Raw genomic sequence first — 284,880 nt, forward strand, 5'->3', positions numbered from 1 at the left:
CAGTACTGGCCCGAGGACGGACACATAGCAGGTGCCCCGTAAATACCCACTGGCCACCCAAGCCCAAGTTCTTAAGGCTTCTCCGCGAAGAGGAGAGAATCCATCACACCTGTTCCCACCATTACTATTTCATTTTAGTCATAAGAACCTACTATGTGCCCGTTCTTTTGCATCTGTTACCTCCCAAATCCTCACGAGGTCGGATTTTTACCCCCAGTTAACAGATGAGAAAACCGAGGCTCAGGGAGGTGGGGTGACATGCTGACGGTCACACAGCTCGTGTGGGCTAAGCCTGTGCACACCAGGCTGCTGACCCCAGGGCCAGGCGCCGGGCCACCCACCACCAGACTTGGCATGGCAGAGGGCACCCCCCACCCCAGCTGCCCCGGGCCCAGCAGCCCACCTGGGCCCCGTCCTGCCCTGCCGAGCCTCCGGCACCGCGCTGCGCCCTGCCCGGACCTTATTCAGCCTCTTCGTCACCTCTGCGAAGGGAACCGGGGAGCCTGTGAGGGGCCCCGCCGCCCTCCCCGCCTGGGGCACAGGTAGGTGTGAGGATGGAGCAGAGTGGGTGTGAAAGCGGGCGCTTTGCACACCGTGACGCAATGCGTGCACCAGCAGGTTTGCCGAGGGGCCTCCAGTCTCCGCCCCCGGGAGCTGGGTGAGTGTGTGTGTGCGCGCGTGCACACACTTGTGTGAGCATGTGTGCAAGTGTGTAAGTGTGTGCGAGTGATCGGAGTGTGCCCCTGTTGCTCCATGAGAGAGGATCCCCGGGCGGGGAGAAGGACCCCCGCTTGCCTCTGTGCCTCTCCACCCGGGGGAGAGGTGGCCCTGCTTCCCCTGGAGCCCCCTGCAGGGGCGCTGGCTCGTGCCCAGCAGCGAGGCCACTCGTGCAGGGTGCCCACCCTGGAACTCCCACCCTGGGTCAGCATACCCCAAACGAGGCGCTGACTGTCCCCCGTCCCTTAGCAGCTAAGGGAACTCGGGCAAAGCATCGGCCATCCGTGAGCCTCAGTTTCCTTCTCTACGAAAGAGGGAGAATGGAGCCATTGTGTGGGGGTCGGGGGCCTGGCCGTCATCGTGGTCTTTGTTATTATTATTATTAAATTAACGCTGTTTACTTTGTGCCTCAGTGGCCAGAACTCTCCCCGCCCCCACAGCCCCTTCGCTGACCTTCAGCCCGAGTCAGCGGGTGGCGCGGGGGTCTGAGGGCAGAGGCCCCGCCCGCTCCCCAGCCCTCGGGCCGGGTGGGCGACTCCAGGCGCGGGGGTGCGGGATGGGGGGGCGCCTCCCCGCGCCCGCGGGTCCCCCGGGCCCCCCGCCCCGCCCCGCGCGCCGCCGCCGCCCCGCGGTACCACGCGCGGCCGGCAGGAGCGGGCGCGGCGCAGGAGGCGGCGGCCGCGGGGCGGGAGCGGAGGCCGAGCCGAGCCCTTCCCGCCGGGCCCCCCGTCCGCCCGCCGCCCTCGGCCAGGACGCCCGCCCGCGCGCGCGGCCCCCGGCCCGCGGCGACATGAGCGCCCGGCGGCGCGACGCACCCGAGGCGCAGAGGCCCGGCCCCGCGGCCCCGTGATGGGCTCCTGCGTGTCGCGAGGTGAGGGCGCCGCGGGCCGGGGCGGGCGGGGGCCAGGGTCCCCGCGCTGAGGACGCGCGCGCGCTCCCCTGGGCGCTCGGAGGCAGCTGGGGGTGCGGTGGGGGGTGGGGGGCGACCCGCCCCTCCCGGCCTGCCGGGCCCCAGGGACACGGTGCGCCTGGGGGCCCAGGGCGAGCGCGCGCGGAGGTCACGTCCGCCGGCCTCCCCTGCTGCCGGCAGGTGGCACGCAGCGTCCCTCCGCCGTACTTCCCTGCCAGCGGCCACACGCCCCTGAGGTGCGCTTGGAGGAGCGGGAGGCTCCGGATCCCCGCTGGCTCCCCTGGAGGGGCTGAGGGGCACCCGGAGAACAGACGCTCCCGCCACACACCCCAAGACCCGCCGGCTCACCCACCAGCCCAGCTCCTTCCCTCCTCTCCCCAGGCCCCATCTTACCTTCAGAATTCCTGAACCGCGATGGCAGGAAGGGGTTAATGGTTGTGAACAGGTTATAAAGGTTTACCTTCCCCTACACTGTCCCCAACCCCCCCAAACAGCTGGGGTTCTCCGTAACCCCTGGGCCTGCCTCTCTGTCCCTGAGCCCCCCCCCCCACCGGGTGGGATGCTTCTCCTGGTCCTGAGTCCCACTGCTCTCCCCAGGGTGGCACCTGCAGAGCTGGGGTGCACTGCTGAGGCCTGGGGCCCAGGGCAGCCATGGGAGTGTGTGTGTGGGGGTGAGTCTTGCTCTTGGCCTTGGAGCCCCCCTCCCCTCCAGCCCCAGTGTTCCAGCTTTCTGCGGAGCTCGGGCTGAGCCGTTCTCTCCTGGAGCTCCCACCCCATGGGGGCAGGGGGCGGGGCTGGGAGTGGCCCAGGCCGTGGGGGGCTGTGCAGCCTGAGGCCAAACCTGCTGACTCCAGCCACAGGTCCTGGGGAGCAGCCACCCCACCCACCACCCCCGCTCACCTTTCTCAGGTGGGATGGACAGGCCTGGGGAGAGGCTGGGCAGGCCCTAGAGGATACTTGGGCCCGGGATCAAGGAAGGAGCACTGCCCTGCTCCAGTCCTCTGAGCTCTAAGGGGCTCTGCTCACCTGCCCAGGTGTCAAGTGGGGCACCCAGGTAAATGGCTCAGGATATCTCCGCAGGGTGTCGGGTGGGTGGGAAGGGAGCAGGGCGGTCAGGCTGTTGGAGGTTCATTCATTTATTCATTCATTAAACCGAGAGTGACATGGTACCTGCTGTGTGCCAGGCACCGCGTCCCTGTGCGTCCCTGCAGCCTGCTCAGAGGGGAAGTAGCTTTAAGAGTGAATGAGGCTTTAGGGTTGTTGAGGAATCACAGGCTCTCAGTGTCTCCAGAAACCCTAAAGGCTGGTCTCTGGGAGGGACCGGCTTCAGGGAGTGGGGGTCTGAGATCTAGTGTTTCCTCGGTGACTGTCCCTTCCCCCATCACTTGGCCATCTGTGCCAGGCGCTGTGGTTCCCCAGCCCCTGAGTTGCAGACCCACTGGGCACCATACAGAGGCCAGAGGGGAAGGGACACCTGCCAAGGCAGTGTCAGGCCAGGGCTGGGCCCCAGAGCCCTGACGCCCCTCCCCGGTGCTCCCTCCCTCCACGGCACCCCCTGCCTGGCCTGTCTGAGGTCACTCCAGCCCAAGACACACTCTTCTTCCTTCCTTCTGCAGCCTGGGCCACTCCCAGAGCTAGCTGTGTGTGCCAAGCTGGTCTCAGGCCATTTAGTCTCAATATGCACCAGGCCATTTGGAGACAGGTAAAAGGAGACACGAGGAGCTGCTGGGCAGGGCATGATATTGTCCCAGAGAGTTGGGTGACTGCATGAGGCCACCCTGCCTCTCTAATCGCCACTAATATTTTTTGAGTGATGACCCTGGACTGTCCTGAAAATTCTAGACATAACCAGCTAATTCAGATTATGTACTATCATTGTCCCCATTTTACAGATGGGGAAGCTGAGCAGAGGGCGATGGCCCAGGGCCCCACATCTAGGAAGGAGCAGAGGCAGGATTTGAACCCAGCCACACTGATTGCAGAGCCTGGGCCCGCCACATCCACAGCCGGCTCTCGTCCCAGTACTGGCAGCTGTCCTGCTCCCCACAAGCTGCAGGCCCCCCAGGCTTCCTAGCCGCCCACCTGGGCTCCACACCTGTGCCAAAAGCTAATACCGGCCTCCGTGCGTCAAATGCTTCCCCGAGTCGTGTACCCAGTCTGAAGGCCAGGCTCACAAGCCTCCCCGTGCTGATGCCCGAACGAGTGAGCCCCAAGCCTGCACCACCAGGTACAAGGAGAACTACCTGGCCCCAGCACCGGGCAGCAGTTCACCTCCATGCCAGGCCTGGGAGGCTAGGACGCAGGCTCTGAGGCTGGCCAGCCTTGGTTTGAATCCCCACCTCACCCTTTGCTAGCCCTGAAGCTATAAACGTCAGTGGCCTTGTCTCTGCAGTGGGAATACCCACAGTGCGGCGCGAGTTGAATGCCTTGGTCCATCGAAAGCACCAGACCAGCGCCTGGCATGTCGCGGGCACTCCACCCCGTCAGCTGTCACTCTCGTTGTAAGACTCCTCTGTGCAGGAGCTGTGCAGGATGGGAGGCTTTGAGTCCCATCCTGTCTTGTGGGAAAAGAAGTGGGTGGCAGGCATGTGAGGTGCTAAGGACGTGGGGAAAGTGATCGGGACCAGATGAAGGCGCCAGATGCTGTTTCAGGAGCTGTTTTGGGTTCGTATCTGTTCACTCATGAGCTCCTGCTGGTTGAGCACTTCTCCTAAGCCAGACCGAGCCTTTCCCGCCCTCCCTAGCTCCCGTTCCACACGGGGAGGGGGAGACGTCCGAGGCCGCGCTGCCAGGAGCTGCGTGGGCAGAGGGGAAGCCCCCTTCTCTCCAGCTCCAGGTCTCTCGCTGCCCTCCCCTTGGGGTATATATCAGCACTGGTTAGTGCTGAGAGCACAACTTTGGAGTTTCAGACAGTTCAGGGTTTGAACCCCAGCTCTGCCACTTACTAGCTGGACAGCCTTACATAAGAAATTTAAACTCTCGAGCCTTAGTTTCCCCATCTGTAAAATGGGCATAATAATACCTACTGTGCACGGTTGATATGAAGGTTAAATGAGAGAAAGTGGATGAAGAAACCTTACATAGTACCTGACACAGAGTAGGTGCCCAATCAATGGTGGTTGCAGATCACTCCCTGCAGGCCGAACCGTGCCCATAAGGGCTGCTGGTGACGGCGTAACCGTATTCAGCTAAGGCCAGTCCGGGCGGGGTGCCTGGAGGAGGTGAGGTTAGGGCTGGGTGTTTAAAGAGCTGGACCACAGGGTGGCCGAGGGAAGTGGGAAGGGGCTGGGGTGTGGGGAAGCTCCTGGAGAGGACCCTTGTCTCCTTCTATCCTTGCTTGGGGATGTGAAGACCCCCGCTTGGGTGCCTCTGAGCTGCGCCAACCCTCCGTTGAAGATACCGCTGGCTCCTGCAGCCCTGGTGCCCTGTGACAGCTGTCCTGGGCATCGGGAGGCAGTCGGTCACTCCAGGTCCAGCGTCTGCCGGGCTCTGTGGCCTGCCCCGTGGCAGGGCTCACCAGGCAGAGAGGCTGAGCACTTGCCTTCAGCGGCCTCGCTCTGCAGAGGTACTGGCCCGGGTGCAGCCTGGGGACAGGACCAGGGAGTGACCAGCCAGAATCTGTTCCATTGTCCAGAGGGGACAAACTGAGGGCTCGGGGGTGGCAGGGAGCAGAGCAGCTGCCATCTAAGGAGTGCTTGCCGCGCCGGGTGTGGCTACCTCATTTCCTATCCGGGCGCTCACAGGGGTCAGCTCACATGCCCAGGGCCCCAGAGCTGGGGTGAAAACTTGGGACTGACACCCAGGGCAGGGACCGTGAGCAGAACACCTCGTCCACTGTGTCATCGTCGGAGCAGTCGGTGCCGGCACGTCGCAGCTGGGCAGCGCCCGCCTGGGCGGTGGTGGCTGGAGGAGGCCCACCCCATGGTCAGCCGCAGGTGCCCGAGAAGCTGCGAGGAGAGGCCTGCAGCTGGTGGCAGGGGCTCTGGACGCAGGCCCCTGCTCAGAGGCCGTTTGATTTCCAGAGGCTTACCCTCTCCGGGCTCCTGGGAAAGAGCAGGCTGAAACCTGGGCCCTCCTTCCCTTCCCGGGCTTCAGAGCCCTGGGAGACACTCTGGGGGAGATGAGAGCCAAGGCGACTAGTGGGCGGCGACGTGGCGCTCCAAAGTGCAGCTGAAGGAGCTGGATGACTCTGAAGTTGGGAAAGGAGCCTGAGGAGTTATGCTGCAGAGTCACCTAAGGAACAAACCAGTGCGTGAGCTTTGCAGCAAGAGGGGTTTGAGTCAGACACCAGGAAGAACTTCCTGGGTGGTTTGACTGTAAAGCAGATGTTAAGGAGCTGGCACAGGGAGAGCAGGAAGCATCCATGAGAAGCACAGGAGAAAGGTCTGGCTGGAGGAGACATCTAGATGACACCCCCCTCTCTTCCAAGGATCCAGATGGCCATCTCCAGGTTGCCATGGCAATCAGAAGCCTGCCACCCCTTTGACCAGTGGAGGTGGGGGAGGGAGCAGGTCTCAGAAAGGGCCCTTAGATCTTGAGGTCAGAGGAGGAGAATAAAGACTGGGAAAGGCAGGAGGTGCCCCCCCCAGCCCCCTTGGGAGAGGGGAGTGGCTGCAGAAGCAGAGGCCGGGGGCCCCTCAGGCTCCCCCCACCCCCACTCCCATGAAAGGCGGTGTTTTTCCAGTTGCCGGTGGTGACGGGCCTCCAGTCCCAGCTGGGCGAAGAGCAGCCTGTGATTTCACCCTGGGCTCATTCCTTACCTGACATCTCCGTGGCAACCGGCCTGTGACATCACGGGCCAAAGTCCTCAGGGGGAGAAGGCCACTTTGGTGAAGACACCTGCACCCCAACTGAGGCGGGGGGGGGGGGGGGGGCAGGCAGGCTGGGGGATGGGGCTGGGAGCCAGGAGTCCTCCCACTCCACCTTCAGCTGCACGAACGACCTTGTTCAAGTCACGGCCCCGCCTGGGCCTTGGGAATCACCCACCCGTCTCATGCCTGCTGTGCGGCTGGAGAGTTTTAAAACGGCTTCTGGGAACCACCGGGGGCCCTAGAGATACTCCAACACTTCTCAGAGCTCCCAGGGGCAACCTGTAGCCACAGCCACCCTGGGCAGGCCCGGCTTGTGCACGTGGCATTCAGAATTAAGCATGGTGACTCAAACTTTTTGGTCTGGGACCCCTAGGAATAAACACATTTTGCATCATGAGCCAGTGGGCCCACAAGGAAAATTCTTACTGCACGTGTGTGTGCATGTCTGTGCAATTTAAACAGAAGCTCCGTGAAACAGTGCTTACCTGACACTGCAGTATGGGCTATTTTCCACTCTATTCTGTTTTGTTTATTTTTTAAGTATGACCCTAGTAAACTGATTGCATGGCCCATTGAGGGGTGTACCCCAGGATTCGAGCGCTGCTTTTGAGGGGGCTGGACAGGTGGAGACTCTAAAGCCCAGAGACAGGTAGGACTAGCACAGGGTCACCCAGCAATGGAGCAAGGACTCAGTAAAGCACAAGACACCTTGAGAGCTGCAGGGGGCCCAGCCCGGGGCTCTGCCCCCCACAGTCCATGCTCCCGGGCTGCTCTCACCCTGGCCTGCAGGCCACTGAGCTTCTGAACTTGGAGGAGGCCAGCGTCGTCATCCCTGCCTGCCTTTTCCCCGACGGCTGCTTTCAGACAGGCTTGCTGGAGTCCCCCTCTGGTGCCTGCCTGTTAACAGACCTTTGGGGAGATCCTAGAACTCTCTAGGTCCTTCCAGATACTAAGTTGTAGCAGTTTGATATGTTTATGAATTCCAAAAATAGATATAGGATTATGTTTATAAACGGGTCTGTACCTGGGCATGATTAAATTATGATCAGGGCTTTGATCGGGCCACATCGGCAGGGTGTTGAGTCCCTGCCCCTTGGTGGGTGGGAACTCACAGATAAAAGACGTGGCAAAGGACAGAGATGAGGGATTTTGATGTTGGAGTTTTGATTTGGAGTCTTGAACTGGAGACCTGGGAAGTAAGCACACAGAGGAAAGAGAAGCCAGCCCCGGGAAGAGAGGACCTGAGCCAGGAGAAGAACACAGAGGAGTAGAGATGGCTCCTTAGACATGGCAGAAACCCTGGGGAGAAAGACAGAGCCATTCACCTGATAGTCTACAGCTGACCTTGTGCAGAAAACAGAGGACCTGAGCCTGGAGAGAAGCAGGACCTGGGAAGAGAAGAACCCAGGAAGCCTGAACCCTGGCAGATGTCCAGAGCCGTCTTGCTCTAACACGTGGAAATAGACTTTGGTGAACTTATGCTTTATGGCCTGGTATCTGTAAGCCTCTACCCCAAATAAATACCCTTTCTAAAAGCCAACAGACTTCTGGTACTTTGCATCAGCACCCCCTTGGCTGACTAATACCTACGTCCAGTCCCGTTTGGATGAAAACGTCATCTCTCATTCAGTTCAGTGTCCCCCTGTGGAAGTTGTTCTTCCAGATTCCCCCCACCGCCCCCCGACAGTGGCCTTCTATAAAATGGAGTGGGCTCAGAGTCTCTTTGTACTCAGTTTTGGATCCGAGTAGACAATTCCTGACAAAGAAAAGTCCGCCTCGGCTGCCCATTTCACAGATGAGAAAATGGAGGCTGAGAGAGGTGAAGCCGCTTGCTCAAGGCCTGGCAGGTAGCGAAGGGCAGAGCTGGGATTCGAACTGGACAGCCTGGCTCGGGAACCTTAGCCTCGCCTGAGTTTCCTCAGAAGCCTACGCTGAAACAGGAGATGAGGAATTCTTCCAGGAAATCGTGGGAAGGAGGGTGGGTAGATAGGGAGCCAAGGGAGGGTGTGGACCTCCCGTGGGGGACTCTCGCAGCTGGGGTCCCACAGCTGCCGCTCACTGACAAGAGCCACTCTGGGTGGGGGGTGGGACAATGTAAATTCTCCGGCGTTTTCAGCTCCAGGAGCCGGAAGGCGGCCCCCACAGAGAGAGTCACGGGAGCTGCCTGTTGGAAGCAAAGCACGTGGCCTGGGGGAAGGTAGGGGGTGGTAGGGGATGGGGAGATCCAAAGGGGTCCTAGGGGGTGGGGTGGAGCCCTTTAACCCGCAGTGCCCACCACCCTGTGAAACACCACGACCCTCTCCTGGTCCCTGCTCAGCCCCCTCTCCACTGCCCACCAGCTCGGCCCCTGGGGTCCCCGGCACCGCCCACCTCCCGCCCGCAGACCCTCCCTGGCTCATCTTCTTCCAAGAAGCCCTGCAGTCGGGGGGCTTCCTTTGCTGCTTCCGTCCTGTCAGCTGGTCCAGCTCCACCCGGAGGGTGGTGGGAGGGTGGTGGGAGCCGGCAGCCAGGGCCGGGCTGAGGCTGGAGCCTGGGACAGGGCTGTCCACACCTCGCATCTCCCCTCTAGACCCCAGGGCTTGGCGCGAGCTGGGCTCCCTGCCTCGAGCACCCTCCTCCCGGCGCCGCCTTCCTGCGCATTCTGTCCCCAACCAGGGCTGCTTGCTCCCTTTGAGCTTGGGAAGAGAGAATGTGAGCCTCGGAGCTGGACAGGCAGGCCGTGGCCGGGGCAGGTGACTTTCTCCTCTGGGCCTGTTTCCTCTTCTATGAGGAGGAGCCACAGATTCCACCCTCTCCAGGTCGATAGGCAGATTCTGCACCATCACACTGGGGAAAGGCTGTGCGTGGGGAGCAGAGCACCCCCGGGCCCCCGGCTCAGCCTTCTGTTTCCTGGAGGAGGCTCTGCTGGTTTTCCCCATCAGACTGAGCGTTCCCTGAGGGCAGGGACCAAGCCTTGCTCACGCCGCGTCCCCAGCCGCTTGCACAGCGCCGAGGGGCAGTAGGTGGACGCTCAGGGGCCAATGAACGAATGAAGGATGAGTGAATGATCATCCCCCAGTCTCCACACAGCTGGACCTTTCTTGATTCTCTGGCTGCTCTAAGCACCCAGTCATGCTCTTGCCATCGCCGCATTTATTTCCTTTGTGGCTTTTTTTTTGCCATCGAAAGAGTCTTTCGCACTTATGAGTTCTTGTTTAACCATCTGCCTCCCTTCCCCCTAGAATGTCAACTCCGTGAAGGCAGGCATCCTCTCTGTCTTGGTCCCTGCTGTGTCCCCAGTACCCAGAACAGTGCCGGGCACACAGTAGGTGCTCAGCTAATATTTTTAAATGAATCTATAAATGTACCGATGAAATAAAGGATAAGGATATTAACAGGTATCTTCTGGGAGGGGTCATCTTGAATTCAGTCTAAGAATCCCAGTTAGCGGAAAAGACGCTCATTTGTTCAGTCCCTTGATAAATATGCAGACCTACTGTGTGACTGATGCTGAGGGTGCATCAGTGAACAGGATGCAGCCCCTGCCCTCCAGGAGCTCCCACTCAGGTATTTCTACCAAGATACCTTGTGCTAAATGCTGTAAAGCAACAAGGCAGCAATCATTGAACAAATGTTTATGGAGCACCTACTGTGCGCCAGGCAGCATCTGGGCTCTGGGGACAGAGCGGTGAGTGAGGCTGCTACAGTCTCTGTTCTCATGATGGGAGGCGGGGCTGTGTGAGCATCTAAATAAAAACCAGGACATGTCAGAGTGGTGACACAAGGACATACAGGAAGTTAAGCAGGAGTTGTGGGGGCGAGGTGACTGTGGCCAGAGTGGGGCAGGGAGAGCAGCACTGAAGAGGGTGGTCAGGGAGGGCCTCAGAGGAGGTGGCCTTGCGTTGAGGTTAAGGGATATGTTCCCGGAGACCTGGGGGAAAAGTGTTCCTGCAGAGGGAACAGCAAGGCAAAGGCTGTGAGACCAGAGCAAGCTGGGCCCATTTGAGGAGCAACAGGGAAGCCAGTGTGTCAGGGACAGAGGGAGCAGGGGGAGAGGGGAGGAACTGAGGGCGGGCAAGGCAAGCCAAGGCACAGGAAGCTGCTGCAGCTCGGATGGGAGACAGCAGTGCCTCAGACCGGGGAGCAGCGGCAGAGGTGGATAAATTTGGAATAGACTTTGGAGAGAAAGCCAATGGGCTCGCTGATGGATGGGGTTGGGGGGGTATATTAGCCAAAGGGATGCTGATGCAAAGTACCAGAAACCGGTTGGTTTTTATAAAGGGTATTTATTTGGGGTAGGAGCTTACAGATACCAGGCCATAAAGCATAAGTCACTTCCTTCACCAAAGTCTTTTTGGAGCAAGATGGCTGCTAACGTCTGCGAGGATTCCGGCTTCCTAGGTTCCTATGTTTCTGGGGCTTGCTTTTCTCTGGCTTCAAGGTTCCTTTCTTCCCAGGGCTTGCATCTTCCTGGGCTCAGGCTTCCTCTCTTCCTGGGGCTTGCTTCTCTTTTCCTCTGTGAGCTTATTTTCCGGGGCTCCAGCTTAAGTCTTCAGCATCAAACTCCAATATCAAAAACCCTCGCATCAAGCTCCGACTCTGTCCTTTGCCACGCCTTTTATCTGTGGGGCCTCCACGCTCTAGTGATAACTCAGCCGTGCCCAGGTACAGATCAGATTACAAACATAATCCATGATTTCTTTTTGGAATTCATCAATTATATCAAACTGCTCCAGGGGGCAATGGGGGAACGTTGGTACAACTGGATGGACAGATGTATCATTGTCTAAAATTGGAAAGACAGACGAGGATGGACATGGATTTGGGAGTTCTGTGGGGCCCGAGTTCGAGGTGCCTATCGGGAGCTCAGGTGAGCAGTTAGGGCTAGAGGTGGGGGTGTGGGCGTCTCAGCAGACACATGAGCTTGGCTGGGGAGAGAGAATGGAGGCAAGAAGGGCCCCAAGACTGAGCTGTGGGGGAGGCTGCCAGGGGCTGAGGGGGGAAGGAGCCAGCAGAGGGGACCAGGAGGAGCAGCCAGGGAGGTGGGAGGGACGGCGGGAGCAGAGAGTGGTGCAGGGAGGCAGGAGGTAGAATTACCATGTGACTACTTCTAGGTATCTACTCCAAAGAACTGAGAGCAAGGACTCAAACAGAACCTAGACTCCAGTGTTCACAGCGGCATTATTCACAACAGCCAGAAGGTGGATTAGGCAGCCGAAGGGGTGCTGATGCAAGATACCAGAAGTCTGTTGGCCTTTATAAAGGGTACTTATTTGGGGTAGAAGCTTACAGATACCAGGCCATAAAGCAGAAGTTACTTCCCTCACCACAGTCTATTCCCACATTTTGGAGCAAGATGGCTGCCGACGTCTGCAAGGGTTCAGGCTTCCTGGGTTCCTCTCTTCCTGGGGCTCAAGTCTTTCTGGGCTCAGCTGCTCCACTCCTCTGTGTGCTTACTTCCCAGGCTTCAGCGCAAAACTCCAGCCTCAAAACTAACTCCTCTGCTCTGCCTGTAGTTTTATCTGTGAGTCCTCACCCACCAGAGATTCAACGCCCTACTGATGTGGCCCAATCAAAGCCCTATTCATAACTTAACCATGCCCAGGTACAGACCAGTTTACAAACATCATCCAATATCTATTTTTGGAATTCATAAACCATATCAAACGGCTATACCCATTTATAGATTTATAGATAAACAAAATGTGGTACATGCATACAATGGAATATTATTCAGCTGGTAAAAAAGGAATGAAGTGTTGATGCATGCTACAACATGGATGAACCTTGAAAACATTGTGCTAAGTGAAATAAGCCAGGCACAAGAGGACAAATAGTGTATGATTCCACTTATATGCAATATCTAGAATATACCAATTAATTCATAGAGACAGTAAAGCAGAGGTTACCAGGGGCTGTGTGGGGGTGGGGGGGACGCGGGGGTGGGGGGAGAATGGGGAGTTATTGTATAACAGAGTTTGTGCTTTTGGTGATGAAAAGTTTTGGTAATGGAGAAGGGTGATGGTAGTACAACACTGTGAATGTGATTAACAGCATTGAATTGTACACTTAAAAATGGTTAAAATGCTAAATTTTTAAAAAAAGATTTATTTATTTATTTCTCTCCCCTTTCCCCCCCTACCCCAGTTGTCTGTTCTCTGTGTATATTTGCTGTGTCTTCTACTTTGTCCACTTCTGTTGTTGTCAGCGGCACAGGAATCTGTGTTTCTTTTTGTTGCGTCATCTTGTTGTGTCAGCTCTCCATGCATGCGGTGCCATTCCTGGGCAGGTTGCACTTTCTTTCGAGCTGGGCAGCTCTCCTTATGGGGTGCACTCCTTGCGCGTGGGGCTCCCCTACGCGGGGGACACCCCTGCGTGGCACGGCACTCCTTGTGTGCATCAGCACTGCGCATGGGCCAGCTGCACATGGGTCAAGGAGGCCCGGGGTTTGAACTGCTGACCTCCCATGTGGTTAGATGGACGCCCTAACCACTGGGCCAAGTCCGCTTCCCAAAATGGGAAATTTTATGTTACATACATGTTGCCACAATAGAAAAAATAAAATGTAGAAGGAAAAAAAAAGAGAATGAGCAACGTGCATGAGCTGCTGAGAGACCAAGGACGTTAAGAAAGAAGTGACAGCTGGCCTTGACCATACAGAAATTATGGCGGCTCAACAAGGGCCAGTAAGACTTCTTAGAACAGGTGGAGGAAGAAACGGGCGGTGAGGGAGGAGAGGTGGCTCATCACTCTTTCTGTACGTCTGGCCGAGAAGAGGGGCAGGGGAATAGGCAAGTAGCTGGAGGAAAATGGTGGTCAGGGGAAGGTTCCTACAAGATGGGAGATGCTTGGGTTTCTTGGACGCTGGTGGAATGATTTGGCAGAGAGTGAAGCAGTGGTGCTGCTGGAGAGACAGCCGAGCCCCTGGGAGCTGGAAGGGCGGGATGCGGTGCCTGTGGAGGAGCTGGCCTTGGGCTAGAGTGGGGACATCTCTCCCTTGGCTAGATGAGGGGAAGTAGAGTCATGGCCGGAACACAGGCAGGGCAATGATCTGGGGTAGGAAGATAGGGGTGATGCCGGCCAAAGGCCCCCAGGGCTCCTGAGGGATGGGGAGACACTGGGAAATGGGGCACTGGTGTGGGCGACTTGAGAAGGAACGGCGGGATGAGCCAGCTGCCTGCTGGGAAGCTGACTTAGCAGGAGGGTGGGAGGACCCCAGCCCTGTCCCGTGTGAAGCTGGGGGTCCCCAAGTTATCAGGAGCCGGGCGAGTTTCTCTAGGAACTCAGCCCCTCAGGCACGGCAGGCGGAGGCTTAGGGTAAATCAAGATTGAGCCGGTGCAGGGGGCCGGAGCGCTTAGAAGATGGGCCAGGACGCCTCCCTGCCAGAGGAAGGAGGAAGAGGAGCTGGTGGCAAGCCAGTAGGCGATGGATTGGAGGTCTCCCCGAGGTCAAGAAAGTGCTGGAGGGCGGACGTAGACAGTCAAAATGGAATCAAGAGAAGATAGGGTATTTCCCTGTGCGGGGAGCAGCAGGAGGGGGTCTGGCAAGCCCCTCTCTTGCTGTGGACTCGAGTGTCTGTTTTCTCTTCTATAAACTGACGATGGGAATAACCAGGGGCCCTCTCTCCGGGCTGGTTTGGAGAAGCTTTGAAGGCAGTAGAGTGCTGGGCTTTTGCAAGTTCCTCCTGCCTTCTTTCCAGATCTGTTCACAAGTGCCCACAAGGACTGCCCCAGGCCCCAGGGCTCAGCCCCCCTGAACCCAGACCCGCCCTCCAGCGGCCCACCCACCATTGCTCCAGACCACGTCACTGGCAAGGTAAGTGGTCACTCTTCACTCCCACCTCCACCTGGCCCGGGCGCCTTGGTTCCTCTCCTGTCCCCGACGGGAGCAGAAATTATTCCACTCTCCTTCCCTCCCTTCCAGACTAGGCGACTTCCCGTGGGATCAGGACCCTAAGGTTGGGTCTGAATTGTTCTGGGCATCCAGGGAATAGCTCAGGCTTGTTTATTAAAGAGAGCCCCACACTGCAGGCCCACCCCACCCAAATTAACTCAGCCTTGCAGATAACAAGCTCTGCTCCCAGCCCAGGGCTCCAGAGCAGCCTGTACTGCCCTCTGTGGGGTAAAAGGAATGGAATTCTCAGTCCAGATAGATGAGGGAGATCTTGCTAGGGGACCCAAATCCTGGTGCCTAACTGCCACGCTTGCCTCCGAGGTTGCTCCAGGTCTGCTCTGTCCCTGCACAACTGCCTCCCCTGGCAGTGCCACCGTTGCCTCCCTCCCATTTCTCCTCGCGCCAGGGGACACTAAGGCACAACTCACAAGTGGGCAGACCTTGGCCTCACAGAGTACGAAGGCTGACCCCCCCACTGCACCCAGGGCCCCAGGGCTCTGGGACTCTGCCATTGGCTGGCCCAGGGCACCGGGCGCTGCCTCACCTTCTTTTTCCTCTTGCAGGACAAACAGATGGATTTCTGTTGGGATCCTTGGCAGGTCAGTGGACTTGCCTGCCCCGGTCTAGCCAGCCACAGTTGACACCACTGCCCTCCCTGCCACCTGCCTGGCCTGGCCACCCCATCCTGCCAGCGCTGGGAGAGGGGCTGCGTGATGAAACGGTGGGATGGGGACCAACCTCCCTGGCTTTACCTGCCCTGTCCCTGCCCACTGCCCAGGGGCCCTGGGGTGTGCTGGGTCATGGGAGTGGTGATGGCGGGGGGGGGGGGGTCGTCAGGGAGGTCTGCCCCACCCCGCCCGCCCTGCCGTCCCTTCCTACAGAGGTGCTTCCAGACCACCAACGGCTACCTGTCCGACTCCAGATCCTGCTCCAGCAACTACAACGTGGCAGCCCTGGCCACCTCGTCCCTTGTGGGTAGGTTCCAGCTGCCCCCTCTTGCCCCCACCCCATGGCCCCAGCTGTGGGAGGGGCAAAGCTGAACTGCAACTGGAGGGATTACAGCTGTGTTGGGGCGCACGTTTGCAAACTGCCAGGTTCCAGGCTGTGCTTTGGGGTGTCAGCGACGCCCATGGATTAAGTTGTCGGGGTTCTCAGGTCTGCCTGGTGGCCTCCCTGAGGCTAGGCTGGGTCCCCTAGAAGCAGAGCCTGAGATGGGAATTGGTGTGCAAGTGATTTATCGAGGGCGGGAGTCGCGAGAGAAACTTGAGGGGAGGGAGGGGAGCAGGTGAGGGCGGGGCAGGGGCCGGCACCGTGGGCTGCAGGAGGAGTCCGCTCTTTCCCGGCCTGCCCCACGGGGCGCTCTGGATTGTGCTGGCACCGCAGGACCGTTCTTACCGCAAGGTGGAATTCCGTATTCTGCCATCGTCGGTCCCTGGCTGTCCCCGTGCCTCCCCAGCAGGCCCCTTGCTTCCTGCCTCCCTTTGCCTGCTGCCTCCTGGAAGCACCTGCTCTCCACCTCACCTGCCCTTCAAACACCACCTCCCCCAAAACGGCCCCTCTGACTCCCAGCGCTCCCCAACTCAAGGGCGATGTCTCCCCTTCTCCCTCCACCCCCCTTCCCCATTTTGCCAGTTTGATCTGGAGGGACCTTGTCTTTCTCAGACTGCTCTTCCTGATACCGTGGCTTTGGGGTCGCCCAGGGCTGGGTTCCCGTCACCTTCCACACCCGACGGGTCTCCTCGCAGGAGCTCGCCCACCCTCTCCTCTCCACCCACCCAGCCCTGGCCTTGCCTCCAGCCGGACCACCGCCATGGCCCCAGGGGCCTCCCCGCCTTCACCCTCGGCCCCCTAATCCCCAGACTGGGAGGCTCTTCCTGATCAGCAGGTCTACGCTGCCCTTCTCCTGCTCCTTATCCTGCTGTGGCTCCCCGTGGCTCTAAGGAGAGCTCCTGAGCCCCTGGCCAGGCCCTCCAGGCTGGCCCCTGACCGGCTCCCCAGCCTCTCCTGATACCCTAGTCCAGGCCTCACCCCCGTGTCTCACCTCCAGCAGTCCCGAATCACACCAGACCCTTCCATGCACCCATCCTCCTCTCATCCCTGAAAAGGCGTCCAGGCTCCTCTCTCTCCAAACCCAGCCCGTCCTGCAAAGCCCACGTCCAGTCCCACCTCTTCCAGGAAGGCTTCCCTGCCTGCTCCACCAAGGTCTCACCTTCAGTAGAGCCGACACTGGCACAGGAGATGCCCTCGTAGCACTTGTTAATGAGTGGACAAGCTTAAGGGGCTCTCCTTGGGCAGGAAGGTCAGGAGGGGAAGGGCGGGAGGGGGAAAGAAGCACCCCGCGGGCAGGAATGCCCACCTGGAGCAGGGCTTTGGAAGGGAACGGGGTGGCAGGTGGCAGGGAGGCACCTCGGTCACATGGGGCCGTAGGGCTGGGAGGGGGCACGGGACTGTGGTGGGCACTGGGAGCGCCGGGGGGGGGGCGGGCAGGGCAGCCGCCGACTGGCCCTCGATGCCCCAGGAGTGGTGCAGAGCATCAAGGACCACATCACCAAGCCCACGGCCATGGCGCGTGGCCGCGTGGCCCACCTCATCGAGTGGAAGGGCTGGAGCGCCCAGCGGGCGGGCTGGCAGCTGTCGCCGGCCGAGGACGAGCGCTACTGCTGCCTCCCGGACGAGCTGCGCGAGGCCCGCTTTGCCGCAGGTTGGCGGGGGGCGGGGGCACCGGCCAGGGCTCGCAGGCGTGGAGCTGGGGGCTTCGGGGCCCAGGGCTTTGGCTGGGGAGCCATGTGGGTGTGGGGTGGAGGGGACATTAAGGGGTCAGTGGGGCACAGGGTGGCAGCCGGGCCCCCAGCCTGTCCCCCTGCCAGCCCAGCCTGGCCCTGAGACCTGCCCCTGCCCCCGCTGTCCCCCGACAGGGGTTGCCGAGCAGTTTGCCATCACAGAGGCCACGCTGAGCGCCTGGTCCTCGCTGGACGACGAGGAGCTCCACCCTGGGGACAGCCCCCAGGACGTCGTCCAGCTGCAGGGTACAGCCCGAGGGGGTGGCAGGGTGGGGTGGGTGGGGCCGAGCTGAGGCTGGACGCCCGGATCGGCCACCAAACGCAGTGTGACCTCAGACACGCCCCTGCCGTCCCTCAGCCTCAGTGTCTTCATCTGTAAAATGGGACCAGGGATCCTTGGGTGACCCGTGGAGAGGGTGCCAAACATACAGGAGAGAATATTAGTAGGGCCCGTGGTTGGCGTGCTGGCCGGGTGCCAGGCACTGTGCTCGTGCTGCGCGTGCGCTATTCACATCATCCTCGTGGCCGCCCTGGGAAGTAGGTCCTGTCATTGTCCCCATTCTACAAACAAGGGAACTGAGGCAGCGGGCGGTTCAGAAAGTTGCCCCCCCCCCTGCCAGAGATGTCAGAGCCAGGATCTGAACCTTAAAACCAGGCGCAGCCACACACGTTTCTAGAGCCCTGGGTCGCTGTGGAGAGTCTCAAGGAGCCTGAGTCCGAGCGAAACCTGCACACGTGGTCTGAATCCTCCTTTGCCCGGGGAGAGGACCGTGCAGGGCGGGGACCCCGGGAAGAGCCCTGCCTGTCTCGGTTCACAGAGTGCACCTGTCTTCACCACCTCCCTCACGGCCACCACCATTCCTGCAAACCCTGGGGAGGAAATGGGGGCTCAGAGAAGTTTAGCGACTTGCCCAAGGTCACGCAGCTTGGCAAGATTTGGAGCCAAGCCTTCCGCCCCTTGCCTTCCCTCGTACTCATCTCCTCGTCCTCCCCTCATTGGTTTTCCAGACCTGGAAAGCTTCTACCTTCAGGACAGCCTGCTGAGCGGCCCCTCGCTGGATGACAGCCTGCTGGCCTTCTCCTCCCCCGGCCTCTCCCCCGATGGCTGGCCCTCCCCCGAGGAGCCCCCCAGCACAGCTGCTGGCCTGCAGCCCCCCAGCCCGGAGCAGCAGCAGCGCTGGCGGCTGCCAGGGGGCCCGGAGCCGGAGGAGGGGGCCCCCTCGCAGGGCTCCCTCCCCTCCCTGGACAGCGGCTCCCTGTCGGAGGACGAGGTCTTCTATAACTGAGCCCTGAGACTCTGGCAAGCAGCCTGGGGACCGCAGGACCCCGGGACCGGCTGGGCCTCCCATGACCCATCGGGGCAGGCACAGGGTGGGTGCAGCAGCGGGGAGGGCCGGCACGCCCTGTGGACCACTCTGTGCCTCGGTGGAGCTGCCCCCAGCACTGGGGACCATGAGCCCCTTCTCCCTTCTTTACCTGGCTCAGGTGGACACCTGCCCCTGCCAGTTAGCACCATCCACGAGCTCAAGGACTCGCAGCCAGCCGGGGAAGTGACAGGCCCCAGACAGACAAAAGGAAGGGTGGGACGGGACGCCACCTTGACCTTGGGGGTTTGGTCCCTCTCCCACTCCCTTGTGCTTTGGCCCCCCTCAAATCTGGGGGAGCCTCTCCTGGTCGATAAGCACCCTTCCCCAGCTCTCTTCACCAGGATGTCTTTGTCTCTGGCTGGAGAGTCTGTCCCTCCCTCCCTCTCTGACCTACTTCCTGGGTGCCCCTGCTTCCCACCCCAGGGAGCCTACACCCCCTCCTCACATCCCCTTCCATTGCCCTCAAAGTTCTCTGGAGACATTAAAGTGGTGGATTCACCTGGATGAACTTGGCCTGGTCTCTGCTGGGGATGGCTCAGCCTTGGGCCCCAGGGGGTGTGGTCTAGAGGGACTTAGAGGAAGCCCCTTCCCCACCAGCACACGTGCAGTTGGTCAACATGCACCCAGCCTGAGCCCCCGTGGAGGACGCCCAAGGCTCTGTGGACTCCCCAAGGCGTCGCACCCGGGCCCTGCTTCCCCAGCCCTGGCTCAGCCGAGGACACAAGGAGGCTGGGCTGAAGGTAACCGGACCACGGGGTCCTGCTTGTCCACAGGACAAGTGCTCCAAGCCCTGCCCTAGGGAGCCTCTTTCCTCCACATCTCCCTCCCGGAGTGGGGGCGGGGGACATGAGACCAGGGACTCAACCCTGCCACACCCACATGGCCCCCAGGGGCCCCATGGGCTCCCTCAAGGGGCCAGGGCAGGTGTGGTGCCAAGTCAGTGCCCTTGGGGCCAAGACGAGGGATGAACAGCAGCTCTGGGGACTGGGCTTTATTTTTCTCAGGAGCCTCCGGCTGGGCGTCATACAAGCCCCGGAGGACATCTGTGCCTGCCCTTGGGGATGGCCTGTGCCCGTCTCCAATGTCATTCATTCATGAACTTGAGGAGCAGCATTGAGCACCCACTCTATCCTGGTCTGGTTTTCTGCTATCTGGCATTCTGAGCTCCATCCTTTGAGGCATGTGGCAGTTGTCCCCTCCAGGATGGGACGTGGTGGCCATGGGCCCTCTTCAGGGCTGGGTTAGAGCCGCCGGCTCTGCCAAGGAGTTGAGCTGGCCTGGAGGGGGGCGTGCTGTGATGGAGGGAATAGAGGCAGGGTCTCTGCGCGGCCTCAGTCACCAGGGCAGCCGAGGTGTCCCTGTTTCATCCTGCCGGGCTGGTTCACTTTGGGGCCGGTGGGTTTGTCAGGTCGGAAATCGCTTTCTTCAGCTAGAACAGAGGAGAAGGGGTTTTTTTGGGAAGGGAGGTGTAGGGGAGGTTGAGAGTGGGGGCTCCAACTTTGTTTGACTCCCCTAAGGGTCAGTACGGGTAAGTGCTAGAGGCAGTGCCTCCCATTGCACAGAAGGGGTCATCGAGCCTGGAGAGTGGCCGGGCCACTGGCCACACAGCAAGGTGGGGGTAGGCAGGCGCAGCCGGTGGGAAGACTGGCCCAGAAAGGGCGAAGCATCAGGACCCATGAGCCCCACCCCCCAAATTTGAGTTGGAGGACGTTGGTCTCCCCGCAGCCTGCACAGGTGCGGGCCTTCCGTTTTGCCCCAGCCTCGGGGCCCCGGTACCTCCACCCAGGTCACAGAGCCCACAGCTCTGCCCCGCGACGTCACGAAGAGGGACTCAAGGTTCAACAGCTCGAAGACGTTGTGTGCCTGGACGGGGGTGTCAGGAAGCGCTGTGGGGGCCGCCCACACCACGCCACTGGCCTCAATGTCGCCCCAGCTTGGGGGACTCTGAGGGGAGGTGGTGGCCCTGGCCGGTAGCTCTGCTGCAACGGTGCCCGCAGCCCCTCAGGGAGCTGGGCTTGCAGTGCCCAGTGTGACCACCAGGAGTCCCCAGAGTCCACGCAAAGGGTCGGCCGGGGCCTGGGTGGAAAGGGCCAGCCACCCAGCAGCAGCGGGCGGAGGCAGAGCCGGGCTGGGGCCACCCCCGGGTCTCAGCCTGCCTCTGCACTCCCGCATGCTATGCAGCAGGCTCTCTGCCTGTGGGGGTTCAGAGGGGATGCTTGGCCTGGCGAGAGGTTAAGTAAACTTGCCCAAGGTCACAGAAGGAGAATGCAGTGGATTTCAATCGAAACCCATGTGTCCCTCAATACAGAGGCCCTCCTTTCAGCCACTGTCTTTCTCACCCAGAGGCTTCTCTTTCCCCAGCCCCACCCCGCTTTCCTCCTTTCTCCGCATCATCCCAACAACCCTGGGAGAGAGAGACGGGCAGGGCGAGAGCTGCTAGGCCCATTCTGCAGATGAGAAGCCAGGCCCAGAGAAACGGAGAGCAAGACCGCAAGTGGGGGTGCTGGAGCCCGAGCTTCCCTACCGGGCTCCTTCCCCGACACCCAGGGGCCCCAAGTCTCCCCATTACCTGGTGCAGGGAGGTCTCTGGGGACAGCTGAAGGGTCACTGGCTCCACGGGGCAGCCCCTAGCCAGGATGTCCTGGAGAGACCCCTGGGGGGCGGGGTGGGAAAGGCCACCTGGACCAACCACCCCTTGCCCAGGCTGCCCCTCTCACAAAACCAGCCCCTCCCCTCACACCTCTGCTGTCCCCTTGCCCCTCCTGACGCCCCCCACTAGTAGCCACCTGGTGTCCTGGAGCCCAGGAACTCGGCTCAGCCTGGAGGGCCTGCAGCAAACCCGCCCTTTGCACGACGCCCACCAGAATCTGCGACTCTGGACAGGTTGAGGAGGAAGGAGAGGGAGAGAGGAGAGACTTGTTCACCGAACAGCTGCGGTGTGGATGCTCACGTGTCTCCCAGGAATCTCACAGCAGCTAGTGGGGTCAGGAAGTATTTTGCCGAAGAGGCACCTGGGGCTCAGAGGCACAGAGAGGTTCATCGCCTTGCCCAAGGCCAGCCAGCTTCTGACGTGGGGCGTGCTAGCTGGGGCGGGCCAGGTCAGGCTGCCAGGGGCTGGGAGGGCAGCCTGGCGCCGGGAGAGGTCACCCGGCAGGGTGCCTTTGCATCAGGCTTGGGCGCCCCGCCCTTGCCCGCAGGCAGTCTCCCATCTCGTTCAGCCATCCCTGGAGGGAGGAAGTGGGGCACGGTGGAGCAGTGGGTAGCGCCACGGGCGGTCTCAGGGCCTGCATTTGGATTCGGGTCTACCTGAGGGTGGCTGTGCCCGGCTTACCCTCTGCCGGGCCTGAGCCTTTGAGTGCAGGGGAGGGCAGAGGGAGCGCCCACCACCCCAGCCCCCTGCCCACCTCCCGCTGGGCACCTGTGCTCTCCAGCAGGGGGTACTCGGCCACGTCTGTGGAGGTGATGACCTTGACCACCTGCCCCAGCGGCATGTCCTTGGCCAACGTGGTGATGGCACGGTTCATGAAGTGCTCCACGATCACGCAGTGGGAGCTGCGGATGGAGGAAGGTGCCCCTCAGGCCCGGACAAGGCGGGGACAGCTGGGGGGCCTGCCTGGAGTGAGGGGCCCGTGGTTCTTTACTGTGGACAGGGGCCGAGGGCTTCCTGGAGTGAGCAGCTCCTGGGACCCCAATGTGGGAAGGAACCAGGGCACCCTCCCACCTAATGGCCTGGCTCTGGACCCCCAGACCCCTGGACCCCCTATCTCCCCCAGACCAGCTCCACATCGGTCCGCTTGATCCAGCAGGCTTATGTCATCGGAAGAAAAGTTTTGTGACCCCTCGCCCCAAATTTTGAAAATTTGAAAACCACTGGAGTAACCACCCCTGTTTCACAGATGGGGAAACTGAGGTTCAGAGCACAGCGGCCTTGGAGCCAGGACTCTCGCAGCCTGTGAGTCCTCCCTTAGTCCTGCTTCTCCTGGGACAGACGCCACCCTGTCCTGTCTGGTCACAAGAGGACCTTAATGCCTGCTTCCTCTCTAGTTTCACCTCCAGCTCCCAACGTCCCAGCGGGGATGAGAACAAGGGACCTCCCAGAGCTGGTGCTGACTCTGTGTGACCTGGAACAAGGCATGGCACCTCTCTGAGCTCCAGGTTCCCCATCCACCCAATGGGGCCATATCTGTCCTGTTATGAAGATGGACCAGTGAGTAGTAAGACATTTGAGGCCCAAGGGCGTCAAGAACTTGTCCCAGGTCATGCAGGGAGCTGGGGAGAGTGGCGGTAAGGGGACAGCTGTGTGTCTGCCCCTCTAAGCCCTCCCAGGTTCAAGGTCAGCCCTGGCAGGGAATTTGGGGAGGCCCACCCCAGCCTACCCCAGATGCTATCACCCCATCGGCCAGCCCAAGGCAGGCGCTGCTCACTTGATCCTGCGGCCCACGATCCGGGGCAGGTACGGCAGCTTCTTGACGATGATGGTGCCGTCGTAGAAGGAGGGCTGGCAGCTCTGGGTGATGGCATTGGCCGCCAGCACGGCCATCAGCACGGGCAGAGCGTGCACGATCTGGCCGGTCAGCTCGAAGGCCAGCAGGGCCGTGGAGATGGTGTGGGTCACCGCCCCCGAGAAGGCCGCGGCACCTGCGGGGGCAGCTCAGCCTGGGGGCCGGCCTCGTGCCCAGGGCAAGGCGGGTGCGGCCCCAGCCGCAGGCTAGCTGGGGAAGGGTCCAGAGGCTTCTTGACCAGAGGCCACCCGTGGGCCACTTTCAAAAGTGCCCCCAAAGCCCGGACTTGGTGAGGGGGGAGGGAAAAGGAGGGGATGGGGACGGGGCAGGAGGGAAGGTAAAGAGCAATGGGGGCTCGGGCGAGAGCCCACTGGGTGGCTCGGCCCCAATCCCTGTGCCGGGTGCCCCAGGGCAGCCCGTGAGGTTCCAGCCACTCACCGGCCAGGGCGTAGCTCCCGGGCATGATGGGACTGGTGACCCCTCCAGCCCTGATGCCCTCGGGGAAGGCGACGGAGAGGGCCTCCCCCAAGAGGCGTCCGATGCCAGCTCCTGGCCGCAGACTAGGGGTGAGGAGGGGGCGGGGGACTGACCCAGCCCCCCCAGCCTTCCGTCCCTGGGGACCGACTCCGGTCCCCGCCGGGGGAGGAAGGGAGTGGCCAGGCGGCCCTGCCCCGAGGCCCTGGAACGCCTCCCTCGGCACCCCAGACTCACCGAAGATGAAAATGGGCATGAAGTACCCCGCAGGAATGGGGATGGTGGTGGCCAGGATCAGCATCCAGAACTGGGGCGGCAGGGACCCAGAGAGGCAGACAAGGGTCAGCGGGCCGGGCCTGGGCAGGAGGGGCCGGGCAGGGGGCAGGGGCTTCCCAGGAGAACCAGGGTGCCTGGGCCGGGAGATGCCCGTCTCAAAGGCAGGCCTTAGGGAGGCGCAGGCCAGGGGGAGGGACCTCACCGTAAAGTGCCTACTGGGTGCCTGGCACCATGCCCGGGCTTTTTCTTCCCTCTCATCTACTCCCATTTTACAGATGAGGAAACTGAGGCCCAGAGAGCTGAGGTGACGTGCACAGGGCCACCCAGAGAGCAGGAGTCGGATCAGGGGTCTAGGTGGGGGGCCCGGGCTCGTGCCCTGGGGAGGCAGCGCCCCCAGGCTAGCCCCTGCTCTGTGCACCCCGCGGTGACCCACCTTCATGACCAGGAAGAAGGCGAGGGTCCCAAAGATGGTGAACTGCGGGTGGCACCACTCCCACCACAGGTTCTGGGGGTCGAGCTCGGCGGGCCAGGGCGGGGACGCGTTCCGCGTCATCAGCGCCCACGAGCTGTTGTCCAACAGGGAGTCCAGGAGCTCACTCATGGACAGCTGGAGCAGGGGCGGGCCGGGGCTGTGCGTGAGGGCACCAAGGGGGAGCCCCCCGCCGCCCCCGCCGCCCGCCCCAATTCCCGCTCAGCAGCTTCCCAGCTGAGCTGCAGTTTCCTCCACCGCACAATGACGGGCGCCTCCCCTCTAAGGGTGTCGGGAGGGTTGGCTGAGACAACGCACGCAGGGTGACCGCCAATGGCGCCCCCTTCTTCTCCAGTCCCCACCCCCAGCTCACACCCCTTACCCGGGAAGCCAGGAAGCGGCCCACGCCAGGGGGGTAGGTGATGGAGGCGAGAATCACAGCCGCCAGGGCGGAGTACACAGGCTTGCTGGGGGGTGGGGGTGGGGTCAGTGGTGACAGCAGCCCCCCTGCCCTGCCGTGGGCGGGGGACAGGGCCTCACCTGGGCAAGAGCAGGCCCATCACCCTGGGGGCTGACGAGGAGGCTGGGACGGGGGAGGAGGGGAGAGGGGGACCGAGGAAGAAGCGTCTTAGTGCCCCCCCCCCCCCCCCCCCCCGCTAAGCCGGCCAGGCAGAGGGGCTAGTGGGGCACTGGGCTCGGGCAGGGGGCGGGTGGGCAGACCAGGCTGGGGGGCTTCTGTGAGAGGTCTGGGGCTCAGTGAGGGCTGTGAGGGGGGTTGGGGCTGGGTGAGGGTAAGGGTTCGGGGAGGGGGCGGGGTTAAGTGAGGGGTGGTCACCTAGTGGGGGCAATGGCTGGGGGACTTGGGGGTGTTAGGGAGGGGTCGGTTCTCCGTAGGTGGGGAGCGGGCTCGGGCAGGGCTTGGGGGCTCAGCAGGAGGGCAGCGATGCAGGGGCGGGGAGGGGTTCCTGGGGGCGGTGAGCTGTGGGCTCGGGGCGGGGGTCCCGGGGCCACCTGGTGGCCAGCAGCCTGGCAGTGGCCCAGTGGGTCCTCACGAAGCTCAGGAAGGTTCGCTGGCAGAAGACGTAGGCACAGCTCAGGACGCCGCAGATGGCCCTGCGGGGAGGGCGGTGACTCCAGAGCCCCTCCCCAGAGCGCGGACAGTGGTTCAGGGGGGCGGGGGCCCCCACTGGGCTCTCGAGGGGCCCAAAGCACCCACTCACCCCAGTGCCACGAAGAAGAAGATCTCCGGCAGGTCAAAGGGGACTTCCACCCGGAAGTTGGTCTTGAAGAGGGAGGTGAGGGTCTCTGGGGACAGGGGCGCAGCGATGAGGCGCCCACCCCACCAACACAGGGCCAGGCGCCACAGGCTGGGGGGGGGGGGGCGCCCCCAGGACCCTGTTCCTGGCATTCAAGCCCCCGCAGCCTGGCCCCTGCCTCCCTGCCCAGCTCTACCCCCTCCTCCCCAGGGCCACCATCCTCCATGCCCAGCCAAGGCCGGCTTCCTTCCTGCCTCCTGTGAGGAGGTGAGGAGGTGGGGAAAGAAGGAGGGGAGAGGGACCAGAGGGAGAGGAGGAGAAGGGAGGGAGGAGAGGAGGGAGAGAGGAAAGGAGGAAGGAGGGAGGGAGGAGAAAGGGAAGGAAGAGGGGAGAGGGAAGGGGAAAGTGGGGGAGGAAAGAAGAGGGAGGAGGGAGGGGAAGGGAAGAGGGAAGGGAAGTGGGAGGGAGGAGGGAAGGGGAAGAGGGAGGGGAAGAGGGAAGGGAAAGTAGGGAAGGAGAGAAGAGGAAGGAGGGAGAAAGGAGGGAGAGAGGAGGGAGGAGAAAGGAGAGGAAGGGGGAGAGGGAAGGGGAAAGTGGGGGAAGAAAGAAGAGAGAAGAGGGAGGGGAGGGAAAGAGGGATGGAGGAGGGAGGGGAGGGGGAAGAGGGAGGAGAAGTGGGAGGGAGGAGGGAGAGGAGGGAGAGAGGAGAGGAGGAAGGAGGGAGGGAGGAGAAAGGAGAGGAAGAGGGGAAAGGGAAGGGGAAAGTGGGGGAAGAAAGAAGAGGGAGGAGGGAGGGGAGGGAAAGAGGGATGGAGGAGGGAGGGGACAAGGGATGGAGGCAGGAGGGGAGGGGGAAGAGGGAGGGGAGGAGGAAGGGGGAGGAGGGAGGGGAGGGGGAGGGAAGAAGGGGAGGGGAAGAGGGAGGGGAATGGTAGGGAGGAGGGAGGGAGGGGGAGAGGCAGGGGGAGGCGGGAGGGGGGGAGGGGAGGGGAGAGGGAGGGGAGGAGGGAGGGGAGGGGAATGGGAGGGAGGGGAGGGGAGAGGAGAGGGAGGGAGGGGAGGGGAGAGGGAGGGGAATGGGAGGGAGGAGGGAGGGAGGGGGAGGAGGCAGGGGGAGGCGGGAGGGGGGGCTCTCCGCCCGGGGGAGCAGCGGGGACCGCGGGGCCGGCGGGGGCTCACCCTGCTCGCTGTTGAAGACCGACAGGAGGCGGAACGTGAAGGCGCCGCAGGTGGCGGCGAAGAAGCCCCTCCAGTAATCCCAGACGGAGAAGTGGGAAGACATGACCTCGATGCTGAAGAGGACGCCTGGGGGCGACAGGAGCTCAGGCGCCCCCCCCCCCCAGCCTGGACGGCGGGGCACCCCCTGAGGGGCACCCCCTCGGCACCCCCCGAGGGCACGCCCGGCCGCGGGGTCCTCGCGGTCAGCGGCCCCTGCCAGCCTCGCCGTCCTCACCCGGCTCCGCTCTGCCCGCCCCCACTTCGCGGGGGGAAAGCGAGGCGCAGGGAGGCGACCCCACGGGCCCAGGTTCTCCCTCGGGAGGCGGAGCCGGATCGCACCCCGAGCCCGTCCAAACGACCCCGCAGCCTCGCCGCCCACCCCAGCGCCCCTTGGGGCGGCCGCCCCCCGCGGAGGAGCCGGGCCTCAGCCCAGCCCTCCCCCACGCCCCTCAGCCGGCGGGCGCGGGAGGGGCAGCCAGGCCGCGCGGGGAGGGGGCGCCGCGGGAGGCGCAGGGCGCAGGCGCGGGGCGGGGGGGGGCCTCACCGCTGAAGGGGGCCGCGAAGACCGTGGCCACGCCCACTGCTGCCCCTGCCACCAGCATCTCGTTTTGCTTGATCTTGTTCTGGGGGGATCCGGGGTCCTGGGCTCAGAGTCAGCCTCTGGCCTCCTGCCCCTTCGCACACTGGCTGGGGGGGGCGGTATTCCACAACGGGGAGTCCACCCTGCACCCCTTACCTGAGACTCGCCGATGGCCTTGGTGCGCAGGCGGCCTAGGTAGGCCGCGATCATCACAGACAGGTGCACGAAGGGACCCTGCCCAGGGGAGTGCGGGTGAAGGGCAGGCATCCTGGGGGGGGGGCCCGGGGGCGTCCTTGCTGACCCACCCCCGTCCAGGCCCAGGGTGGGGGTGGGGTGGAGGGAGCCTCACCCAGTAAGGCATGGCTGCCCCACCCGTGCCCTCTACCCACACGCCCCCAACCCCCAGTGTGCCCTTCGTCACACTCTGGGGACTGGACTTGCCTCCCCCCAAAACCGAGAGCTCCCCGAGGAGGGCACTGGCCCGAGTCCCCTGTGGCCCAGCTTCGGACGGCGCGACGGGGAATGGCAGAAGGCTGGAAGGGAGCGGGGCAGGGGCGCCGCTCTCGGGCCTCCCGTACCACTTTGCCCAGGAAGATGGTGCTGCCGCCAGCCAGGGTGCAGGTGAGACCCACCACCTTGGCCCCAAAGTTCTTGATGTCCAGGTAGTCCTCCAAGACGACGCCCGACAGGATGGTCTTCAGCTCGGGGATTCCAGATCCTTGGGGGCCAGGCAGGGGCAGGAGCAGGGGCGACCTTTAGATTAACCTCGTAAAGCTCGACCTTGAAAACACAGTTACCCGGTGACTCGCGCCACGCCTCGGTATACCCCCCAAAACTGAAGCAGCTTTATCCACAGCGGCCAAGGGTGGAAGCCACCAAGTGTCCATCACGGTGAACGGATAAACCAAATGCCTAGAGATCTGGGCACTGGGCGGGCGTGGGAAGATAGATTAGGATTGTCTGGATGGGGTTTGGATTATTTTTGCAACTGTCCTGTAAGTCTGAAATTATTTCAAAACAAAAAGTGTAAAGAAAAAAATCTGTGATATGCATGTGTGTATATATATTATATATATAATATATCATATATGGGGAGCAGAGGCTGACTCTGAGCCCAGGACCCCAGGTCCCCCCAGAACAGTATAGATGTGCATACACGGTGTACATGCATGTGCACGCACACACACACAATGGAATACTATTCAGCCATAAAAAGGATGTACTGCACAAGGACTAGCAGTGCAGACACCATGGCAAGCAAAATATGCTAGAAATGAAGGCCATATATTGTTTTAGTTCTCTTACATGAAATGCCTAGAATAAGTGAATTCATACAGATAGTAGATTACAGGTCACCAGGGGTGGGGAGGGGAACGGGCAGTTAATGCATAATGGATATTTTTGATAGAGGATGGTGGTGACGGTAGCACAATATTGTAAATTAATGACTGTGTAATTAATACCACAGAATTTTACATATGGAAGTGGTTAAAATGGGAAGTTTTGTGTTACTGCATATAAGTCGCAATAAAAATGTAAGAAAAAGAGAGAGAAAGAGGGAGGGAGGGAGGAAGGAAGGAGGAGTGGGGAGGAAGCTTGACCCCGCACAGAGTGTTCTGACGTGCTGATCTAGTTAGAGTCTCACTAACCCTCTGAGGTTGGGATTTGTAAGACCATTTTGCAGATGAAGATCCCAAGGGTCAGAGAGGAGACATGAGTTGCCCATGTCCCCCCAGTGGGCCTGGTGGTCGGCTGTGAGCACCTGGGGGAACCCAGGAGCGGCTCTCAGCCACCCATGGATGCACCCTTCAGCACTCCTCTGCCAGCCCAGAGCTGGAGACAGAGCTGAGGGGCTGGGGGAACTGAGCCCCTCATTTACCCAGCCCCTTGGGCTGCTTTGGCACCAGCCCTGGAGGGAAAGCTGCTACCAGTCCTTGTCACGACCCAAAGGAGCCCTCGGGATCAAGGTCCAGCCTCTTTGCTGTGTGACTTTGGGCAAGTGACTTGACTTCTCTGAGATGGGGTCCCTGCTGCCTCCTCCCCCATCAGAGGCCGATGGGAGATGCAAAGGCTGTGCCGTGGGGACCACGGCAGGAGGGGCGCTGGCCGAGGTATGGCTGCGGTGGGCTCACCTCCGGAGAAGGGCGTGATGCTCTGGGAGAAGCCCGAAGAGAAGGAGACGAGGGCCACGGGGTACACCGTCCAGGAGAGGTACCGGAGCAGGTGACTGTCCCCAATCTCCCGGTACAGCCACGTGTGCGCTGGGGGCGGCCAGGAGTCAGGGAACCTCCAGGGCCCTCGGGCCTGACGCTGTGCTGCCCAGGCCATGGAGGCGCAGAGAGGGAGGGCCAGGCCACCAAGAAGCGGCAGACCCCCCAAAGGAGGCGGCAGGGCGGGCCCTGCATCCTATCCCAATTTTGCCATTTCCTAGCTGAGTGGCCTTGGGCAAGCAACTCAACCTCTCTGAGCCTGTTTCCCCATCAGTCAAATGGGCTAGTGATCGTACCTCCCTCTCAGGGCCACTGTGGGACTTGAACGGGGTGCGTAGTAGGTCCTCATTAAGGCAGAGAAGCTTGTTTCCCAGAGAAAGAGACCTGCCCCATGCCCCCCTCTTCCAGGGAGCCCTCACAGTGGAGGGAGACTGCAGAAGCAGAGGCAAAGGAAGCACTATGCCGGGTGGTCTAGGCAGGCGCCCTGCCTGAGGGTAGCTGAGCTGAGAGCAAGGGGGAGAGGGGAAGGGGTGGGAGCAGCATGAGGGGTTGGGCATGGGTGCTTGGAAACAGTCAGGCCTCTCCCACTCATTGTGTAGATGAGGACACTGAGGCCCAGAGAGGGCAGGAGACTGCCCGGGGCCACACAGCAAGGCAGAAGCAAAGCCGGGACCCAACCCAGAGCCCTCCCCCCGCCGCCCCTGGAGCCTGTCAGGTATCCCCAAAAGCAAGTGCAGAAGCCCTTGGCCAGAGCAGGGCGTGGCCGGGGGGCTACCTCGGACCACACGCCCGACGATGAAGTTCATGGTGTAGCTGATCAGGGCCATGAGCACCCCGAGGATCAGCAGGAAGTACCAGTCCTCCCCCACGCGGAACAGCGTCTGCTTCAGCCACCGCAGGCCACCTGGCGGGACGTCGGGGTCACAAGTGGGGCACGGCCCCCGCCCCCCGGGCCTGACCGGGGAAGCCCAGGCGGAGCCGGGCGTGAGGCAGCACGGGGGCTCCCCGGCCCGTCGCCCCCACAGGGAGACTTTGAGCCACCCGTCTCCCTGCCCACTTCTGCCCCATCTGGGGTACGGGGATGATCCAGGGGCAGGGGGGCAGCTGAGAGCCCGGGGCCACAGCCCCCAACGCCGCCTCGGGAGACCCGTGCTTAGGGAGCGCGAGGGCTTGGCGCGGCTCCCGCCACCCCAGGACCTGTGGGCTGTCCTCCAGGCCCTGCTCGTGCCAGGCCGAGGGCCCCCGCTGGCCCCCTGGAGTGCCCTTGCCGGCCGGCAGCCGGCCCAGCCTGGGACCCGGCCCTCCCTGGGACCCCTGAGGCTGCTCTTAGCCTCTTCCTGGGGCCCCATCTTCTCTGTCCCCCGGCTAAGGGGACTGCCAGGTGTCAAAGTGAACGACGGCCGTGGCGCTCCAAGGAAAGGGGCCAAGGCCACACAGCCACCTGCTGTGGCACCTGCCGTCCAGTGACTGGCCGGGGTCCCTCCCCTCGGGCCCCTCCCTGATGCAGGTGGGTGAGCGTGGAGGCCTGGGCAGAGGGTGGGCACAGTGGACAGGTCTTGGGGCCGCATCTCCCAAGAGAGACGGCCCGGCACGTCCACCCGCAGACGGATGAGTGGGCAGAGAGACCCCTCCCCTCCTGGCCCCCCAGGAGGCTCTGGGCAGTGACATCCCAGGACAGGTGAAAGGGGAAGGGTGGCTCTTGGGCCTCCGGGTGGGAGGGGGAGATGGGCCTGGGCAGGGGCGACCACCTGAGGGGTCTCAGGTGGGGAAGAGAGGGGGACCCAGCTCTCACCTCGGATGCCTCGGCGGATGCGGGGACACGGGCCCCATAGCTCCTGCAGAGCCACGGGGCTCCTCGAGGACCCCTCATGCAGCCCCACCAGCTCCTCCATCCAGTCCCTGACAGAGCAGACAGACAGACAGACCCCCCGGGGACCGCTCCCAAATCCTCGTCCCGCCGCTGGCCCTTGCGATACTGCTGCTTCTCAAGTCATAGAAAGGCCGCGCTTTCCCGTGTGCGTGTGTGTGCGTGTGTGCGTGTGTGAGTGAAGGAGGGGCCGGGTGTGGGGGTGCTCTCATCACCAAGGGTGGGTGCGAGCGTGTGTGCTAACGTGCAGGGTGTCCTCACTGCCGGCTCAGGCTGGGCCCAGGCTCTCGAGCCCCCTCCCCGCCGGCGCTCCGCCTTCCCCAGGTGCTCGGCTGCCTCTACTGCCTGGAGCAGCGGCGCTGTCACCGTGAGGTCCCCAGGCCCCCCCCCGACTCCCAGGCCCTCCCCTGGGCCCCCCACCCAGGTCGCAAAAGGAGACTCGGGGAGCACCAAAGTGAGGCACTGGCTCCCAGTCCCCACCCTCCGACCCCGCTCCCGGCCTGCCCTGGCCTGGGCGGCCCCCACGCAAACCCGCACCCCAGCTCTGCACCCGTGGCCCTCACCTCGTCTGCCCTGCCGCGGCCCGGCCCTCCTCTAAGAGCCTCCTTTGCTTCCAGTTTCCAGTCCGGGTGCACCTGGACAGGTGTGTGCGCCACCAATCAACATCCTCCCTCCCGCCTGCCCGGGCCGGGGTTTCCTGTGGCCATCAGGACGTCCTTGACAAACCAACCAGAACCGCCCCGGCTGGCCGTGCAGGGCAGGGTAGCCGGGAGGGAGCAGGGGTGCCCCCCACCCACCAGAGCCTCGCAGTGGAGGGGGGCAGTGCCCAACGGCGCCGCAGGGCCCCACGGGGCTGGGGGGGCAGTGAGGGGTCAGCAGCTGCACCGGGTCAGGCTTCGATTCTCCAAGCCGGAAGGAGGGGGTTGACAGGGGAAGGGAGAGGGGGCGGCCCCCACCCAAGCAGGACAAACCACCGGGGCAAAGGAAGCGGGGGCTGTCGTGAGGGCGCCCTTGCGGGGTGGCAGGCACTGCGCTCGAGCCTCCCCAGAATTACCAGGAATGCTCAGGGAAGCCCGAGGGAGTGGGCAGCATTTATCCCATTTTAAAGAAACGGAGTCCCCAGGAGGCAACCTTGGCCAAGGTCATAGCAGTCCCAGAGGGACGGAGCCGGAGCCCCCCCCCCCCGCCAGGCCTGCCCGGCTCCAAAGCCTGCGCACTGCGCGCCACGTTGTCATGTTCAAGGATGGCAAGGAGACCCTCCGGCTGCAGCAAGGCAGGGAACGGAGCTCCCAGAACCCTCCTGGGCCTCGTGAGGCGCTTGGGCAGCAGCTCTGGCTGGGGCTTTGGGTAAACGCCCCAGGCTTTGTCCCACCACTACAGAAGGCAGGAGCCCGGGTGTCAGGGGACACGCGCAAGAACAAGCCCCATGCCAGCTGTGTGCCAGGAGCTTCCAGCTGCGACTCAGTTTATCCTCCCGACACCCCTGTGAGGCAGGGGTCACGCCACCATTTTCCAGGTGATAAATGGAAAGATCAGAGAAAGGCGCTCACTCACCTAAGATCACACAGCAGACCTAGACCGTGAGGCTCTCCCCCTGGCGGGCGCTCTTCCAGCCCCCGTGGCCTCCTCACTCAAGGTGGCAGTGGGCCCCCACTACTGCCCCCCGCTCCCAGCCACCCCCTTCCGACAGTTAGGACTGCCCTTCAGTGACATGCTAAAATCCCGGGACCCTGAGCGCCCCCTGCCCCTGGGTGCCGGGCCATCCACTCCAACTAGGAGTGAGTGTGCTGCAGGGAATGGGGTGGGGGCTCGCGGCCCGCGCGGGTCTGGCCCCGCTCTCAGCCCGGTCCCCCTGAGCTGTGGGCCGTGCCCTCTTCACATCCCAGACCTCAGCCGTTGGCCTCAGGCAGCCACTGACCCCGGGTCCACAGCTGGTCCACAGCCAGCCAGCCCGCACCACACGTCTGCACCCATACCCGGAAACGGGCAAGGGGCGGGGCGCAGTGCCCACGGCCAGCCATCCCAGAGCTGGTTTCCCCGCCAGTCTCTCGCTCTTCTGCATCCAGTCCCTGGCAGGAAAGATAAGATAGGGTACGCACAGGCTCCAAGCCAGAGAAGCTCTGCTACCCCTGTTACCTCCCCACTTGGACCCTCAGTTTCCTCTTCAGTCCAATGAGACCCTGAGAGCTCTGTGAGGCAGAGGCCTGTCTCTGCCTCCTGCATCACCAAGTCCCCCAGAGCTAGAACAGAGCCTGGCATGCAGTAGTGTTGGCTAACTATCTGCTGAATGATGAAGGTTTCCCAACACTGGCCCGTGGGCTGACTGTGTGGGGAGCTGATGGAATCGGACTCCTGGTCCCTTTCCAAGACCCCTAAATCCGAATCCCAGGGTGCAGGGGGAAGAGTCTGTTAAAAGCTTTCCCCAGCAAGTGGTCTGCCCCAACAGGTTTGGAGCTCCCAGAATTGGATGATCGCTAATTTCCTGTGATCTGAAAGGGGAGGCGTGCCCGGAGACAGGGGAATGGCCTTGATGACCTTCCGAGGGCCATCCTTGCCAATGAGCCCAGTGAATCCCACGCCCGTGTGGGAGAAGCCTCGGGGCTGGGGGGAAGGGGAGGAGGGGCGGTGGGCAGGTGGGTGACGGGACGTGGCGTCCAGCAGCAGTGACTCAGGACTCGCACCATGACGGAGTGTCTGCATTTAGCCGCTGGCTCCCGTGTCCCTGGCAGGCGGCTGGCCTCTGGGCCCCCCACCCCCCACCCTCTTTGTGACAGGTCCCAGCGCTGGGAACTGCCCGGCAGCCCGATCTCGGCCAGGGTGGACGACGTGGGATGAGCAGGAGCATCTCCGGGGGGCCACGGAGCCCTCCTGCCCCCGCCCTGGCCCCCAGCTCACCCTGTGCCCCAGCCCCACCTCAGGGACCACCAGCCCCAATAGTTACCCCTGTAGTGGACCCCCCAAAAATGAAGCCCCAGATTGGGCTCTGTGGGAGCCAAAGAGGAACAATCACCATGTTCAGAGAACCCCAGTCGATGAGGGGACAGACAGACTCCTGTCCCAGGGATCCTTCCAGTAGAAAGGGGCAGAGAGGACACGGTCGGAGAATTCAGAGCATGCTGGAAGGCCATGTCACTGTGCCAGGTGCTGGAAGTGGCAACAACAGTCAGTGCTGTGGGCATCCAGGCAGGGCCCCCTGCGTGGATGGCGCAATCAGGGAGGCCTCCACGGAGGAGGAGGACCGGTGTAATCAGAGAGGCCTTCGTGGAGGAGAAGGGGCTTAAGCCCATCTGGGAGGGAAGGGCAGGATTGGGAGAGGACGGTGAGAGACCCCGTGCTACAGCCTGGGCCACCACAGAGACCCGCCCGGCTTCTAGAAGGGCCTTCCGCCCTCTGGGCTAGCACGATTTCAGTCCTGGCTCCGCTGAGCTGGTGGGTGGGCAGAGGGGGCTTCTCAGGGTCTCCACTGACCTAAGTTCAAGTCATCCTGCCTCTGGAGCACTTTGGAGCCGATGCACCCGGGTTCGAATCCCCGCTCTGCTGCTCCCTTTCTGCAAAGCTCTGCTTCCCCGTCTAAAAAAATGGGAACAAGCCTCCTCCTTCTCACTGTGGGTGTCAGACGGGGCCCCGCTGGTAAAGCACATGCCCAGGAGCTGGTGCCCAGGAGGCGCCCCGGAAGCCAGGGCTGGAATCTCCCGCCTCTCCCTGGAATGCTCCTCCACCTGGAACTGCAGCCCCCCTGCCGCAGCCTGGGCGTCTCCTCCGTGCTGGCCACAAAACCTCCTGAGCTTTAAGGACCATCACAAACTCCCCAGGCCCAGCCCCAGCCCTGCCTCAAGCTGCCCCCCTTCTCCTCTCCGGACCCCTAAATGTTCCAAGTGTGTGTGTGTGGGGGGGCAAGCGTGGAATCCGGTCCCCGTGGGAGCTGGCGGGGACAGCTGCACATTCTAGGTCCCTAACTCCCTCCAGGGCCGTCTCTGGCTCTCCTAAGAGGTGGGCACCATCTGCCCTGAGGGAAGGAGCCCCCCACTTCCCACAGGGGCTCAGCAGGTGAGGGTCCTCCACCGGCTGGGGGGGGTCCCTGTGCCCTCATCACCCACCACCCGGGATCTCCCCTAGAAGGTCTGGAACTGTGGGGGAGAGGGGACGGAAATAGAGAAAACCCGGTCCTCGGGGAGTTTATAATCTGATGGGGGAGGCACAGCTCTCGGGGAACTAGTCTGAAGGGGGGGACACAGATCTTTGAGAGCCCCAAGCCCGATGGGCGAGACTGAAGACCCAAGAGGCCGCCGGCCCCTTCCAAACACAGCACGAGGTCCTGGGACCGGCCCTGGGAGCCTGAGTGGCAAGGGGACAGAATTCAGCCTGCCCTCCTCACCCGGGGGCGCAGCGGCCCCTCGAGCTGGAGTTATCAGCCTGGAATGCCGGGGGTGAGCTCAGCGCCCGCGGGCCTGCGGCACTGGACTGTCAGCGGGCCGTCTCCGCGGAGAAGATTTCCAGCCCCCTCCGGGCCACGGGGAGGCCTAAATTTAGCTCGTAGACAAGGGGCTGGACGGGCGCCCAGAGACAGTCGGGCCTTATAAAGCGCCGGTCGTCAGGCCCCGGCACGCGCCCCTAGAGGCCAGACACCCACACCCGCTGCCGTGCACCCCCTGCCCGCTGGCCGGGGCCCGGCTGCCTGCCTGTGGATGAGCCACAGGACCTCCTCCACCTTCAGAGCGGAGAGAAGCTTCCATTCCTCCTCCTCGGCCTCCTCCTCGGCCTCCCGAGCCCTCCCAGCCCAGGACCCGCCCATGGAGAAGTCCCTGAGCATGTTTGCCGAGGACTTTGGCAGCTTCATGCGGCCCCACTCGGACCCCCTGGCCTTCCCAGGCAAGTGCTGGGGCTCTGGGGGCGGGCAGAGGCACAGGTGGGGGCAACCGTGCCAGGGCACCCCTGGCTGCCGCCGTGGCCGCCGATCTGCCGGGAGCAGGTGCTGCCCAGCCTGAGGCCACCTGTGGCCGCCAGGACAGGCTGGTCCAGATGTGGCCGTGAGAACAGGTGGGCCTCCAAGGGACAGCTGTGGCCCAGAGGGGGCCGATGTAGCTCCAACAGCCAGACTGTGCTCCAGGGCGACGGGGTGGGACGGCCTGGGATTGCTGCAGACCGAGGGTCCCATACATACTCACCCCCCCCACCCTGTGTTGGGGGGCCCCTCCTCTCCCACGGAAAAGGGAGGGACAGGGGACGGAGTGCTTTATGGGGCAGCTGCTGGGCGGGGGAGCCAGGCCTGGGGGAGCGACCCCTCCCGGACACAAGGAACCGGAGTCCAGGGTGCAAGAGCCAGCTGCCCGGGCCGAGCTCACGGCCGCCCTCCCCACAGCCCGCCCCGGGGGGCCGGGCAACATCAAGACCCTCGGGGACGCCTACGAGTTCGCAGTGGACGTCAGTGACTTCTCACCCGAGGACATCATCGTCACCACCTCCAACAACCACATCGAGGTGCGCGCGGAGAAGGTGAGGCCCCCCAGCCCGGCGTCCCCCGCCTGGGCCAGCCCGCCCCCATGGCCCATCCTGGGACCGCAGCCTCTGGCCGGGATCCCGCACTACTCCAGCCAGCACCCCCACACAAATTGTATGTTACCGGCACCCTCCAGCTCAGGCGCTCTGGGGCACCCCCGCTCCCTGCGTCTCTCTGTCCCAAGGTTCCCAAATTCTTTGTTGTACCCCTGCCCCGCAGGAACCAAAAACAGCAGTGGGAGCTGCAGGGGGTTGGGGGGAGCGGGATGGAGGGATGTGGGCAGAGGGGCTCCTGGGGTATGTGGGGGGGTGGGGGTGCTGGTGACCAGGGGGGACACGGGCAGGCCAGTGGGCAGCGGCTGGAGGGTCCCCCCCATGACACGCCTCCAAGCCCTCCTCCCTCTCAGAGCCAGAGGCCCAGCCCCCATCCTAGGACCCTCACATCGGGCCCAAAGCCGGGCAGAGGCCCAGGGGCACGCGGGTGCCGAGCCCCCCGCCCCCTCCGCGGGCGCTGGGTCACTGGGTCACTGGAGTCTCTGCGTCTGAGCTCCCGGGAGGCACCTGGGCCGCCTCCAGTGGGAGGGTGTGGCCAGGCCTGGACAGGGTGGCGGCCCGAGGGAGCAGAGCCAGGGCTGCCTCGCCCGAGGAGAGGGTGGGCCCCAGGCCTCCTCCAGCACCCCCGGGGCCTGAGGGGTGGGCACAGGCAGCTGGACTCCCGGGCACCCCTGGCGGGGAAGGCAGCCCCGTGGGTCCAGGGGACGGCACGTGCCCGCTCTGCTGCCCCACCGGTGACTCAGCCGCCCGGGGCCTCTGGACACTGTGTGCCGGCCGAGCCGGGGGGGAGGGGCCGCTGGCCCTGGCCCAGCCCATGGCGAGGGGACACGCCAAGTGCTGGGGGGGTGGGGGGCCCGGCTCTCCTCTGTGCCACCTTCTGCTCTGCCCAGGGGCCGCAGGCTCTGAGCCACTGACGCTCAAGTCCTCTCACCCTCCCCAAGCCCCGCTCTACCTCCTGGGACCTGCTGGGCTCATCTAAGCCCCTCGGCGCCTGTCCTGGCAGCGCCCTTGGCCTTGGCTATCACCGGCCTGGCCAGCCCCTCCACGGGGAGCAAAGGCCCTTGGCGGTGAGGGTCTGGCTGGGCTTAGGCTGGAGAGAAGGGCCCCCCGCCCCGGCAGGGAGCCGAGGTTTGACAGGAGCACGTCGGGGTGGGGGCGGCGCCCTGACGCGCACCCCTTTCCCCAGCTGGCAGCCGACGGCACGGTCGTGAACACCTTCGCTCACAAGTGCCAGCTGCCGGAGGACGTGGACCCCACGTCGGTGACCTCGGCGCTGAGGGAGGACGGCAGCCTCACCATCCGGGCGCGGCGCCATCCGCACCCAGAGCACGTCCAGCAGACCTTCCGGACCGAGATCAAGATCTGAGGGCGCCCCCTGCCCGGCCCCCCACTCTGGCTGCCAGAGCAACTTTCCCGAACCCTCGTCACATCCCCAGGGCTCCTCAGCCCCGGTTCCAGGACCCCCCCCCCAGACCCCAGGTGGGTCACCCCCAAAGCACGGGCCTGCCCCGGGCCGGCCTGGGATCTCCTTCCCTCACCGCGGCCCCCGAGGTCCCAGATGTGGCCTCTCACTGCTCCCCAAGAGAGGGGTCGGTGGGGAGAGGGGGGTCCCCGAGAAGCCCCCTGGGGGAAGGGGGACTGGGTCAGGCAGGACCTCTGGCAAATAATCTGCAGGACAGACAGACAGACAACTCCTTGGATGTGTGGAGTGTGCAGGGAGCAGCGGGGAGACCCGGGCCCCCCCCCCCCCCGGCCCATGGGAAGGCTTGGGGCAGAGGGGGAAGATCCCAGACACGGGTGCCCAGCCCCAGGGCACTGCCCAAGGGCACGGGGGGCCGGGAGGAGACAGCGGGGAAGGCGGCCCTCCCCTCGGCCGCGCTCCCACCCCCAGCCAGCTGGCCGGCTGCCGGCCTGGCCTGGTGTCCCCAGCCCCTGCGGCTGTCCCGTACCCGGCCAGCTGTGCCAGCGCAGGGCCACCCCGTGTCTGTACAGCGATGGGGTTTTTCCACCGCGGCTGGTTCGTGATAAACCGCACGTGTACCTCCCGCGCTTGGCTACCTGCTGGGGCTCCATGCCAGGTGGGGGCGAGGGGTGGGGCTGGCCCCTCTCCCTCCCACCCTTTCGCCCGGGGCGCCTGGGGCTGCCTCCAGTGCAGACAGGGTCACTCAGCAGATGGGGGACACACACACACAAACGGGGCTTTGCATCCCCAAGGCTGCGCCCCGCTTCTTGCCAACCTTTCCCTCCGGCCAATCACCTCCCCCATCCTCTCCCCTCCTTACCCTCTGACTGCTTAGACTTGGTGTGTGTATAACACACACACACACACACGCACTCACCACCTACCACTGTGCCTCAATCTCTAAGCATTCTCAGAGGTCTCAGAGGCTGGGGCCCAATTCAGGGCATTCTATCATCAGATTTACAATCTCCATTTTACAGTGGGAAACTGAGTCGTGTGCCCGCTCTCTCACGGAGGGCCGGCTCCTCTCAACTCCATCTCCCCTCGTTGTCTGCTCTGCCCCCCACATATTCCTGCTGGGGCTCAGGGTCCCAGGAAAAACCTGCCCACGTTGCTGGTCCGGGGAGGGGAGCGCCCATCAGCCTTGGCCAGGGGTTCCCACCTACAGAGGCGGGGGCTCGGGGCCAGGAGGTGCCTCTACAATCAGGGTCCTCTGAGGGTGCTGTCACCTATGCCATGCCGGGGCCCTTGGGGGAGGGTGGGAGGGGCCTGGTGCTGTACCCTGTACACCCAATAAAGGACAGAAGCCCAGACTTCTGCAGATCCCCTGCCTGAGGTCCTCACGCCAGGGGAGGGGCTGGACGAGAGGGACACCTCTCCAGGGTGGGGTGGCAGCCTCCGATTTGGGGGCAGTGGTGGCAGCTCAAGGCCTCACAGAAACGTGGGGGTCCTACCCGGGCAGAAACCCCATGACTGTCAGTAGGAAAGCCTTGCAGTGCCTTCCCTTCCAGCGGCCTGTCCCTTCTCTTATCATTCATTCATTCTCCCATTCAAGAAATAGTCATCACCCGCTAATATGTGCCAGAACTGTCCCAGGCGCCGGGTCACAAGGAAGTCCAGGTGGCCCAGGGTCCTCTGCCCTCTTGGAGACTATCACGTGCCCAATGGGGGAAGGGGTGTCAGAAGCCCAGAGAGGCTGAGTGGCTGGCCTGGGGTCACACAGCCCCAGGGGCAGAGCTGGCAGGAACCTGGCTGGAATCTGGCTTGGGGGGGGGGGCTGGCTGGTTCAGGGAGCGCCCGGGCACCTCCGAATTCAGAGGCCAGGCACTCCAGGGTGCCGGTGCCGGTTTGGCTGCCGGACTGAGGAGGGGAGGAGAGGGGGCTCGGTATTTCCAGCCTCTATGACTCACTGATTCCACTGGGCTATTTGCAGCGGACACTCATCTGCTCAGCGGGGTGGGGGGGGAACGGGCTGGACCAGCTTCCCCCCCCCTCGGGTCCCTGGCCTGGGGTCAGGCTCACCTTGGCGCCTGGTCCCGGTGGAGCCCCTCCCTCAGTGCTGGGGCGCTGCCCGTGGGCCTGTAGGGCTAACTGCCCCCCCCCCCAGATCGGAGGGGCGTGGGACTGCGCTCAGGGCCGAGCGCCAGCCGGGGACTGGCCATGTCCGGTCTGAGGAGAGCGCCCTTGGCCGCCATCCCAGCCAAGGTGACCCCGCGGGCGGGGAGGGCAGGAGCGGCTTTGATGGGCTCTGCCCTCTGGGCTCCTGGGCTGGTGCCCGCGTTTTGTCTCCTGGCGGCCCCCTACCCCCACCCCTTTCCAGGCTAAATATAGCCCTGGCTGCAGCCCCTGCACCCCGTTCCCCATCCAGGCGGAGTAATTATAGCCGTCTATCCTCTGAGCGCCCAGTGTCTGCCAGGCCCACCGTTCGTGCCCACAACAATCAGTCCCTCAAAGCAGGTGATAGTATTATTGTAACAATATTGTTGAATGGAGGGTCAGAGAGGTCAAGAAACTGGTCCAAGGTAACCCAGCTTGAAGGTGGCCCAGCTGGGGTTTGAATCGGGGTCTGCACTTGACAGCCCAGGCCTCACTAGCGGAGCCCAGTTCAGGCTCCCCCGAGCACCCGGCTGGCCCTGGGGGCTCCCTTCTGCCCTCTACCACCACCCTGCTCTGGGACCCTCGGGCCTCTGGCAGCCCCCACAGGGAAAGGGGCATCCCACGTCTTGTAACTTTTGGGGTGGTTCTGGGCATGAGACAGGGAGGTGGGAGAGATGCAGCCCTCAAGGGCTGGAGGCACGCGGGAGAGCAGTGGGGCCGGAGACTCTGAGGGGCAGAGGGGACTGAGGAGCCTGCCAGCCCAGAGGCCTCCTCCTCCAGGAAGCCCTCCAGGGCTGCAGGCTGAGCCACAGACAGCTGAGCCACAGACAGAGCGCAAAGACCCCCCCCCCGGAAACGGGACCTCTACCTTATCGTTGGGATCCTGGAAGTCAGTCCAAACTCTTGCCGGTAGGCTGGGGAGGCGCAGGTGCAGAGGGGGTAAGGTCTTGCTGAGGGTCACAGCCAAGGTGGGATGAAGAGCCCAGCCCTCCAGCACCCACCCCATGCCTTCTCCCAGGGCCCTAAGCCACCGCCCTCCCGCCCCGGGCCATAAGGCCGGGCTTCCCCCTCTGCTCACACAGTTACCACGTCTGCCGCGCTCAGGGCTGCATGCTCGAAGGTGACTTATTCTGCTCCTCTTGCTCCCAACCTGCCCTGGGACAGGAGTTAAGGAAATGTTTGTGGGATTAAAAAAAAAAAAAACAAGTGAACAAACCTCAGTGAAGAGTGGAGGGTAAGCTACAGACTCTGGAGCCAGACCGCCAGAGCTCAAATCTCAGCTATGCCACTTCTGAGCTGTGTGATCCTGAGCAAGTAACTTAACCTCTCTGTGCCTCGGTTGCTCCATCTATACAATGATGCTCATAGGTGCTCCCTGCTACAGGTGTTTTGTGCATCCAGTTTGTTAAGGCATGGAGGCGTCCTGCACTGCAAACACCTAGCCGGGGTTGGCTACTGTTCTTTCATTTAGATTTGGATTCTGGCCCCCCAGCTCCTGGCCCCGTGGAGATTGAAACTTGGGCTGGAGAAGCAGAGCAACTGCCCCTGGACCTGGGGTGTCCTTTCAGAAAAGCAGGTGAGGGCAGAGCTGCAAGGTTTCCCTGCCTCTCAGAAGATTCTGTCTGGGCCCCAGGGGTGAGGGTGGCGTAGGGAAACCTCTGGAAGGCAAAATTTTCCGACCTCTAAGCAATGATGGAAACCACCCTCACAGCTGCTGGGAGGAGCAGGGAGCCGGTGTTTTTGTATAAACTCAATAAATGCTAAGCTGTTGTTAAAAGTATTGTTTTGTTTTCTGGACAAGGAAGGCCAAGTTTGCACCACCGCTTGCTCTGCCCTCCCCACAGGAAAGGGTCCTGGGGACAGGCAGCGAGCTGAGGCCGCTGGACAGGTGCCCTGGGCGGGAGCCTGCGCCGAGCTGGGGGCGCTGTTTACGGTTGGCACAGCTGGGCCTGCCAGGGCGGGCGGGGCCAGCAGAGGCCATGCCCTGAGGCCCCCAGGGACCGGGCGGCCTTCCAGGGGTACTGGGCTAGGTGGGGGGCCTTGGGGTGCCTCCCTGAAGGGTACAAAGCCAGGGCAGCCGGCCGGAGGGGAGGGCAAATTGCAATTTCCCTCCCTCCCTTCTTTCCCTCCTACCCCCCTCCCTGCCTTTCTTCCTTCCCGCCCTCTCACACATTTCTTGACCGCCTACAGTGTGCCAGGCACTTTAAGGCACTAGGAACAGTCCTGAGTTGAGTATGGCTGCCACCCTAGAAACACTTCATTCATTCACTTTCACTCACTCTTCCATTCACTCATTCATGGATTCATTCACTCCCTAGATACTCAGTGAGTCCCTATAGCATAGCCAGTGGGTAAAAGCTCTGAGGTCAGACTACCTATGTCTCAGTCCTGGCCCTGACACTAGCTGCGTGACCTTGGGCCAGTCATTTCACTGCCTTAAGCCTCAGTTTCCACAACTGTAAAAATGGGGATAGAGCCTCGCAGGGTTATGGTGAAAACGAAACGCGCTCTTCTTTTGCGAGGACTTAGCCCCGTACTTGGCACAGGGGAAGCGCTCATAGCAAACGTTCGCCCATCATCATCATCTAGTTTCATGGAGCGTTTGGTTTCTGGAACACGTTTTCCTCTGAAAAATCTGTCTCCCCCACTTCTCTGCCGCTGGAGATACCCGGTGATACTTGGTGCTTAGTCCACGTTTCCTTCCACCTGCTTGAGCCTCGGCCCGGCAGCCTGGCCTCAGTCCCCGCCGGGGGCGCGAGGGAGCTCCTCTGAGGCTTGGCCTCAGGCCCCAAACCAGCCCGCCGGCTGCCCGCGCCCGCTCGGCCCCTAATGGCTTCGGGAGGGGATGGGACACCACCGCCAGCGCCAGGCCCCTCGAGCACAGTGTGCCCCTCCCGACTCTGTCCATTTCCACCCGCCCCGTCACCAAGTCCCCCGGCGCGGCACCCGGTCCCAGCGGGGTTCTGGGAAAACGCCCGCTCGTCGGCCTTCTTCACTGCCTCGACAAGTGACAGCCCCTCTGCTCGCGGCCAGGAGCTCCGCTGCCCGGGCTTTGGATTTGGGGCTCAGTCAATTTCCAGCTGCTGCCCTTAACCTCTTTGTGCCTCAGTTTCCCTGTCTGTGAAGTGGGGCGAAATGAGCTGATGTGATGGGTGGCGCGTATAAAAACGTGGTCACAGTAATCGTGACAACAGTGACAATTTGCTTTTCTGAGCAGGTGACAAGCGCCCGGCCCCACAGCTAAATGCTGAGACATCACTTTGATCTGTGCCTGCGCTCATTATTCAGAAAGGAATGCTGGTTAGATTGAAAACTTGACTTTTGAAAATGTGGGCCCCTCGGGACTGCTGGCCTGGCCGGTCCCCCAACCCCCCCCAGCCCAGGCCTGGACCAGTGCCCTCCAGGCTGAGGATAGGGTGACACCTGCTGGTAAAACACTGGATGTGCCACCACGGGCCTTCCTTTTTTTCATGAGGATTTTCAAACTCCGATCACTGCAATGTCCTTGGGCTCTTCTAGTCCAATGATTCTCAGCTGTGGGAGGAGAGGCCCCTCTGCCTAAAACATTCTGTACCCCACCCTAACCCTTGGTATGGCTCACTCAACTTAGGTGTCACTTCTTGCAGGAAGCCCTCCCTGACCTCTTCTCCCCAGAGTGGAGAAGAAGAGTCAGGCTCTCTGTAGCACTTCTCACAAGCTATGGCAATAGTCTTCCTTCCCAGTCGCCTTGAGACAAGGTTAAGTCTGTTCTGTCTGGATCCCACCGCCTAGAAGAGACCCTGCCAGGATAAGAGGCTGTCGACCATGGAGTTAGGAGCAGGATCTTGGGTGCCAGGTTCACCTGGAGTCTAATCCCTGCTGTGCCCATCTGGGGACCTTGAGTGATTTTCTCAGTCTCTCTGGGTCTCAGTTCTCTAACCTGGCAAATGGGTACAAAAATAGCACTTCCCTTGTAAGTTCACAACTTCTGTAATAAAAAACAAAACAAAAAAAAACACACAGCACTTCCCTGTTCTGGTGCTGTGAGGACGTCACTTCCCCAGTACAGAGAAAATGGCCAATCTGTGTTAGCCGTGTTTATTGAAACCGAGTGAAAGAGGTGAATAAGCAAACGAACATTCAGCAACTTTTTTCTGGGAGCCTTGAGACCCACTTTGTCAGATGGATTGATGCTTGGTTTTTTAAGGGATAATTTATTTATTTATTTTTAATCCCTCCCCCACCCCCGCACCAAGATGGCGCCCTCATCTGTCTGCTCGTTGTTTGTCTTCTTTAGGAGGCACCTGGAACCACACCCGGACCTCCTATGTGGGAGGTGAGTGCCCAACCGCTTGAGCCGCTTCCGCTCCCTGCTGGCTGCGGCACCTTGCAGGTTGCAGCATCTTCCTGTGGCGTCTGCTCGTCTTCTTGAGGAGGCACCGGGAATCAAACCTGGGACCTCCCATGTGGCAGGTGGGCACCCAATTGCTTGAGCCACATCCGCTCTCCTGATTTAGCTTTTCACCCAGAGCTGCAGCACCCCACCACTGCACACATACTCACTCCCACTACGGGGGCCCCACCCCCTGCACTGTAACCTGCTTGCCCTTTGAGGCCAGGGCCAGCTCCTTTTCGGTTTCTTCTTGTATCCCAAGGGGACAGCATGAACTTGGCATGCAGTACGTGCTCCATTAAAAAGTCTCTCTTATTTTCCTGGGTTCAAATAGGACAGTCCATTCCATTTCGGGGCACGACCCACCCGAGAAGCTGGTGGCTGTTGTTCCCGCTTCTGGCTGCCACCTGGCTGCCCCCTGGGCTGGAGTGTCCTGTAGCCAGGCTGCTGAGCCCCTCCATCCTGCCCGCCACGTGATCGAGTCCCCCAGCCTATGCCCGCACCCTCCTGGTGATGCATCTGAGCCAAGATGATGGTGGCTCACACGCTGCCCCTGCCCGCTGTGCCAGGGCGTCCTGACCAGCCCCTCGGGTTCTGCCACGGGTTGAGAGAGCAGTCCTGTGGTCCTTGGGCAGGGAGGGTGGGCTTTTGCAGGGTGGCTCCTTCTCATCCTCAGATCCTACTTTAATTCTTGCCTTCTCCAAGAGGCCTTTCAACTCTATCAGAAAAGCTCTTTGCCCCCATCACGCTCCATCCTGCATCTCATTTCATTTCCTTCACAGGACTCATGACTGTTCAAATTAATTCTTTATTGATTTGGTTATTTGTTTACTGCTCCCCATCTCCCAGAACATACATTCCTTAGCACTTCCCGGAGCTGACAAGTGGCATGTGCTACATTAGAATTTGTTGTATGAATGAATGAATCTGTTTTCTTATGTTAGGGCCTTATCCTGCCTCTGCTGAAAGGCTAACAAAGACAGGGAGGAAGAAGGAAGTGGGGCCCCTTGAGGGTGCACTTGGTGGTTGTTTCAGACGTTCTCTAGCAGATCTAGCGTTCTTGGTCCAGGCAGGAAACACTTCAGCTCGGCCGGCTGCGAGGGCGCAGGCCTGGGAAGCACAGCCCCTCCGTAGCGCCAACCCCCCCCCCCTTGGCCGGCCCCTCCAGCTAGTCCGCAAGCCCACAGACACAGGAGGAGAGGGCTTTGAGGGAGCCCTTGACTGTCCCCCAGGCTGAGGACCTCACGGGCACAGGCTTCACGGAGCCCCCCTTGGCTTTGGGGGGCTCCTGGGGGCAGAGCGGGCTGTCCGGGAAGGAAGCCGGGGCCACGGGGCCTCTGGGGGGTGGTGGGGTGAGCCCGACTTGGGCGAGGCATCCCTGGCCCGGGGGGTCCTCCCGAGGCGGCTGGGCCCAGCTGTCCCCGAAGAACATGATGTAGGTCTTCATTGGGCGGGTGACAGGCCCTTGGCGGGGGCTGGCGGCTCGGCACAGCGCTGGGGGTGCTGCCAGGGGGATCTGTTTCCCACGGGCACAGTCGATAACGAAAGTGAGGTGAGCGGGGGGCACGGCCTTCTGTCGGCAGACCAGCTTCCCGCCTGCAACGAAGGAAAGGACCGAGGGTCGGGCGCGCGTGGCTTCACTCAGCCGTTCGTTCTTTCATTCGCTCATTCATTCAACACTCAGTTAAACTGAGGGTGGGTTGGTATGGGAAGCTGGGAACACAGCAGGGGCTTAAGAGCACGGATTTCAGTAGAGAGACCTGAGTTCAAATTCTGCATTCCCTCTTTCTTGGCCACCCACCTTCCAGGGGCTGAGTCCCCTACATCAGCGCTTCCCAAACTTTTCTGTGCGCGGGAACCACCTATGGGTCTCAGCAAAATGCAGATCCTGGGAGCTGACGTGGCTCCGTGGTTGAGCACTGGCTTCCCACATATGCCGTCCCAGGTTCAATCCCCAGCCCCGGTATCTCAAAACATAAATTAAATGAATAAATAAAATGCAGATTCTGGTGGGGTGGGTCCAGGGTGAGGCCTGAGAATCTGCGTTTCTAACAGGCTCCCAGGTCATGCTGAGGCTGCTGGCCCAGACACCACGCTGTGAGTAGTGGGATCCTCGAACAAGAGGATGACCTCCCTTTTACAGGGGGAAACTGAGGCTCAGCTCACCCACATGTCCACATGTCAGTGTTCCCCAAGGAGCCCCCTGCTGCCGCTGCCTCCCCACCCAATCTTGTCCACAGCTTCAGAGAGAGTCACCGGCACCCTGTCCCATCTGACCAGGGGACCCCTGCTCTGTCCTCTTGTTGTACCTCTCCCCACCGAGCACGGAGCCCAGCAGAAGGTGCAAGAATCCATCGATAACTCCATCAACCAACCAATCAATTTACCTGTGGAGCAAGTGGCAGAGCAGGATTTGAATCCAGGTCTGTCTGAATCCAAAGGCTGTGCTAACTTTTCTAGTTCCCCGGGCAATACACACCTCTCTTCTAACTGCATGCTCTTAACCATGACACAGCCTCAGAAGGAAGATTCCATGCGGGGAGGTTGGCTAGCCCCCCGAGCCCCTGCCCGGTCTCCCCCGCGCCCCTCGGCCGGCCGGGGCTGGGCGGCCGCTCCCTCCGCCGCCTCTTACCGGGGCCGGGATCTGCGTCCATCTCCAGGCCTGGGCTTTGGGGGCTGGCTCTCCGGTGTCCCCGCTCAGAGCGGCCAGGGTCCTCTGAGGGGGCCATGGCACCACCGCCTCGTCCCGACCCAGCTCTGGCAGGAGGGGTGTGGCTGCCCTGGGCCTGGGGGTCCAGGATGTAGCACCGCCCGGGCCAGGCCTCTGCTATTTGCCGGATCTGCAGAGTTGGATTCCACCGGGAGCCACAGGAACTAGCCTGGGGCAGCTGGGGGATTGCTTTGATCTCTTCAACAGCAGGGTTGTTGTCAGGCCCGGCAGGCCTGGCTGCTTCCGGACTTGAGACTGGCCTCTGGGACCCGCTCCTTCGGGCCTCGGTTTCCCAAACCTCAGTCGTTTTCTGGCTGCTTCACCAGGTTTTTCCTAGTTAAGAACGCTGTTTACTTAACCTGTGCTTTAAATCGACCGACTTCTTTTACTGAAAAAAGAAATGTACTTTAAAGGAAAGTTGGTATCCCTACAGTCAATAGGCCATAAAGAAGAGATAACTGTGGGTGGATTGTATGCTTTATTAGTATGTATTAAAAATTTTTTTAAACCGTGTCCACCCCCCAACACGTCCCCACTCTAATTCCCACGTGAATATGTTACCGTACGTGGTCAGAGGAACTTTGCAGATGTGATCCAGGTGGGAAGTGTGGGAGGGGGCCACCCCGGCGCAGCCTGCCACGTCTCCCCGTGACCCACAAATAAACCTGCCCCCTCGGACGGGCGGTGTAAGCCTGGCATCCGGGGTCAGTGCAGGCTGCCTCCTTCTCGGGATTGCCCTGTGGTCGAACATTCTCCTTAGCAAAGAAAGGTCTGCCCTTAGTGCCCTGCGCCTTCTGCTCCAGCAAAACAGGCAGCTGAGACTGTAAGGTTATGGCACCTGCCCCACCCCAGCTGCTCCCGCTGCCCCTGGCCAGAGGCTCTCCACTACCTGCAGCAGGTACCCAGGCGGTGCCTCGTGGAGAACACCTCGCATGTGTCTGTGGGAGTCAAGCTTTGTTGGTAACCTCAAAACCTGCAAAGCGTCGAGTGGGGTGTGTCCTGGGACCACTGATCCCAGGCCTTGGTCTGCTCTTGCTACCCTCCAGGCGGGGAGAAAAGACCCCTCCCCAGGAGGTAGTAATGGGCCAAATCTAATCACAGGAGTCCCTAAAATGGGAGAACCTTTCCTGGCTGGGCTGGAGGAGGGAAAAAGGCCAGAGATGTGACCTGCCTTGTTGGATATGATTAGGCTGGAAGGGGTCAGCGGCTGAGGAAAGCAGGTGGCCTCTAGAAGATGGAAAAGGTAAGGAAAGAGGTTCTTCCCTAGAGCTTCCAGCAAGGACCACAGCCCTGCCACCACCCTGCGCCTTAGCCCAGTGAGACCATATTGGACTTCTAGACCTACAAATAGTGAATTCGTATTTTTCTTTTTTTAGAGAGAGATTGATTTTATTTATTTCTCTTCCCTTCCCCGCCCCCGTCATCTGCTCTCTGTGTCCATTCGCTGTGCTCTTCTGTGTCTGCTTGCATTCTTGTCAGGCGGCACTGGGAATCTGTGTCTCTGTCTCTTTTTGTTGTGTCATCTTGCTGTGTCAGCTGTGTGTGTGGTGCCAGTCCTGGGTGGGCTGCACTTTTTTTGCGCAGGGCAGCTCTCCTTGCGGGGCACACTCTTTGCGCACGGGGCTCCCCTACACAGGGGCACCCCTGTGTGGCACGGCACTCCTTGCGCACATCAGCACTGCGCGTGGGCCAGCTCAGCACATGGGCCAGGAGGCCCTGGGTTTGAACCCTGGACCTCCTATATGGTAGGTGGGCGCTCTACCAATTGAGCCACATTCGCTTCCCTATTGTGTTTTTCAAGCCATGCAATTTGTTGTAATTTGTTACAATAGTAATAGACAACTAATACACTATGCAAATAACAGGGAAAAGAAAACAATAAAATTAATTTCTAGCCAGATGCTATTGTCTGAGTAGGCTCCAAGCCCCAGGCCAGCTCGCTCCTCATGAAAAGTTTAAGTTACAAATCCTAAAGAGGCACTAGAGAGAGACACATCAGTCCCAGACTGCGACTTTCTCTTTCACCAGAAAGAGCCACAAGTCCCTGACAAAGGAAGAACGTCTCTGCTATGCAGCTTCTTGGCGTTCCATGCACTGTCCTTGGATCTCTGTCTTAGCTTGCCAGGGCTGCTATGACAAATACCACACCCCGGTAAACAACAGGCACTTATTGGCTCAGGGTTGGAGATCAGAGTCTGCAGTCAGGGAGTCGGCAAGGCAGGGACTTCTCCAAACGGTGATGGCTTTCGGGCAGCCCTGAGTCACAGGGTGAACTCTCTTTTCCCGTGTCCCACTCTGTCTCCTGCTGACCGACGGTGTCTGAATTTTCTCTGCTTATAAGGACGTCAGACATTTGGGATTAAGGCCCATCCTCATTCACTTCCGCCACACCTTAACTGATAACATTTTTAAAGGTCCTGTTTCCAAATGGGTGCCCATCCATGGGACCAGGGGCTAGGAGGGAGCATGTCTTTTGAGGGAAACATGATTCAATCCCCAACGAACACTCAGTATATCTGAATGGAATTTTTTTTAGGAGGTACTGGGGATTGAACCTGGGATCTGGTACATGGGAAGCAGAGCTCAGCCACTGAGAAGGTGCTCAACCACTGAGCTACACACCCACTCCCTGAGTGTATCTGAATATTCCTGCAAAACCAGCAGGGGGCACAGAACACCCAAGCTTCCTTCCTTCCCTGGCCCTGTATGGCTTGTAGTTGATGGCACGGAAGAAGAAGACGCAGAGTTGTCTGATAGAATTTTCTGTAGCTATGAAGCACTTGGAATGTGGCTAGTGCAACTGGGGAACAGAGTTTTAAATTTTGATTAATTTTAATCAATTTAAATTTGAATTTAAATAGTCACAGGTAGTGAGGGCCCTGGGCTCTGAGCCCTGGCTTGGCTGCTGTCACTTGTGTTACATGGGGTGAGCTACTGATTCTGAGACTCAGTTTCCTCTTCTGTTACAATAGTAGTTATTTTACAGTGTTGCTCTGAGGAGGACATAAGTTAACATATGTAAATTATTTGAAACAGTGTCTGGCACATAGTAAGGGCTTTGTAAGTGGTGTTTTGTTTTGTTTTAAGTTTTATTTTATTTATTTCTCTCCCCTCCTCCCCCTCCCCTCCCCCCCCGTTGTCTGCTCTCTGTGTCCACTTGCTGCATGTTCTTCTGTGTCCACTTGCTGCATGTTCTTCTGTGTCCACTTGTACCCTCAGCAGCACCAGGAAACTGTGTCTCTTTTTGTTGCATCATCTTGCTGTGTCAGCTCTCCGTGTGTGCGGTGCCACTCCTGGGCGCGCTGTGCTTTTTTCACATGGGGCAGCTCTCCTTGTGGGGCGCACTCCTTGCGCGGGGGGCACCCCTGGGTGGCATGGCACCCCTTGCGCGCAGCAGCTCTGCACATGGGCCAGCTCACCACACGGGTCAGGAGGCCCTGGGTTTCGAACCCTGGACCTCCTTATGGTAGGCAGATGCTCTATCAGTTGAGCCACGTCCACTTCCCTGTAAGTGGCTTTTAAGTAATTAAACAAGATTAAGCATTGCAGCTCACTCCTATCTTTAAACAGGTCTGCTCAGAGTGGCCACTAGCCTGACTAGGGATACAGCAGAGAACAAGACAGATGGGGTCTCTGTCCTTATAGCCATTCCAGCTAGTGGGGGAGACAAATGTTATTCACATTTTCCAGTGGTTCCAGTAGGTAAGCCATTGTGGTTGCAGTCAGTGCTACAAAGAAGAATTACTTGGTGGCAAAGATCAGAGTGTGGGAAGACCTCGGCTGGAAGGTCAGGGCAGATTTTTCTTGAAGAAGTGACATTCTAGCAGAGACCAAAAAGACGAGCAGGTATTAGACAAGGTGAGCAGAGTTAGAGAGGCGCTCCCACCAGTGCGATGGTCCCGAAGTGGGAAAGAGCCTGGAATGCGCTGCCAGTGCTGCAGAGACAGAGTACAAGCCACAGTGTAATTTAAAATTTTCTTTTCATCATATTAAAAAGGCAAACGGAAAGAGGGTAAAGTTAAATGTTAAATATTTTTTAACAAATCAATTTTATTGATACATTTTGATAAAGCATAGTTCATCCAAAGGGTACAGTCAGTGGTATTTGGTATAATCAGAGTTGTGCATTCATCACTTCAATCATTATTAGTGCATTTTCATTATTTCAATCATGGTAATAAACAAAAAAACAATCAAGAAAATTCTTCACCTCTCAATCTATGTTGAATATATTTTATTTAGTGCAACATATACCCAAAATCGTGTCATCACAATTGTAATCGCTATGGAAAGGGCGCTCAGCCACTGAGCGGCTACATGTGCTCCCCAATGAGAGTTTTTTGTCTGTTTGTTTTTAGGAGGTACCAGGAATTGGTCTTGGACCTCATACATGGGGAGCAGGCGCTTAACCACTTGAGCTACATCCGCTGCCCTGGAAAACTGTGCTCGAGACTTAAGAAGTGCCCGGGCACCTGTGGTTACCACGCAACCCCAGGATCACGTGGCAAGAAGGGCACTTCACATCCACGGTCTTCTTCCCCCAAACCCATTAGCCCAGGATAACGTGAGAAAAACTCTAGACCAATCCAAAGGGAGGGACCTTCTGCAAACGCCTGACTGGGACTCTTCAAACTGTCAAGGTCGCGAAAAAGAAGGAAGGGCAGAGAAACCTTCACAGCCCAGAGGAGCCTAAGGACCTAGGGGGACAAAATGTGATGGGGAATCCCCGATTCCCTCCTGGAACAGAAAAGGGACATAGGTGGGAAAACTGGTGATATCCAAATAAAGTCTGGAGTTAACAGCAACGTACCAGGGTGAGGGTCTTTGTTTTGACAACATACCATGGCCACGTAAAATATGAACAGTAGGGGAAATTGGGAGAGGATAGGAGCATTTTTTTTTAAGGAGGTTCTGGGGGTTGAACTCAGGACCTTGTGCATATGAAGCAGGCACTCAACCACTGAGCTACACCTGCTCTGCAAGGGTACAGGAATTCTCTGTACTATGTTTGTAATTTTTCATTAAAAATAAAATTACTTTCAAATAAAAAGTTTATTTTTTAAAAATGGGAATGGGGAGGCCCTCCACTGGACACCAGAGGAAGGAACCAGGAAACCGTCTCCTTATTCTGAAAACTGGCAATTAAGAGGAAATAAGGGGCGGCTTCCATAATTGACAGTACACATCAGCGCACCCACAGGGTCAGACATTCTGACTCAAGCTGTAGAGAACGGGGAAGCTCTGCATTTGGGACTCTCCCAGACCTTGCCGCCTGTGTCTTTTCTTTTGACGGCTCCTGATTTTCTGGCCTAATTGGTAAAGCCAGAATTGTATTGCAGGAAGTGTCACAAGACATTGCAGCCATGAGCACCTTGAAATACAAGAAAGTTGCGGCAAGGAAATAACAATGGAAACAGTTCAGTCATTGTAGCAGTTTGATATGGTTATGAATTCCAGAAATAGATACAGGATTACGTTTGTAATCTGGTCTGTACCTGGGTGTGAATAAGTTAGGATTAGGGCTTTGATTGGGCCACATCATTAGGGTGCTGAGTCTGTGGGTGGCGACTCACAGATAAAAGGCAGCAAAGGACAGAGTTGGGGGTTCTTAATGCTGGAGTTTTGATGTTGGAGTTTGATGCTGAAGCCTTAAGCTGGAGCCCCGGGAAGTCAGCAGGCAGAGGAAAGAGAAGCCAGCTCCAGAAAGAGAGGAACCCTGAGCCCAGAAAGAAGCAAGCCCTGGGAAGAGAGGAACCCAGGAAGCCTGAACCCTTGCAGATGTTGGCAGCCATTTTGCTCCAACATGTGAAAATACTCTTTGGTGGGGGAAGTAAGTTATGCTTTATGGCCTGGTATCTGTAAGCTCCTACCCCAAATAAATACCTTTTATAAAAACCAACCAATTTCTGGTATTTTGCATCAGCACCCCTTTGGCTGCCTAATACAGTGGTACACTGCACACTTACCAGGGGCCACATCCTCGGTAAGTGCTGTTTCTATGTTACCCCATCTCACCCCTGCCCCACAGAGGTAGCCCCAAACCAGAGCTTAGAAACGCCAAGCTACTTGGGGTCACACAGCAGGTCCTATTTACAACCACCCTTTGCCATCAACTTTGAACTATATTTGAAAAAATGTTGGCCAGAACAAAATAATGATAATTTTTTTCTTAATAGTGAATAAACAAGGAAGACCCTACTTTCTAAATACTGTGAACATGTGGAGATTAATAAGTGGATACTTCTGGAAACAGAAGTCATGAAGAGCTGTCTCTCACTTTCCAATGGCCCAAGCTCTTTCATTGAATGTAAGGATTTACTGCTGATATACTGGCAATATGCAGCTTTCTTCATTGTGGTTGGAGTTGATAACAGTGAAAATGAGATGGCTATTTTATGAACTCGTAAATAACTTTGTGGAATTTTTAGATAAATACTGTATTAGTCAGCCAAAGGGGTGCTGATGCAAAGTACCAGAAATCTGTTGGCTTTTATAAGGGTATTTATTTGGGGTAGAAGCTGACAGTTATCAGGTCATAAATGGTAAGGTACTTTTCTCACCAAAGTCTGTTGCCACGAGTTGGAGCAAGACGGCTGCTGGTCTTGGCAAGGGTTCAGCCTTCCTCTTCCTCTGAAGGCTCTATGGTCCCAGCTTCTTCTGATCTCAGCTCTAGGCTGGCATAAGGCTCGTCTCTCATCCTGGGGCTCATCTTTTTCTGGCTTCAGCAGCTCTGCTCTCTCCACAAGGCCAGCAGTAAACTATCAGGCAAATGGCTCGGTTCTCTCGGTTCCCTGGGGCTCCAACATCAAAACTAAACCCTGTGTTCTCCTCCATGTATGTACCTCCCTGTCTTTGACTGAGCATCCCTTCATATAGCCCACAACTGTAGGTGGGGACTTAAGCCCAGTCACCCTAATGAGGTGGTCAAATAAAAGCCCAAATCTTTTTGTTTGTTTTTTTATTTTATTTTTTTAAGATTTATTTTTTATTTATTTCTCCCCCCCCCCCCCCCCAGTTTTCTGCTCTCTGTGTCCATTTGCTGTGTGTTCTTCTGTGACTGCTTTTATCCTTTATCAGTGGTACCAGGAATCTGTGTTTCTTTTTGTTGCATCATCTTGTTGTGTCAGCTCTCCGTGTGTGCAGCGCCATTCTTGGGCAGGCTGCACTTTCTTTCGTGCTGGGAGGCTCTCCTTAAGGGACACACTCCTTGCATGTGGGGCTCCCCTATGCAGCGACGCCCCTGCATGGCACAGCACTCCTTGCACACATCAGCACTGCGCATGGGCCAGCTCCACACGGGTCAAGGAGGCCTGGGGTTTGAACTGCGGACCTCCCATGTGGTAGGTGGATGCCCTATCCATTGGCCAGGTCCACTTCCCTGTTTTGTTTTTTAAAGATTTATTTTATTTCTCTCCTCTTCCCCCTGTTGTCTGCTCTCTGTATCGATTCACTGTGTGTTTTTCTGTGTTTGCTTGCATTCTTGTCAGGTGGCACCAGGAATCTGTGTCTCTGTGTCTCTTTTTGTTGCGTTATCTCACTGCATCAGCTCTCTGTGTGTGTGGCGCCTTTCCTGGGCAGGCTGTGCTTTTTTTGCATGGGTAGCTCTCCTTGTGGGGAGCACTCCTTGCACATGGGACACCCCTATGTGGGGGGCACCCCTGAGTGGAACAGCACTCCTTCTGTGTGGCAGCACTGCAAATGGGCCAGCTTACCACATGGGTCAGGAGGCCCTGGGTTTGAACCCTGGACCTTCTATATGGTAGGCGGACGCTCTATCAGTTGAGCCACATCCGCGTCCCTAAAAGCCCTAATATTGATTTAATCAAGTAAAAGTGAAGCCTCTGAGTTTAATACAGTCTAATACGCCCAGAGGAACAGACCATTTACAAACACAATCCAATATCTATTTTTGGAATTCATAAACAATACCAAACTGCTAAAGTACTTCAGCCAAGTGAATGAGACACACTGTTTAAATTTGGATAAATACACATCATTTTGGAATGGATGGTGCTAATGGCTGAATTGTGGAAACTAACCAGGCAAGAACTTTTGCCCTTTTATGAATTCTTGATAAGATGTCAGAAAGCTGAATAATGGAAGGCCCGGCCAAACAAAACTGATTATAGGAAATGCAAATGCTCTTAACATCTGTAACCCAAAAGAATCTGGAAGACCACAATTGCTTGCTTGCTTTTGATTATTAAATTATTTTGTGTGCAGTATTAAAAACATAACATAAAATTTGCCACTTTAGCAATTTTAAGTGTGCAGTTCAGAGGCATTATTTTCCAGTGCTGTGCTACCATCACAACCTTCCATTTCTAAAACTTTTTCATTACCTAAAACAGAAACTCTTCACCCATTAAGCATTAATTCCCCATTCCCCTTATCCCAGGCACTTCGTAACTTCTAATATATTTTCCGTCTCTACGAAGTTGCTTAGTCTATAAATGGAATCATATTTGTCCTTTTGGGTCTGGCTTTCTTCACTTATCCTAATATTTTCAAGGTTTATCCATGATGTAACATGGATCAGAACATCCTTTTTATGGCTGTTCGATGTACCACATTTGGTTGATCCATTCATCTGTCAACGGACACTTGAATTGTTTCCACCTTTTACTGCTATGAACATTGGTGTACACATATCTCTTTGAGTCCCTGCTTTCAAATTTTGGGGGGTATATACCTAAGATTGGAATAGCCAGGTCATATGTTAATTCCATTTAGCAGTTTGATATTGTTTATGAATTCCAAAAATAGATATTGGATTATGTTTGTCAAGTGGTCTGTCCCTCCGGGTTTCACTTTTACCTGATTAAATAACGGTTTAGGCTTTGATTGGGCCATGTCAGTAGGACGCTGCATGCCCGCCCCCTTGGTGGGCAGGGACTCACAGAGAAAATGACACGGTGAAGGACAGGGCTGGGAGTTCTAATGCTGGAGCCCACCATGCAGATGCTTCTGGACACTCAGGAAGCTGGAGACTGGCCACGGCATAGTGTAGGAGAGCCACACCTCTGCACGTCCTTGCTTGCCTGCAGAAATCAGCCTAAAGCAGCAGGATCACGGCCACTCTATCCTCTCTCTAACTGACAGGCTGTGGGATTCCAACTGCAACCGAGTCTGGGAAATATCATTTTACCTTTTTTAGACTCTGCAAGGAATGGATACTAAATCTTGATTGAGCACATCCAACACAGATTGACACAGAGGTAGATCTGTATGCTTAGTATTGGGAAGACAAGGGGGTTCCTGTCAGATTTCTTTTTTTTTTTTTTAAGATTTACTTATTTTATTTCTCCCCCCCCCCACCCCACCCTGGTTGTCTGTTCTCTGTGCCTATTTGCTGCATCTTCTTCTTTGTCCGCTTCTGTTGTTGTCAGCGGAACGGGAATCTGTGTTTCTTTTTGTTGCGTCATCTTGTTGTGTCAGCTCTGTGTATGTGTGGCGCCCTTCCTGGGCAGGCTGCACTTTCTTTCGTGCTGGGCGGCTCTCCTTACAGGGTGCACTCTTTGTGCATGGGGCTCCCCTACACGGCACGGCACTGCTTGTGTGCATCAGCACTGTGCATGGGTCAGTTCCACACGGGTTAAGGAGGTCCGGGGTTTGAACCGCGGACCTCCCATGTGGTAGATGGACGCCCTATCCATTGGGCCAAGTCTGCTTCCCTGCTGAGCTTTTTAATTTTCTTATTCACTGAGAAGAGAAGATAGTGAGCTAGACAGACTGACCTTTGTTAAGGTTCCACCTAAGATAGTGGTCATGAATTTATAGGGAACAATCTGCCCACTGGGCACCTCCTCCAACTATGCCTGGCTGTTTGGGTGCAAACAAAGAGAAAAGAGGCAGTTGGATTCATCAGAATTACAATTCTTACCAGACTGGTGTGACAAAAAGACAGGGGAGGTCAGTGGATGTGGCTCAAGCAGTTGGATGCCTGCCTACCACACAGGAGGTCCTGGGTTTGGCTCCCAGTGCCTCCTTTTTTTTTTTTTAAGATTTATTTATGTATTTATTTCTCTCCCCCTCCCACCCCGTTGTCTGTTCTCTGTGTCTATTTGCTGTGTCTTCTTTGTCCGCTTCTGTTGTTGTCAGTGGCACAGGAATCTGTGTTTGTTTTTGTTGCGTCATCTTGTTGTGTCAGTTCTCCATGTGTGCGGCACCATTCCTGGGCAGGCTGCACTTTCTTTCGCGCTGGGCGGCTCTCCTTACAGGGTGCACTCCTTGCGTGTGGGGCTCCCCTACGCAGGGACACCCCTGCGTGGCAGGGCACTCCTTGCACGCATCAGCACTGCACGTGGGCCAGCTCCACACGGGTCAAGGAGGCCCGGGGCTTGAACCGCGGACCTCCCCTGTGGTAGTTAGACGCCCTAACCACTGGGCCAAGTCCGCCACCATCCCTGGTGCCTCCTAAAGAAGACACAAGACAGCGAGCTGATGCGACGGGCTGACGCGGTGAGCTCACACAAGATGACACCACAAGTAAACACAATGAGACACACAACAAGCAGGGAGAAGATGTGGTTCAGGGGATTGGGTGCCTCCCTCCCACATGGGAAGTCCTGGGTTTGGTCTTCAGTGCCTCCTAAAAGAAGAAGGCAAGCAAAGAATGAACTGACACAGCAGACAACAAGCACAAACAATGGGGGCGGTGAAGAGGGAAAAAAAAGACAGGGGAGCAAGGGTGTTTAGGATATTGGCAAGAGTGTTGTTAAAATTACGGACTATGGGAAACGGACTTTGGCCCCGTGGTTAGGGCGTCCGTCTACCACATGGGAGGTCCGCGGTTCAAGCCCCGGGCCTCCTTGACCCGTGTGGAGCTGGCCCATGCGCAGTGCTGATGCGCGCAAGGAGTGCCGTGCCACACAGGGGTGTCCCGCGCATAGGGGAGCCCCACGCGCAAGGAGTGCACCCGTAAGGAGAGCCGCCCAGCGCGAAGGAGGGAGCAGCCTGCCGAGGAATGGCGCCGCCCACACTTCCCGTGCCGCTGACGACAACAGAAGCGGACAAAGAAACGAGACAACAAGACGCAGCAAAAAGACACAGAAAACAGACAACCGGGGGAGGGGAGGGGAATTAAATAAATAAAAATAAATCTTTAAAAAAAAAAAAAAAAGACACAGAGAACAGACAACCGGGGGAGGGGAGGGAAATTAAATAAATAAAAAAAATAAATCTTTAAAAAAAAAAAATTACGGACTATGGAAAATGAACAGAATCAGAAGGGAAGAAAGGAGAAAGCTCGCGAATTGTGAGGAAGTAGAGGGGTCAGTCAGTGGCCTGGAGGTATTGAGAAGAAGGAAAGAGGGGTTGGCTCAAGTCTGCAGGTGCTTTTTTTTCCAAACACCCTCATTCACACTGTCTGGAAAATTTGTGTCAGCCGTGTCTTCTTGGCTTTTTGCCTGAGATCTTAAAGTGTCTTGGTGTAAGGGGCAAGTGCAGCAGAGTTTAGGTGCTTAAATTTGAGGCTCCATTCAAGTATAGGATCACATTCTTCCATGTACTGGAAATTTTTTCCAAGGCAGAATTCCATTTTGTTACTTTGGCTGCTTGAGACGGACATTCCTGGAGTCTTAGGCCAACATATCTGCTGTCCTCGTCACTGACTCTGATGCCTTGGATTACCACCGCATGCTGATCGCATGGGGAGTTCTACTGCATTCTCTACTATCATTTCCTCCATGTCTTCCTTTATGCAGTGGAAGCCGTTTCCACTTTTCCACTAAGAAGGTGTTTTAAAAATTCTTCTGCAGCCTCTTGACCTGAAGAACCTGCCTTGCCTGCAAGATGAACAGTTTTCATGTTGTATCACCTTTTGAAACACGGGAGCAAGCTACCACTAGCTGAGATGGGTTTAACATTTTCCTAGGCCCGGGTAATGTTTTTAATGTAACCATACATTTCTCTGGTTTTCAACCACACAACACTACACTTTTTTTTTAAGCAGTCATCATCTCATGGATCTACAAATTCAGCCACTTTTCCATCTTTTCCACTCCTTCACCACGCATACCAGATGTTACTTAGCACTTTCCTCAGTGGCCTCAGGTACAGATCAGCAAATTTCCCCTTCCTTTTTCTGGATGTACTGTATTGTTGGTTCGTTAACAATGAACTCACGGTGAACAGGACCATAACTCATCCCCGCAGGAAGCTTATCTAAGACAAATATTTTCTCTGTAAGGTCATGACAACCTTCTTGCAGTGAAGAGCACTATCCAGGACTTCAACACTGTTTGGGGGCCATCACAAACAGCAAAACCACCACCAAGACGCACAAAAATGTACAAACCATGGCACCAAAGAGACAGTGGAAAGGACACCCGCTTACAGTATGAAAGTGAACCAGTGTCGCCTCGTTCAACTTCGGCTGGGAACGCTCACGACGGACGACTCAAAATTTCCAGAACTCTGCGCATGCCTTGGAATGACAGCGAGAGCACCGCTAGTATTGATTTGGGGGTTATAAGTAAACTTTACCAAATAGGCAAATTTCGAAAAGAAGGAATCCTTAAATAATGAGGATCGACTCTATTTGGAATAGAAAAACAAGGCAGAATCACAAGGAGGACAATTTTAAGCGCAGAGGTCCCCCAAGGTAGAACTTCTGGGTGGCTAGGCGCTTGCGCAGGTCCCCGGTCGAGCCGCTAGCGCGGGCGCTGCGCATGCGCCGGAAGTTGCAGCCGGGAAGCCAGCGAGGTCGGTTCCGCCCGACTCTAACATGGCGGCGCCCTTTGTCTGCTCTGAAGTGCCGTCCCCGGCCTTCTCGCGGCCGTGATGCACCTCCCTCTGCAGTGGGGTCCGGGACATGGCAGGTGAGGGTCGGCCAGCGCCCGGGGCCCAAGGAGTCTGGGGGGCCTGGGCGTAGGCGGTGGAGGATGGGGCGCGGCGGGATGCGGGGGACGGTTGTTGGGGGGGGGGGGGGGAAATGGCATGGGATGGGACTGGGGTAAGGGGGCGACGCGGGGCAGGAGGGTGCGGGTAGCTGAGTGGGGGCGCCGCGGGGCAGACGGGCGGGGAGAGGGCGGGAGGGTCGGCCGCCCGGGCCTGGGGGCGCGAGTCGCCTCCCAGGCCGGGGGACTCCCCAGCTGGTAGCACCTCCGCCTCAGCCGCCCGGCTGTCACCGCCCCTTGACCCCGCGCGCCGCGGCAGGTGGGCGTTCTCCTGCCGCGAGGTGTGCGATGCCGGGGGCAGCTCCGGCAGCTGTCCAAGGTTGGCGCGCACAGGCCTGGGAGAGCCTCGGAGGTGCCGGCGGAGTAGAGGCAGACGCTGTCCATGTGTAAAATGACTTCATTCATTCGGTGGTTCCAAAGACGGTGCTTAAGCATCTGATAGGTTCTGAAGATACAGCGGGTGATCCAGACAGACTCGATCCCCGAGCAGTGAGTGGTTAGGAGGGTCAGCCCGGGTTTGAATCCCGACTCAGTGCTATATGTCTTCAGGCATGTTAGGTTCTCTCTCTCTCTGCCTTGGTTTCCTCATCCTAAAAGCAGAGATGATGATAAAATTTGCCTCCCACAATTATATCAAGATTAAATGAGGTAGTAAGTGTAAAGTGCCTAGAACGCTATTGGCACAGACTAAGTGCAGTACAAGTGTTTGCTGCTGTCCATATTTGTCAGATCCCCCAGAGCTCAGAGACACATGTGGGAGGCATGCACGTGAATAGACAGTTCTGATGCTGCTCCGGAAGAAAGCCTTCCTTGCTCTGGGAGCACGGAGTAGGGGCATCTCTCTCAGTGGAGGAAAATCTAGGGAAGCGTCTGTCCCCCAGTGGAGAGCTGAAGGATGCTTAGGGGGACGGAGGCAGGAAAAGGGGAGAGTATTCCAAGTTGAAGATGTAGTTTGTGAGAAAGCTTTCCTGTAAAACAGTCAAGTAGAGCTGTGGCAGTCTAGCAGTTGTCATCCATCAAAGGTCACTGACATCGTGGAAGGGGACGTGCTCACTGAGGGTGAGGGTATGAAGTGAAAAGCAAAGTGTCCAGAACATTCCAGAGGGATGCTAATGCTCCAGTAATACCTGGGCACAGCTTAGCTCTTTTTGCTTATCCAACGGTGTTAGGTCTTTCATTAAGTCTGAATTCCTTGAGCCTAGGGCCTGGACTGAATTTGCTCATCTTTGCATCCTTGCCACAGTAACTGGCAAGTTGCAGTTCAATAAGAATAAAATTGAACATTTATTGAGAACTGTCTTTCAGCCTGGCCCTGTGCTAAGTGCTCTGTATTTGCCTGTGTTTATGGATGAGTGAAAGGAGAGTGGCTCTTAGGGAGCAGGTACTCCTTGGGTTCTTACCGGATTTTCCACTTGGGTATCTTTGATTCAGGTAATGAGCTGGAGGAGGGGAGCCAAGCTGGAGTATATGCGCACAAACTGTCAGCAAAGAGTAGCCTGGGCTATTTGGAAATCTGAGGTATGTCTGTAATACTGAAGGATGAAACAAATGGGGAGGTCTGTTTGTCTGTTCTTTGCTAGGCTCCACATGATTCAAATCTTCCTTTCATGATGGCTTTTTCTTCAAAATTATAATAACAAAACCCTAGTTACAGTTTGGTCAGGAAATTTGTTATTATATTGTTTTACCAATGAAAACCAGAGTGGATTAATCATTGGGCAATGCTCATACCTTGTTTTAATTAGGTACAGTCTAAAGTGCTCCAACAAAGTGATCCTAAAATACAGTAGCTGAAACGAAATTCCTATCCCTTTTGCAGAGCAGAAGCACGTAGCTCAGAGCTAGTAGGGCAGTCAGCTCTGCCGAGAGGTTACCCAGGAACAGGGCTCCTTAAGTCTTCTGGCTCTCCTGGCTCAAACCCAGGCTTCCATCTAATGATCTAAACTGGCTGCTGCAGCTCCTGCCATTGTTCATCTATTCCATCTGGCAGAAAGGAAAAGACAGAGCAGGGAGCACGCATTCATTCCTTTTAAGGTTCTAGTGTTTAAAGACAAATGTTTTTTGTGCAACGTGGCCCCCAAATGTAAGCCACGGACTACATCTGGTACACTCCCCAAGAATGAATTATGACTGTTCCAGTGCCAGAGGAAACGCTGACTGAGAGCAGATCCTTGGTCTCCTGTGTGTCCTAAAGGATTTTTAAAGGGACATTTTACTCTTCTCAGCTGTGATGGGATTGCTGACTTGGGTACTTGATCCCAGCCTGAGGGAAAGTCCCCAAATCAATCTACGAGCGGGCAGACTCCCCAGCCTCCGCCCCTTACGGAAGGCTCCTCTGGCTTTGAATAGGTTTCTCTTACTTGGGCCCAGAGCCTCCAGGTTTGTTGGTGTAGTCAGCGTTTTCTGGTTCCAGTGTGTGTCAGGCACAATGCTGGGTGCTGGGGACCTGGAGCTGAATAAGACTGGATCCCGGAGCAGGGAGCACTTGGCTAATGTGGATGATCACAGTGCAGTGCAAGAACTAACACAGCGCAGCATTTTATTTCTGAGCTCTGTTCAAGAGTGCACGGACACATGGGATGAGGATTGCTATTGGAAGGCTTTATTGAGGTGGTGAAGATTTAGAGTGAATGACGCGATCAGGCTTCTGTTTTGACTGATAACTGGGAAGAGCCCCGTCCTGGCTGCCAGGTGCTTCCCTGCTGAGCCTTGCTTTCCTCATCTCTAAAGTAGGGACAGAAACATCTACTTGATGGAATTGCTCTGAGAATTGAGGCAAGCGTGTAATTCACAGTGTCTGCTGTGTGGCTGGCACTTACGAAGGTTTTAGTTACATCCTGCATCAGGGTACGGGCTGGTTCAGAGCCAGAGAAGCCGGCTAGGACACGGTCGCAGTGGAATGAAGCCGAGGCCTGTGGGAACCAGGGGCAGGGGCAGGCACTGGACACATCCAGGTTGGACATGGAGGACCAAAGACTGCTGTGCACCCTCCCTGTTTTTTGTTTCCAGGAGTTCCACCAGGTTTTCCAATTGAGCTCTGTGCCACTCGTGGATTTGCAGGGACCACACCCTGAAAGTTCTGGCTAGGGGTTCTTCGGGAAGGGAGGAGGCCCCCTGCCTGTTGATTCCTTCCAGCTCAGTTGCGTCTGGGAAGACTTCGCTGACCTACCCAGGTTCTCCCCACCCCACCCCTGCTGAACTGGGCGCCCCTCCTCTGTGATCTCCCAGCATCCCGAGCTTATCTCTCCTAATGTACTTCTCACCTGCTGTAATCGTCGGTTTCCTCGTCTGGCTCCGCTGTGGGCCATTGGCATTTTGGGTGCAGGGACAGGGTCTTATTAGGCTGATGTACCCACTGTGTAGTTCATTTCCTGGCCCAGAGCTGGTGCTCAGTAAATGCTGTCGGAAGGTGGATGATCAGCCTTGGTTGCTGAAGAGGAACTGAGGTTGGGGCTGGAGGGAACTCAGCTGTGGTTAGGGGCTGGGCCTGCTGTGGACTGCAGGGAGAGGGGCACCTGATGGCTTGCTTGGCGCCTGGTTGTGAGTAGAGCAGGGTCCCTCAGCCTTGGCAGTATTGACACTTGGGGCCAGCCTGTTCTTTATTTGGGGTTGGAGGGGGCGCTTTCTTGTGCATTGTAGGAATTTTAGCAGCGTCCCTGGTTTCTACCCACTAGATGCCCATAGTAACCCCTAGTTACGACAATTCAGAATCGCCAGCCTTGCCAGATACGTCTCCTGGAGGGCACGGTCACCCGTGGCTGAGGACCTCTGCAGGACGGGGTAGCAGCTTCGAGCCACCAGTCAGGCACCCCTGGGCTGGAGACTGGCTCTTACACTTACTGGCTGTGCGCCTTTGGACAGAGTACTTGACCTCTCTAAGCCCCTGTGTCTTCAGTTTAGAAGGGGATAACGGTTACCTCCTACATAACTACTCTGAGTGGAATTATTAATGCCAGAAGGCACGTGAAGTGCTGATCAGGGTCCCTGGTCCACTCCGCAATTGGTAACTAGTGTTATTATGTGTTAGTTAGGAGAGGAGGACTCTGGAGAGGGTCGAGAGAGAAAATGTGCCAAGTTAAAGAAGGAGGGAAAAATTGGTATAAGAATACCTGCACATGGTACAGAAATCAGAAGGTTCTAAAGAATGTACTGTGGAAAGGAAGTCAGCCTCCCAACCTGATCCAGTTCCCTCCCAGGCAACTCTAACAGTGGCTGTGTTTCCTTCCCCAGCTCTTCCGTGCATGTGCGTGTATGTCTGCATATCTAGGGAAGGCCATTTTCAGATGACTTTGGCTGTTGCGTGTATACAGATGTATCCAGGCCTTCTCCTCGTCTGAGCCCACTTAGCGCCCCGAGAAAGGGCAGCATCTGTGGGTGGAGCTTCAGAGTTTTAACAGTTTGGCAGGGAAGGGACCAGGTGGTCCATTCTGCAGAATCCTGGAATTCCCCCAGGGAAGGGACCTGTGTGTCTGTGTGGTAGGGAGGGAGGTACTCAGCTGTGGCATCTGGCAGGGTGGGGCGCTGTCGGCTAGTGGACATCACTCCAGGGAAGCACCCCACCCTCGGTGGGGAAAACCCAACTCGGGGTATTTTGTGTGCAAAGCATTTTTTCCCCCCAAAGCATATTGTTTTAAGATCAGAATCCACTTCTTGGGCTGGCAACAATTTTTAAATGATAGAGGTCAAAGTGTAAGCTTTTAGCGCCGTGATTTCAGCCTCTGCTACAGATGTGTGTAGTGTCAACGGAGGTGCCTGGCACTCTTGGGGGTCTTTATGGGTATCGATGGTTTAACAGTCTGAGGGTGAATTAAAGCTGAGCTCAAAAATGCACTCACCCCAGGTCAGAGAGGAAACCAGGGCTGGGGCTGGTGCGCTCAGCCTGCTTGCTGGGAAGTGAAGAGACAGTTCTTAGACCTCAGCTTAAGGGGAAGGAAGCAAAGAGCGAGGTTAGGAGTGAGAGTTGCTGGCACCGTGGGCAGAGCCTCAGAGGTGAGGGAACCAGGCCAGAAAGCAGGCTTGGCAGGTTCCTAGTCACACCAAAACTGGTCTTAAACAGCCCTGCAGCAGGCCCTGCTCTCCCCACCCCACCCCACCACTCTCCTGGAACATTAATCTAAGCAGGTGACTTTCCTGTCTTGGATGCCAGGCTCTCCTCCGATTTCAAGGTCCTGCCCTGCGGGAAGCTGGGTCTCCTCGCTCCAACGCACTTCTCGTTTTAGTAGACTCGAGGTCATGTTCTCTCCTGCGGGCCTGCCACTCAGCTGCCTTGTCCATCTTTTGAAACATTGTTAAAGACAGAACATAGTCTCATTTTGTAAACTGTTTCCCTTAAATATTGAAGTCGATACAAAAGAATATGTAGTATGAAGAATAAAGAGACAAAGAACACCCATGTATCAATCACCCAGTGTAAGGAAAAGAATGTTATCTTTGGAGAGCCCTGATCCCCACCCCCCAGGTACTTACTGGATTTTGCTTTTATCTTTCTCTTGCTTTTCTTTTTAGTTTTACCATGGGTGTTTGTATTGTTAAGCAATGTGTTGTTTAATTTTTTTTAAAGATTTATTTTTATTTATTTCCCCCCAACCCCTCATTGTTTGCACTTGCTGTGTCTGTTTGTCTTCCCTGTTTATTTAGGAGGCACTGGGAACCGAACCTGGGACCTCCAGTGTGGGAAGGAGGCACCTAATTGCTTGAGCCACCTCTGTTCCCTGCTTTGTTGTGTCTCATTTTGTTTTTCTTCTTGTGTCTCTTGTTGCGTCAGCTTGCCGTACCTGCCCGTCGCACCAGCTCACTGTCTTCTTTAGGAGGCATCGGGAACTGAACCAGGGACTTCCCATGTGGTAGGCGGGAGCTCAACAACCACTTCCCCTGTGTTGTTTAATTTTGCATGCTTTTGAACTTAATATAAATATTATCACATTATATTAATAAATAGAAAGTCTTTTCAGTGACTTAAATATTTTGCTCAATATGTGTTCTTGAGATTAATCTATGGAGCTACATTTAGTTGCATTTTTTCCCTAGACCCTGTACTTTTATTTTTATAAATATTTCCCATTTTAACTGCTTTTAGGTATATAGTTCAGTGTTAGTGACATTCACGGGGTTCTGCCACCATCGCCCCAATCAGAAACTCTGGATCCATTAACTAGTAACTCCCCATCCCCCCATTTAGGCCACATTTCTTTTTCACTGATGAATAGTGTTGCATTGTGTGAGAACTGGCTGATCCTTTCCACTGTCAATGGGTGTTTGGGTTGTTTCCACATTTTTGCTGAGGCACACAGTACTGCTATGAACATTCCTGGGAAACGTTTTGAGCCTCTCCAGGGTACGTACCTGGTAGTGAAACTGGATCTTGGGGTATGTGCGATCTTCAGTTTGACCACATACTATCACATTGTTCCAAGGCGGCCTTCCCAAAGAACTCTTCAGCCAGCAGTGTGCCAGAGTTCTTGTTGCATCATGTCCTACCAGTGATATCATCATACTTAAATTTTTTTCTTTTTGCCAATCTGATGGGAATAAAGTATTTTACATGGTTTTACTATTATTATTATTATTAAAGTTGTAGATTTACATAAAAATCATGCAGAAAATACAGAATTCCCATATCCCCCCTGTATTATTAACACCTTGCATTGGTGTGGTACATTTGTTACAATTGAAAGAATGTTATTATAATTGTACTATTAACTATAATCCGTAGTGTACATTAGGACTCACTGTTTTTGTTGTACAGTTCTGTAGTGTGTTTTGTTTTGTTTTGTTTTAATTTTTATTCTGGTAACATATATAGAACCTAAAATTTCCCCATTTAGCCACATTAAATTATGTAATTCCGTGCTGTTAATTATGTTCACAATGTTGTGCTACCATCACCACCATCCATTACCAAAACTTTTCCATCACCCCAAATAGAAACTCTGCTATTTAAGCATTAACTCCCTCTTGTCTACTTTCACCCCAACCCCTGGTAACTTGTATTCTAGTATCTGACTCTATGAATTTGCTTTTTCTAATTATTTTATATCAGTGAGGTCATACAGTATTTGTCCTTTTGTGTCTGGCATGTCACTCAATATGATGTCTTCAAAGTTCATCCATGTTGTTGCGTGTATCAGACATCATGGGTCACATGGTTTTGATTTGCAACTTTCCTTATTAGTAGCTTGAGAATCTTTTCTCATACTTGTCATCTCAGTTTCAGCTTCCCTGAAATGCCTGTTGTAAATCTTTTGCTCATTTTTCTATTGGATTATTTGTCTTTTTATTATACATAGAAGTTTTGTTTGTTGTTTTTTATTTTGGATACTAATCCTTTGTCAGTTTTTTTGTGTTATTGTAACTATCCATTCCCAGATGTGGCTTGTCTCTTCATGCTAAGTCTTTTTTGGTGAACAGAAATTCTTAATTTTAATGTTATTTATCAGTTTTTTTCCTTTATGGTTAGCACTTTTTCTTTTTGAGAACTTCTTCCCTACTTCATGTTCAAAACATTATTCCCTTGTATATAGCCTTCCAAACATTTTATGATTTTGCCTTTTACATTATGGTCTTTAATCCATTTATAATTGATTTGTATGTATTACCAAATCGTCCCAATACCGTTTATTGAAATTGCCTTCCTTTCAACATGGATCCGTAATGTCACCAGTAACCATTATCTACATCAGGTGTCCACACTTGTGTGGGTCTGTGTCTCGGCCTTACTTTCTCTTCTCTGTCTCTGAGCCAATACCATGCTGACTTAATTACTAAATTTTTATAATAAATCTTGATATCTGGTAAGGCCTTAGCTCTTTGCTCTTCCTTATTCATTTTAGATTATGCTTGTCACAGTCCATAAAAATTCTTGGGATATTTTATTAGAATTGTTTTGAATTTATTACATGTCAATTTGGATAGAGTTGACATTTTATGGTATTGAATCTCCTGATCCGTGAACATTGTATATCTCTCCTTTATGTAATTTACCAACGTCTAAATTATCACCATGGACTTCAGCTCTTTTTTTATTTTACAAGACATAATTAGTCCAGGATCTTTTTTCAGATTTACCTGCTTATTATTTATCTCTTTATTACTCCCTATTCCTTCATGCATTGACTACTTTCCTCCTTTAGAGCCACTTTTCATCTACCTGAAGTCTGTCTTTGAGAATATGTGAATTTGGGTTGTAGTCCGTTTGGAGGCTAATGGTTACCAATTTTCAGGGGAGATAGCCCCCTCCGTTCAGCACCAGGAGTCGATACAGGCAGTTTTCTCTGCAGTCTCTCCACTGCGATGTTACCCCTTGGGGCCCCAGCTTTAGGCTGAGGACGCTCCTGCGAGCCCACCCTCTTGGCTGGGGCAGGGTATCTGGCTTGCTCCGTTCTGTAATGCCTTTGGGGCAGCACCCAGCTCAGATGTTGCCTTTGCTCTCCAGCTTCCATTCTTTGTTTAGGTTTGTTTTGATCTTTCCGCATTCATTACTGGCCTGCCAGTTCTTTGATGCATTTTAAGAGCCGTCTCAATCTTTTTCTTCACCATTTGTAGTTGTTGGCAGTGGGAGAGTCGACCAGAGTACCTGGTGTGCCATGCTTCCAGAAATGGAAATGTTTTGTAGTTTTAATTTTGTGTTTCATCAGATAGTGGCAAACTCTGAAGATTGGCACTGAGATTCATTAATGTTCATTTCTGATGTTTATAAGCTGTTTTGTAGCACTTGTAGTTAAAAGGAAAAGGGGTTGGTAAATGCCTATTAATGACAGAGAAACTGCCCTTTTTGGACAGTCTAAGTGTCCATTGATCCTGGCATTCTGTGTCTGTCTGCAGAAGTTTTGACCTTGTCAATACTGGAAGGAGCTCAGTTTTTAGAGTATGATGGTCTTGACTTTATGTCTGGGCATGGCAGTGAGACGTACATTGGTGACTAACAACCTCTCTTAGTCTTGGTTTGCTCTTCTGCAAAATGGGGGTGATTGCATGAATACTGTCCTCATTGGGTTATTGTGAGCACTGATGAGTAGCACACACTTAGGAAACACTTGGCAGTGCACCTGGCCCCTGGTATTTGCCATGGCAACTATTCCAGTTATTCTCATAGTGGCCTCTGTTGGCGGCAGTCACTCCACATGCTGCGACCTTGTGGAAATGTAGAGCCTACGGATTTCTTTTGCCAGTAACCCCCCCACCAAGTGCTTAGCATGGTGGGGCTTCTTCTTAGTCACAAAGTGCCACCTGTAGACACTTACCCAGGGCTAGCAATTTCTTTACAGGCTGGGGAAGATACCTCAGCAGACTGGGAAATTGCAGCATCTGCACCAGACTGGACTCTCTGACCAGTTACTCACATCCAAGCAATGAATATATTTAAAATATACATCAATACTGGCTGACCGCCTTCCCAAGTGTACCGAGTTGTACTCCTGCTGCCTGGGAACACATCCTGGCCCACAGTGGAAGCCGTCAGCCTTTTAGGTCTCAGGCCAGCCAGATCTTGGGAGTGTTTATTTCTATTTCTTTGATTATTAGTGAAATTGAACGTCATTTTTTATGTATTAATGTATATTGACCACTTTTCTTGTGAATTACCTGTTCATTTCCTTGACTCATTTTTCTTTTGGGGGATTAATCTTTTTCTTGTCATTTAAATTTTTATAACAGCTTTATTAAGATATAACCCACATATCACACAATTCACCCATTTAAAGTGTGCAATTTAGTGGCTTTTAGTATTTCACCAAAATCAGTTGTAGAATATTTTCATCACCCCAAAAAGAAACCCTGCATGAATTAGCGAGTTAGTAGTCACTCCTATTCCCCACAACCCCCAACCCCCAGCCCTCTGCACCACCAGTCTGCTTTCTGTCTACACTGGACCTTTCCTTGAATGGAATCATACATATGCATGGCCTTTTGTGCCGGGCTTCTTACACTTAGCATGTTTTCAAGTTCATTCATGTTATATCAGTACTTCTTTTTATTGTTGACTCATTGGTAATATTCCATTTTAGGGCTTTACCACATTTTATTCATTCATCAGTTGATGGACTTTGGGTTGTTTCCACCTTTTTAACTATTAGGGTTAATGCCGCTGTGAACATTTGTGTATGGGTTTTTGCATGGACATAGGTTTTCATTGTTGATTAATTTTTTTTCTCTATTTTTTTTAAATGTTACATTAAAAAAATATAAGAGGTCCCCATATATCTCCATCCCCCTCACCCCACTCCTCCCACATCAACAACCTCTTTCATCATCGTGGGACATTCATTGCATTTGGTGAATACATTTTAGAGCACTGCTGCACCACGTGGATGATGGTTTACATTGTAGTTTACACTCTCCCCCAGTCCACCCAGTGGGCCATGGCAGGACGTACAATGTCCAGCATCTGTCCCTGCAGTACCACCCAGGACAACTCCAAGTCCTGCAAATGCCCCCACGTCATATCTCTTCTTCTCTGTCTCTACCCTCAGCAGCTACCGTGGCCACTGTCTCCACATCAATGATACAATTTCTTCCATTGCTAGAGTCACAATATTTCTATAGTAGAATACCAGTAAGTCCACACTAATCCATATTTTCTTCCTCCATCCTGTGGACCCTGGGATGGTTATGCCCACTTCACCTCTATATCGAGAAGGGGCTTAGATTCCACATGGATGATGGATGTAATTCTCCTGCTTGCAGTTGTTAACACTCTTGGCTCCCTGGTGTGGTGGTTGACCTCCTTCACCTCCCTGTTAGCTGGCCGGGGTAAGTCCAATAAACCAGAGGGTAAGAGTTACAAGTCTGTGAGGCTCAGGGCCTGGCTGTCACATGGACAGTCCAGAGATTCAGGTCTCCTGAGTATACACCAACCCCAGCGCCAACCACAGGTCCGGTAAAAGTGACAGAAGATTCATTTTTAAGAGCTTTTTGTATAGTAGGAGTGGTAACCTTTATTTGCCATACAGGCTGTAAATATTCTCCCCCAGTTCATTTTTGGCTTTGGGAAGTTGGGAAGATAGGGTTAAAAATGTGAATGAAACAAAACATTTGAGTTTCTGACCAATCTTTCACGGTCCTGAGAATTAAGTTTCATACCCTCCAGTCCCACCAGGGCCCCCTCACTTTGGCCACAGCACTGGTGTGGGAGTGGGTAGCTGTACACGCACACACACGTGATTCCTCCCCCATCTTAGGACCTGGAACCAGGCGATACTTGGGGACAGTTTCCAAGTGTCACTGAGAAGCTCACACTTCAGAGGGGCTGGCTGAAAAGACGCCAGAGTTGTGAGTCATCCCTCACCACAGCTTCCGGCAGGCTGCGCTGCTGACTCACTGCTGTTGCAGGTGCCTGGGATTGGAGGGTGGGGGCTCTTCACCTGCCCGGACAGGCGCCCACGCCGCGTGCTAAGGCGGCACTTTGGCATCAGCATTCAAGGCGCACAGCAGCTTTAAAGCGTCCCTGGAAATGGGAGATACGCTGTTCTTGACCGCTCTTTAGCTAGGCCTAACTTGAGATTTTGAGATCCGTCTAAATGGTCCTCTAAAATATCTCCTTACTTCTTTTGTTTTTGCCAGTCAAGTTTTACAAAATCATAGCTTTAGTTCTAACCCTGTTTGGAATAGTAAATACATAATTCTGTCATATATAGTTCATGTTCACAGTTGGAAATCTTAAGATAATATAAAGTTTTAAGTGAAAAAGAAAATCTGCTATATGCTAAGTAAATATTTCATTTTTATTGTCACTCAGTGTATCTGTTATACTTCAAATGCATGCATTTGTAATCTGGCATCCTCATTAATGAAATCATTCATTTAGTCAACATTTATTAAAGCCTTAGCACTACAAGGGACCTTAGCAGTCAACTAATCCAAATGAGCAAACAAATCTAGAAAAGGTCAATTCTCATGTGAAAAGCATGTGCCACGCTGAATTCTGACTGTATTCACCTATAGTTTGTATTGAATTGGCTTTCTTTTCTTTTCTTTTCCTTCTTTCCTTCTTTCCTTCTTTCTTTCTTTCTCTTTCTCTTAAATAGTATCATGTAACAACTAATCCTTTGAAACTGTCATGTTCTATCTTCTTTCTCAATTAAAGTCCCCTTGCTACTCCAAAATCATTGTGTTCTTTGGAAAAAGAAGGTGGCCCTGTGCCAAGCACCAGGTGCTGAGGCCCTGTCTTCTGGGTGAGTGCAGGAGGCATTATAGCTTGAGAGGCCTTTCTTTGCCTCTTTTCAGGTTGAAGTTGTATTTGTGGTGGGTGCCTGGGTGACTCACCTGATTTTTACATCCATTTTTACAAGATAGGGCAAGGATTAGAGACTTAGGTTCCTCCTTTCTTCTGTAATGTGTCACCATTGCTGACATGGGTTTATGTGTCATGAGAGTGATGATGGCCGGCGTTGAGCTGACTCCGTGCCATGTGCTGGTCTAAGGCAGTTGGCACATATACTTCCCACAGCAACTTTATGAAGTAGAAACTTCTAGTATCATCCCCCCTTTACAGAAGGGAAATTGAGGTACAGAGATTTAAGTAAGTTAATTCTGGCTTGATTCCAGGGGGGCAGTTTTTAACTGGGTCCACGGAGCCTGGAAACTCCTGACGTTGTACATAGAATTGTGTGTGAGCTGATCTCCCTGGGAATGGGCTCTTAGCTTACATCACAGCGTCAGAGGGCTGTATCTGTATATGAAAAATTGGGTAAGAACTGCTGTTCTAGGAGAATTTCAGTTTTGTTTCCTTAAGGGACTTTTTTTTTTTAGGTACTGGGGCCAGGGATTGAACCCAGGACCTCATAAGTGGGAAGCCAGTGCTCAACCGCTGAGCCACATTGGCTCCTCTGAGTTGTTTTTTTGTTTGTTTGTTGTTGTTTTTGTTTTTAGGAGGTACCAAGAAGAGAACCTGGGACCGCCCGTGTGGGAAGCAGGCACTCAATTGCTTAAGCCACATCTGCTCTCCTCTTAAGGAATTTTTGCTCATAAAGTTTCCCCCAGTGACACATCCTCTGTGCAAATTACCATCATTTTCCATTTCCCTTATGAGAAATTTTTTCCTATTGAGAAGATTTCAGCCAGCAAGTCTTACAGTAATGACTTAGAGCTCTGACTTTGTGGAAATTTTCCTTGAAATGTAGTAGGAGATATGAAGTCTCTGCCTGGGTTTATGGTTTGAGACAAACAGCATGGTCCAGCCTCCCCTTGGAATGGTCAAGGTCAGGGGTTTGATTTTTTAAAGATTTTATTTATTTATTTATTTATTCCCCCCCCCCCCCATTGTCTGCTCTCTGTATCCATCCGCTGTGTGCTCTTCTGCATCTGCTTATATTCTCATTAGGTAACACCAGGAACTAATCCTGGGACCTTCCAGAGGGGGAGAGAGGTAATCATTCTCTTGCGCCACCTCATTTCCCTGTTTTTGCTAAGTCTCTTATTGTTTCTCCTCTGTGTCTCTTTTTTTTGTTGCGTCACCTTGCTGTGTCAGCTGGCACTCCTGCGCTGGGTGGCACTCCTGCGTGGGGCAGTGCTCCATGTGGGCCAGCTTGCCTTCACCCGGAGGCCCGGACCTCCTATGTGGTAGACGGGAGCCCAATTGCTTGAACCACATCCGCTTCCCAAGGTCAGGGTTAAGAGGCTTTGAGCAACTCCAAGAAGGATTTAAGACTTTCAAAGGATATTGTAACACTTGGTGGAAGGGGGCTTGTACAGGCTGCTCAGAAGGAGCCTTGCAAGCCCTCCAGTGCCAGCTGGGGGTGACATTGTCCCTCTTTGCACATCTGGAAGGTATAGCTCCTTGGGACTTCGTGGCTTATTTTTTCTTCTGGCCTCCCCCGTTCTCTGTGTTTTCCATATTACTGTCGCCGCAGTGAACTTGCACAAATGTGAGTGTGACCATGGCTTTCCCTGGCTGAAAACCTGGGCATGGCTTCTGACGGCTGGGCATGAGCGCCAGCCCTGGGTGTGGCCCCGTGTGCCCGGCTCCAGCCTGTCCCTCCAGCCGTGGCTCTTGCCCCTTCCTCCGCTCACTCCTTACTCTCGGGCTGCTGAGGTGTGCCAGCCGCCGCCCTGCTTCCCAGGCATGCCACCATCCTCAGCACGCACCCCCCTTGCGTCTGCTCGCGGGCCTTCCTCAGGCTGTGGCTGTGGCTCGTGTCTTCCTGGCTGTGTCCTTCACCCTCCCGGGCAGGGAAAGAATCCGGATCTTTCTCTCTTGGTGAAAGGTCCTCAAGGCTCCAGGGTGGGACTCAGACCAGGCCTTTTTCCCCATGGAGTCACCAACTCCCAGCAGGGTACCTGGCACTTCGAAGTGCTCTGTAATGGTTTTTTGTTTTGTTTTGTTTTTTACTGTGGTAACATACATACAACATAAAATTTCCCATTTTAGTCACTTTCAGTGTTTATCAATGTCACAACATTCACAATGTTCTGCTACCATCACCACCATCCATTACCAGAACTTTTCCATCACCCCAAACATAAACTAGGCAGTAACTCCCCATTCTCCTCTTCACCCCACCCCCACTCCTGGTAACTGTAATCTACTTTCAGTCTTTGTGGATTTGCATATCCTAGTTATTTCATATTAAGTGAAATAATACAGTATTTGTCTTTTTATGTTCAACTTATTCCATTTAATAGGATGTTTTCAAGGTCCATCCATGTTGTAGCATGTATTAGCACTTCATTCCTTTTTCCTGCTGAATGATATTCCATTCTCTGTTTGTGAATGGATGAACGTTTTACTTTTCCATCCATTGATGCATGTGGGTTGCTTCTACATTTTGGCTATTGTGAACAATGTTGCTTTGGACATTGGGGTATAAGTATCTGTTTGAGTCCCTGCTTTCAGTTTTTTGGGGTGTATACCTAGAAGAGGAATTGCTAGGTCAAATGTTAATTCTATACTTAACTTGAGGAACTACTGAACTGTTTTCTACAATGGCTGGACCATTTTACATTCCCATCAAAATTGTACAGGAGTTCCTATTTTCCCACATCCTTGCCAACACTTATTTTCTGTTTTTTGATGTTTTTTTATATTGTAGCCATTTTGAGAGTGCAGAGCTAGCTCCTGTTTTTTTTTTTTTTTAGAGATTTATTTTTTAATTTATTTCTCTCCCCTTTCCCCCCCCCCCAGTAGTCTGCTCTCTGTGTCCATTCACTGTGTGTTCATCTGTGACGCTTCTATCCTTATCAGTGGCACCGGGAATCTATGTTTCTTTTTGTTGCATTGTCTTGTATCAGCTCTCCGTGTGTGCGGCGCCATTCTTGGGCAGGCTGCACTTTCTTTCGTGCTGGGTGGTTCTCCTTACAGGGCACACTCGTTGCGCATGGGGTTTCCCTATGTGGGGGACACCCCTGCGTGGCAGGGCACTCCTTGCGTGCATCAGCGCTGCGCATGGGCCAGCTCCACACGGGTCAAGGAGGCCCGGGGTTTGAACCGCAGACCTCCCATATGGTAGGCGGACGCCCTAACCACTGGGCCAAGTCTGCCTCCTTAGCTCCTGTTTTTGATTTGCCTTTCCCTAATGACAGCTAATTATGCTGAACATGTTTTCTTTTTGTTCGGTTGTTTTTAGGAGGCACCAGGAACCGAACCTGGGACCTCCCATGTGGGAAGCAGGTGCTCAATCGCTTGAGCCACATCTGCTCCCTTCATGTGCTTTTTGACTATTTGTATGTATTTGGAGAAATGCTTATTTTTATATTGGTTTAAATTGGGTAGTTTTTTGGTGTTGTTGAGTTGCAAGAGTTGTTTTTATATTCTGGATATTTAACCCTTATTAGATATATGGTTTCCAAATATCTTCTCCCATTCTGTAGATAATTTATTCACTCTCTTGATAATATCCTTTGATGCACAAACGTTTTTAATTTGATGATGTTCAATATATCTTTTTTTCTTTTGTTGCTTGTGCTTTTGGTGTAAAGTCTAAGAATCCATTGCCTAATGCAAGGTTCTGGAGATATTCCCCTTTGTTTTCTTCTGAGTTTTATAGTTTTAGTTCTTATATTTAGGTCATTGGTCCACTTTGAGTTAGTTTTTGTGTATGGCGTGAAGTAGGGGCCCACTTTCATCTTTCTGTATGTGGATACCCAGTTTTCCCAGTACCATTTGCTGAGGGGATTATTCTTTCCCCATTTAGTGAACTTGGCACCCTTGTCATAGATGCAGGGGTCTCTTTCTTTCTCTCTCTCTTCCTCTTTCCCTTTCTCTTTCTTTCTTTTCTCCCTCTCTCCCTCTCTCCTTTAATTAGAAAAGTTGTGAGTTTACAGAAAAGTCATGGATAAAATACTTGGTACCCATATCCTACCCTATTATTAGCACCTTGTATTTAGTGTAGTACATTTGTTACAATTGATGAAAGCACATTTTTATAATTGTACTATTAACTGTAGTCCATGGTTTAACTTAGGGTTCACTGCTTGTGTTTTACTGTTCTATGGATTTAAAAAAAAATTTTTTTATTCTAGCAAGAGTTTATTTCTGAACCCCCAATTCAATTCCATTGGTATATATGTCTGCCCTTCTGCCAGTACCACAATGTTTTGATTACTGTAGTTTGTAATAAGTTTTAAAATCGGGAGGTGTGAGCCCTCCAACTTTATTCTTTTTCAAGGTGGTTTTGGCTATTCAGGGCCCTTTGCCCTTCTGTATGAATTTGATCGTTGACTTTTCCATTTCAACAAAGAAGGTTGTTAGAATTTTTATTGGGATTAGATTGATTTTATAAATCATTTTGGATAGTGTATTTTTCAGCCAAAGGGGTGCTAATGCAAAATACCAGAAATTGGTTGGTTTTTATAAAGGGTATTTATTTGGGGTAGGAGCTTACAGATACCAGGCGGTAGAGCATAAGTTACTTCCCTCATCAAAGTCTAATTTCATATGTTGGAGCAAAATGACTGCCAACGTCTGGGAGGGTTCAGGCTTCCTGGGTTCCTCCCTTCCAGGGTCTGGCTTCTCTCTGGGTTCAGGGTTCCTCGCTTCCCAGGGCTCCAGTTTCAGCATTCAAACTTCAACATCAGAACTCCAACATTAAGAACCCTTAACTCTGTCCTTTGCTTGCCTTTTATCTGATTCCCCACCCACCAAAGGGCAGGGACTCAATGCCCTACTGGCACAAGAGGTTTACATAATTACTTAATGAAGTAAACCTTTGAATATGATATAATCTAATATGCCCAGAGGCATATGTTTACAAACATAATCCAATATTTCTTTTTGGAATTCAATCAATAATACCAAACTGCTCCCGGTAGTATTGCCATCTTAACAATGTTAAGTCTTCCAATCCTTGGACATGGAATGTCTTTCCTTTTATTTAGATCTTCTTTGATTTCTTTTAGTAATATAGTTTGTAGTATTTCATGTACAAGTCTTTTACATCCCTGGTTAAATTTATTCATAAATATTTGATTCTTTTGGTTGCTATTGTAAATGGGATTGCATTTTTTATTTCCTTTTTAAGTTGTTCATTCTTGGTGTATAGAAATACCACCAATTTTCATGTGCTAACTTTGTACCTTGTCACTTTGTTGATTCGTTTGTTAGCTCTAATATCTTTTCTTGTAGATTCTTTGGAATTTTCTACACATAGGATCATGTCATCTGTAAACAGGGAAAGTTTTACTTCTTCCTTTCCAGTCTGGATGCCTTTTATTTCTTTTTCTTGCCTGACGCTCTGGCTGGAGTGTCAGTAGAATGTTGGCTAGCAGTGGTGACGGTGGGCACCCTTGTCTTTTTCCTGATCTCGGGGAGAAAGCTTTCAGATTTTCACTTTTGAGTACTGCAGCTAAAATGGCCCTTTAAAAATATCACTCTTTTGCTCTCAACTCTTCCAACACATCCCAACACACGTAGAAGAAACTCTGAAGTCTGCCGTGCCGCTAAGACCCAGGGTGACCTCAGCTCCTGCCGTTGCCGACCCCTGCTCACTTCATCCTCCCTGCCACTTGCTCCCGCCCCGCTCACCCCTTTGTCAAGGCCTTGCTGGTCTCAGGGCCTTCGCATTTGCTCCTCCTTGTGTCCGGCAGGGTCTCTGGGCTTATAGCGGCATGGCTGGCTTCTCCGCTTCACTCAGGCCTCTGCTTAAATGTCACTTCCTCAGAGGTCCTCCTTGGCCCCTGTCTTACATATTCAGAGGCCTCTTTACTCTGTCCCTTTGGTGTGCTTTGGTTCTCTTCAGAGCACTAGATACCTGACATGTCATGTGCTGATGTGTCATCTGTCTTCCCACTAGACTCTAAGCTCCATCCTGAGTCCATTAGAAAAGCACAGCCTAGGCTCCTGTCACGTGCGTGTGTCACTGATGAGTCTTCTCTCTACCCCAGCTTCCTAAGTTATGGTCTGAGGCTAGTGGGCACTGCAGTTGTTATAAGTAGTTGTGTAGCTGCCTCATACCATAGGTTTCCTGTATAAATGGGAAAATGTCTCATTCATGTAGACAGAATTGTTTCTCAAATGGGTAGAGAGGCTGTTGTGATTAATAGATTCCTATTTTTTTTCTTTCTTTCTCTTGGAGGTATTGGGGTTGAACCCAGAACTTTGTACATGGGAAGCAGGCACTCAACCACTTGAGCTACATCTACTCCCCTATATTCATTTTTTCAAAAATTTATCTATCTATCTATCTATTTATTTATTTAAAAGTACCAGAGCTGGGGATTGAATCTGGGACCTCATAAGTGGGAAACTGGTGTTCAACCACTGAGCCACATTGGCGCCCCTGAGTTGTTTTTTTCTTTTGTTTGTTGTTGTTTGTTTGTTGTTGTTTTTTCAAGGGGCACTGGGAACTGAACCCAGGACCTCCTCTATGTGAGGTGGGCTCTCAACTGCTTGAGCCACACCCACTCCCTAGATGCACTTTTCATAATGGCTTTTTGTCTAGTATTTCCCCAGTCAATAAGTGTCTCAAATACAAGTACCACCACACATGGGTCCATGTAATATTTTGTCATTGAGCCTGTCATGCTCAGAAAGGCTGGGGAGCACTGTGCCGTCCCAGGCCTGTTCCCCAGCTTGGTTTGTAACTGTTGGAGGCAAGGTCTTGGGTTGGATGCTATAAGGAGTAGTCCCAACCCATGGTGAGTTTATGAAGCCGGTAGGGGAGATGAGGCGACGCACACGTGGGGTCTCAGGCTGTGTCCGGGTGGCCCCTGCCAGGCATGTGAGGCTCCAGGAGCATCTGTGGCTCTGCATGTGGGAGAGGCAGAGGCAGCGGAATGGACCAGATGCTGGCAAGTTCCACTTGATCTGGTTTTGTTTGGGAACAAGGCCCTTAAAGTACCCTGTACCTAAGGGACTCGGAAGTGACTCAGGAAGGCCCCTTGCTCCCGGGCCCACCGGCCTTCCGGCTCGGCTGAGGTCCTAGAACAGCAGTCAGAGCAGAGGCAGCTCTTCCCTTTCAGAAGTGTGGCTAAGTCTAAGAGGTGGTGGAAGATGTGTAGCTTGAAAAACAAAGTCAGTGTCACATTTTAATTTTATATTTAGGCATTTTTATGAATGCTCTTTTTTTTCTTTGAGTATATAAACTTCATAAGAAAGAAATTCTACTGAATCTTTTTTTTAAACAAATCAGTTTTATTGATGCACATTAATAAAGCATACAATGCATCCAAAGTGTATAATCAGTGGTATTGGTATAATCACATAGCTGTGTATTCATTACTTTAATCATTATTAGGACATTTTCATTATTTCAATAATAATAATAATAATAAAACAGACAAACAAGAAAATTCTTCACTTCTCAATCTTTCTATGCTTCCCCTGGTGTACATAGATGCTATTTCTGGCTATTCTTTCACAAATATTTATTTATTTGTTTATTTATTTAGCAGTTTTATTGAGATATATTCACATACCATACGATCTATCCAAAGTGTATAATCGGTGACTTTTAGCATAATCACCATGTTGTGCATTCATCACAAAAAATTTTAGAATTATTTCATTACTCCAAAAAGAAAAACTCCACACCCTTTAGCATGCTTTCCCTACCCCTACATAGCCTCTAATCAAATTTCATCCTTATAAATTGATTTGTATTTACATTTTATATAAATGGAATCATGCAATGTGTTACACAATGTATTCGGTTCATAGTAGCACAGTCATACAGTATTTATCATAATGTCCTTCAGGTTCATACATGTTGTCATATGCCTTTTTTTTAAAAAAAGATTTATTTACTTATTTCTCCCACCTCCCTGCCGTTGTCTTCTCTCTGTGTGCATTCGCTGTGTGTTCTGTGTCTGCTTGTTTTCTCTTTAGGTGGCACCAGGAACTGATCCTGGGACTTTCCGGAGTGGGATAGAAGTGCTTAATCTCTTGTACCACCTCAGCTCCCTGGTCTGCTGCATCTTTTCATGTCTTTCCTCTGTGTCTCTTTTTGTTTCATCATCTTGCTGTGCCAGCTCTCCACTCCCGCCAGCTTGCCATGCGGGTGAAGACTCCTGCGTGGGCCAGCACTCCTGCGTGGACCAGCACTTCTGTGTGGGCCAGCATTCCGCTCAGGCTAGCTCGCTGCGTGGGCCAGCAATCCACATGGACCAGCTCTCCACTCAGGCCAGGTCACTGCAAAGGCCAGCTTGCTGTCACTAGGAGGCCCTGGGAATTGAACCCTGGACCTACTATATGGTAGGTGGGAGCCCCATCGCTTGAGCTACATCCGCTTCCCTGTTGTTATACACTTATGACTTCATGTCTTCTTACAGCTGCATAATATTCCATCATTGTATACGCCATTGTTTGTTTATTCATTCATCAGTTGTTGGACACCTGGGGTGTTTCCAACTTTTGACAGTCATGAATAACGCCTTTATGAACATCAGTGTGCAGATATCTATTCATGTCACTGCTCTCAATTCTTCTGGGTATACACCCAGTATACCCAGTATACCCTGGGTATACACCCAGGGTCATGTGCCAAGACTATATTCAGCTTCTTTAGGAACTGCCAAACAGTCCTCCACAGTGGCTGGACCATTCTGCATTCCCACTAACAGCAAATAAGTGTTCCTATTTCTCCACATCCTCTCCAACACTTGTAGTTCTTTATCTTTTTAATAGTGGCCATTCTGATAGGTGTGAAATGATATCTCACTGTAGTTTTGAATTGCAATTCCCTGATCATTAGTGATGTTGAAGATTTTTTCATATGTTTTTTTTTTTGCCATTTTTATTTCTTCTTTGGACAAACATCTATTCAAGTCTTTTGCCCATTTTTTAATTGGGTAATTTGTCTTTTTATTGTTGAGTTGTAACATCTCTTTATATATCCTGGATATTATACTCTTTTTGGACATGTGATTTCCAAATATTTTCTCCCATCGAATTGTCTTTTTAAGTCCTATGAGGTGCAAAAGTGTTTAATTTTGAGGAGGTCCCATTTATCTGTTTTTTCTTTTGTTGCACGTGCTTTGGGTATAAGGTCCAAGAAACCACTACATACTATAAGGTCTTTAAGATGTTTCCCTACATTTTCTTCTAGTAGTTTTATGGTCCTGGTTTTTATATTAGGTCTTTGATCCATTTTGAGTTGATTCTTCTGTAGAGAGTGAGATAGGGGAGGGGTCCTCTTTTATTCTTTTGGTTATAGATATCTAGTTCTCCCAGCACCATCTGTTGAAGAGAATTTTGTCCCATTAACATGACTTTGGTAGGTTTTTTGAAAACCAGCTGACCATAGAGGTGAGGGTTTATTTCTAGGTTCTCAATTCTATTCCACTGATTGATGTGTCTATCTTTATAAAAGTGCCATGCTGTTATGACCACTGTAGCTTTGTAATATGTTTCCAGGTCAAGCAGCAAAATTTCTCCCATGTAAATCTCTTTTAGACTGCTTTTGGCTATTTGGGTGTGCTCTCTCTTCCAAATGAATTTGGTAATTGCCTGTTCTATTTCTGTAAAGTAGGCTGTTGGAATTTTGATTGGTATTGCATTGAATCTCTAAATCAGTTTGGGTAGGATTGACATCTTCACGATATTTAATCTTCCAATCCATGAACACGGAATGTCTTTCCATTTGTTTAGGTCTTCGATTTCTTTTGTCAGTGTTTTGTAGTTTTCTGCACTTAGCTCCTATACTTCTTTGGTTAAATTGATTCCTAAGCATTTGAGTTTTTTTGTTGCTATTGTAAATGGAATTCCCCCCCCCCCCCGCCCCCCAATTTCCTCCTCAGATTGTTTAATATTAATGTACAAAAATTTTTTACTCATTTGTTAGCTTAAGTAGCTAATGTTATAGACATTTCAGAATTTTCTAAAGATAGGATCATGTCATCCACAAATAGTGTGAGTTTTACTTCCTCTTTTCCTATTTGGATACCTTTATTATTATTTTTTTCTTGTCTCTTAATTGTTCTAGTTAGAACTTCTAGCACAATGTTGAAGAACAATGGTGACTGTGGGCATCCTTGTCTTGTTCCCGCTCTTAGAGGGAAAGTTTTCAACCTTTCCTCATTGAATACAATGTTGGCTGTGGGGTTTTCATATATGCTTTTTATCACATTGAGGAATTTTCCTTCTGTTCCTATCTTTTGAAATGTTATTATCAAGATAGGATGCTGTGTTTTGTCAAATGCCTTTTCTGCATTGATTGAGATGATCGTGTGCTTTTTTTCCCTTAATTTGTTAATGTGGTGTATTAAGTTGATTGATTTTCTTAGGTTGAACCAGCCTTGCATCTTGGGAATAAATCCCACTTGGTTGTGATGTATAAGTCTTTTGATATGCTGTTGGATTCAATTTGCAAGTATTTTTTTGAGAATTTTTGCATCTATGTTCATTAGAGAGATTGATTCGTAATTTTCTTGTCTTGTAGTCTTTATCTGACTTTGGTATTAGGGTGATGTTGGTTTCATAAAATGTGTTGGGTAATTTTAAATAGGACTGGTGTTAATTCTTTCACCTGTGAAGCCATCTGGTCCTGGACTTTTCTTTGTTGGGAGATTTTTTATGATGGATCCAATCTCTTTAAATGTGATTAGTTTTTTAAGTTCTTGTATTTCTTGTAGCATCAGTGTAGGTTATTTATGCATTTCTAGGAATTTGTCCATTTCATCTAGTTTGTATAGTTTATTGGCATACTGTTTCTTTTTTTTTTTTAAGATTTTTTTTTATACCCGCCCCCCCCCCCCAGTTGTCTACTGTCTGTATCCATTCGCTGTTGTGTTCTTCTGTGACCGCTTCTATCCTTATCAGCGGCACCGGGAATCTGTGTTTCTTTTTGTTGTGTCATCTTGTTGTATCAGTTCTGTGTGTGTGCAGCGCCATTCTTGGGCAGGCTGCACTTTCTTTCACGCTGGGCGGCTCTCCTTACCGGATGCATTCCTTGCGCGTGGGGCTCCCCTACGCGGGGGACACCCCTGCATGGTACAGCATTCCTTGCGTGCATCAGCACTGCACATGGGCCAGCTCCACATGGGTCAAGGAGGCCGGGTTTTGAGCCAGGACTCGCATGTGGTAGGCAGACACCCTATCCATTGGGCCAACTCTGCTGCCTGGCATACTGTTTCTCATATCCTCTTATTCTTTTTATTTCTGTGGGGTCAGTTGTAACTTTCCCTTTTCATTTCTGATTGTAGTTATTTGCATCTTCTCTCTTATTTTCTTTGTTAGTCTGTCTAGGGGGTTGTCAATTTTATCGATCTTCTCAAGGAACCAGCTTTTGATTTTGTTCATTTTTTCTATTGTTTTTATGTTCTCAATTTCATTCATTTCTGCTCTGATCTTTATTATTATTTTTCCTTCTGCTTGCTTTGGGATTGGTTGCTGTTCTTTTTCTGGTTTCTTTAGCTGTTCAGTTAAATCTTTGAGTTTAGCTGTTTTTTAAAAATATAGGCATTTGGGGCTATAAATTTCCCTCTCAGGACTGCCTTTGCTCTATCCCATAAGTTTGGTAAGTTGTGTTCTCATTTTCATTTGTCTCTGTATTTACTGATTTCATTTGCAATTTCTTCTTTCACCCAATGATTATTTAGGAGTGTGTTGTTTAGCCTTCACACATTTGTTAATTTACCTTTTCCCTGTCTATTATTGATTTCCAGTTTCATTCCATTATGATCTGTGAAGGTGCTTTGTATAATTTCAGTCTTTTTATATTTATTGAGCGCTGCATTGTGTCCTAACATGTGGTCTATCCTGGAGAAAGATCCATGGGCACTTGAGAAGAATGTATAACCCACTGGTTTGGATGCAACATTCTATATATGTCTGTTAGGTCTAACTCGTTTATCATATTGTTCATATTGTTCAAGTTCTCTGTGTCTAGTTGATCTTTGTCTAGTTGTCCTATCTAATGATGTGAATGGGGTGTTGAGGTCTCCAATGATTATAGTAGAGATGTTTGTTTCTCCCTTCTGTTTTGCCAGAGTTTGTCACATAAATTTTGGGATACCATGGTTAGGTGCACAGATATTTATGGCTGTTATATCTTCCTGGTGAATTGTCTCTTTTATTAATATATAATGGCCTTCTGTATCTCATAACTTTTTTGCATTTAAAGTCTGTTTTGTCTAATATTAGTATAGCTACCCCTGCTCTTTTTCAGTTACTATTTGCATGGAGTAACTTTTTCCAACTTTGCACTTTCAGCTGGTTTGTATCCCTGGCTCTAAGGTGAGTTTCTTGTAAACAGCATATGGACAGCTCATGTTTTTTAAATCTATTGTCAGCCTTTTATCACCACCCCCCAGATGGCTCCCTCGTCTGCTTGTTGTCTCTGCTTGTTGTGTCTGATCATTGTCTTTGCTCGTTGTCTGCTTGTCTTCTTTAGGAGGAACTCAGAAACAAACCTGGAATTTCCCATGTGGGAGGTGGGTTCCCAACAACTTGAGCCACATCTGCTCCCTGCTCATTGCATCAGCTTGTTGTGTCTGCCTGTCTTCTTTAAGAGGTACCAGTAACCCAACCTGGGACCTTCCATGTGGAAGGCGGATACCCAACTACCTGAGCCACATCTTTCCCCAGCCTATTTCTTTTGATTGGGGTCTTTAATACATTCACATTCAATGATATTACTGTAAACACATTATTTACTTCTACCATTTTATTCTTTGGTTTTCATATGTCATATATTTTTGTCTTTCTACTCTTTATCCTTTCTGCTATTCTTTCTTCTGTACTGTCCACCAGGTCTCTTTTTCCTGTAGGCTCTAAGGCTTCCTTTAATATTTCCTGCAAAGGTGGATTCTTTTTTGCAAACTCTCTTAGTTTCTGTTTGTTTGTGAGTATTTTACACTCACCTTCATATCTGAAGGATAATTTTGTTGGGTAAAGAATTCTTGGCTGGCAGTTTTTCTCTTTCGGTATCCTAATTATATCATGCCATTGTTTTCTTGCCTCCATGGTTTCTGATGAGAAATCCATGTTAAGTCTTACTGGTTGTCCCTTGTATTTGATGGTTTGCTTCTCCCTTGCCGCTCTTAGAATTTTCTCTTTATCTTTGACATTTGACATTCTGAGTAATATGTGTCTTGGAGTATGTCTATTCAGTTTTTTTTTTTGATTGGGGTACAGTGTGCTTCTTGGACATTAAGTTCATTTCTTTTGTGAGAGTTGGGAAGAAAATTTCAGCTGTTATTTCCTCATATACTCTTTTTTGCCCCTTTTCCCTTCTCTTCTCCTTCTGGAACTCCCATGACACATATATTGTTGCATTTTGTGTTGTCATTCAACTCCCTGAGACTCTGCTCAATGTTTTCCATTCTTTTCTCTCTTCAGTTTCAGCTGTGTTATGCCTTTGGTATCACTTATTCTTTTGTCATTTCGAGTCTACTGCTATATGCCTTCAATGTGTGTGTATGTGAGTTTTTGTGTGTGTATTTTTAGGTACCGGGCTGGGGATTGAACCTGGAACCTCATATGTGGGAAGCCAGGGCTCAGTCACTGAGCCACATCAGCCTTGAGTTGGTTTTTTCTTTTTTTTTTTTTTTTGCTTGTTGTTTGTTTTTTGTTTTAAGGAGGCACCGGAAACTGAATCCAGGACTTCCTATCTGGAAAGCAAGCACTCAACTGCTTGAACCACATTCCATTCCCTTCTAATGTGTTTGTGGTTTTTTTTTTTTGATTCACTCAGATAAACTTTATTATTATTATTTTTTTGCTTTTTGTTTTGTTGTTGTCTTTATTTATTTTTTTAATGTTACATTAAAAAAATATGAGGTCCCCATATACCCCCCAACCCCCTTACCCCACTCCTCCCACATCAACAACCTCCTCCATCATCATGGGACATTCATTGCACTTGGTGAATACATCTCTGAGCACTGCTGCACTATATGGTCAATGGTCCACATTATAGTTTACACTCTCCCCCAGTCCACCCAGTGGGCCATGGGAGGACATACAATGTCTGATAACTGTCTCTGCAGTACCACCCAGGACAACTCCAAGTCCTGAAAATGCCCCCACATCACATCTCTTCTTCCCACTCCCTACCCTCAGCAGCTACCATGGCCACTTTCTCCACATCAATGCTACATTTTCTTCAATTACTAATCACAGTAGTTCATGAATAGAATATCAGTAAGTCCACTCTAATCCATACTCTATTCCTTCATCCTGTGGACCCTGGAATGGTTGTGTCTACTACACATCTATATCAAGAGGGGGCTTAGATTCCACGTGGATGATGGATGCAATTCTCCTGCTTTCAGTTGTAGGCACTCTTGGCTCTCTGGTGTGGTGGTTGACCTTCTTCACCTCCATGTTAGCTGAGTGGGGTAAGTCCAATAAACCAGAGTGTAGGAGTTACAAGTCTGTTGATGCTCAGGGCCTGGCTATCACATGGTCAGTCCAGAGATTCAGGTCCCTTGGGTATACACTAAACCCCAGCGCCAACCACAGGTCCAGTAAAAGTGACAGGAGAGCCTTGTGAACAAAGATCACATCTGAGTCCAGCTCCATCACATAGAAACACAAACTCCAAAGTAGGGCCAACTGACATGGCACTGAACTCCATCTACCATGACCATAGAACCTGTGGGTCTCTGTAGCCCTCAGAAGAACCAATACCTGGGCTTGTATCTACTTTTATCTGTCTCTGAGACTCTGCTGAGGTGTGCATAAGGATGATCCCTCTGATAACCTACTGGCTCTTTTTTGGAGACTCATAGCCATATAAACTCATTTATCCTTTCATTTCCCCCTTTTATTCAGGTCAAAAAGCATTTTTAACTCTTGATATTATGTGTAGGCTGAGATATTCTGCTGGTCTGAGTCGACCCTTTTATTCAAGGTCATTTTCTAGTTACATCATCAGCGTACTTGCTAGTAATCCCTTGGCGCCAGGGAAGCTCATCCCCGGGAGTCATGTCCCATGCTGGGGGGAAGGCAATGCATTTACATGCTGAGTTTGACTTTGAGACTGGCCATATTTGAGCAACACAGAGGCTCTCAGGAGGTAACTCTTAGGCACCCTGCAGCTCTAGGTCTTGTTCTCATTTCAGGTGCACTTTTAATGTGTTTTTTATCTCATCTATTGTGTCTTTCATTCCCATGAGCTCTATTACTTTTCTATTCAGGATTTCAAATTTTTCTTTGTGTTCACTTAATGTCTTTTTTAAACAATATATTTCTTATTTATTTTTAAGAGAGACATATTTCACATCAGAGATATATTCAAGTACAATGAATGTCTCATGATGATGGAAGAGGTTGTTGTTATGGGGGGAGGAGTGGGATGAGGGGGGTGGGGGGTATATGGGGACCTCATATTTTTTAAATGTAACATTAAAAAAAATAAAGACAAAAAAAAAATAGGAGATTCCCATATGCCTCACTACCACCACCTCCCTTAATGTCTTCTTTTTTTTTTTAGATTTATTATTATTTATTTCCCCCCCCCCCCAGTTGTCTGCTCTCTGTATCCATTCGCTGTGTATTCTTCTGTGACCACTTCTATCCTTATTAGCCGCACCGGGAATATGTGTTTCTTTTTGTTGCATCATCTTGTTGTGTCAGCGCTCCGTGTGTGTGGCGCCATTCTTGGGCAGGCTGCACTTTCTTTAGCGCTGGGTGGCTCTCCTTACGGGGTGCACTCCTTGCGCGTGGGGCTCCCCTATGCGGGGGACACCCCTGTGTGGCACAGCACTCCTTGCACGCATCAGCACTGCGCATGGACTAGCTCCACATGGGTCAAGGAGGCCCAGGGTTTGAACTACAGACCTCCCATGTGGTAGGCGGACGCCCTATCCATTGGGCCAAGTTCGCTTCCCCCTTAATGTCGTCTTGATATCATTTATCTCTTTAGCCGTATTTGAGGGACGAAACGGGGTCCCTGTTATGTGACGAGCGGGGTCCCTGTTGCGGGACGAGTGGGGTCCCGTTGTGGGACAAGCGGGGTCCCTGTTAAGGGACGAGTGGGGTCCCGTTGTGGGACGAGAGGGGTCCCTGGCGTGGGGAAGAAAGCCTCGTATGGCCGCTGAGGCTTCCCTCAGGGGCTCCGAAGGTGTGGAGGACGCACGACCCAGGAAGGAGTCGCGGAGACAGGCTGATGGCACAAGTCTGGTCTATTGTGGAAGGGGATGCAGATTTATAGGATTGGGGAGTGGTGTGGCGGGTTCTGATTGGCTAGGGCAAATGCTGTTTCCATATAAGGCAATGTTCTGGCATTGGGCTAGTGATTGGCCAGTAGAGTATGTGCTAACTCTTGATAGGCTGACACTGTTACTAAGCTGATAGGTGGTTGTAAGCTGTTGCTGGGCAAACAGCGTACTAAGAGATTAGGTTTAAGGGAGGGGGGAGGGGAAGTGAGACTGGGCTAGGCGGGAGATAGGAAGGGGGAGGGCGGTGCCGGCCAGCCGTTAGCAGCAAAGGCCTAGTCAGGCGTGGTCACCTTGTCTAGGCCCAGTGGGCAGAGGCGGTGTCACCTCTTGCCGCACTGTTTGCCACTGAGGCAAGCCAGGTGCCCCTCCTCCCACACGTATTGTCTTTCAACTCATTAATTTAATTTTGGAAATTTGTGTGCATCTTGTTAATTGGTTCTCTCAAATCCTGTGCCTCTTCTGGGCTTTGATATATTCCTTTTCTTGGGCCATGTCTTCTGTTTTCTTAGTATTGCTCATAATTTTTTGATGATGTCTAGGCATCTGATTAGGGTGGTAGTTTACTCAGATGCTCAATTTCTTTCTCTTTCATAGCAATTTAGTGGTGGGAGGCTGTGTGTTACTGCTGCTCTTTGATTCTTGGTTTGACCTGTTTCTTTAGGATTGTCCCGATTAGTTGTTCAAAACCAGGCTCTGGACCTAGTAATGGATTACAGACCCACTTCCTAGGGCTGTGGGGAGGGAGGCTATAAAGGCTGGAAAAAACCTCTCATTTATTAATTTTCTTACATTCACTTCCAGGGTTTGTCAGCAGATGGCACTCTTTGACAGCCCCCTCAGTTCGATGCCTGGTTGGAATGTGTTTTTCCATCACGATTCCCCTCCTTTGTCCTTCTCTCTTCTGGGTGGTGTCTGACCTTGCCTGGTTTCCTATACCCTAGATCTTTTTTCCAGGCTTTTTTAGCCTCTCCTCTAGCTATTTTGCTAGAAGAGAAGTTGAATCTTGACTGGTAGGAAAACACAGGGGTTCTCAAGTTTTGGGAGGCATTGTCCAGTAGGAGGTGCAGTGTCAGAATCCAGAGTTGATGGGAAAGAATAAATCAGATTTTTATGTTTATCTAAAGAGAAAGTTGATTTTCACAGTTTGAGAAACACAAGCTTAATAAGAGAGCAGTGTTTGCTAGGCCACGAGTAAAGTGCTGGAAGGACTGGTTTTGTTGATATTTGCTTTCTCTGCCCATGTTGCAATGAAAAGGGATCAGTTGTAAATCTGGGGTAGGGTGGGGATTGGGCAGATAAGTTTCATGCTTGCAAGGCTGACCTGGTCTAAACTTCCATTTCCTTAGCCTGAGTTTGTGTGTGCTAAGGAATATACTACAGGAGTCACCTGTATTTCTAGAAAATCAAGAACTCTGAGCAACTGGAAGCTAATTGGGATCTCTTCACCTGCTCTCAGGTTCCTTCTGGCCCCTGGACACGAGGAGGTCATGTACATACCCAAGTTTGGGGCTGGGCCCCGCATGTTCTGTGGGACTGGGTCACAGTTGGTGAAGATCAGCATCTCCTTGTGTAGGCCAGTTGTTTCCTGGCTTAATGGCCTTCCTCTGTGTGACACTGTGGCACCCCTGCCTGTTGGTGAATGCGCTAAAATCTGGGTAATAGTTCATGCTTGCCAGGTGCCCATCTGACTCTTCTGTGGAGCCACTTTGAGTCTGGACAGACACTGCAGCCCTCACCTGGGAGTACCAGCAGGGTTTAAGAGAGCACAGAAAGTGCTTCCTTGACAGAGAAAGTCACTCTGCATGGTTCTGGCTTGGTACCCCCTGCCTTTCCTCCTTCTCTTTCTTTGTGCAAATGTGGCTTCTGGATTTCTCCAGATTGCGTTTAAAAGGAATCATTGGGTTATGATTACAACTTCTTAATAAGGTCAAGTCAAATAGTTATCAAGTACACCCAACGACCCAGTGTAAAAGGGGGTGTAGATACCCTCCGACAGGGTCTTTGGCCTGAAACACCTGTAATCTGCCTCCCTGTTTCCTGGCAGTAGCTGCCGAGTGCTGGTGCTGTACCAGGCAGTGTACAGGCCCTTAAGGCATGTACCGAGTGTAGCCCGTGACTGCTCTGTGAAAGAGCGTCTTAGCCCTGTCTTGCGGACTAAGAATCGTTGCTGAGGTCCCCTGGTAGTCAGTGGCGAAGGCAGGACTCGAGTCCTTGACCCTGGAGGTTTTACTGCTTCCACGATGCTGACTCGCCTCTCAAGCCCAGAAGTCTTGGAGACAGCACAGTCTCCCTGCGGGTGGCCAGGGTCTCAGTGTTAGGTGCTTGGCATGTTGGAGAGACTCCCCAAGTGCCATGTGGTTGTTACTGGGGACTCCAGGTTCAGATTTTGCAGAGCTGAGCAGGTGATTTCCACGACCCCGGGAGAAACCTCGCCTTCGCCCGCGGTCTGCAGATGCTTTGCCGCTGAAGGCCACATGAAGTGGCTTGTGCTTTCGGCCACCAGCCCTCCTGATCCCCAGCCCTGGGAGCCTGGGGGCTCTCTCAGCTTGGAGTGCTGCTGGCCCTGGCAGGAGCAGCCAGGACCGACTGGGAACAACCCGTCTCTGCACGTGAGTGCTGGGCAATGGCTGGAGTGAGTCTGGCACCTCTACCTCACTTTTTTTTTTAATTAAAAATTTTGTTCCGTTTTGAATTACGTCATTCATATAGAAGTATATGAAACATATCCATGCTTAAATAATAAACCCAGCCGCAGCCCAGGAAAAAAATAGCACTTTCGCGGGATCTCAGAAGGTGCCTGCTTGCCTTTCTTCCCCCATCCAGAAAGATCCACTATCCTGAGCTTTTTGTTAATCGTTCCCATTTTTTTGGTAGTTTTGCCACCCGTTTCACTTAGCTATTGCTGCCTAACAGACCACCCAAAACTTAGGGCTGAACTACCAGTGATTCATTGTTTCTCACCATTTTGTGGGCTGACCATGTTGGTTGAGGTCACTGATGGACAGTTTCAGTGGGTGGCAGGGCAGGAAGGTCCAGAGGGGGCCTCCTCATGCCAGGTGTTTTGGTGCCGTCGGCCAGGGTCGTCAGGCCCTCCTCCCGTGGCCTCTCCAGGTTGGTGTCTCATCCTCCAGAGGCTCTCCAGAGGTCCTCTCTCTCTTCCCTACACTGTGGCAGCTGCTTCCAAGAGAACAAAAACTGAATCTTCCAGGCATCTGGAACTGAGCCTGGAACTGGGGCAGAATTGCCGCTGCTGTGTCCACTCGGTGGGCGTCTCACAAGCCCCTTCCAGATTCCCTTGGAAGGGAAGCACAGGAATTGGTGGTGGCTGCCCCCGGCACCGTCTCCCATTGTCCGCATCCCCCATTGTCGGCATGGCTGAGTTGTCCCCAGTGGACGCATACTGCACGTGCTCCCCCAGGGCCAGGTGAGGTCCTTGGGAGGCAGGCCAGGGCTGCCGGTCCTCAGAAGAGCAGCCCAGCTCGGACACGAGGTCTGACCCACTGGCTAAGGGGTGACGGGCACGGTGCCCTTTTGCAGCCGGGCATTCGTGCGGGAAGGTGAGGTCAGCCTGGGAACAGCTGAAAGGCCTTGGGCAAGATGTGAACTTTCCAGGCTTCATTTCCTACATCTTAAAGGAAGACTCTGGTCTTGCCCCATTTGCATGTTAAGGGAGTTACCCTTAAAGCAAAATGAAATAAAGACCAAAGGATCCCCACACTTGCACTTAAGTGAAGGGCACGTGCTCACCGCAGGCCGCACGCCCTTCTTGCTCTCCTTCCGCTCGGCCCCTGGTCTGTGGCATCAACGAAAGGGGACCTGGAAGACTTGGCAGAAAGGCTGTGACCATCCTCGAGGCGTTCATAAAGGTTTGGGGACTGGGGACTGAGCGTTGCCTGCTTAGCTCAGCTGGCCATACCCCTGGGGCGCTGGGAAGACAGCCTGCTGGCCTCAGCTCCTCTTCAGCTGCAAATCCGCAGCTGCAGCCCCTTTCTGTGCAGGACGACAGTTTGACTCGGGCAGGCTCCCCGTGGGCTGCTCTCAGTGACGTTAAGGCACTGCTTGTCTGTCTGTCGGAACAGGACTGCTTTTTCTTTTTTTCTGTTGCCTAAGGGCCCTCTTTTCCCTTTACTTTCCCCTTTTTTCACTTTCCCTCAACCCTCTCTCTTTTTCTCTTTCTTTGATTTTGTCGGAACAGATGCTCTTTCATGTGTATTCCTCTGCTGGGAAAGCCTTAAGGAATTATAGGCGCCAGGGGTGTACCCCCATCTGCCCCCCACGATAGGGGAGGAGCCCCGCCCAGGAGACCTGGCCGCTGTCTTGCATCAGCGGTTGACTGGCTGGGAAACATCACACCTGGCTGTGCTCTTCTGGGGGTGTGGGTGTTGGGGGCCCCAAGGTACTAGGACACCACCCCCTTCCACCAGGACCTCCACTGGCCTCCTCCAAAGCCTCTGAAAGCGGCCTCCCGTGTCGCCCCAGAAGAGCTGTGCTCCTGGGCAGGGAGGTACAGTTAGCATGGGCTAGGCCCCCTGTCCTTGAGGCTCTGGGCTGTGTGGCAGGCCCACGGCAGCTTTGCTGACCTTTGAGCCACGGGCCACCCCCACTCCCCCGTGGCCAGTCTCGTCACACAGTCATCTCCCCAGCAAGTCAGGTTTCCGGCTGAAGGGTTCTGCTCTCAGCAGGCTCCTGCCCAAGAGTTCAGCAGGTGCTCCCCTGTACTCCTGGGGGTTCGGCCAGGGCTCCCCAGGTGTTTGGGTGCCTGGGAGACAGCCCAGCTTACTTTCAGGTTGGCTTCTGGTGAGGTTGAGGGAGCAGGACAGAAGGGCTTGGCTCTGACTTGTAAGCTCTGACTGGCTTCTCCCTGCAGCTGCCCAGACTCACGGGAAGCAGCTGCGGGCTTTGCCGTGCGTGGGCCGCCGTGCCTCCCTTCTGCACTTGCTCCAAGGTTGGAGACCCTCACCACACACCCCTCTGTGCCCATCCCTCTCTGCTGTAGCCCAGAGAAGGCAGCTCTGGGGTTAATGGGGCCCAGGCCCGTCCTGCCTTTAGTTCCTTCCATGCCTTGCCCGGTGCACACCCCCTTCAGGTCCTGGCCCTAGGTACTCCCAGCACCCTGGTGTGGGTGCTTAGTCCCATGAACTGGACATTGGTTCTTTTCCAAGTTCTCCAAAAACTTCTTGTGTTAGCTTTCTCCTGCTCAGGACCAAGGCATCCCAGGACTCCCCCTCACATTCCTTCAGGTCTTAAAGACCCTAGAGACAGACGCCTTGATGCGGTGTCCTGTGTCGTCTGCAGCCTTTGCTCCCGGCAGCTCTGTGCTGAGGCTGCGGGTTTGGCTGCGCGGACACAGAGGGCCAAGCTGCCTGGCACGCCTCCCTCTTGACTTCAGGGCTGGCCTTCAGGTTTTCCCTGCCACAGGCATTTACAGATACAACTGCCATGTCGGCGAGGCGGTGCCTCCAGGTCTGAGCGTGCGTTTGCGCGGCCCTACCAGGAGCCCTGGGACGTGGGGGCGGGGCTCCCTCCACAGCAGTACCTCGTGCAGGACTCAGGCTGGCAAGCCAGGGCTCCCAGCTGGTGGCCACTGCCACGTCCCCCAGCGTGCTGGTTCCTTGCCCACCTACAGCAGATACACAGCCCACTTCTGAAATGCCCACAGAGTGGGTGGATTTTGCGTCCTTCAGAGCTGATCTGCACTGGTTAAGCGAGGTGGGGCAGTGCCCTCGTCGTGGCTTCTAATAGCCAGGCGCCCACACAAAGTCCCTGCGGGTCCAGAGCTGCAGCAGCAGTGACTCACCCTCAAGAGGCTGATGGAACCCGGAAGACGGCTGGAGCCAGGGACCCCATAGTGTCACCCTCAGCTGCTCAGAAGCAGCCTGGAGGTGCTCGGAGCTGACCCAGGCCACAGAGCAGAGGTTCAGACTCGGTTCTGGAAGAGCTGGAAGAGAAACCACTGCCTTTTGTCAGATTCTGGGCTGGGACGTGACAGCCTTTCCCCCATGGGTCTTTGTAGCCACCCAGAGAGCGGTGTTGACGTTTATCCCGAAACATCCCCGAGCTGGTTCTTCGTAGAAAGGAGGGCCTGCTTATTTTTCTAGAAAAGAACTGATCCTGGGGCTGCCTCTGGGCCATGCTGGGGGAGATACTTAGTGTCAACTTGTGCAGTTCATGGTCACACTCGGCACCAGGCCATGGAATTTTTCTGAGTGTTTTCACTTGAGACAGTCGTGGGATTTCCAGGCACGAAGTGAGGCCCTTGGCTGTTAAGGCGCCGCGGCTGGGCCAGCCAGCAGCTTCGGCCAGGGTCAGGCTTCATCGTTTCTGCAGGGATAGTCATCAGGAAGAGGTGTCTGGAGGCAGAGGACTCCGCAGTTTATGTGGTTTCTCAGCCTGTAAAGCAGAGAGACCGAGTCCTGCAGGGCTTTGCAGGGGACCTGGGAAGCCAAAGTCCTGCTGACGCCACAGGCGAGTGGCCAGAGCGTCTGTCGTCTTCAGCTGATTCTGGAAACTTTGGGTGGTGAAGTCTGCCTTGTTATCTTTCTAAACACACATTTCACCTCTCCATGACAAAATGAGAAAATTAAGAACAAAGATAAAATTTTCATAAAGCCAGATGCTTTAAAAAAAAAAGAAAGTTAAACTGGCCATGTCTTTTCTTTCTTGAAATGATGGCAGTAATCAGTTTTGTTTTTGATTTTTAATTTTTAATGTCATTACCTGGCATGACCTAAAAGTAACTGCTTTGTATTGGTCCCCCAGTGCTTTTTGGAAACTCCTGGCCAGTGAAAGTTTGGCTGGTCTTGGCTTGCAGTGGACAACTGGTATAATCTGTCCTTTCGTGGCAGACGCCTCTCGCTGAGGCTTGTTTTACTTCTGCCTCCCTCCTCTGCCTGTCTTCATCTGGGAAGCTTGGGATTGACAGTTGAGACCAGTGGGCACCCGTTTTCCATGCTAACATGAAGGCCCTTTGGCTTCGCAGCCATGGACTTTCCCCAGCACAGCCGGCACGTCTTGGAGCGGCTGAACCAGCAGCGGCAGCTGGGGCTCTTGTGTGACTGCACCTTCGTGGTGGACGGTGTGGACTTTAAGGCCCACAAGGCCGTGCTGGCCGCCTGTAGCGAGTACTTCAAGATGCTCTTCGTGGACCAGAAGGATGTGGTGCACCTGGACATCAGTAACGCGGCAGGTACCCGGGTCGGGCCGAGGGCCGGGCTGGGGGGAGGCCGCGAGGCTGCGGCTGGGTCCTGGTGCTGAGCAGGGCCAGGTCCTCCTGCCTTGGCCCCCGGCCCTGGAGAGTGCCGCCTTCGAGCCGTGGGGCAGGCCACCTCCCTCACGGGCCTCAGGCCGCAACAGCGTGGGTGCTCAGGTGCTGCCACCAGTGGGGGCCTCTCTTATCTGGCGTTAGGTGGCAAGGGGAGGAGCAGCGGGGGCAGGCTGGCAGTGAGCTCTTGCCCAGAGTGAGCACGGGGCGAGCCCTGTCACCAGGGGCAGAGAGCAGGGGGGCCTCTGGGCCCCGGCCCCTTTCCACGGCCGAGTCTGGCCTGAACCCCTACCCCAGGGCTAACTGGGAACGTGTGGCACGACGATGGGGTGGCCAGGCTGCATATGGGGAGGGGAAGGGCTGTATCAGGAAGGCCTGGGCTTGAGGAAGGAGCTGGCCTGGATTTGGTCCCCCAACTCAGGATGGCATGACATGCTGTGAGGTCAGGACAGGCTGTTATTCCCCCATTCACAGGTATAGACACTGAGACCCACAGGGCTTAGGTGGCCTGTCTGGAGGTCACATGGAGAGCTGGTGGCAGAGCCCTGATGGAAAGCCTGTGCTGACCCTTGGTGTGAAGTACAGTGGCTGGGTGGTGGGTGAGAGGGCAGCCCTCACAGCCCTGTGAGCTGAGGCTCCCCGGTGGCCTGCCACTCTGCTTTTCATGATGCCCTGGGACCTGCTGCTGAGTGGAGTCGGCCCGAGGTGGGTCCGTGACGGCTGGCTGTGTCCTTGGCAGGCCTGGGGCAGGTCCTGGAGTTCATGTACACAGCCAAGCTGAGCCTGAGCCCCGAGAACGTGGATGACGTGCTGGCAGTGGCCAGCTTCCTCCAGATGCAGGACATCGTCACGGCCTGCCACGCCCTCAAGTCACTCACCGAGCCGGCCACCAGCCCTGGGGAAAACACAGTTGCCTCTGCCACAGAGGGTACGATGATTGGCAAGCTTTCCCAAGCAGGTGGCTCTGCCTCTGGCTCTGCGTCCCCTCTCTGGGTTTCAGTTCCTCAGCTGGCCCTGCCACCATCGTGGGGTGCTGGAGAGGCTTAGCTTCAGTGAATCTGGGAGCAGCCTCTCTCCAAGGGGGCCCTCTGCCTGCCCCTTTCCTGGCCCTTCACCAGCTTCCTGCATGCTCCTTGGTCCTCCTTTCTGCCCTCCTTACCTCCTCACCTGCCCTCTGATGCCCTCCTGCGGGTCGGATACCTTTCTTGTATCTTTCAAAGAACCATGTTCTTTCCTTCTAAGCACTGATCTCTGGTCAGTGTCTTTGATCAAATATGAGGTCTGTCTCTGACCAGACTGTATACCCCATGAGAGCAGAGACTGCGACTGCAGCTGCTCGTGTATTCCCAGTGCCCAGCTGAGAGCTGGCCCCACGGGCCCTTGGAATAATTTGTTGAATCAACAGAACAGCAAATCATTTCTTAGATGTGTCCACAGGGAAGATCCAGAAAAGATGGCAAACTCTGGGTCAGCTCCCCCTCCCAGTGGTGGGCACTCGATGGGAAATGGCAGGTCTGTCCTGTTCCATCTCCAGGAGGGGACAAGAGAGCCAGAGAGGAGCAGGTTGGTGGCATCACACAGAGCGAGCTGGACCAGGCAGGAGGCCGTGCGCCCCCAGGCCCAGGCAGGGAGCCCAAAGAGGAGCGAGGTGGCCAGGCCGAGAGTGCAGCCAGTGGTGAGTTGGGACCCCGGGGCCTGCTGGTGCTGTAGGGAGGCGGGGGCAGGCCAGGACCCTGTCCCCCATCCCAACAACCTGGGCCCATCCTAGTGAGGGGCTTCCCCAAGGGAGTCCTGGTGGCAGGAGGTTGGGTGGCACAGGTAACCGCACTTCTTGAGCTCTGGGTACCCAGAAGGACCCATCGTTTACTCTGAGATTGTCTTTTCCAACCAGAACCAGAGACACAGCCAGCCTGAGCTTAATGTACTGGGTTCCCCTCCAGGGTTCAGCCACCCTCGGGGGCTGTCCCAATCCAGCCTCCTGGGCTCTCCCTCCCACCCCCAGGTGCCGAGCAGACAGAGAAGGCTGATGCCCCACGGGAACCACTGCCAGCAGAGCTCAAGCCAGACCCCACCAGCGGCATGGCTGCCACAGAAGCTGAGGCCGCCTTGTCAGAGAGCTCGGAGCAAGGTAGCCCCTCCAGCCGGGCTCTCGCCGTGCAGCTGCACCCCTAACTGGACCTCCCACTCGTACATCCAGTTGGGCCCCTCTGAGCCATCTGTGTTAGTCAGCCAAAGGGGTGCTGATGCAAAGTACCAGGCATCTGTTGGTTTTATAAAGGGTATTTATTTGGGGTAGACGCTTACAGGTACCGGGCCATAAAGTGTAAGTTACTTCCCTCACCAAAGTCTGTTGCCACGTGTTGGAGCAAGATGGCTGCCAAATTCTGCAAGGGTTCAGCCTTCACCTTCCTCTTAAGGCTCCTGGTCCCAGCTTCTTCCAATATCAGCTATAGGCTGGGATATGCCTCATCTCTCTCCCGGGGCTCATTCCTCTCTGGGCTCAGCTGCTCTGTTCTCTCCACAAGGTCAGCTGTAACTTCTCAGGCGAATGGCTCATCTCTTCCCGGGGCCTCTGCCATGTCTAACGAAGCCTTCTCTCTTTCCTCATGGATCTGCTTCTCTGTGTGTTTACTTCCCAGGGCTCCAGTATCAAAATTCTCTGTGTCCATTTGCTGTGTGCTCTCTGTGTCTGCTCGTCTTCTCTTTAGGAGGCACCGGGAACAGAACCTGGGACCCGGCATGTGGGAGAGAGGCTCTGGGACCTCCCAAGTGGGAGAGAGGAGCTCGAGCCACCTCAGCTCCCTTTTCTGCCATGCAGTTTCTCTGTGAATCTTTGCCCACCAAGGGAGCGGAGACTCAGCGTCCTGCTGACATGGCCCAATCAAAGCCTTAATCATTATTTAATCAAGTAAAAGTAAAACCTCTGAATCCAATATAATCTAATATTCCCAGGGGAACAATCAGTTTACAAACATAATCCAATATCTGTTTTTGGAATTCATAAACATTATCAAACTGCCACACCACCCTACTTGGGCTTTTGGACAGATGTCATCTTTTCTCATTCTTGAATTTGGAGATTGGTTTCTTGGTTGCTGCTCCTGGCCAGGTTCCCCATTAGCAGCTCTGCTGCTTCCAGCCCTGAGCCCCCCCCCAGTGCTTGTTGGCTGACGCTGCCTCTGCTGCCGTGCAGCTGCCCCCAGGCTGACCAAAGCCCCTGTCCTCCACAAGCAGTAGCCACCCAGGTCAGCAGGCTCCTCTGGTGCTTCCCTGCCAGTGCGGGGGACCATTTCTCTGTCACTCCCTTACGTTGCTGGTGGCCCTGCTAGGAGCCCATATGGGGAGAGGGATGGGTGCAGAGATGAGGAAGAGCTGGGCCCGACTGGGGAGTTACCAGTTCGGGCTCTCCTTCTTGTCCACCCAGCCTCCTCTGGGCTTCCCTTTTCTCTGCAGAAATGGAGGTGGAGCTGGCGAGGAAAGGAGAAGGAGAGCGAGACGAGGCTGGTGTTGGGCCTGCTGTGGTCAAGGAAGAGGGGCGCCCCCTGGAAAACGGAGAGGCCCCTGAGGAGAATGAGGAGTCGGCGGGCACAGACTCTGGGCAGGAGCTCGGCACGGAGGCCCGGAGCCTGCGCTCAGGCACCTACGGCGACCGCACCGAGTCCAAGGCCTACGGCTCCGTCACCCACAAGTGTGAGGTGTGAGGCCCCCAGGTGGAGCCAGCCCTCCCTGCCCAGCCTTGGTGCCCGGTCCCCCAGCCCAGCAGCCCCTCACGCACCCCTTCCCTGCTGCGCCCTGCAGGACTGTGGGAAGGAGTTCACACACACAGGGAACTTCAAGCGGCACATCCGCATCCACACAGGCGAGAAGCCCTTCTCGTGCCGGGAGTGCAGCAAGGCTTTCTCTGACCCGGCTGCGTGCAAGGCCCACGAGAAGACTCACAGGTAGGGGTGCCCCTGCTGCCTCTGGGGCCCGAGGCCCTGACCCCTTGCCCTCCCTTGACCCAGCCCTATTGGAACCCACAGCCCCTTCTCTCTCGGCGCCCCCTGACCCTGCAGCCCGCTGAAGCCGTATGGCTGTGAGGAGTGTGGCAAGAGCTACCGGCTCATCAGCCTGCTGAACCTGCACAAGAAGCGGCACTCGGGCGAGGCCCGCTACCGCTGCGATGACTGTGGCAAGCTCTTCACCACCTCCGGCAACCTCAAGCGGCACCAGCTGGTGCATAGCGGCGAGAAGCCTTACCAGTGCGACTACTGCGGCCGCTCCTTCTCTGACCCCACCTCCAAGATGCGCCACCTGGAGACGCACGACACTGACAAGGAGCACAAGTGTCCACATTGCGACAAAAAGTTCAACCAGGTCTGCAGGCCCCTCGCATGGGGCGCGTGGGAACACTGGGGGCGGGGCACTCTGGGGTCGAAAGCCCTCATTTGGAGACTGAGAAGAGGCAGCCTTTGTTCTCCAGGAGCTTCCCGTCTAAGAGGCCAGTGCTGCTCTAGGAAAGACAGTGGGAAGGAGGCACGTATTTCTGTGGAGAAAGAGGTGGTATTGGCTGAGGAGAAAATGACTCTCCACCCCAGGATAGAGCTCTTGACTCCTCTCCTGAGGAAACTGGGAAGGCAGGTTGAGGAGGGATTGGGGTGATGGTGGTTTTAACTTTCACTGTTGAGACCTAGAACATTCCACCGCCAAGTTCTCTGGGGTGGCCCTTCTGACCACTTGCCTGGGCACAGGTGGGGAACCTGAAGGCCCATCTGAAGATCCACATTGCAGATGGGCCCCTCAAGTGCCGCGAGTGTGGGAAGCAGTTCACCACCTCAGGTAGGCCCGGCTGCCCGGCTGCCCGCGCGCCCACCCCCGCCTCCACCCCCCCGTCGTGCCCCATGCCCCGCCTCCCTCCTCACCGCAGGGAACCTCAAGCGGCACCTCCGGATCCACAGCGGGGAGAAGCCCTACGTGTGCGTCCACTGCCAGCGGCAGTTTGCCGACCCCGGCGCGCTGCAGCGGCACGTCCGCATCCACACGGGTGGGTGAGCAGGCCCCAAGGGACGGGGTGACAGAGGAGTGGGCAGAAGGGAGGAGGGACGGGAAGGAGGCACCAACATTTTCTCCTGGCCCTGTCCCCAGGCGAGAAGCCATGCCAGTGCGTGATGTGCGGCAAGGCCTTCACCCAAGCCAGCTCCCTCATCGCCCACGTGCGCCAGCACACCGGGGAGAAGCCCTACGTCTGCGAGCGCTGTGGCAAGAGGTCCTGCCCCCACTGCCTCACCCCTGCCCAGGCACAGGGGCATCCCCAGCACTGAAGGGGCTCAGGAAACAAACTTGGGGCTCTTTTGGGGATGAGCAAACTAGGAGCTCCAGCCCCAGGTTTAGGTCCCAGGGCTCCTCTCCAATCTGGCAGCTGAGGCAGGAGGCCCTAGCCCAGCTTCCCAGTCCCAGGCTTGAGCAATTCAGTGCAAGCCCCTTCCTCTGTGGCCCTGCAGATTCGTCCAGTCCAGCCAGTTGGCCAATCACATTCGCCACCATGACAACATTCGTCCCCACAAGTGCAGCGTGTGCAGCAAGGCCTTCGTGAACGTGGGGGACCTGTCCAAGCACATCATCATCCACACTGGTGAGCTTGTGCCCACCTGCCTGTCGGCCTCCCTTCACAGCCCCTCTTGGGCAGGGAGTGGGTGGGAAGGCAAGCTTCCCCCAGGCCCAGCTGTAGTTGCTGGCACTTGCTGCAGATGACCTTGAAGGTAGTTCAGTTCCAACAAAGACCCCATTTTCTTGGAGGTTCCAAAAGGTGCAGGTGCCTCTGGAGACTTCTGAGCACTTCTGCTGAAAAAGACAGGGCTGCTGGGGAAGCCCCCGCCCAGAGATAGCCGTGCCTTTTCCCCCAGGAGAAAAGCCTTACCTCTGTGACAAGTGCGGTCGCGGCTTCAACCGGGTGGACAATCTGCGCTCTCACGTGAAGACCGTGCACCAGGGCAAGGCTGGCATTAAAATCCTGGAGCCGGAGGAGGGTGGCGAGGTCAGCGTGGTCACAGTTGACGACATGGTCACGCTGGCCACTGAGGCACTGGCAGCCACGGCCGTCACTCAGCTCACAGGTGCGAGCTGTGCACATCAGGGCGGTCCAAGGCACTTTTCCTCTGGGGTACCAAGGATGGGCCCGGTGCCTCTGGCCTCAGATCCTCCTGATTCTGCCCACAGTGGTACCAGTGGGGACGCCAGTGACAGCCGATGAGACAGAAGCACTTAAAGCCGAGATCACAAAAGCTGTGAAGCAAGTGCAGGAAGCAGGTAAGGGACTGTCCAGGGTGTGAAAGCTGGTGGCTCCCAGGGGTCCTTCCCGTCCTTACTGTGCCCCCACCTCCCACAGACCCCAACACCCAGATCCTCTATGCCTGTGACTCCTGTGGGGACAAGTTCCTGGATGCGAACAGCCTGGCCCAGCACGTGCGGATCCACACGGCCCAGGCCCTGGTCATGTTCCAGGCGGACCCGGACTTCTACCAGCAGTATGGGCCAGGCGGCGCATGGCCAGCCGGGCAGGTGCTGCAGGCTGGGGAGCTGATCTTCCGCCCTCGGGACGGGGCTGAGGGCCAGCCCACTCTGGCAGAGACCCCACCCACAGCTCCTGAATGTCCGCCTCCTGCTGAGTGAGCAGGCATCCCTTCTCCTGTTTATTTAAAGACGGATGACACCCTGGAACTGAGAGGGGTGCCCCATCCCGAGAGAGAATAAATTTGATTATTTTCTAATGCTGCCTACAGCTCCCTGTGGGGGGCGGGGGGAGCTGGCAGCTGTGGATGATGCCACAGAAGAACTACCCCAGCCAGTCAAGACCTGCTTCTTGGGAAAGCCAGGCTGTTCCTTCTGCAGAATGGGGCTGGAGCCCCCAGGACTTACCCAGAACACAGCTGGCTGTTCGGCCCCGAGTTGGGGTATGGGCAGCGCACTAGGGGCCCAGGGGGCATGTGGCTCCCTGTGCCCTTCCCCTCAGTCAGCCTCCTCTTGGGAGGCTTCGCATCTCACCTTGAGGACTTGACCAGCCCTCTCCCCCGTGGAGTACAGCTGTGACCCTTCTGCCCCTCGGCCCAGGGACTGGAAAGCCGGGGGTAGGGGCCAGCAGGACTGGCCTAGACTGCTTGCCAGGACCCAGGCAACCCAGAGTGAGCCAGTAGGGGTCCACTCAGCCAGAGCCACAGCATGAGCAGATAGCCTGGCCAGCAGGCCACTGGCTCAATCCTCTTGGGCTTGGGAAAGCAGGGGGGCTTCTCTGCACTTGAGTCACCAATAAGCCTGCTCTGAGGATGAAAGCCGAGCCAGTGCCATCTTCTGGAAACATTTACTTGCCCTGAATCAATGGAGTCTAATGAGCAGCCGGGAGCTTGGGTGAGGAAAGGGGAACACAGCGCTGCTTAAACTAGACCAGCAAGCCAGGGCTGGTGTAACAATTTTGGAGCTCATTTTGACTCCCATTGGTGAAACCTCAGCCACAGTCTCTGTACCCCTTCTCAGTTTGCCCCCAGCAGTTGTAATACCTCAGAGATACCATCTTCTTGCACCAAAAGTAGGTTTATCTGTAGGAGCCCCATTTGATAGCACAAGTGAGGCCATCATTTCTTGTAGGACTCATGTTCTGTGCTTTCTTCCCACCCCAAATTCCCCAGCTTGCAGTGGACCAGTGGACCCAGCCGTAGGGAAAGAGTTGCCCACCTCTCCTGTCCTCCTGTCTGGAGGCAGGTACAGGATTAACTGGACCCCAGGAGTACAGCCTGGCCGGGATGCATCCTCTGCTTCTGCAGGGCCTAGCTTTGCACCATACTGGGAGGAAGGAAAAGGGCAAGAGACAAGAAACCCAAAGTTACCTAAGATGTTTTGTTTGTGTGGGGGGTGGTTTTATTCTGTGTCAGAATTTGAAGTGCCTTCAACTTTACCTCAGAACCAATCAAGACCTTAAAATGTCACAAATACTTATACCATAACATTGAAAAAAATGGTGAAAGTTCTGCATCTGTGATACAATTCTCTTTCGCACAAGATAAAATGATCCTAGGGGGAAGACCGACTAAATAGCAGGTTCCATCTATGAGCTTCATGGAGAGACGGAAGGGGCTCTCTTTAAAAGCAAAAGTGGTGTGAGGGCTAGCTACTCTCTCCCACCGAAGTGACAATCACATTCACACGATGTGTTTTGTATTTTTTAATAAAGTTTGTAATCCAATGGACACACAAAACAAAACTGCGCTGAGAAAAACAGTTTCATAAATTAATAAGTGTTAGGAAGTTGGGGGGAAAGGTCCAGGTAACAGGAGGAGGGCTTAGCCAGTCTTTCTGTACAGGTGCTGTGTGACACTTCCACGTCGCTGGGGCAGGGCCCGTGCTGTAACGAAGCGCACTTATACAAATGAGTGACGATACAAAGTCTGAGTATGAAAATAAGATTTTCTCTGAAAACACATTTTTGGCACAGATTAAAAAAAATGTATGTCGGGGGAATTTGATTTTTTAAGTCAGTATTATATATATTTTTATATATTATATATTTATATATACACACATCCCAAGTTCTGCATATCCCACCAAGAAAGAAAATTAACTATCCTTGTGTTTGCTCTTTTTTTGATTGTAAACTGTACATCCCAGGTGAATCAGAGATGGTGGCGGCAGGAGAATTAAGAAGGGTGACACATCCATATGAGCGAGGGGAAGGGAGGGAATGGGGACAAAAACCCAATGAAATGTTCCTCGACCCCAAGGTTTCGGCAGAAGTTCCAAGTCTTGCATTAGAGTCCACGTATGTGTTCACATACACAAGACATCCAGAGTGTCACAGCCTGTCATCACTGTGCAAAAGTCCTAGTCACTAGTTTAGTGCAAAGGCAGTTCTGTTTTCTTGTTTCTTAAAAATAAAAACAAACAAAAATTAATTCCACTGCCCTGTTCCTTTCTCCGAAAGAGGAGCAAGAAACCCAGCCCCAAGGTGTCTGCGAGTGAGTACATGGTAGTCTGTCCTTGGGTGAAAAGCATCATGTAAACATACAAGGTAGCAGCACCACTGCCCAGAGAAGGTGTGTCTGGCTGAAGCCAGGCGGGCGGGAGGGCGGGAGGCTGGCCGTCTGGCAGTGGAGTCTGTCCTCTTCGGCAGCTTCTTCCTCCACTTGGCTGGGTTGTCCTGTGTTGATTTTTTTGCTGCAGAGCCTCAGGAAAATACACCAAAGTGGTGACAGTTCAGCGGCTCACACGGAGGCAATGACAATCATGAGGTGGGGAGAAATATTGGAGATGCTGGCAAGGAGGTCAGGGGCCAGGCGAGACAGGTGACTCTCAGAGAACTCGCACGGTGGGAAGATCTGCAGCACATAGGCGGGCTGAAGAATGGGACAAGAGAGAAAAATGGGACCCTCTGTCTTTATGTCACCTACTCAAGTACCATTCTACCTTGGGACAGTTCTGAGTAGTTACCCTGAAGAGGCCCAAGGTAGAAAGCCAGGCTAAGGTCAGTTTTCCAACCAACTTAAAATTGCCATTGTTAATGTCTACCAGAAGAAACCTAGAAAGTATCAGAAAATTATTTAAACGACTGCCCTGAGAACCTCTTTTATATCCTTAAGGTAAAGAAAAACTTGTGCTGTTCTCAGCCACTCCAATGACTCTCCTTGCATACACTGTTTCCTCTACCCAAAGTGCCCTTGTGCTACCTCCTCTGGGGAGCTTCTCTTGACTGTGCTCGTGGGCACTGATCAGCCATGCCACCATGGAATTCCTCATAAGCCAGCCCTAGACTAGCCCCACCTGCACATGTGTGCATGAAGGACAGTAGACCAACCTGATTGGAGCCTGGGTTGGGAACATTGATGATCCCTGCCGCCTGCTTGGCCTGCAGGTAGGTGATGAAGGCAGCCTTGAGAGACTCAGTCTGGCTCACGACATCTTCTTGATCACGGCCGCAAGGTAGAGCCAACAGCAGGCAGTAATCTGTTTCCACCTGGAGCAGAGGTCAGTGATTTAGGGGCCTCCTCACCAAAACAGCAGCCCGTGGAGGGAGGCTTGTCCAGCCCAGGGAATGAGCTCCTAAGTCCTCAAAGCCCCACCTGCTGCAATGACTCTAAATCCACTGTAATATCTGTCAAATGAAAAAAGCCTAGTTTCTGGGCCTAGAGACATTTCACACCCCCGAATGGAGAAAGGACAATGCCCCCTTCATTGTCCACTTCAAGAATGCCATCACTGAGTCCTGTGATGGGCTAGGAAGCTGGCAGGCAGGGCCGCCTATACCTTTCCTTCCTGGGATTAGGTGGGGTCACAGTGGCAAGGCCAAATGCTGCCCTCAGCAACTGCTCACCAAGGACCTAGGTCTTACCGTCATCCTTCGGGCAACCCCTTCCAGTTGTGAAGCCTCCAGCCGCATCCTCTGGGCGATCCTCAACGGGGGTCCCCCTTCAGAGAGGGGGAGGGACCGATGGGCCAGGACGTTGTTGCCAGAGACAAAATGGAGCTGCACAGCAGCTGTGTCATTCTTGAGGGCCAGCAGACCCTGCCACACGATGGGGTACTTCTGCTCAAAGGGAAACAAATAGTAAGTGAGCTCCAGGCTGGTGACTTGAGCCATGGTGGGCATGGCCCTTAGGCAGCAACTCACTGGTCTGTCAACAGGGGAGTCTTAGGACTTTTAACATGGCACATGGCTTGGGGGATAATAGAGGAGACCCCTGCCCACACTTACCTTCAGAAGTTGAACCATATCCACAGGTCTCTGGGAAGTCAAGTGTGGAGAAGAATCTTGTTTGGGGGTGGGCTGGGCTTCAGCATGCGGCAGAGCCAGTCCTGGAGGGGTGCTGGGGCCTGAGGTCGTGGGGACAAACAATGGCTGCTTTTGAGCAGCCTGAGCAGGAAGAGGGGCCGGGAGATCAGGCTTCATGGAGACAGACACTGGAGAGGGGTAGGAAGTCTGGCCTGTTTCCACCTGGGCTCTCTGAATCTGGACAAGAGGTTCAGGTGGCCTGTTTGCAGGTACAGTTGAGAGGCGAGACTGCTCTACTCCTCCTGTCTGAGTCCCCTTTGCCTCCTGGGAGACCTGAGGCATTTTGTTGCTTGGTGACTGGCTGGGCTGGCTGAGCTGGGTGGGCTGCGCAGGCTGGGCGGGTTGTGTGGGCTGTGCAGGTTGTGTGGACTGAGAGGACTGCACAGGCTCACTTTCCGGTGGAGGGCCCTGGGAGTGGGAGAAGAGACAGAGTAGAGTCTTGTGCATAATAGCTTGCTCCAAAAAATTACCAAAAAGGTTCTCTTCCTGCCCATCCCTGCAGGCAGGAGCCACCCACTCCAACCATTCCCACAAAGAGCTCCTGAGCACTCTGCAATGTGATCCTACATGTCTCATCCTGAAATTTAGGAAGTTCCTTTGTGCCTTGCTTTTACCCCTCCCCTCTCCCCCCCACCAAGGTTAAAATATTTCAGGGCCTATCTGACTAGTTCTCTTGTACCCCAACCACTATCTTTTGATTGAAGGCTGATTTGTTCTGAGCCCTTTGAGCCCCTCTAGTGCTTTGTCTAACAGATGGGGGGAGGAAACTTGACTATCTCACCTGGGCAGGAGTCTTGGTCCGGGAAGGCAAGCCAATTGAGGAAGCAGCAGGAAACTGAGTGTGTGAGAGCTGAGCCGGGGCGTGGTAGGTACGGAGATCGCCATATCTGTACTCCTGAAACAATTCTCCACTGGAGTGCACGATCTGTACTCCGTGGGTCACCACCACAGGTGGGGTGAGAGGCAGTCCCTGGAGCTGGTTGCTGGGGGTGACTGTGAGGATGCGGGCCTCACTGTGAGGAGCAGCTGCTGCTTTGGCATCTGCCGTCTTGGCAGCTTCTTTCCCTGGTGGCTGAGGGGCCTTGCTCACTGGCGGCACTTTCACCACCCCATCGGCTGCCCTCGGCTGCTCGCTGACCGCTGTCACATGAGGGTGCACCATGATCCTTACATCCCGGGGTACGGTGTATGGGTGCAGCCGGTACTCAGACTGCATGACCAGCACCTCTGACTGCACAGGGGCTGCAGCTCGAGCGACAGGGAGGTGATAATGTACTTCATCCTCAGGAGGGTGCTGGGAGGCTAGAGCAGGCACGCCAGCTGGGGCAGGTTGAGGTGTACCTGCACGCTGAGGGGCCCTGACCTCTATCTGCTGGGGCTGAAGCGGGGCCCGAGGAGAGTGAAGTGTCTCCGGCCGGATACTGTAGGTGATGCTGGGCAGTGTGGGTGTGTTCATTCTCACCTCGCCCTGGGATAAGTGGCTGAGGGACACAGTCTGGGTAATGCTGTGGGGTGGCATGATGACAGACTGCTCTGGATGTATGCTGGAGATGAACTGAGGCACAGGAATGCCTGCAGCCAACATGACTGTGGCATTAGTTGAGAGAGCTGTGGATGTAGTACTGCTGGGATGACAAGCCCTCGGAAACGGAGATGGGGTGGGCCCACTTGGTCGAGGAGAATGTGTGTCTGGCTTTGTGACTGCCAAGTGGGAGACAGTTCGATCTGTTGGGGTGCTGGCCGCCGAGTTGACATGGTTCACTTCTGCAGGCAGTTTGCCAGGCAGAGCAGGAGGGTGATGAGGAGCAAGAGCTGACCCCAGGTTAGCTGGCTGAAGGACCTTAGTCTCTATTTTGAGGGTGACAGGGTCAGCAAGCTTCTTATTAGTGGTAACTATGCTTGGGGTGAGGACCAGCTGGTTGTGAACCAGCACTGGGGGAGTGTTTATGCCCTGGGTGAGAACCTTCACTGTGCCACCCTGAGTGACAGGGGTGGACACAGAGAGGTGAATGGGCTCAGGCTTCTCCAAGGACGGGCGATCGGCCTTAACAGATGAAATCACAGGGGATGCATTATATGTTTGGGCAGTCAGTACCAGAGTAGAATGGGTGGCCACATTCGCATAGCCTGAAGGGGTTTGAGGACCTTTAGATGGAGGCTGAGAAGGTGTGACAGAATCAGGTTTGACCTGGGACTTGGACACTGACTGTTGAAACTCAATGTCCATGGCACTTGCTGGAGGAATCTGACTAATCTTGGCGCTGATCCGTTGTGGGCCTTCAGTCTTCTGCCCCGAATAGCTCAGGAGTACAACCCCTTCAGACGTGTTCACACGCAGTCCAGCACCAGAGCCTGTGTCTGCTGGGCGATCATCAATCACAGACATAGATCCTGGGTGGAACCGACTGTTTTCATTGGTACTTGATCTCTGCTTGCCTTTTGCCAGTGGGGCAATCACTGCCCCTGCCCCTGTTGTGGCAGTCACACCACCGGACACAGCAGTGACTGTACCTGCTGTGACTGTCACTGCCCCTGTTGCAGCGTTGACTGTGCCCGCTGTGGCATTCACTGCACCTGTGGTGGCATTCACCGTGCCCATGGCGGCATTCACTGCGCCCATGGCCGTGTTCACCGGAGTGGTGAGCACATTCACTGGCCCTGTCAGCACATTCACTGGCCCTTTTAGGACATTCACAGGACCAGGAGTGTTCACCAGACCTTTGAGAGTCGTCACTGAGCCCTTCACGGGACCCTTCAGGGCACTCACCGGGCCTGCCAGGGCGTTTACTGGAACCAGAGAGACATTCACCAGGCCCGTCAGAGCACTCACCAGTCCAGTCAGGGTCTGAGGAGCTGGTTTTGCCAGAGTTATCTTTTGGGAATTCTCCAAATCAATGCTGACAGGCATCCGGCTAATAACAGAAGTAATTTTGGGAGCAATGACTGGTGCCACTTTTTCTTTGTCAGTGGCCACTGGAACCTCTAAAGCCTGTGTGTCAGAGATGTTTGTAGCTGGAGTTCCTTGTTTTTCTTCTAGAAGAGGTTTTTTAGATTCAACTGGAGGGGGTGGTACCTCATGTAGGCAAGGGGTGGCACTGACAGGCTCTGCAATAGCAGTCGTGACACTAGTGGAAGTGACGCCTGTGGCAGACACGTATTTCGGGTCCATGAGGATTTTCCTCAGTGTACTGGAACTAGTGTCAATGTCAGAGGCTTTTGTGTCTGGGGGGAGAGCTGGAGATGGGGTGGATTGAGCTTGTGGCTCCTCCTGCCTTGTTATCCATTCTGTCACTTTAGTAGGACTCTGATGTGGGATTCCCCCAGAGGAAAGAGAGGTTGGGAGTTTTGCTGCAGCTACAGAAGGAATTGTGGGTGTAGATATGCTTGAATCACTAGGTGGGGTTACTGGATCACTTTCAATAATTGAATGTACTTTGAATCTGGCTTGATGTTCATCATCTACTGGTATGGGCTGTGAAGAAGGGAGAAGGACTGGAAGCGCTGACACTTTAGTTGGAGTCTTTTCTTCAATATTGTTTTCTTGGGACAAATTCTCCATTGATGGAGCCTGGCCTGGGTCAGAAATACAGGACTCAGGAGGAGTGGAGGGGGGCTCTTCAGTCTGTGTTTCTTCCTGTGGAGTTTCTGGGGGTTGTGCTGTCATCACCTCATTTGCAGCAGGACTCTTGCTTTGAGCTCGGTCAGAGTCAGAGACATGGGACTCTGCAGCACCCCCTGCTCTCTTGTTTATAGTCCGTTTGCGGCGTGACCGAGTTGTTTTCTGGCGCCCCTTGTCTTTCCGAACGACTTCTGCCTCTTTTGACCCTTTGGCTTCCTGCACAGCGTGGGGGGATTCACTGCTGTTCCCTCTGACTTCCTTGGTGTCTGCTGGGCCTGCTGAGGGGCCAGGAGCACTGACTGGTGACCCAGAAGATTCTGTAGCAGCCTCAGTCTCCAAGATGCCAGACACGGCCTCATCAGTCTCAGGCTCCATTTCTTCCTCAGGAGGCTGCAACACTTGAGGATGGGCCTGTGGAACTGTCTGAGATTCTGCTGGGTAAGTTGGAGGTGCTGTGAAATTTTCTGGCTCTGCAGAAATGGCATTAATGATGGAGCCAATGGCTGCAGCAAGCTCTGTTTCACTCGCCTGATGTGCAGGCTTGTCCCTGTCCTCTGTGGAGAGGCCGTCTGGGGCCTCTGTGGCTGCTGCTTTGTAAGCCGAGGAGGCTGAGGTTTCAGTGAGCTTTGCAATGTTCTCCACAGCCTGCTCCAGCTCCATCTGCTTGGCTAACTGAGTAGCTTCTGGTGACAGTTTAGAATCAGACACATCTTCCTCCTCTGGGTCCTTGACTGGATCAACAGGGTCAACTGCATCACTTTTCAACTGGGGTGATGAATGACCCTCCTTTTGGGAGCTCTCACCTTTCTCGGGGGAGCCTGCCACAACCCCAGCTTCCCTCTCTACTGCCGGGCCTGGAGCCCCCACAGCCGTGTTGACATTAGCATCCACAGTTTTCAGATTTGCAGACTTGTCCACTGCTGACCTGGCATTCCGAGATCTTCCTCTCTTTGACTTGGAGTTTTTTTCAGGGGCTTTTTTCTCTACCACTTCAATAGGGGGAGTTTCAGGTAGATTTTTGTCTGTGCTAAGTTCTTTTCTATCACGTTTCTGCTCACTTCCCGCTTCTTCTTTATCGGGTTTGGATTTTGTGTTACTGTCTTTCAAGTTTATTTGGGTGCCCATCTCAGTCTCAGGATGTTCAGCTACACTATCAACTTTTGGTTCATTTCTTCCCTTTTTCCCTTGGGGACCACTAGCAGCTGCAGACTTTTGAGATCGAGGGGACCTCCATCCCTCAGCTGCCTTGGGTGTTTCGACTGGTTCTTTCACCTCAGTTTCATCATCTTCATCAGCTCGACGGCGTGTTTTTGGAGGCCGTCCCCTCCGCGGGGTAGTAGGTACTGCTGCAGCTTCCTGAAGCTCTCGCTCCAATCTCTTTCTGGTCAGTCTTGGCTGTTCTGTGGGCTCTTTTACTGGAGAGCGGTTTTCATGGTCACTCATGGTTGCATAAACACTCCTTACGTTTCGGCGTCTTGTTCTGCTGAGGGGCAAACTTGGTTCGGGGTGTTCAGAGTCCCCAGCAGAGGTTTTAGAAGCAGTCCTTGTAATCTTCTCTGCTTCCATCTTCAATTCTAAAAGTTTCTGTGCTTCTCCCCGAGGGGAATTAGACCGTTTCAGTTTTTCCCGGTCTATTCTCTCACTCTTCCTTGTGACAGGCTTCTCCACGATACTTGTTGCAGCTGCCTGTACCGGGGTCTTGGAACGTTTACTTTTGTTTGTTTTTTTATCTTTTACAGCAACTGGAGGATCAACCTCTAAGTCTTCAGAAGCTTGAGGCTGAAACTCAGGAACCTCAGCCTTTTGATTTGCATTAGGCTCAACATTAGCAGCTGGATCTGGCTTTTCTGCTTTGGGCTCATTATCTTCCTCAGACTTCTGAGTTGGCTTTGAAGGGGGTAGGGTACTGTCAGGTTCTGGATCTACATTGATCTCTACCTGAGAAAATGAGGCCCCAGGAGTTGGAGGCTTGGTATCCAGAGAAGGCAGTTGGTCAATGGATGAACTTTCTTCAACAACCACGGGAGTCACAGCAGCATCTTTATTGGTGCCTACTCCTAGGAGCAAGTCTGCTTGTTCAGGTTGTTCCACAGAGAGAGGAGCTAGTTCCAAGACAGGTTTTGCTTCCTTTGAGACCAATGAGGGCTCCACGGTCTTCTCTTCTGTTACTGGAGGTACCTCCACTGTTTTTTCATTATTTGTCTTCTCTAGTGATGATGGTGCTAATTCTGGAGTTACAACTGTGACACTAGGGGGCCCAACTGAAGAATTTTTCAGTTCTGACTCTTTATTCTCTGAAGCAGATTCTGGGGTCTTGGGTTGATTCTCTGTATCTTCCTGTTTCTCAACCTCTTTGGGTTTTTGGTCTTTTTCTTTTTCTTTCTGTTGCATTCGTGTTAGCTCCATAAATCTGCTATGGAATAGAACTACTGGCTCTTGAATTGTATCAGCAGTGCTATTTGCTCCATCAGATATCTGCTTCCCATATAACCTACCAGAAATGAAGTCACATTCTTCATCTTTTCTCTCTAGATGTTGCAATCGCTTGGAATCTTGTTCAAAGATCGAACTGTGTAAAAAACGAGAAGCAAATAATTCTTGCCTTTCTTGCTCCTCTTCTTTATGATCATCTTTTTTATCATCCATTTTTCCTTCTGAATCAGTCCTAATTTTCTTCTTTTTCATGTACCAGGATGGAATAGGTCTTGGAGCAGAGTCAACTTTTTCTTTATCTTTGTTGTTTCGAAAATTAGCAAATCGGGAGTCCCAATCAAGAAAAGACCAATTTTCCTCTCGAGATGAAGAGAGGGATTTAGCTCTTTCAAGCAAGGCCTTAGTGTCTGGTGTGATCGTCTTATCCAATGCAAAAGAATAAAATTTGTTCCTTTCTAAAGAACTAGAGAGTCTTTCATCTCGCTCACGTAATTTGTCTTCCCTGTCCCTCAATAAAAAAGACAATCGGGAACTTTCATACAATGCAGGGACTCTGGGTGAATGAGATTTGTGTTCACCATCTTCGTCAGAATCAGAAGGTACCTCACCAGGTTCCAGGTCTCGTGCGGACCTCTTTCGAAGGCTGTCTCTCTTAATTATGCTGTTTGGGAAACTCACATCAAATCTGCTGGCATCTTGTTTCATTTGAGGGTCCCAACGATTCAGTTCATCTTCAGAATTCAAGGCAGAGAGCTTTATTTTGGCCATGTCTGCCATCTGTTCTCTCCTGCTAGAATCGTAAGGATTAAATTTTAAGGACTCTTCCCTGACTGCTATATTAGAATATGGGTGGCCTTTCTCATCTACTTTAGGAGACCCTTTTACTGACAATAGTTTAGGGGAGCCAATGGAGTCATCATCTTCATGGAAGGAACCATGTCGAATGCTGGGAGAACAACCAGTCCTTTCAGAATCTTCACTGATTTGGCGTGAACTTCTGTAATTCCTCTCTCTCTTGGTGCTGATGTCAAAATCAAGGTGATCCATCCGTTTCTTTTTGCTGGGAGGAGAGTCATCAGTAACATCTTGAGGGGGTTTGCCCACCTCGTGAACAAGGCTACGCCTTTCATAGTCATCTATATCTTTCTTAGGACTGCCAAACTTCTCAGACTTGGCTATTTCCATCTCCATCTGCTGTTTTCTACGACTCTGTTCCATTTGTTTTCGGTAACTCTGCGTGTGATCAATATCAATGCCAATTTTTTCTTCAGTATTTACTGAATGTGGTTTCTCTTGGCCTGACTTATGTTCAGGTGTTTCATCACGAAGGTTACAATAGTTTTTTCTAATATCCTCTCTCTCTGGTCCTTGATCATCTAGTAGCTGCAGCTGTTTCAGCTGTGGTTTTGAGGGAGTAGGTTTTTTTGACTGGATTTCTTGATTTTCCACAGATTCACCTACTATTTCTCCTAGCCTTGCCTGCAGGTCTGTGTTCGGCCTTGAGCCAACCCCAAGAGAAATACTGGCAAGCTCCTGACTGTCTTTAGAGCTGGGAACAGGAGGATTAAGTCTATCTAGTTTGATTTTTTTGGATTCTCTTTTAAGAACTTCTTTTCTCACAGGCTTTCTTTCAGACTCTCCTTCCCTTGGCAGAATGGCTTCTCTGGATGATATGTCAGGCTGCTTTTTTAAAACTACCCGAACATCTTCCATCTCTGGACTACTTTTCTTGACTTCCGATTTTTGCCTTTCTGCTTTCAAATTTGAATCTGCAAACCGCCTTTTCCTGGCTTCCAGTTTCTCCAGGTCCACAGCATTCATCCCATCAGTGGTCTGCTCTGGTTTTAGGTGCTTCCTGGGCTTAAGCCTGCCTTCCTTATCTACTACTTCAATGTGACTTGAAAGCCCCTTTTCCTTTGGCACTTTTGTTCTAAGAGAATCCAATTTAGACAGGTCAGACTTTGCAGGCTCAGTTTGAGAGACCTGAAGTTTCTGATCCACAGAAGCTTTGACAGTATCATTATCAAGCTTCACTTTTGGCTTTTCCAAAGCAGCATGATCAATCACCTTTCCTTCCTTTTCTTTCACTCGAGTCAAAACCACACAAGGCATGAGATCTAGGCGGTTTTTTGCTAGTCCTTCTTTGTCAGCTTTCTCTCTGCTCAATTTATTAGAACTCCTTGGTTTCTCAGGGCTCTGTTCTCTCTCATTTTCTTGGTCTGTTTCTGAAGACTGAGAACTAGGAGAATGAACTTTTCCTTTTCGTTTCTGCTTGTCAGTTTTGTCCTTTTCCACTTTTTCCTTCCTTATTAAGCGCCTTTCTCTCTCCCCTCTCTCAGGATCAAAAGTTCGCTCTTTATCTGTCTTTTCACTTTTTGTATAGCGCTCCAAACGAGGTTTGTCAATCTTATCATATCTTGGTGGGGAAAGTGAGCTACAGCTTCCACTTCGGTCTGAGGACCGGCTGTAAATCCTCCTCTCAGAATCACTTGGTAGCCTCTCTGACTGTGAGGGAGATGCTCCAGGACTCTGTGGACGTCGCAAGTGAACTGGACTCTGACTTCGTTCAATTGCCCTCCTGTCATGGTCTCTGTCCCGGTCAGACTCAAATCTTTCTCGTTCTCTTTCTCGTTCTCTTTGCCTGTAACTATATTCCCGAATATCTTGTTCATAGGGATCATTCCTATAATCTCTGTATTCCCGAGGATCATCATAATATCGTGATTCATAGTAGTCTCCTTGGTAAGTTTCCCATTCTGAATAAAATTCTCTCCCCCGAGCTGGATAGTCCCGCCTGGAATCCTCAGGATATGTACCTGGAGTACGAACATTCTCATAATATGTACGCTCTTGGTTATAGTCATAGGATCCCCTTCGTTCCTCTCTGCCAAAAGAAGAAGTGAATACTATTAGTTCATTTCTTTGTCATTTATGCATTAAATCATATATATGAAATTGGAAAGCCTTGTTTCTAAACATCTTTGCCATTTAGTCATTGTTTAGACCTGTGCTGTCCAATATGGTAGCCACTAGACACATGTGTCTTCTGAGCATTTGAAATATGGCTAGTCTGAAGTGAGTTATACTATAAGCATAAACTATGCACCAGATTTCACAGGCTTAGTTAAAAAAAAAATCATGTATCAACAATTTATTTACATTGTTATGCTGAAATGATAATATTTTAGATGTACTGAATTAAATAAATAAAATTAATTGTATCTTTTAAAAAAAAATGTGGCTACCAGAAAATTTAAAATTACATATGTAGCTTGCATTGTTTTTATCAGAGACAGTGCTGGTTTAGCCCTTTTTCATTCTTTTCATACTGGGTGGTATGTAATGACTTATAACAGACATAAGTATTAAATGGGGTATCATATGCCTACATTCCTAAGTCTTTTGTAATTATTTTTCTCTAAGGATATTCTTACCTCAGGAAATAAATATACTGTTTGGAAAAACAGATAATTTAATTAAAATCTTACTGCCTCTGTGACCTGGATATTGATTAACATCTTTATGTAAATTCACAATTAAAAAAAAACCGGGAAACGGACTTTGGCCCAGTGGTTAGGGCATCCGTCTACCATATGGGAGGTCCGCGGTTCAAACCCCGGGCCTCCTTGACCCGTGTGGAGCTGGCCATGCACAGTGCTGATGCGCGCAAGGAGTGCCGTGCCACGCAAGGGTGTCCCCCGCGTGGGGGAGCCCCACGCGCAAGGAGTGCGCCCGTGAGGAGAGCCGCCCAGCGTGAAAAGAAAGAGCAGCCTGCCCAGGAATGGCGCCGCCCACACTTCCCGTGCCGCTGACGACAACAGAAGCGGACAAAGAAACAAGACACAGCAAATAGACACCAAGAACAGACAACCTGGGGAGGGGGGGAAATTAAATAAATAAATAAATCTTTAAAAAAAAAAAAAACAAAAAAAAAAAAACAAACAACTTTGGGGATTAATCTCTCTGAGATCAGTCTCTTCACTTATAAAATGATGATACCTTCTCTTCATAGGGCTCCTAAGAAGATTACATAAGATAACATTTGTAAAAACTTTCCTAGTCCAATGGTAGGCACAACTTGGCTTTCAGTACATATTGTTATTTTTTTCCAGTCTGCTAACTAACAAATCAAGAATGATTATAAGCATTGTAAGGAGGCTCCCTCAATTTGTAAAGGAATTCATTGTGGGTTTTCTCATACAATGACCTGTCAACAGTGCATTCAATATAGAATTAAATTTCACCAAGAACAGTATGCTATATAAAATTAACTCTAGTTCACTCTCAAAAATTTTTGTTATCTCCTGCAGGCACAGATTGCTTATTGTACACATATTGCCATTAGTGGTTCACTAAAACACATCAAATCTAGAACATGAGCTCATTCATAAAGGCATGGGCTTTGTCTTCTTGTCTACTATTTCTATAGCTCTTTTAATAGTATGCTTGGCTCACAGCAGGTACTCAAATATTTGTTGAGAATCAACTTTAGAAAAAACTTAGAAACACCTGCTACAAGATGACGTTCTAACCCCTTTTAATATAAAATGAAACATCTAGACTTAACATTCAAAAACAGAAGCATTAATAGTTGATAATTATTATAATATTGTTACATCAATGGTGTTGCAGTTTGATATGGTTATGAATTCCAAAATTAGATATTGGATTATGCTTATAATCTGATCTGTACCTGGGCATGACTGAGTTATGATTAGGGTGTTGAGTTTAAAAGGCATGGCGAAGAACAGAGCTGAGGGTTTCTGATGTCGGAGCTTGATGCTGAAGACTTAAGCGGGAGCCCCTGGAAGTAACCTCACAGAGGAAAGAGAAGCCAGCCCCAGGAAGAAAGGAACCTTGAACCCAGAGAAAAGCAAGCCCCAGGAATGTAGGAACCCAGGAAGCCTGAACCCTCGCACCTCGGCAGCCATCTTGCTCCAACACGTGACAATAGACTTTGGTGAGGAAAGTAACTTATGCTTTATGTCCTGGTATCTGTAAGCTCTTACCCCAAATAAATACCCTTTATAAAACCAACCGATTTATGGTATTTTGCATCAGCATCCCTTTGGATGACTAATACAAATGGTAATAAAGGTATCATACTAAATGTAAAATGTTAATTAGGAAAAACTGTGAGAAAGAGGGTATATGGGAACTCTACTTTCTATAAACGTACCAATGTTCTAATTAAATTGTTTTAGAAAAGGAAGCATCAATAACACATTATTATACACATTTATACTGAACTCTCACAAAAGAGAGTATTTTATGATATAGCTATGATATATGGCTTAATGTGGTTTAAGATGATCCTTCTACAGTTCTACAGGAGAGTGTTTGCCTAAATACTGGCTAGTTACTTTGCAAATAAATATTACTAGGTAAGGAATTAGGCTAATTTAACTCATTATCACCATAAACTCCAACAAGTTTCATATATCAAGTTGAGCACACTATACATGAATACAATACCTAGAATGGACACTGATTGACTGTCTACATCAACAGGAAGCTTGAAGTGATATTTTTAAAACACAGTATCAAGATATTTTAAAAATTAAGCAAACTAAGACCATATCCAAAAATATGAAAATGTTGTATAAGTCAGAAGTACTTGTGTAATATTAGTACTGGATCACTATTCAGCTTAATGATTATTTTGCACGTATTTTGCTGGACCCTAGGACTACAAAAAGAAGTAAGACTCTCTGTCCTCAAGGAACTCAACAATTGAAGTGGAGACCACACAACCGAGCACTTGCACCATGAACAAGGCAGAATCCCTGAGGGACTGCAGAAAGGTGTTCTGAGATAAATCTTTTGCATGACTGCACAACACCTAAACTATTTTAAGCAGGTAGGAAATTCATCTGTTTCATAATTCATCTTGAGAAGTGGTAAAGTGTAAGGTACAATGTACTAGCGGGAAGGACCCTAGGTTTACTCCCAGGCCAACCTTCATCATGTGACCTGATGAGCAAAGTCACTCAAACTTCAGTTCCCTTCCTATGTAAAATGGAACAACAGTCATGAGGGATCAAGTGCAATTAAATATGGACTGTGAAACCCTGTGTTAATAGTTATTTGTGCATTACTGAGCTGAATGGTCCTAAAGGGAAAGCATTTTGCATTCATGCCTCAACTATTCTGTGGGATGACTTCCTATCACTCTGTTTCCCACAGTCGGAGTCTCAAGTTCTACTGCAATGAATGCATTTCAAAGACACTGCCACGTGACACCAAATGGGACAAATGGGTCACAGTGATCCCCAAGTTTCACACCCTCCCCCTTCCTACTTTAGAAGTTAACTCCATTCTACAGATGTATAACCAGAGGTAAGAAGTTTAAGGACAAAAATGAGTGAATTTAAGGAGTAATTCATTAAAATTAACATCCACACAGCATTATCAAACCCTTACAAGACACTGCTTTTAAAAATACTTAATTTACACAGAGGATTTTAATGGCTTTTTAAAATACTTTAGGTACAAAATACTTTCCACTCACTTGTGGATAAGAATTCCTGCAAGCACTTAATGTATTGATCTTTAGTATCAACAGTGATTTCATACTGCTGCCTGGGGAGAATGTATATGTCTCCCTACAGACACATACGTTCTCTCTTGTATGTGTGCACAAAAATGCACATACACACCACATGCCTGAGAAACAACTGCTTTCTTATCAAGACTGACTTACTAACTGGAAAATGGTTTCCATTTGCTTGTTTTTTAATTAGAGCAGTTGTAGGTTTACAGAAATAATCATGCAGAAGGTAGAGACTTCCCTTATACATCTTCCCACCCCTGCAGTTTTCCGTATTATTAACATTTTGCATTAGTGTGCTACATTTTGTTAGAAATGATGAAAGATTATTATTATTAAGACTGTTGATTTTTTATTTTCTGGAATCTGGATTATGATGTACTAGTGAGAAACTATCAAAACCTTATAAGTTTGAGCTTTTGACAATTTGGTTATAGGGGTCATTTTTCGTTTTAAAAGCTCCAACTCTTCAATGACCACTACACAATATTCCACTAGGAAATGTCTCAAAGAGACATATATATTTTCAATGATTTAAACAAAAATGAACTGGCAAGGAAGTAGGAAGGGAATGCATTCAACAGGTTTCTGGTAGCATGATCAGAACTTGGCTCATCCCTATCATAAGGTAGTACTTTTCACACATGAACTTAAAAGATCTAAAGATATTTATTACACAAAGCCTTTTGATTAATACATATATACAGAGGCAGAGATCTAGTGATAACATTCCAGGAGACTTAACCTCAGAGGTATGTCTGGACAAACAGCTTTATCATATGGACAAGTTTCTATTTTCAAATGTGACCAGCTATTAAAGAACCTGATAACACTATGTAATGATATTTTAATATACTTAGTCTAAAAAATAATCTATTATCAGTTTGAGGACTATTTCTGTTGTTTTGTTGTTTTTAAGCGGCACCAGAGATTGAACCCAGGACCTTGTATATGGGAAGCAGGCACTTAACTAACTGAGCTACATCCACTCCCCTGGGGACTGTTTTAAGCTACAGAAGATAGCCTAATTCTCTTTGTGAGAACTGAAATGATTCTGAACTATCATATATTTCCTACAAGGAGCAGGAAAAAAATCAAATATTGTATTACCATAACTGAAAAAATTAACAAGGGGAAATAAGATTTACTTTCCAAACTTTGATGTTACCAATTTATATATATAAATTCATTCATAAATTACTTAAGAGATTCAGATTTAAGATAGAGTTCTTTAGAAATTTTTAAGTTAAATGTATAAGCACATGCATGACAACAACCTAGAAGTTGTCATTACTAAACATGTAAGGTATAATAATATACTTTAACATATGTTGTCACTTTTTGTTTAAAATGGTAAGAAGGCAGGATGATTTATAATTAGCTATACATAAAGTTATAATCTGGCAAAACAGTAACTCTTTCAAGTTGTAGAGGCATTCACAGTGAGAAATCTGGATAGGTCACTTTAACCCCAATGAGCCAAATGAAAACTGGATTCATTAAAATAACCCTGGGGAGGGAAGCAGCTGTGGCTCAATCAGTTGGGCTCCTGCCTACCATCTGGGAGGCCGTGGGTTCGCGTCCCGGCGCCTCCTTGTGAAGTTAGGCTTGCCCATACACCATGGAGTGCAGCTGGCCCGCAAGTGCCACAGAGAGCCAGCTCAGCAAGGTGACGCAACTAAAAGGGAGATAAGTTAAAAAAACAAAAACAAAAACAAAAACCACAGAAAAGCGTGCAGCAAATGGAAACAGAGAGCAAACAACAAGCAAGCCATGGGAGGGGAGGTTAAAAAAAAAAACAAAAACCTGGGGAGAGGATGTGGTTCAAGCAGTTGAGTGCCTGCTTCCCACATGGGAAGTCCCAGGTTTGGCTGGTGCCTCTCCACCCCCAAAAAAAACAACAAGCAAAAACAAACCATGTGCCATGTGGCTCAGTGGCTGAGTGCTGGCTTCCCACATATGAGGTCCTGGGTTCATTCCCCAGCCCCAGGACCTTAAAAACAACAACAAAAATCACCTATTTCTGTGTCAAGGGGGAAAAAGGGAAAGGGTAGAGTTTTGAGGGGAAGAGGGTAGGGCTAAAGACCAACAAAACACAAAATGTTATGTATTAGAAATTTAAAATGTTATGTATTAGAAATTAAATGTTATGTATTAGAACATCTAATACATAAATGTTATATATTAGAAATTTAAGAATTCAAGCCACATGAGTAGATTTTAAATATTACCTTCTTTCTGCTAACATTTCATAAAAGTCTCTGATATCTTGACCAGATTTCTCCATGCAGTGATAAAATGCCAGCTGACTTTCACGATTTGCAAAATCCACCTTAAAAAAAGAAAAGCAAGTGTTTGGTGCAAGTTTCAGATTTTACTTACAGGATGTGTTATTGAATTTGCAAGTTCTTCCCAACACAGTCTTTCTAGATAAATTTCAGGAGAGAGCAATCTATATCAATTTAGTAAAACAGTCCTAACTGAAAACATATTTTGTTAACCTAACATCTTTCTCATATTCTACATAAATCTTGACAAAGAATGTAATTTAGAGTTCCAGAACCTCTCAGGATTCTCAGTAAATAGACTGTCAGTTAATCAAATCAACTAAATCCAGCAATCCCTGTCATGCATAAATTTGATGGAACCACAGAACATAAAACAAATATGGAAGAAGTTTAAAGTTTACTCACACCTGCGCCTCAAAATCACAAAAAGATATGATACTCATCATTTATCAGTACTCTATCATTTTATTTCAGAAGTACTTATTTCAAGCTAATCATTGGTGTTATTGCACAAGCCCCTTCAAAATACCATGAACACCGGATTTTTAAACAAATATATCACACAAAAAGATCATTTTTCAATGGTTACCCACTCTTTAGGAAGGGAGGAAAGTAGAGGAAAAGAGGATCATTGAGGAAGCTGGACTGACTGACACTTTGAACTCCTGAGTATACAAATACCCGCAGGTGGCTATGGGCCAGCCAGCACCAAGTGTGCTCATGTGTGCCTCAGGAACCCAGAGTGTAGAAGGGCACAATTCTTTGAAGGAGAGGATTTGGGAGGAAGCTCTGTGACTAATGGATTAAAAGACCCTGTGCTCTCAATGGGCTAAGTATAAAAACTATAATATTCTCCTTAAAAACTGAGGACATGGAATACATGTCCTATAATCACTCCCCTGGTTTGCAGCCTGCAAAATGGCAGTTATTAAGAGGGTGAGATTTAAATACAATTTTTTTTCTGCTTCTGTTTAAAGTCATTCTGCACACCTTAATTTTATTTCCACCGATTTTCCTCCCCTTGGTCTCTTTTACAGCTGCTTGTGCATATTCAATTTCATTGTAGAGAACCAGTGCCATGCCTTTTAAGCGGTCAAACACCACCTGTAAAAAAACATCAAAAAATAAATAAGAGAGAAACAGATGTGGCTCAACCAATTGGGCTTCTGTCTACTATATAGGAGGTCCAGGGTTCGATGCCCAGGGCCTCCTGGTGAGGCCAAGCTGGCCCGTGTGGTGAGCTGGCCCATGCAGAGTGCCGGCCCACACAGGAGTGCCACCCTGCATGGGAATGCTGCCCAGCACAGGAAAGCTGCCCTGCGCAGGAGTGCCGGCTGACACTGAGAGCTGGCGCAGCAAGATGATGCAAAAAGAGACACAGAGCAGACAAAATAAGACGATGCAGCAGAACAGGGAATTGAGGTGGCAGAAGAAAGTAATCACTTCTCTCTCACACTGGAAGGTCTCAGGATCAGTCCTGGAGCCACCTAATGAGAATACAAGCAGACATGAAGAACACACAGTGAATGGGCACAGAAAGCAGACAATAGGGGGAACGGAGGCAGGGGGGATAAATAAAATAAATCTTTAAAAAAAAACAAGAGTCTCATCCACTGGACTCACTGTTAGTCCCAATAAAATCCTATGTCATAAGGACACTGCCAAGGGGTGGGGTGTGAATAATATATATAGAGAGAGAGCTAGAAAAATCATCAGGCTTTTCCCAATGATACACGTTGCAGTGAAAACACAATAAAATGTGCAGGACTGCTTAGAATTGTGGATATTGTGACTTGAGGTATAATGCCTTTGTTTTTCGGTATTTTATTTTCCTTGTTGACTGAACACTGTATAATATTCAAATCTAGTTTTGGTGAGCATGCTCTATCTCCACATATGAATTTTGGTTATATAAGTAGAACTGTTGTCTTAAAGCTGCTCAATTTTTTCTTTCTTCAGGCAATCTTTAAAGATATGTATTTCTCCAAACAACAAAAGCTACATTTAAAGAAATGCCAACGTTATGTAACATACTCACCAGAGTAAATCGGATTTTAAGGAGTTAAAGCTTTACACCTTTATTCAGTGGAAGAGGGTCCAGATGCCCTTTTCCTGTTATGAATATGGGTATGTTTCACAACAAACATTAGATAGATGAATCTTCTGTCCCGTGAATTTCCTTTTAAAGTCATCACTTTTTATTTAAAAACAAACAAAATCTCAAATCTAACTGCTTATTAGTATGAATGTGATTATATAATCAGACTAATTCTAATATAATATGAAATAATAAAAATCCCTAAAAAACATCCTATTTAACTGTATAATGCAGATTGTTTAAAAAGTAATCATCTCAGTGGTTCAAAATAGTTTTTCAAAATACTTATATCATAAGCTAACAGATGCAAATGCCACTACAAATCAAATTTTGGCCAAGAAAACTTTATTCCATGAACTATTAAGGAAAAGAAAAAGTCAGCACTAAAGTTGGTTGGAAGACGAATACCAACAAAAAGAAAATTAGAAAGATCTTTAAACCACACACCAAACGCTTCCACCTACCTTTACCACAGGCCCGTATCGGCAGAAATGTCGCGTTAAATACTGATCCGACACATTTGAAGAAAGCCCATCTAACCACACACAGTTTGTAGGCATGCTCTTTCCAAAACCCAGCTGAATATAAAAGACAAAATTTTTATTAGTAGAGTTCACAATTACTATTCAACTACAGAATTCTAAGAAAACTAGTCTTTAGTAGGAATCTTATCTAACCAACATCTTAAGTAGGAACCATCAAATTAAAACCAGACAGAAATTTACAAAAAAATAATCCTGCTGGTATACCAAGAATTAATTCAAATCATAGTATAAGGCAAAAAAAAGGTATACACCTAAAATGCGCATGTGCAGAAAAAAAGCCCAAATCTTAAAAATTAAAGCAAATAAATCGTAACAACACAATAACTTATTGAAATTTCTTTACCTTGAGGCGATTATTTCCAAGGTATTCCCCATCCATCTTCTTAATAGCCTTACAAACACTGGCAATATCACAATATTGCAAGAATGCATACTGAGGAACTCCATTTACTTTCTTAATATCTATATCCTGAAAAAGCCAATTGATATTATTTAGCGGTGTGCCAACAAGAAAATGTCAGAATAAACCAGGTCCATATGGGAGTTCATTTCTCAAAAAGTCACATTCCAACAATTATTTTCTTAGTTAAAATTGTATGCCTCAGGGAGTGGATGTAGCTCAAGTGGTTAAGCACCTGCTTCCCATGTATGAGGTCCCAGGTTCAAACCCCAGTACCTCCTAAAAACAAAAACAAACAAATGAAAAAAACAACTCTCAGTGGGGAGTAGATGCAGCTCAGTGGTTGGGCACCTGCTTCCCATGTATGAGGCCCTGGGTTCAATCCCCAATCCCTAAAAAAAAAAAAAAAAGTCTGGTTTATGCAGCTGTAAATTAGGTGTCTAAAAACTGAATAGCGCATTTATAATTATAAACCATGAAACCTTTCCAACTGATGCTCTCTGCAGAAAGAAAAGCAAAAGCATTGAACTCAAAATTTAAAATTTAAAATCCGTAATATGTGTTAGAAGAAACTTATGATAACAAAGAAAAAGTGGTCCATATAATGAAAACCTAGAAATAATTCCTTTCTGTAATACCTAAAATCCTTAGTAGGGGCCATACTCTATAAAAGAACACAACACTATACTCTCCAGAGTGCACGAAATGCTTTACTCTTCTGTCATGGCTGCTGAAAGAAAGTGGTGAGAAAACCTGGCTTATACGTAAAAGTGGTCCAGCCACTTGGATGGCAAAATCTGTATTTAAATAATAATGGCCTGGGCCGTACATTGTAGAATAATATCATGATCACCTAAATTTCCTTAAAGGTTCACAAGCCAAGAATCAAAACTTGAAACAAAGCAAAGTGAGTAATATATTTAGAGTTCTCTTATGGGTCAAAATTGTTCAAAATAATGGTAACTTAATCATTATGTAGAATGTAAAAACCCAGGGTAAGTCCTTTTTTTTTTTAACTTTATTTTGTACATTTAATAATTGAAAATATAAAGGGAAGCGGATGTGGCTCAACTGATAGAGTGTCCGCCTACCACATAGGAGGTCCAGGGTTTGGTACCCAGGGCTTCCTGGCCCGTGTGGTGAGCTGGCCCATGCACAGCACTGCCACATGCAAAGAGGGCTGTGCTACGCAGGAGTGCCCCCAGCACAGGAGTGCGCCCCACAAGGAGAGCCGCCTTGCACAAAAAAAAGCATAGCCTGTCCAGGAGTGGCACTGCACACACATAGAGAGCTGACGCAGCAAGATGATGCAACAAGAAGAGACACAGATTCCCGGTGCTGCCTGATAAGAATGCAAGCAGTCAGAGAAGAACACACAGTGAATGGACACAGAGCAGACAACGGTGGGGGTGGGGGTGGAGAGGAGAGAAATTTTTAAAAAAGGAAAATATAAACAAGTAAAAACTAAAAAGAAAACACAGTTGAATAAAAACTTCTCAATTAAATGTCCTGGATATCTATAAATTTTTTGTGTATGAATCATACAATATGGGCTAATAGGTGCCTGCCTCCCCTGGGTTCGGTTCCCGGTGCATCCTAAAAAGAAGATGAGCAGATAGCAAGTGCAAACAACGAGAGGGACAGAATAAATAAATCTTTAAAAAAAAAAAAAGTATACTTTAATTTTGTGAGCTTGAAAACTTAAAATAAATTAAAAATTAAATAACTGAAAAAGAAAGGAAGATCAAGGTTTTGTTGACTTTTTCCTCTAAATATTTCTTTTTTTCTACCAACCACATCTATCTCTTGCCCCCCATCCTGAAAAAATAAGGTTTAAATCAGCCAGAAGTACAAATGAGACTAGTTCATAAAACTAAATTATACAAATATAAGGGTCTTTTGTTTAGAGCAGCAGTGTATAAAATAAGGATGAATGAACAGAGACACACAATAAGTGCTCCTATCCAAAACTGCTTAGTTATTTTTATTTTGATAATATATAAACATAAAATTACCCACTTTAACCATTTTTAACTGTACACTTCAGTGGTACTGATTACATTCACAATGCTGTGCTACCACCACCACTATCCATTACTAAGACTTTTTTATGACCCCAAGCAGAAACTGTACCTATTAAGCAATAACTTCCCATTCCTAATACCCCCCCACCCTCCAGCCTCTGGTAATCTCTAATCTACTTTCTATCTCTATGAATTTGCTTATTCTAGACATTTCATATAATCCAAAACATTTTCTACTCTCTAAAGTCCAAATACACTACAGTAATTTCATCACTGTTATTAATATATAGAGAGTATAGAAAAGGCAAAAGTAATTTCCCTATTTTTTCAAGCACAGAATATACTGTATCTCAAGGGTACAAAGCTGAATCAAACTCTTTTTACTATAAATTGACTCAACTTTTGAGTCATGGGAAACAAAAAAATTTTTCTATCCCTAAAACTACTTACATAATATAAAAAGTGACTCTATTTAGAAGTTCAAAATAGAATTGAACTTCCAGCACATGACATCTACATTCAGTACATACAGTAATGCTTGAAGACATCATGTTGAGTGAAATAAGTCAGATATTAAAGGACAAATATTGTATGATCTCGCTGATTTTAAATCATTAGAATAAACAAATTCATATAGTCAGAAACTAGAGTACTGGTTACCGGGGCCAGGGTTGGGGAAGGGAACAGGAGTTAATGCTTAAATTACACATAGTTTCTATTTGGGTTAATAGATAAGTTTTAGTAATGAATGGTGGTGATGACAGCACAACATTGAGAACATAATTAATAGTGCTCAATTTTATGTTTGAATGTGGCTAAAAGGGGAAATATTAGGTTATATACACATTACTAGAATAAGAAATTTTTTTGAAAAAACAAACTATAGGACTGTACAACACAGTGTACTCTAATGTGAACCACGGACTACAGTTAACAGTACAATTATAAAAATGTTCTTTCATCAATTTTAACTAATGTCCCACACATACTAATACAAGATGTTAATAATAGGGGTATATGGGAACTCTGTATTTTATGCATGGTTTTTCTGAAACAAAAAACACAAGAGTAAATGAGGAAAAAATCATCTTTCCAAACATAATCTGCATTTTGCTTTACGATTTATGACAAAGATCTAAAACTGGGTTTTTTCGGTGGGTTTTTTTGGGGAAACAAATCGATTTTATTGATACATAATAAGGAAGCATATAATTCATCCAAATCTAAAACCGCTTTTTATTGTAAAAAGGAACATACCACAATTTCTCCAAAGCGCTGGAAGATGTTGCGAAGGTCATGATAAGTAGTGGTTTTTTCAAGGTTGCCAATAAAAAGAGTTCTTGTTGCTTTGGGGTGAAATTCATCTATCCTTTCATCCAAGGGGCGAAATTCATTTTCACTTTCTGTTTCTGTTAATTCAAATAGGGGCAGAGTAAGAGAAGAGAGTTTTACTGTATATTTATATATTATGGGAAAATCTACATTTAAGAAACTAAATCAGAAAGCAGATGTGGCTCAAGTGATTGAGCTCCCGCCTACAACATAGGAAGCCTCGGGTTCAGTTCCTGGTGACTCCTGGAGAAGACAAGCACGGCAGTGGGCTGGCACAACAGTCTGGTGCAACAAGATGATGCACATGGAGATACAGAGGAAACACAATGAAAGACACAACAAAGCAAGGAGCAGAGGTGACTCAAGCGATTGAGTGCCTCACTCCCACATGCGAGGTCCCAGGTTCGGTTCCTGGTGCCTTCTAAAAGAGAAGATGAGCAGACATAGAGAGCCACAGTGAATGGACACAGAGAGCAGACAGTGAACACAAACAATGGGAAGGGGGGAGATTTAAAAAAATAGTTAGAAATGGTCATACAATGTAGACTGTTTTTTTTTTAAAAAAACAACTAAATCACTAGATGGGCTTGCACACTCACACAAATTGAAAAATTAGAAATCCTTCAGAATAGATGCTCCTTATTAATTTAAAACCAAGAGAGGAATACAAAGGTTGCAGTAACTTGTCGAAAAAAATTAATGGTGAACTAACACTGTTTAATCTTTAAAACATCAAAGTGGATTGAATTTCAATCTCCTTGGTTGATTTGTATTTAAAATAATTTAAAAATAATCATTGACATACAAACAGATTTTAAACCCCAGCAAAAATGGTAATAATGAGTCTAAGCTTAAATTACAAAATTATGCAGTAGGCTCTCAATATATAGAATACAAAACTACAATCTAAAATACACGTAAAACTCTGGTGAAAATAATTATTTTATTTAATGTGTTTCTTAACATTTTATAATATATTTCAAATTTGTCATGGTAATCAACATCATAACCCAACTGTCTAAATGCAGGAATTTGTCAGATATGAACAATAAATTTATGAAAATTGATTACAGTAACATTAATGGAATATTTTCTTTTGGTGTTGCATAGTCCCCAATGAGAAATTGAAAGAGGCTAAATGACCCTTGGAATTTCTATATTTTATGATTAAATGTCCTGGCTTAATTTCTGATTCAGTCATATATTTTATCTGAAGCTCCATTTATTAACTTGGTCTAGGGCAAGGACACTCAAGGTTTTGTTGATGACAATTATATTACAGACTGTAGGTTCTCTTTTTTTAAAAGACAGAACAAAAGATGTCCAAATTTTTTAAAACTTAATTTTACTGAAACGAAGTATTTAGTGCCAGCCACTGAACATTACAAACTATGTCAACAATTCTGGTAACAAAAAGACTCAACCAACTTCAAAGGTGTTGAGTGAACTTGGCCAGAATATATCTCGCTTCTGGTTCCAGTGCGATGGTTCTAATGGTACCTCAGCTTAATCTTACGTTTCATCAAAGAAAACTTTCCCACAGTCAGGTAGACTCAGAAACTGCTCTAGGTTCCATACCTGTCTCCATCTTTTTAGCATATCTCATGGCTATCTCACTGAAGTTTAATTAAGTCTTCTTGAAACTACTCACCTAATAAAGGGCAGATGTTTAGGGAGGGAAGGAGGAAAGGAGGGAAAAAGAGTTCCATACATCTTGAGGTTTATACTTTAAAAGACAGAATCAGAAATGTACAGCAAGATCTGCAACCATAAAATCTATAATAGCTTCGTTTCCACCAAATAGGTCAGTTAATTTTCAAACCAGAAATTCAGTTTAACAAAGAAAAAAAGTACACTTTCCACATGTAATCTAACTCTAAACATTAATGACTATACACCTTGAAAAAACACTTTCTTCCTGCAATTTTGTTTGGGGATCTTAATGGTGTGTGCACGAATGAAAAAGGGTAGTCTTAGAAGCCACCAAAGTTGATTTTTCTGGGATGTGGATATTAATTCCAGGGATATAAGTGATCAGCTCAGTAGTTTTCAATACAATACAGCTTAACCATTCAACATCATAATTCAAATCAAGTCTCCATACTCAGATTCAACTTCTTTCCAATATCCCATTAAACTGGTATTTACTGTTGTCTCATCGAAGAAAAGTTCCTTTAGCTTTCCTATGCTTGAAACCAAATTCCTCAAAATCTTCACTGGTAGATGGCTAAAACCCAACTATTCCTGGGTTATCTAATTAGATAAAATGCTTTTTACAGTAAAAATCTCAAGTTAGCCCCTATCACTTGGAGATCAGAGTTACTTATTGGGTGGCGGACTTGGTCCAGTGGTTAGGGCGTCCGTCTACTACATGGGGGGTCCGCAGTTCAAACCCCGGGCCTCCTTGACCCGTGTGGAGCTGGCCCATGAGCAGTGCTGATGCATGCAAGCAGTGCCCTGCCACACAGGGGTGTCCCCCGCGTAGGGGAGCCCCTAGCGCAAGGAGTGCACCCTGTAAGAAGAGCCGCCCAGCGCGAAAGAAAATGCAGCCTGCCTGGGAATGGTGCTGCACACACTGAGAGCTGACACAACAAGATGACGCAACAAAAAGAAACACAGATTCCCGTGCCGCTGACAACAGAAGTGGACAAAGAATACAACACAGCAAAGAGACACAGAGAACAGACAACCGGGGTGGGGAGAGAAGGGAAGAGAAATAAATAAATAAATAAATAAATAAATCTTTAAAAAAAAAAAAAAGTTACTTATTGAATGCCCCTGGATTAGATCATTACTTCATAATTATCAATGGCTCTGAAAATTTATAGATTGTAAGACATTCAAAATATTATTCAAGTCCGTCTGACAAGTTCTGAATGTGTAAAATAAGAATTCTTTAGTTGCTCTTGGTCCAGTGTGCTGGTTTGAGTCTTTTGTGCACCCCAGTAAATTATATTCTTACGTTAACCCATTCCTGTGTGTGTAAGCCTATTGTATATGGAACTTTTGAGTAGAGTCAATTAAGGGATCTCTTGATTAGATCAAGTAAGTTAAGGGTCTTTGATTAGACTGCAGGACCCAGGATGGGTTGTAATCCTTTTACTGGAGCTGTAATAAATGGGCAAAACATGCAGACACACACAGAAAGAAAAGGCAGAGACAAAGAAGAACCCAGAAGCTGGAATCAATGGAACACTGAGGCTGAGAGGAAGCCATGTTAGCCTGAAGCTGAAAGAGAACAGAAGGAAAAGGATCACCCACAGCTGAGCTTGGGAAGAAAGTGAGCTTGGAGGAGAAGGGAAAGAATTGCCACTATTATGCTTTGCCATGTGGCCGGAGTCCAGGGTCACCAGCAGCCAACCTTCAGTAAGACAGCATCTCTGATGATGCCCTGATTTGGATATTTTCTCAGCCTCAGAACTGTAAGCTTATAACTTAATAAATACCCATTGCAAATCATATTGCACTAGCAGCCTTTAGCAAACTAAAACACCCAGTATAACTTAGGCCAGTGCATCTCAAACTTGGTAGAGGAGGGAATCTGAAGGTGTAGTCTACAATTTTCTTTGAATGATAATATTCCTTTGAATTTCCATGTTTTATCATATAATTATGCATATTTTGCATTCTTTACCAACTCCATGCTTAAGTTTTAATACACAAATAATATTTGTACTTTCTCATCAGGAAAATTGTTATTTTCTTCTTGTCAAATAAAATAAATAAGTCAAGAAAATGGACCATGTTTCCCCTATGAATCTCATTGAGTCTTAGTATATAAAAGGTCAATTGTCTCAGCTCCATAAAGTGAATGCTTAATTTAAACATTTCTATTATTTCCTTTAATTTACTCACAGGTTACTTTAAATCAGGGGTTGTCAAACTTGAGTGAATGAATTCTGAATCAGTAAGCCTGGGTAATGTCAGCATATGCATTTTTTATAAAGGCACTGCAGGTGATTCTGAAACAGGAAAAACACTGACCCAAAGCCATGCCTGAGAAGACTTCCTGCTTTACAATAGGTGTCACAGGTAGGTTCAAGCTAATAAAAACGTTCCCTTGAAATTCTCAATGCGTCCCATACCCCTAAGATTTAGACCTTTTTCATTGTCATGATCTTGCAAGGTCATGCAAGCTAGAATAACAGATCCAATTTGTGCTGGATATAATGGAAATTAAAACTGGTCTAATCAGTCTCTCAAATCAGTATTAGTAAGTACTTTGCTTCCTAATTCAGGGTAATTCTATTGTCATTCCCCTAGAAACTATCTCCTAATCTCAATTAATTCAGCTCTTTTAGGAAGACTGCACTCAACCAAGGACTAGGCTCTGCCATTCAGACTCTTAAAAAGTAAGCATTTCTCCTTATAGAACAACCTGTACCCTTCCTAACCAAAGCAATGATTTTTATTAAGTTGAACAATAAATACAACCTCACTTTAAAACAGAAGATAATGCACATGTCAACACTCAGGATAATATGCAGCCCTCTAATAAACTGGAATACAAATTACACTAAAACTCAGTTTCCTTGCCTCTTACCTGGCCCTATCCATGCTGTTACTTCAATCTGCATGCCAAAGAAAAGTTTTCCTTTTGATGCAGTCAATGCTTTTTCTTGGTCCTCTTGTTGTCGAAAGAATACCAGACCATATCTCTCTTCTGATGTTCCATGTATCTGCACTGAAGTCACCTTTCCAAACTTCTTAAATTCATGGAAAAGGCCATCTTTAAGGCTTGTATCTAAATCCCCAAACAAAAACAAGTTACATATTTTCCTAATTTAGTTACAACTCAATAAGCATGCTACTAAATCTTTTTTTTTTTTTTTAGTCTGGTTGTGTCGCCTTATTTATTTATTTATTTTGATGCATCGCTTCAGGGGCCTGCATCTCACGGCGCAGGTCTGGGATGTCTTTTTTCATTTTTTACCAGGAGGTGCCAGGGATTCTCCATATGGTAAATGGGAGCTCAACTGCTTGAGCCACAGTGGCTTCCTGCTATAAAACCTTTAGCCTGATTTTTTACCTTAGTTTCTTTAACATTAAAACATTACTTTTGGGAACGGATGTGGCTCAAGCAGTTGAACGCCCACCTCCCTCATGGAAGGACCTGAGTTTAGTTCTCGGTGCCTCCTGAAAGAAAATAGAAACAAGCAACAAACAAAAGAGATGAAAAACCAACTCAGGAAAGCTGATATGGCTCAGTGGTTGAGCTCTAGCCTCCTGCATATAAGGTCCCAGGTTCAATCCCTAGCCCTGGTACCTCGAAACAAACAAACAAACAAACCCATTACTTTTCCAAATAACTCTAAAAAGCTATTTTTATCAATTCTTAAAATAGACTTGAGTATTAGATGGTATCATTGGTTGTTAAGCAAGAATGGTACTGTGGTTAAGCAGAAAATGCCCTAATGTCAATATGATATGACATAACATCAGGGATCTACCTTTTTTTTTTTTTTTTTTTTTTTTTTTAAGGAGGTTCTGGGGATTGAACCCAGGACCTCGTACATGGGAAACAGGAGCTCAACCACTGAGCTACATTCACTTTTAAATACAAAAAAAAAAAAGGACATTAGAAGATAGATGAAGCAAGTATGGCAAAATGTTGATAATTTTTTACTTTGGGGTGTGATATATAAGATGAGTTCATTTTGCTATTCTTTCTTTTTGGAGTATGTTTTAAAATTTTTTCATAATAAAAATTTTATATCTATATATAAACTTTTAAAGACTTGAGAAGGGAAGTCTAACTTCCCCAAAATCATCTCAATGATAAAATTATATGGAAAACCTACAGAATTGAGTGGGAAAGAGTGTAAACTACAATGTAAATTATAATCTATGTTTAGTGGCAATGCTCCAAAATGTGTTCATCAATTGCAATGAATGTACCACACTAATGAAAGAAGTTGCTAATGTGGGGGAAAGTGGAAGGTGTGGGGAGTGGGGCATATGGGAATCCTATGTATTTTTTATGTAACATTTTATATAATCTAAGTATCTTTTAAAAATATATTAAAAATATGAAAAAAATAATATGGAAAGTGACATGTAACATGATAAACAATGTTAATGCCTTTTACAGAGGAAACACCCAGAGGTCTTATAACTTCATTATAAAAATAAAAATTGTAAGGAAATGCAAGCCAATTTTACCTCCTTGTCCATCTCTAATTTACCAAGCAATCTAAATCGAAAACTCATCAATACTTCTGTCTCAGTATATCTATTCACAAGTCAGTCTAGTATCTAAGTTTTATAGGCTGTTTTAATAAATAATTTAAGTAATACTGAAATGTACTTCACTAAGAAATACTAAAATTAGTTTTCACTGGTTTGATCATCTATGTTTTTAAAGTGTTTTCATACTCAATGTTTAATGTAGGAACAATAGAATATTATGGTCAACCGTCAATTAAAAACATCAGAAGTAAAGGAGAGACTACCACAGTATAGCTTTTAACTAACTTTTCCATTATCCAATGCTTTTCTCATTTAAAATGTAAATATTCTGAAATGGGTTTCCTATCATAATTTCATGTACAAAGTTATCTCATAACACAGAACTCCATGCCAACTTAATAAATTATTTCTAACCAAAATAGTATTACTTTTTCCAGAATTTAAGCAGACCAAATTTTCCCAATACTAAAATGTTTAATCCAGAAAGCATATTTAAGGCAACTAAAATATCCCAAAAAAACCAACAGAACTCCATGCTTTCTTATTATACCAACCAACTAGCAATCTTTATATATTATATGTATGTACAAGAGTAACAACCTAGAAATTAAACTACATAAAAATACAATAATCACTTGCTTATACTATACTTATACTATATAGTACTAAAATGTTAATGAAAGACAAATGGAAAACTTGCTTTCAAAGCCAACTATAAAATTCAAGTTGTTCAGTCTATCTCATTCCCTATAATGGCAAAGAGGAAAGTACACTTGTCCAAAATTTTACCTGTAGAGCGTACTGGAAGATTTTGAACCTTGATCCCAAAACTTTTACGTGGCTCATCTTTTTCCAGAGATGAAAGCAACTGGGAAGTGGGTGCTGGGACTGCTGCAGACTGAACTGAACGGGCCGGGGAGTCATCACTTGAAGTACTGCTGGAATCACTGCTGCAGAAGGGCAAAAACAAACTTTCAACAAAAGATAAAAAGAAAATGGGTATCATACAAATCTTTTTAAAACTAACAGCTGGCAATAAGTAACAGGTCTGAATTTTAGGTCTGGAGTTTTTGGAACCTTCTTCACATCTATTTCATACTCTACCTTTAGAAGCAGCAGAAGACAGCAAATACTGGCCTGAGACTGTGGAAGCAAAAGTAGCACTACTACCACCTAAAGGCAAGTGTATTCTTTGCATGATTTGAACAATTTTTCTCAAATGAAATAAGACCAGTGAAGACAATTCACTTAGCATAATAATAAAAGAATAGAGGATATGGATATTGGATTCAGAGATCTTGTGAATTCAAATCTTGGTATAGCTATAGCATGTGTGCTTGGACAAGTCATTTAACCTCTTGCTAAGACTCAGTTTCATATCTGTAAAACTAGGAAATTATACCTGCCTCACAAGATTAAAAATTAAATAAAATAACCCACAGGTTTACAGTTTAGTCAATAAATGAAGAAGCACTACCTCTACTACTGTTATTACTACATGGGTTAATTAATTTTTAGGAGAATAGAAACAATAATTTATCAGAAAATGTTAATTTAAAAATTTCTGAACCACAAAGAACACTATATAAGATACTTGAGTTTTGTTAGTTTAGGTTCTCTTCTCTGTGGATAATGTGGGAACTGAGAGACAATAAAAATGATTTTATTACGCTCTGCCGTTTAATAAAATCCTCAGAGGGGAGACAGTCAACTGAAATACAAGGAGAAAGTGTTCCCTACATGGTCAGATTGACAGAGGGATATTTTAAATGCATTATGCCTAATAACTATGTTAGAAACATAAAATTCTATTTTCAATACTGAATGTGCACAACTGTTGTGGTTTTAATGTTATAAAACAGCATTCTCAAATATTTTACAAAAAGCTATTCGCTTTCTGAAATTTTGCTTCATGCCTCCTTCCTGTTGTGAAAGCCTTATCTTTTAAGCAAATAATTCTGGGGGTTAATCCACCTTAAGCACACACTAAAGGAAAAGACCCATGGTAGTTTTTGCTATTTACCCTAAATCTGCAGATCTCATATCCAGGACAATCAATCACTAATCCAGCCAGACAAGTCAGGGTAGGCCTAACACCTGAGACCAATTTGCTGTTGCTTTTTTAAAAAAAAATAAAGAAACAATAAATACTATACAAGAGGAGATACAGCTCAGTGGTTAAGCACCTGCTTCCCAGGTTCAATCCCCAGGACCTCCTAAATAGATACATACATACATAGTATATGAAAACAGGGTGCTATAACTAAGTACTTACACAGCATTTTTATTTAACTCTTATATGCTAAGGCAAATGAAAACTTCATGAGGCTATTAGGGCTTCCTGCAGTTTGAAACAAAAGGAAATATGCCTACGTCAATAAGAGCCAAATGGAGGTAGCTGAGCTACAAGATACAAAACTAGGGATAAAAGCCTCAGAGTAGAAGTTTTTTTTTTTAAAAAAAAAAAAAAAAAGACATGGCAAAGAACAGAGTTGGAGGTTTCCAATGTTGGAGTTTTGATTTTGGAGTTTGATGCTGAAGACTTAAGCTGGAGCCCTGAGAAGTCAGCACACAGAGGAAAGAGAAGCCAGCACCAGGAAGGAAAAAAGCTTGAACCCATAGAAAAGCAAGCCCCAGGAATGTAGGAACCCAGGAAGCCTGAACCCTCGCAGACATCGGCAGCCATCTTGCTCTAAATAGATTTTGGTGAGGGAAGTAACTTAAGCTCCTACCCCAAATAAATACCCTTTATAAAAACCAACGAATTTCTGGTATTTTGCATCAGCACCCCTTTGGCTGACTAATACAAGCATAAATACACCAATAGGATAAACACATGAAAACTCCTGAGAAGTAATGGGCAAAGAAGTTAATAAACTTAGGCAAAAGCAGAATTTCTGGCAACTGAAATAATTTGAGGCAAAAAAAGTGTTTTCTACAATTTTGTATTATAAAAATGAAGAAGGTGATCAGTCATGGTAACGATGCTTTTAAAATAGAAGTATAAAATATTCATAGAAATTAATTTGCTATGTCATCATTCTCTTATTAGTTCAGTCCTTTCCTTCCACACCAATTTTGAAACAAGATATAGAACTTAACTGGCTTCTAGAATTACCTTTTGATCAATTTGCAGTAGTAGTGAGAAAGGGAAAAAAGTCTTTAAATAAATCATAAAATGATAAAATTATACAAGTTTTATGTTCACATTTGATATGTCAACTTAAACTGTAATGTACATCTCTAGTATAGTACATTAACTATATTATGGATTTCAAGATCCTGAAACAAAATGAAGACATAAATTAAGATCCCCCCCCCAAATATCGTTCAGCCCTACTAAACTGAAATAAAAGCCCAGATACCCAGAATATTTGAGCCAATTCTAATTTAAAAATTTATTTTAATACTTTTGTTACAACTGAAGAATCTGGTGGTGGACTTGGCCCAGTGGTTAGGGCGTCCATCTACCACATGGGAGGTCCGCGGTTCAAACCCTGGGCCTCCTTGACTCGTGTTCAGCTGGCCCATGAGCAGTGCTGATGCACGCAAGGAGTGTCCTGCCACGCAGGGGTGTCCCCCACATAGGGGAGCACCATGCACAAGGAGTGCGCCCTGTAAGGAGAGCCGCCCAGCGCGAAAGAAAGTGCAGCCTGCCCAGGAATGGTGCTGCCCACATGGAGAGCTGACACAGCAAGATGACGCAACAAAAAGAAACAGATTCCTGTGCTGCTGACAACAGAAGCGGACAAGGAAGACGCAGCAAATAGACACAGAGAACAGACAACCGGGGTGGGGAGGGAGGGGAGAGAAATAAATAAAAATAAATAAATCTTTATTAAAAAACTGAAGAATCATATCTGTTCATTAAAGCACATGATATACAGTATTTAGTTGTTTCTTAAAGGCCAAAAATGGTTAAAATCAAAAGCTATTAATCCGATCTAGGTTGCCTTAAAGAAACAGTAATAAAGGTGTATTGACTAATAGTTTTAAGAGTGGACTTCAGGGAAGTGGATGTGGCTCAAGTCACTGAGCTTCTGCCTACCACATGGGAGGTCCAGGTTCAGTTCCCAGTGCCTCACAAAGAAGACAAACAAAGTAGCGAGCTGACACAATGGGATGGTGCGACAAGGTGATGCAACAAGATGATGCAAGAGGAAACACATGGAGGAAGACATAACGAGAGACACAACAAAGCAGGGAGAGGAGGTGGCTCCAATGACTAGGTACCTCTCTCCCATATAGGAGGTCCCAGGTTCAGTTCCCAGTGCCTCCTAAAAAAAAAAGACCAGCACACAATAAACAGACATAGCAAATGCAAACAATAAAGGGGTAGGGAGAAATAAATACATTTTTTAAAAAAAGAGTGGACTTCAAAATCTCCATAATAGAGAAATACAGGAATAAGCAACCAATTAAATAACAATTCTTAACAAGCAAACAGAATAAGGGATGCCAGCATTCTCTTAAACCAAATCATGGTGTGAGAATAATGAACCATCCTGTTTCTACAGTCATTTTATATACACAACCACAGTGAGCATTTGACTCAACAATGAAAATGTCAAGACAGTGAGTAAACTATTTTTAAGATGACTCAAGGGCTATATTTGTTCACAAGAAGGTGATATCCAGTGACTGACTTCTACATTCTTTATCAGTATTTTATTTGTACATGTTTGATTACAGTAAATATGCATCTATGCTGGTTTGTAAGAACTGGAAGATTAAAAAACACTGAACCAAATAAAGTTGGGAAACAAAACTCTGGCATAAAGGCAGATTAGAAAAGTTAACTATAAAACTCTGCAATTAAAAGTTAGAGGGCCCATGTGTTAAAAAGCAGGCTTAACTGCAAGTGAAAATTTTTTAACAATGTCCTTTTCCATTCTATTAGGTAGCTAATAATTTTTCCCCCTTTATATAATCGATACATAGGCTTGGGTTAAGAGGAAAGCTGTGCAAAACACCGACTTTCCATCAGGTTTTAGGCAATTCAAAATGTCTCCACTTAAAAACAGGAAAAAAAAAAAAAACCTCCATAAAACAAATGTACAAAGAGGAAGGAGATGTGGCTCAAGCAGCTGGGTGCCTGCCTACCATCCTGGGATCGCTTTCTGGTGTCTCCTAAAGAAGACAAGCAAGACAGCAAGCTGACGTGATAGGCTGATGCAGCAAGTTGATGCAATAAGGAAACACAATGAGAGACTCAACAAGCAGGGAGTGGAGGTGGCTCAAGTGATTGGATCCCTCTCCCTCAATGGGAGGTTCTGAGTTTGGTTCCTGGTGCCTTGTAAAAAAAAAATTTAGCAGACATAGAGAGCACACAATGAACAGACAGAAAGTGCAGACAGCAAGCACAAACAATGGGGAAGGGGGAGAAATAAAATAAATCTTTAAAAAAAAAAGTCCTCACTTTTCCTTAAACAATGGGAAAAAGTCTAATTTCTGTGGTCTTTGAACTGAATGCACCACCACAGCAGGCAATATTTCCTATTTTTCACAAGCCTAAATTTTCAAGAAAATTGTACCTTTTGGTGCAGCAGTTAGTGCTAAGTATGGTATGAAGACTTCTGAGCGTCTATTAGGTCCTCTCTAACTCAACTACATTATCTGTGTGATGCTGAATTTTCTCTATATATTTGAGACAAAACAACATATAATTTCAGTTTCAGTGCAGATGTAAATATGAAAGTCTAGGTGTCATTTATTAAACCAGACATTAAAGAGCTTTGCAGGGAAGCGGATGTGGCTCAACTGATAAAATGCCATATAGGAGGTCCAGGGTTCAGTACGTAGGGCCTCTTCGCCCGTGTGGTGAGTTGGTCCACACACAGTGCTGCCACGCACAAGGAGTGCCGTGTCACACAGGGGTGTCCCCCGTGTAGGGATGCCTCACGCACAAGGAGTGCGCCCCACAAGGAGAGCCACCCCATGTGAAAAAAGCCCAGCTCACCCACGAGTGGTGCCGCACACACGGAGAGCTGACGCAGCAAGATGACGCAACAAAGAGAGACACAGATTCCTGGTGCTACCTGACAAGAATGCAAGTGGACACAGAAGAACACACAGCAAATGGACAGAAAAAGCCAACACCGTGGGTGGGGGGGCAGAGGGAGAGGGGAGAGAAATAAATAAAACCTTAAAAAAAAATTTAAAAAAAAGAGCTTTGCAAAAAAGGTAGAACAATGCCACTTCTATTTTTTTTATTTTAGAAAATATTTATGTTAAATGAATTACTCATTTAAAAACTTCGATTTCTAATGTGGCAAATATGAGTATATATTATCCAAAATAAACAAAACAGGAAGAAAATACTCAACTGTGTGGCCTAGAAAGGAAGTTATTTTGCTTCTCTAAACTTCAATTTTCCTACCATAATGGACCTTATGACTTTGAAGGTCCCTTCTAGCTCTACAGCCTATCTTTCATCCCTGATAGCTCCTAAATGTCTATAGGATAAAGCCACATTCCTTAATGAGGTAGCCATGGCTCTCTACAACTTGGTCCCAAACTAATTTTCTAGCCACTCCTGTTCATTCCCTTCTAGGAACTCCCAAACTTAACCCCCTGATGATCTATCTACATCGGAGTATTGTACCAGTTTCTACTCATGGACACCTTCTTTTTTTTTTTTTCTCTTTCCCCTCGCCCCTGTTGTCTGTTCTCAGTGTCCATTCACTGTGTATTCTTCTGTGTCCGCTTGTATTTTTGTCAGTGGTACCGGGAATCTGTGTCTCTTTTTTTGTTGCGTCATCTTGCTGCGTCAGTTCTCTATGTGTGGGGCGCCACTCCTGAGTGGGCTGTGCTTTTTTCACAGGGCAGCTCTCCTTGCAGGACACACCACTCCCTGCACGAGGAGCTCCCCTAAGCAGCAGACACCCCTGCATGGCATGGCACTCCTTGCGCACATCAGCACTGCGCGTGGGCCAGCTCACCACATGGGTCAGGAGGCCCTGGGTTTGAACCCTGGACCTCCTATATGGTAGGCAGATGCTCTATCAAGATTGAGCCAAATCTGCTTCCCTAGACTTCTTTTCTTATATGAGTACTTTGTTAAATTACTTCCTCTCTAATCCTTAATTTTCTGGTGTGTAAATGGTGGCAATATCTGCTACTTGGGAGGGACTGCTGTAAGGAGAGTTAAGGAGTCCATAATATACAGTGCTTATCACTCTGCCTAGCATGCATATATGCTTCTGTCCATACCCATGCTTGTTGAAGAAACCATCCTTTCCCTCCTTGCCTGCCTTCAAAAGGGTTAGCTCTAATGCTAACCTCCTGCTCAGTAGTTGTTCCTGACATCCCCACCCCATCCTATAGAATTAACTGACTCCTTAGCTATGTGCTCTTAGGACTCTCACTGAAAAATTCTCATATCCTATCACTTTCTTATAATTACTCATTCACCAGCCTGCTTTAAAATCCAATACTAGATTCCTCTTTGTAAACAGAACCTAGTATGGTACCAAATATATAATGGCTATGTCTCAAAGAAATTACTGATTTGAATTGCACAAATGATTGAGATTAATGCCTAGGAAAATGAAGCTCAGTAAAATGAAGGCACTAAATAAACTTAGCATCTAAGAGTATAATGGAAATTTCTGATAAAATATTGCTTAATTGCAAAATACCAAGTTTTTTTTTCTTGTTTGATATTTCATTACAATAACAGCTGTTCTAAGGTTCTAAGAATTAACTACCATATTAATAACCTGACTGAAAAACCACTGATTATCTATAAAAACAAAAGCACTTTATGGATCCTGATATCTAGAACTCTGTGGAAGATGATTTTAAGAAATAAATATTTTCTGGGATGAAAGCAGGAGCACAAAACACACACCAAGAAATGTTTTATGTGGAACAGGTGCAGCTCAGTGGTTGAGTGCCTGCTTCATGTGTGGAAGGTTCTGGGTTCGATCCCCAGTGCCTCCTTAAAAAATAAAATAAATTAAAATAAAATAAAATAAAATAAAAATTTAAATGTTTACCAAAGTCCAGAGTCGTTGGATCTGCTATTTGATTACATTCACCAATCCTATAGTGAATACCTACCTGTATCAGTGAGTCTCAACTGAAGACAATTTTGCCCTACCAAGGGACATGTGGCAAAGTCTGGAGACATTCTAGGGTTGCCCCAAGAGAGCGGCAGGGATGCTAGTGGCATCTAGTGGGTAGAGGCCAGGGATGCTACTAAACATCCTACAGTGCACAGGACAGCCTTACAATAAAGAATTATCTGGCCCAAATGTAAATAGTGCAAAGGTGGAGAAACTCTGGCCAGCATTATTTCTGGGACTGCTTTCCCTTATTTTGAAAATTCCATATGGTAATTTTAAACTATAATTCAAATATGGGATCCTTAAAGTGACCTAGTCTTCCTCACTACTAATGTACTATTTCAAAAAAGTCTTTGAATAATTTCCAGAATTAGAGGAAAGAAAAACACAAAAAAAGAGGAAAGAAAAAAAGTCAACTTCTGGAAATTAAGATTACTAAAGGGGAATCTGAGCTGGGCCGGGATCCGAAAAAACTTGGTGTCACTGGAATTTGGAAAACAGATGATAAAAAGGAAACTGCAAATAGTTTTTTTTTTTCTTAAGGAAGTATCGGGGATTGAACCCAGTACCTCATACATGGGAAGCAGGGACACTTAACCACCGAGCTACATCCATGCCCCACAAATAGCTTTTCACAATTTGTCCTTCACCCTGTTAATACCAAGGTCAAGGCACTTTTAGATAAAACTATTATATAATTTTTAAACAATTAATGAGTGAAGCATACAATATTGATACCCCTTGTACAGTATGGTTTCACACTATTCTGTCTACATTAAAATAGCTTTCTTCACCCTCAACCATTTAAGGCAGTCGTTTACTATAATAAATAGATTTTTCATACCAAAGTTCCACTTTGAGGGAAGTGGACTTGGCCCAGTGGTTAGGGCGTCCGTCTACCACATGAGAGATCCATGGTTCAAACCCAGGGCCTCCTTGTCCCATGTGGAGCTGGCCCATGCACAGTGCTGATACGCGCAAGGAGTGCTGTGCCACACAGGGGTGTCCCCCACAGGGGAGCCCCATGTGCAAGGAGCGCACTCCGTAAGGAGAGCTGCCCAGCGCCAAAGAAAGTTCAGCCTGCCCAGGAATAGCGCCGTACACACGGAGAGCTGACACAACAAGATGACGCAACAAAAAGAAACACAGATTCCCATGCCACTGACAACAACAGAAGCGGACAAAGAAGACGCAGGAAATAGACACAGAGAACAGACAACTGGGGTGGGGGTGGGGGAAGGGAGAAGGGGAGATAGGTAGGTAGGTAGTAGGTAGGTAGGTAGACGAACGAACGAATGAATAAAAAGTTCCATACTGAGAAGAAATTAGCAAAATTTCTGTTTTACATAGAGATAAATGAAATATTTTGCTTTGTAAATTTTAGGACATTTAAATTTTGCTTTAAAAATTAATGACAATTTAAGAAGATACAAAGTGAGTGGTACTTCTCTGTTTCTTAGAAAAATACTGAGAAATTCCAAACTGGTCAATATTACAGGCTACCTACCTGCCACTTTTTGTCAATAAAGCTCTGCTGAATCAAGGGCTCTAAAACCTGTCTACAAGCATTTCAAATGGGAAAAAATCTGATAAGAAAATGAGATTAACTCAATTAGCAGAATGAAACTGGCATAAAAGCAAAGCCTTCTCTTATTAGAAAATCTAGAGACAGAAACAAAGAGAATCATAACCTATCACCAACAGTCATTTTCCTTCTTAACACAATCAGGTTCTATTGTTGATGTAAAAAATTAGTAATTTATTTCCTAAGGATTTCTGAGTATAGTAGAAATTCTAGGTCTCAGGAATTAACGTTTCTTAAATTCTTCTAAGCTAGATTCCATCTAGATTTCAAATCTGAGTATTTATAAATATCAAGCATGTCTAAACAGGTACTGACTACTCCACCTACCAGGTAAGATCGATTTACATGGGTTAAGTGTTCGTGGTTATTTTTAAAAAGTGATAGTAAAATCAAACACACTAATTAAAAATAATTGGTTTTATTTCTCTCCCCACTCTCAAGTCTAGTATTTTGCACACAGGAGAGAAAAAAAAACACCAAAATCTTTCATTAAAAGACTAATTTTTAAAGTGCCTCACTTTAACAGAAAATGCTATTAAAAACTAAGCTTAAAAATGGTATGTGGTTACCCTGCTCCCAAAAGGTAACTCTTTAGGATGCAATTACAGCTGCACTAAATATTTTTAAATATATTGCTGTCTTTGTATAAAGAGTTAAAAAGGAATATGTTAATCAATAGGACGACCTGCTAGATAATCAAAGCTTACAAAAATATTGAGGCTTTAGCCTTATATGTTTGGCATTAAAAAAATATGATTTTATTTTTTGAAGTTGAAATAAAGTTTTTAAAAAAACACAATATGTGGTTTCAAATCCTACTGTACTAACAATAGCAAAAATGAAAAGATATGATGATGGTAGCACATTATAGATGTAATTAACAGCACTAAATTATATATTTGAATGTGGTTAAAAGGGGAAATTTTAGGCTGTATATATGTTACTAGAATTAAAACTTTAAAAATAAAAAGAGGGGAGGCAGATGTGGCTCAGGCGGTTGAGCACCTGCTTCCCACATGGGAGGTCTGAGGTTTGGTCCCCAGTGCCTTCTAAAAAAAAAAACAAAAAACAAAAACAAGAAAAACCAAAAAAAAAAAACTCAGGGGGAGTCAATGTGGCTGGGTGGTTGAGTGCTGCTCCGCATACAAGGTCCAGGGTGTAATCCCCGGCCCCAGTACCTTGGGGCTGAGGGAACGGACGTGACAAATCCCCAGTGCCAGTACCTCCTTAAAAATAAAACAAACAAATAAATAGAAGATATGCTCTTATTAATCTGTCACTAAGAATTATGCGACCTTTATTTTCTGGTGGACTTTATTGGGCTCTAAAATTCCCTAGTTCGTTTTAAAAATTATAAAATGATGAATTAGCAGAGATCCAGTCACAAAGTGTTTACCATTTTATGTTCAGATTTTTTTGGTCAGACATATGTGATTAGATTCTGCTACAGACATATATTAAGTACAAAATTCACAGTGAGTGGATTAAAAAAAAAAAACCAACTTCTCTCGGAAGCCAAAACCACCTTGGAATTTAAACTAAAAAGTACTCTTGACTTCATTTCATAATCTGTAACAAATGTTCCTCAACAAGGTGTTGGTGGAGGAGTGATGTCGTACATGACTGTTTTGTAAGCTCACTTCTCTAATACATATATTATGTACTCTAGGGTCAAAAAGCCTGGAATGCAAAGTCATTACATTCTTGGCAATCCCTAAAGACTTCGAAAATCCAGTGCTAAAGTAAATCAAAACAAAAAGCATCAAACATGTTGAAAGTAATCAAATATCCCTGAAAGTAATAATCAGATAGAACTATCTACCAAAGGAAGAAGAAACCCTTTTGCATAGCAGCAAAGTCTTTAGAACATCCAAGGTATGCCTTATTCAAGGGACAAACTGATGGGAAAATCCAAAATGTAAATTATGGTATACCAGGATTTTCTCATTCCTTAACCACACAGTAAATAAAATCAGATATATTTCTTGTATGAACAATTAAAATGTTTTAAAAGGTATAATAAAATAAGAAATCATATGGATTAAGTGAAACTGAACTTACAACTTGTGTTGTTTTTTTATTCCAAGTGGTTATATAGAACTGCTGTAACTCTTACTAAACCCACATGTAAAAATTTGAATTTGAGGTTATGCCTTTTTCCAGTTTAACTTTGGTGCTAATTATGTCCACTTCCAATCCAAAGTAAAATTTTAAAAAAGACATTTGCTATTTCCCATTTCTGAACTGTTAGGGCAGTTCAAGTGACAAGGGGTTAGAAGGGTACCTAACATTTCCCATCAGGAAGATTAAGCCATCTATTGTTTGTTCATGACTACAAATTACTCAGTAAGAAATCCCAGACTAAAATGGGTCTGTTTAAACATAACTTCTCTGCAGTTTCTTCCAGTGTAGACACCAAGCTACAGTAAAAATGGCTCCAATCACCACCACACACATTTAGGAGGGTCATCGGTCCCCCTCCCCCACCTAGGGAAAGTAAAGTAGCATTCAAATGATCACAGGACTTTTCAGTTTTCATTATATAAATCAAGTGTACAAGCAATGTGGATGTCTATTAAATACTTGTCTTGTTCCAATTTCAACATTAGAATTGCACTGTACATTAAACACATTTTCAATCATTATCAGAGATTAGCCATCACTTAAAAATCACCTTCAGAATTAAGGTTCTTTTTTAAATTAAGAGGGAAGAAACAAACAAAAAAAACCTGGTTAAGATGATTTATTCTCCTTGGTAGACTAAACTATTTTGTGAGAGTATAGATATTAAAAGTTTTTTTCAACAGTTGACAATTCCCTTGGACACCCAGGAAACAACTACACTTTCTAGCCTGATCAACAACAAATCTGTTACAGATGGAATCTGGAAGTAGTTTCATTTATATTTTAGGCCTTGGACTCCCCAGGAGTGTTTTCATTAAGCCATAAATTCAAAGAGAATAGAATGATCTGGGAATTTAAAAACAAAACAAAACAAAAGGATTCTGCTCATCCTTAAACAAAATGAAAAGCATTACATTGGATGCACAAGTTACTTTGTGATATTATAGCCTGATAAAGCTTGCTTCTAGAACAGTACTATCCAAGAGAAATGTAATATAAGCCACAAGTTAATTTTGAATTTTTAAGTAGCCACATTAAAAAATATAGAGCAGATGTGGCTTAAGCAGTTGGGTACCTGCCTCCCACATGGGAGGTTCTGGGTTTAGTCCCCAGTGCTTCCTAAAAACACAGAGACAAACAAGCGGAACAAACAAGGAAGCCAACTCGGAGAAGCCGATGTGGCTCAATGGTTGAGCACCAGTTTCCCACATATGAGGTCCCGGGTTCAATCCCTGACCCCTGTTATCTCAAAAAAATAAAAATAAAAATAAAATAAAAAGAAACAGATGTAATTAATTTTAACAATATAGCATATATATTTAACCCAATACACCAAAATATTATCATTTTAAAATGTAGTCAATATAAAAGTTATTACTATACTAAGTTCTGAAATTCTGGGTATATATTTTTTTAAACAATTCTGAGATGTAATTTCATAGCATAAAATTCACCTGTTTAAAAGTGAACAATTAGGTCAGAGAAGTGGCTTGAGTATTTGGACTAACATTGTTGTCTTTGAAGATGGAGGGTCATGAGCTTAAGAATAAAGTTGGGGGACGCAGACTTGGCTCAATGGATGGGGCGTCTGCTTACCACATGGGAGGTCAGGGGTTCAAACCCTGGGTCTTCTTGACATGTGTGCAGCTGGCCCAAGCACAGTGCTGATGCACGCAAGGAGTGCTGTGCCGCGTAGGGGTGTCCCCGGCATAGGGGAGCCCCACACGCAAGGAGGGCGCCCTGTAAGGAGAGCCGCCCAGCGCGAAAGAAAGTGCAGCCTGCCCAAGAATGGTGCCGCACACACCGAGAGCTGACACACGATGACACAACAAAAAGAAACACAGATTCCCGGTGTCGCTGATAAGGATAGAAGCAGTCACTGAAGAACACACAGCGAATGGACACAGAGAGCAGACAAGGCGGGTGGGGGATAAAAAAATGAATCTTAAAAAAAAAAGATAAGGAAATTATTTCTCCCCTAGAGTCCCTAGTTCTAGGCAATCAGGAATCTACTTTTTGTCTCTCTATATTCATCTATTTTAGATATTTCATAGAAATGGAATCATACAGTATGTAGTTATTTGGTACTGGCTTCTTTTGCTTAACCTGTTTTTTGAGGTCCATTCATGTTGCCGTTTGGATCAGTCTGGTATACAGACAAGACACACGTTTCAAGTATTCAACAGCCACATATGTCTAGTGGTTACAGTATTGGACAATATAGTTCTAAAACAAAAAAAAACTTCCCCAATAACCAGTATATCATCTTTTAAATGATTCCATAAAGGGTAAATTTCTACTTTAAAAAGCAGAAAGGAATAGAATTGAAAAAGTAGAATTCAGTTTCAGGGTGCTTATCACTTCGTAAACTTTTAAAACTATTTTTTTGTTGATGACTGAAGGGAAAAAAAAGAAACTCACCCTTTGTTCAGTGCAAGGTGAACTATACCAAAAATTCAGGCCAGTGGGGGAAAAAAAGTTTTCAATTTTATGGCATTAAGAAAAAGTCAGATGGTTACTAACCACGCCAAATTCTTAAACTGTCCATCCCTGCTTTACTGAATTACATATAATGTTCTACCTACTAAGAATGTTTTACTACCCTCATCTTGACATGTATTTCTATTTCATCCTCTTCTATACCCAAGAAAGTTTTGAGTATACCAATTAGAGTTTCAGATTCTTAGGAGAAATCAAACCCTATTTTACAAAATAAATTTGAAATATATTTCACTATTTTATCTACGTATTTATTGTGCAGTGAGGTTTAGGAAGGTGTTCTACAGAGGTGATTTTATATAACACAATTTCTAACAGCAATAAACTCTAGTAACATTTAACTTCCTGAATGACTAACAATTTGAGAAAGTACTCTTCCCATTTTCTCACAGAAGAAACAACACAAAACTATTAGATAAAGGCAATTACAAGATCTCTGTATTCTAAAGGCCACACATCTTTTTTTTTAAACAAATCAGGGAGAAAATGCTTGAAATGCAATCTTGGTTAATTCTGAACTTCAAGAAATGGTAACAATATTTTTAAATGAAAATACCTCTTATTTTCCTTTATTTCTACGCATGGATGATCCTTTGTTCCAATAAGGTGAAACTGTACTTTAAAATTAATCATAGAAGAGTCTTCAAGTGAAAACAACCCAAAAAGGATAAAACAACAAGACCAACAAAACTGCATTGAGGAAACTGTAACCATAACTAAAAATGACTAGCTAGAGGTTTCAAACTCATTCTAAAAGTTGAAAACATAAGCAGAAGTACGGAAATTTACATTTTCTGTAAGAGCCCTGGCATCCAGTAAGACAAAAGTAAATTTACTCCTTTATTTGTGGCTTTACACTAATATTTCTTAGTAACATCTGGGTATTCTCTGATCAGAAGTTAAGCCATGCTTAATCATTTAACTCCCTTATTTCTCAAAAAGGCAAGCTGAGAAAGAGGTTCTTTATTCACAACTTAGCCATGACACTAAAAATTTGCAATTCAAACATAATACTGCTTTGTTTTTATTTATTTTTTTTTTTACGATTTACATAGTTTGCTTCCAAGTCAAATACAATATGGTGTGGGGTTTTTAATTTTAAAATTGCTTAGAATTTTTACCTGCTGAATTGCTTTTTTAAAGTATTTTAGGCGGTTTTTTTAAAGAAAAAAATTTACATCAAAGTTCATTGAAAACCCAAGAAATCAAGTCACAACTTTACCCCAAAACCTATTTCCATTCCTTCCACCTAACAATCAACCAAAATAAACTCCAGTACAACCAAATTGAAAGAACGAAAAGAGGTAAAGGAGAAAGTTCTTTACTTCATACAGACTAACAAACTCTTAATTAAAAGGAAAGTTCCTGAGGACATTAGTAATAAATTCTATATTGCCAGATGTGATGTGCCCAAGCAGTGACAGAGCATAAGTAGTTTTTCAAGTCCTGACTTCTAAAGTGCATAAGGTATTAATAGAAAAAAGTAAGAGTTCACGCCAGTTTCTTATCTTTAGTGTTTACTCTTGTCATATCTAAAATACCTCTTGCCTAGGAACAAACCGTGGTTATAGGCACTTCACAGCTAAGCATTGTGAGTACCAACCGAGCCAGTCACAAAGCAGAAACCCATCAGTCTCTTCTCCCTGCTCCGACCCTCCCCACCTCCCACTACTGTTCAGGGCAGTGCAGAAACTCTCTGGCAGAATAAGGAAGCCTCTGGGAGGTGGCAAGCAGCCAATTCAAACTGGATGATTCCAGTTTAGGCTGGTTTGAATCACAAACAAGCAGTTCCTAGCTTTCCCCACAATATTCAGACACCCTGGCTGCTGGCGCACAATACAATGAGCTCTCCTCTTGTGCTCTCAGAGCTACCACTATCTACCCTTGTTCTTATTTCTCTTAGCAAATCATCTTAAATAGCAGGGTTCCCAATATAGACCAAATATGGATTAACTCTAGTACTTGTTTCCAAAACTGACCACTTATTCCATACAAAAACTGACATACGTACATTTCACAAAAGCCCTACGGAAATGCTGTACTTGACAAAAAAGGAAAACCAGAAAGGAAATCAATCTATTTATAGATCTCCACAATAGGAGCCAAGCCCACCAGAGCAATTAGAAAGCAAACTCTTGTCTATTTTCCATATTTAGCACAAAAGAGGCTTGGCTGGCTAGTACGGCCTCCAAAGACAGAAGACCTACTGCGTAATACCAAACAAAGCAAACCATAAAGAGACCTAGAAAGGAATGTGTTTCAAAAACGTGGGTTCTTCAGTGACCTCTGCATTTGTCTGTCACTGAATGGGGGAAAATTTTTTTGGGGGGTGTACTTTTCTCCAAAGCACATACTGCTAAACATTTGTTTCATGCTGCCAAAATAGCCCCCAAATTTGCACTAAGTACAGAATGAGCAAATGCTCATTCCTTTAGAAAGTAATCGTTTTTTTAAGACAGCCACTCAAAATGAGGTAAGACCTAATGTGTATTTTAAGTCTAATGGTTATTTTCTAGGATTGCAGACACACTAATATGCCTGCTGTTCTCTTTTCCACCAGTCCTTCTCCAAGTAAGTAACTTTTTTTTTTTAAGATTTATTTATTTTATATTATCCCCCCGGCCCCAGTTGCCTGTTCTCTGTGTCTATTTGCTGCGTCGTCTTCTTTTGTCTGCTCTGTTATTGTCAGCCGCATGGGAATCTGTGTCTCTTTGTTGTGTCATCTTGTTGTGTCAGCTCTCCGTGTGTTCTGCACCATTCCTGGGCAGGCTGCACTTTCTTTTGTGCTGGGCGGCTCTCCTTATAGGGTGCACTCCTTCCGCGTGGGGCTCCCCTACGTGGGGACACCCCTGCATGGCAGAGCACTCCTTGCACGCATCAGCACTGCACGTGGGCGTGGACCTCCCATGTGGTGGACGGACGCCCTAACCACTGGGCCAAGTCCCCTTTCCTAGGAAACATTTTAAAGAACTTATATACCAGTATTTCAAGGAGAGGGTATATTTTAATCATTTTCAGCCAAAAAAACCACAAATACGCTTTTGTGATAGATTTCTATCACAAACAGCAGTTGTAAAATTCAAGATAGAAACATCATTTTAATACGGGGGAAAGGTTCAGAACAATGAATACATTATATTCATAACACTTTCAGCAAGACCATTCTCCCCTTTGCAAATTTCAGATAATTTAAACAATCTAAAAAAAGTGAAAACAAGGCTTAAGACCAAAATAACAAAACAAAGACTAGTTTTGATATCTAGAAATAAATCAGCTATTTGAAATGTACCTATGGTATTTTACTTAGGTTTAAAGTATAAGTGAATATTTTCATTTCAAATGAAAACAAGGTGCAAAAGGATAAATTAAGAAACATCCCTTCAAAGAACATCTATTATCCTTGACTTTGGCCTCTTCGTTAAACCCTTACTGTTCCTCCTTGAAAGTGCTCTGTATGTTCAAAGTTGCTTTTACTAAAAAAGAAAACATATAACCTAATCATTGATTTTCACATATTTTAGGTAAGTATAATTTGCATTTTCATTGTCTCTCCAAGCACAAGTGTCTTCTCTACACAAACAAACAAAAAAAAACATTTCAATTTAAGTGAATCACTGTACTGGTCAGAGGGGGGGGGGGGGCGGGGAGACCGGTATTATGCAATAAAACCAAATTCCTACTTTCACTCCAAACCTATGCAGCTACAAACAGTATAGTCAAGAAAAAGAAAAATCATTGTTTCTAATTACCAACTTCCAAAGTCAGATTTAATTTCAGTTATATTGTTTTGTTTTTTTCTGAGATTAAAATGCACTGTCATTAGTGGTAGTGACATTCTTCTGTCATTGATTCCACAAAATAGATCTGAGGATAAGGAATCACCATGGAACAAAACAAAATTTTATCTTTTAACTGAATCCAGAAATTCTTTGCCTTTTAGAGATTACTTTTAAATTCAGGCAAATGTGTTTCTGATTAAACACTGCAATGTATCACAAATCTGAACTAGTACTACTGAAATCACTAATTACTAATTCCTTTAATACTTTAAGAAACTTTTACTTAACATATATGTTATTAAAACTGTGGCCATGACTGGCAGCTTCCACCACATGATATAAATCACAGCATATTTGTATAGTTAGGTAAAATGAGCATTCCTTCTTCCCAACACCTACTTAAGCTATCTGTAAAAAGAGAAATAGAAGATACTCCTGTCTCTGTCACTCTGTTAGATGTAACACCACCATTCACAATGATTATTCTTACCTTTTCAGCCTTATCCATATTCTTTCATGAGGTTGCAAAATGATAGCAATTTTGAAAATTTTTCTACATGAACTTGAAATCATTTCTCATAATTAAAATAAATGAACTGCAAAGCTTCTTCATAAAAAGAAAAATGGATATTTGAATAAAATTTCCCCTAGATAACTGTATCCTATAATTTCAAGATCTTTCCCAAAATGATTTGCACACTTGATCTTTACAGAAAAAAAAATATGTTAATTAGATTAGGGAATTCCATGTAAACACTTTGAGTTAAAAGGGTTGCATTCATTTTCAGAACCCATATTTGACATAAAAACCCAGAATTCATTCTAACTACAATTTACCATGATTCAGGTAAAAGAACCTTAAAATTGTCTAATATTTTTTTAAAGCTAAGAATTTTAGACTTTTGATATAATTTACTCAAATCATGTAATTTTAAAGAAATATACAGACAAGCTTTATAATAATATTGCCAGTAATAAATATTTTTCATTTCCATTTCAATATAAAGTAAATTATTCTAATGAAAGGCTAATATATTGGAGAAGAAAAGGGCATAAAGTATACCGTATCTTAACATAGCTTAAGAAAAAAAGTCTACTTGTTCAAAATTCTATATTCTTTCCTTGTTACTTTAAGCAAATACCACAAAGACTATTTCATTTATCAGTTTTCCTGCCCAGGAATAGCATGCGAGTCTGACTGCCTCTGTCTCTCCTCCTTCCTGTCTTCAAGCTTCTCCCATATATCTTTTAGCATATGACAATTCAAAAGAAATTCCAATAGTGTAACACCTATACAACAAAATTTTGAGGAAATTTCAAATACATTTTATAATCAACTCATTATAAATTTTAAAATCTATTTAAGAAAACTTGCTTTAAAAATCTAATTTCTTTAAAGAGGTATCTAAGTATGATTTAAGGCCACATGGCTTTCTGAATGCCAAAGAGAAAAAATAATTAGACGTCACCCACTAGTTATTTTCAGGTAATTCTTTGACTACTATATTTTAAAATTTGCATCTAGATGTTTATTTTTATGATTAGCAAGAACAAGATCTGTAGTTACTTGACATACCCTCTCCTTTAGACAAACCACAGGAGTTCAGAAGAGCCAAGACCAGAAGCCAAAGGAAATTTTAAGGGACCAGAAGATGGGACAAAGCTGGAAACACACACCTAGGCATAGCAATTTAAATACATGGTAACCTAATTAGGCATATGTAGATACTCTATTTTGGGTTACCTAGAGCCAAAGTTTAATCCAAATTGGCTTTATTCTTGGGGCTCTGTACAACCTGCCATAGAACTTATTGCATAAACTTGGTGCACAAAAAAAGCCATATATTTATTCATGAATGGATGGCTGAATGTAAACTCAAAAGTTAACGTTAGCCTAAAAGAGACTTAGGGAAGTAACCTGTTCTCAACTCCCTTCCATTATCCTTTCATCCATTTTCCCCATTCATTCAGTAAACTTTTATAGGGTATAGAATCAAGAGTCAACTGCAGCTACAAAGATTCCAGGGACCCCTTTTTGGCTGTCTATAGACCAGTTTTCAGAATAATGTTTTTTTTAGTGCATAAAGTAAAACAAGTCGGGGGAGGGGGAAGCAGAAGTGACTCAAGCAACTGAGTTCCGGCCTACCACATGGGAGGTGCCAGGTTCGGTTCCCTGGGCCTCCTGAAGAAGGCAAGCTGGAATGATGGGCAGGCGTGGCAAGATGACGCAACAAAAGAGACACAGAAAGGAAAGACAATGAAAGACATAACAAACAAGGGAGCTGAGGTGGCTCAAGCCATTGAGCACCTCTCTCCCACATGGGAGGTCCCAGGTTCTGTTCCAGTGCTTCCTGAGCAGATAGTGAGCACAAACGAGGAGGGGATGAATAAATAAAATAAATCTCTTTTTAAAAACAGGTAAAACAAATAGGAATAAAAAGGGAATGAATTATATTGAAATAGTTATTAAAATATTTTTCAGTTTTTGTGATAGAGTAATATATGTCTTTATTCACATTACAGAACAAAACCTATCAATGAGCCTAATAACTATCGCAATTTCAAGATAATGAATTTGAAACCTAATTTTCAGGTATTTCCAACTAAAATGCCTGTGAATTTATACTGGAGATGAAGTCAAACAGTTGTAACACATTTTTTTTACCTACTTTCACTGTGAAGGCAATGCTTAATTTCAGTTATGGGTTAATAAAAAGATGTAATCTTTTTCCCCATCCACATTCAGGAACCGAACCTTGGAGTCAGTCCAATCATCTCTGGCTGTGATCAAAGTGAACAACTGGGAAACAAAGCTCAGTCAAAGCTATTTTAAGATAACAGGAAAGTCTATGAACAAACTTTACTTCAACAAATACTTTAATTCCTTTAGTCTGTATTATAGAAAATTCTTACAAATAATAGGAAAAAAAATCCAATGATAGGGAATTAGAAAAATAAAATACAGTCAACATCTATCATAGGCTTTTTAAACAAATACTTTTGTGGAATTTATATATCTGTTGAAAAGAAAAGTTAAATTGCCATGAGAGATGACGAAAACAGAACAGGGCAGTACATCAGAAAATTTATGCCATGAAGCCCCGATTCTCGCCAGCTAAATACTGTGAACAGTTTTACAGAAACAGTAGGTATGGCACTTAGAAGTACTTCGCAACTAGACTGACATTATTCCAGTGTTTACTCATTTGAAATGCACTGCTTGGAATCTGTTAACCAAAACTGTAACAGTAAGGTGGATGGTGGGTGATTAATTTCCCAGTCATGCAGACAGAAGAGAAACATGTTTCCACAGATACAACCAAACTGTATTTTATCCACTATATGTGTTACTTTTAAATATCTTTAAAGAACTTTTGTGAATGTATTGATCTCACAATTACAAAGATTACAACAAAAGAATTTAATTACTTCTTCCAAAAGAAAATTGAACATTTCACCTGAATTTACACATCTCAAGATACTACACTTTAAAGTCAATACAATTATAGAGGAAAAAAAGGACATACAAGAGAAGCAGAAACCAAGGAATAATGGATAAGCCTTGAACATCAAAGGGTTTTATTTCTACTTCCTTCAATCACAATTCAATGGCCAAATCTTTCTGCTAACTATATCAATATGCTTTATCCTTTGTGTTAACTAATAATTATATCCATGTATTTCAAATATTTATTGAACACGTACTCTGAGAAGGGCAATACAAAGACTTGGTCCTGTTCTCACAGGGCAGCAAAAGACCTATCATTCAGTCACATCACTGAAAAATTCACTCTATTATTCCATAAATCAGCATACTCTGATTCTTAATACAAACATCTTTCCCACCTGTTCCATGTCAGGCACTCTCTTGTCTCAGTTTTCCTCCTCCAAGCTGAGATAGCCTCCTAACTAGAATCCCTTACCTATTCTAATCTAAAGCACAGATTTCAACAAGCTTTCTCCCTTCTTAAAATCCTTCAATGACTCATCTCTCTATATAGAATAAAATCCAAAATCATGAGCATGGGTAAGCCATTCTAAATTATTTGCTGTTTCCAAAACATTCTTCCTTCTGCCCACAGTGTTCCCTGCCATGCCTAAAAGTCATCTCTCCTTGAGTCCTCCCTGGCCCAACCAAATGCCACCTCCCAGATTGCCCCAGTAGTAAAACAATACTTTCTTTGTTCTCCCACTGTTCTTTTTGTATACAGATATAAAAGTTGTCACTACACAAAATTTGCTACTTCAATAAAACGAGAAACAATCAAGCTAACATATGAGATTCAAGCAGCCCATTCTAAGCGCAATCTATAAATCTAGGGGCTGAATCTGTTAGTCCTGAAAAATAGGAAGGAAAACCTACAGCCTAAGTAAATATACTATAACCTCTCAGAAGAATAGATAACATTGTATCAGAACGAAGAATCTGCAGACAAAGAAAAGGAGGAAAAAACAAGAATCTGTTAGTGAACCCCAAACCCAAAGGAAGTTTCCCAAAAAGTATCCTTATTCTCTTGTCAAATATGGTCCCACAGTGCAAATCAGAGATAACAAACTCAAAAGGGGCCTGAAATCTGGGCTTTTAGAAAAGATGAACTTCCTGGTTTTGGGTTGTTGTTTTTTTTTTAAGATTCATTTTATTTATTCCTGCCCCCCTCACCCTGCCCCAGTCCCCGTTGTTTTTGCACTTGCTGTCTGCTCTGTGTCTGTTGTGTGCTCGTATTCTTTTTTAGGAGGCACTGGGAACTGAACCCAGGACCAAACCTGAGACCTCCCATGTGGGAGGGAGGCGCCCAATGGCTTGAGCCACCTTGGCTCCCCAGATTTTTAAACATTATCAATCATTTAAATTTTGAAACACAAGGCAAGGTAAACTGAACTTGCCTGCTACACTAGAACGGTCATAGGAGCATTATTCCCAATAGCCAAAAGGTGGAAACAATCCATGTGTCCATCAACAGATGAATGAATAAACAAGCAATACAATATTACTCAGTGATAAAAAAAGGAATGAAGTTCAGGAGTAGAAGTGGCTCAAGCAGCTGAGCACCTGCCTCCCACATGGAAGGTCCCAGGTTGGTTCCCACTGCCTTCTAAAGAAGAAACAAAACAGACAACAAGCATACAACAAGCAAAAACAAGGAGTAGACAGATAAGGGAGCTGGGGCGGGGGGAGGGGGCAGAGAAATGAAGTTAATATATACTACAATACAAATAAACCCTGAAAACATATTGAGTAAAATAAGTCAGGCACAAAAGGACAAATATTGTATGGTCTCACTTTATGAAATAACTAGAATATGAAAATTCATAGTGACAGAGAGTAAAGCATAGGGCACCAATGTTGAGGTTCTGGGTGGGGAATGGGGAGTTACTGTTTAATGGGTACAGACTTTTCCATTTGGGTTGATAGAAAAGTTTTGGTAATGGATGAGGGTGATGGAAAAGTTTTGGTAATGGAAGGTAGTGCTAGCGGTCCCAACGCGAAATTGAATATAACTAACACCATTGAATTGTATATTTGAAAGTGGTTAAGATGGGGAATGTTATGTTGTATATATGTTACTATGATAAAATTGAAAATTTTAAAAAATTGTTAGGATTTTTTTTCAGAAGACTGAACAGTTTTTATTTAGTTATCTTTTTTTTTTTTAGATACATAGATCACACTGTTAGGAGGATCTGACAGCAGGCAGATAATAAAAATTGAGAACAAGGGCGGGGGGAATTAAATAAATAAATAAATAAAAAGCACTATGCAAATTGCAAACTAAATTTGCCTGCTGGTCAGATTTGGCTCTCCAATCCTCCAGGTTGCAACCTTTTGGTGAAAGTGGAAACTTGATACAGTAACCACCAAAAGTCTTTTTGCTCACCAACTTCTTTAATGTAATTTAGTCCTCTGTAGATTTTCTAAGTGCATCCTGCCCCACTGGCAGTTATTTTTTTTTTACTGTAAATATTTAGAAGCATACAGCTGTTTTATATTATGTAAGCAGGGATCTGTGCCATCCATTTCATCGGAGAACTTCGAGTTCAAGCTTTTGAGCCTACAATGCAATGCTGGGGGTGGGGGGTGGGGCAGATCCCAACCCACTATAACACCACCAAAATACAATGCTGCCCTCAAGACCTTGTATCATTGTTTCTCCTCTAATTTCAACATTGCCAATAGCAATGTATGGCTTTTAGATAAACTTTGATCCAACTGAATGCAATGGCATCCCTTTAATGCAGTAGGTTTGAGGAAAATGACTAACACTTGAGCATCTCAGAAAATGCTATGCAGGAGAAAGCAAGACACAAGATTTTATAATCCATATGTAGAGTTCAAATGAATTTCATCAATCATTTATCTAGACCAGTACACCAAATGAAATCAATAGAAATTAAGAGTTTTCATCCATATCACAAGGCTTCAAAGCCGGAGCCATAATCTAACTCTCCTGACTTCCTAAGTGCTTTTTTCATTACAACAAACCACATCTTCCAGAATATTTAAATTGTATCTAGACAGATAAAAGTATAAAATGTTTCCATTTACTATTTTGAATTAGAAATTTAGTAGACCTAAAGGGAGCCATTCAAACATGTGATCACTTGCTTTTCTTAAATTGATTCTAAGCAGGCAGTACTAAAAGAAAAATAATTAGTCTGTACATTATAATCATGTCAAAGAACTTGTATGGGTAAATTTAAAACACACACCACCTAAACTGAAAATTAGAGTATCTGGGATTAACAGGTTGAATAACAACAATTGGAATTGGAAGAAATTAAAGTAACCAATTTCTTTGCCCAAAGACTATCAACATCTGAAATAGTAATAACCGCTAGTGATGGCAGTATTCATATACCATGTACCAATTATCAGGCTAAGCACTTTACATGCATTTCTCATTTTAATCTTCACAATAATTTCGTGAAGTTCCTATAAAAGATGAGAATGCTGAGGCCTACAGGGCTTAAGTACCCATATATCTAACTTTTAAGCTGAGTATCCTAACAGATTACCTTCAATTTATTATTTTCATCTTTAGAATAAAACTCCTTTATAAAAAAATTCTCAACTAGTGAAATGAGTTTACTTAGTCTGAGTGAACAGTAAAGTTGCAACCTACATTTAAGGAACGTTTTTCTACTTGAGTTTATAAACCAGCTATCACCTTGATGTTAAAATTAGTTAAAATATATATTCATAAGTTGATTGAATCATATATGGTAAATGTCAACAATATATTTCACCAATACATCTTTTTAACCAAATAGCTTTCACAAATCTTCAATAAGAATAATAAAAATAATTTGGTATTATACATGTAAGTAATAAAAACAATAAAGAGAAGCTATGTTTTCAGCTTCACAAGATTTGCTTCACACAGCATAAGTTGCCACTTGTCTTCCTTTCTGGCAATCTAATTTTAATATTGAGCATCTGGGGGACGAACAGCATTTGCAAATCATCACTCAGCTTTAGGTACTTGATAGAATGGATCATTCAATGCGCACATGCTAATAATCAAAGTTTCTTTTCATTCATCATATATGATCCAGGGTTTTTTTTTTTTCAATTATCATGCTAAAAAATCATTCCTTCACCAATCATTGATTGCTGAGAATTGTGTATTTTATAACAGCTCATCTGCTACAACAAAAGGCTGTTAACCTACCTGTCACTGCTGGTACTACTGCTGCTGCTGATGGAATCACTACTGGAGGATCTACTCCTAGAGCCGCTGCCGCTAGGGGACCTTGTGGGTCTAGACGCTTGGCTAGCCAGTCTCTGAGGAGACTGATTTCTAGACTGGGATGAATGTGGTGACCGACTCCTGCTGTGCTGGTAATTCCGCTCTGGCCTTCTGCCTCGTACCTCCCGGGTAATATCATCCCTGTAGATATCCCTGTGTACCACACTGGGCAGTGTAAACTGCTCCCGAGCCCTAGGTTCGTATCGGGGGTCATGAGCATCAAAACGGTTTGGACTTCGACTCCGAGTAGCATAATAGAGCCCATGTTGTAAAGTCCGCTCTCGAGGGTCTCTATAGTAATCCTGATCGTAATGTCTTGTCCGATCAAATCCTCCTGTCCCCCGTTCATGGTGTCCATAGGCACTATGTTCATAAGCACGCTCCCTGTTATCTGAAGTCCTGCATTGAGGAGGGGAAAAACATTTAATCAATCAAAAAGGGGCAAGCAAAACTGAAAACAAGTCATGCAAACATTCACTTCAGCACTGTCTGTCTCTGCAACTCATCATTTTCTAAACAGCATTAACCTACTTAGTAAACAAACACTAACAAGCTTAACACTTTACTGACTCAAAATTATTTTCACAACTAAACAATCATTGTTTTAATTATACATTGGGCTTTCATAACTAGTATCCTACAGGTCTGCTGCTCTTTAAATTAGGGATTTTTTTAAACACAGAAATATAACGTCATCTCCTTTTTATTTTAAGTTTAATGGTTAAAGAAGAGACTGTTGTTTTATTATGAAAGTATTTTACACTTTCATCTGATTAAATATATACCAAACTTTCATTTACTTTGCAAACTTATTTTAGGCAAAATTTCCATGATACATTTTAATACAGACAAGAAAGCCCTATTGCAGTGCATGTCCCAGCAGGTGAACAGCACTTTCAAAAGAAGTTGAGAAAAAAATTTAATGTGTAATTTCTCATTAACTTTTGACTTCATAATTTTAAAAAAACGACTAGACTATGTAAATTGTTGTGTCCAAACAATCACATTTAATAAAAAAGGAATCTTAAAAAGAAAAACAAAAAACAACCACACACACAGGATTATCAAAATATTGGGTCACATGCTATTCTATAAAATTAGATAAATTAAAAAACAAAGGTTATTTTATCTCCTATACAATCAAATTCTACATAACTTTTAAAATAAAATGTCCATCCCATGATTCAATTTGCTTACAAATGTAATTAATGGTTATAGGAAATATGTTCTCTAGGCTTAGTTGCCTACAATAAAATTGGGCAATGTTGGGAACTGTAAGGTATTTTAAAGCTGCTATTAGCAAAGGCTTAACTTAACTAAAAATACACATTTTAGTACAATGTGAATTATCTGCCAACCCAGAGTTATAAAATTTTGTATGTACAGTTCCACACATGCAATTATATGCTAATATTAAAAATGAATTATAATTTTATAAAGAAATTTTAGAATCCTTTTTTTTCTTTTAAGTAGGCACAGGGGACTGACCCTAAGACCTTGTACATGGGAAGCAGGTGTTCAACATCTGAGCTACACCCACTCCCTACAGTCTCTACTTTTGTAGGGAACTAGAACTTAACGCCTAAGTTCCTAAAAAGGTTTCTCTTCATCTCTTGACGTATCTTGCATCAAAAGGAATTAGGGGATCATGAAAGATACAGAATTTGAATCTCTGTATTAAAGAATATTTGGCAAAAATCCTACAGCAACTAATATATTCTTGATATATGCCTAGATGGCAAAATCTCTCCATTAATCTTCATTTTCATGCACCATTTCACTTAGCAGCAAACACACCTTTCTAGGCTGTTTTTTATTTTGCTGTTACAAAAAAAAGAACTGGCATGGCAAAGAAAATAGTGTCTTTCCTACATAAATTTCATTAACTTTCTCCTTTTTTATCAGCTAAAATTCTAAAATTTAGGTAGATATTTCAATGTCTACTAAACAAGGTATCCTTTAAGACTTGAGAAAATTTCATAAATAATTCATTTAGCACCCTATCAAATGTTAAAAATCAGTGAAAGCTTTTCTTAATGATATAAAGAAGCAATAGGCAATAGTTCTAGGAGAATTACTGCTACAGCTGATATTTTTAAAATATGCAAAATTCTTATCCATTAGGAAGATACAGAAGGCAGGCACAAGAGCTAGCAAAGCTGAAATCTAATGGCTATTCTTTGATTCATCTATTAGTACTAAACACTTCTAGAGTTAGTGGGAAAAAAAAGAGAGAGTTTGACTTGGGTTAGGAGAGGGGCTAATATACACAGGTCAGGACATACCAACCTTTTCCAAGTGTGGAAACACGACCTATAATCCCAATTAAATCTAGGGAGAGAATTGTGAACATAACTTCCCCAATTTTGGCCCCTCTTACAGGGGTAATCCACCTTCTTAATGGGCAAGGGTGTCAAATGATATTTAGATGAACCACAAGAAAAAAAAATCTTAGTGACCAGACAAAATAATTCCACTGGAAGCAAGTAGTCCCAGATAAATTGTAACTCTCAAACCCCCAGACTTCTTTCTTGAGATAGCAGAAAATTATAAATTGATCCACATTTATAAAAATGTCCAGGCCTAAGTATGAATCAGGCAGCTGGCAGAAGAGGAAATATCCTCTACAATTCCAACAAATGAGAAATGTGCAGTTGCTTGCCAACAGTCCACCTTTGTAGCCATCCAGCCTAGTCAATTTTGATTGTTGTATCCACAACTGATCATCACCATGTGTTCAAAGCTAAAGTACCTTTAATTGGATAGCAACTTGCTTAAGAAACAAGCTAGTAATCCTCTTTCCCTCTGCTAATGGAGTCTTGACTGCACAACATCCCATATATTCCAGCAATTGGAAAAGAATGGCTATATTCCAGGATTTAGGAACGTCCATCATCTCGATTTTCCCCCATTCCATGAAGAAGTGTAATTCCAACAACATGGGAATATGTAGATCCAAAATGGAGAAACCAAGCATTGCCTTCTCTCTTCTTCACCCAAGTACACATTTCCAGGTTTGAGTATTGTTTGTAGAATCCAAGCAGCTGAATATTATGGTCTGTTAAGATTTTTTTGGTGACAATCCAATTTGTTTTGTGTAGCTTTGTGTAGTGAAAATCGAGAAGCAGATTATCAACTTCTAAAAGAATCTGTAGGCTCTAATATTCCAAAAATATTCCATATAGTAAAACCACAAAAGCTGTAGCCAAGTAACTCCATCAGGAAGGAGGGATATATCCAAGGAAGACCTTACATTATCCAAGAGAAGGTATCGTTAATTCTAGAAGACAGGTAACTCCAAAAATGATGCTGCCACAGGCAATCTTCCACCACCTTATAACTCTAGATATCCAACCAGCTGCAGGAAATATCCTCTACGATTCCATAAGATACCAGCCACTGGGATAGAAATCACTTCCGTTTCCAACCCAAAATAGGAAACATTGAGAATGCCCAAAACTTTAAATCCATCTGGGGCCCCTAAATATGAGTTTCTGTTTCTCACCATATCAAATACAAAATACCTGCCTACAGAAACCTTTTAACTTACCCATCAAGTCTCCGCTCATAACGTCCTTCTCGTGCATGAAGTGATGGTGGGGGGCCATACGCAGGCCCTCCACCACCTCCTCTGAACCCAGAAACCTCTCTACTACGAGATGCTATGGAAACTGTATCATCCAATCCCCGAGCAGCACTCGGAATGGTGCCTGGTTCATTATAATCCGTGCGTAGGTCTCTATCTCCCATTTTGTTGACCGAGTTGTGAGCTTTCTGTGCACTTTTGATGTCCACAAAATCCACAAAGGCAGCCACTCCTCCTTCAGATCCCCTCTTGGGGAGAATTTTGACACTTTCCACACGGCCATATCTGGAAAAAATAAAGTCAGCATTATTTCTGCATATCAAAAATTTTCTGGCATGAGTTTTTTCTTTTAAAAAAAACTTTAGATAATTTACATTTTGTATGTATGTTAAGGGTGAATAATTGCAAACTAGATTCTATTTTACACTCACATTTTTCTCTCTCAAGGCAATTACAGTAATGTGGTTAGACATTTGCAAATATTACTCTCATTTCTTAAATATAATATTAACTAAATTACCTTTAACCTTTCCAAAACACTTAGCTGAACTGAATCACTCAGTAGTTTTAGGAATTTTCACCTTCCAAAAAAAGATACCAAACCTAAGATAGAACCAAGGAAATTTAAAAGCCTTAGGGAAGCACATTTGGCTCAACTGACTGAGCATCTGCCCACCACCACATGGGAGGTCCAGGTTTCAAACCCAGGGCCTCCTGACCCATGTGGTGAGCCGGCCCACATGCAGTACTGATGGCGTGCAAGGAGTGCTGTGCCACGAAAGGGTGGCCCCCGCATAGGGGAGCCCCATGCGCAAGGAGTGGGCCCCTGTAAGGAGAGCCACCCCGCATGAAAAAAAATGCAGCCCACCCAGGAGTGGCGCTGCACACACGGAGAGCTGATGCAGCAAGATGACACAACAAAAAGAGACAAAGAATCCCAGTGTCGCTGACAGGAATCCAAGTGGACACAGAAGAACACAGAGCAAATGGACACAGAAAGCAGACAATGGGGGGGGGGATAAAAAGAAAGCAAATCTAAATAAATAAACAAACAAGCAAGCAAATAAATAAATAAATAAAGGCCTTAAACGACTTTTATTGGAGAGTGGGTACAGCTCATGGTTGAGTGCCTGCTTCCTATATACGAGGTCCTGGGTTCAATCCCTGGTACCTCCTAAAGAGAAAGAAAAAGAAAGAAAAGACATTTAAAAATAAACCTGAAACTACACATTGCAATTTCATTAGGAGTGGGTAATTATATTTTTTGTACTTGCTTTAGAAAGGCAGGCAATAAACTCTTTTAAACACAGCATTCTTATTTGTTGTGATCCAAGATCATATTTTCACACTTTGTCTGAAAGCAGAACTTTTATTTTTTCCTATTCCTTGGTTTGATTTACGTTACCACCTCTTTCACAAAGGAACGGTAATTCTAAATTCCAGGTTTATCAGGCATCTGAACTACAAAGTAATAATTTAATTATTTGGTGCAGATGAACTAAGGAAAAGAATCCTTTTAATTTGGGGGGGGGGAGACTGATACAAATTCGAGTAGTTTTTTCCATGCAAACATTAAAAAAAAAACTTCCTGATGAGTTTGACAAAGGTCTTGTACTAGAATATATATATAATCTTATACCTCAACCTATTTTTCTTTTAATGGGCAAAAGGTTTAAATAGACACTTCACCAGAGAAGACATATGGGTGGCAAATAAGTGCCTGAAAAGATGTTCAACATCATCAGTCACTAAGGAATTGCAAATCAAAACCAGATGACATACCACTTTACACCCATTAGAATGACCACACCAAGAGTTGAAAAGGATGTAGAGTAAATTATTTCTGCTGGTGGGAATGCAAAATGGTACAACCACTTTGGAGATCAATTTGGCAATTTCTTAAAAAGTTATACACACATCTATCAGATGACAGTCACACCACTCCTGGGTATTTGCACAAGAAAAATGATAGCAAATGCGCACACAGAGATCTGTATAGGAATGTTCATGGCATCCTTATTTGTAATACCTCAAACCTAGAATTCACCCAAATGTTCATCAATGATTAGGCTTTTATCCTTATTATTACAGTAAAACCGTTATTGTAGAGGTCACCACTGGAAGTCTAATAAGCATCTCAAATTTAATATGACCACAAAAGAACTGATTTCTCCCCCCTCAAATCTGCTCCTGAAGTCTTCCCTGTCTCAACAAGGACAATTAAATCATTTCAGTTTATCAAGCAAAAACCTGGACCATTATTCTGGAGTCTCATTCTTCAATACCTCACACATCCAACCTATAAGGAATCTACCTGGAATTTAACTCCTTAGCACTTCCACTGCTACTACCCTGGTTTCTCACCCTAACTGCAGCAGCCTCAATACCACGGAAGTCTCCCTGCTTCCACATATTTGAAACACAGCAGGCAAGGTGATCCTTTAAAAGGTGACTCAATCAATCCCATTTCAGAGGAAAAATAGAGACCTTATCATGGGCTACAAGAACTACAGGATCTACCTTTCAATTTCTGTATCCCTCTCCTCCTTTTTGCTCAGCTTCAGCCACACTGGCTTTCTTGATATTCCACAAACTTGTCACAAATACATCCAGCTTCTTTGTCTTTCCACTTGCTGTTTCCTCTCCCTGGAACATTATTCCCCCTAATTTCCTTCAAATCTCCAGTCAAAGCTTATCAAAAAGAGGCTTTCTTATGACTACAAGCAAGAGAGTACCATCCATCACCCATATGCGATGTAAGGCCCCTCTCAATAAAGGTGGAGTAGGCATCGCCATCCCAGAATCCTCAGGACTGGGGAATAAAATACAGACTAGAGTGGACTTACTGGTATTCTAGTATAGACTTCTTGTGATTCTAGCAATGGAAGAAATTATATCACTGATGTGGAGACAGTGGCCACTGAAGTTGCTGAAGGCAGGGAGAGGAAAAAAAGAGGTGTAATATGGGGGCATTTTTGGGACTTGAAATTGTCCTGAATGACATTGCAAAGACAGATAAAGGCCATTATATATGCTGCCAAAACCTACTGAATGCAGTGGGAAAGAGTGTAAACTACAATGTAAACTATAATCCACGCTGTGTGGCAATGCTCCAAAATGTGTTCATCAATTGCAATGAATGTACCACATTAATGAAATAAGTTGTTAATGTGGGAAAAGTGGGAGGCGTGGGGAGTGGGGTATATGGGAATCCCCTATTTTTTTTAATGTAACATTTCATGTATCTTTAAAAATAAATAAAAAATTAAAAAAAAAAAAGGTTTTCTGTGACCAACTTCCTTAAAATACCGTATGTACTCCCACCCATACACCAATACCATGACTCTCCTATCCTTCTTTTAACTACCTTTATTTTCCATAGCATATATCACCATCTGACCTACCTTATTGTTTTTTTGTCTTCCCTCTCTAATTTATAAGCTCCATGTGGGCAGGAACTCTTTCTGTTTTGTTCAGTGCTGTACTCTAAATGCATAAAAGAACACTGCCTAGTATTTAAAAGGTACTTAATAGGCTGCTCACAGTGTAACAAGGAAAACAAATATTTAAACCAATTATAATGAAATGTGAGAAATACTATATGCAAAATGTTGAGTTACCAAAATTCATGTAGGGTTTCTATATTCTTTTAGGGCTTTTCCAAAATGATAATTACTGATAAAAACTAACTCTTACTAAAAGAGCTAAGATCAGTTTATGATAGATTTACAGACTACATTATAGCAAGTAAAATATTTGCACTGTCAAGCAATTCAATGCTAAAAATTTTTAATCTATTCCCTTTATATATGCTACTTGGAAATCAACATTTAGTGCTTCATTAAATCTTACCCACGTAAAAATAAATGCATTAACTGACTTGAAGAAATGTGATTTAATCACATCGCCTATGCCAAAAAGCATCTTGAAATATGCCAACCAAATATACTTCACTTAGAACTCTCACTCAAAACTATCCTGTTACTGATTCTCTTTATAAATAAAAGAAAAATTCTTCATTTTATATAAAGACATTGAAAAGAAAGTCATTTCTTCAAGGACATTAAAGAGTTCCTGGGATTTTAAAAGGTTATTATTAGAATATAACAAAGTAAAATTTTAGAATCTAATTTTTAAGCCTCAAGTAAAACAAATTCAATGGTGATTTTGATTTAATAATCTTAGCATGGAAGTTATACTGAAAGATTATAAATACGCTTAAGTTAAATACCCAAACTTAGCCTACTTGCATCAACTCAGTCCACCTTGAATGTTTATTTTAGAAAGAGAAGAATTTAAGAGACAATAGCCATTCACATTCAGTGGCTTTTTACAAAGAATTGATAAACCCATTGAAACAAAACTTTTTGTCTCAATGGACTGATCAGCATATCTTTATAGTATGAATGTTAATTACCTAGTTATTTAAGAAAACCAGAGTTCTTATATTGCAATTTGCTGAAGAGAAATCAAATGATAACTTCTACAAGGTATTAGTTTATGATGGGTTATAATTAGGTTAGCTTTGGAAAAGTAGTAATAGGAGCACAAATACTTTGTAGTTGTTGCTTGTAAATGTTTCTTTGTGCCTTTCTCTTGCTTTGGGGAAGTATATGTCATTCCAAAAGATGGATTTACAGGATTTAATCCTAAAAATGGCTTTTAAAAGTACCATTTTATGAAAGGTTTTCTTCCTGTCAAACATCTTGTACATCAAGTTTATTAGAGACATAGACATCATTTGCTTTTACTATTTATCTTTTACTATCTTGCAGTACTGAAGATACTGTAATTATAAAAAATACAACCCTTAAAACATAAAATAAATATTAAAGTCATGTATTCGGTGGCTTTGCATTAACAGTCCTGTGAATCAGATCACATGAAGCTATAAAGTTCACATAGTAGATCAGCCACAAAAAAAAACAGTTTAGGTTCTAATTACATGTGAAAAAGGGCAAGAGGCTGGGAGTGGTTTGGCCCTTTGTAATCTTTGTGGTTGAGAAGAGGTGTGACTGGTTGGTCATGAAGAATGAGATAGAAAATTTTATTTCGAAACACTTTCTTATTGTATAGCATGCATTTATTGTTCTTAAGGAAAATATTTTGAAGAGAATGTGATGTCAAGAGTTTTCCATTGCTCTTGGAGGCTAAAACACCAAGCCTACTAGAATAACTAAGTTGTATCACAAATAATGCAACTCACTTAAAGTTAGGTGGAACAATTATTACGGGTAATTAATAAAGAGCTCAGAATAACTAAATCTTAACTGTGTTTAACACAGTGGAATTTAGGTGGCTTAAGCAGAGGCTAAATATACACATATATATATACATGCACAGATACATGGACCTAGAGAGATTAGCTATATGTGCTCTGAACTGTGCTAAATGCTGTGGGTATAGCTGTGAGCAAGTCATGGTCTTTGCCCCTGTGGAACTTGTGGAATTCTAGTTCACAACATATAGTATGAGGTGTGATGAAAATCAGCTGAGTGCAAGCATAAAGAATGGGAGATTACACTATTTTAAGTAGACTGATCAGGAAAAGGTGAATTACAGGACCTTTTTACCAATCAAAGGGTTATACCAAGGTAAATTTATCAAATAAGGCACATGCTTTTGAATTATATTACTTGTGAATATCATCCATCCAAAAAAAGAAATAATTTAAATGTTTTTAAAATAGAAAATAAAATTATGTACTGACAGCCAAAAGAAATACTAAAATCCACTGCTCACTTATTCATCCAACAATGTACTGTCTCCTATGTGCTAGGTACCATAATAGGTCACAAGCATGCAGCAAGTACTACCTGCTCTCAAGGAGCTTAAACACTAATGCAGGATACAGACAAACAAATAGGCCTTTTTCAGTGTATGGATAAAATGTGAAGTGATTGGGGTTTTGTCCCTAAATTCTCAATATCCTGCATATTTACCAAAAAGAGATTATAAATGGAGAAACTTAATGGGAAAAAAAGTAGATGAGGGGAAGCAGATGTGGCTTAGGCAACTGTGCTCCTGCCTACCACATGGGAGGTCGCTGGTTCAGATCCTGGTACCTCCTAAAGAAGACACCAAGCTGGTGCAACAGGCAGGCACAGCAAGCTGACACGAGACACAAGAAGAGGGAACATAATGAGAGATACAATAAAGCAGGGAGCAGAGGTTCCCTCTCCAAAAGAAGATAGTTAACTGATGTGACGGGCAGGCGTGGAGAGCTGACATAACAAGATGACGCAACGAGAGACACAGGTAGGAAAAACAATGAGAGATACAACAAAGCAGGTAGCAGAGGTGGTTCAAGTGATTAGGCACCTCCCTCCCACATCAGAGGTCCCAGGTTCAGCTCCTGGTGCCTCCTAAAGAAGCAAGGAGGGCGGCGGACTTGGCCCAGTGGTTAGGGCGTCCGTCTACCTCATGGGAGGTCCACGGTTCAAACCCCGGGCCTCCTTGACCCATGTGAAGCTGGCCCATGCACAGTGCTGATGCGCACAAGGAGTGCCCTGCCACGCAGGGGTGTCCCCTGCGTAGGGGAGCCCCATGCACAAGGAGTGCGCCCCGTAAGGAGAGTCACCCAGAGTAACAGAAAGTGCAGCCTGCCCAGGAATGGCGCCGCACACACGGAGAGCTGACACAAGATGACTCAACCAAATGAAACACAGATTCCCATGCCACTGACAACAACAGAAGCAGACAAAGAAGACACAGCAAATAGACACAGAGAACAGACAACCGGGGTTGGGGGGGGGAAGGGAAAATAAATAAATACATAAATACATAATTTAAAAAAAGCAAGGAAAACAGACAGACATAGTAAGTGCAAACAACAAGGGAGGTGGGGGGAAATAAATAAATGACACTTCGTTTAATAATAATAATTTTAAAAAGTAGATGAGAGTCTAGGGATATAATTGCCAGTTGACAGAAAGCTAGAGAATAATCTAAGGTCTGAATAACACAGTGAACCCAGAGGTGGATGAGGACTGTGGTTAATAATACAATAGGGAAATGGACTTGGCCCAATGGATAGGGTGTCCGCCTACCATATGGGAGGTCTGCGGTTCAAACCCCGGGCCTCCTTGACCCGTGTGGAGCTCGCCCATGCGTAGTGCTGATGTGCACAAGGAGTGCTGTGCCACGCAGGGGTGTTCCCCAAGTAGGGGAGCCCCACGGAGTGCACCCCGTAAGGAGAGCTGCGCAGTGCGGAAGAAAGTGCAGCCTGCCCAAGAATGGCACTGCACACACGGAGAGCTGACATAACAAGACGATGCAATAAAAAGAAATACAGATTCCCGGTGCTTCTGGTAAGGATAGCAGTCACAGAAGAAAACACAGTGAATGGACAGAAAGAGCAGACAACTGGGGGGGGGAGAGAAATAAATAAATTTAAAAATAATAATAATACAAATACAAGAACATTTTCTACAAACTAGAACAAATGTACAACACTATTCCAAGATGGTAAGAATATAGTGATACATGGGAAAACACAATTAATGTAAATTTTGGACTATAGTTAATAGCAATATTGTAATATTCTTGCATCAATGTCAAAAAAGGTACTGTATCAACACGAAGTGTCAATAATAAGGGGGGTATGGGATTTTTTCTTTTGGACTAAGGAAAATGTTTAAAGGTTTATTGGAGTTATGACTATAGAACTCTGATGAAAGTGAGAGCCGCTAAGGGTACACTTTGGATAGATGGGATTGTATAACACAGTGAAGCATGTGGTGGAAGATGGACTGTGGTTAACAATACAAATATGAGTGTTCTCTCATGAACTATAACAAATGAACAATACTAATACATAGTGTTAATAATAGGCGGACTATGGAGAAATACACCAAATGTATGTTACATACCATAGTTAGTAGTAATAGTCTGATCATGTTCTTTAATAATCTGTAACAAATATTCCATAGCAGCGTAAGATGATGTATGGGAATTCTGCACATTATGTATGATTGGTCTGTAAGCTCACAACTTCTCTAATTTAAAAGGAAAAAAATGTAGAGGGGAAGTGAGAAGTAAAAGGAAAAAAAGGGGGGACGCAGCAGCCAACTTCGCCTCAAAAAAAGTCAATTAATGAAAGGATAATATAGCAAAAACAAATATTTATGCTTAAATCCTGTATAATAAAGAGCTAACTGAAATGGAATGGTTATAGAAACACTCGCTGAATAGATATATGCACGCAGAACAAAATCAAAGCATATTCCTTCCTTACCATTAACATTATTTTAACATGTGTAGAGTCCATTCTGGAAACAAAACATAGATTTTATCTCCAAATTTAACAAAATAGAACCTCATCAGGTATTTCAAATCTACATCACTCTTCTACACAGAAAAGACTGCAAACTCCCACATTTTAAATCACAACCAAACAACAACGAAAATCAACAACCAAAAAATGCAGATTAAATCTTCATCTCCATGAAAACTCAGCTGGTAAACCAATGCCTGATTTTGTCTATCCAAAACAACACATTTCCTTTAATATCCAAGATTACATTACTTGGCATTTGCTAGTTAAAAAAGAAAAAAAAAAACAAGCTACAATTAGATAATTTCCTTTTTAACAAGATCAAGCTTTGCTGGCCGGTTTCCACAGAATTTATAGAATATTTTCTCTTTGTTCTCAATAAGAACAAAGCATCAGTTGTTAAAAGTATATGTTCACTATATGGGAAGCCCTGGGTTCAATTCCCAGGGCCTCCTTGTGAAGGCAGGCTGGCCTGCGCGCCGCGGAGAGCTGACGGCTGGCACGCTACAGAGAGCTGGCGCAACAAGATGATTCAACAAAGGGAGACAAGCAGATACAGAAAAAATGCAAAGCAAATGGACACAGAGAAAAGACAGCCAAGAAAGGAACAAGCCGCGGGGGGCGAGGGGGGTAAATAAATAAATAAAACTTTAAAAAAAAAAGTATATGTTCACTGGCTGTGGTAACAAATTAACTCGTTTGTAATTTTTAAAGAATAAAGAAAACCTAAATTTGAAAAAAACATGAGAACATAAAGCTAGGAAACTGTGCTTAATGGCTACAAGCTGCAGCATGAAACATCTTAATAAGTTTTTCTTCAAAAACATAATTAAGGGAGTGGAGGTGTCTCAAGTGATTGGGTGCCTTCCTCTCACGTGGGAGGTCCAGGGTTCAGATCCCAGTGCCTCCTGAAAAGATGAGCAGACAGCAAGTGCAAACAACAGGGGTGGGGAGGGGTGATTAATATTTTAAAAATAATTTAAAAAACAACACTATATCAGATTACTAATTTATTAGAATGCTAATTTGGTCAAAAAACTTTCAGCATCACTAAACTGATATTAAATTGAACATAAACTGATTGGTTTAAGTTTTCACTAGAGAATAAAAAATTACTCAAACAATCCCAGGTTTACTGAAATGACTGGTCACCTTGCAATATTTGACAATTTATATAATAAGCACTGGGAAGAGGACTTGGCTCAATGGATAGAGCATCTGCCTACCACAGGGGAGGTCCAAGGTTAAAAACCCAGGGCCTCCTGACCCATGTGGTGAAGCTGGCCCACACGCAGTGCTAATGCACGCAAGGAGTGCCGTGCCATACAGGGGTGTCCCCCGTGTAGGGGAGCCCCATGCACAAAAAGTGCACCCTGTAAGGAGAGCCACCCCGCACGACAAAAGTGCAGCCTGCCCAGGAGTGGGGCCGCACACACAGAGAGCTGACACAGCAAGATGACAGAACAAAAAGAAACACAGATTCCTGGTGCCACTGACAAGAATACAAGTGGACACAGAAGAACACACAGCAAATGGACACAGATAGCAGACAACTGGGGGAGGGGGCAGGAAGGGGAGAGAGAGAAATAAATAAATAAATCTTTAAAAAAATAATAATAAGCACTAAACTTAACAGTTTCCTAAAAAATGTAACTTTTGTGTAAATTTTTTTTCTTTATTTTTAAAGAAGTTTTAGATATATAAATGTTACATCGAAAATATATGGCCCCTCTCAATTTAGAGGTGGAGTGGACATCACCATCCCAGGGTCCACGAGATGGAGGAATATAATATGGATTACAGTGGACTTGCTGGCATTCTACTGTTGCAATGCTAGCAATGGAAGAAATTGTATCATTGATATGGAGATGGTGGCCACAGGAGTTGCTGAGGGCTGGGAGAGGGAGGAAGAGGTGTGATATGGGGCATTTTCAGGACTTGGAGTTGTTCTGAACGATATTGCAGAACAGATGCAGAACACTGTTTATCCTGCCATAACCCACTGGACAAACTGGGGGAGAGTGTGAACTACAATGTAAACTATGGTCCACGCAGTGTGGCAGTGCTCCAGGGTGTATTCACCAAATGCAATGAATGTGCCTCACTGATGAAAGGGGATGTGATGTGGGAGAAGAGGGAGGAATGGTGGTGGGGGAGTGGGGTATATGGGAACGTTTTATGTTTTTTAACATAAGGTTTTACATAATCTATCTTTTTTTAAAAAGACAATAAAAAAGAAAAAAAAAAAAGAAAATATATGGAATTCCCATATACCCCTGTGTAACTTAATGGCCTTAGATTTTATATTTGAGAACAATGTGATACAGTAGAAGGGTAAAAGCCTAAGACTACAAAAAGAGAGACCTGGGTTCTGATCCTGATTGAGTTATTAATTGCATGGTTAAAAAAAGACACTGTTCTAAGCACTTAATGTGTATCAATGAACAACTCAAAAATGCCTGGCCTCATGGAATTTATTTACAAGCTTTAGTTTCCTGATATGTGAAATAAAGGTCCCTCCAATACTAAAACTGTTCTCATGAATTCCACAAGAAATTCAGTAATTTCCAGAGCAACAGCAATTACAGAAAGCTGAAGATCATTAATATGCTAAAGCCCAATGAATTTTCTCAGTACCTCTTTCTATCCAGAAGGAGTTGCTTTTAACCTGTATCAGCTTGGATATCAACAGGAATGCAGTGACTAATTTTAATCTCAGCAGCTGACCCTACTAACAAGCAAAGCAAAGAACTGCTACGTACTTCATTTTCACACAAGTCCTCCTATCAGAGAGAGAACAATTCTCCTTGAGTCATTCTTAAAATGAAACAAAACTCCACCCCACTGATGAAAATGACATGTTCATATTTTACACCTACTCCTTCTTTATCAGTTAACTCCTGAGTCTTTTATAATCACTAGCATTACAGCTCTATTTCTGGGTAAAGAGATCCCTTCTTTAGTGGCTCTCAAAATTTCACTGCCACGCAAGAGTTATGGAATTGTAAATGATAACATTGACCTCTTGAAAGAGGCATGCAAAGAGCCTAGACACACACACACCTAAAACCCAATTTATGACTTTACAAAGATTTGTATATTTCTCACTTTTCCATCCTTGCATCCCATCATCACCATGTTCCTTATCCAAAAGGAAATAAGTAAGAATGTATAGTCAGAAAGCTAAGAGCATATGAACATGCCATAATGGATGAAAAGGACTAAGAGACAGATATTAAAGCTTGTTTGCACTACCTATAACAATAGAGACAATATTTATGTTTTTGTTTTGTTTTACATTATAAAAAGTTTCAAAATCTGAGTTTCTAACCTCGGAAAGGTCCATTACAACCATTTATTTGTGAAACCTCTTATAAGCACCACACTATCTGAAATAATGCTGTAACGGTAACACTACCTTTTTATGACAGAATTTTTTTATGAATTACTAATTTATAAATCAACTCACTTGATCCTCTTTTCCTTTTATTCATTGTGGTAAAATATACATAACAAAATTTAGCATTTAACCATTTCTCGCTAACCCCCCCATGGTTCCCTTCTGTTTGCTTATCGTTTTTGCTCCTTGTCTGCTCATGGTTTTTTTTGTTGTTGTTTGTTTTGCTTGATTTTTTGGTCACTGTTTTTTCTGTAGGAAGCACCAGGACCTCCCATGTGGGAGGCAGGAGCTCAACTGCTTGAGCCACATCTGTTCCCCCATTTAACCATTTTTAAGTTTACAATTCAGTGGCATTAAGTACCTTCACCATGATATGTAACTACTATCTCCAGAACTTTTTCATCACCCCTAAAATAAACTATATTCTTTAAGCAGTAACTCTGCATCCCGCCCCTCGATCTTTTATTTACAACAAGACTGTTTCCCCTCTGTATCAAACCTTTATTTTTATTTCCTATTTTTGTGACTGTGAATACTCAAAGTAAGTCAAAAGGTAAAATCCCTAGAAACTTAAAATAAAGCATCTTAACAATATTTAAATTAGAGCTAGTTACAAATTTATCTTTAGAATTTAACCTTTTAAAAATAATTAAAGCCATTACTTGACATTAAATTAATAGAAGTAGATACTATAATTTCACACCTGCTAGAATGGTCACTATTAACAATACAGAAAACTTAACAAGTGTTGGAGAGGATCTGGAGAGATAGGAACACTTAATCACTGCTGGTGGGAATGCAGACTGGTATAGCCACTGTGGAAGTCTGTTTGGTGGTTCCTAAGGAAGTTAGATAAACATCTACCATGTGACCCGGGAATACCACTATTAGGTATAATATACCCCGAAGAACTGAGAGCAGTGGCAGCATCAACAGACATCTGCACACAGATGTTCATAGAGACATTCAGTTGCCAAAAGATGGAAACAACCCAGGCGTTCATTAACTGATGAATGGATAAACAAACAGTGGTATATACGCACAATGGAATAGTATTCAACCGTAAGAAGAAATGGAGTTGTGAAGCATGACAACGTGGATGAACCTGGAGGACATTATGTTGAGTGAAGCAAGCCAGGCACAAAAGGGCAAATATTGTATGATTTCACAACAATGAACTAAATATAATGAGCAAACTCAATAGAGTTAAAAGCTAGAATATAAGTTACCAGAGAAAATAAATGAGGTCAGAGAATGGAAAGCTGAGTTTAATTTGTGCAGAACTGGTAAAAAGTTGTTTGGAAATGTTTGGAAATGAATAGAAATGGTGAAAACACACCTTAGGATTTGTAATTAGTAGTGCTAACATATGTGTATATTAGAGTTTTTTTTAAGTAATGAAAACGTTCTAATATTGACTGAAGTGATGAATGCACAACTCAGTGATTATACCAAATGCTACTGACTGTACACTTTATATAAACTATATGGTCTACAAACAAAAAATATATAATAGAGTGGGTTGGGGAAAAATACACCAAATTTAAGATATGGACTATAGTTAGTAGTAATAGTGGTTTATTTTGTCTTTTTGAGGTACCAGTGTTGGTGACTGGACCTGGGACCTCATAGGCGAGAAGCTGGGTCCCAACCACTGAGCTGCATCGGTTCCCCTGAGTTGTTGTGTTTTTTTCATGTGTTTGCTTGGCTGTTTGCTTTTAGGAGGCACTGGGAATCAAACCTGCGACATCCCATGTGGGAAGCAGGTCCTCAACCTCTTGAGCCACATGTGCTCCCCAGTAGTAATAATTTGATGATGTTCTTTTATAACTTGTTATAAATGTTTCACAGCAATGTAAGGAATTGGTGGTGGGATGATATATGGGAGCCCTGCATGATGTGCATGTTTGTTCTAAGTTCACAACCTTTACTATATACTTACTATTTATGTATGTTCATGTATGAGTGACATACTTGAATAATTTTTTAAATTAAAAAAAAAAGAAAAACAGAAAATAGAAAATTCAGTTCTTTCTCACTTCCAGACTTAGCCCAATAATCAGTATTAATAAAATCACTAGTGGGAAGCAGCTGCAGCTCAATCAGTTGGGTTCCCATCTACCATATGGGAGGCCCTGGGTTCACGTCCCAGGGCCTCCTTGTGAAGGCAGGCTCACCCGCACTCAGCAGAGTGCTGCCAGCCTACAAGTGCCACGGAGAGCCCACTCAGCAAGATGACGCAACAAAAAAGGGAGGCAAGCAAAAAGGCAGAATGCGCAGTGAATGAACATAGAGAGCAGACAGTCTGCAAGCAAGTCACGGGGGGGGGGGGTGGGATAAATAAATTTTAAAAATAAACAAATATAGACACAGAAGAATGCACAGCGAATGGACACAGAAAGCAGACAGCAAGCAAAAAAAAAGCCATGGGGGGGGGATAAAAAAAATCACTAGTAATGATACTCAAAAAATAGGGTAAAACTTAAGTTTTAACAATTATCTAGCATGACAGAGAAATTTAAATAGCATGGCAATGATTTTAAGAAGTAAATGGTTTTAATCTATCTCAAGACATACTGAAAACAGGTATAAACCCATGGAATTGGAGAAAATATTTGCAAATTATATATCTTATAAAGAACTCTTACAACCCAACAATGAAAAAGACAACCTAATTTTTAAATGGGCACTGTTCAAGAAGTATGTATGCAACCTGCTCTCAAATGTTCAGAAAATAAACAGATGATGGACTGACTGAATGATAGAGCAAATGGGGCAAAATGTTAAAACTGATGGATCTGGGTATCTGGGCTGGGGTGAGGGGGTATGTTAGAGTTCTCTGTATGGGATTTGTATTATTCTTCTAACTGTCCTGCAAGTTTTAAATTATTTCAGAATAAAAAGCATAAAGAGACCAAAAGGGGTGGGGGGTGGGGGGTAAAGGATATGAACAGACCTTCTCCAAAGAAAATACACAAATGGCCGATACATGAAAAGATGCTCAACATCATTAGTCATGAGGGAAAGGCAAATCAAAACCACAATGAGACCTCTTCACAACTACGAGGATGGTTAAAATTTTTAAAAATAGAAACAATAACAAGTGTTGATAAGGATAAGGAGAATCTGAACCCTCATACACTGCTGGCGATACTGTTAAATGGTCCCACTTTGGAAAACAAACAGTTTGACAGTTCCTCAAAATACGAAATACTTCTGTATGTAATGGTTAGGTTCATGTACCAACTTGGCCATGTTACAGTGCCCAGTTGTTTGGTTAGGCAAACTGATTGTTACTGTGAGGATATTTCATAGACTTAAATCATCAGTAAGTTGACTGTCTTCAACAATGAGAAACATCTCATCCAATCAGCCAAAAGCTTTACAAGGAAAAGGGGTGACTTCAGCAGTCAGAAGAGAGGATTTCCATCTCTACTTCAGCCAGCCAGCTTCTCCAGAGTAATTCATCAAAAACCTTCATAAGAGTTCCCAGCTTGCAGACTGCCCTATGGAATTTAGACTCATGCATTCCCACAGTTGCATGAGACAATTTTTATTAAAATCTCCTAATATTTACAGATATCTCCTGTCAGTTGTTTCCCTAGAAAATCCTGACTAATATAACATATGTAGGGAGTGGGAAGAAGAGATGTGATGTGGGGGCATTTTCAGGACTTGGAGTTGTCCTGAGTGGTACTGCAGGGACAGTTGCTGGGCATTGTATGTCCTCCCATGGCCCACTGGGTGGACTGGGGGAGAGTGTAAACTATAATGTGGACCATTAACCATGTGGTACAGCAGTGCTCAGAGATGTATTCACCAAGTGCAATGAATGTCCCATGATGATGGAGGAGGTTGTTGTTATGGGAGGAGTGGGGTGAGGGGGTGGGGGGTATATGGAGACATCATTTTTTTTAATGTAACATTAAAAAAATAAAGACAAAAAATTTAATTTAATTTAATTTAATTTAACAAACATACCATATGGCCCAGCAATTCCATTTCTAGGTATATATTCAAAAGAACTGAAAGTATATGCACAAGAATGTTCACAGCATCACTATTCATAACAGTCAAATAATGGAAACAACCAAAATGTCTATCAACTGATCGCGTATACAATGGAATATTATTTGGCCATAAAAAGGAATGAAGTACTGATACATACTACAACATGGATGAGCTCTGAAAACATTATGCTAAGTAAAAGAAGTCAGACATATACTGTATGGTTCTATTTATATTAATGGGCCAAAATAGGTAAATCCATAGATCTAGAAAGTAGATCAATGGTTGCTAGTGGCTGGCAGACGAGAATAATGGGGAGTGCCTGCTAAGGCAGACAGGGTTTTCGGTTTTGGGTTTTTTTTTTGTTTTTTTTTTTTTTTTTGAGGTACCAGGGGCCTAGGATTGAACCGAGGAGCTCATCTGTGGGAAGCCAACACTCAACCACTGAGCAACATTGCCTTTCCTGAGTTGGCTTTCTTGTCTGTTTTGCTTGTTGTCTGTTTCTGTTCTTTCAGGAGGCACTGGGAATCAAACCTGGGATTGCCCATGTTGGAAGTGGGTGCATAATTGCTTGAGTCACATCGCTCCTGGGTTTCATTTTAGAGTGATGAAATGTTCTGAAATTACAGTGGTGATGTTTGCACAACTCTATGAATATAATGAAAACCACTGAATTGTACACTTTAAATGGGTGAATTATAAAGGACAAAATAGTACCTGTCACTGTTCTTTAATACTATAGATTTATATATCTTATCTTAATACAAATACAAATAAACTACATGCCATGTTTCCTATAACCAGGCATACCTGGAAGACATTTTCCATTTGAAGCATGCCGATTAGGAAAGTTACCTACCTATTTACTGATGACTACCAAAATCAGTAATTTTTGTTTGTTGGAGATAGAGGATTTTGCATTAAATCTATTTTGAAATTATTTCATTAATAAAATACATCTATAAATTGTTCTTAAATAATTAATATATACATCTTTAATCACTCTTATTTTAAGTAGGAATAATTATTATAGATGGCAAAAGATAAAACTCATAATTCCTAAATCCAGCAAAAGACAGTCAAGCATAGAACCTAGTCTAATTTTAGAATATCCTGAGATTTATTCCTTTTGGAGGAGTGGGAGAGTGGGAGGGAGATGATTCCTAATAGTTTGCTCATTTATGTTAAAACTTTGCCAATATATAGAGAGTAAATCAAACCACATAAAAATTACAACTCATATAGTAAAATAAAGTCAATATGGACTATAGTAAGTAGTAATACTTTGATGATGTTCTTTCATAATTTATTATAAATGTTTCACAGCAAAGCAAGGAATTCGTGGTGCAGTGATGTATGGGAGTCCTGTATGATGTTATGCATGTTTGTTTTGCAAGTTCACAACTTTTAGTATACATTTACTGTTTTTATATATTCATGTATGAATGATATACTTCAATAAATTGTTTTTAAAATGAAATACATAAAGTCAAAAGATAAATGGGGAAAACACTTGAAACACATAATAAATGATTTCTTAAATATACACAGAATTCTTACGAATCAAAGAAAAGACAAATGCCCAAACAAAAAACAGGTAAAACATATGAGAAGGAAATTCTTTTAAAATACACAACACATATACACACACAACAAAACAAACACACTCAAAGAAAGCGGCTCAATTTCACTCAAAAATTCTGAAAATTCAAATTTTAAAAAAGATACAATGTATTATTTAAATAGCACAAAGAGGGAAACGGACTTTGGCCCAGTAGTTAGGGTGTCCGTCTACCACATGGGAGGTCCGTGGTTCAAGCCCCGGGCCTCCTTGACCCGTGTGGAGCTGGCCCATGCGCAGTGCTGATGAGCGCAAGGAGTGCCGTGCCACACAGGGGTGTCCCCCGCGTAGGGGAGCCCCACGTGCAAGGAGTGCACCCATAAGGAGAGCCGCCCAGCGTGAAGGAGGGAGCAGCCTGCCGAGGAATGGCGCTGCCCACACTTCCCATGCCGCTGACGACAACAGAAGCGGACAAAGAAACAAGACGCAGCAAAAAGACACAGAAAACAGACAACCGGAGGAGGAGAGGGGAATTAAATAAATAAGTAAATAAATAAATCTTTAAAAAAATAATAAAAAATAAAAATAAATAAATAGCACAAAGACACTGACAGGAGTATAAATTACAGAAACCTCTTAGGAAGACAATTTGACAGTGCACCTTATTAAAAAAATTCAGTGCACTATCCAGATATTCCATTACTAAGAGCTTATCATACACGGATAGGCCACAAACTATGTACAAGATTGCTTACCGCAGCACTGCTCATAACAGTAAAAACAAAACAAAACAAACAAAAAACAGAAAAAAGATATTAGGGAAAAACAAAATTCCAAATAAAGGGTGAAGTTTAGTTAATAGTAAGGTACCAATGTTAGTTGTGACAAATACAACCTAAGGTGTTAGAGGGAAAGTAGAGGAGAACAGGGATCTTTGTAGTATCTTTGTATGTTTTCTGTAAATCTGAAACTATTTCTTTTTTACTTTTCAAAAAGTAACTGCAGGGAAGCGGCTGTGGCTCAATTAATTGGGCTCCCAACTACCATATGAGAGGCCCTGGGTTTGCATCTTGGGGCCTCCTAGTGAAGACAAGCCAGCCTGCCCTCGCAGAGAGCTGCCAGCCAGCACCCGTGGAGAATTGGCACCGCAAAATGATGCAACAAATGGGAGACAAGCAGACACAGAAGGAACGTGCAGCAAATGGACACAGAGAGCAGAGAGTAAGCATCCCACAAGGTGGGGGGTGGGGGGGAGAGAATAAATAAATAAAAACAATCTTTTTTTTTTCACAGTGTGCAATTTCTGGTAGTATACATAAAAAGTATAAAACAAATAGTAATGAGGTGAATTTAGTTTTTATTTTATTCCTTTTTTATTTTTTAATTCCCTATAAATATTGATTACATTGCTATACACTAATTTAAAAGGTGTTTTATTATATCCCATGATTACTTCAATTATTTGTTAAGTATCCATAATAATTCAATTAAATTGTTTGTTGACCTTGTTTATGCAGTTGCAATACTAAACAGCAGGGATAGAGAGATTAAGACTAATTTCCTCAAGTTTAACAAATGCCTTCCTTCAAAATATGACATAAATGACCTCTACAATACAAACTTTTTTTAAGCAAATCAATTTTATTGATACATATTAATAAAGTACATAATTCATCCAAACTTCAGTGAGCTCAGGTTCAATCCTCAATTCTTAACTAAACTAGCCTTGTGACCCCAGGCAACTAATTTATCTGGATTCTGTATCTTTGTAAAAAATGGTTCTAAATACCTACCAAGCTTTCCTTTATTGTTGTTGTATTAGGAAATGAGGTAACAGCTCTCAGTTAAAAACTCAAAATAAAATAAACTGCTACAAAAATTTTAAAATATATTGTGAATTTTTACTATGAAGTATTATTTCTCCAAAGACCAAGATACATCAAAAAATGTGGTCCTTAGAACAAACATGGTCCACCCAAATTAAACTGGGTCTAAGTCAAAGAAGTTTAGGAATAATAAATTATTTTCAGCATCTTACTTGCAATCTGGCATCTTCATTAATTCTTAGAGAATTAGGAATCACCCAAAAATAGTAGAAAAAAATATTTCAAATGACTGAGAGCACAATGGAGCAAATAATTTCAGTAATCTCAACATTATGTAACATGAGCATCCCACCCAAATCAAGCTATTAAAAAAACAATTAACAAAATTCTAAGCAATATGTTTATCCAGTAGATGCGCCAAAAGTTTTTTCAAAAAAAACACCTTTTACCATTCACTATAATGAACATAAAGTTCTTTCCAGTGTAAAGAATCAACTGTTCAAAAAAAAAAAAAACCAACAGTTTTAAAGCACAATGTAGAATCCAGCTTCCTAAGGAGTTTTACACTTCGTACACCAAAGAAACAATTATTTTTTAAAAAGAGTAATTTATGCTTTAATTCCATGGCTGTAATTCCAAATTTATAACCATTCTTTTAAAAAACTATTGGCTTGACGGGGTCCTATGACTAATTTTTTTCTTCATTTTAAAAACAATTTATTGAAGTATATCATTCACACATCAACATACATAAACAATAAGTGTAGAGAAGCAGATGTGGCTCCAGCAACTGAGTTCCTGCCTATGACATGGGAGGTCATTCTAGTGGCCATTCTAGTAGGAGTCTAGTAGGAGTGAAATCTCATTGTAGCTTTGAATTGCATTTCCCTTACAAACAGTGATCCTGAGTATATTTTCATGTTTTTTACCAGTTCCATTTCTACTTTAGAAAAATGTCTATTTAGGTCTTTGCTCATTTTTTCAATAGGGTCATTTGTCTCTTTATTGTTGAATTGTAGGATCTCTTTATATATCATAGATATTAGACCTTTGTTGGATATGATTTCCAAATATTTTCTCCCATTGAGTAGGCTGCCTTTTTATCCGCTTCATAAAGTCCTTTGAAACTAAGCACCCTCTCAATACAGAGGTGGAGTGGATATGACCATCCCAGGGTCCACAGAATGGAGGAATAGAGTATGGATTAGAGTGGACTTACTGATATTCTATTCTGGAACTATTGTGATTAGTAATGGAAGTAAAGGTAGCATTGAGATGGAGAAAGTGGCCATGGTAGCTGCTAAGGTTAGGGAATGGGAAGAAGAGATGTGATGTGGGGGCATTTTCAGGACTTGGAGCTGTCCTGGGTGGTACTGCAGGGACAGTTACTGGACATTGTATGTCCTCCCATGGCCCACTGGGTAGACTGGGTAAGAGTGTAAACTATAATGTGGACCATTGACCATGTGGTACAGCACTCAGAGATGTATTCACCAAGTGCAATGAATGTCCCATGATGTTGGAGAAGGTTGTTGTTATGGGAAGAGTGGGGTGAGGGGGGTTTTATGGGGACCTCATTTTTTTTAATGTAACATTAAAAAAAAAAAAAGCAATTTTTTAAAAAAAGTCCTTTGAGGTGCAGAAGTGTTTAATTTTGAGGAGGTCCCATTTATCATTTTCTTTCACTGCTCACAATGATACTATTTTTCTTATATATAATTTAATTTTATTTTAATCCCCCCCCGCCCATGGTTCCCTTGTCTGTTTGCTTGTTGTTTTTGCTTGTTGTTTGCCCTCATTGTCTGCTCATTCTTTGCTCCTTGTCTGTTTTTTTTTCTTTAGGAGCCACTGGGAACTGAGTGAGGTAGGTGCTCAACTGCTCAAGACACAGCCACTCCCTATCTATGATACTAATTTTAAAGAACCCTGAAGTCTTCATCTTTACCAAGCTTCAAAGAATCTAAACATCCCAATCTTAATAATCTTTACTTGTCTCAGATTTTGAGTTTCATAGCAATTTCATCATTTGGAGCATTCTTTAAAAAAAAAATACAATTTACCACTGACAATAGGGGTCAAAAGAAAGAACTTCTAACCATTTTTTTCATGTAGGTTTTCTCAAAAGCTCTAGTAGGAAACAACCTTTCCTGAAGAGCCTGTGGAGAGCCATAAACTTAAAGCCAGCATGAGGGAAGCGTACTTGGCCCAATAGATAGGGTGTCCACCTAACACATGGGAGGTCCACGGTTCAAACCCCTGGCCTCCTTGACCCATGTGGCGATGGCCCATGCGCAGTGCTGATGCTTACAATGAGTGCGGTGCCACGCAGGGGTGTCCCCCGCGTAGGGGAGCCCCACACGCAAGGAGTGAGCCCCGTAAGGAGAGCCGCTCAGCGCAAAAGAAAGTGCAGCCTGCCCAAGAACGGCACCACACACACAGAGAACTGACGCAGCAAGATGATGCAACAAAAAGAAACATAGATTCCCAATGCTGCTGATAAGGATAGAAGCGGTTGCAGAAGAACACATAGCGAATGGACACAGAGAGCAGACAACTGGGGGGGGGGATAAATAAATAAATAAAATCTTTTTTTAAAAATGGAAGTTTATAAAAATAAATAAAAGCCAAAATGAGAGAAAGGTAAGATGGTAAAAAGGGATAGAAAAACTTTCTTCTATGAAAAAGTATTTATTTGTTCTAATCAGAACTGCTATAAAGAAACTTGAAGACTAAAGGATGAGCATAATTCAACCAACAAAACTGTAGCCCTTATCTGTTTATTGAATCCATAGTGAGTGTCTAAATTCCTATACATGAAAACTTGCTAACTATAACTCTTGGGGAAGAAACAAATGTTTCAGTAAATCCCTTCAGTGCCAAAATTCTTCAGAACTATTATAAGCACCTTATTTCAGTGAAATTATTTTACACCAGTCTAAAGAGAAATGCTTTACTAAATAATATTTAACTTTTAACAGTATTAGTGCGCAATTGACACGTAAGCTCACAGCAGCTATTCCCACCCCCCCCCATTGTCTGCTCTCTGTGTCCATTTGCTGTGTGCTCTTCTGTGTCCGCTTCTATTCTTGTCAGCAGCACTCGGAATCTGTCTTTTTGTTGTGTCATGTTGCTGTATCAGCTCTCTGTACGTGCAGGTGCCACTCCTGGGCAGGCTGAACTTTCTTTTACACTGGGCGGTTCTCCTTACGGGGCGCACTCCTTGCGCGTGGGGCTCCCCTACGCGGGGGACACCCCTGCGTGGCACAGCACTCCTTGTGCACATCAGCACTGCGCATGGGCCAGCTCCACAGGAGTCAAGGAGGTCCTGGGTTTGAACCGTGGACCTCCCATGTGTTAGGCGGACGCTCTATCTGTTGAGCCAAGTTTGCTTCCCTAGCTATTGTTTTTTTAATCAAACCTCTGAAAGACTGACCTAATAATTATTAGGGAGAAAATTTCAAAGATTCTATGGTCTTTAGAATCTATCCGTTAGATTAAATAGGAAGACTGAATCTTTTAGACAATCTTAGAATATATAATGTATTTCATCCCCAGAAAGCAGGTATCTACACTGCAAGAATCAAAATTATACTGCAGGTATAAGCATGTTTTCTCATGAACTATAACAAATGCATAATATTTATACATGGTATTAACAATAGGGAATATGGAAAAAATATACCAAATATACCATATGGAACATAGTTAGTGATAATATTCTGATGATATTCTTTTATAATCTCTGTAACAAATGTTCCGCAACAATGTAAGGTATGGGGGGAGGGGTGTTGTATGGGATTCTGCACATAATGCATGATTGTTTTGTAAGCTCATAACTTCTCTAAAGAAAATAAAATAAAGTAAAAAAAACTATATTTCAGGAATACAGAGAATCATAATGAGTGCTGAATTAACATTTGGTCATTTGTTTTCATGATAACCCATGCGTAACTTAATAAACGTTTCTGGTTATTTTAGTATTTTTTTCCTGGGAAAAGTTCAAGAATAACTTAAATAGAATGCAAATGACCAACATCAACCATGTCTTAAAGTAATGGAAGTAAATAAAGCAATTAAATGAACAAAAAAGGGGCAAGGCGAGCTGATCAAAAAGTGAAGACTGTGGGCCCTGGGAGAGCAGCGGCAATCCTCCAGGTGCAACAGCAAGAACCAGGAAGGAAGGAGGGCCCAACAGTGGGCTCTTGATACTAATGGCTACACTTTTGAGCCTATGCACCTGCAATAAGAACAAGGCCTAGAGTAGCATTGTGCCTGGGGGTTTCCTCCTGACAGCCTTCATGTTACTCAAATGTGGCCACTCTCACAGCCAAACTCAGCGTGTAGATGTGATGCATTCCCCCCAGCGTGGGACACGACACCCGGGGATGAGCCTCCCTGGCACCGAGGGATCACTACCACATACCAGCTGAAGAAGCAACTAGAAAATGACCTTGAATTAAAGATTCAATGCAGAACAGCAGAATATACCTGTCTACATATAATAACATGACTTCGGGAAGCGGTTTGACCTAATGTAAGGGGGAAAAGGAAAGGAGAAATGAGATTATAAGGCTGTGAGTCTCTAAAAAAGAGTCTGGAGGTTGTCAGAAGGAATACCCCTATGTACAACTGAACAGAGTCTAAGAGACAGATAAGGTAGATACAACCCCAGGTATTGGTTCTTTTGAGGGATAAAGAGACCCACGGGTTCTATGGTCATGGCAGAAGGGGTTCACTGCCATGACAGATGGCCCTTCTTTGGAGCTGGTGTTTCTGCGTGATGGAAATGGACTCAGAGGGGATCTCTTTTCACAAGACTTGCATGCTACTTTATTGGAATTGTAGTTGGTGCTGGGTTTAAGATATATGTAGGGGATTTGAATCTCTGGACTGATAATATGACACCCAGGCCCAGAGCCTCAACAGACTTCAGCTCCTACACTTTGACTTATTGGACTTACTCCACTCAGCTAACATGGAGTTGAAGAAGGTCAACCACCACAACATGGAGCCTAGAGTGTCTACAACTAGAAGCGGGAAGAGTGCATCCAGTACCCATGTGGAATCTAAGCCCTCACTTGACATAGGTGTGCAATGGACACAACCAATCCAATGTCCACAGAGAAAATGTGGAATGGGTGTGGGAACGGTAGCCATGGGGGCTGCTGGGTGTGGGGAACGGGAGGAAGAGATGAGATGTGGAGGCGTTTTCGGGACGTGGAGTTGTCCTGGATAGTGCTTCACGGACAATTACGGGACACTGTAGATCCCCCCAGGGCCCACTGGATGGAACGTGAGAGAGTCTGGGCTATGATGTGGACCATTGACTATGGGGTGCAGTGATGCTCAGAGATGAACTTACCAGGTGCAATGGATGTATCACGATGATGGGAGAGAGTGTTGCTGTGGGGGGAGTGGGGGGCGGGGGCGGTGGGGTTGAATGGGACCTCATATATATTTTTTAATGTAATTAAAAATAATAATAATAAATATTTAAAAAAAAAAAAAAGTGAAGACTGCAAAGAGCAAATCAGATGAAGCAGAAGTCAAGAGACGAAATGGTTCAAATGCAAAAGAGCTCCTTTGAAAATGTACTTCCTACCTGGCTTACTAGGATTACTTATAGTATAACTTCTAAGAATGAAATTAACTTTTGTCATTATGATTTATTTTTGGGGGGAAGCAGACTTGGCCCAGTGGTTAGGGCGTCGGTCTACCACATGGGAAGTCCGAGGTTCAAACCCCCAGCCTCCTTGACCCGTGTGGAGCTGGCCCTTGTGCAGTGCTGATGAGCGCAAGGAGTGCCCTGCCACGCAGGGGTGTCCCCCGCATAGGGGAGCCCCACACACAAGGAGTGCGCCCCGTAAGGAGAGCCGCCCAGCGCGAAACAAAGCGCAGCCTGCTCAGGAATGGCGCCGCACACATGGAGAGCTGACACAACAAGATGATGCAACAAAAGAAACACAGATTCCCGTGCCACTGACAACAACAGAAGCAGACAAAAAAGACACAGCGAAATAGACACAGAGAATAGACAACCGAGGCAGCAGAAGGGGAGAGAAATAAGTAAATAAATAAATCTTTTTTTTTTAATTATTTATTTTTTGGTAAAATAATAAGACTTGTGAAGTTTATGAATACTTTTAATAGTTCGTTTAATTTACACCCTTATTTCATATGTGGTTGCTTATATTGAAATTTATGTAATATACACAAATTCCATATTCTTTTCATACACTGCTATAAATATTTTTGAAAAATCTCTGAAGACTATCTCTACTTCCAGATGAAGGAAATAGGGTTCTCTTATTTATCACTCTTCAATCCTAAAAGAGTCTTGGATTTTCCTACTCAATGTTAGTGTTTTATAAATGTTTAAATAAACATGCTTCAACAATAAACCTTGGCATGAAACTAACCCCACCCAAAACAACTCACTAGACTCTACACCTCAAGACATTACCTAATCAGTCCTTAAACTTTAAATATACATGGGAAACAGGGGTAGCTCAGGCAACTGGGCTCCCATCTACCACATGCGAGAGGTCGCTGGTTTGGATCCCTGTGCCTCCTAAAAAAGACAGTAAGCTGGTATGACAGGCAAGCACAGCAAACTGATGCAATAAGATGATGCAACAAAAGACATGAGGAGGAAAAACAGAATGGGAGACACAATACAGCAAGGATCGGACGTGGCTCAAGTGATTAGATACCTCCCTCCCACATTGGAGGTCCTGGGTTCAGCTCCTGGTACCTCCTAAAGAAACAAGACAGACTCAGCAAGTGAAAAACAACAAGGGGGTGGGGAGAAACACATAAATAAATCTTAAAAAAAAAAAGAACGTTAAATATACAAACCTCCCCAGTCAGTATCTCTAGAAATAAAAAGACTTCTAAGAATTCTCTCTGGGAAGCAGAAATGGCTCAATGGATAGAGCTTCCACCTACCATATAGGAGGTCCAAGATTCAATACCCAGGGCCTCCTGGCCTGTGTGGTGAGCTGGCCCACAGAGTGCTGCTGCACACAAGGAGTGCCGCCCCACGCAGGAGTATATCCTGCCCAGGAGTGGTGCCACCCACACGGAGAGCTGATGCAGCAAGATGACACAACAGAGAAGAGATAATATGAGATGTAACGAACTAGGTGGGTGAGGTGACGCCAGAGAATGATCACCTCTCTCCCATTCCAGAAGGTCCCAGGATGGGTTCCAGGAGGCACCTAATGAGAATACAACAGACACAGAAGAATGCAGATAGGGTTGCTTCCTAAGAAAAAGAGGTGGAAATGACAAGAAAAACTAAAGAAAATATGTTTATACATCTTAGATTAGTATAACAAGGCATATACACTATTTTAAAAATCAAACTGCAATATAACATTTTTTAGGAGGTACCAGAGATTGAACCCAAGACCTCCTTGTACATGGGAAGCAGGTGCTCAACCACTGAGCTACATCCACTCCCCAATGAGTTTTTTTGTTGTTTATTGGTTGTTTTTAGGAGGTACTGGAAATCGAACCCAGGACCTCATACACAGGAAGGAGGCGCTCATCCACTTGAGCTACATCTGCTCCCTACAATGTAATTTTAAAACTATTTGAAACTTTAGAAATACCATTTAACTTAAGTCTTGACCTGGAAGGCCATTTTTTTAATTAACAAGCATACACAGCTGTTTAGCAAAATGAGTAATTTCAAAGAAACTGGTACACCAATATAATATACAATGGCTACACAGTATTTCAGATATGAAGCTCTTTTACAACCTAATTAATCATTAATATGTACTTTTTGTTAGGTCACAAATTTAGGTGTAATTTTATTTCTGACCTTTTTTTAAAAAACAGCCTTAGTCCAGTAAAATTGCCATACATGTACATGTTTAAACTATACACTTTGAGTGGTTTTTTCCTAACTTCCACTATTTCTAAAAGTTTTTCATTTTTTCATCATCCCAAACAAAAACTCTGTATTCATTAAACATTATCCATTAAATAACTTTCCATTCCTCCCTACTCCCAGTCCCTGGTAACCTCTATTTGACCTTCTGTCTCTGTCAATTTGTCTATTTTTTAAAAACTCATATATAAGTAGAATCATACAATATCTGTCCTTTTGTGGCTGGTTTATTTCATTTAGCATGTTTTCAAGGTTCATCCATGTTGCAGCATGTATCAGAACTTTGTTTCTTTTTATGGTAAATAATATTCCATTGTAGGTACATATCACCTTTTGTATATCCATTAATCTCTTGCTAGAACATTGGTTCATAGTTCCTGTTTTCAGCTCAAGTCGCTGTATTCAGTTCTTCTGGGCATATACCTAGGTGTGGAATTTCTGGGTTGTATGGTAATTCTATATTTAATTTTTTTAAGAACCACTGTTTTCCCCAGCAGCTACACCATTTTACATTCCCTGCTAGCAGTGCATGAGGTTCCAATTACTTCCCCATCCTTATCAATCCTTTTGTTTATTTTTTACTTTTCGGGGTTTTTTTAGGATGTACAGAGGATTAAACCTGGGACCTTGTACATGTGAAGCAGGCTCTCAACCACTGAGCTAAACACTGTCTTTTTGTTTTTTAAAGATTTATTTTAGTTCTCTACCCTTCCCCCATCCCACCCCACCTAGTTGTCTGCTCTGTGTCCATTCGCTGTGTGTTCTGTGTCCACTTGCATTCTCGGTGGCACCGGGAATCTGTGTCTCTTTTTGTTGCGTCACATTGCTGCTTCAGCTCTTCGTGTGTGTGGTGCCACTCCTGGGTGGGCGCACTCCTTGCATGTGGGGCTCTCCTACGCAAGGAACATCCCCACATGGCATAGCACTCCTTGTGCGGCAGCACTGCGCATGGGCCAGCTCACCACACAGGCCAGGAGGCCCTGGGTTTGAACCCTGGATCTCCTATATGGTAGATGGACGCTCTACCAGTTCAGCCACACCCACTTCCCTTGTTTTTTGATAGTAGCCATCCTAATGGGTGTTAAAAGGTATTTCATTATGGTTTTGACTTGCATTTCCCTAGTGACTAATGACAAACATCTTTTCATGTGCTTATTGGCCTTTTCTACATCTTCCTTCAAAAACTGTCTATTCGAATTCTTTGCCCATTTTTTAACTAGATTGTTTTTGTTGTTGTTGAGTTGTAGAAATTCATTGTATATTCTGGACATTAAACCTTTATCAAATAATGATTTGCAATTATTTTCTCCTATTATGTGGGTTGTCTTTTCACTCTTTTTTTTTTTTTTTTAAGATTTATTTTTTCTCATCCCCCCTTTGTCTGCTCTCTTTGTCCATTCACTGTGCATTCTTCTGTGTCTGCTTGTCTTCTCTCTTTAGGTGGCACCGGGAACCAATCCTGGGACCTTCCGGAGTGGGAAGAGGTGCTCAATCTCGTGCCATCTCAGCTCCCTGGTCTGCTGCATCTCTTATTTTCCGTCCTCTGTGTCTCTTTTTGTTGTGTCATCTTGCTGCGCCAGGTCTCTGCTCGGGACAGCTTGGTGCACAGGCCAGCTTGCCTTCACCAGGAGGTCCCAGGAATCAAACCTTGGACCTCCCATATGGTAGACAGGAGCTCAATCACTTGAGCCACATCCACTTCCCTTCACTCTTTTCATAATGTCCTTTGATATGCAAACTTAATTTTGTTGGCCCAGTTTGTCTAGTTTTTCTTTTGTTTTCTATACTTTCAGTTGTATTTAAGAAACCATTGCCAAATTCAAGGTCATGAAGATTTCCCCCCCATGTTCTCCTTTAAGAGTTTTAAAGTTTCAGCTTTTAAATTTAAGTCTTTGATGCATTTTGAGTTGTTTCTATATGGTGGAAGGTAAGGGTACAACTTCATTCTTTTGCTGTGTATCCATTTTCCCAGCATCATTTGCTGTAAAGACTATCCTTTCCTCCTGAATGATCTTGGCACCTTTGTCAAAAATCAACTGCCACATATGCAAGGGTTTATTTCTGGGCTCTCTATCCTATTCCATCAGTCTCTGTCTACCCTTATGCCAGTACCACAATAGTTTGATTACTGTAGTGCTGTAGTTAAATTTTAAAATCAGGAGTCCTCAAATTTTGTTTTTCTTTTTCAAGACTCTTTTGGCTATCTGGATCCCTTGATAGTCCATATGAATTTTAGGATGGTTTTCCTCTATCTGCAAAAAAAACCCCATTGGGTATATTAGTTTGGGAAATAATGTCATCTTAATAATATTAACTCTTCCAATTTATGAACATGTGATATGTTTCCATTTATATAGGACTTAATTTCTTTAAAAAAAAATTCTTTTAGTCATGTTTTGTAGTTTTCAATGTAGAAGTTTTCTGCCTCCATGGTTAAATTTATTCCTAAGTATTGTATTCTTTTTGATGTTACTGTAAACGGAAGTATTTTCTTAATTTCCTATTTGGATTGTTCATTGCTAGTGTTCATTGCTAGCACACTAATTTTTGTGCACCGATTTTGTATCCTGAGACTTTGCTGAATTCATTTATTAGGTCAAGTTTTTTAGTGGATTCTTCAGGGTTTTCATAAGATCATTTCATTGCAAGGAGATAACGTTACTTCTCCCTTTTTTATTTGGATGCTTTCATTTCTTTTTCTTATCTAATTGCTCTGACTAGAACTTCCAGTACTATGTTGCCTAGAAGTGGTAAAAGTGGACATACTTATCTTAGAGGGAAAGCTTTCAGTCTCTCACCATTCAAAATGACATTAGCTCTGGGTTTTTCTTGTATGGCCTTTATCATGTTGAGGAAGTTCCCTTCTGTTCCTAGTTTATTGAGTGTTTTTATCATGAAAGGGTGGTTGGATTTTGTCAAATGCTTTTCCTGCATCAATTGAGACGATCCTATGGTTTTTCCCCTTCATTCTATTAATGTGGTGTATTACATCAATTGATTTTCCCCTTCCCCTCCCCCACCCCCTGCCCTACTGTTTTTGTTGTTGTCCATTCTCTGTGTGATCTTCTGTATCTATTTCTCTTTTTGTCTTCTCTTCTCATTTTTTCTCCTCTAGGATTCAACAGGATTCGATCCTGTGGACCTCTGATGTGGAGGGAGGTTCCCTGTCAGCTGTGCTACCTCAGTTCCTGGTTTCTGCTACGCTTCACAATGACTCTCCCCTTTGTTTCTCTTTGGTTGCCTCTCTTTTGTAGTATGACTATCTTGCTGCGTGACTCACTTGGGCAGGCAATGGCTCACTGTGCAGATACTAGGCTCGCTATGTGGGCACTCAGCTTGTCACACAGGCATGATTTCTCTTCTTTTTCACCAGGAGGCCCCAGAGATCAAACCCGGGTCCTCCCATATCGTAGGTGGAAGCCCTATCACTTCAGCCATATCTGCTTCCCATCAGTTGATTTTCATATGCTGAACCATCTTTGCATTTTGGAGTTACATATATATATATATTTTTTTTTTTTACTCTTTGTAGCATGCCAGGGAACATTATGTGCTGTGAAGAATGACAGCTATAACAAGATGTCTCAAACTGAAAAAGCCTTAGTCCAACCCCTCAATTTATGGAAGGAATTAAAATACCTATTTTAGATAACAAATGTTACTGAAGAGTTAAGAAAGAATCTTATTCTATGTAGTGTCATATAATAATTGAATTTTAGGATATATCTATAAACTTGAGATTTTCACAAATCTAGTTTTAATTAAAACTGGACCCATCTATATAATAAAAGTCAATATCTATAAAGGCATTTACTTCTTTTTTTCCCCCTTCTGATATGGTTCCATCTGTTAGGGCATTGTTTTTGCTCATTGTTGTTGTTTTTCCCTCATTGTCTGTTTTTGCTTTAGAAGGCACCAGGAACCAAACCAAGGACCTCCTATAAAGGAGGTGGGTGCTCAACTGCTTGAGGCACACCTACTCCCTGCTTGTTCATTTTTGCTCATTGTCTGCTCATTGTTTTCATTCACTGTCTGCTCTGCTCTGCTCATTGTCTTCTTTAGGAGGCACCAGAAACTGAAACCAGAACCTCCCATGAGGGAGGCAGGCACTCAACTGCTTGAGCCACATCTGCTCCTGGCATTTAATTCTAATTATGAATGTGCTTGAAATTCATTTCATTGAAAGAACCCAGACGACAAAAAGGACAACCTTAAAAACTAAAGATTTCATGATTTCTAAGATAAAGTTGGGGGAACAGTTATACCTACCCCCATGATAAAAAGAGTAGTTCAAACCATGATTTTATAATGAGGATGGGGGAGGGGGGTCAAACTATTCACAGGACATTATCTTTGATTTTTTAGCCTTTTTTTGGTGATTTTTATTTTTTCAGTTCAAACTTTTAAATGTCAAAGCTAAAAGAGAGAAGTGGATTTGGCTCAACTGATAGAGTGTCCGCCTACCACATGGGAGGTCCAGGGTTCAAACACAGGGCCCCCTGACCCATGTGGCCAGCTGGCCCACACACAGTGCTGATGGACATAAGGTGTGCCGTGCCACACAGGGGTGTCCCCCATGTAGGGGAGCCCCATGCGCAAGTAGTGCACCCCGTAAGGAGAGCTGCCCCACACGAAAAAAGTACACCCTGCCCAGGAGTGGCAAAGCACACACAGAGAGCTGACACAGCAAGATGACGTAACAAAAAAGAGGCACAGATTCCCAGTGCTGTTGACAAGAATATAAGCGGACACAGAAGAACACACAGTGAATGTATGTAGAAAGCAGACAACTGGGGGGGTGGGGAAGGGGAGAGAAATAAATCTTTAAAATAAATAAATCAATATTTTTTTAAAAAAAAAAAGGCTAAAAGAGTACACAAGTGTACTGCTGGCATTCTACCCTTAATGAAACAGTTTGTCTAAATCAGAGGCTCTTAACCTTTTTATGCTATGGACACTCTAGCAGTCCAGTGAAACCTATAAACACTTTCTCAGAATATTATTATTAAATTTATAAAATAAAATACATAGGATTACAAGGAAAATCAATTATACTGAAATACAGTTATCAAAATATTTAAAAGCAGATCCACTTACAAATACACAGGAAATACAGACAAAAAAGGGCATGTTCACATATACCACAGGACAGGAATATAATCAGCAAGATGAACACTGTGAGAAATTCTACATAATAATCAACGTGGTTTCCAATAAATAAATTGTAAAAAAAGACAGTAAAACCTATAAATTAAGAGACTTAAACAGCCCAATTATCTAACAATAAGTAAACAGATAACAAATTGTGGTATCCTGACTGTGATGCTAAGTTATAAGGATCTCAAAATCAATGAACTCTACACTTAAAATGAATACAATTTACTGTTTGTAAATTATACCTCAATAAAGATTTTTTAAAAAGATATCACCAATTATAATTTGTATATCTTATTCAGACCCTGAGTTAAAAAAAAAAAAAGGATAATTAAGACAACTACAAATATGAATATTAACTGGGTATTTGAAAATAGGAAGGAATTATTTTGTTATTTTGGTGTCATAACAATATTGTCGTTATATCTTTAAAGTCTTTTATCTTCTCAAGATAAATACTGGAATATTTATGGATAAAATATGATGTTGGGGATCTGCTTCAAAAATAGATTCCAGCATTTCTGGGCCCTGTACCAAGGAATGGGATCTTAACAATTCATTAACGGACCCCTTGATGGGGGCTAAGAGCTGTGTAAATTAGGGAAGAAAAAATAAACAGGTTCAGGTCAAAAATGTTTTGGGGGAGGTGGGTCAGGACAAAATTTTGCTAAGAGATACCACAAAGTGAGTGACTAATACCAAATAAATGGATTGTTGATGATTCCTAATATTATTCCTGAAAACCAAACTCACTACTCACTCCCCTCTTTCCTGAGTGACTCAGATTATGATAAAGCTAGATTGCTCTACTGATGAAGCTTATGTCACACAAAAAGTGAGTGGAGGAAGTAGAATCAAAACTTTAAGAGTGGGGGTGGCTGTAAATTTCCTTAAAAATGGCACAAGAGGCAGGTGATCCATTTGTGTACAAGTCATTTCTTATGAGAGAAAAAAATTGAAGGCGAAAATCATGCAACTCATAAAACGGGTAAAATTGCATATATAAGACCGTTTTTCTTTTTTTTTTCCTTTGGAGGTATCAAGGCCAAGGATTGAACCCAGGACCCCTTCTGTGTAGGAAGCTGGCATTCAACCAGAGCTACACTGGCTCCCAAGACCATATTTCTTTGATACAGAACGAACATATGTTAATCCTGTAAGATGTTAATATCAGACAAAAAAACAAAAAACATTATGCTAAGTGAAAGAAAGCAGGCACAAAGTACTATATAATGTAAGATCCTATTTATATAAAATGTAAATACAAATCAATTTATAAAGATGAAATTAGATTAGTGGTTATGTAGGGCTGGGAAGGATAGAGGTATTGAAAGGTTAACTGCTAAGGGCTGTGGAGTTTTTCTTTTTGAAGTAATGAAATTGTTCTAAAATTTTTTGTGGTGATGAATGCACAACATTGTGATTATACTAAAAGCCATTGATTATACACTTTGGTAAGATCACATGGTATGTGAATATATCTCAATTAAACTGCTTTAAAAATAAATAAATGTGGGGGGTGGGGAGTGGGGGTATATGGGAACCTCATATTTTTTAATGTAACCTTTTGAGTGTTATGTATCTTTAAAAAAAAGAAGATAATAAAGGGGGAGGGATAAATAAATAAATAAATAAATGTGCTAGAATAGCCAGAAATAGCAGCTATGTGGAGCAGAGGAAGCATAGAGATTGAGAGGTGAAGAATTTTGTTTGTTTTTTGTTCATTACTGTTATTATTGAAACAATGAAAATGCTCTAATAATGTCTGAAGTAATGAATGTACAACTATGTGATTATAACAAATACTACTGACTATACTTTGGATGAACTGTATATTTTACTAATATGTAACAATAAAATTTGTTTTAAAAAATTATGCAAGTCATTTCTGCTTCCACCTTCCATTCCTTCCCCTGCCCCACCCAGTGTTGGGTTTCCAAAGATAGCGGTTGAAAGGGAGGGGAAGCCAGCAGGAGCCACATATTCACAGGCGGCTAAAGTGGAGGAGGCAGTAGCCTGAATGGTTGGGATATTATTACACTGAGCATATAACTAATTGAGCAAATAAGTAAATATACTGAAAATAATGGGAGTCAGGTTTTTTCATTGTCTGAGAAGGGATTTACAAACACTGAACCCTCACAGATAAGAGAACAGGTGTGAACCCATGATTTCTGTATTATATAACAGAGATGTGTACCTATGTGTACATGTATACATATATACATACATATGTACTGTATTAGTCAGCCAAGGGATGCTGATGCAAAATACCAGAATTGGTTGGTTTTTATAAAGGGTATTTATTTGGGGTAGGAGTTTACAGATACCAGGTCATAAAGCATAAGTCACGTCCCTCACCAAAGTATTTTCACGTGTTGGAGCAAGATGACTGCCAACATCTGTGAGGGTTCAGGCTTCCTGGGTCTTCTCTTCCAGGGTCTTGCTTCTCTCTGGGTTCAGGGTTCCTCTCTTCCCAAGGCTTGCTTCTTCCTGGGCTCAGGGTTCCTCTCTTCTTGGGGCTTACTTCTCTTTCCTCCATGAGCTCACTTCCCGGGGCTCCAGCTTAAGGCTTCAGCATCAAACTCCAACTTCAAAACTCCAACATCAAAAACCCTCAACTTGGGAAGCGGACATAGCTCAACTGAGAGAGCGTCCATCTACCATATGGAGGGTCCAGGGTTCAATCCCGAGGGCCTCCTGACCCGTGTGGTAAGCTGGCCCACATGCAGTGCTGCGGTGCACAAGGAGTGCTGTGCCACACAGGGGTGTCCCCGCATAGGGGAGCCTCATGCGCAGAGTATGCCCCTCTAGGAGAGCTGTCCTTGTAAAAAAAAGCGCAGCTCACCCAGGAGCGGCACCACACACACGGTGAGCTGACGCAGCAAGATGATGCAACAACAACAACAAAAAGAGATGCAATTTCCCAATGCCACCGGATAATGCAAGCAGACGCAGAACACACAGCAAATGGACAGAGAGAGCAGACAACGGGGGAGGAAGGGGAGAGAAATAAATAAATAAATCTTAAAAAAAAAAACAACAACAACCCTCAACTCTGTCCTTGCCATGCCTTTTATCTTTGAGTCCTCACCCACCAGGGGGTGAGGACTCAATGCCCTCATGACATGGCCCAATCAAACCCCTAATCATAACTTAAGCACACCCAGATACAGACCAAATTACAAATGTAATCCAATATCTATTTTTGGAATTCATAATCATATCAAACTGCTACAAACACACACACACACACTTTCTTCTCTCTGTAGCAATCAGCAATCCAAACACCCAGATCTTGGTTTCTAAATCCCATCCTACACTTTAAAAAAAAAAAAAAGCTTCTTAGAGAAATAGCTGACTCCATAATTCCAGAACTGGGACAGGGAAAATACAAGAGACTTTTCTGTGACAGAAATAAAGAAGTTGGTTTAAAGAAGGGGAAAAGAGGCATATCAAAAGGATACTGTAGCTAGCTAGTAAATTTAAGTTAACTTGAAGGAGATCTTCTGGCCAAATCCAGGGTGATCTGTATATCAAAAGATTAAAGCCAAGTGGAAAAAATAGAAATCCATGAGTGTTTAATATAAATGAATAATAAATAGATGAGAAGGGAAAGTTCTTGCCCATTGTAGAATAAATGTAGAAGGAATCATAGTAAATAATAATCACCATTTGGCAACCAGCACAGTGGCAAGTAATACAGGCAAGAGTTACCAATGGATGCTAAGAAAATACCTGCATAATATCAGAATCTTGTTCCAGAAAATGCCAATCATATACAAAAGGGAAAATGAGGGAGATGCTAACTGAATTAGGTGATCTAAGTTAGCATCACCAGTGGTGGGATGTACTTCCTAATCTGATATCTTAGAAGAACAAGGCATCACTCTTGTGGTACTCCTTTCAAGAATGCATGACCTGGGAAGTGGATGTGGCTCAAGCGACTGGGCTCCCATCTACCATATGGCAGGTTCAGGGTTTGATTCCCAGGGCTTCCTGGTGAAGGGAAGCTGGCCCACACAGCAAGCTGGCCTATGTAGGAGTGCTGGCCTGAGCAGAGAGCTTGCACAGAAAGATGACGCAACAAAAAGAGAACACAGAAAAGACAGTAAGAAATGCAGCAGACCAGGGTGCTGAGGAGGCGCAAGAGAGTGATCACCTCTCTCCTACTCTGAAAAATCTGAGGATTGGTTCCCAGTGCCGCTAAAGAGAAAAGACAAGCAGACACAGAACAACAGATGGGGTGGGGTGGGGACAGAAATAAATAAATAAATCTTAAAAAAAAAAAAAAAATGCATGACCTAATCTAGTCATGAGGTAATACCAGACAGACCCAAATGCAGGATCACCCTGCAGAATCAATGACTTGTGTTCTTGGGAAACGGATGTGGCTCAAGCAGTTGGGCTCCTGTCTACCATATAGGAGGTCCAGGGTTCGATGCCCAGGGCCTCCTGGTGAGGGCAAGCTGGCCCACGCGGAGTACCGGCCTACATGGGAATACCACCCCACGTGGCAGTGCCGCCCTGTGCAGGAGTGCTGGCCAACCCGGAAAGCTGGCACAGCAAGATGATGCAACAAGAGACAGAGAGGAGACAAAATAAGCAGACATAACAGAACAGAGAGCTGAAGTGGCGCAAGAGAGTGATCACCTCTCTTTCACTCTGGAAGGTCCCCGGAGCCACCTAATGAGAATACAAGCAGACACGGAAGAACACACAATGAACGGACACAGAGAGCATGCAACAGGGGGAGGAGAGAAATAAACAAATAAATCTTAAAAAAAAAAAAAAAAGTCTTGTGTTCTTTAATAAAGACTGTCAAGGACATAAGAATTGGGGAAAGACCTAGGAACTGTTCCAACTGAAGGAGAGTGATGAGATGTAACAATCAAAGGCAACTGTAGGTACTAGAAAGGATCCTGGACCAGTAAGAAAAGATACATTGTTGGGATGACTGACATCATTTGTGTGGGATCTATGGATTAGATGATAGTGATGTACCAATGCTGATTTTCTGATGTGAAGGACTGTATGCTGGCAATACAGGAAAGTCCTCGTTTTGGAGGATATAGGCTTGAGAGAATTTAAGAATGATAGGATATCCAGGCAGAAAAAGACAAAAGATGGTATAATGTATCAAATGTGGTAAAATTTGTGTACTTAGGTGAAAGAGACATGGGAGTTCTTTGCACTGTTCTGGAAACTTTTCTGTAGGTTTGAAACTATATCAAAAAAATTCTTAAATGAAAAAAATTAATACAGGAAGAAGAGAAGTAGGTCTGGGTGTGGATAAGCAAGAAAGACCATGGTTGATGGTTGTTGGCTGTGGATGGGTAAATGGGGTTCATTGACTATTTTGTCTATTTCTGTGGATGTTCAGAATTCTCCAAGAGTTTCAAATATAAACCTAAAACAAAGACCTGTCTTATAGTAATATATATATATGCATCTTTATTAATGTGTTAAATAATAGTATCCAGCAGATCTAACAGCCAATAGTAATTTCCAGGTTGTGATGAGCATTAATAATTTGAGAAATCTGCAACAACTGTAAAGTGATCCATGAAAATATATATGATTAGTATTAGTGATGCAATCACAGGTATTGCTCATACTACCATGTTGGGTTGTTTCCATCCAAGGAAATACTAAATTAGAGTAAGAGGTTAGTGGATTTAAAAAATACAATTTTTTCCCATCCAAGTTTAGTACCTCCTCATGAAATCTGGTCTAGTGGTAAGAGTCTTCATTAAAGATTCTAACATCCTTTTGATATAATAAAGTGATAAATCATTAACTTATTTTTTTAATCCAATGTGATTTTTTAATAATCTTGAATACAAAAGAGCCTTTACTACAGATAGTATAATAATAGTAATAATAAAGTTACCAGCTGAGACTAAAAATGTCTATAACCTACTAATTATTGATTTATAAATGATGTAAATCACTATATTTCAAATGTAGCTTTGTAAAATACAAAATGTTTTTTAGAAGAACATGTTTGTCCTTCTAGCTTTTACAATGAAATAAAAGAGTGGAATTCTGGTTTTTGTTTTATTTTCATTTTTTTAAATTATTGAACTTTATCACTCATACATAAACACACATAAACAACAAGTGTATAGTAAAAGCTGTGAACTTGCAAAACAAATATGCATAACATCATACAGGGCTCTCACACCTCACCCTACCACCAGTACCTTGCATTATTGTGAAACGTTTTTAACAAATGATGAAAGAGCATCCTCAAAATACCACTATTAACCAAAGTTGTTGTATTTGGTGTATTTTCCCCCATCCTACCCTATTTTTATATCATTCACACATGAATATACATAAATAAATGTATAGTACAAATTGTGACGTTACAAAGCAAACAAGCACAATAACATCATACAGAGGTCCCATATATCAACTCACCACCAACACCTTGTATTGTTATGAGACATTTGTTAAAAATTACGAAAGAATATCATCAAAATCTTATTAATACTACTAACTAAACTCCATATCTTACATTTGGTGCATTTTTCCCCTACCGATGCTATTTTTTTAAAATATATTTTTATTTCAGAAGTTGTGAAGTTACAAAACAATCATGCTCATGTGCAGAATTCCCATATAATAGCCCTCCATCAACACACCACATCATGGTGGAACATTTGTTACAGCTTGTGCGATAATACCATCAGACTATGACCACTAACCATGGTCCATAATGTATATCTGGCACACTTTTTCCACTCCCCCATTATCAACACTACATCTTTGGCATAGATGCATGAATATTACAGTACTGCTGCTAACCACAGTCCACAGGTCACTCCAGTTGTATTTTTTCCCATGCTCCCCCACATTTGCACCACCCTGCAATAGTGATGTTCATTTGCTCTAGGTCACAAAGAACACTCTTGCATCTGTACCATCAACCACAATTCTCACCCACCTCTGGCTTTACTGTGTTACTCAGTCCCTAGATTATTCTCTAGCTTTCTTTCAATTGACATTTATATCCCTAGACTACCCTTTCCAGTGACATCCCATTTATAAACCAGCTGTTACTATACTGTGTTATCCTCAACTCTATACATTTCCACACTTTTACAGTAAACTTCTACAATACATTAAGCATCAGTAGTCCATTTCAGCCCTCCTTTTATCTCCTTTAAGAATCCACCACCTACCACCAGGTCTTGAAGATGTTTTCCTACATTTTCTTCTAGAAGGTTTATGGTTCTTGCTTTTATATTTAGGTCTTTGATCTATTTTTAGTTAATTTTTCAATATGGTATGAGATAGGGTCCTCCTTCTTTCTTTTGGCTATGGATATCCAGTTCTCCAGCACCATTTGTTGAATGGACTGTTCTTACCAAGTTGGATGGGTTTGACTGACTTGTCAAAAACCACTTGACAGAAGCGGATGTGGCTCAAGCGACTGAGCTCCCATCTACCACATGAGAGGTCCCCGGTTTGGTTCCTGATGCCTCCTGGAGAAGATGAGTAAGAGAGCAAGCTGGCATGACGGGCTGGCACAGCGAGATGATGCAACAATATGATGCAACAAGGAGACACAATGAGAAAGACAACAAAGTCGGGAGTGGAGGTGGCTCAAGCGATTGAGAACCTCTTTCCCACATGGAAGGTCCCAGGTTTGGTTCTCAGTGCTTCCTAAAGAGAAGACCAGCAGACACAGAGAGCACAAAGCAAATGGACACAGAGACCAGACAGCAAGCGTAAACACAGGGTGGAGGTGGGGGGATGGATAAATAAATCTTAAAAAAAAAAACACAAAAACACTTGACCATAGATGTGAAGATCTGCTTCTAAATCATCAATTCAGTTCCATTGGACTATGTGTCTGTCTTTATGCCAAGTACCATGCTGTCTTTACCCCTGTAACAAGGTAATATGATTCAAAGTCCAGAAGTGAGAGTCCACCAACTTCATTTTTCCTTTTTAAGATGTTTCTGGCTATTCACTACCACTTACACTTGCAAATAAATTTGTGTTTTATATTGATTTTAAAAATGCTGGTGGAATTTTTATTGGGATTGCATTGAATTTATCAATTTGGGTAGAACTGACATGTTGATGGTATTTAGTCTTCCAACCCATGAGCATGGAATGTTCTTGCAATTATTTAGGCCTTCTTTCATTTAACAATGCACTGTAGTTTTCTGAATACAAGTATTTTTCATCCTTGGTTAGGTTTATTTCTAAATATTTGATTCTTTTATTCACTATTGTAAATGGAATTTTATTCCTGACTTCCTCCTCAGATTCTGCATTTCTAGTGTCTTTTTAAAGGTCTATTTCATTTTATAGCTACTGTGGGTTTTTTTTTGTTTTGTTTTGTTTTGTTTTGGCTACTGCATGTGTAGAGTATCTTTTTCCAGCCTTTCACTTTCAGTCTATAGGTATCCTTGCGTCTAAGGTGAATCTCTAGCAGACAGCATATAGATCGCTCATATTTTCTTACTCATTCCACCAGTCTGTGCCTTTCGACTGGAGAGTTTAACCCATTAATATTAAATGTTATTACTGTAAAGGCAGTTCTTATTTCACCCATTTTGACCTCTGAGTTTTATCTGTCATATTTTATTTTCACCACTCTTTTGAAACTTTTAGGTGCTTTTACTGATACAATCATCATTTCTAGACTCTCTTCCAAGACTCTGTGCTGTCTTTTCTTTTCAGACTGTAGCACACCTTTTAGTATTTCCTGCAAAGCCGGTCTCTTTGTTATAAACTCTCTCAGTTTCTGTTTATCTGTGAATATTATAAATGTGCCCTCATTTTTGAAAGACAATCTTGCTAGATATAAGATTCGTAGCGAGAAGTTTTTCCCTTGCAGTATCATAAATATATCATACCACTGCCTTCTTGCCTCCATGGTTTCTGATGAGAAATCAGCACTAATCTTATTGGGTATCCCTTACATGTTTTGCATTGCTGCTCTCAAAAATTTCTCTTTGCCTTTGGCATTTGACATTCTGATTAGTACATGTCTTGGAGTTGGTCTATTCGAATGTAATTGAATGGGAACACATTGTGCTTCTTAAGACACAGATATCCATGTCTTTCAATAATGGGACATTTTCTACCACTATATCTTCAAATATACCTTCTACTTCTTTCCTTCTCTTCTCCTGCTGGGACACCCATGACACATGTGTTTACACATCTCTTGTTGTCATTTAGTCCCCTGAAACCTTATTCAATTTTTTCCAGTCTTTTCTTCATCTGTTCTTTTTTATGTCCACTTTTGGAAGCCATTTCTTCAAGCACACCAATCCTTTCTTCTGCCTCCTCAACTCTGCTGTTACAGGACTCCAGTGTATTTTAAATTTCATTTACTGCACCTTTCATTCCCATAAGAACTATTTTTTTTTAAGATTTATTTATTTATTTATCCCCCCCCCCTCCTCCCCACCCTGGTTGTCTGTTCTTTGTGCCTATTTGCTGCATCTTCTTCTTTGTCTGCTTCTGTTGTTGTCAGCGGCACGGGAATCTGTGTTTCTTTTTGTTACGTCATCTTCTTGTGTCAGCTCTCCATGTGTGCGGCGCCATTCCTGGGCAGGCTGCACTTTCTTTTGCACTGGGCGGCTCTCCTTACGGGGCGCACTTCTTGCGTGTGGGGCTCCCCTACACAGAGGACACCCCTGTGTGGCATGGCATTCTTTGTGCGCACCAGCACTGTGCATGGGCCAGCTCCACACGGGTCAAGGAGGCCTGGGGTTTGAACCGCAGACTTCCCATGTGGTAGATGGCCCTAACCAATGGGCCAAGTCCACCTCCCCATAAGAACTATTTTTGCTTTCAAATTCTTCCCTTGTGCTCATTCAATGTCTCCTTAATATCCTTAATCTCTTTAGTCATCTCATTGAATTTATTAAGGAGATTTGTTTGAACATCTATGATTAGTTGTCTTAACTCCTTTATGTCACCTGGAGGCTTATACTGTTCCTTTAACTGTACCATATCTTCCTGTTTCTTGGTATGGATTGTAATTTATTGTTGGTGTCTTGGCATCTGGATTACTAGATGTATTTATTCTGGGGGCAGTTTCTCTCTTTAGCTTAGGGCTTTCTTGCCCTTTCTCCTTTGCTGGTTGTATAGTAGGAGCTGAGGATGTAGGTAGGGTGGTAAGCTGTGGAGGCTGAAGCTGCCCACATCGCCCCAGGGATCAATGAAGCTTTGCCAGGGGTAGGGAGAGAGTCTTAGCCGTGTGTAATAATCCAAGTTGTGCAGGCTAGACTGTTGTTGCCCAGAGAAACCAATGAAAGCATACCCTTCCTCCCCTGCCTCAGGTGGGGATGGAGCTGCAGGTGTAAGCAGCAATCTATACCATGCAGGTTCAAAATGACCACTGTTACCCCAGTAGACTTCAGACTATTCAGAGTGCAGCAGCCAAATGCACCTGCAGTTACCCGGAGAGGCTGGTGCAAGTCCCCCCAGCTTTCTTCCTGCCGGAGGTGGGGATGGGGCTGAGGCTTAGTCCAGATTTGCAATCCAGTCTTGCTGGAAAGAAGCCGGTCTTTATCAGCACTGTGAATTTCAGTTAGCCCTGCTTCCCCTCATGCCAAGAGCAGAGTTAAAATGGCAGCTACCGGCCTCTTTCAGACTTGCACAGGTTCAAACTTTAGCTGTTCTTAAAATTATACTTTAGTCCACTGAATTTACTAATCCGTAGCTGAAGATGGCACCCAACCGTCTCTTCTTCCCCTGTTTTTGGGAAATGGAGCTTCCAATTCCAGCTATGGAATAGCTCCTGAGGCAGCTTGTGCCACCAGCGGAGAATGGGCATTGGCCTGCACAGCGTAGAGTGCTCTACTTAAAAATCTTGTCTACAGATTGGTAGTCTCCTTCCATTCTTTCAAGGATGTTGCAGGATGCTCTTCTGGTCCCCTGGACCCCCGAAACAGCTGCTTTAGATAGCTCTGGGTGATTACTAACTGTCCTGTAGCAAGAGCTGACTCTAGGAGCTCCTTACTCTGCCACCATTTTGCAGGCTGTCTCAAAATAGTGGAATTTTACAAAAAAATTCTTTCAGGCAAACAATTTTAAGAATCAAAGAAACTGTAACTATTTTATACATAAAATATATATATACTACATGTAAACACAAAAGGAATATATCTAGGCCAATACAAGGCATAATCAGAACATTTCCACTTAACTTTTCAATGTTCCCAAGTCCAAACTCAGCACCTAAAACAAAAACACAAAGACCCATATTCCCCTAGAATTTAATGCTAAACTAAAAATCTAGCACCCAGGAATATAGAACAAGCAATGATAAGTATTTTCCATTTAAATTTTCCCAAAAATATTCCTTGGGAGCAGATGTGGCTCAAGCAATTGAGAGCCTGCCTTCCACATGGGAGGTCCCACGTTCTGTTCCCAGTGCCTCCTGAACAAAACAGAAAAAGCAAAACGAGAGGCAAAACATACCCAAAAAATCAATTCATGGAAGCCAATGCGGCTCAGTGGTTGAGTGGCAGCTACCCATATACTAGATGCCAGGTTCAATCCCTGGTTTATGGATAAATGTTAATTTATTTTGTCTCCTTGTTTCTTAGCAGACTAATAAATGTCTGTTTCAGGTGCTGAACAATATTTAATTCAAATCCAACAACAAAATTCAGAAGCCCAATTTTAAGTAAGACTTACACTCAAGGTAATTTCAGACTACAATGTTTATTCTAAATACCGTAGCCTGGTTAACCAGAGCTCAAACTAATGCTAGAGATTGAAAAAAATAAAGTCTCCAATTAGATATGCTAGTTTTCAAGAAGTGTTTCAAATATTTTTAAAACTTAAGGAAAATTTCAAACTAAGAGAAAAGTGAAATTTGGAAGACTATTTGGAAAAGCCTTCACTCATATTACCGCTCTCTGTAGCTTCTCTACATAAATCTTCCCAAAGTGTTAGTGCTCACAGGATTAAAAATGTCTTATAAATCAATCCTGAAACCTCTTCATAAGCATATCAAACAGTACAAAACCTAAACAATCAAGAGTCTACATAAAGGTGGCTGGAAAAAGGTACCCTACACACAAGACAAATACAATCATTCTTCCTGGCACTGAGCCCTCTATTTTCCTCCAATATCGCCAGAGGCATTCTACTCAGGAAATAAAATATAACAGTTTATGCATTCTGTATTAATTTTTTAATGGTATTTCTTAAGATAACTCTGAAAAAATGTATTTTTAAAACATGCAAAAGCCTATCATGGAAAAAGAGACTCTCAAAATCATTACATTCAAAATAAACTTCTACATAGTAGAAAACTGGTATCTTAAAAGAAGAAACAATGTAGCAATGATGTTGTCAATGGTGAATCAAATTTGCTTAAGTCTAAAAACATTTTTTTAAAGTATTAAAAGAACAAAAAAACTCTTCCATAATATTTTATATAGTGTCCCAGAAATAAAGATTATCCAAATTCCTATAATGTACATCCAACTATTTAAGTCTGAAAAACCACTAAGATTAAACAGTTAAAACTGGCAAAAACAAAACAAATTTTAAAAATAGGTCTCACGTTCTTCGACAAAATTTTTACATGAGCTGCTAACCTTTCTCAACCTCTGCAGTCTTTAACCTATCATCCAAAACTGGGGAGACAGATGGAAAACTGAATATGTAATTTACTTATCCAAAAATAAGCTATAAAGAATTAAACATGTTTTAACAGTTCTGTTAATACTAATTCAGGGCCTTTCACTTGTGTGTTTTCCACACATTTCTCTCCCTCTAAAAGACAGCAAAATCAATTGTATAACTCCTCCCTTCCCCCTTCAACCCAGCTAACATACAAAGGAAAGGACTTGCTCTATTGTGCAAATTCAGTCCCTGCAATGAATCTTTGTTAACTAAAACCTGATTCAGAAATAGTTCTCATTTAATTTTTAAATCAGCAAAGGAAGTAAAAATAATGAACACGGTGGATATATTAATATTTCAAGAAAGTAAAGCCAAATTTGGAAATGTTCCAATTATATTTTAGTAAGATTTGGTTTTCCTTTAGCACTGAGGGGAAAACCCAAATCAGCATCCTATCCAAGATTTCTTTTCCACCAAAAAAACACTGATCAAAATATTAAAAATACAAATAATAAATAAAATGTTGACTCTGATCTTTCCCTCCCTAAAATGCCGCTAAGCTGCCCTGTCCCCAAACCTGTCTGGTTCAGTTTTTTGCTTTTTTATTTTTTTTATCTAAACACTACTACAAACGCCTAATTACTGTTAAGAGAACATTCATTTTGAAAAAAACATTTTACATAATGTATTCCCAGTGTACACCTCTTAATCCTGTAAAACAGTTATTAGTTAATGTTGTAATCAGCTAGGGAAAAGGGTAAGAGCAGGTACTTTAACCTCAGTTTTAATATAGGTATTATATGGATTTTCTCATTCTAATTTTTAAAAGACACCAGAGATAAATACTACTGTTTTCTTGCAGAGCCATGGTGGTTATGGTACCATTTTATCTCTTTCACTTAAAATAGTTGATTTAGTTTTTCTCTCTCAGTAGGAACCACACATTTTAAAAATATACTCCACAATAAGAAAAAAGGTCTTGAATTTCTCCAAACAAGGTCTATTAGCAGCACTGTTGGATCAGCAAGGATATTTCTTGTACATGCAGAAAATCTTTTGAAGGATAAACAAGAAAGAGAGATTACCTGTCAGGGAAGAGGAGTGGGAAGTGGAAAGCCTAGGTCAGGGGTGAAGGGGAGATTGTTAAACTCTTTTAACGTGTAAGAATGTACTATCTATTTAAAAAACTAAATTTGTTTAAAAATGAAAGTCACCTTAAAGGCGTTTCAGGGACACACTGTCTTAGTTTTTTAATTATCTGCTTTTATGAGAAGCATCTCCTTTTGTTCTGCAATAGGTAAGATGCTCCTTTAAATGTAATCTTGAGCAAAGTACCGGCTAAGCCATCTTTAATATAGTAATGTGCCTCCAGACTGCCGCTTTTCCAAGAGCTTGCATCCTCGGCCTCCTCGTCGCGTAACGCATTATGAGATCTGCTCTGCTGATTCCCACATAAAGTGGGTTCTAGCCGCCATTTTAGAAAGTCAATTCATACAAGCCGGACCATAGCACCATCCACTTAAAATCTTTCCAAACTCCCTTGGACGATTTCCTCTTTCCTCTTCCTACCCCCTTATATTGCAGAGGAGTCAAACTCCCTGTGACAAGCATGCAAAGTCTCTGGAATCTGCCCAATGCAAAACTACACGTCTGGCCACATATCACCTAGGAGCAAAGAGAATGCTGCAATGCACGTGTTTGCACGTCGGTGCATGCAAAATTCACTTCTCTTTCTACAGAGAAAGTCCACAAGGAGATAAAAGTGAGCACATCTAAGTGGTCTATCCCCTCCAATATCCTGCACCTTAATGATTTTTCCACCAAAACAATGAAGATATTGGGCAGGAGAGGGCGGAGAGAGGGGTGGAGCAGCGCCAGTAAGAGAAAGTTCCCATCAGCTTCCGAATTAGCCCGAGGTCTCCCCTTTATCACAGGGGGGCAGAGGAGAATTTTTGCTCCCTGCCTTCCCCTTTCCTGGTTTCACAGGCATAATGTAGTAAACACAGAGAGAGTCCCTAGAAGAGCGCACCTCCCCCCAGCCCCGCCGAGAACAGCGTTAGCACGTTATGAATGGCCTCACTATTCCCGGCTCCTTTTCACACGCGGACACGCGCAAAGGCGCGCTCCAGCGGTGAAGATTTAACACCCCAGTAACAGCAACCACCAACAGAATCAATGATCCTCCATTTAAAAGAGAGGAGCTCTGCTGCCGCTGCTTCCATTTCCGTATCCAACAGCTCAAGAGCGAGACGCAATCTGTTTTTCCCATGGTGACTCACTAATAAGGACGCTCCATAATTTCTTCACTCAGTAAATAAGAAGAATCAAGAGTAAACCAAACTTAAAACCTTTTAGGGTCTTGAACATCGGAAGAAACTAATTTTGGAGGACGATCATAAAGATCTGCAGTGGTCCTCCATTTGCACCATGTCTAAGAAGTCGTTAATGTGTTTTATACTGACACCCTCTATCAACCACGGTACACATATATTTCACAAAGAAAACATGCACTAAATGCTACTAAGTGAATAAGATGTATCAAGAGCAAACTCTCCCCTTATTTCTCGGACAAATAAAATATTCTTATCTTAACGGGCTTGCATTTTTTAACCACTTGATTACAGAATTATGGCTGGAGGAAAATACCATTATTTTCAGAGACATGCCATTATAACGCCAGCGCGACCGCAGTGGCAGAAATCCCCAGGCTTCCCCTCGACCTCGAGCGCCTATCTGAGGTGGTACCTTCCTACGAGAGCCTGCTCTTACCCCAGCAAGCATTTAGCCCCCAGCACCCTCCTCATCCAGAGACCTAAGAGGGCTGCAAGCAGGAGGGCGAAAGAGGCGCACCAACTTATTTTCTGGGATCACTATCTGCCCCACCCCGAAAAAAAAAACAAGAGAAAATTTGCGTTTGCCATTTCCAATGAGTTTCTAGATCTACAGAGCTTGCGTGTGAGAGGTCCCTAGAATATAGTCTTTCCAGTTCAGAGATGTTCCTACATTACCTACCAAGACTTCTGTTTTTGTATGACCTTGTCTTGCACACAAAAACCTCTTGAAACCAGACATTTCCACACGCTGGAGGAGCGGGGAGCAGAGAACCGCGGGACTCTGGATTTTGCCGCGCCGGGGGGCTGTGGGGCGGGCGCGGGTTCGGGTCCCCGTGCGCCCGCAGCCCTCCCGCCGCTGCTCGCCTCTGCAGCTTTCGCCCGGCCGGGAGGCGGTGGCTGCGACCCGGGGCGCGGGGAGGCGCCGTCCCAGAGGCGGGAGAACGGCTCGCCCGAGCAGCCGTGCAGGGACGCGACCCCACCGGGGAGCTCCAGACACAGCGCCACTCCGACCCACGGCGTCCCCGCCTGAGGCGCACCCTCCCCGCGCCTGCTTCCCGGAGGCCAAACAACAGTCTCCTTTTTCGGAAGGCTGAGGGCGGTAGCCGGGGCTCCGCGGGCGCCCTTCACGGCCGCGGCTCGGCGGCCCCGCTCCGCCGAGGCCCGAGGCCCAACGCCGGGACGCGGGCCGAGCGGCCGACGAGGGCAGCCCGCGCGCACCTCGCACCCGCCAGTGGGTCTGGGGCCAGGCTCCTCCTCAGCAGTTCCGCGCACGGGGAAGGGTCGGCAACCGGCAGGAGCGGGAAGGGCGCCCGAGGAGAGAGCGCGGTCCCGGCCCTCGTGTCACTCACCGTTTGAAATGCTCGATGATCTTCTCTTCCCGCACATTCTCCGGTAAGTTGCCCACCCAGAGGTGCCTGGTTTCCCGGACCATGCTGGGCGGTGTGCCGGCGGCCGCTGTTGCTGGTTCTCCCTCGCCGGCTTGGTACGAGACCGTCAGCGCCGGGAGGCGGGCGCAGAGGCGGCGGCGGCGGCGGCGGCTGCGGCGGTGGCGTCGGCAGCGGCGGCGGCTCCTCCGGCTCCCCCCCGTGCAGAGACCATCCCTCTCCCCCAGGTTCTGACTCTCGGGCCCCGCAGCTCCGCTCTGCCGCCACCACACACCCGAAGCCGACCCTCGCGCTCCGGCGGCGCATGCGCCCGGGCGGCGGCGGGAGGGGGGAGCAGGGAGGAGGGGCGAGCGGGACTCGGGCGGCAGCGACTACCACGGAGCTGGCGCTGTGGCAGCCGGACGCTTCCCACCGGCGCGCGCGCGGCCCGCCTCTCGCCGCCTGGCCGCCTCCCCTCGCCGCGGGCGCGTCCGCCTGTCTGCGGAGGCTCGGAGTTCCTCCCAGCCGGCGCGCAGGCGCGCGGGGGAGGGCGGGGAGGGAGGAACGCGGAGCCGGGAAGGAACGCTCGCGCGCTCGGTCCCGGTGCGCAGGCGCGCAGCCGTGGGGGAGGCCGGCCGCGGGGCGGGCTCGGTCAGTCAGGCGCCCGGCGCTGAGCACCGGGAGAGAGGAACGGCCTCTGGTTCCCCGCGCAGACGTCCTCAGGCGCCAGCCTGGTGAGAGAAACGAGAGAAACCGGGTTGGTTTTGACAGGGCTGCGTGTGCGAGCGGCTTCTCCTAAGAGAAGCCAGATCCCTTCCCCAGTTCACCCTTCAGTGCAGCGCCTGGCCGCTTCCGGGCACTTGGATCCCCGCCTGCTTGGGAAAGTGGTCAGAACAAGGCCGCTCTTCTCACCACCCAACTAAGCAATGACGACTTCGGAAACCCATCCCTCCCAAGAATCCCTAGCTTGTAACGTGAAGCAACTTTATTTTATATGGGTTCTTGCGAAACTTTTTGAAAGATATCCTTGCTGATCGTTACGGTATACCAGGAATAGAACTGAAATGAAAATTGTATGTCTAAGATGGACTTGCAATTATTTAATATTTTACCGAAGGGATTAGATCGCTGGCCTTTCCAGGACAACATATAGTTGAATTTTACATAAAAGTTTATTAAAAAAAAAAAAAAGCCAACTTATCGGAATCTGGGTAAACCCCACCAAATAAAGCCAACTACACTGAGTCCAGAAAAAATCTTTCCTGTGTTTAGTTTACGAGTCTACACTGTACTTAATAAAACTGATTTCAGGAGGTCTGATCAACCGAGATTCCCTCCCCTCCTCTCTCAGGACATCCAGAAGGCTAAGCAAGCCTTGCATTACACAGTTAAAACAATTACAGTACAAGATGCGTGGTTGACATTTTCCATGGAACTGATTTTGGAATTTTGACAAGTTACTTCTAAAATGTTTGCTGATTTACTTTATATAAGTTCCTAGCTTATGTTTTCATTTTCTATTTCAATGCATTTTGTTTCCTTGACTATTGACTTAAACTTCAGTTAAGAGGCAGGAAAAGAAAAAGGAAGTCTAGAAAAGTTGGAAACAAAGAACCACCGAATCATTGCACACATTCATAATTTAGTTAAGGTATTAAGGTAATGCCACTATAGAGGTGGATCTTGTCCTCCATACAACCCAAAGAGTAAATGTAGTGGAAATTTCTGTTCTTGGAATTGATTCCTACCTCAAAAAAAAAAAAAAAAGAAAAGAAAAAGAAAGAAAGAAAGAAAAATCAACCTGCATTAAGATACAGAATTGGCCATTTACATTTGGCCATTTCACTTTCACAATTATCACCTAAGGCATGCAAAACCAGAACACTATTACCTTAACTCATGAACTGTAATTCCATCCAAGTGGCTGCAGTTAGCAAGCATTGAACTTACGTGCATTTTCCATTAAGTATGAATTTCAACACATGCAACATTTTGAAAGCTTGAGGAACATTTTGAAATATGATGTAAATTACTCATTTTAAACCTGATAAACTCTAAATTGACTGAAATCTCTTGGGAAAGTGTCACCATGAAAACAGAAGCCCAGCTTAATTGTATTTACAAGGGGCAGCTGACAAAAGGATTCAGGACATACTATCTTGCAATTAGAGAAATAAAAGGCATACCTCACCTTGAATGTAGGCTTTGATTAAAATCATGAACTAAAATTTCAGGGCTGAAAATATTTTTTAAGGTCTTTTAGAAACAAAATCATTAGAAGAGAAACTAGTTAATGATTAAATATAGTATTTTGTATCTATCTATGAGTCCCACTGAAAAATATAAGGATAAATTGGAGCAAAATAAGAACTAATTAAAATGTATTTATAACACCTTCTCCATGGTACTAAAATAAGGGGGAGGGAACATTAAGTGAAAATAAAAAGCAACATGCTTATCAACTACTGTAAATACAAAATGAAATGTCATTCTCACAGATTACGTTAAAGGTTTTGCTCCACAGCAGTACTGTTGTTCCCCATATAAAAAGTTGAGGTAGATAACAATTCTGATAACTAAATTTGAAATGAGCAAAGGAAAAATTATAGTCGAAGATTAGTAATATACAAATTGTTCAGCAAAGTCAAGTTAAACCTCTCCCAAAGGCTATTAAGGATCACAGAATGTCAAAAATATTAGAAGCAAATGTCAAATTAAGATGCAATTTCGCATTTTACCAGAGATTTATCAAACAAGTGAGAAACTAGCAATTTAAAAGGAAGCAAAATCCCATTAAACATCATTTTATAGAACCTCATGCTCAAGTTCTCTTGAAGTGTTAGTTTTCAGAAAATACCTGTTTTCAGAATTATGAACATCAAAAATACCAATAGAAGTTTCCATTTTATTTTTTTATAATCTGATGTCTCAAAAGTGAATTCTGTTTATAAAATGTCAACAGACATCAGTCTAAATAGGTATATAGATTAATAGGTTAAATAAATGTTAATATTTTCTGTTGAAAATTTTAATATACTCCTATGATGCAAAAAAAAGGTTACTCTAATTTCATTTAAACAAACATTTGAAGGAAAATTAACTTACATATAGATATGAGGTTAAAATGAGAAATTCAGGTTGAAATTCTACCCATTTCTATAAACGTTAGTATCTCAGTAGAGAGCACCCCTGCTCCTTACTGATTCTTTCAAGATAAAAAACACTACTTTACCTTGAACTTTGGGAGATTTCAGAAACACTAATGGTATGACTGAAAGACATAGTTTAACAGAAGGACCCCTAGGTTAAGTGTCAAAAATTCCATTTGTAACTTTGTCACTGACTATGTGGCCTAGGCAAATCAATTAAATTCTCAGTTTTCTTACCTGCAAAATGAGGGTAGAACACCTGATTGCTAGAAGTATCAAATGTGATAATATATAGCGAAAAGTGCTTGGAGGTTCATAATTTGTTACAAATACTTCACAACAATGCAAAGTATTGGTGGTGGGGTGATGTACGAAGTATGTTTGTTTTGTAAATTAAAAACTTTTACTAAAAAAAAAAAAAAGTGCTTGAAGGAGTGGATGTGGCCCAAGCAGTTAAGCGCCTGCCTCCCACTTGGGAGGTTTGGTCCCAGGTTTGATTCCTGGTGCCTCCTAGAAACACAAAAACAACAAGCAAACAGGCAAAAAAGCCAACTCAAGGTAGCCAGTGTGGCTTACTGGTTGAGTGCTTGCCTCCCACATATGAGGTCCTCAGTTCAATCCCCAGTCCTAGTACCTCAAAAAAAAAAAAAAAAGAGCTTGGAAGTAATATACCATATAAATATTATGAATACCATTAAGCCGATATTTTCGCATTAATAACCAAAGAAAGCATCAGTTGAAATTAATACATTATCAATTTATAACATTTTTATTATTGCCAGGTCCTATAGTCAAATCAATATGCAGTGACTGCATGTCAAGTATGCAATTCCTCTTATTTGTTTGCTAACCTTTTCTGTTGCAAAAGCTCTCAATTACAACAAAACTGATAAGTACATGCCCTTTGCACAGCCCAAAATCAAGTGTTTGGTTTTCTCAGTGTATTTCATTTTCATTGGCAATGTATCAGGAAGCAATGGGAAAGCTTTCTCTCTCTCAGTCCTTATTGCAAATGTTTACAAATGCAGAATTTTTTCATAAGCATTACTCTTTGTACGTTTTCAACAGAAAGTCAACCCACTTTGTTATTCTCTGATGATTTTACATTTATCTATTTTAACAATAATTGATGTTTATTGAAAAAGGTCAAAAAGTAGGGTGTAACATCTTCTGTATGTTAAGTGGATGGTGAAGTGAATTCCTCATATGAGTATCAAAGATCATTTTAAAAAGTGACATTAAAGCAGAGTTATTTACAAAGGAGAATTAAAATAGATTTGTTTTTAATCAGGTCTTATTTTCATACTGTGAGGAGCTCCTGTATTTAGGATGCTAAACGTGCTCAAAGAGTTCAGCCAATTGGGGAAAGCATCTGAGCCTCAAACTCAAGCTTTCAATACTAACCTGGCACCAGAGCAAATAAATATTATCTTAAACAGAAAAACAGAATAGTTACCAGATACTTAACCCAATATTTTATCAACTGGGTCCTAAGCTATTGAAATTAAGCTGTTTAATAATAATTTTTAAAAAGCATTTAAAATATAAGCATCTGTTCCTAAAGACAAATAAAAATATATTAACTAGCTCTAAAACGATTGAAGCCACGACCACGAGAACTTGACAATATTACAAACACCTTTCTATTTTCATAATCAGTCTTTTTTCTTTTTTTTTTCAAAACAGTAGAAAATAAAACAGACAACACTAATATTATTGTCATAGTATTTGGTATTTGACCTCTTGCTTAACAGACACAGTGAGAGAGCAAGCTCACCCTGGTAAAATTGTCTATACATAAACTATCAGAATTCAAATCAGCTAACAGTACTAGCTTGCTATTCCTTCTCTAGATCATTCTTTCAGCAAACATTCAAATCTACTCTACTGTTCAACCCTCTAAAAAGTTAAATAATTCGGGAGTGGGTAAAGCTCGGTGGTTGAGCACCTGCTTCCCATATATGAGGTCCCACATTCAATCCCAGATACCACCTTTAAAAATCTTTTTTTTCAATTAATTTATTCCAAATTGTCTTTAGTTTTGCAGAAATGAATATAAAGGCTGATTATTTTGTTTTACAAAATTAATTCTTATGTTTCCACATACCTTTTCCCTGGAAAGTTGCCAAAAGCAAATCTCCCTATTTAAGGAAACACTGTCACTGTATGTATATATATATTTAGAATTATTAATAGGATTTACAAATATTTGTTGACTTTGAGTAGAAAATACATCAGAAGGAAATTCACAAATTGTAATCGTGGCATTTCTACACGGTAGAATTTAACTTGTTTACTTTTTAAAGGTTTTTCTGAGGTACTAGGGATGGAACCCAGCACCTCCAATGTGGGACGCTGGGCTTAACCACATCAGCTTCCCTGAGTTGATTTTTTTCATTGTTTTGCTTGTTGTTTGTTTTTGTTTTTTCAGGAGGCACTGGAACCAAAATCTGGACCTTGCACGTAGGAGAGGGGTGCTCAACTGCTTGAGCCACATCTGCTCCCTAAACTCTTGTTTAACATACATTGCTTTTATAATCAGAAAAAAAATTACAGCAAAATGACTTGTAAAACAGCATCTGGGTCATTCTAGTTAAGGGTTACTCTGAAATGTTAATATTTGATTACATTAAACCAACATTTTTATTTTAATAGACCCCCCATATGAACAAATGTTTATTTTTGTGTTAATTCAATCAGGGATTTCATTCAACCTTTTCAGACCCTACTGCTAATCCCCATTTGAGAAAAAAATTTACTTCTCACCATAAGTGATATACATTAGCCAAAACACCCTATGTCTAGGACATTTGTAACTTTAAAACATCAGGAAGTAAGCAGAACATAAATAGTGCAAATCAAGGCTACTGATTAACTCAGAGAAGACTATCCAACTTCATAGAATCTCTAAAACAATAATACCAAATATAAAATGTGTTTAGTAATTTATTACATATCTATTGAGAGTTTCAGCAGAGGATTTTAAGCTCCCTCATGGCTCCTTTCACAGGCCTGACTACAGTTTGAACTAAAGAATTCAGATAAAAAATTATTTATGTACTGATTCAAAGTATGTCTACTTCAATTTTAATTCAGGTATTGCTATTTAATAGTATTGCTTCTTTAAATGGCATAGCCTTAATTTTTGCATTTATCTGCAGAATGATAATGATTACTAATTTTATTTAATGTTCCATAGTTAGAAACTTGAAACCTTAGGCTTAAAATAAAACCACACTCTATTTAAAGACTAGGTAGATATGATGCAATTTCTGAATTAAATGCTGTATATTAGTTTATTTTTAAGCCTTTAAAAAGTTACATTTCAGTATTTTAATGGAGGTATGGACAGAAGTTTTCATTCTATCTACAACAGTCCTGACTGCCATCCCTTATACTTGTAGTTGGAAAACACCTTTGGCTAAAAGGAGAGCATTCCTCAAGATAACTTTCTTTAAAAATGCTAGACTAGGGAAGCCGAAGCCGATGTGGCTCAGTGGTTGACCACTGGCTTCCCACATACGAAGTTCCGCGTTCAATCCCGGCCCCCGGTACCTCAAAATAAATAAATAAAAAGCTAGATTAATTTAAAATGGTTTTTCTAAGAAACAAAACAACTGGTGAGAGTCATTATAACTTAAGGTTTCACTACATACTGTTATCTGGCTGGAGGGAGTTTGGTGTTTTCTCAACCCCACACCCAAGTTGTAAACCTTTACTTTAAATTTTAACTCACAAAAATAGCTTTAAAGCAGCATACTTTGTCCTTAATTTTCAGCTTTAAACATAGTGTTCGCTTCACGATAAGATCAGTTTCCAGAGATTCTAATATTAGCACATAAGAACTTTGGTAGGCCTATTTAAAATTACAAAATGTACACACGTAAAAATTTCCTTCCCCCTGGTTGTTAGCATTATCCTTATTCTAGGAACTATGGTTTTAAAGACCTTCATTAATCATAATTTATGCAAGACAGAATCCGTAACAGAAATTCTGTGAATTCAGGGGACATATGAGCGGGTCATTCATTTCCAAGCCTCAAATTTTAGCCACTTTAGCGGGAGGTGGGGAGGGGGTTCTATTGCTTGCTGGTACTTAAGGAGCCTCTTGATAGCTTTCTATATACAGAGTTCCTTGCAGGAATCTGGCACCCATTCAAAATTCCCACCAGGCAAAAAACTCGCTCCCTTAGGCACCACCGCGTGGCTCCGCCCAGAGCGATGACCTGGACTGACCTCCGACGCACACGCACTCGCAGGCGAGCTAGCACCCGCCAAAGAACTTCAGAGTCAAAATGCAGCCCATCACCTTATAGATTCGAATTGCAATTGGCCAAGCCAGTCTTTAGCAGCTCCCAGTGTGCTCTGTTCACGCACAAGCTCACTTTTTCAAACCTTACATCTACGAGGATCAGAAGGTACGTTACAAACTAAAGAACACAAGAAGAAAAAATGAAGGGTGGCAAGGCAAGAAAGTTCCTTGGAAAGAAATCCTCTATTCTCTGTCAAGGGAATATTAATTTGCTGGACTTCAAAAACGTCATGGGATAGAAATGCCTTACATGGCAAGGTAAATAGCTTTTTTTTTTCTTCTTAAGAGCCCACAACCCTGGCAATAATTTCACCACATTCCCAAGGAAGAAAAAATAAGGGGGGAGGAGACCTCAAGGAGTAATGCGGCCACTCTGGTTACCGCTCTCCACGCTCTATTCTGCAAAGGCAGACGGAGCCGTAAGCAAAGGCCTTTTCTTTGTCTGCATACGCACCGAGGGCAAACCTAGCTGCCAGCCCCGCGGGCGGGAGCAGAAGGTTGTGGCGAGAACCAAGGGCACTGTTGAAAATAGGACACCTTTATTTTGGCTCAGTAAGCAAGAACTCCAAGCAGCGCCTGATGTTAGCCGGCTTAGACACCACGCAGTCTTCGGCTAGGGCTGTCCTCCCAAGTTTAAAGAAGGCTTCAGGACACTCCACAGTCAGCGAATTCAGTCAGCAGCCATTCCAAACATGGCGTAGGCAGAGGTGGAAGGAAAGCCAAAAACAGTCCATATTCAACCCCCAGGCAAAAAGGGAACGCTAATCTCCAGGAAACCCGTGGTATAAAAAAAAGAGCCCCTCAAAAGTGGCTAGTTTCCGCACGTGTGATACGGAATAACCGAACTGCTCAGACCCACTTCAAATCAAAGACACTACAAGAAGCAGCACAGAACACAGGGAGGCGAACACAACCCAGTGCGCAGGCCCGCGGAGCAACGACTCCAGCGCTTTGGACCTGCCCCTCCTCCCTTCCCTCAAAGGCTAGGGAAGTTTCCGCAACGCGCTTACGCGACTGGAACGTGATGGGGCAGGAGGGGGGCTGTTCCCTGCTTTGTGAGAAGAGAACCGCCCAGCACCGCGCTGGCGCTCGCGCGCGCGCACGCCCCAGTCTCACATTCACGCCCGCACCAGCTCGCCCCGAGCCTTCCGCCCTACCGCTCGCGCATGCGCTGGGAGAGAGGCAGTGCCTGAGCCTGCGGGTTTGGGGCTTCCCTGAGAAGTTTCTGGAAAGAACGAACCCCGGGGAAGCTGGGGGATGGGGAGCGCAGAGATGCGAGCGCTCGAGAGAAAAAAAGGGAACTAGCCAAAGCGCACTGCCACCACCCTGCCGTCAACCGTCGAGCCTCGGCCAAAGCAAAGCCCACATCCACCCGGACCCTCACGCCAGAGGAGAAAAAGCCTGGGTACCACAGGAGCCGCTCCTTCCTCTGCCTCTGCCCAGGCCCCAAGGCCCTTTACCACAGGGAGAAGGGAGTGGGCAGGGGGTAGCGATGAAAAGCCTAAGATGTTCACTGGATGTTTGCGTGGTGGAATGAAAGCCGAAATCCGCCCTCAGGAGCCTGCGCCCTCGTGGGCCACCCAATCTTCATTGCCCTCTCGAGTGTCAGCTCAGTACATTAGGACTCAACGTGGCTGCCGAAGTATGGTTTTGGGGAGTGCTTTAGTCCCTTTTGCATTAGTTTTCCCTCATTGTGGGGGGGGTTCTTTGGTCCCGCCTTTCCTGTCTTCACTTTGGTGACCTGGAGCTAAAGTTGCGAGTGTGTGGAAACCCTGGGAAAGGGGTGCCCAGGGCAGGGGGTCGAGCGGCAGGTCGGCGACGCTCTATTCTCTCCAGTTACATCCCTTTGGGTGAAAGCGTCTTGGAGGGGAGAAGTTTGAAAGAGCAGGTGGACTCCTGAAGACGGCCGGTGGTTCTGCTGTGCAGGGCCCGAGAAGGCGCTCGGCGCAGCCGCTGGGGCCGACGACGGATCCCGCCCGGCGGCAGGGGCGCCCCGGCCACTGGCCGAGGCAGGCCGGGGCTCCTCAGGCCGTTCAGGGCGAAATTGAGGCTCGCTTGGCTGGGCTGGGGGAGGGAGCCGGATCGCCTTTTATTTCTCTTTTGGCGCCGGCTCTTGGTCTGGCCCGGCTGCCATTTTGTGGCGCGGCCGCCATTTCGCGCGGCCGAGAGCGGAGGGGCGCGCGCTCCCGCTTCTGGCCGGTGGGCGGGGCGTCCGCTCGCGGCCTGGGGGGTGCGTTGGGCGGCGCTGGGAAGGGCATCCTGGCTGCCACCCTCAAGCAGGGGGCGAGCGCGTCCTCTTTGTTCTTTGCCTCGGGTCTCGAGGCTCTGGTCTTTAGCACGCACCGCCTCGGAGCTGAGCTGGGTGCGCGCGCGCCGTGTGAACCCCTAAAAAGCCGTCTCCCAAGTTCCCTCTAAGCCCCTTAAAAAGTGGGATATCTCCGCCCCACTCTTGTAATGTGAAAGGAACACATTTTATGAGGAAATGCATAGAACTCAACCGTGGGAAGCTGTAATTTCACCCTGAGAATGAAGGCGTTTTCGGGAGCCTAGTGCTGGTGGGAATAGCAAATCCTTTTGAACAGTCAGGCCTTGAACCATCATGGCGCTCTGCAAATAGAAGTCCACCTGCAGAGCGTGCCTCCGAGTGCGTGGTGAGATGCCGTGAGACCCAACAAAGGTGCTAAAAACTAGCGTGGTAACCAAGAGGTTGGTCTCTAAAGAAAACTCGAGGGGGAAAAAAAAAAAAAAACGACGGCATCTTTGGTAAGCTGCTGTGAGCCCAGGAGGGCTGAGCCTCTGCTTTTCATTGGCTGCCTAAACACACACTGCGCCACTATTTCAGATAAGGTTTTATCGCCCATCGGAGCCATAAACTGGTACAATAGGTTGGAATATGCTGTTCTTGGGCGTTGTGAACATCTTCCATTTGACTTTTTTTTTTTTAATTCCTTACAATTAAATGAATAACAAGTCGATTCAAAACCTCCGCCCTGTGCCTTTCAGCTTCATTTCAATCGTGAAAGAGCTATTGTTTTTCTAGATTTCAAGGGGAATGTTTAAATGTGAGTCTTGGCAGATTAAGGTTGTGGCTCGAGTCAACAAAACCAGGAAATTCAAGAGTAACGCTGCTATATCTGTCTTAAAGCTTTGCCTTCGTGCGAAGTATTTTGTTTACTGGGTTTTTTTATTTTTAGTTCGGTTATGTACTATAAACGAACTAGCCTGTTGGTGTCAGGACTACAGTAAAGGTTTTTTTTTCTTTCTATCTGAAATTATAGGGGGCTAGTTACCTGTTTGTTTCAGTAATAGAGAGGTAAAGCTCATAATGATAGGATGAAAAGGTAAAAAATATTTTTGTTAAAGACGGAACCCATGAGGAGTTGATGGCTTCCAGATGGAAGAAACATCTGAGGAGAGGTTTTTAGATTCCAAATTTTGTCTTAGTTCCAGTGTGTCTAAAAGCAGGGCAACAGAGCTCTAAATTTCTATACCGTGTTTTAAAGAGCCGGAAAGGCACAATACATTACAAGTACATTGTTTTGACTGGGAGTTTATTAAACGTGCTAAGTATAATTTTTTTTTTAAGTACAGTTATTTTTATCTGTACAATGAAAATTAAATAATATGGAACTGTTAGTTTTACTGGTAAATTAGGATATATTATCCTAGTAACGCAGGCAGACTATTAAATGCCCCCTAATTAGCCAAGCATTTGAAATTCAGAGAATGGTTTCCCAACTGTCCTTTCAAACTTTGTAAAGATGTAGAAGGATCTCTAAACAATTTGTGTTTGTTTATAAAATACGGTTATTTCACACCTTCAACTATTAAATTTAACTGGAAGAGCACACTTTTTGTATAAAAATGGTATCAATTTGTATTTTCTTAAGTATGGTTTATTGTACTAGTCTGCATCTCCCTTATCAAGAGATAGCTGAACAGAAATCCAGAAATCACCTTTCTCTTCCATCCTAATACTGGCCTCAAAACATTCCAACTTCCTAGGCTAGTAAACCCAAACAGTGTTGGACAGGTGAACTTTAAACATGCAGACATGCATGTCCAAATAAACAGATTTTGAAGTACCATGATCTCATGTTCTGTTCCAGTAGTGAAAAGGCCTTTGAATATGTAGTCTTAGGACCCACAGTTAACTCATTTAACTTTGAAGCCTGGGAGGCCTAGTAAATTCCAGGATTGCCAATGAATTGTTTAAGTAGTTTTTCTTTGTTATTCTGAAACTGAAGTATCTGAATTTGTACCACATATGTGTTTCCTGAAATAGGCTAGGTGTTAAAGATAGTATAGAACAGAAGTGGTATGAGCTGGCTCCCTTGCCTTGTGCCTTTATTTTTTGGCATTCGGTGAAGCTTGTGTGCAGCTTTTCTTAATCTATAGGAATGCTAAGTATCTTTACCCATTGTTCCTGAAAAGGACAGCTTTTCAAGCCAAACTCTGGCATAAGAGAGAATTTTAAAACAATAATAGCCTAATAATAACCTTTTCCTGGTTAAGATAAATGAGCTCCTTTAGAGACTTTAGTAATGTGGGAAGTTCTTCAAAATATTTTTGGTAGTATTTAACACTCTCATCTACTGTAATAGTTTTTTTCCCTTTTGAAGCAAAATGTTAAGATGGTTGTAAATGCTTCCCTTGCACTTAAGTTTTGGAGTTCAAGAAACAAATCCTTGCAGCCAACAATATGCTTCTTTAAAAAATAAGAACACGCCTATAAAAATAAAAAACATTCCTGGGAAACCCAAAATTTGCCTGTCCTCCCAGAATACAAAGAATTGTCCCTAAAGTGAGAATGTCCTGAAAACTGCAGGTTATATGAAACCTGTAGGTCTATTGTTTTGACATATTTTAAATGGCCTAGTTAGATAATGCATCAAAAAATAAAGACTTGCACAAGTTTTTTATTCATTTTTTTAATTTAACAAATAGTTTTTCAGCATCAGCCATGTGCTAGATCCTATTGCAAATGCTTAAGATATATCAGTGAATAAAACAAGATCCTTGTTGTCATAGAGCTTATCCTGGTGGGAGGAGAGACGATTAAAATAATAAAACTATACAATATATTAGGAATTACAAGTGCTATGGTGAAAGTATAAAGAAGAGTAAGGAGTGGAATGTGTTTTTATTTTAAGTGGGGTGGTAGGGTAGGCCTCATCAAGAAGGCAATATTTGAGCTAAGACTTGCAGAAGCTAAGGAAGCAAACCAAGTGGGTATCCAAGGATGAGGTTCCAGGCAGAGGAATTAGCTCCTCAGAGGTGAGCATTACTGGCACATAGGAAGAACAGCAAGAAAACCAGTATAGCTGAAACAGAACAAGTAAGGGGGAGAGTATAGGAGACGATGGCTGTCAAAGAGTCAATGGAAGTGGGGGTCATACCTGTAGAACCCGACAGGCTATAGGGGTCAGCTTTGGCTTTTAATTGGCATGGAGCGTTTTCAGCAAAAATGTTACATGATATGACTTAGTAGGTGTGATGGTTAGACTAATGTGTCAACTCTGTCAGGTAACTTGTGCCCAGTTGTTTGGTCCAGCAAGCACTGGGCTAAGTAATTAATACAAGGACATTTATGGACTTTAGTCACCATTGACTTTAGTAGTAAATCATAGATAGCTGATTGATTACTATGACATCAATCAGGGAGATTGCCATCAGCAATGAGCGACACTTTATCCAAACATTTGAATGCCTTAAAAGGGAAAGTGATTCCAGCATTGAGTGAGAATTTCCCAGCTCACCTTTGGACAGCCAACATCTCCCAGAACTCATCAAGAACCTTCATTGGACTTTCATTAGAACCCCTGATTGCAACCTGCCTGCAGAACCTGGACTTGTGCATCCCTGTGGTTGGTGAGAGATGCTGATAAAATCTCTTACTATCGACAGATATCTCTTGTTGATTGTTTCCCTAGAGAAAGAACCCTGTCTAAAAAGGTAGGTTTTAGAAGGATCACTCAAAATGTTGAGAACAGGAGGCCAAGCAGGAGCCCAGTGAGACTATTTCAGTGATAAAGGTGAAATAAAGGTGATAGTAGGTCCAGTGACCAAGGGGTTCTTTGTGCGTATGTGTGTGTGTGTGTATATATGTATATATTTTTTATTTTTTTTAAAGAACGTAACTTTTTTTTAAGATATATTTTTTATTTCTCTCCTCTCCCTCTTGGTATATTTTGAAGGTTAATCCAAGAGTACTTTCTGATGGATTCAACCATGGGATTGATAAAAAGAGAACTCAAGGATGAGCTCAATATTTTTTACCTGAGCAGCTAGAAAGATGGAGTTATAAAAACTGAAATAGGCAAGACTGACTAGAACAGTTTTGCAGGGGAATATGAGAAAATCAGTTTTGGACATGTTCAGTTTGAGATGTTTATTAGATATTCAAATGGAGATATTAGGTAGGCTGTTTGATATGTGAGTCTGGAGTTCAGAAGGGACTTTCAGAGTTAAGTATTTTATATATTAAATATGATTTGCATGTGTGTGTGTACTTACATTCTGAGAGTTATCACCATAAAAGCCTGAGACTGAATGAGATTACCCAGAAAGTAAGTGTAGATAGAGAAGGAAAGAAAACCTTGAAAGCCCTGGGGCACTGCATGCTGCAGAGATCTGAGAAAAGAGGAACTTGAAAAACTGAGGGACACGGAGCAACCACTTAAGTAGGAGGACAACCTGGAAAGAGTGGTATCCCAGAAGTCATGTGAAGAAAGTATTTGAAGGAAGAGGGAGTGATCATCTTTGTAGAGTGCTACTGAAAAGTTAAGATGATGCCTGAGAATTGGCCTTTGGATTTAGTCAAGGTCATTGGTGACCTTGGTGGAGTGATAGGGGCAAAAGCTTGATTGAACTGGACTGGAGACAAAAATAAGTGGGTTTGGAGTCTCACCTTTGGGAAAAGTACTATAGTGGGACTTGGAGGGAAAGATGCCAGTGACCGTGATGGTGGAAAGTTCTGAAAGTTACTGGATCAGTGCAAGAACCAGGAACTCAAGAACTTTAGGCATGTAGAGAAATTGTCAGTACCCCAAGGCTTCTATCTAGCTTTGTCTCTGCTCCATGAAGACTCAAATAATAACATGATTTCTTTGGGAAAGAATATTCCTTCCTACGAAGTCTGTACCTTCTGAACTTAGAAGAATTTGGTCAGTAAGACAATCTAGCAGAGAGAGGTTTTCCTGGAATTTGTGTAGCCATCAGTGTTCACCAGGTTTGAGGTGATTTGGCCAGTCACAGCAGCACTTCAGATATAATAAAGACAGCAGACTTTGCCCTGATTTCTCAGGTATGTAGTTCAACAACCAAAGGTGACTTTGTAACCTTTGTTGGACTTTCTGTAAAGGTATTAAATGTTAGCAAACTGACTTTTTTTTTATGGTATGGGGACCAGGGATTGAACCAGGATATCATGTGGGAAGCCAGCACTCAACCATTGAGCCACATCGGCTCTGAGTTTGTTTTTTCATTTGTTTGCATGTTTGTTTTTTTAGGAGGCACTAGGGACCAAACCCAGGACCTCCCATGTGGGAAGCAGGCGCTCAACCACTTAAGCCACATCTGCTCCCCACCAATTCCCAGTGAATAACAGTTATAACTAGATTAATTGTGTACTTTATTTGAAAAGTTTTTATCATCCTGGGTTCAAGCTCCTCCTTCAGAATCCTGTATACTGATAAATATTGAAAATAAAATTTTTATTTTCAAAGTACTGCTTATCATTCCTTAGGTAGAGTATGTGATAAAATATAGATGTAAAATATTATGTATATTTTATCCTGAAGCACTTAAACTGAATCATTGTTCAACTTTTATTTTATAATATCAATTTGAATGAAATCTGGCATTATTATGTAATTAAGTTTATATTTTCAAATTATTCATGAAATGTTGCTCTCACCAGTTTATAGAATAAAGTCCTCAACTCTTTCCTTGTTCCAGCACACACTATACTTCCAACAGTTAAATTAGTTCATGGTGGTAGTGATTCATTTAGGGTTTAGAACTGTCTCTCTGGAATGGAATATCAGAATTACAGGGAGGAAAAAAAAGTTACAGGGAGAAAAATTACAGGAGATAACCGATTTACCTACTTTGTGGGACTTTTTCTCATACCTCCTGAGAATCACTGATACAGGATTCAAACTATAGCTGAGAAACAAAAGATTATTATTTAACAAACCAGTTAGTTTATTTGAGTGTTTTTCTGATGGTATGAATACATCAGTTGCTGGTAGTTGCTGGTAGTGGGGGAGATGTCCTGAAAATTCAAGGATCCAAAAGAAGTATTAAGGTTTTGTTATTGTTTTTAATTTTAATTGTGGTAACATACATACAGTGTAAAATTTCCCATTTTAACCACTTGGAGGTATACAAAGTAATAAGTTTTTTAAAAGATTAATATCTTCTTACATTATATTATATATAAGTTAATAAGATATCACGTATCTTTTTTTTTTTTTTTTAAAGATTTATTTATTTATTTAATTTCCCCTCCTCCCCTGGTTGTCTGTTCTTGGTGTCTATTTGTTGCGTCTTGTTTCTTTGTCCGCTTCTGTTGTCGTCAGCGGCACAGGAAGTGTGGGCGGCACCATTCCTGGGCAGGCTGCTCTTTCTTTTCTCGCTGGGCGGCTTTCCTCACGGGCGCACTCGGGGGACACCCTTGCGTGGCACGGCACTCCTTGCGCGCATCAGCACTGCGCATGGCCAGCTCCACACGGGTCAAGGAGGCCCGGGGTTTGAACCGCGGACCTCCCATATGGTAGACGGACGCCCTAACCGCTGGGCCAAAGTCCGTTTCCCTCACGTATCTTATTATCAGCAGCCATCTTGCTCCAACACGTGAAAACAGACTGGTGAGGGAAGTAATTTATGCTCTATGGCCTGGTATCTGTAAACTCCTACCCCAAATAAATACCCTTTATAAAAACCAGCCGATTTCTGGTACCTCTTTGGCTGACTCTTACAATGAGTGTAGGTGCTGTTGAGCAAATGTGATCAAGTGAGTCTAAAAAATGCTGCTAATTTACTAAGAATCAAGTTATCTGTGCTTCAGTTTTCCAATTTAAGATGGGAGCAGATATATCGCAAGGAGTTGCACATCTGCCTTCCACACGGGAGGTCCCAGGTTCAGTTTCCAGTGCCTCCTAAAGAAGACAAGCAGGACAGGTACATGAGAGGCTGGCACAGTGAGAGGACATAACGAGGAAACAGAACAAAAGACACACAAACAGAGCAGATGTGGCTCAAGTGATTGGGTCCTGGGTTCAGTTTCTAGTGCCTCCTAAAGGAAGATGAGTAAACAGAGCATACAACGAACAGGGGGTATAAATAAATAAATCTTAAAAAAAAAAAAAAAAGATGGGATTAAAGGTCTAGTACCAAATCATTCAACATGATTTGGATTTCTGAGTTCTTAGGCAAGTCACTTAAACATTTTTGGCAGGGTCTTGGTGTGTTTTACTTGCCACTGAATGGTCATCATCTAGAAATGTGGCTGGCACACAGTAGTTGCTCAATAAATACCCATTGAATTAATTTTAAAAATGGATCTTCTTGGGAAACGGACTTTGGCCCAGTGGTTAGGGCGTCCGTCTACCACATGGGAGGCCCGCGGTTCAAGCCCCGGGCCTCCTTGACCCGTGTGGAGCTGGCCCATGCGCAGTGCTGATGCGCGCAAGGAGTGCCGTGCCCCACAGGGGTGTCCCCCACGTAGGGGAGCCCCACGCGCAAGGAGTGCACCCATAAGGAGAGCCGCCCAGCGCGAAGGAGGGAGCAGCAGCCTGCCCAGGAATGGCGCCGCCCACACTTCCCTTGCCGCTGACTACAACAGAAGCGGACAAAGAAACAAGACGCAGCAAAAAGACACAGAAAACAGACAACCGGGGGAGGGGAGGGGAATTAAATAAATAAAAATAAATCTTTAAAAAAAAAAAAAATGGATCTTCTTAACTATTATATCTACCCCAAAGTTTTTTATATGTATTAATAAAGCATACAATTCATCCAGAGGATACAATCAGTGGTATTTGGTATAATTGCATAGTTGTACATTCATCACTCCATTTTATCCCCCAGTTTTTATGTTAGGGAGAGTGAGGTTAAAATTCACCAAGGTTTTTGTTTATTTTTTTGCTCCTTAAGTGGGAAATACAATACAATGTGAAACAAAATAATTTTGTTGGATTTTTTTTTCTTAGATGTATGCACCACGACAGAATAAAGATTCTGTTGATTGGTTTGATAACTCTAGAGATAAGAATACAATATTACATAAAATACAATTTAGCCCTATAATCCATGTAGTGTTACAAAACTGACAAAAGTGTACAAAGGCCAGAAAACCATCTAAGTCAATTATCTTTATGCTTTATGTGAATGCCAAAAATTAAGTATCAAGTTATATTTACATTACTGGGCATATACTTCATATAAATATATTTACAATATTGGAGATTGTTATAGTACCTCTTTTTTTCTTTTTCATTATAATTTCCAAAGCAAATACAGTATTGTATTCTGGTTTTACTTCTGTAGGCAACAAAATAAAGTTTTAAAGTTATAGATGTTTCTGCTGAGGACCCCTTAATTCCTAACTTGTCCTCCAAGTACATTAGACTGTTTTCTTTTTTAAAAAAAGATTTATTTTTATCTATTTCTCTCCCCTCCCCTCACTACCCCACCGCAGTTATCGGTTCTCTGTGTCCATTCACTGTGTGTTCTTCTGTGTCCACTTCTATTCTTGTCAGTGGCACCAGGAATCTGTGTCTCTTTTTGTTGCATCATCTTGCCATATCAGCTCTCCATGTGTGCGGTGCCATTCCTGGACAGGCTGTACTTTTTTTGCGCGGGGCGGCTCTCCTTGCAGGGCGCACTCCTTGAACGTGGGGCTCCCCTACATGGGGACACCCCTGCATGGCACGGCACTCCTTGCACACATCAGCACGGCCCGAGGGCCAGCTCCACACAGGTCAAGGAAGCCCTGGGTTTGAACCCTGGACCTCCCATGTGGTAGGCAGACGCCCTATCTGTTGGGCCAAGTCCGCTTCCCCAGGGCTATTTATTTTCATGATAAAGCTATATAGTCTTCCCTAATATGCAACTGATCTGGAACAAGTCCTGGCTGATAGAAAGAACTAAGGATAAAATTCCATTCAGTGCTGAAGTTTGAAAAGCTATATGCTGAGGTTATATTCTCTGGAGACGCCCTTATCTTTGATCATGATGAAATACCTGCAAGGAGAAATGAATCAACTTGTGCCACCATTTTCACATTTTTCATCATTATCAATAGAGATTAAGATAATACATAATTAGCCAAGTCCATGCAAGGATTCAGTTGAGCAATTTAGGATTAAATTTACAGATTAGACATTTGGAACTATTGGAGTTCCTGTGTTTGTTTCTGGGAGGTACTAGAGATCAAACCTGGGACCTCATAGGTAGGAAGCAGCATTCAACCATGTGAGCTGCATGTGTACCCCATATATGGCTTTTTTTAAAGATTTATTTCTCCCCTCTCCCTCCATTGTCTGCTCTCTGTTTCCATTCACTGTGTGTTCTTCTGTGTCTGCTTGTATTCTCATTAGGCGGCTCTGGGAACCGATCTTGGGACTTTCTGGAGTGGGAGAGAGGTGATCATTCTCTTGAGCCACCTCAGCTCCCTGGTCTGCTGTGTCACTTTATTATCTCTCCTGTGTGTCTCTTTTTTGTTGCATCATCTTGTTGCACCAGCTTTCCACTTGGGCCAGCACTCCTGCACGGGGCAGCACTCCACATGGGCCAGAACTCCATGTCGGAAAGCTTGCCACACAGGCTAGCTTACCTTCACCAGGAGGCCCTGGGTGTCAAAACATGGACCTTCTATATGGTAGATGGGAGCCAGATTGTTTGAGCCACCTCCACTTCCCTGTTTGTTTGTTTTTTGAGGAACCGGGACCAGGGATTGAACCCAGGACCTTGTTTGTAGAAAGCCAACACTCCAGCACTGAGCCTCATTGGCTCCCCTGCATTGTAGTTCTCGCTCCTCCCCCCAGATGGCCTCCTTGTCTGTTTGCTCATTGTTTGTGCTTGTTGTCTGCTTGCTTGTTTTTTCCCTCATCTGTTTTTTTTTTCTTTAGGAGTCATCGGAAACTGAACACAGGACTTCCATGTGGGAATCAGGCATTCAACTGCTCAAGCCATATCCACTCCCTGCTTGCTTGTTTTTGCTTGTCTGCTTGATGTCTTTGTTGTTGTTTTTGCTCGTTGCCTGCTTGTTATTTGTTTGTCTTCTTTAGGAGGCACTGGGAACTGAACTCAGGTCCTCTCATGTAGGAGGCAGGTGCTCAACTGCTTGGGACACATCTGCTCCCCCCCTAAGTTGGTTTTTATGTTTGTTTGCTTGTTGTTGTTGTTTTTAGGAGGCACCAGGAACCAGAATCTGGGATCTCCCATGTGGGAGGGAGACACCCAATGGCTTGAGCCACCACTGCTTTCATTTGTTGTGTCTCATTGTGTTTCCTCGTTGTGTCTCTTCATTGTGTCATCTCGCCACGTCATCTTGTTTCATCAGCTCACCGCGCCAGCCCATCGTATCAGCTCGCTGTCTTGCTCATCTTATTTAGGAGGTACCGGAAACTGAACCCAGGACCTCCCAGGTGGTAGGTGGGTACCCAATTGCTTGAGCCACATCCACTTCTCCCCATATGTGTGTTTTTGTTTTTGTTTTTGTTTCCATATGTGTTTTTAAGTGTTGCAATATAGGGATGCTTAATCAGGCTACCAGCCTAGCTCCCGCTGTTACTCAGCACCAGGCCTTTTTCAGGATTACTTTTTTAAAAAACAAAACAAAAACTCAATTCTCAGAAAATCTCAGAAGTCAAGCAACTGAGGTTGAGAAAATGTATTTGCTGAATAATGCAATCCAGTCCCCTTCCTCATAAAACTGGATGTACATTATATATCTAGGCATGACTATGCTTCATGAAACTACCTATTCTGCCTCTGGGGATTTATGCATTCTCTGTGAAATTTCTGTACACCACCTGATGTGATCGTCTGTTTATACAGGTTTCCTGTGGGCCAGTTCTGGGTCATGTTGAAGGATTGTGCCACGTAGTTTTAACCTGTTTTTCCCCCCACTGCTTCAGTAAACAACAATGGTGACACCCACAAAATATATCTGCTCCAATAGCAGTCCATCTTATACCTTGCAGAGGACAACTTTTAATCTGAAAGATTTCAAAGCCTTCTGTAAACATTAATTTTGCTTCATAAATGCCTCACTGATACTAGGCTACAAGCTCGACTAGCCCCACTTTATGATTGGACATCCCAAAATAAAAAGATGGTACCTCTTCTTAGGCCCACTTTGAACCAGAGGACAAATCTGGGCCATGAGTCCAGCTTCACTAGCCTATTTAAAACTGTCCCTGGGGAAGCGGACTTGGCCCAGTGGATAGGGCGTCCGTATACTACATGGGAGGTCCACTGTTCAAACCCCGGGCCTCCTTGACCCATGTGGAGCTGGCCCATGCGCAGTGCTGATGCGCACAAAGAGTGCCGTGCCACTCGGGTGCCCCCCGTATAGGGGAGCCCCACACGCAAAGAGTGTGTCCCATAAGGAGAGTCGCCCAGTGTGAAAGTGCAGCCTGCCCAGGAATGGCGCCGCACACATGGAGAGCTGACACAACAAGATAACACAACAAAAACACAGATCCCTGTGCTGCTAACAACAATAGAAGCAGACAAAAAGAAGAACATGCAGCAAATGGAAACAGAACAGACAACTGGGGCGGGGGGCGGGGGTGGAGAGGGGAGAGAAATAAATAAAATCTTAAAAAAATAAATAAAACTGTCCCTAGGGCTCTATGAGAAATAATTTCCTCTTCCTCCATATTCCCCCAGTAACCAGGAAACACTTCAAAGTGTCTGTGGGTGTGTCTCACTGAAATACCTAGCCGCCTTTTGCCACTGATTTAGCCACTGTCTCTCTTCTAGCTAGATATGGGGATGTTTTGTGCTTAAATTAACCTTTGGCAATTTGCCAAAAAAAAAAAAAAAAAAAAAAGCCTCTTACATTTACACTAGCATGCAAGCATGTTATCATCAAAAGCACTTCTGACCCAGACAATATATCGATTCTGTTTTGGTAATATGGTGGATGAGAGGTTGCACTTTGGAGTCCCTTTAGCCAGTGCTGCCCCCTCAAGGTTACAGAGGTATTACATCCCATACTAGAACCTAAATTAGATATGTGCAAGTAGAGATAAGCCTTATATATATATAAAAGGTTCAAGTGGCCATTCTCAGGACGAACTAGGGAACCTTTGCTAATCTGCTTTTATATGATAGTGTAGCAAAAAGCACTAGTGGGGCTAGAGTTCTCTTTTCTGCCATTGGTTCACTGTGTGTTCTCAGGCCAGTTTCTTTCTCTCTCTATGCCTCAATTTCCCCATCAATAGAATGGGAGCTACTGATCTAGATCAGCAGTTGGATCACTTTTCCTGTAAAAGGCCAGATAATAAATATTTTAGGCTTGGAGGACCATATTATCTCTGTCGCAACTGCTCAACTCTGATGTTGTAGCACAAAACTAAGACAATATGTAAACAAGTGTGGAGGTGTCACAATAAAACTTTACTTATGGTCACTGAAATTTGAATTTCATGTAATTTTTACATGTTATGAAACATTTTTCTTTCAAATTTTAACTAATCAGAACTGTGAAGGGGAGCAGGTACAGCTCACTAAGTTGAGCACCTACTTCCCATGTACAAAGTCCTGGGTTCAGTCCCCGGTACCTCCTGAAAATAACTGAAAACCATTGTTAGCTCCCAGGCTATACCAAAAAAAAAAAAAAAAAAAAGGCAGTGGGCCATGTTTGGCTCAAGGGCTGTAGTTTGCAGGCGACTGGACTAGATCATCTCAAAAATCTCTCCCAATATAAACTATAATTCTAAAAGGTGACTTAACGATTATTTCCCTTTCATTTTTTTTTTTTGGGGGGGTCACCTAGTATGTGTTAATCTAGTGTGACATGATGAACATTAGAAGACACCCTTGCCCAAAAAGATGCGGCCCACTTCACACTTGTCAACCTCAAATACTAGCAATTATACTTCTAGAGTTGCATTGTCCAAGATGTTAGTTAGCTACCAACTGCATGTGGCTACTGAGCACTTGAAATGTGGCTAGTCCAAATTGAGATGTGCTGTAAGTTTGAAAACAGAGAAAGAAAAAAAACCCATAAACTATCCCACGAATATTTTTATGTTGATAATACATTTTAGACAGTATTTTTTATACACTGAATTAAAATATATGTTAAAAGTAATTTCACCTATTCTGTTTTACTTTTTCAATATGGCTACTAGAAAGTTTTAAATTGCATATATGCCTCACACTATATTTCTAGTGGACAACACTGCTCTAGAAGATTTCTTATTTTATTAATTCAAGATTTGTCTCATTCAAAAGCAATATCTTTGTTGGTAGAAATAATACATTTAACTTTATTGTTATTTAATGTTAATGAGAATGTGACAGAAAGCTGAGCATGAATTTTGAGAGAAACTAAGGTCCCAGAAATTGTATGTGTTGGAATGGAAAGTAGGATTTAGAGGTATGACTAAAATTGGGGTGAGATAAGGCAGAAACAAGCTTCAGGGTCAGGAAAACTCGGTGTGTCTTACCCTAGCCTGTACCTTACAATATAACTTGGGTAAGTCATTTCACTTCAGTTTCCTCATCAGCACTATGAGGATAAAAACGATCCTACTCACAGACCTAAGAATGCGTGTGAAAGTGTTTGTGAGCTTTCCAATGCCCTAACAGTAATGTCGGTAGCTCTTGTCTTTTGAATTAGCTGCCTCTAAACTCACACTGACTAGCAAGCTGTTCACGTCCCCTTCAGTTGCAATGTTGCTGCTACTGCTGCCCTAAAATCTCCACACCTAGACTGGAAGTTGGAGACCAAGAACCACCCTTCCTTCAGTGACAGCTGCTCTAAGCCTGACAGCTTTAGTTGTTCCAAGTCAGAGAGGTTGATTTACTAAGCCATACCTGTCCTTTAGTCAGTTCTGAAGGAGTCCCCACATGGATTATACCCACTTGAAAAACAGCCACCATTCCACACGGTGCTTATTCAAATACACGAGGCTTAGTCCCACCTCAGGTCCTTTGTCTTTGTTTGTGATGCCTTTCCTTGAGATTGCACATGGAAGTTTTTTTTTTTTTTTAATTTTTAAAAATTTTATTTATTTTAAAGAAATTTGAGATTACATAAATGTTACATAAAAATATAGGGGGGAGGCAGATTTGGCTCAACTGATAGGGCATCCACCTACCATATGGGAGGTCCAGGGTTCAAACCCAGGGCCTCCTGACCCGTGAAGAGCTGACCCATGCCCAGTGCTGATGAGCACAAGGAGTGCCCTGCCACGAAGAGGTGTCCCCCGCATAGGGGAGCCCCACGGGCAAGGAGTGTACCCCCGCAAGGAGAGCCGCCCTGTGTGAAAAAAGCACAGCCCGCCCAGGAGTGGTGTGGCACACACGGAGAGCTGACGCAACAAGATGACACAACAATAAGAGACACAGATTCCTGGTGCCACTGACAAGAATGCAAGCAGACACAGAAGAATACACAGCAAACAGAGCAAACAACAGGAGGGAAGGAGAGAAATAAATTTTAAAAATTAAAAAAATATAGGGGATTCCCATATGCCCTACTCTCTCCCCCTCCCACCCTTTCCCACATTAACTACACCTACTTTTTGCTCTCCCTCCCCTCAGAGCCTCTGGTGGCCATTGCCTTTGTGTCAATAAGAGTTCTTCAATTGCTAGAATAACAATAAGTCTACACTGAATGTACCGGGGGAGAGTGTGAACTACAGAGTAAACTATTATCCACGTGGTGCAGCAGTGCTCCAAAATGTGTTCGCCGAGTGCGATGAGTGTGCGCGGTGATGGGGGAGGTTGTTGGTGTGGGAGGAGTGGAGTTGGGGGATGGAGGTATAGGGGATCCTCTTTTTTTTTATGATGTAACCTTTTTTGTGATGTATGTATCTTCAAAAAAATACAATTTACAAAAATGATGGGGTTGGGGGAGTGGGGTGTGGATTATATGGGAATCTCTTAATGGTTTTTTAATGTAACGTTCTATGTGATCTATTAACTTTAATTTTAAAAGTTTTATTTAAAAAAGTTATCTATTTTGGGCACGTCATCTGTTTCTTGTCATTACTGACTGAACAAATTTTACATTTAAAAAAATGCTGTAAAAATAAATAAATACAATTCTAGGAAAACAGGAAAAAAACAACAGTAAGTCTATAGTAGAATAATAGTAAGTCTACTTTAGTCCGTTGTTCATTCTGGGATGGGGTTGTCCAATCTGTGGAAGGCTTCTTACCATCAGTCAGATCTCTCTTCAGTTATCATTTCCTCAGGCTCTTTCTGACCATCAAATATCACCCCTCCCCCAACTACCTTATAACCTTTCCTTGCTTTATTTTTCTTTCCTGCATTTTTTCTATCTGCAGTCTCTTTATTTATTCATTTGTTTTTGCCTTATTCCACTGGAATATAAATTCCAGTCCCTAGAAGAATGTCTGGCAATAGGCATGCAGGAAAATGACTCTCCCCAGCCTTTTCCCTCTCAGCGTCGTCACCTTCCCTAAGCATCCTTACTGCAGCCAGACCCGTCTCTCTGCTACCCTTATGACTCATGCCTTATGTAGGGGCAGGGCCTCTTCTGAGTACTCTGTGACTACCTCTATTGTCATACAACATATTTTTAAAATTATTTGTTGTATATCAGTCAGAACAGCTAGAAAAAAAAAAAGACACAGAAAAAATAGTCTTAGTAATGTAAATAGAAGTGGATTTTATGCAGGTAATTGACTAAAAGAATTAAAAGGGCTGGAGGAACAAAAAGGGAGGAAGGCCCGAAGCTCACCTTTGCCACAATCCTGATAAGCCATCCTTGGGCCAGAAAACCAACTTAGTCCAGTGGGTGACTGTCCTGGAACAATAAACAGCTTATCGTTATTGCCCAGAGAACCAGCCAGTTTCACCTTGAAGAGGAAGTCACTTGACTGACATGTCCAAGATGATGTGTCAGAAATTTTGAGGTCTGAAAATCTGATTTGTCTTTGTATATGCCATGAACACACACTCAGTGAATGGTTTGTTGAACTGAATTCCTATCCTTAGCTAATACCTCTTTTGCCTCTTCTCACCAAAGTTTTTTCTCCTCCCTTTCATCTTTCCAGTTCTACCCATCTGTTTTAATTACCTGGCTACTAAAACAGATACCATGCAATGGGTTGGCTTAGACAACAGGAATTCATTGACTCAGCGGATTCGAGGCTAAGAGAAGTCCAAAATCCAGGCATTAGCAGAGACACACGTTATTCCCAAAGACTGGCATTCCAGGGCTGACTGCCTGCAATCCTTGGCCCTAGGCTTTTCTGTCGCATGGCCATGCGCATGCTGGTGATGATGGTGCTGGCTCCCCCACAATGGCTATTTCACCTGAGATGTCACTACTGGAGCTTTTCTCCTTTAGCCTTAAATGTGATCTCTGTTACATTCAAGAAAGCCTTGGGGGGGGGAGTGGACTTGGCCCAGTGGATAGGGCATCCGTCTACCACATGGGAGGTCCGCGGTTCAAACCCCAGGCCTCCTTGACCTGTGTGGAGCTGGCCCATGCACAGTGCTGATACACACAGAGTGCCATGACACACAGGGGTGTCCCCCGCATAGGGGAGCCCCACGCGCAAGGAGTGCACCCCGTAAGGAGAGCCACCCAGCACGAAAGGAAGTTCATCCTGCCCAGGAATGGTGCCATGCACACGGAGAGCTGACACAACAAGATGACGCAAAAAAACACAACAACACAGATTCCTGTGCCACTGACAACAACAGAAGCAGATAAAAAGAAGAACACGCAGCAAATGGACACAGAGAACAGACAACTGGGGCGGGGGTGGGAGGGGAGAGAAATAAATAAAATAAATCTTTGGGAAAAAAAAGCCTTGGGGGAAGCAGATGTGGCTCAAGTGACCGAGCTCCCACCTACCACATGGAAGGTCCCAGGTTTGGTGCACAGAGAACACACAGCAAATGGACACAGAGAGCAGACAGCACAAACAACGAAGGGGGGGGATAAATAAATAAAATAAATCTTTAAAAAAAGAAGCCTTGGGATTGATACTTTTGTTTTGTTTTGTTTTTTAAAAGATTTATTTATTTATTTAATCCCCCCCTCCCCCAGTTGTCTGTTCTCTGTGTCTATTTGCTGCGTCTTGTTTCTTTTTCTTTGTCTGCTTCTGTTGTCGTCAGCAGCACGGGAAGTGTGGGCGGTGCCATTCCTGGGCAGGCTGCACTTTCTTTCGCGTTGGGTGGCTCTCCTTACAGGTGCACTCCTTGCGCGTGGGGCTCCCCTATGCGGGGGACACCCCTACATGGCGCGGCATTCCTTGCGCGCATCAGGACTGCGCATGGGCCAGCTCCACACGGGTCAAGCAGGCCTGGGGTTTGAACCGTGGACCTCCCATGTGGTAGACGGACGCCCTAACCACTGGGCCAAGTCCGTTTCCCTGTTTTTTGTTTTTTGATACCTTATGAGAGTAGTATTTTTATTTTCATGGAAAAAATAAAACATGAACCAAGCAATGGATATAAATTACAGAAAGGTAAGCCTAACTACCAGAACAGAGAAAAAGAGCACCCAAGCAGATCCACACCAGTGTGGACACTTGGTCCATGATATAAATGGCATTGCTGATTTGGGGCGAAAGGCTGGACTATTGAGTAAATGGTGCTGGGATAATTGGTAAGTGAAATTGGGTCTTATATTACCTGCAAAAAGAAAATCAATTCCCTGATAAATTAGAGAATTAAATATGAGTGAAGCAGATGTGGCTCAAGTGATAGGGCTTCTGCCTACCACATGGGAGCACCCAGATTCTATCCCCGGGGCCTCCTGGTGAAAAAGAAGAAAAGAAAGTGTGCCCAGGTGCCGAGCTGAGTGCTTATATGGCAAAAGTGCCCATGCGGTGAGCCAGTGCCGGTGCAAGTGAGTCACACAGCAAGATGATGATGCAACAAAAGAAAGATGAGGAGGAGAGTCAAGGTGAAGCACAGCAGAAACCAGGAACTGAGGTGGCGCAGCTAACAGGGAAACTCTCTCCACATTAGAGGTCCCCAGCATTGAATCCCAGCGAATCCTAGAGGAGAAAAAATGAGAAGAAAAGACCAAAAAGAGAAATAGATACAGATCACGCAGCAAATGGTTACAGACTGCAAATGCAGCAGGGAGAGGGGGAGGGAGGGGGAGAATAAAATCAATCAATAAATCTTTTTAAAAAAAGAAATATGAGAGGAAAATTTTTAAGACTTTCAGAAAAATCTAGGAGTTAATCGAAGGAGCTCAAGGCAAAAAGGGGCTTCTCAAGATTTTAAAAAAAAAACCTTAAAACAGAGGCTCTCAACTCTAGCTGCTCATGAGAATTACCTGAGGAACTTAAAAATAATCCCAGGGAAGCAGACTTGGCCCAGTGGATAGGGCGTCTAACACATGGGAGGTCTGCGGTTCAAACTCCGGTCCTCCTGATCCATGTGGAGCTGGCCCATGCGCAGTGCTGGCGCGCAAGGAGTGCCCTGCCACACAGGGGTGTCCCCCGCGTAGGGGAGCCCCACACACAAGGAGTGCACCCGTAAGGAGAGCCGCCCAGCGCGAAAGAAAGTGCAGCCTGCCCAGGAATGGCGCTGCACACACGGAGAGCTGACGCACAAGATGACGCAACAAAAAGAAACACAGATTCCTGTGCCGCTGACAACAACAGAAGTGGACAAAGAAGAAACACGCAGCAAATGGACACAGAATAGGGGGCTGGGGGGGGGAAGGGGAGAGAAATAAAATTTAAAAATAAATAAATCTTAAAAAATAAAATAAAATAAAAAGAATCCTAGTACCCCATCCCTTCTGGGAGAGGGACCTGGGCACAGCCTCATCCCCAACATTTGCACAGCCTGAAGCTAGACTGCCAGTAGAGACACACATGCTTTGGTCTAAATATTTAAAAGTTAGAAATCAAACTAACTGTTAAAATATTTCTCTAACCTCCCACCTTGACAAATACACCTTCATAACAACCTGGAAAGCCAGGTTCAAATGGAAGATTCTCAGACTCTTAAGTGTTGCATGTCAGGAGATGGCAGTTTAAGGAGAATTGACCCTTGGCCTTCAGCCTTTCCCCTTCTCTTCCCACCCCTGATGCCTTTCTGCACCCCGACAGCCTCATACACAGTATGTGGTCGCCCCAGCCTGTACCCCAGGCTCCTATCACACTCCCTGCAAAAAGAACCCCTTGAGCATACTCCATGGCCCAGAGGTGCACATACCAGCAAGACAGTCCCTCCTTCAGAAAAATGGATCCTGGAAGAGAAAGTTCACCCCAGAGTATTTGAAGATTTATTTATTTTTATTTATTTATTTATTTATTTCTCTCCCCTTTCCCCCTCTCCCCGCCCCCCCCCCAAGTTGTCTGCTCTCTGTGTCCATTCGCTGTGTGTTCCTCTGTGACCGCTTCTATCCTTATCAGCAACACGGGAATCTGTGTCTCTTTCTGTTGCATCATCTTGCTGCATCAGCTCTCTGTGTGTGCAGCGCCACTCCTGGGCAGGCTGCGCTTTCCTTTGCGCTGGGCGGCTCTCCTTATGGGGCGCACTCCTTGAGTGTGGGGCTCCCCTACACGGGGGACACCCCTGCATGGCACAGCACTCCTTGCACGCGTCAGCGCTGCACATGGGCCAGCTCCACACGGGTCAAGGAGACCTGGGGTTTGAATTGCGGACCTCCCATGTGGTAGATGGACGCTCTATCCATTGGGCCTAGTTTGTTTCCCAACCCTAGAGTATTTGGACAGAGAATTCTAGAGTCCTGGGTACCTGGAACAAGGTGGAGAAGCAGGGCTATGGGCTTTGGACTGGCACATCCTCATGGCTCTTTGAAATTATTACTGACAGGGCTCCATCCTAGGGCAGGCATTCCTTTTGGTCTTAGGGCAGGACTGTCTGAGCATCTGTACTTTAGTTTTTATAAATTTTTATTGATTTTCATCAATTACACAAATTACAAGGTATACAAGCTTGATGAATTTTCACAAATATATTGCTAAAAATGTATGTAGGGAAGTGGATTTGGCTCAACTGATAGAGCACCCTGCCTACCACATGCGAGGTCCAGGGTTCAAACCCAGGGCCTCCTGACCCATGTGGTGAACTGGCCCACGTGCAGTGCTGATGCACACAAGGACTGCCATGCCACGCAGGGGTGTCCCCATGTAGGGGAGTGCACTCTAGAGCCACCCCATGCAAAAAAAGTGCAGCCTGCCCAGGAGTGGTGCTGCACACACAGTGAGCTGACACAGCAAGATGACGCAACAGAAAGAGACACAGATTCCCGGTGCCGCTGACAAGAATGCAAGCAGACACAGAAGAACACACAGCTAAGAATAGACAAAGAGCAGACAACGATGGGGGGTGGGGCGCGGGGGAGCGAAAAAAAATCTTAAAAAAAATGTATGTGTACGTGATAAATAAAACTTTTTAAAAGGGAATAACAATAAAAAGAAGGGACTGGTAAAGAAAATTTAGGTAATGATTTTCTCTGGTAGGGGGGCAGGGGATGGGTTAGGGAAAGAACACATTAGCAGTAATGGTCTACTTCCTAGACTGAGTAGAGAGTTCAGGTGATTATGCGTTCTAACTTAAGTATGTTATGGAGATTCTTTGTACACATCAAGTATTATATCAGTGAAAATTAATTTAAGGTCTTCCCATCTAGGAGCAGTCTATTCAAGGACAAATTAACCCTGTATATTTCACATGCTTCTGGGAGCATTCCTGAAATTCATCATCCAAAGACAAGACAAAACAAAAAATTAGACTTAGGACATTTCAAGAAGACATGAAAAAAGGAAAGTGAGTAGTACACTGTATTTCATTTTAATACAGTTTGAAATAATTCAATGAAAAGAGTATTTTTTAAATCTCTTTTACTAATTATAAGTGTAATATATAATGCATAAAATTTAAACACTATAACTCCAAAAATGAGACATAAAATCTCCCCAAAATGCTTTATCCTGCAGTCAGCACCAGCAACAATTCAGTGTGTATTCTTCAATGTTTTCTACATGTATTAACATTACCAGGCAGGAGTGAAAGAAGCCATGGATCAGACAACTTTACAGTCAGGTCCCATTACCAGTCTACACAGTCTGTAGTCTATTGTGCATGAATATGTTAATAATTTCTATCATCTTATGACTAACATAATTGCATTGGGACTTGTGTGGGGGTTAAAAGGGTTAATTATCTTTAAGAGAAACATTTAAAATTTACTATAAACCTACTTTTGCATTTCTTCATTTTGTAATGCACTAAGAGCCCCCCAAAATGCAGGTGTTCCAGGACTCTCCTGGTCACTACAGGAGAGTCTCACTGAACTTGTAACTGTACAGTGTCAACTGATTGAAGGCAGAGGGAAGTACTTATGTTCTATCACACAACTTCTTTCTTGTCAGGTAGACTTTATCAATAAGAAGTTATTGTTCCTTTTTTTTTTTAAGATTTATTTTATTTATTTCTCTCCCCCACCCCCCCCACCCCGTTGTCTGCTCTCTTGTGTCCATTCGCTGTGTGTTCTTCTGTGTCTGTTTGCATTCTTGGTGGCACCAGGAATCTGTGTCTCTTTCTGTTGTGTCATCTTGCTGTGTCAGCTCTCTGTGTGTATGGCTTCCTTGGGCAGGCTGCGTTTTTTTCGCACAGGCCAGCTCTCCTTGCAGGACGCACCCCTTGCTTGTGGGGCTCCCCTGTGTGGGGGATACCCCTGTGTGGCACAGCACTCCTTGCATGCAGCAGCACTGTGCGTGGGCCAGCTCGCCACACTGGCCAGGAGGCCCTGAGTTTGAACACTATACCTCCTATATGGTAGGCGGATGTTCTATCAGTTGAGCCACATCCACTTCCCTTATTCCTTTTTATCTGTGTGGGATAATGAGGCCAGGTAAATCACCCAACAGACTTGGGACTTTGGTCTTATTTCCCCCAGAATGCCCAGAGAACACATCCCAGCTTTCTGTCTCCAAGGGTTCTGCTTATTCTGTTCTGAGTGTGTGGTCAGTCTGAGCAGGGGTCCCCACAATCCGACTCAGCAACAAGCCCATACTTTGGGAGGTGATGGGCTGATTTGAGGAACAAACCTCTGATTCAGCAGGTCTTCTGGCTTGTACACAGGATTAGGGAGACAGCACAGAGTTGGCCTCTAAAGTTGATCTCCTGCTTCACACTCCTCACAGTTGCCAGACACTGTTTCCACTGCTCATGTGGGGTGTCTAAGAAGAAAAGAAAACTTTCAGCCTCAGCCAGGTACAGTGGCACCTGGACTGTGGGCAGGGGAAGCCTGGACTGGCTGCATTTTTTTGTTAAGATCCAGCTAGTCCCACACATCACTCTTTTGTTTTTGTTTTTGTTCTTCAATTATATGTTTATTGTAAAAAAAAATAAAACAAAGTAATTTTTTAAGTGGGCAAATGGTAATCTCCCTTTTTTTTTTTTTTTGGTCACTACAAATAATGCTGGGATAAACATCCTTATACATCCATTTTTGTATATGTAGAAATGAGTCTGGATGATTTCTAAAAAAAAGTTGTATTTACTTTGAAATCATTTCAAACTGTATTAGTCAGCCAAAGAGGTACTGAGGCAAAGTACCAGAAATCTATTGGCTTTTATAAAGGGTATTTATTTGGGGTAAAGACTTACAGTTACAAGGCCCTAAAGAGTCCAACTCAAGGTACCATAAAGAGGTATTTCCTCACCCAAATTCTGTTGCATGTCTGAATGCGTATAGAATGAACCTGTATTTGTGTGATCTATGTATCTTCGAAAAAAAAGACAATAAAAATAAATTTTAAAAAAGAATACAGTAAAATTAATAAAGGTGAGCTCAAACATTAAAAAAAAAGAAATAGAATAAACCTGTAAGCATACATTAATTACCTCAGAGTTGAGACCAAGAATTAAGTATGGGTAAGTCTGTCTTACAAAGTCTTTCTTACTTTTGTACTATAAACAAGTTTCTTTAGTAATAAATAAAAAAAATATTTTTAAAAGACTAATCATCCAAAATAGATAAAGATGATAGATATAGGTAGATAGAATGACAGATAGAAAAAGATGGCAAAATATTCAAAGTTATGGAACGTGGGAGAGTGTGGGCTATGATGTGAACCATTGACCATGAGGTGCAGCAGTGCTCAGAGATGTACTCACCAAGTGCAATGAATGTCTCATGATGATGGAGGAGGTTGTTGTTATGGGGTGAGGGGGGTGGGGGGTATATGGGGACCTCATATTTTTGAATGTAATATTAAAAAAATTAATAAAGACAAAAAAAATGTTAAAAGTTGGTAAATCTGGTATCTGGTTAGGGGGTATATTGGAGTTTTCTGTGTTATTTTTGGAACTGTCCTGTAAGTCTGTGTAGCAGTTTGAAATTATTTATGAATTACAAAAAGGGAGATTATGTTTGTAAACTGGTCTTTTCCCCTGGGCACGATACCCTTTGACTGTATTAGATTCAGGTAAGATGTCATTGATTAAATTATGTTAAGATTAGGGCTTGAGGGAGGGGATTTGGCTCAACTGATAGAGTGTCTGCCTACTACATGGGAGGTCCAGGGTTCAAACCCAGGGCCTCCTGACCCGTGTGCTGAGCTGGCCCACATGCAGTGCCGCTGCACACAAGAAGTGCCATGCCACGCAGGGGTGTCCCCGCATAGGGGTGCCCCATGCGCAAGGAGTGCACCTCACAAGGAGGGCTGCCCCATGCAAAAAAAAAAAAAGCACAGCCTGCCCAGGAGTGGCCCTGCACACACGGAGAGCTGACACAGCAAGATGATGCAACACAGAGACAGATTCCCGTGCTGCCTGACAAGAATGCAAGCAGACACAGAAGAACACACAGCAAATGGACAGAGAGCAGGGAAGAGAAATTTTTAAAAAAGGGGGAAATTGGAGGTTGTATTTATGTTACTAGAACAAAAATTTAAAAAAAAACAAACATAGGACTTTACAACACAAAAACAATGAATCCTCATGTAAATCATGGACTATGGACTATAGTTAATAGTACAATTATAATAAGATTCTTTCATCATTTGTAGCAAAAGTACCACACTAATGCAAGGTGTTAATAATAGGGTGGTATATGGGAACTCTGTATCTTCTGAATTTTTCTGTAAACCTACAACTTCTCTAATAAAAAAATAAAAATGGTAAAAGGAAAAAAGTAAAATACCCCTTAAGTCACCCCAGCCCCGACTCTCCCAAGCTGTCACTCGTTCACTCCATAAATACTCCCTGAGGTTGTTCTGTGCAGGCTGTGGGCTGCGGGCTCAGCGGAAACCAAACCACTCACATCCCAGTGTTCATGCCCCATGACCATAACTGCACCTCCTCCACGATGTCCACTGGCTGCCTCTCTGACCCTCACCTCCTTGCTTTCCCTCTAGCACCCCAGCAGTCCTTTGGCCTCCCTGGAACCCACAATCCATGGATCTTATACCTCCTCCCTGTCGCTCGCACCCCTCTTCTGCCTCCCCACCCAACCCACGTTCCATAGTCTGTTGCAATCAGTGCACAATAGGTTGGCTGGAAGGGAAGGCAAAACAGAACTTTACAAAATAAAGGGACAGAGAGAGAGACAAGAGAAGAGATAAAGCTGGGACCAGGGGACTCACAGCTTTGGGAACTGAGGGCCTCGACCCTCGTATTTATTGGAAACTACCAAGCAGCTGTTTTCTACCAGAACTGCAACATCATCCACAGTAATAGAGAACAATCGCAACATCTACAATACAGCAGGTGTAACATTTACAATAAGGAACAGGTAAGCCAGTTCCCATAACAATAGTCGGCCACTACCTTCCCTCCCTCCCCAAGTAAAACCCCCAACACTGATGAAACCCAATTCTCCGCCTACGCCACACCTGCACCTGGGCAGCTGAGTGTGGCTGGAGAAAAACACCCCACCGTGCCAGCCTGACTCACTTCAGGCAGTGCGCCCTCAGTTCCCCTGTTGCCTCGGTCTCCGGGAAGACACCCCCCATCCCCCGTGGTCGTTTATTTTGTTCCACTGCACGAGCAGGTTCTTCGCCTTATCTGATCCACATCAGACTGCAGGTGGCTGGGAAAAGCTTAGCGGTGGGAGAGCGGACAGGACAGCTTCCTACTGGGTGACTGTGCTGGGTGATGGGTCAGGCCTGAGTCAGACTGTGGGGCTGAAACGGAAACTCCCAGGGCCTCAAAACAGCGTGGGAGGGGTGAAGAGGGATGAGGAGGGGAAGTACAGCCAGCCAGGGTCCCGGGAGTCCAGGGAACTGAGATCCCAGCCCAGAGGAAGCAGGAAGTGTGAATTTTGCTCCCCAGTGACTCCCTCCATCCATCTGGGGCAAGTCACAGCTCACTCCCGCCTGACTGGGCCATCCAGACCAACCGCGACTTGGCCACAGGCCTTCATCGTCGTCCCTCCCCTGCCTTGTGCGGAGGTGTTGAGATGTTCACTGGGGTTTAGTGCTTGCCGTTTCTTCCAGTGGGAGGTAACAGCAGTGGGAGGCGTGGGAAAGCTCTGTTCTGGAAGCCAGGACACCTGGGGCTTGGCCGGTGACCAGCTGCCTGGGCTTGGCAGGTCCCAGCCCTCTCTGGACCCCTGTCCTTTCGGGGAGAACAGGCAGCTGGAGTCGATGCCTCACGGGTCCCTCAGCTCTAGGCTTCTCTCCGGGCTTGGGGCCTTTCCTCTCCTCGGTGCCCGCAGAGAAAAGTCCCAAGCCCTTCACCCAGCCTTTGGGGCTCTCGGGGATTTGGATCCTGCCCAAGGCTGGACCTCCACCAGGTCCCACAGCATTGCAATGTTCAACTAGCCAGGCCCCAGACAAGCGCTGGGCACCTGGCTCCCCCCACCCCATGGTTGAATGTCACTTCTCCGCTACCTCTCCTGGCACCTGCCAGCTGCCCTTCCCTGCCGGAGGCTGGTCTTTGTTTCTTGTCCTGTCGGACTGAGTTCTGGGATGAGGTCAGTGACTGGCATTCAGGAGAGGTCAATGAAATTTGATTTTCTAAGTGAGATGAAATTCACACAACGTAAAATTAACCATCTTGAAGTGGGCAATCCAGTGGCATTTAGCACATTCACAATGCTGTGCAACCAGCAACTTCATCTAGTTCCAAAACATTTTCATCACCCCAAAGCCCCACACCCATTACGTCACTCTCCATCCTCCCACCCACAATCCTTGGTCACTACTGATCTACTTTTTATTTCTCTGGATATTTCTTATAAATGGAATCAGGGAAGCGGACATGGCCCAGTGGTTAGGGCGTCCATCTACCACACGGGAGGTCCGCAGTTCAAACCCTGGGCCTCCTTGACCCGTGTGCAGCTGGCCCATGTGCAGTGCTGATGCACACAAGGAGTGCCCTGCCATGCAGGGGTGTCCCCCGCGTAGGGGAGCCCCGCACGCAAGGAGTGCGCCCGTAAGGAGAGCCGCCCAGCGCGAAAGAAAGTGCAGCCTGCCCAGGAATGGTGCTGCACACACGGAGAGCTGACACAACAAGATGACGCAACGAAAAGAAACACAGATTCCCGTGCCGCTGACAACAACAGAAGGCACAAAGAAGAAGACTCAGGGAATGGACACAGAGAACAGACAACCAGGGCAGGGGGGAGGGGGAAGGGGAGAGAAATAAATAAATAAATCTTAAAAAAGTATATAATAAAACAAATGGAATCACACACTAGGTCGCTTTTTGTGGCTGGCTTCTTTCACTTAGCATAATATTTTCAAGGCTCATGCTTCTTGCAGCCTGATCAGAACTTCATTACCTTTCATGGCTGAATAATATCCCACTTTGTGTGTGTGTGTGTGTGTCACATTTTGTTTATCCATTCATCCACTGATGGATATTTGGGCTATTTCCAACTTTTGGCAGTTGTAAATAGAGCTGCTACGAACGTGCACGCATTGTTTGAGTACCTGCTTTTCATTCTTTGGGGTGTGTACTTAGACGTGGAACGCCAGTGAATATTGAATGAATGAATGGAGGTGGAAGTTCCAGGCACAGTGGAGCCGTTGTTTGCTTCCTCCACACAGGGCATGGAGCAAGGCCACCCCACACAGGGCAACAGGGGTCTCTGGCAAGGAGGGGTTGCTGGTTGGAGGGGGTGCAGGTTTTAATGGAAAGTTCTGGTGAGGCTTCCTGTCCTCCCACAAGCCTGAGCAACCCTCCGCCGGACCTTGGCACTTGCTCCGGAAGCCCCACGCTGCCCGGCACAGTTACCTTACCCCTCCCTGTGTCTCCCTTTCTGTCCTCCACAGTCTCTCTTGTGTTCAGCCCAGTCCCTCCCTAGAAGCCTGAAGGGCATTACAGTTTGGGGATCCCACAGGCTTTTATAGAACCAGTTTGAGATTCCTTGACCGACTATTTCCTTTTCCGGAGGAATTCTTGCTCTGTTTAGGGAGGGGGAAAGCATCACCACCCACACTAGCTAATAGTCATCCAGACTTCCTGAGACCCCCTAGCCCCTGTCCCTATCAGCATCTGTCACCCAGGATTACATGGCTGCTGGGATGGAGGGGAGCCTCGAGCACTCCCACGGGTGCCCCCTGGGGTGGGGAACACCAGCCCCAAAGCCCTTGCAGCCAGTGTCTGTGTGGGCTGCCTGCCCTGGTTCCAGTGCTGGGAACAGTTGACAATCCACAGAAATTGGGTGGGTACTCCCCCCTTTCCAGACAGGCAAACCCGATTTTAAGAGTTACCTGCTAGCTCTCCTCTGTCCTCACGTCAGCCAAGGGCAGTGCCTTCAGGAACCTTGCTCATAGGCTTTCCCTTTGTTCCCATTACCTTATACATTTATTTTTTTTAAGATTTATTTATTTCTCTCCTCTCCCCCCCCCCCGCCCCAGTTGTTTGTTCTCTGTGTCTATTCGCTGCGTGTTCTTTGTCCGCTTCTGTTGTTGTCAGCAGCACAGGAATGTGTGCTTCTTTTTGTTGCATCATCTTGTTGTGTCAGCTCTCCGTGTGTGCAGCGCCATTCCTGGGCAGGCTGCACTTTCTTTCGCTCTGGGTGGCTCTCCTTACGGGGCACACTCCTTGCGCGTGGGGCTCCCCTATGTGGGGGACACCCCTGCGTGGCACGGCACTCCTCGCGCACATCAGCACTGCGCATGGGCCAGCTGCACACGGGTCAAGGAGGCCTGGGGCTTGAACCGCGGACCTCCCATGTGGTAGACGGACGCCCTGACACTGGGCCAAGTCCGCTACCCAACATTTATTTTTAAATAACAGATTTTATTTTGGAATAATTTTAGATTTACAGAAACACAGCAAAGACAGTACCAAGAGTTCCCTTCCCCCTTCCCCCCAGTGTCCCCTGTTGTTGTGGCCATTTGTCAAAATGAAGAAACCCCACCGGGACAATGCCCAGGTGCCACTCGGTTTTCACCACTTTTTCCACTAAGGTCCTTTTTCTGTTGCAGGATCCAATCCAGGAAGCACATTGCATTTAGTCACATCCCATTTAATCCCTTTAAATCCAGTGACAAAAATGTAGTCTATTTTACAGATGAAGAGAAAAGGGGCTCAGGGAGGTCGCACGTGGAGGAGGCGAGGGCTTGGCATCGCGAGCCTGCGTCCAGCAGCTGGGCCGCCAGCGCCGCCGCCCCTTGCCTGAACAAGGGGATCACAGACAGTTACTGCAAAGCAGGAGTGGGGATCCGATGAGACGAAGGTGCCCACAGGGTGGCTGTTACTATTCCTGTCGTTGTCTTCAGCCCTGAGGAGCCTGATGGGAGACTCCCAAGTCCTCAGAGTCCTTGGTTGAGGCTGCTGTTTATTTATTTATTTTTTCACAATGTTTATTCTTTTAACATCAATTTTCTCTGCCACCCACTCCTTACAATACTTTCTGCAGAATAAGACCAAAGGAAAACATCTGAGTGGCATACAAAAAGACAAGTCCTCTTTATTTATTTTTTATTTTTTATTTTTTTTAAAGATTTATTTATTTATTTAATTTCCCCTCCTCCCCTGGTTGTCTGTTCTTGGTGTCTATTTGCTGCGTCTTGTTTCTTTGTCCGCTTCTGTTGTCGTCAGTGGCACGGGAAGTGTGGGCGGCGCCATTCCTGGGCAGGCTGCTTCTTTCTTTTCACGCTGGGCGGCTTTCCTCACGGGCGCACTCCTTGCGCGTGGGGCTCCCCCACGCGGGGGACACCCTTGCGTGGCACGGCACTCCTTGCGCGCATCAGCACTGCGCATGGGCCAGCTCCACACGGGTCAAGGAGGCCCGGGGTTTGAACCGCGGACCTCCCATATGGTAGACGGACGCCCTAACCACTGGGCCAAAGTCCGTTTCCCAAGTCCTCTTTATTTTACTCAAGCTTTCATATAAGAACTTGAACAAAATGATCGCCCGGTGAAGACTTTATCAAAAAATGTTAACATTGTTTAATATACCCCTTCATTGTCTAGAAGTGGAAAAAAAAAACATCCTAAATGAAACAATAAGAGAATGACCATTCTTAGAGTGGGTTTACTTAGTACATGGAAGAAAAAAATCCATATAGGTTAGATTAAAAAATAAAGGAACCTACTAGTTTCCTACAAGGGATGGGAATCCCGCTGATGTGTTTTAAGTCTCCAAGATCTCTTAAGATCTGGGGATCACTTTTTATCAATTATAAAACAGCCAGAGGTACTCCCATAATTCATGGCCCCTCCTTTTCCCTCAGCCATTTTAACTGCTGAGAGAGAGGATGGAACCAAATACAATCTCACCACTCCCAGGCTGCGTGCCTGTCAGCACCAGTAGCTCCTTGGGCAATCAGAATTCCAAAGCATCTCCGAGCCCCAGTTGCCATCTAAATAGAAAAACAGTAAAAATGGCTTTGGGTGACGCATTTAGGTGTTTTGCCTCCCAGAAGCGTAAAATAACTGGCTAGGAGGTATTTCCTACAGAGGAAATCCAAATATTCCTTCTGGAGAACCAAGTGGAACATCCATTGTGCCTGTCTCCCAGCCTCAGTATGACCTCAAAAATAGGGACAGGGAGGAAATAACTTTATGTCTATCATTGCCATGAACTCCAATTTCCTCAGAAAATCCAGGGCACAGTGCTCTTCCACTGTGGCAGAGAGGCTGCTGTTCAGACAAGCCCCAGCACCCACCCAGGGCCGCCGGGCCTCGGGAGCCTGAGCAGCTCGACTGGGGAGGACGCGGCCAGGCAGGCTGGCTCGAGCGGCCCGAGGGGCGGGGCCTGGGCGGGTCCTGCACCTCCCTGAGCCCCAGTTTCCTCGCCTGTGAAATGGGGACAATCAGAGCCTTGGGGGCAGAGACGAGGGAGGACTCCAGCGGACCACGCCCGCGCAGAGGGCAGGTGAGCCACATCCGGGGACTCTGAGCCGGCAAGGCTGCTTCCGGTTCCGGTTCCGCCTCCGAGTCTGGGTCGAGGCTCCCCAGCCCTGCTGAAACCAGCTTCCTGTCAGGGCTACGAAATCCTCTGACCTCTCGGGCCTCACCCTAGACAAGAACTCAGGAAATAAACGTTCTGGCTGCCCTTCCTTACTTCGGGGCTTAAAGAGGTCGGGTGTCTCAAGGTCAAGTGGCTGCTTAGTGCCTTCACCAGACCGGGGAGGCTGGGGCTAAGCCACCCGAACAGAACCCGCCTCCCCTTCTTCCCCTTCCCCCCCTCCCCACCCCACGCCTGTCTCATTCAGGACCGCTGGGGGGTTAGGGCGCAGGAGGAAGTGTTAAATGAAAATTTTCAAAAAAAAAGTGAACCATGACTCTCATATAAATAGAAAATGAGCACGTGAAACGTTGCATTTACGTCATAAGGGAACCAGGCAGTTTTATAACAGGCTCAAAAGGGCAGTGGACTACCACGTTTATAGGTCAGGAATATTGAAATGAATGTGCAAAGGGAGGCAAAACTGGTTTTTCCACAAGGGGTAACCTTTCCCACAAGGGGAACCCCGACCAGGAGGCAGAATTTGCATGTCTATCAGTTACCTGTGTTCTACAAGGTTGTAAAATAGCTCAAAGACAGCAGAAGGCTAGCGGCTGGCAAGAGGAGGGTGTGCTTTTTGTAGCCAGGACAGTGTTTTCCCCTGAAGCACATGCACTTTTTCTGCAGAAGGTAGGTCACAAATAGGGCCTGCTCCGTAGTCTCTAGCATGGATCATCATTCACCCAGAATGAGTATGATTCTCACACAGGATGCACGTTCCTTTCCGAATAAAGTGGAGAAACGGCTTCTCACAAGCAAGAGCCTGCATTCTAAAAATAGCAGCTCTTAAGATGAAGGGCTCAAGAAATTAAAGATTTTTTTTCAGTCGGATTTTAGCATCAGGATTACATGGTGGGTTCTCAAACATTCTAGAACATGGGCATCTCTCCTGTGGGTCTATAGCAAAGGCTTATGGTTTTCACTGGACTAGGATTGGTTCCAACTCTGCTGTGAAGCCTGCAGCAGTTACACCAGGGCTCTGGCGTGCAGCTTCTTGGGCTTTGAACTGGGGATCATAATAGCACCGGTTCATAGGTTATTATTCTAAAAACATAGCATTTTTTAAACTAAAAGACTTTATTTTTTAGAGCAGATTTAGGTTTATAGAAAAATTGGCCAGAAAGTACAGATAGTTCCCAATTACCTCCTCTCCCCTCCACAACACATTCCCTGTCATTAACACTTGCGTGAGTGTGGGACTCTTGTTACAACCGAAGAACTAATGTTAATACTTTATTTATTTATTTTATTTCATTCCCCCCACCCCACCCCGGTTGTCTGTTCTCTGTGTCTATTTGCTGCGTCTTGTTTCTTTGTCCGCTTCTGTTGTCATCAGCGGCACGGGAAGTGTGGGCGGCGCCATTCCTGGGCAGGCTGCACTTTCTTTCACGCTGGGCGGCTCTCCTTACGGGGCGCACTCCTTGCGCGTGGGGCTCCCCTACGCGGGGGACACCCCTACGCGGGGGACACCCCTGCGTGGCGCGGCACTCCTTGCACGCATCAGCACTGTGCATGGGCCAGCTCCACACAGGGGTTTGAACCGCGGACCTCCCATGTGGTAGACGGACGCCCTAACCACTGGGCCAAGTCCGTTTCCCAACATCTTGTAATATTAATATACAATTTGTTCAGTTTCAAAGAAAAACAGTATTATATTGTTTATTTTTATACACATACTTTATAAGAGCTTTACAAATATTTTTCTCCCAGGCTGTGGCTTGTCTCTTCATTCTCTTAAGGTTATTCTTTTTTATGAGTATTCACCTTATGTGAAATGTATTTTAAATTGAGAAAAGCATTCCTTTGGAAATGTCCTGCTGGGATTCTTTATCAACCCAGCTCTCTCTCCCCTCCCTCAGCCTCCTTCTTCTTCTTCGGTCCCTCGTTGCCATGTGGCCTTGGGTGAGGGATTGTGGGGTTGGGGTTACCAGTGGAAAGGCTCAGGGCTCCCCAGCAACCCCACCCCACTCTTTGTCCCGATTCTATGCCCACAAAGCCCAAGTATCCAACTGCAGGAATGGCTACGTGGGGGCTCCTGGTGGGATCCTCCTAACAGGTGGGAGGAATTCCTGTCCTGACATGAATTCAGGTCCTGACATGGGTATCCCACCCCTCAGGAGGGCATGTTTCCTGGGACAGCTCCAGCAATTCCATTGTCACATCCCTTTCTAGTTTCCCAATTAATTCGCTACTCTTATTCTCACTGCAACCACCTGTGGCCTGCAGGCAGGAATTACCCTCCATATTTGGCTCGTGGACAAGCTGAGGACCCCAGGGAGAGGCATGAGAACCCTGGTGCCCCGGGGCTGGGCTCCCAGTTCTCTAGACCATGCTGCCCTCTAGTGGCTCCAAGCCATGCCTGCCTCTCGGGCTGCCACCTGCTACCTGCCACACCTGGAGCCCAGGTCAACCCGCTGCGTCTCACTAGGTTTGCAGGCAGCAAAGGCCAGCCTTCTCCAGACTCTGGGGAAGGCATCACTCCTTCCAGGATGCCCACTTTATCTATCCTCCCCGCCCCAGCTCTAAGCATCTGACTTAGGTGACATGTCTCCTCTCTGTCAGCAGACAGCACCTGGAGGGTGCCCATGCCTGGCACTTGGCAGGGGCCCTCCAATTCTTTGGGGGTACAAAGAGAGAGAGGAGGGAAAGCGGAAAGGAAGAGTGGGGGTGCTGCAGAAATCCCCATAAAAGCATCCTGATAGGGTGATTTGTAAATGTGCAGCCCAGAAGACAGAGGCACCCCTGAGAATCTCATCCTGATGCCACCCCTCCAAACATAACCAACCAGAAAGAAGCTGGGACAAGAGGAATTACAACACAAGGTTACGTTTTAATGACCGAAAAAAGTCTTTGTGGCTAAGAGCGGAAAGTGACCCCCGAAACGGGGAGCTGGCCCGGCCCTCACAGCTGGGCCCTGGTGGACTCCTGTTGAACATAATCTCGCCCAACAACACCAAGCAAGGCCACTCTGTGACCCTGATGAGTCAAAATCAGCACCACTCTGCCATCACGTCCCGAGCACGTCCTTGCCAGTCACGGCTGGAGTGCCACGTCCTAGATGAACTGGGTTGTTTCTCACCCACATAGAGTCACCCAGTCCCCGACAGCACAAATCTGCAGTCAAACCCTGTATTTCTGAGCCCTGGCGAGCTCGAACAGCCGTGTTTCGTTTCCTGGGCTGCTCCAGCAAATACCAGTTTTAGAAAAACTGTGAGGTTAGGAAAAAGCCCACGCCAGGTATCATCAAGGTGATGCTTTCTCCCTGAAGACTGGGGCTTGGGGCAGGCTGCTGGCAATCCTTGGTCCTAAGCTGTCACATGGCAAGGCACGTGGCAGTCTCTCCCTTCTCTTCTGGGCTCCCTTAGAGCCCGCTTCGGGCTGCTCCCTCGGTGGCTCTGTCTAAATCTCATTCTGCTTGTAAATGACTCTAGTACCAGGCTTGAGACCACCCTGATAGAGGCCACACCTTAACCGACGTCACCTCATCAAAAGGTCCTGCTTACAATGGGTTCACATCCACAGGAATGGATTAAGCCTGAGAACGAGTTTTTCTGGGATACATACAGGAATTGATTGGGCTCACAGATTTGAAGCTGAAAATCCAAAACCAGACTGTCATCAAGACAATGCTTTCTCCCCAAAGACTGTGGTATCGTGGGGCTGGCTGTCGTCAATCCGTGGGGTCCCTTGGCTTTTCCATCCCATGGCGAGGTTCTCTCCTTTCTCTTCTGGCTTCTAGCTTCCCTCTGCTCTCAATCTGTGGCTTTCTCTAGAAAGTCTCCAGTAACTGGATTAAGACCCATCCTGATTCAGTTGACCACAGTTTAACTAAAATAACACCTTCAGAAGGTCCTATTTACAATGGGTTCACATCCACCAGAAGGCAGACTAAGAACAAATTCAAACTGGGGTACATAAGTCAGTGCCCCACAACCCCTTTTCTAAAGTTCCCCCTAATCCTTTTATACTGGCCCAAGTCCTAGAACGAGTCCCTCCTGCTCCCTGCTCGTGGAGATGCCCGCGTTCCTCGTGCTGTGCGACCCCCCTGGCTGCAGCAAGCACAATCAGCCACCTTTGCTGGTCACAGGCCGGCGCCTGGTGGTCTCTGACCGACAGGCACCAACATGACCCAGGGAAGGCAGCAGGGGTCATGAGCCACGCAGCACGCTCACAAACCCAACACTTCCCTCTTCCCATCACAGCAACTCTCGATGGTAAGTTCCCATTTTACAGACGAGGAAACCAAGGCTCAGTGTGTTAACAGTTTGCCCACACCACTGAAGAGTGAAATGAGGTCCAGGACCTGAATTTCCTGCCCCCAAACCCAGCATTTTTCCTGCCATGCATCCTTCTCTGTGCAGCTGCACCTACCAGCCAGCTCAGCTGCCAGTGGCGGAGCGTGCAGTGGGCCAGCGGACGGGGTGGTGTGTCGAGAGCACGCCCCGTGGGTGGGTGTGAACTCTGCTTAGGGATGCAGTGGCCTGAGAGGGCCTCCCCAGCAAGAGGCTCCAGCAGGACGGCCTGCAGTTGACCCCACCACTGGAGGCCTGCACCCAGGAGAAGCACCCTCATCTCTCTCAAGTCTGGCCAGTACAAGGCTTTATTGCTGGGCACAAGGAAGACACTTTCCAGGCACCTACCTTAACCACATGCTGCAGTGAGCAGAACTCCCCAGCGCCACTGCCCAAGGGCCCGGCCACTCACCCCAGGGCTGGCATTTCCATATACGAGATCTTAGGTGGAACACACACGAGCATCTAGTGGTTACAGATTTATTCTTTGTATATCAGGAAATGTAACTACCACATCAACGTGTGCTTGCATGGATATATCGCAGAATACAAGGCTAAAGTTGGAAGTGAGTAAAAAAAAAAAGTGTGTTGACGTAAAGAAAAAAATAAGGAAATAATAGAATAGTAGTGGTCCTTGGTTACAACAAAAATTGTGAGGTGGTGAGTGCCTAGAGTTTGGGGCTCGCTGCTCTATGCTTGGGGCACGAAGGCGTGTTCTGGGCTGAGGCCCCAAGAGGGTCTACAGAGAAGCTTTCCAAGGCACTTGGCATCATGCTGTCAGGGCAGCCTGGGTGGGGGCTTCAGTGGGATGTGGTGGGTGGCATGACCAGCAGAGCTGACGAGACCTGCCCGGGCACTGTCCTGCTGGGGGCGCGTGTGTGAGCGTGACCGCGTGTGTATGTGCACGACCTGAGTCAGGGCTGCGGGAGGAACACACCGAGCCCCTCGACCTGTTGCCCAGCAGCTGACAGGCACTCGGTCGATGTCTGTTGAGTCACTTTGGCACCCAACAGGAGGTGCCAGGAGGGAGGGAGGCGCTGACGGGCCCGCGTATCCGGCTCGCCTCTCCAGCCCCTGCCGCGCAGGCTCACGCCCAGGCCTGGGCCCCAGCCCTGCTTCAGTGTGACACGTCCCAGAGCGGGGAGCTCCACGGCCCTGTCACTGCCAAGTCACATTCTTGGCTATTTAGAAATCAAAGGGAGACGTTTCCTACCATCCGAAGAATCCTGTTCCCCATCATTTAAACCTCAAGGTTTCAAAAAAGCACTGTTTAAGGGATCTTGGAGCTTTTCTCCAACAGCTCAGTCCTGCAAGACAGAGCTGGTCCCGGCGCCCCTAGCAGACAGCTGAAGTCTCAATGCAGGATGGCCCTGGAAATGGGGGTTGGGCCAGAGCTACAGGGCTGGGAGCTCCAGGTGCCACGCTCAAGGCACAGAAGCCTTCCCAGGGCCCAGAGGGGTAGGAGAGGTGGAAGGTCTGAGCGGTGCTGTCCATCAGCCACCCCCCTCTGAGCTGGGAGGAGGCCCGGGTGGCTCAGCCCCTTGCAGCCTGGGCAGAGGCGCAGGCTGGTCCCTGTTGATGAGTGTTGGAAGGAAAGTGTGCAAGAGCAGGTCAGGAAGGGACACTAAGGCAGGCCAGGTCCCCTGGCGGGGGCTGGTAGGCGGCTCCCTACCCGCCACCCAGCGGGGCGCTCAGCAGCAGCCCGCGGCGCTCCGCTTCACGTGGCACGGCTTGCAGAAGAGATGGTCGTTGAGCGGGTAGCAGCCTTGGTCTGTGGGCTCCACTGACAAGAGGATCTTGCAGTCCTGCGGGAGAGAAAAGCACAAGAGCATGCACCCCCAGCCGGAGCGCCCCCAGCGGGTGTTTGCTGGGTGCATGAGTAGGATAAGCGCGGCTCCTCGTTCCCACACTGCCCCCAGTACCGTGGGCTGGGCCTCCAAGGGGAGAACAGGACAGGTACGAGGAGGTGTGCAGCCACCTGGGGGCGCAGGTGACAGAGCAGAGTCTGCTGAGCGAGGAGCTAAGGACCCTCGGAGTCCTCAGTGGAAGGTCCCTGGAGGGATCACGGGCCGCTGGGGTCAGAAGGGTTCCAACACCCACCCAACAGTCCCACGAGAGCGTAAGCGCCGTGAGGCAGGAGACGGGACCGGGACTGTTGACTGAACAACGGAATCTAGTCCAGGCCCTTCATTTTACAGACTGGGAAACTGAGATGTGGGGCGGGGCGGGGCTTGCCCCAGGACACAGTCGGTTCCAATGCTGGGTGTGGCCAGGGTCTCCAGGCTCAGGGTTGAAGGGTCTTGGCTCTACTGCCAGTTTCTTAACTGGCACTTTAATAGCTCCCACTTCTCTCTCTCTCTCTTTTTTAAAGATTTGTTTGTTTATTTTCCCCCCTTCACCTCCTCCCGCCCTGCTGTTTTTGCTGTCCGTGTTGTCTTCTCATCTTTCTCCTCTAGGATTCACTGGGATTCGATCCTGAAGACCCCTGATATGCAGAGAGGTTCCCTGTCAATTGCGCCACCTCAGTTCCTGGTTTCTGCTGTGCTTCACCTTGACACTCCCCTTGTCTCTCTTTGGATGCATCATCATCTTGCTGCGTGACTCACTTGCACAGGCGCTGGCTCACCACGCAGGCACTCACGCAGGCACTGGCTTGCCACATGGGCACGCTTTCCCTTCTTTTTCACCAGGAGGCCCCAGGGTTTGAACTCAGGTCCTCCCATATGGTAGGCAGAAGCTCCATCACTTGAGCCACATCTGCTTCCCAGTTCCCACTTTTCAGATCACCAAAGGATGGGGATTCAGGGACCAAACTTTGCCAACCATCACCATTTTGCCTCAAGTCAGTGCCTCACCTGGTCATTTGCTGGAGAGTAATAATGGAATAATTAATGTACAGAAACCCAGTTCAGGGCCCAGCTGGTGCCCTTAGGAAGCACATTGGTCTCTCAAGTCACCAGGGGGCTGGTACCCGAAGAGACAACTTTGGGGTCACAGGAGGCCATCCTGCCGTAGTAGGGATGCATTCCTCCATCGCCAGCTGGGTAGGGTGCCTCGTGTGTCTCTTCTTTGCAACTCCACCTTGAGTCTCTCAAGTGGACCCCGAGTCATTTAATTCCAGCATCCTCACTGCTGATAAGACTCACGTGTTTGGCATCCTGAGAGCATGACATGCCAAACCTCAAGTTCCCAAGGGGTACGTGCTGACCTCTCCTTAACAAGAATCAAGTGCAGAAAACACCTTGGCTGTGACCTAAGCTTTCAAAGTCTGCAAAAATGCTATGGGGTGGCCGAAAGCTGGCTAGACCTGGCTTGACCAAGTCAAGATGGAACCACTTTTCTGAGCCTCCGTTTTCTCATCTTAAATGGAAATAACAAATCCTACCTCACAGGACCATTGTTAGGATTTAAATAGGTGATATATATGAAAGGACGGTAAAAATATAAAACACTGCACACATGTAAAAAGTATTTCCTTTCCAACATGTGCATCACAAAGTAAGGCAGGAAGGTAAACCATTCCAGCGCACGAAACCCATTTCACTCACTGGAGAAACAGCACCCCACATCCACTGCAGGTTGCCGTGGTTCAGGAGCCTTACCTTCGGAAATGTAACTGCCAGAGTCCAAATTCTGACTTCCGGCAGCAGCCTGGGTTAACTTTCACAGTAGCCTGAGTCAAGTTTACCAAGGGCAAGGCAGGAAGGGTAGATTTGCTCACTAGCCAGGCTCTGAGAATGCTAATCAGCCCTGGACCTTCTTAGGGCTGGTGTGATAACGGCATTTGAATTTCGTCATTGTTCTTTCAAGCCGTCTTATCAGCCAGAACTTGAACTATTACTAATAAAGACAACATAATTGTGAAGCAAGTTATCAACTTCTCTACCAAGCTCCCTGGCCAGCCTCAGTGAAATACAGTCTTTTGGGTCCACTATCTGTTTGAATGAACCTTTAGAAAACTGCTTCTCTTTTTTGTTGCTTCATCTTGCTGTGTCAGCTCTCCATGTGTGCGGCGCCACTCCTGGGTGGGCTGCCCCCTTTTTCACATGGAGTGGCTCCCCTTGCGGGGCGTAGTCCTTGCGTGTGGAGCTCACCTACACAGGGGTGCCTGTGTGGCATGGCACTCCTTGCACGCAGCACTGCGCATGGGCTGGCTTGCCACATGGGTCAGGAGGCCCTGGGTTTGAACCCTGGACCCTCCATATGGTAGGTGGACGCTCTATCAGTTGAGCCACGCCCGCTTCCCCGAATGAACGCTTAGAATTCCCCATTGGCTGATTAAGAGATTTGCCCTGGGATTCCCCACTTCAATGACACCCCCAGAAGTTGCCACCAGAAACTTCAGTGATGTTGGGGGGTGAGAGTGGACGGGGCGGGAGAAGATTCTTGGAGCCTCCCCAGAAGGACTGGCTACATAATTTGTGGGGTGCATAACAAAATGAAAACATGGGCCCCATGTTCAGAAATTAGGAATGTCAAGATGGCGGCAGCAGAGTTTAAAGCAAGCACAGGGCTGTGCTCAGCGCAGGGCCCTCAGTGACACCCAGGACATTTCTTGCAGGGACGACTACACCAGCTTCTAACTAGCTTCCTCCTTCCCTGCAGCCAGAAGTCCAGACCCCTAGCCTGGCACGCAACATCCTTTCCTTCTCTCTGGCTCATCGCTAACCATATCCTCCAGTACAATGGATTCCAGTCCCAGGCAGAGACCTCTACTTGCTCAGCTTCTCCACTTTGCTTGTGCTGCTGTGGCTTTCCATGGGCCTGTTCCTCTTTCTGGACTTCCTTTCTCCTCTCTGAATAGCTGGCCAACTCCTATTCATCCTTCAAAACCCAGGCTAAGCATCACCTCCTCTATGAGAGTGCCTTTCATTCTCCCAGGCTTGGTAGACTCAATTACTGCCTTCTTTGCTCCATAGCTGATGTTAAGCATACCTTCTGTAGCACCTGCCGCTGGAATGGTGGGCCCAACATGGCCCATCCAGCATCTCCTTCTCCCTTCCTGTTGTCACAGAAACCCCTCCCTGTTTCAGATGGTCCAACCTCCGCGGCCACACGGTGGTCAGTCATAGCTCCAGTCTCTGGCCACAGTGATTGGCCTTGAAGGGACATGCGGCCCAAGCTCAGCCAATCAGAGTTCTCCCTGGGCATGTATGGCTTCCTTGAGTGAGTGACTCTTTCCCTGGGGTTTCTAAGAGGGGACGATGAAAGCCTGGGTCATCGGGGGGCTTGTGCCACCTCCCCCTCCTCACAGAGGGTGCCAGCCCGAAGCAAGAGAAAATGAGCAAACACACACAAAGGGCCGGACCGAGAGGGATGGAGGGAGAACCGTGATGACAGCTCATGAGCTCCTGGCACCCCCGCCGGCCCTCCCTCAGCCAGCCAAGGCCCAGGCCTGCAGGAAGCAACGGGAGTTAGGTTTCTGTCGCTCACAGCCCAAAGGGTTCGGACCAGTAGACCGTATCTGCAGCCATTTCCATCCTCTCGTCTGTAAAGCAGAGACCCCGACTTGTTCCTTCCCGTGGCCCAGCCCCCAGCCCAGGGCCCGGCCCACAGCAGGCCCACTGTGTGCCTGCTCAGTGAGGCTCGTGCAGCAGGCGACAAAGGACACCCAACACCCTATCGTTCAGTCGTCGCAGTTCCACTCACCTCACACCTGTAGCAATTCTCATGGAAATTTCTTCCCATGCACTCGATTTTGAAGTCATCCTTCCCATCTCGGGGGATGATGGGATTCTCACAGATGCTGCACATGGGGGCGAATTTCCTAGAAGGAAAAGAAACCCAGGATCTGGAGGCGTTCACACCGATGACCACAGAAATGAGCTGTCAGAACTCGCCACTGCCAAGAGTTCCCTCCCAGAGCTGTTTAGACCCGTTGCTAAGGGACGGCACCTGGAGCTACAGCCACCAATGTCTACTTCTTGCTGGCAAGAGCGGCTGGGGAGCCCTGTGTGACTAGGCCCGGCTTCCCAGGTACGGTTAGCTTGAGCCTAGGAAGCGAGTGGGGGAAGTTTGAGACAGCAGAGAGCTCTCATGGGTGTTCAGTGGCGTCGGGCCCCATTTCATTTGTCTTGCAGTGTAAGTCACTGCTTTTTTTGCCCTTCCCTTTCTTTTCTTAATTGGCAGGTCTATCTCGCCCCTTGGGCAGCGAGCAAGGACTGAGAGGACAGATGCCCAGTCTCCCAGCTCCCTGTGTCCCTACAGCCCAGCAGGCTGAGAGGAGGTGCTCTGGTGTTGGGCCAAAGAGCAAGTTGCAAAGTGCAGCAGATGGGGGTTTGAACTGCAGCTCCAGCACTTAGCTGCTGCGTGCCTCAGTTTCCACATTTGGTAAAAGGAGACCTTTAATAGCACCTCCCTGCCAGGATGGTTTTGAGGATGAAATGGGTTAACTCAAATAAAGAGGCCGGCCCAGTGTCGGGGCTCGAGAAAGGGTTGCCGCAAGCAGGTGCACGGTGAAATCCGGGGTGGGTGGCTTAGGACGACCCCGACTAGGAGGGGAGGATCTGGGGCCCAGTCCCAGCACTGCACTCGGGTCAGCTCCTTGGTTCTGCCCGAGTCCCAGCCCATCCTCCACCCAGCGCAGGGGCCCCGCTTGTACCTATAGAAGTCATCCAGGCAGTACACCTCGTTCTGGCTGTCCAGGGCGAAGCTCTCGTCCCCGATGCAGCGGGTGCAGGTGACGCACGTGAAGCAGCTGGGGTGGAAGGCCCGGCCCAGGGCCCTGACGATGTGCTCCTGGAGCGCCTCCCCACACTTGCCGCACTTCTCCAAGGTGTCCTGGGACAGAGGCTGCTGCCTTAGAGCCCCACATCGGGCAGCCCACCCCCAGCCACAAGCCCAGGAGGCCCCCGGGGCAGAAGAGGGGCTCACACTCACTTCCAACGGGCTGAGCTCGGTGCTGTATTCCTGGCTTGCGGCAAGAAATTGCCCTGAAGGTACTACTGCATTTTTCTGTTACTGGGGCATAATCAAGGCTAATGGGTCCCATAGGAGAAATTTCTCTTAAACCTCAAGAAAAGGAATTTCCAGAGGAATTGGTGTACCTTTATCTTATAGATGATACACATTGAAACTGTTTTTCCTTTTCCATTTGGCAACTTGGAAGCTCAGAGCCAAATGAGCCAAATTCCTGCTCCATTTTTAGGAACCAAGATAGGTGTATTTAATTGCACATTTTGGGGTACTAACTTTCCTTCTGACCTCATCTCACATATTCTAATTTCATTTTCCTTCTGTTCTGATTCTTTCTCTCTCTCTTTCTTTTCTCTCTTTCTTTCTCTCTCTTTTTTCTTCATTTTCTTTTAAATGTTACATTAAAAAAAATGGGGTCCCCATATATCCCCCACCCCCCTGTTCTGATTTCTTTACATCTCTTGGTATTGTATGCATTCTTTTAAGCTGGCTCAAATCCCTTCTGGTATAAAGGATTTTAAAAAATAAGACGAGGGAGGCGTATTTGGCTCAAGTGATCGGGTGTCTGCCTACCACATGGGAGGTCCAGGGTTCAAACCCAGGGCCTCCTTGACCCGTGTGGTAAGCTGGCCCACGTGCAGTGCTGATGCACGCAAGGAGTGCCGTGCTACGCAGGGGTGTCCCCCGTGTAGGGGAGCCCCACATGCAAGGAGGCGCCCCGTAAGGAGAGCCACCCCACACGAAAAAAGTGCAGCCTGCCCAGGAGTGGCGCCACACACACGGAGAGCTGATGCAGCAAGATGACAAAACAAAAAGGACACAGATTCCCGGTGCCGCTGCTGCTGACAAGAATGCAAGCAGACAAAGAACACACAGCAAATGGGCACAGAGAGCAGACAACTGGGAGGTGAGGGCAGAGAAGGGGAGAGAAATAAAAAATAAATCTTTCAAATAAAAAAAATAAGTAGATTCCTGAGGGGGAAAACAGGCTTTCCTCTAATTCTTCCATCGTTCCCCCTAGACAAGCTGTCTCTTCTCCTCCCAGCCTGTGCTCCAGCTCACTTTAACCTGATTTCACCCCGACAGTGTCCTAGGGCTCCTGGCACAAGGTACCTCACACTGGGTGGCTTCAAACAACAGAAACTTAGGCTCTCACAGTCCTCGAGGCTGGAAGTCTGAAATCCAGTGCTGGCAGGCCCTGCTCCTCCCAGGGCGCTGGGGGCAGCGCCTCCGTGGCCTCTCCCACTGGCAGTGGCCCCGGGCAGGCCTCGGCTTGCAGCAGCTTCACGTGACTGCCTTCTCCCTGTGTCTCCGTCTTTGCACGGCCTCCTCTTCTCTGTGTCTGTGTCCCCGTGTCCCTTTTCTTAGAAGGACACCGGTCCTTCTGGAGTTAGGACCTCTCACCCAATATGGCCTCATCTTCCTATTACATCCGCAAAGACCCGATTTCCAAACGCAGTCACGTTTTGAGGTTCTGGGTGGACCTGGGTTTGGAGGTGCACTATTTAACCCGGTTCAGATCGGAGGGGTGGGGGTGGCGTCTCCCCTCCCCACCCCGCCGCCTCCTGCTCAAGCCTTCCTCCTGACTGCTCCCAGCTGTAAGCTCGCCCTCACCCTCGCCCTTCCCTCCCCGTGTGCCTCACCCCTGCCTGGCTCTGCAGAGGGAGGCTGGGAGAGACATCTCTCACCATCACACCGCCGGGGTCAGAGGGCTGGAGTGCTGGGGCCTGATTCCCTTCTCCTCCCCACAGTGCCTCACTGCTGTGGCTGGTCGGGGGGCTGCCAGCGGATCATTCTCATTTTTCTGGACAGTTCCAACTCCAAATATTCTAACCCCCCTCCCCCAATCAGTAGCTTTCAAACTTCAGTGTGCATCAGAATTACCTGAGACACTTGTTAAAAATGCAGATTGCCCAGTGCCACCAGTTCAGGTGCAGGGAGGAGGCCATGCGCACCCAGGTGAGTCGGCGCCGAGCGGCCTAGAAGCACACTGAAAAACGCCACCACAGACCATCGGAGCTGGAAATCCCAATACTTCAGCACGGAACTAGCTCTCCAGGCTGCTTTGGGTATGCAGAAATGGCACAAGGTTCCCTGTTAGGACATGCTTTGGGGACCTCGCAGCTCCAGGTGAGATAGTGGCAGGACCCTGGAAAGCTCTAGAACTTGACAGGGGCCAGAGGGAGGGTCCTGGCTCCACTACGTCCTAGAGAGGGACCTTGTGTGGTCAGCTGAAGAAGGGCCTCCAAAGATACCCAAGTCCTAAGTCCTCAAACCTGCGGCTGTGCCATGTGGGAAAAGAGAAGGCAGGTGTGGTTAAGGGTCTTGAGAGAGGGTGCGGTTATCCCGGACTCGCTGAGCAGGTCCTAAATGCCACACAGGTGTCCTTCTAAGAGGGAGGCAGAGGGAGACTGGACCAGAAGAAGGAGATGGGCCCACTGAAGCAAGATGCTATGCTGCTGGCCGTGAAGAGGGAGGAGGGGCCACACACCAGAGGCTGCAAGGAATGCAGCTCTAGGCGCTGGAGGCCACCGCTCTCCCCAGAGCCTCCGGATGGAGCAAGACTCTGCCCACACCTTGAGTTCAACCCAGGGAAACTGGTTTGGGACTTCGAACCTCCAGAACTCAAAAAAGGATACATTTGTGGGTTGCGTTTTTTTTTGAAAGATTTATTTTCATCATCTGGCTGCGTCAGCTCTCCGTGTGTGCAGTGCCATTTCTGGGCAGGCTGCACTTTCTTTCGCGCTGAGCGGCTCTCCTTACGGGGCGCGCTCCTTGCGCGTGGGGCTCCCCTACGCGGGGGACACCCTTGCATGTCATGGCACTCCTTGCGCACATCAGCACTGCGCATGGGCCAGCTCCACATGGGTCAAGGAGGCCCGGGGTTTGAACCATGGACCTTCCATGTGGTAGATGGACGCCCTAACCACTGGGCCAAGTCCGCTTCCCTGTGGGTTGTTTTTTTTTAGGTACTGGGAATTGAACCCAGGACCTTGTACCTGGGAAGCAGGCGCTCAACCAATGAGCTACATCTGCTCCCCTCATCTGAGTTGTTTTAAACCACCAAGTTTGTGGCAATTTGTTACAGCACCCGTTGGAAACCAATACGCCTTGGCTGAGCTCTTCCCCTCGCTGGGCCTCAGCTTCCTCGACTGTGGAATGGGTCAATAGCCCCCCGGTGCCCGGCACCCAGAGGCCTGCCACGGGGCTTACCTGGTAGCAGGGCTCGCAGAGGGGCCGGCCGTCCTTCTGGTAGAAGCTCTGCCCGGCCAGCTGGCGGCGGCAGGTGCGGCACGTGAAGCACTGAGCGTGGTACTGTCTCTTCATGGCCTCCACGGCCAGCTCTCGGGGGGACACGGTCTTGTGGCAGAAGGCGCAGATGTCTGGGGTGGCGGAAACGCAGGCCATCACCAGCCCCGCCTGAGGACGGTGCCCAGGCACCACCGAGAACGCCCAGAGGGCCCCCGCCTCAAGCCCCCGGCATCTGTGAGTGTCGCCTCTGCTTCCTCATCTCACGGCCACAGAGGGTCAGGAGGAGCATCCAAAAGGAAAGCGGAATAGCAGCTCTGCCCAGCAGGGGGACAGAGCGGTTCAGAGGTGAGGGGTTTTCTTGTTTGTCTGTTTATTATTATTATTATTGCAATAATGAAAATGCTCTAATAATGATTGAAGTGATCAATGGATAGCAGTTATTATACTAAATGCTGTTGATTGTATACTTAAGATGAATTGTATGCTTTATTAATAAGTATCAATAAAATTGATTTGTTTTTTAAAAGGAATGTGGGGGGGAGTGGATATAGCACAAGCGTTTGAGCCCCTGCTTCCATGTGTGAGGGCCCAGGTTCACCCCTCGTACCTCCTAAAAAACAAAAACAAACCCATGAAAAAACCAACTCTCATGGGGAGTGGCTGTAGCTCAGTGGTTGAGCACCTGCTTCCCACGTGCAAGGTCCTGGGTTCAATCCCTGGTTCCCGGAAGCTAAAAATCAAGACGGCGTATTTTATAACCCGCTGGGGAGAAGACCTTTCTAGTTATAACATAAAACCCAGAACCCAGAAAGGCAAGGACTGATACACTTAAACACACAAAAATAAAATTTTTACTATTTCACTAAAACCACCAGAAGCAAAGCCAAAAGACAAATGACAAACCTAGGAAAAAATATATGAAACTCATGGCTCAGGCAAAGAGTTACCTCCCCACCAGGGTGAAACTTTGCTTTGCTCACACGGCGTGGCTTACACAGTGCTTGGTATGTGGCGAACATGTAACAGCTGTTAAGAGAGGGGCGCTCGGTGCTGTGAGGCTGTGGGGAAATAGGCACTTGGACACCGCTGGTGGCAGTGTAAATCGGGACAGCAAATGAGGGCGGTTTGGCAAAAGCCATCAGAATTACAAATGCACCTATCCTCTGACCACAGTAATTGCGCTTCTCACAAATAAACTTGCCGACAGGAAAAAGGACCCAAGTGGAAGGTGATTCAGCTCCACATTATTTGGTAGAGCAGAAGCCATGCCAAGTATCCATCAATAGGAGACTGGTTGAATGCGTTAGGGTGTGTCCCTGGTATGCCCCAGGGAATACTATAGAGCTGGAAAGAAAAAAAAAGATGGGGATATAAAATGTTGCAGCTGCTGTCAAAAACAGCGGGCAGTTTCTCAAAAAGTGAAACACAGGATTGCCGTATGACCCAGCAAGACCAGAACTGGGTATACACCCCAGAGAAATTAAAACAGACTCGAGCAGATACCTGTACACGAACCAATGTTCTCAGCAGCATTATGCACAAGAGTCAAATGGTGGAAACAGCCCAAATGCCCATCACAGGCAAATGGATAAGCAAAGTGTGGTCTATCCACAGATGGAATATTACTCAGCTGTAAAAAGGAATAGAATGCTACAACATGGATGTACCTTGGAAACATTATGCTACCCACAGTGAAAAATACACCAGACACAAAAGGCCAAATATTACATCTAAAATAGGCAAATTGAGAGAGACAGAAAGTAGATTAGAGGCAGCAGACCTGGCCCAGTGGTTAGGACGTCCGTCTACCACATGGGAGGTCCACGGTTCAAACCCCGGGCCTCCTTGCCCCATGTGGAGCTGGCCCATGCGCAGTGCTGATGCGCGCAAGGAGTGCCGTGCCACTCAGGGGTGTGCCCCGAATAGGGGAGCCCCACGTGCAAGGAGTGCGCCCCGTAAGGAGAGCCACTCAGCACCAAAGAAAGTGCAACCTGCCCAGGAATGGTGCTGCACACATGGAGAACTGACACAAGATGATGCAACAAAAAGAAACACAGATTCCCGTGCCGCTGACAACAACAGAAGCGGACAAAGAAGAAGATGCAGCAAATAGACACAGAGAACAGACAACCGGGGTGGGGGGAGGGGAAGGGGAGAGAAATAAATAAATCTTTAAAAAAAAAAAGTAGATTAGAGGCTCCTAGGGGCTCGCAGGGAAAGGGGATGAGGAGCTAGTGTTTCATGGATACAGTTTCCATTTGGAGTGATGAAGTTTTAGTAATGGGTCATAGTTCCAAATATAGGAAAATGGGATTTCTAACAAAAGAAAACAAAAATAAGGAGCCACTATGTCCTGAAGTGGAACAAGCTGTAACATGTACTAAGGAAAGTAAACAAAATGTCCTCAGGAAAGTAAGCACACAGAGGTTGCTACCATTTGTGGAAAAATGGGAGGAGGGACACATTTGTTTTTGCTTTATATGCACAAAGTACCTGTGGATAGATAGGTGAGACTTTAACAGCAGAGGCAGCCCAGATGGAAGAAAACTGGGTGGTGCAGGGATGGGGCAGAAAGCGACGTTTCTTATTTTGTACTTTGTGAGGATGGTATATCAAAAAGAAGTTAAAGAAGTGAAAAAAATCAAGGCTTTTTTTGCTATCATAGCAAACTTTGCTGATGAATATTTAAATGGTTTTAAAGTTAGAAAAGAGAGAAAGGTTACGGCGGTCCCAGTGCAGCTGGTGCACACAGACGAGGCCCACGCGGTGTGAGCCGGGCAGAGCCTGGTGGTCCCTGCTCCCCAGCCCCCACCTGGAAGCCCGTGCTGGCCCCTGAGGGCCCTGGGAACCAGCCTGCAAGCTTCTGCCCTGGGCCCATACCTGTGGACGCCACACGGTCAGGGAGGCCGACGGGCTCTTCCGGGGGAGGCGGCAGCTCCTCGTCCGCGGGCCCGAGGTGCCCAGGCTGAGGCCGGAGCGGTGGCCCGTCCAGCGGGGTCTGGAGATGCAGAGCGGGAGTCAGGAGAGGGGTCATCCAGTGGGGAGCCCCCACTCAATCAGCCCCGTTGTACAGAGGAGGAGACCGAGGCCCTGAGAAGCTAGTGACCCACCCAAAGTCCCTCGGAAGGAAGGGGACGGTGGCAGGGGTGGAACCCAGGCCTCCCAGCTCCTTGTCCTGGGTTCCCGCGTCCAGACGAAACCACTTCCTTCTTGTAAGGAATCTCCTGGAATCTTTTTCTTTGGACATCGTACTGACAGGGACTCAGCCCTTGACCCAGAACCTGGACCCTCTCTCCCCTCCCATTTCCACACTGGCCTCTGTTAAAATCAGAGGACTAAAAAGGTGTTTCCTATGCAGCATGAGGGATTTAGGTTAGACACAGGGATATGCCTTCCTCAGAGCAGAAGAGCAGGCCTGAGGGGGAGGGGGCGTGGCTCGCCTTCTCTGGGGCCCTGGAAGAGCTACCCTCAGGCAGAATGGACCAAATGATCTCCAGGCTGGAAAGGTCCAGAAAGCCCTGACCTTTCCTCTTCCACTCCCCCCGCGGACCAAGGGGTTGGCAGTACCTGGGGAGGGGGTGGGGGTGGGGGTGGGGGCAGGTGCAGCTGCTCTAAGTCCGAGATGAGTGAGGCCCCCGCCGGGGCAGGCAGCACCTCGTCTGGAGGAGGCAGGTATGCAGGGGGGGGCGGCGGGAGGACGTCCAGGTCGGGCAGCGCGTCCTCACCGTCCAGGGGAGGAGGAGGAGGAGAACACCCTGCAAACAGAGGGGAGGGAGGGTCGGCCAGAGTCTCCGCAGGTGGACAGAGGAGGTGTCTGCTTACCCAGAAGGCCATACGACACGGTGGCTAAGGCTCCAGCCCAGGGTCACCCAGACCTGGGTTCCAACTGTGACTCTGCCATTTACCTGCTGTGTGTCCTTAGGGAAGAGGCTTAGTCTCTCTGAGTCTCAATTTGCTCAGCTGGAAAATGGGTAGGAATCGCAACTTAGGGATGTTGCAGTAATGGGCTTGGCACAATGAGGACACATGGTCAGAGCTCAGAAAACGGTCCCAGTCAAAACCCTCCTCCAAAAAAGTGAAAATTTAAAAATGAAGCAAAACAAAAACACCCTCCTCCACCAGGTGCTAGAGTGCTCAGACTCCCCTCCTAGAAGCCCTCGTTAGGATACCAGCATAAGCAGCCACTACGGTACGGCCCTCAAGGTGTGGTCTCTGCCTCAGCCGCTCAGCCTCACCTGGCAGCATAGCACCTGGGAGCTGTGGGAATGCAACTTCTCAGGCCGGGCCAGGCCTGCAACATCAGAAACTCGGGGTGGGGGGGACAATGCCTCCAGGGGAGGCTGATGCCCCTCCAGCGGGGAAACCCAGCCCTAATGGAATCACGGGCCCAGGTAGCCATCACCAGTGTTGAGCGCATCAGGCGAAGGGGGCGCGCCAGAGGAGGATCCTGGAGGTGGCCCCTAAAGCCGCGGATCAACCTTCGCTGACACGGAGGGCGAGGGGTCTCCTGACGATATGCTACAGGAATTTAGGGCTTATGAAACGTTGTAGCCAAAGAACAACAACAAAACGCCCCCAATCTAGTAGGTCTCTAGAGCTAATTTCCATTCATAATAAATATGGAAGCCGGGGAGCAGGTTAAATGAGACCACCAGGAAGTAAAGGAGCAAATCCAGCCTTCTCTAGCGCCTGACCCCTATTTCTGCAACAAGTCAGTGGGGGAGATAATGAGAGGGGCCTCCCCAGAATTAAGAGACTTGAAGGAAAAATGACCACATACTACGTAAATATTTGCACTGCCCATATGGCAGCTGTCAGTCACGTGTGCCTACCGAGCACTAAAAACGTGGCTAGTCTACAATGAGATAAGCTGTAAGACAGTATTTAAAAAGAATAAAATATATGACAAATAACTTTCATATGGATAACATGCTGAAATGATCATATTTTTGATATACTGCATTGTATAAAATATTAAAATTAGTATCACTTTTTTCTTTTTCTTTTCAATGTGGGTACCAGAAAATTTTAAATTTTCCTCATACGGATTGCATATATGACTCACACTATATTTTTATTTGACGATGCTGATATAGACCTTATTTGGACCTTGATTCAAAGAATTAATCATCCCATTTAGTTCTCATTTTGTAGATAAGGAAATTAAGGTTCAGAAAAATTAAGCATGCCACTGAATTACATAGCCCAAAGGAAAGATGAGCCATTATTGTAAACCATTTGTTCCTTTACAATCTAACAGTTAAGACGTCTTTTAAAGACATTCAGGGAAAATTAATTCTGGACAGAGGATGAGGTAACTGCAAGCATTCTGCTAATGTTATTAGGCGTGATTAGGGCATCCAGGCCACGTTTAGAGATGTCCCCTGAAAAATAAGGAGCCACCATGTCATGCTGACAAAATGCTTCAGCAAAAAAAAAAAAAGTGCAGGCTGGCTGAAGGAAACGAGGCCAAAATCTTGCTCACTGTTGAATCTGGATGTGAGGTACACAGGTTTCCTCGTACTGTTCTCTCTACCACTGGGTACATTTGAAAGTTCTCTTTTAAAATTTATTTATTAAAACACACACACACAAGCAAAACACACCAGCACCTCCGCAGCCTCACTGCTGGCACGTGATGGCCAGCACCTCTGCCTCACAGGTGTCTCGCAGGTGCCTCACAGGTGTCTCGCAGGTGCCTCACAGGTGAGCCGCCGACAGGCTGTGCACAGCCACGGCCGCACCTGCTCCACGCTTCCGTCCTGCAAAGTGGTTCTCACAGTGCGTGCCCACCACCAGCAGCAGCCTCGCCGGGGAAGGCGCAAGAACTGCCAATTCTTGGGCCCTGCCCCAGACCTGCTGCCTCAGAAACCGTGGGGGCGAGGCCCGCCAGTCTGTGTCCAAACAAGCCCCTGGGAGATGCTGACGCGGCTAAAGCTCTAGAACCAACCCCTGCCCCGATGAGCGGCTCTGAGTCAGGAACCGACTCACCGAGAGGCAGAGCTGAGCCTCCCAGGGTCCTGCCTTAAGACTGCAGGCAACTGGCTGCGAAAGTGGCCACGTCCCCGGAGGCCAATCTCAAGAGAGGGAAGCAAGTGAGAGCTGGGGCTGACACGCGAGACTGGAGGGACTGGGGAGGGCGTGGAAAGGGAAACTGAGCTGAACGGCAGAAGAAGGGAGAAGCCAAGAGAACAACTGACTTCTGAGTACGAAGGAGATGGTGTGGGGGTCTCGTAGGGGGAGAGAAGGAAAAGGAGGATGGCAGTTTCTACGGTGAAAGGGCTAAAGAAATCCTCATGGACTAGCACTGGAAGAGGCATCTGTGACAGCCTGCAGTGACGGGCAGGAGGGGTACAAGGTCCCCGGGCTCCGGGGGCACTGCCAGGGCCAGCTTTTGCATTTGTGCTGGGATCAGACTCCTGACCGAGCCACACACCTGGAACCTATCTCACTCCAGAGAGGCTGCACCCCAAGGAGCCTATGAAACTTCAGGCTGACGGACGAAATGGCTTACCGGTCACACCCCGTTAGGCCACCCTCTCCTGAGGAAGAGCTGCTTTGTGCTTCCACACTCCTGGGCCAGGAAAGTCCTGGAAATTTTATGACATGAAGCAGCTGTGTTCCCGGGATTTGTGGTCAGGAAGGATAGAGGAATTTAGGAGGGTTCGACATCATGAAGCAGAATGGTACACACACGTCCACGCGCCCTTCTCCCAGCCTCTCTGTGGCCTCCAGTCATTGGCCTTTCCTGTTGGTCCCTAAGCTGTCCCTGTGGTGATGGATGGACAGGGCAGCCCTGGAGCTTTGGACCAGCGGGACGCTTGACCAGGCACCACTTGGGGCCTCAGCTGCCGTCCTGGGCTGGCCTCTCACCTCTGGCAGCTAATGCCCGGCCAGTGCGCCGTGCCCCTGTCCCAGGCCCCTGAGCTGCACCCTTCCCCGCTTCTACCTACCCCAACAGCTGAGACTTCCCAGGGGGCTGGACCCAAAAGGCCCCCTGTGGCCAAAGCAAAGGGCTAGCTCAGACCACAGGGCCAGCGGGAGGTAAAGCACAGCCCGTTAGGAAGAATCCATCTTGTGACAGGCTCGTCACGCACATGACCGAGGCTCCAGTTTACAGACCAGACAATGAGGCCCAGAGAGAGGAAGTCACTTGTCTCAGATCACACAGCCGATGAACGGTGGGACCTGAGAGAAAACAAAACCACCTTCCGGCTCCTTCCACTTGCCCAGCTCGTTCCTGCCGTTTCCTCTGCCCTGGGAGCCCCACCTCCCCCTGGCCGGCTCCATCCTGTCACTCAGGGCTCAGCTGATGTGTCACCTCCTCCGAGCAGCCATCCTGACCACCTTGTAAAAAGGTGTACCTCCCCACCTCTTCATCATGTTTCACTGCTTTATGGCACTTGGGTTAACCGGACCTATTTGATATTATATTTTTATTATCTGTTTCCCCCACTGGAACACAGGCTTCGAGCAGGCTGGAAACCTTGTCTCTCTTGTTCATCTCACCAGGGTCTGGCTCAGAATATTAATAACAGCAGGAAGCACATTTAGCACTTCCTATGTGCCAGGCTCTGTGGTAAACACTTTATAAACATATTAACTCATTTAATTTGCGCAGTGACCCACTGAGGTAGCTAGTACCATTATTCCCATTTTACAGATTAAGAAACTGAGGCACAAAGAGGTTAAGGGGCCTGCCAGTATCACAGAGCCGAGAGGTAGAGGAGCTAGGATTCAAATACCAGGCACTTGGGTTCCAGGGTCTGCCAGGCACAGAGTAGGTGCTCAATAAATATTTGTTGAATGAATGAACGACTTCAGAACCTGCTCTTTTCTCCCCATCTCGGAGCTGCCTCTCACCTGGCTCCCTGCCAGGGCCCTTGCCCTCTTACCTCCATTGGAGAGCTGAGGTGGGACGACTGGCACAGCTGCCACCACCCTGCCAGGGGGTGTCCAGGGGCCCGGCCTCCCCGTCAAGCCAGCCCCGGGGGTCTTCGTGGGGGCGGGGGCCTCCCAGGGGCGGCCGGGCCGGGCCTCGCAAGCCCCCCGCCTCACTTCCTCAGCCACAGCCACACCTCGGCGTGGGGGCGCCAGGGTGATAAAGACGGACGAAGCCACCCTCTTCTCCGGCTTTGCGGCCATCATCTCGGCTCCTGCAAGGGCTGGGGAGAGAATGGGCTCAAGCTCAGTCTCGGGCAGGTCCCGGGGTACAGGGGTACGCTCCGCCCCAACACACAGAAGGCCCCTGGGCCACGGAGCCTCGCTCCCCAGAAGAGGGTGCTGGGGTGCGGGCGGCGGAGGGCAGGTGCTCCCGGGTGACCTGGCAAAAGGACCAGGACCCAAGAGTCCTGGCTGCCCTTCCCCCCACCGCACCTGGGGGAGCAAAGGGCGGCCCTGCCCCGCTCACCTGCTGACCAGCTTCCTCCTCTAAGAGCAGGAGGAAGAAACAGCGCCTCCCGTGCCCCACCCCCAGCCAGCAGCCGGGCCCAGCTCCCAGCTCCGGGGCCGGTGCGCAGCCAGCCGCCCTCACCTGGATCTGGATCCTCCCGGGAAGGCCAAGGCCCCCCCCCGCCCCCCCGCCAGGGCAGCAGCATTGCGGAAGGGCAAGTGTGGGGGCTCAGAGCCCCAGGGCTGGGGCCCAGGAGGCGGAGAGGTGGAGAGACAGTAAGAGCTGCCACTGACCACGGCCTGCTCTGCGCCCCCACTGCCCTAGACCCCCACCAGTTGCGGGGGCGCAGGGGCTAGGATTATCTATCCCCACGCAGCAGGTGAGGAAATCAAGACTCAGAGAGGTGACGTCCCGGGCCCAGGATCCCACAGCAGCAGAGCCGGGATTTGAACACAGGGCCCACGCACTGGGCCACTTTGCTCTCCTGCCCTCGCCCAGCCCTGCCCACAAGCCAGCCTCAGAGGGTGCGTCATCCTTGCTTGGACCCCCTGCTCCACTGCCAATCCAGTCTTGAAGACTCTTGCCAAAATCTCTTGACCCACCCCCTCTCTAACACGAGGGCCGGGTTCAGGCCTGCCACCTTCCCCTGATGGCCTCCAGTCCCACCCTGTAACCCGGCCCCTGGAGTGATCGTTCTAGAGCATCAACTTGACTGTTCTGCCTTTGCTCAGAGCCTTCCATGGCTCCCTACTACCTTCAGGATAGAGTCCAAATTCCTCTGGCTTCAACCTCTCTTTTGACCACCAGGGACCATTCGCCCTTCCCGGTAGGTCTTTCTCCTGACCTGCCTGGGAGTGTTTTCACCGCACCCCAGCCACAGGGTGAATTTCAGCCGAACCTTAAAGGCCCAGTTCAAGGAGCACCTCCCCCAGGAAGCCTCCCCTGACTGCTGACCCTCTCCCCAGGGGAGCTGTCCTCTTCCACGGGGCGCTGACAGCCCCATCACAGGACACATCACCGCCTGTCCACGTGCCTGCCCCTGGCCCCTCCACCATGACGCGCGTGCCTGCAGCTGAATCTGCGTTCTTTGGCTCCAGGGACAGCTCAGCTGCAGGCACCAGAGCATAGAGCCGGGAGCAGGGCAGCGCCCACCATCAGGGAGGGCCCATTTCCCAGCTCTGGGGTGGTTCCCGCAGACAGTGCCTCTGGGGCCAAGGCTGAGGTGCAGCCCTTGGGTGGGGTGAGTCAGCCACACCCAGCTCAGATCCTCAGGGGCACCCAAGGCTTGCACCCAGGAATAAAACATGCCCTTTTCCTCTCTCACCCTTTTCCGGCTGTGCCATCCACTCAGGATCCCAAAGCCCAGCCCCTGGGGACGTGGGAGGAGAGTGAATTTTGAGAAGCAGGCCGGTGGGATGGAGAGCCCCCCTTGGAGCCCGAGGGACCCCCGAAGGCTGTCCTCCACCTATTAGAGTCCACCAGCACGGGGCAGGGGCGGGGCGGGGAGCTCTCCGGTGCCTGGCAGATGATAACAGTAATAAAAACAGTAACATAGGCACTCGCTGAGAAAGGGCTTGCTGCGTGCCAGCAACTGTGCCAAGTGCTTCCCGTGCCTCGAAACGCACCTGATTCCTACCCCAGCCCCAAGAAGGCCCACGGCGCCCCACTTTCCACATGGGCCACGCCAGGCCCCGAGAGATCTGGCAACCGGCCCAGGCCATGGACGGCAGACTTGGAATTCTGACCCGAAAGTGCCCTGTCTCCTAGGTCCTGAGAGGGGCCCCCAAATTCTCCCCCCCAGAATGGCCTAAGCCGGTCTGGGGACCCTGTGGTCAGTGCCTTCTGGGCTTGTGGACCTGCTGGACGTGCCCTGTGCCGCCTCCGCAGCCTGCCCCGACCCGCACGCCACCCCAGGCCACCCTTCCAGGAAGTCAGAGCTGCCTGGGTTCTCAGAAAATGTTACAGGCAAATCTCAGCGCTGATGCCAGATGTTCACAGCTGGGCAGCCCCGCCCCTCCCAGTGGTCACTGCAGGGACTTCAGGTCCCCAGGGAGGGACAGGGCTGGGGATTTTCAAAGCCCATCCGGCGGGCGCGGGGAGGGAGTGGGAGCCCCAGATCCCCCTGGAGGGGAGACTGTGAGACGTTCCCTGTGGGAGAGCCTCCCAGCCGGCCCGCCCCAGACCCGCTGCCCCTCACTTTTCCTCCCGGAGAGGGCGGATCTGAGATCCAGTTGGGTAAGCAGAGAAAGTGGGAACAAAGGGAAGGAAAGTCATTTCCTGTCAAGAGGAAGGAAGGAGGCTGTGAGCCAGCCACCCCCCAGCCCAGCTCCAGGCTGCAGCCCTGGGGCAGGGGACAGGCTGGCTGGGGCTGGGGGGCTCCAGGGTTTCTGGCAGAGCCCTTCTTCCCAGCAGCCCCAGTCCTATGCTTCGCACCCCCCTCAGAAACAAAACAAAACAAAAGCCAACAACTCTGAACCACTTCGGAGCTTTGTTCTTTATCGCCCTAAGAAAGCAGTTCAGGTTTGGGTCTGGAATTAAACTTTGCTGGGGGTGGGACTGTGGCCCTCTACAGGGGACCTTGTAGCCTCGGGGAGGGTGGGGGTTTCCGCTCCTCTCCCACCCCAGATAAGCGCAGGAGCCACACCGAGCCGAGCTTCACCTCTTTCCTGCTGGGTGACCCTAAGCGGGTCACTAGACCTCTCTGGGCCTTTTTTTTTTTTTCCTTCATAAAAGGACAATAATGAGGTCTGTCCTGAAGGAATGCTAAGAAGATAAAAGGAGACAGAGCGCTCAAGATCTTGAGGTGCAAAGAGAAGGATCGCTGGCTATTTCGCTCCTCGAGAGGAGGGGGGACGGACTTCCACCATTAGCAGGAGCAGGAGCCCGGCCGCGGCCCCGGCCTCTTCCCGGGTGCTCAGAGCTGGGCAGCCGGAGCCCGACCGCCCAGATCTCCCCGCGGGCCACGCACCTTGGGGACCGCCCAGCCCCACCCTTGCCAGCCCGCGCCCGGGGCGGGAGGCCCGGAGGGGGCGGCTCTGGGGCCCCTCCTTCCCCAGCCCGAGCCCGGAGCCCCCCGGGGCGCGCGAAAGCCCCGGCCGGCGGCCTCCCGCGGACAGCGGGGCTTCGATTCGACCCATGTGCGGGACGCCGTCCTCTTTGTGCGGGAGCTTCCGCCCCGCGCGCCCCTCGCGCCCGCGCCGGACCCCCGGGAGGGCCACGACCCCCGCCACTGAGCCCTGCCCCCGGGCCTGGCCCCCACCGCGGGGACAGAGGCCGACGGCAGGACCCCCTCCCCGCCCCCCGCGCCCGCGCCCCGCACGTCCCCGCCAGGGTCGCCGGGCTCCGGCCGCCCGCGCTGTCACCTGTGCGGGGCCGGGCAGGGACCCAAGGGCAGCCCCCCGCCCCCGCCGCGTCCCGCTTACCTGGGCCGCCCGCGCCCTGGAGGCTCGACCCGGGGCGGCCGCGGCGAGCAGGAGCGGGAGCCGGAGCCGAGGCGCCTCCGCCCCTCCGCCCTCCCCGCCCCTCGGCTCCCTCCGCCCCGCCGCCCCGCGCCGCCTTACCATAAAAGGTGAAACTTGCGGGGAGGGGGCCCTGGGGTCCCCGCGGGGCGGAAGCGGCCCCTACCTGCCCCCCAACCTGCCTGGCCGCGCCCCGCGTCCTCCCTTTGTTCCCTTGACCGCTCCTCTCCCCTCTGCCCGGCCTTTGTGCAACTCGAGGGGTCGTTACCCCATCCCGCCCCCAGGCCCCCTGGGTGTGCCGCTCCACTGCCCGTTCTGGTGCAGGGTCTGGGCCTGGGGTCTCCCACGCTCCAAAGGGTCAGGGGACCCGGTTTCTACGGCCACTCATCAGCTGTGGAGGCAGTCACACCACCTCCCTGAGCCTCAGTTTCCCCATCTGTAAAATGGGGGGAGCCTGCCCAGGTCTCCGTGTTGGCCTGAGGCTGAAAGAGTGTTGACAGCAGGAGCACACTGCCAGGGGACAACGCACTGGGCTCTGGGCTTTTCAGGGAGTGCCCCTGGGTGGGGTCTCAGAGATGCCCCGTGGAGCAGGTCACCTCGCTTCACTGTCCAGCATAGGGGTCCCAGTGGCAGGGGGGACTGGCCCCTGCAGGAGGCAGGGCCAGCTGGCAATGAGGACGCCTGGCTGTGAGCCAGGCTCTGTTGCTGTCCCTCCCTCTGTCCCCTGGATTTGCCCCCTCCCTCTGGCAGGAGTGCTGGAGGAGAAGAGCAGCAGAGCCCAAGCTCTGGGGCCCAGGGTGGCGCAGGGATGGGCCAACTGGTCCCCTGAGGCCTCGACATTGCTGGGGAAAGGAATCTGGGTCTGGTTCACAGGCAGGCAGATTGTTCCTCTGATTAAAGCCTCAGTGGGTGAGGCCGGGGAATGCTGGACCGGGGGCCACTGGGCCCTCCCCTGCAGGCTCTACCGTGACAGTGGGGCTCTGGGGGATGGGCAGTGCCTGGACCCCTGTCCCAAACGCCTCCTTCCACCTCCCTAAATGGCTCGCCCCCTGCCTGTCAGCCCCTCCGCAGCCCTTTCCCATCTGATCGGCACAGACACTCCAGAACAGCAGCTGGCTTTGCTAGGGGTCCCCTCTCGCTGGTGCCTCGGAACCCCCTTACGTTTAACCCCCACCAGAGCCCTGTGCGGGAGGCCTGATCATTCCTGCTTCACAGTTGAGGAAACTGAGGCTCTGTGAGCCTCCAGGCCACCCAAGAGGCAAGGGCAGGGCTGGGATTCAAACCCAGGGCAGTGGTGCCCTTGGGTGCCCTGCTCGGCTGGCACCAGGGGCAGGGAAGACTTGACAGCTAGAGGCCGAGGCTCAGAGAGGCCGCGGGAACCGCCGAGGCGTCTACCGCGGCAAGTCGAGATTCGAACACGAGGCTGCCTGAGCCCCAGGTCGATGCGTTACCCCTTAGTGACATGGCTGCACTCTGCAGCACTGTCCCCATGTCCTCCGCAAGAGGTGCTGAACCCAGAGTTGGGAAGGAGCTTGGGAGAAAGAACGTGATCCAGGGGGTTGCAGACACTTTTCAACTGTAGAAGTCACTTTCCAAGTGACTTCTGACTCTGAGGCTCGTTTGAAACAGATGAAAAGGTGGTCTCATTCTCCCCCAGGCCCACAACACCACCGAGCCCCCTCACGGCCCCACTCTGGGTAGAACGATGAGGCACAGGGGGGTTGGATCTGGGGCCTTGTCCAAGGTTACGCCCCTCCGCGTAGGATGCAGGCCTCCCACGTCTGCTCAGGCCTGAGCGTCTTGGGAGGCCCAGGGGGCTGCCAGGGTCCCGCTGCCACCACCCACCTGCTGTCTAGCAGCTCTGGCTGCCTGTCCCCGCTCCGCCGGTGCTGCTGGCTGGAGAAGTGCATCCCGGCCCAGGGGCCTCCAGACCAGCCCAGGTGTCACGTCCTTGATCAGCAGGTGCCAAGCTTCCTGCAATGGAAACCCAGGAAGTGGGCTGGATGAGAACACACGCCCTTTGTCTGCCCGCTCCGAGGCGCTGCGCCCTCCTCCCGCCCTGCCAGGCCCAGGCCACCTCTCTTCCCTCCCCAGAGGGCCCCGGGAGAGGACTCAATTTCCAGTCTGGGTTGCAGGAGCTGAGACCCCTGGTGGCAGGTAAGGGGTGGAGAGAGGTTGGGGGAAAAGATCCAGGGAAGAGGGGACATGGGCTGCTGTCCAGCTGCTGGCGAGAAGGGCACTACCACGACTCAGCACACCGCCTGCCACGTGGGCACCGGCCAGCCACAGGCCCTGTGCTCCTGGCGCTCGTGGGATGGTGGGCAGCTCGGGCTTCCGGCAAATGAACACAACGACCGGCTGGGGCAAAAGGCACTTTGAAGGGGGGAGCCAGGGACAGCGGCAGGATAAGGTGCTGGGGGACATGGAGGGCTTCTCAGAGGAGGTGACCTTCCAGCTGAGACAAGGAGGAGCCAGTCATGAGAAGAACGGGGTGAGAGCACCCCAGGGAGAGGGAGGCAGGGGGACATCCGGACAAGTTACTTCCCTCTCTGAAGGGCCGTTGCCCCACCTGTAATGCAGGGAGTGGAACTAGCTGCCCTCGAATGGGGACACATATCTTTCCCTTGCAGAACTGTTGGGAACAAAGGCACGGAAAGGGCCCACCCAGGGCTGGCGGGTCCCAGAAGCGGTAGCAGTTGTTGTTATTTCCACATCCCCCGGCCGGGTTTCCAGGGCTCACGGCTCACACCGTCCGGCACGCCCTCTCCAGCCAGAACCAAGACCTGGGACAAGTCTGGAGAGAGCGGGCTGGAGGGGTGCCCCAGCCCCGGGTGTGTGGCGTTCCTACTAGGCCTCCTGAGCTACAGCCAGGGAAGGGGCTGGGACCCTCCAAAGGCAGCACCTGCCCATCGGCCCGCCCCGGTGCCCCGGCCGGGCCAAAGCAGAATTGCCCAGTGCCTGAGGTTCTACAGCGGGGACGGGGGCCACTCCTCAGAAAGGGCAGGACCCCACCTCACCCGGCTCCCAGCATCTTGGCCCCTGCCCCTCCCGTCAGCCTCTGCTCTGCCTGCTAATAATCACGTCAATTCCACACCTACTCCCCGAGCCGCTGCTGTGCGCCAGGCCCTGGGCTAGGGGCTGGGCAGGGGTGCGGCAGTTGCAGAGAAGCGGGAGCTCATGGCACCGGGGCGGGCAGGGGGTGGGGCAGACCGTGCGGTGAGCAACTTCAGGATCTCTGATTCCAGCTCTGCCACTCACCAGCCTTGGGCAAATCTCTCTGAGTCTCTTCTTGCAAGCCAGAGTCGTAGTCCTTCCTTTGCAGCTTTTTCCTTTTTTTTTTTTAAGTTGCTATTATTTTAATTTTATTTTTAAAAAATTTCTCCACCCCCCCCCGCCCCTGTTGTCTACTCTCTGTGTCCATTCACTATGTGTTCTCTGTCCACTTGTATTTTTGTCAGCAGCACTGGGAATCTCTGTCTCTTTTTGTTCCATCCTCTTGCTGCATCAGCTCTCTGTGTGTGCGGTGCCACTCGTGGGCAGGCTGCATGTTTTTCTTTGTTCACATGGGACGCCTCTCCTTGCACGTGGGGCTCCCCTACATGGGGGACACCCCTGCGTGGCACGGCATTCCTTGCGCGCACCAGCACTGCACGGGGGCCAGCTCACCACACAGGTCGGGAGGCCCTGGGGATCGAACCCTGGGCCCTCCATATGGTAGGCGGATGCCCTATCCGTTGAGCCACATCCACTTCCCCCTTTGCAGCTTAGTTGCGAGGATTTGAGGGGATCTACGTGGATAAAATGCCTAGGGCCCGGTGGTGTGTGGAAGTGGGCCCTTTTCCTCTTTGCACCATAGAGGACAGGTTACAGGATAGTATAAGATGAGCAAAGAGCTGAAAGCCAGGAAGAAGCTGATCCCCTAGAGAATCTCAAGGATGCCCACGTTCCTGCCAGCCTGGCATCGCTTTCCCCGCTTTGGAGAGCAGACCCCAATTTCTGTTTAGGCCCCCCACACTCAGTCCCTTGGGCTCGGGTGGGCTCGTCACAACTCCAGTGGCTCTGGGGGGTACACATGGGCCAGGCCCTGGCCGGTCACAGTGGCTGCTGGTTCTGCAATGAGCGCCCGACCCAATCTCAGCCCCGGGCCTATGGCTGCAAGGATCTGGAAAGAGGCAGGGTTTTTCCAGTTGGCTGGTTGACTGGCAGGAGGCAAGCTTGGTGGCATCCTGCCACCAGGTGGACTACCGCAGGGGACGGCAGAGCTAAGAGAAAAGGTGAGAGAACTGATTCCATCCTTTAAGTGGCTGCTTCCAGCCAGGCCTGACGTCCTGCCTCTGTGCTTTCCAGTTACACGAGCCACGCCTTCTCTCTCTTTCTCTCCTGGCTTTTTCTTTTTAAATTTTTAAATTATTTATTTATTTAATTTTATTTCTCCCTCTCCCCATTGTCTGCTCTCTGTGTTCATTCGCTGTGTGTTCTTCTGTGTCCACTTGCATTCTCGGTGGCAGTGGGAATCTGTGTCTTTTTGTTGCATCATCTTGCTGTGTCAGCTCTCCATGTGTGCGGCGCCACTCCTGGGCAGGCTGTGCTTTTCTCGTGCAGGGCGGTTCTCCTTGCAGGGCGCACTCCTTGCGCATGGGGCTCCCCTACGCGGAGGACACCCCTGCGTGGCACGGCACTCCTTGCACACACAAGCGCTGCGTGTGGGCCAGCTGCACACAGGTCAGGAGGCCCTGGATTTGAACCCTGGACCTCCCATGTGGTAGGCAGACACTCTATCGGTTGAGCCACATCTGCTTCCCCGGGCTTTTTCTTAAACCAGTTCAAAAAAGAGTCGTGATTAATATTAGCCAGGCTTCAGGGGTCTGGTCTGGACCAAAGCCCCCTCTTGGCAAACTCTATTCCAGTGTCACCACTTTTGAGGAGACTCCTGACTCCTCCAGGTAAGTCGAGGAGTCGTGTACCTCCCCTGGGGACATGCGCGGCCGCCAGGGCCACTGCTCTGCTTGGCGCTTGCCGGACACTGGCAGCAAGGCAGTGTCTTTCTGCTCTTCCCTCCCCAGCCCTTAGCGCAGTCTTTGGCACATGGGAGGGACTCGGTAATTCCTGCGAAGTAAAGGCATCTGGGCCGGGAGTAGCCCTATCTGCAAATTGCCTGAGAAGCAGTAAAAGGCAGAGAGGGGTTAAGGATTTGGGTTTTGAAGTCAAACCCATTTGAGTCTACATCTTGGCTCCCTCATTTACTAGCTGTGTATCCTTGAACAAGTCCGTGAATCTCTCTGTATCTTGAGTTTTCCTCCTGGGGAGAAAACAATAATTAACTCCTAGATGAGAGAATGCAAAAAAAAGAAAGCCTAGCTCCGGGTTCTAATTCTCAATAAAGAGTGGCTGGATGAGCCCAGAGGGTCGCCAGGTGGACAAGGAAGGTGTGGGAGTGGGGGAGTTGGGGGACAAGATGCAGGAGGGCCTGGTCTCGGCACTGTCACTTCCCTCCCCTGAGCGCTGTCCCCGCTTCTGCCACCTGGCGTCTAGGGTTCCTTCCCTGGACCCTTGGAATCTGAGTTGTGGTTGGAACTGGGCCGTGGTTCCCTCTGGGGACACTAAAGGACGTCATCAGACGCTGGGCTAAGCGTCCTACATCCATCCTCTGGGTCAGTCCTCACAACAGATGGGGACACTGAGGCATAGAGAGTGACTTGCTCAAGGTCACGGCCTTTACTTAGTGACGGCTTCGGTCACGTCCAGGCAGTCTAGCTCCAGGCCCCTTTCCCGAGCCGGCCAGGTGCGTGGGAAAACATTCAGAAGCCGAGGCCTGAGTCCCACCTGCTCGCCCCAGGCAGGGCCCAGCCTGGCCTGACTACACCTGGGCCTCAGTCCCCTCCCGGCGGGGCCCTGAGCTGCCCCACAGCCAGGCCACCCTCTCCGTGAATCAGCACGGACGCCAGAGTGAGCGGGTGGGAGGCTCGGCAGGCTGGGGGGCCCCTCCCGGCCCAGGTTGCTGGCTCTGAACCCCTCTGTGGGTAGAGAAGAGGAAGTCCTGGTGCCACTCGCTGTGAATGTCCCTGAGCTGCCCCAACCCTGTTCCCTCATCCCCCCCAAGCCCCATCCCCAGTGGGAGCCTCCACTCCCCACGTCATCCACCCCAGCTCTCCCTTGGCAACGTCTATCTCAGTACCCCCAACCCA

General features: G+C 47.4%; 7 protein-coding genes across 14 annotated transcripts; 3 read left to right on the forward strand and 4 right to left on the reverse strand.

Annotated features, from left to right (window-relative positions):
• Nucleotides 1-1,447: 1,447 nt before the first annotated feature.
• Nucleotides 1,448-18,962, forward strand: FAM131C (family with sequence similarity 131 member C). The gene is made up of 7 exons (XM_004479284.2): nt 1,448-1,588; nt 14,118-14,233; nt 14,875-14,910; nt 15,193-15,286; nt 16,830-17,012; nt 17,227-17,337; nt 18,100-18,962. Exons 1-7 carry the CDS (start codon nt 1,567-1,569, stop codon nt 18,375-18,377), a joined length of 840 nt encoding a protein of 279 aa, XP_004479341.1. The 5' UTR covers nt 1,448-1,566; the 3' UTR covers nt 18,378-18,962.
• Nucleotides 18,963-19,434: 472 nt separating this feature from the next.
• On the reverse strand, nt 19,435-31,989 carry LOC101418334 (chloride channel protein ClC-Ka-like). Of its 2 annotated transcripts, none has more exons than XM_058304327.2 (20): nt 31,874-31,989; nt 31,236-31,342; nt 30,219-30,347; nt 29,366-29,494; nt 27,812-27,951; nt 27,390-27,467; nt 27,198-27,276; nt 26,615-26,740; nt 25,400-25,484; nt 25,191-25,292; nt 24,562-24,646; nt 24,144-24,317; nt 23,672-23,741; nt 23,399-23,509; nt 22,883-23,096; nt 21,877-22,010; nt 21,245-21,333; nt 21,028-21,111; nt 20,235-20,321; nt 19,435-19,887 (listed from the first exon to the last, which is right to left on the reverse strand). In XM_058304327.2, exons 2-20 carry the CDS (start codon nt 31,333-31,335, stop codon nt 19,840-19,842), a joined length of 2,064 nt encoding a protein of 687 aa, XP_058160310.1. In that variant the 5' UTR covers nt 31,336-31,342; nt 31,874-31,989; the 3' UTR covers nt 19,435-19,839. The 2 variants fall into 2 exon arrangements, with proteins under 2 accessions (XP_058160310.1, XP_058160311.1); XM_058304328.1 differs by lacking the exon at nt 31,874-31,989 and adding an exon at nt 31,848-31,863.
• A 3,914-nt stretch (nt 31,990-35,903) lies between these two features.
• On the forward strand, nt 35,904-42,196 carry HSPB7 (heat shock protein family B (small) member 7). Its single transcript, XM_004472156.4, has 3 exons — nt 35,904-36,179; nt 36,670-36,803; nt 38,047-42,196. The coding sequence occupies exons 1-3, from the start codon at nt 35,996-35,998 to the stop codon at nt 38,224-38,226; spliced, it is 498 nt and encodes a 165-aa protein (XP_004472213.1). The 5' UTR covers nt 35,904-35,995; the 3' UTR covers nt 38,227-42,196.
• A 3,383-nt stretch (nt 42,197-45,579) lies between these two features.
• Nucleotides 45,580-47,637, reverse strand: SRARP (steroid receptor associated and regulated protein). The gene is made up of 2 exons (XM_004472157.3): nt 47,424-47,637; nt 45,580-46,387 (listed from the first exon to the last, which is right to left on the reverse strand). The coding sequence occupies exons 1-2, from the start codon at nt 47,518-47,520 to the stop codon at nt 45,960-45,962; spliced, it is 525 nt and encodes a 174-aa protein (XP_004472214.1). The 5' UTR covers nt 47,521-47,637; the 3' UTR covers nt 45,580-45,959.
• A 12,533-nt stretch (nt 47,638-60,170) lies between these two features.
• Nucleotides 60,171-102,937, forward strand: ZBTB17 (zinc finger and BTB domain containing 17). 5 transcript variants are annotated; one of them, XM_058304331.2, is made up of 17 exons: nt 60,206-60,322; nt 61,832-61,918; nt 66,165-66,243; nt 95,910-96,116; nt 96,931-97,119; nt 97,726-97,866; nt 98,194-98,319; nt 99,645-99,886; nt 99,990-100,132; nt 100,247-100,547; nt 100,922-101,009; nt 101,098-101,214; nt 101,316-101,436; nt 101,672-101,802; nt 102,074-102,283; nt 102,387-102,476; nt 102,556-102,937. In XM_058304331.2, exons 4-17 carry the CDS (start codon nt 95,912-95,914, stop codon nt 102,837-102,839), a joined length of 2,388 nt encoding a protein of 795 aa, XP_058160314.1. In that variant the 5' UTR covers nt 60,206-60,322; nt 61,832-61,918; nt 66,165-66,243; nt 95,910-95,911; the 3' UTR covers nt 102,840-102,937. The 5 variants fall into 5 exon arrangements, with proteins under 5 accessions (XP_058160313.1, XP_004472215.1, XP_071073869.1 ...); XM_058304330.2 differs by lacking the exon at nt 66,165-66,243 and having other exon boundaries at nt 60,171-60,322; XM_071217768.1 differs by lacking the exon at nt 61,832-61,918 and having other exon boundaries at nt 60,204-60,322.
• Nucleotides 102,938-105,299: 2,362 nt separating this feature from the next.
• SPEN (spen family transcriptional repressor) lies at nt 105,300-220,767 on the reverse strand. Of its 2 annotated transcripts, XM_004472159.5 has the most exons (16): nt 220,206-220,767; nt 212,276-213,021; nt 163,816-164,136; nt 160,188-160,664; nt 135,251-135,411; nt 132,816-133,016; nt 128,198-128,349; nt 124,860-124,985; nt 124,436-124,549; nt 122,864-122,977; nt 121,817-121,917; nt 107,765-115,919; nt 106,906-107,391; nt 106,543-106,737; nt 106,009-106,167; nt 105,300-105,550 (listed from the first exon to the last, which is right to left on the reverse strand). In XM_004472159.5, exons 2-16 carry the CDS (start codon nt 212,356-212,358, stop codon nt 105,419-105,421), a joined length of 10,977 nt encoding a protein of 3,658 aa, XP_004472216.1. In that variant the 5' UTR covers nt 212,359-213,021; nt 220,206-220,767; the 3' UTR covers nt 105,300-105,418. The 2 variants fall into 2 exon arrangements, with proteins under 2 accessions (XP_004472216.1, XP_071073867.1); XM_071217766.1 differs by lacking the exon at nt 220,206-220,767 and having other exon boundaries at nt 162,555-164,136.
• A 36,377-nt stretch (nt 220,768-257,144) lies between these two features.
• FBLIM1 (filamin binding LIM protein 1) lies at nt 257,145-280,668 on the reverse strand. 2 transcript variants are annotated; one of them, XM_058304343.2, is made up of 8 exons: nt 280,541-280,668; nt 274,741-275,010; nt 270,413-270,600; nt 269,726-269,843; nt 266,807-266,976; nt 263,280-263,458; nt 262,328-262,445; nt 257,145-258,483 (listed from the first exon to the last, which is right to left on the reverse strand). In XM_058304343.2, the coding sequence occupies exons 2-8, from the start codon at nt 274,991-274,993 to the stop codon at nt 258,370-258,372; spliced, it is 1,140 nt and encodes a 379-aa protein (XP_058160326.1). In that variant the 5' UTR covers nt 274,994-275,010; nt 280,541-280,668; the 3' UTR covers nt 257,145-258,369. The 2 variants fall into 2 exon arrangements, with proteins under 2 accessions (XP_058160326.1, XP_058160325.1); XM_058304342.2 differs by lacking the exon at nt 280,541-280,668 and adding an exon at nt 278,660-278,741.
• Between the last annotated feature and the right edge of the window lie 4,212 nt (nt 280,669-284,880).

The sequence above is a fragment of the Dasypus novemcinctus genome, chromosome 9 (genome assembly GCF_030445035.2).
Source record: "Dasypus novemcinctus isolate mDasNov1 chromosome 9, mDasNov1.1.hap2, whole genome shotgun sequence".
Classification (NCBI taxonomy): Eukaryota; Metazoa; Chordata; class Mammalia; order Cingulata; family Dasypodidae; genus Dasypus; species Dasypus novemcinctus.

What these genes read in the sequence shown, in the direction of transcription:
- FAM131C (XM_004479284.2), top strand. Translation starts at nt 1,567, where the DNA reads ATGGGCTCCTGCGTGTCGCGAG. An exon ending in GGGCTCCTGCGTGTCGCGAG is followed by an intron (nt 1,589 to 14,117) that starts GTGAGGGCGCCG and finishes CCTTCTTTCCAG; the next exon opens with ATCTGTTCACAAGTGCCCAC. An exon ending in GGACGTCGTCCAGCTGCAGG is followed by an intron (nt 17,338 to 18,099) that starts GTACAGCCCGAG and finishes TTGGTTTTCCAG; the next exon opens with ACCTGGAAAGCTTCTACCTT.
- SPEN (XM_004472159.5), bottom strand. Translation starts at nt 212,358, where the DNA reads ATGGTCCGGGAAACCAGGCACCTCTGGGTGGGCAACTTACCGGAGAAT. An exon ending in GAAATGTTAGCAGAAAGAAG is followed by an intron (nt 115,920 to 121,816) that starts GTAATATTTAAA and finishes TTCTTTTGGCAG; the next exon opens with AGAGGAACGAAGGGGATCCT. An exon ending in GGACCAAGACTCCTGCCCAG is followed by an intron (nt 107,392 to 107,764) that starts GTGAGATAGTCA and finishes TCCCACTCCCAG; the next exon opens with GGCCCTCCACCGGAAAGTGA.
- LOC101418334 (XM_058304327.2), bottom strand. Translation starts at nt 31,335, where the DNA reads ATGGAGGAGCTGGTGGGGCTGCATGAGGGGTCCTCGAGGAGCCCCGTG. An exon ending in CCTTCTTCCTGGTCATGAAG is followed by an intron (nt 23,742 to 24,143) that starts GTGGGTCACCGC and finishes CTGCCGCCCCAG; the next exon opens with TTCTGGATGCTGATCCTGGC. An exon ending in CCCCCTGCTGGAGAGCACAG is followed by an intron (nt 21,334 to 21,876) that starts GTGCCCAGCGGG and finishes CAACCTGTCCAG; the next exon opens with AGTCGCAGATTCTGGTGGGC.
- ZBTB17 (XM_004472158.4), top strand. An exon ending in GGACATCAGTAACGCGGCAG is followed by an intron (nt 96,117 to 96,930) that starts GTACCCGGGTCG and finishes TGTCCTTGGCAG; the next exon opens with GCCTGGGGCAGGTCCTGGAG. An exon ending in GGCCGTCACTCAGCTCACAG is followed by an intron (nt 102,284 to 102,386) that starts GTGCGAGCTGTG and finishes TTCTGCCCACAG; the next exon opens with TGGTACCAGTGGGGACGCCA.
- FBLIM1 (XM_058304343.2), bottom strand. Translation starts at nt 274,993, where the DNA reads ATGATGGCCGCAAAGCCGGAGAAGAGGGTGGCTTCGTCCGTCTTTATC. An exon ending in CACCCCCACCCCCTCCCCAG is followed by an intron (nt 269,844 to 270,412) that starts GTACTGCCAACC and finishes CTGCATCTCCAG; the next exon opens with ACCCCGCTGGACGGGCCACC. An exon ending in TGCCTGGATGACTTCTATAG is followed by an intron (nt 262,446 to 263,279) that starts GTACAAGCGGGG and finishes TTTTCCTTCTAG; the next exon opens with GAAATTCGCCCCCATGTGCA.
- HSPB7 (XM_004472156.4), top strand. Translation starts at nt 35,996, where the DNA reads ATGAGCCACAGGACCTCCTCCACCTTCAGAGCGGAGAGAAGCTTCCAT. An exon ending in GGACCCCCTGGCCTTCCCAG is followed by an intron (nt 36,180 to 36,669) that starts GCAAGTGCTGGG and finishes CCCTCCCCACAG; the next exon opens with CCCGCCCCGGGGGGCCGGGC. An exon ending in TCGAGGTGCGCGCGGAGAAG is followed by an intron (nt 36,804 to 38,046) that starts GTGAGGCCCCCC and finishes CCCTTTCCCCAG; the next exon opens with CTGGCAGCCGACGGCACGGT.
- SRARP (XM_004472157.3), bottom strand. Translation starts at nt 47,520, where the DNA reads ATGGCCCCCTCAGAGGACCCTGGCCGCTCTGAGCGGGGACACCGGAGA. An exon ending in GGACGCAGATCCCGGCCCCG is followed by an intron (nt 46,388 to 47,423) that starts GTAAGAGGCGGC and finishes CCTTCGTTGCAG; the next exon opens with GCGGGAAGCTGGTCTGCCGA.